We start from the raw sequence: 243793 nt of genomic DNA on the forward strand, positions 1-243793 counted from the left end.
CCCTTTCAGGCACACCTGTGAGGGATTCACTTGACTAGGGTGACTGAGGTGGGCAGACCCACACTGAAAGTGAGTGGCAACATTACCTGACCTGGGGGCTTGACCTCAATAAAAGGGAGAAAGCTAGGTGAGTACCAGCATCTCTCTCTCTCTCTCTCTCTCTCTCTCTCTCTCTCTCTCTCTCTCTCCTCTCTCTCTCTCTCCTCTCTCTCTCTCTCCTCTCTCTCTCTCTCTCTCCTTCCTCACTCTAGATATAATAATGACCAGCCAACCCAAGATCCTGCTGCCTTGACTTTCCCAACATGTAGACTGTACCCATGAACTGGAAAATATAGTTTTAAATGATGAAGAAACTTACCGTCAACCCCTCAGGGAGGGAAAAAGTCTCCTTGCAACAGACAGAAGCTATTACAGTAAACCACAGAGGAAAGAATGATTGAGGACAGCCATGGGCTATAGAAGACACAGTCTAGCTGGCAGCAGCGTGGCATTCTGGTCAACATCTAATTGATCAATAGATGAGCCAGGTCCTGAGTCTAGCCAGACCACTGTCATTAGACTTAGGTAAGGTGGGCCACCAAGGATCAGTCTCTCTCATCAAGGACCACTGCTCCACACGTAGGCAGGGACAGAGGAGTAAGATTAAGTCACGGAGAGGCCAGAGGTACAGGCTTTGCCATCACCAGGCCAGGGTTCAACTCTGAGACTTGTTTATTTCTGAGGATTTTTATATGCAGAACTCAAGCTCCGAGGAAGTGAAACCCAGTGTTTACAAATGAGATGCACAGATAACATGCCAGTTCCTAGCCACTGCGGTTCTCACAAACCTGCTGCACCTGCTCCATGGCACGCAGCTCCCTGTGTGAGGCCCTTCCGGTTTTAAAGAGGTGACAGAGAAGCCACTAGTCTAATCCCATCAAGTCGCAAGGGACATCAGACCTGGAAAGCAGGTCATCTGACTTCAAAGACCTTGTTCCTAGTCTCACCTCATCTGCATCAGCCAGGGAAGCCTGTACACTCCGGATCTCCGCCACGAGAGAGGTGTCGGTGCGGGGCATTTTCAATACTCCCATAGCCATCCTCTTGGGAGTCTGAGAAATTCCGCCCCAAACTGCAACAGTGCAAACCAGAAACCACAAGGCGGCAGAGGTGTAGGCCGGTCTGAAAAGGAGGCCCTTACCCGCTGAGAGTTATTCTCAACCCCTTGACCTCCCAAATGTCTCAGTGTTTACATAACTCCTTCTACCAGTCGTCACCTTGGAGAGTGATCCAGGCTCTCCACACCCCTTCTGGGGTCAAGTATGGTATTCTTGCAAAAGACCATTTCAGAGGCTCCCTCAGGCTCCGGGGAAGCGGAAGGAAAACGCAAACCAATGCCCCAGCGTAGGGACAAGTTAGTGTCTCCCATCAATCCTCCTATACAGCATGTCAGGCTCTGGCAGGATTTACCGAATGGGAGGGACACAGGACAATGGCTGCTTCTCCCGCGGCTCCCACACAGCCTGTTCCCACGGTGGGCTCCAGCAGAGCCTACAGCATGATGGGAAAGGTCAGCTCTCAGGAGTCCCAGGCTGTATCCCCCCCATGGTCACCTCAGGCCAGGGCTCAATCACATCCTCCCTTGCATTCTTCTCCATAGCCCCTGCAGGAATCAGAAAAGGAAGAGAAGAAAACAAGTAAGTAACTTTGCTATGTCTCGTTTGTCCTAAGGACAGCTCAAGCTGCTCCCACCAGCCTTTGGGGGGATTTCTTGTGTTGCTGGGGTCAGAACCTAGGCCCTGCCTGCCTGAACAAGCTAAGCTTTGGTAATCTTTCCTCACTATGCCAAAAATAACCGTGTTAAGTAGAAAAGAATTTATTTGATGAAAATGACCACATTGGGAAGAACAAAGGTGTATGTCTATGCGTCACCCCCACTCCTAAAGTTCCTTTTCAGGATGGGACAGGAGGCTCTGGCTGCCGTAGAGATCACCAGTATATCTAACAAGGCAGTGCCAACCAAGGTGAGGTGACACCTGCCAGTGTCTCAGCTGTCTTGCAAGGTTATTGCATGGTCATCTTCTGTCCCCACCCCCTAAGCCCCACCCCACGACTGGCACCAAGACCCTAGGCTTGTCCTCCCAGCATAAAATTTCTGGGAAAATTCCAGTTTCCTGGAGTCATGTCTCAATAGTCTAAGAGCCAAACAGAGGGGCACAGTGTCTCTTTGGAACATCTTCCTTCCTGCTGGGCTGGCTGCTGAACTTGAGTGGAGAATGACTAATAAAAACTCAGAGTCAGATACTGGGTTTCAACCTAAAGATCAGAAAAGCAAAGCAGCCAGCCACGGGATCTACCTCAGTCCGAAATGGCGATCCTGCCTCCAGGAATCTCAGAATGAGACTGTGTCTGAGAACTGTCTCCTCCCGTTTTATCATCCTCTCTAGGGCTGGGATTAAGGGTGTGCCCCACTGGGATTAAAGGCATGCACACTCCCAATTTATTCAGGAGATCTTATCTTTTTCACCTTCCTATGTAGATCCAAGTATGTATCTCTTAGGGTCCTCTTTGTTGTCTAGTTTCTCTGGGGTTGTGGCCTGTAGGCTGGTTTTTCTTTGCTTTTTGTCTAAAAGCCACTTATGAGCGAATACATATTATATTTGTCTTCTGGGTCTGGGTTACCTCACTCAATATGACTTTTTTCTAGATCCATCTATTTGCCTGCAAATTTCAAGATGACATTATTTTTTACCTCTGTGTATTACTCCATTGTGTAAATGTACCACATTTTCCTTATCCATTCTTCGATCAAGGGGCATCTAGGTTGTTTCCAGGTTCTGGCTACTACATATAATGCTGCTATAAACATAGTTGGGCACAAGGACATGTAATTGTTATTGTCTTTGTCAGCAGCCAAGATTTGACACTGCCCTACTGCTGCCAGGAGTCCTGCACTCTGTTCTGTGTCCATGCACACACATGTGCTATATCCCCTTATGAAAAACAACAAGTGCCTTCTCTGCCTGCTTTCTTTTCCTTCTGCTCTTGCTCAGAGGCTGCCACTGCACCACACACACACACACACACATACACACACACTCCAATAAACCTCTACATGGGATCTGTTGCATGGTGTGGCTTGGGGGAGCCCCTTGACTCCCACACCCACCGCACCTTCTGCCATTAAATCATTACATAATCCCAGTGAGTAGCGTGAAAAGGTAGGCAAACAGGAGAATCTTCAGAATCTAGTGTCCCAGGAAGCTTGGTGGATGCAATGGTTAGCCAGAAACCCTAAGAAATGGCCAGCAAGATAGCTTAGTGGGTAAAAGTGCTTGCTGAGCAAACCTGACAACCTGAATTGGATCCCAGAAATCCAAGTAAAGGCTGAAAGAGAGAACCAATTTCCCAAACATTGTCCTCTGACCTCCACATACGCTCTTTGGTGCGTGCACACACGCGCACGTGGAGACAGACGGGGGGTGGCTGCAGCAAACAATATGAAATACAAGAACCAGCATCAAGACCATCTTCTGTCCACACTCACAGACACACATCATACACACAAAGATTAAAAATAATAATAATAGCCATCATTATCATCATCTGACTTCACATTCATGCAAAACCTAGTGGTGAGGCTCTGGTTTGTGGTTTTCCTGGTCTTGGCCCATGTGTCATTCATTTCGTGGTGCCACCACCTTCAAGGGTGTAAGAAGTCAATCAGTGCTGGAAACTCCAAGAAGAAACTCAGTGGGACCTCAAAACCACCGGACAAACTTTTATGATTCAGAGGGGTTGGAGCTCCCCCCCTCCACAAACCAAACGCTGCAGCTCTCTGTCTGAGTGCACAGGAGAACAAGGTACACATTTGAAATTCGTTTGTTTGTTTTTGGGTGGCTCAGATTTTGCCAGGTTGACAAAACTACCTTTCAGGTAAACTGTTTCTCTAAGCCGCTGGTGGGAGAGAAGTTGGAATACTTGTTTGGGAGCCCTCCGGACCGGACGCCGAGGCCTACGATGGGGTTGGCTGCTTCATGGAATTGCATCGGTGGTAGGTTTCTTGAAACCTGCACTGATTCTGTTTTTGTGGGTGCTGGGGGCACGCGGGGGTGCAGGGAGGCGGGGTACTCCTTTAAAGGGTTCTTGGGGATTTTCTGGAATGTGAATGCCAGCCAATTCTACAGTCAAAAAGGATATTTATCTTTGGCTGAAGATGTACCCCTAATTCTGTGCATATCCAGTTAGTTGAAGCCCAACCACATGGCCCCTTTTTCCTGCAATGGAGGCTGGGAAATGTAGTCCAAGAGTACCTGGGAAGGGTAGCAGCATTTCTTGCTCCTTCCCCACACAGCCATCCTTCCACCCCACTCCACATCCTCTTGTCTCTGATTCCGGTCCAGGAACTACACGGAGAATGTTCCAATCGAACCTCTCCCTCTACAGATATGGATGCTTGACCAATTACATACCAGAGAACTCTAAGAAGCAGAAGACATTTCCGTGTGCCTGCAAAGAAATTGCACAGAGGGAGAGATGGCAACCGCATTCAGATTATGGGAAAAACAATTGGCCAAGTTCCCGGAACCTGAGCGTGTTCTCGCAAAGAGATCCTTGGCGGAATTCACTGCCTCGCTGCGAAGCGGTGCATCAGCTTCCGGAAGGCCTGACTTAATTACAATATAGTTAAATGTTAAAGTCTTCGCCACTCGAGAACTACAACAGTTGCTTAATTACGGGGCCTCTGGAGGGGCCAGACAATTGGTGTTTAAAAGAATATTTCCTACACATAGCGCCTTTTCACAAGGAGTCCCTGGTTCTTCACAAACATTAATTACGTTCCCTTCAGGAGGTCCCAGGCATGGGGTCTTTGACGACTGACAAAATTAGGACTCTTGGAGCTAGAAAAATGGATCAGCAGTTAACGTTAGAGAGAAAAACTGGTCAAGAGAATGCAATCTCTGGCCTGGGTGGAGACCTGCCATTCCAGCTGGGGTGGTTCAATCCTGTTGCCCAGAGACCCCCTCCAGGAAGACTGGATCACCTTATGCTATTCTGCTAAACAGAAAGGTGGAATGATTTGTCCTTTAATGAGAAACTGTACGTTGCCTCCCCCAAACCCCCACTCTTAGCATGGTATCTATCAGGCTATAGCGTAGCTTCAGAAGTCTGCCTGATTTCTGAATTATTCGGAAAGTGTAACTTCCCCCTTTTCTCCTTCCTGAGCACGCTTTCCTTAATTCTTTGGGTTTCCCCAACATTTGGAGCTTTCCCTTTTTCTGAAGCCTCCCTCCCTGCTGTGTGGCTGCTTGTCCACCATATGCCTGGACTCCAGGTCAGCTTAAATGACACTTTCAAATATATAGATTGCCTTCATTCACTTCCTCCAGGCAACTGCTGAAGTGTACAGTTTGCCTGCCTTAGGGCTTGGGAGGTTTTTAAAAACTAATAAAACTGTCTTTTAGCTTCCATTTGGATCCATTCCTAAATTGTTTTATTAACGACACTAAAAACTCCGAGAGGGAAATCTGGTTTCCTCTGTACCATCTGGACCCAGGAACAGATCCCAAAGTTCCTGTAACACTAAGAGTGATTACTGCTTTTGTAGTTGGGTTCCCGGCACCCATATAGGGGCTGAGAACCATCTGTAACTCCAGTTCCAAGGATCTGATGCCCTCTTCTGGCCCCCACCTGTACCAGACATCCACCTGGAGCACTGACATACATGCAGGCAAAATACTTATATACATAAAAATAAGTTCTTGTTTTATTATTATTAGAAATCTTTGTCAGAATAAAGTATGGCTCAGCCTCGCGGGAGGGATGGAGAGGAGTTATAGATTTAAGTTCAGGCTGCACAGAAGAGAAACAAAGCAAAAGTATTAAGGCAGAGGAATCACGGTGAGGGCCAGAAGGCTTAGGCAGCTGGCTCAACTCTAAGTGCCTTCAGAAGTGTCTCAGTGTGGGCGGGCGGTGGTGGCACACACCTGTAATCCCAGCACTCGGGAGGAAGAAGCCGGAGGATCTCTGTGAATTCAAGGCTAACCTGGTCTACGCAGAGAGTTTCAGGACAGGCAGGGCTGTTACACAGAGAAACACTGTCTCAAAAACAGCAAAACCCACAACAGTAACAAAAGAAACGTCTCCGAATGAATATACAGAAAACTCCCAGACAGGACCAGGGAATCTCCACGGCTCTAAGCAGGAAGTGGGCTAACTATTGTAGTTTGAGTGTAAGATGTCCTTCCATAGTCTCACTTTCTGAGGAAGGGTTCCCAGCTGCTGGCGCAGTTTGGGGAAGGTGGTGGAACCTCTAGGAGGAGGAACTTCACTAAAGGCAGTGGGTGTGAGCATCCACACGTCCTGCTTCCTCTCTGCCTCCTGAGGTCAAGAGCAATGTGATTTTTATGATTTTTTTTAAAATGCCGGGCGGTGGTGGTGCACGCCTTTAATCCCAGCACTCGGGAGGCAGAGGCAGGTGGATCTCTGTGAGTTCGAGACCAGCCTGGTCTACAAGAGCTAGTTCCAGGACAGGCTCCAAAACCACAGAGAAACCCTGTCTCGAAAAACCAAAAAAAAAAAAAAAAAAAAAAAAAAACTGCAGCAGACAGGGAAGAAAAGGTACCAGGAGCAGAAAGGAGGCATCCATAAAGTTCATTCCTGTTTATAAACAAATGTTTCTCAAGGATTAGACTATGCCCCACATGTAACCTGAATTACAAATGGTTCTGTCCTGCCTGTTCCAGGAAATAACAGCCATGCCTTTGTTTCAAAAAGTTGTAATGATTACCTTGCAACCCTACTTTTGTTTCAAAAGGTTGTTACGACCATCTTGTTATGACCACCTTGCAGCCATATCTTTATTTCAGGAGGTCATTATGACTAACTTGTGCTTATGTTCTTCTCCCATAACCATGCCTATTTTACCTGCCAGATCCCACATTTGAAAACCTCCTACTCCTAAACTATCAAAACCTTCTCTTCCTCATGTCCAAGGCTGACCTCTTGAATCCCACCTGAAGAGGAAGCAGTTCGTGTACACAATTTTAAAAGCTTGATTTAATTAATTTGGCCACGATGATTTAGGTCAGTGGTCTTTCTCCTCACATATCTGGGATTAACAGTCCTAAACTTGAGGTATATTGTTGACAAACCTGTAATCCCAACACTGGGGAAGCAGAGATGGGTAGGTCCCTGAACTTGAGGGCCAGTCGACCAAACCAGTGGGCTCCAGGTTCAAGGAGAGACCCTAATCGTAAAAAACTAAAATGGAGAGTAATTGAGAAAGAACCAACATCAACCTCTGGAGGAGCCCAAGTGGACTTGCACACACTCAAACATGTATATATACATACACACATGAACACACACACATGTGCCACCCCATTTAAAAAAAAAATTCACAAAACCGTTATCATGTTAGAGCACATTTGGAGTAATCTGATTTTGTATTCCCTGGCCACAGTCACTCAAATATGGCTCCACAATAAACTCTTATTCTCTTTGAGGTGAGAGCTGCATTTTTACACACACACACAAATGCACATACACATACAAACACACATTTTATTTTTGCTAATACACAGGCATAACCACAATGTAAGTTTAGGAAGATAGTAAAATAGAGCCTTCTCATTTTTCCTTTCTTCTATCTTTTTTCTTCTTCTTTTACCTTTAGCATTTTATATAATGTCCCACATAAACCTCCTTTAAAATATTTCTATGATATTCTGTTCCCAAAATTAAGTAGTGCCAGTTAGGGTTGGGATGGAGCAGGTTGTCTAGGGGGACACTGGGATGGATTCCTGGGAATTATTGAGTTTAGCAGATGAGCTATTAACACCATGGACAGAGGGACGATGGCATGGCAGGGGTCCCACAGAAAGTTCAGGTTCCAGCATTAGAGGACAAACAGCATGGCAGGGGTTCTGAAGAGAATCGGAGCCCACGTAGCCAGAGTGAAGCCTCTGCTTCTACCTCTGAAGGTGAGGGTCACACAAAGAGCTGCAGTCAGGTTATGATTCCCAGGCAATCAGTAGGCTGAGGGGGAGGGGATGCAGCCTGTTTGTGCACACCAGTGGTGACAATTCTCTAACATCAATTTAATGTGAGCTCATTTCCCCAGGGAGAAACCCTGTCTTCATTGTCCCAGTGGGTACCTGTCAGTGTCTGTGAGGGGGCAGCTGTGGAGCAGAGGCTGGATTCTAACAGTAAGTTCTCACACCAGTTTTGTGGACATGTGAGCTCTCCCTTCACCCCTGATCGGCTGGAGAGGGGAGGTGGATGGATGCCCAGCCTCAGACAGAGGTTGAAGGGATGGACTCGAACCCCCCGGCAGGGTGGGGTAGATTTCGTGTGACATTTTTGGCAGAGCTGGCTAAGCTAGGTTTGGAGCCTGAAGCGTGCAACTTCGCCAAGTTCCAACTTGCACCCAGAGCTGGGCCAGGAAAGCGTGAAAACATGCTTGGAATTCCAAAAATGTGCCCTGTCTGGGGCCTCTGCCTGCCTTTCCCCAGACCCTCAGGGAGTCACAGACAGGGTCTGGGACCTCCCACTATCTGTGGACAAAGAAAGAAAAACTCTGTTCCTCTCCCACAAGCAGGATTGCTGCTACAGACGTGCTAGAGACCAAGCACTTACCCCCCACCCCCTCAGTTCAGTCAGGAGACGTCCTCTGCGGCCCCAAACCTGTGCCACACAGTCTGTCTCAGGGGACCTGTTCTAAGGCAGAAGTCTGGATTCTTCACCCTAATAATGCATCCCAGGAATAGAACTCTGAGATCTTTATAGGCAGGCCCAAAGCACTCAGGACAAAGAAGGACAACAGTGGACAAGACACTGCAGGCAGGCAGGGGACAGCCATCAGTGAGCATCACACCTGGTTGTGCGTTAGGTGGAAGGAGTAAGTCAAGGAAGAAAAATGAAAGAATATACTCAGACCTCAAAATGGCCAGAAAAAACCTTTCTGGCTCTAAGAGGTTGGTGTCCCCAAACACTGCAGTCCAGTACCCAAAAGTACAGGAAAACACACGCTGTGAGGTCCGACAACAGTTTTGGAGAAAGTAGACAGGGAGGGCATGGCTTCATCAGACTCAGAAACTGCTTTCTGTATAAACTGTTTTTTGAAACTGTGGGGTGGGAGGTAAATTGACTGCCTGTTTTTGCAGCCTCTGTCTGGGCTGTGGGTGGGAGATGAGGCAGACTGCCTAAGACCAGGCTCCAGAGCTCCGGGGTTTAAGGAGCTACTTTCTGGAGTTCCATGTATGGCTGTTTTCTCAAAGCCTTGGACCTGTTTTCTGACCCTGTTTGGAAGGTGAGAGGAATTCTTTTATTAGGCACGGTTCTGAGTCCAGGTGGCACCTGCTGAGATGCCCAGGTTCTTGTGTCCCAAGGCAGAGGATTAGACAAGGGGTGCACGTAGAGTAGAAACAGAGACAGCTTATTAACACGAGAAAAGCACAACCAAGAATGGAGCAGGCTAGAGAGCTGGGACAGGTCTGAGATTCAAAAGTCCCAAACCTCCACATCCTGCCCTCTGGGTGTTATTCACGAGATGTAGGCCTTCTCCAGTGCTGAAAGATTTGGGCCTCTTCTGGGCGTGTTGCTTGGTCACAGGCAGCCTGTGGTTGGGAGGTGGTTCTGCTCTTCCTCTGCCACTGGTTTTGTCTTGTTCTGTGAACCTGGATACCTCTTTCTTCTAACTCTGCTCCCCTGCCACAATCATGGTGGTTCCCACAGAGCTGGACCTGGAACCTTGCAAGGAGAAGCATGTCTGCGAACAAGCTACCTATCTGAACTCAGAAACTCCAGGACAAGAACATTTTGACTTTTCCTCCAATCCTCGCCTCCAACCATGCGTTTCCAATCACTCTTGGATGTACCCAGGTGTAAAAATTTCAGGAGAAGAATCCTAGATCAACATCATAGACCAGATCTCAACAAGATCATAAAAGAAAGTATGCCCAAACTAAGACATAGCTATACAGATATAAACACACAGAACTCCAAACAGACAAGATCAGGAAAGAAACTCTTCACAGTTGTAACATATAACTCCTCCTAGTTAAAACACTAAATACAGAAGAAAGAAAAAGTATTGAAAGTTACAAGGAAAAAGAACCGTTCACATATAAAAGAAAGCCCATTTTTAGAATAACAGCTGACTTCTCAATGGAAATTTTGAGAACCAGAAGACCTTGGAGCAATGGACTCCAAGTTCTAAAGTCCATAGATGCTAACTTAGACTACTGTAGCCAGCAAAACTGTCTACCATAGTTAAAGGAGAAAGAAAGGATGTCTGGGTTACAAACAGGATGAAAGAATTCATGTTCACCAAATCAGCCCCATAGAGAATACTGAAAGCAATATTTGGGACTAAAGAGAGAAATTAGCATAGCCAAGAAACTAAAGAAAGAAAACAAATGAAACTATGATTCCTGAAACACAAGTTTGAATGAGAACATAAACAGCAAGACAACAATAAAAAGACTCCAATCAACACACACCTTCCAATAAAATGTTTAAATGTTAATGGCTTCAACTCTTCAATCAAAAGACTCAGGACATCTGAACTGATTAAGAAACAAAATCCATAGCCGGGCGGTGGTGGCGCACGCCTTTAATCCCAGCACTCGGGAGGCAGAGGCAGGCGGATCTCTGGGAGTTCGAGACCAGCCTGGTCTACAAGAGCTAGTTCCAGGACAGGCTCCAAAACCACAGAGAAACCCTGTCTCGAAAAACCAAAAAAAAAAAAAAAAAAAAAAAAAAAAAAAAAAAAAAAAAAAAAAAAGAAACAAAATCCAATGAGATTATCGTGTGTTTATTTATATGGTAGTTTACATTGGTAGATTTTCACCTGTTGAGCCATCCTTGCATCTCTGGGATGAAACCTTCCCCTCTGTGTGCTTTAATAAAGGACTGTTTTGAGCCTATAGCAGAGCAGGGCAGAAAGAGCTAGGTTGGGAAAACGAAGCTGAATGCTGGGAGAAAAGAGGCGGAGTCAGAGAGAAGTCACGTAGCCTGCCCGAGACAGACGCTTGGAAACTTTACCCAGTAAGCCACAGCCACATGGTGATACACAAATTAATGGAGATGGGTTAAATTAATATATGTAAGAGTTAGCCAATAAGAAGCTAGAGCTAATGGACCAAGCAGTGATTTAATTAATATAGTTTCTGTGTGATTATTTCAGTTCTTGGCAACCAGGACAAACAAGTGGCCTGCTACTACACATGGTGTATGATTTTTTTAAGTGTTCTTGGATTCAGAATGGGGGATGGGATTGGGGAAAAGTGGGGGGTGGAAAAAGGGGTGGGAGGGGGAAGTGGAATTGGTATGTAAAATGAAAACAAAATTTAAAAAAAAATAAAATCCACTGTTCTATTGTCTACAGAAACTCAGCTTTAAAAATAGGCAATGCCCTAAAGTAAAATGTTGAGGGGAAAGGTAGTCCAAACAAACAGAAACAGAATGCAAGCAGGCGTCACTCTAATATCTGACAAAAACAGACTTAAATTAAACGTAATTGGAAGAGATGAGGAGAGCATTTCTAAATATGTGTGCACCAAATTCTGCCATACTCAGCTTCACAAAAAAGCATACCACTGGCATTAAAGATATCTATTAACCCCAACCCAGCAATGATAGTTGATTTCAGTATTCTACTTTTTTCAATAGGTAGGTCATCTGGACAAAAAATAAACAGAAAAATCAAGATTAAATGATATCATGCAGCTAATGGATATAACATACCTACATACATTCTATCCAAATACTAAATAATATACATTGAACTCAGTAAGCTATGGAAGCATCTATAAATAGACCATATACTAGGAGACAGATTTAGACAGATTGAAGTAACTCCATTTATCCTCTCAACACAATCCAATCAAATTAAAATGAACAGCAAACTAATCACTGGTAAATATATAAATATGTGAAAATTAAGCAAAGCAATACTGAATAGTGAATGGGTCAACAAAAGAGAGCTATCTTTAAAGAAATTTAAAACTTTCTGGAACTAAACAAAAACACAATGAAATTAAACCTCCAGGACACATTAAAAACATTTCTTTGAGAATAATTTATAATTCTAAATTCCTACATTAAAAAATCAGCAAGAAAACAAATACATGAGTTAATAACCAAACAAAACCTAATAAACAACAAGGAATACTAAAAAATAAGAGCAGAAATGAAACAAGGAAAACAATACAAAGAATCAACAAACTTTATTGGTTCTTTGAGAAAAAAACAACAAGATCTATAGATTCTTGGCTCAAGTAACCAAAAGAAAAAAAGAAATGATCCAAATTAACAGAATCAGAAATGAACAAGGAAACATTACAGCAGACACCAAAAAAAAAAAAATCACAATATTAAATGGAAATACTTCAAGTTAGAAAAATCTAAGAGAAATTAACATGTTTCTAGATTCATTCAAATTATCAAACTTAAGCTAAGAGGAGACCAACAACATAAACAGACCCATAATAAATTAGGAGTTTGACCTAATAATTAAAAAGAAAACATCCAGCCCCAGATGGATTCACAGCAGAAATCTACCAGACTTTTACAAAAGATCTACAACCGTTATGTTTTTGGTTGTGAGCCTAGCTTTTAATTACTGAGCTATCTCTTCAGCACAACCAATGCATTTTAAAATATTCAAAACAAAAAATAGAAACAGCACTTCAAATTTCTACTACCAAGCCAGTATTACTCTAATCTCAAAACCAGGTAAATACACATACACACACACACTCACACACGCACACACTCACGCACGCATGCTTGCATGCACACACACACAGCTTTCTATATCCCAAATAAGCATAAATGCAAATGTACTCAATAAAATACCTCTAAACCTAGTAAAGGCATATATCAAAAACATCATCCACAATGATCAAGTTGGTTTTATTCTGGAGATGGTTCGATATATGTAAGTTAATAAATATAATAAATCATATATATGATCTTAAGGACAAAATCACATAATCACCTCAATATATGCAGAAAAAGCCTTTAACAAAATTCAACATGTCTTGTTCCTAGAGAAAATAGAGCTAGAGGGCACATACCTCAACATAATAAAATCCTAAATGGAGAAAAATTTGAATCAATTTCATTAAAATCAGGAACAAGATAGGGATGCTCACTATCTCCATTCCTTTTCAATATAGTGCTTGAAACGTTAGGTGAAGGGATAAGGCAAGAGAAGGAAAATAAAGAGATATAAATAGGAAAAGAAGAAGTTAAATCATCCCTATGTGTAGACAATATGCTCCATAAGAGGTCCTTAAAATTCCCATAAAGCTTCTAAAAAAATGATCAAGAATTCCAGAAAAGTGCCAGAATACAAAAATCAAAAAATTTTAGACACCATGAACAAACATGCCAAGAAAGAGATCATGGACATACTTCCATTTATAAAAACCTCAAAGAAAAGGAAATATCTAGAAATGAATCTCACCAAAGAGGTGAAAGACTTCTACAATTAAACCTCTCAATCTTTGAAGGAAGAGATTAAGGAAGACAAACATGAAAAGATCTCCCCTGCCCATGCACTGGCAGAATTAATCTGTGAAAATGACCGTCCTGTCAAAAGCCATTTATAGATTCAATATGATCCCTATGAAAATTCCCACATTTTTTCACAGAAATAGAAAAACAGAAACAGAAAAAAATTCATATAGAGCCGCAAAAGATTCCAGAAAGCCGATGAAATTCTGAGCAAAAATAATAAAGCAGGAAGGATTACTCTTCCCAGATTTCAAGACACTTTACAAATCTACAGTAACAGAAACCAGTATGGTACTGTCACAAAAGCAGACATATAGACCAACAGGACAAGACAGAAACACAGACATGAGTACATGTAACTACAAACATCTGACATTTGTCAAAGATGCCAAAGACATATACTGGAGAAAAGACAGCATCCTCAACAAATGCCGCTGGAAACACAGGTGTCGGCATGTAGGAGAATGAAAGCAGACCTGTGTCTGCTACTCTGCCCTCGGCCCCCAGTCAACTCCGATGGATCAAAGACCTGAACGTGAAACCTGAAACACTGAAACCGCAAGAAGAAAGAAAGCGTCGGCAACACTCCGCGTGCTGGAGGTGCAGAAAAGGACAGTCTGAATAGGACTGGATCTGTCTGGGAATTAAGGCCAGCAGCTGACAAGTGGCACCTCAGAACCCCGAGAGGTTCTGGACAGCTTAAGGAAAGAATCAAGTGAAGAAGAAACCCACAGAATGGAAGAGAATCTTCGCCAGCTGTGCATCTGACAGAAAATTAATACTCAGGATACATAACAAACTCAAAAAAAAAAAAAAAGAGTTGGGGAAACAAATGACCTGATTAAAAAAATGGGCTATGGATTTGAACTGAAGTTTCTCAAAAGAAGAAATTAAAGTGGCTAAAAATTATCTGAAAAAGTGTTTAACATCCTTAGCAACTAGGAAAATGCAAATTAAAACTTCTTGAAATTTCATCTTATGCCATTAGAAATGACTGACAACAAATGCTGGCAAAGATGCTAAGGGAGGGAGATGCAAACCGGTCCAGCCGCGCTGTAAATCACTATGGAAACGTCTCATAATGCTAAAAAGAAATCTAGCATATGACCCAATGTGCTGGTTAGTTTGGTTTTGTTTGTTTTGTTTGTTTGCTTATTTGGTTTGTTTGTTTTTAATTTTCATCAACTTGACACAAACTATGGTTATCTGAGAAAGGGAACTTCAGCTGAGAAAATGTCCCTATAAGACTGGCCTGTAGGCAAGTCTCTGGGGCTCTTTCTTGATGGATGTGAGAGGGCCCAACTCACTATGGACTGTACTACCCTTGGGCAGGTGGTCCTGAGATATAAGAAAGCAGTCCGGCCGGGCGGTGGTGGCGCACGCCTTTAATCCCAGCACTCGGGAGGCAGAGGCAGGCGGATCTCTGTGAGTTCGAGACCAGCCTGGTCTACAAGAGCTAGTTCCAGGACAGGCTCCAAAACCACAGAGAAACCCTGTCTCGAAAAACCAAAAAAAAAGCAGTCTGTATGAGCCAGAAGGAGCATTCCTCCATGGTCTTTACTTCAGGTTTTACCTCCAGGTTCCTGCCTTGAGTTCCCTACCCTGTACCCTGGCTTCTCTTTATGATAGACTGCAATTGGGATGTGTAAGCCAAATAAATCCTTCCCCATTCAAATTGCTTTGGGTCTTTTTTTTTTTTTTAAATCATAGTAATAGAAAGCAAATCATGACCCTTAGCTACACCACTCCTTGGTATATGCCCAAAGGACTTGACCTCCTACTCCACAGATTCTTGTTCAACCGTATCCATTTGACTCTCTACCCACACTAGCTAGGGAATGGAAACAGCCTAATGGCCTTCAACTGATGAGTTAATGAATATGCGGTACATACACACACAGAATCGAATACTATTTAGCTCTGAAGAAAACTGACATCGCGACATTTGCAGACAGACGGAAGTAACTAGAAGATATTATGTTAATGAGACAACCTAGACCCAGAAAGACAAACATCGCATGTTCTCTCTCGTTTATGCTTCCAAATCTTCAGATGTAAATATCTATAAAATGCTAAGAGTAACCAGTAGAGTAATAAGGGGCCCTAGAGAAGGGAATACCATGATACAGGAAATATGAAGGGGAAAGGGAGGAGCTTTAGTTGAGGAGGAGTGGAGGGAGAACGATACCGAAGAGGGAGGGCCCTCAAAAATAGAATGGTGACCGTATAACTGCGTCTGCGTGCAGAAGACCAACAAAGAGTAACAAAGTACTTTCTGGTTGGTCGGGACAATCTGGAGATTGAACAAGAGTGCATGAGAAACTGTGCTGGCATCAGTGTAGAGTCCTGATCCATCATCACTCCGCAGGCACCCTTCGAGAGTTCCGTCTGTGCTTCTAACGTAGGACACCACCCACCCCAACAGGGAATCCGGCAGAGACAGCTGAGTACTAAAGACCCGCATTACTGCATTTGAGATTCTGAAATCTCTACAAAATGTGAGGACTTTGATGGGTTAACTCTCAAAGTAAAAAGCTCCAAGGAAACAGATTCGCCCTCCCTCACAGGAGGTAGCCAACTCTTCCGCCTGCTTAGGGGCTCCCCTACTCAATATCCACAGACCTGTCTGACCTCAGCCCACGCATAAAACTCAGGTGGGATAAAATGGCTCCTAGGTCACTTCCTCCTAACAGCCGCACCTAGGTACACTGGCGCTCCTCCCCTTCCCTTCCAGCCCCTTCATGGATTCCTTTCCCAGCAACAGCTTGTACCCAGGACCTGAGGGAAGGTCAAGATGGCATCCAGATGACGCCCCATGGCTTTTACAGTTACAGTCTGTGGCAAAGCATATGGACTCTTCTTTCTTGCGGGGAGGCCATAGAATTCCTTCTTCGGTTTCGTTCTCTTTTTTCCCCCTCCAGGCCTACATGCCTAAGCCACACCCATGTTCACCTAAACTTGACTCCTTTTTTTAAGAAAAGGGTTAGCTGTCACATTTAATCTGTCATGTGTTGATCCCACTGAGACTTGTGCGTACACACACCTATGCATATACATCCACAGAGCCCAAAAATAAGTGAGAAAACAAACAAAACAAAAGGTTAGGGAGATGGCTCAGTGCTTGCCACATAAGCTGGACAACTTGAGCTCAGAACCTCAGATGCTCAGGGGCTGCAGAGTGGCTCAGTGGTTAAGAGTGCCTTCTGCTCTTACTGGGGACCCAAGGTGGGTTCCCAACACCCATGTTCACAACAGCCTGTAACTCCAGCTGTAATTCCAACACCTCTGGACTCTTTAGACACCTGTGTTCACATATACTTAAAGACCCTCACACAGATACACACACCTACAGGGAAGTAAAATAATAATGACAATGATGATATAATAATAATAATAAAACTTTCAAAAGTCAGGTTCAGAAGCATGGGTGTCTGTACTCCTAGCATACACCCCTGTGGGGAGATGGTAAGTGAAGAAGTCATAGCAGCTTGAGGGACAGTTACTCATGCAGTGACAAACAAGAGGTCCTGTCTCAGAACGTGGTAGAATAAAAGGAGTGACACACGATGTTGTCTTTGGACCTCCACACATATATATGTGCACACACACACTCACACACTCACACAGGAGTGACACACGATGTTGTCTTTGGACCTCCACACATATATATGTACACACACACACTCACATACTCACACAGGAGTGACACACAATGTTGTCTTTGGACCTCCACATATATATATGTACACACACTCACACACTCACACAGGAGTGACACACAATGTTGTCTTTGGACCTCCACACATATATATGTACACACACACACTCACACACACAGCACAAGCAAAAAAATGATTTGAATGTAAATGTAACTCACATTGTTGATCAAGGGTCTACGCATAAATCAGTAAAAGACAACCTGTTTTTAAAACTGGCAAGAGATTGGCGCCCCTCAGACAGAGGGTTGTGAGTGGGCAGGACATGCAAGGCTGCATGCAGTTCTTTGCATTGCTGGTGGGAATATGCAGTGGTCCCACACTGCAGGAAGTAGTCTGATGGTTCTTGGGTCTGGGGAGAAGGCTCAGCGGGTAAGAGTGCTTGCTGACAAGCAGGGGGACTTGAATTTAAATCCTTAGCCCATTTGTAAAAGGCAAGAATGCCAGTGAATGTCTGTAACCCTAACATCTTGGAGACAGACAGGTGACTCCTAGGAGCTAGCAGACCAGACAGCAGAGCCAAAATAGTGGGGTTCCGGTTCAGTTTGAAACTCTGTCTCAAGCCGGGTGGTGGTGGTGCTTGCCTTTAATCCCAGCACTTGGGAGGCAAACATAGTCAGATCTCTGTGAGTTCGAGGACAGCCTGGTCTACAGAGTGAGTTCCAGGACAGCCAGGGCTATTACACAGAGATATCCAGTCTCAAACAAAAGAAAAAGAACTCTGTCTCAAGCAACAAAGGAAGGTATCTGACATCCTCCCTGCCTTCTACATGTATACACTTGGATGCGTGCATCTGTGTGGGAGTATGTGCACATACAACCACACACACATATAAAGACACACATAGGACACAATGAAATAAAATAAATAATAAAATAGACATTCTCATTTGGTCAAGCTGCTTCACTCCTTAGTACACATCCAATAAAAAAATGAAAATATGACCACTCAATAGATGCTCATGGGAGCATTAGCTATAATAATCAAGAAGTCGTAACAACCCACATGTCCATCAACTAATGAATAAGGGGTTTTTTTAATGTGGTATATACATATAATGGGCTATCATTCAGCATAAAAAAGGAAGAAGTATTGATACATATTGCAATGTGGTAGCTTGATACCCTGTAAACCTAAGTGAATGGCCACAGACCACAAGGCTTCCAGTGTGTATGAAGCACACAGAATAGGGAAATCCAAAGCATCCCTCGGTTGTGTGCATTAATGATACATTTTATCTACGTGAACATCCTTGTCTATGTGAGTTGAGTACTGGTTGTGATGACTAGATCCCCGCCCATTACCCCCTCCAGGACCAAGTGCATCTGGGAGAGCCTCTAAAGGAAGCGCACAGTCTAGAAGTCTTGCCCAGACTTTTTGAGTATTCTTAGGGGTGGGCCATGCTCCTCTGGCTTAGGGCCAGATCCCATCAGATCCCAGCATCCTCTGTTGCTAGGTCACTGAGTGGCCCACAGCCAGGCCTCCTGCTTCAGGTACCCACGTTGCATGAATAGTGGCTTCCTTTGAGCCAAAGCAAGTCAGGATGCACCCAAGAGTATCCTGAGGGAAAGAGACTGGAGCCACTTCCACGCGGTCCACAGTCTCACTCAGAAGGGGGCTGTTACACTGTTTGAAATGTAAAAACTGAGAAGGTAGCCCGGTTGATAGAGTGCTTGCATAGCACATACAAAGCCCCCAGTTCCGTCCTTCATGTTGCATAAATCAGGCATGATGCTATCCAACTGTAATGCCCGCACTCAGGGGGTGAAGGATTCATAGTTCAAGGCCATTGTTTAGACCAAGGATTCCAAGTCAGCCTAGGAGAAATGAAGAAAAAGAAGTACATGGGAGAGGATCATGCATATTGAAATAATTCTTTTTTTTATTATGACATTTATTTGTTTGTTCATTTGGAGTGTGTGTGTGTGTGTGTGTGTGTGTGTGTAGGGTGTAATTAACATGAGGGCTGGGCTTGTTGGGGTTTCTGTCCTGCCCAGTTCCCATAGCCAGTAAGCCCCAAAGAAAATCACACAGAGGTCTATATTAAGTATAAACTGATTGGCCCATTAGCTCAGGCTTCGTATTAGCTCTTATAACTTACATAGCCCATTATTCTTATCTATGCTAGCCACATGGCTCAGTACCTTTTTCAACAGGGCAGGTCACATCTTTCTTCTTAGGTGGTTGAAACAGGACTGCGGAAAGGGAGCTTCCTCCTTCCCAGAATTCTCCTGTTCTCATCGCCCCACCTCTACTTCCTGTCTGGTTGACCTGGCTATACTTCCTGCCTAGCCAATCAGCATTTATTTAAAACATGATTGACAGAATACAGACAATTCTCCCACACCAGTAGGGTAGATACAGGACACATTGCAGGTGTCCTCCATTCCAGGGCCCCACAGCCACAGCTCATACTAATGGGCTCTCAAACCTCATCCACTGTGGGGAGCGCAGTCATGACAGTGTCTGATCCCATCAGCAGAAGCAGCCCACATAGTACTTGCCCAGGTCAGAGGCAGTTATGTGTTCAGAAGAGGACATGCGGAGACTTCAAACCTCCCTAGCATGGTACCAACTCCACCATTCCCTGCCCATCTCTCCAGGAGCCACTCTCAAACCTTCACCAAGGAACATAGCCTCCACTTCTCTGTCCCCAGATTCAACCAAATGAATACGTTTTGTAGAAGATTACCTAGAGAACACACCCTCTATGATCTCCCAGAGGTCATGTCTGTGTAGCTCAGCACTAAGGAAACAGAGTATCTGGATGGGCCATGGGACTCATACCAAAGGCTTTACCACAGGCCCGAGAGATGTGTCTGCCGTGTTATATCCTGTTGCTTTGTGGTTTCTTTAATGAATCTTTTTCGTAAGTACACAACCACACAGGAAAAGGCACCAAACATAATTGGGTAGGTAATGCACTGAACAGCTGTGCAACCACAGCCCAGGTGAGGACATAAAATGTTGCTAACAAGCAAAGCTCCAGGGCCCCTCTGCTTCATCAACGGCTTTTTCCCTGAAACGCAATTGGGCCGCCTTTCTGTGCTAGCTTTACAGGTCTCGTTTTCCTCCTGTTTACCTTTAAGACAGGATCTGGCTTAAGCTGTCCTTGGACTCCTCCCCCCCCCCCACCTCCAGGTGGTAGTCTGACTGTAATTGGATCCCATCTTCTCATAGGAAGTGGAAATATTAGGAGGTGTGGCTTTTTTGGAGTGAATATGCCCTTGTGGGAGGAAGTGTGTCACTGTGGAGGCAGGCTTTGAAGTTTGCTCTGCTCAGGATATTGCCTAGTGTCTCAGTTGACTTCCTGCTGCCTATAACATGTAGGGCTCTCAGCTACTCCTCCAGCATGTCTGCCTGCACACCGCCATGTTCCCTGTCGTGGTGATAAAGGACTGAACCTCTGAAACTGTAAGCAAGCCACCCTAATTAAATGCTTTCCTTATCAGACTTGCCATGGTCATGGTGTCCCCTCACCGCAATCGGAACCCTAACTGAGACACTCCTATTTCCCAATTGCTGGGGTTACAAGCATGCACCACAAGGCCCAGCTTCTTAGCCTGTTTCCTGTCACCATAATGAAGTGCCTAAGGCTGGGAAATTTGTATGTTAAAAACAAACAAACAAAAAAAAAGGTTCCTTTGGGCTTGAGGAGTCTAAGACCATGTCCTAGGTTAGTTGAATGTGTGTGCAATAGAGGTAACACAAGAGACATGACGCGTTGGTTGGTTTTAACTGTCAACTTGACACAGCCTAGAATCACCTGGTAAGGAAGTCTCAATGGATTGTCTAGGCCACGTTGCCCTGTGAGTCTGTCTGTAGGGAATTGTCTCAACTGTTCATCAATGTGGGAAGACCCACTCCCTGGTTTGGGGCCCCGAACTGTATAAGAGCAAAGAAAGCTAGCTGAACAGAAGCAGAAAGCAAGGGTGTGTCTAGTCTCTCTGCTCATATTTGGACACCTTGTGAATGAATAGCTGCTTGAGTTCCTCTCTTGCCTTTTCCATACCAGCGGACTAATACCTGGAATCATAAACCAAATAAACACCTTCTTCCCTGAGTTGCTTTTTGCCAGGATATTTTATTATGACAACAGATTGAAACCAGGGCAGATGGACACCCTGCTCTAATCCAGCCCCGCCAGAGCCAGAGTGCTCTGCTACAGGGAGACATCACCCTTGATGAAGAAGTGGACTCCCCCCTTCACCCCCAGATGCCCGCAGCCCCAACTGACATCATGACTGAAGCCTCCTAAGACTAGAGTCATCGAGACCAGCCAACCTCAACTTCCTGCCTCATAAATCTTGACATAAATGTGCTTTCCATCTAGTCACCAAATCTCAAGGTAATTTGTTATGCAGCAAAAGTTAATTCAATTCAATGCCTTTACTACTAGAATGCTTAACAACATCTACCCACATTCTGTGTGTGTGTGTGTGTACATACGTACTGTATTGTATGCTCATGTGGGGGGTCCATGTGAGTGCATTTGTATGCGGAAGTCAGAGGACAAACTCAGCTTCATTCTTCAAGTAATTGCTCTTCTTGCTTTTGATTTTTTTTTTTTTTTGAAACTGAGTCTCTCAGTTACTTGGAGCTTATGTAGGCTAGGCTGACGAACCAGCAAGCAACAGAGATTCGCCTGTCTCTGCCTCCCTGGCTCTGAGATTACAACCATGTAGCAATACAGCTCTCCATGGGGCTATGTGATGATTCTTTCTGAGAGCACAGATTTCCCCAAGTCAGTGGTCCGAGAGACACAAAGAGACAGAAGGGGTCATATTATCTCTTGTGACTTAGTGTTGGAAGTGTCCCTCTCATTAGTTTTGGCACATTGGCCATTAAATATGTACTTCCTGGCTAGAGGGAGGGCTCGGTGGGTAAAGTACTTGCCACATAAACATGCGAACCTATGGAATGTCGCTAGGCGTAGTGGGATGAATCCATAATCCCAGTGCTTCTATCTCAGGATGGGAAAGAGAGACAGGAGACTCCCCGGATGCTGTGGGACAGTTAGTTGGTCTGTATCACACCGTTTCAAACAACAGAGTCCTTGACTATAACCCCTGAGGCGGTCCTCTGGCCTCCATATGCTCACTGTGACATCTGGGCACCACAGTCGCATGCACACACATGGATATGTAAACATGTGCACACACTCATATGCACAAACATGCGCACACAGAAACATGCACAAACACAAGCACACACATGGATGTATGAACACACCTACACACATCCACTCACACATGCACACAAATAAGTTACTTCAGCTCAAACTCAATGATGGGGCATCAAGATCTGGGCCCTGGAGAGGGAAGCATAAGCAAATTCCATGTGTGTGGTTTTAAAACTACCTCAGACACCACGGTGTGGCTCTAACTAGCATCACTCTGACTGCAGGAGGCAGAAACACTGACTCTGCACTAAGGGCAATTAAAATGAACATGTTGGCATAGTCCCTGTTCAAGTCCCTTTCATGACTTCCTACTGTACTGTTTGAGTTTTTCTTATTGATTTGCAAGAGTTCTTTATATATTCAGGCAGACATCTCATGGGTTCTGTGCTTCCAGCTCCCTCTCTGAGCTCACTTTGGCTCTCGTTGCAGTCTCTTGGTAAGCAAATATTGTAACACGAGCTAATTGATCTGCCCTCCTCAGGTTTAGATTTCTATACCCTGTTTTAAAAGCTCCTCCCTACCATAAGGTCACTAATTCTTGTGTTATCTTGATGTGTTGTTGTTGTTACTGTTTGTTTGTTTTCAGGGTCTCATAGAACCCAGGGTGGCCTAGAGCTCATGCCATAGCTGGTTGCCAAAGATAACCTTAAACTTCTGATCCTCCCATCCTATCTAAACTGCTTGTCAGCTCATCATAGACGGTTGTAATCTGAATACTCGCAGTAGGGGCCAGGTTTATTTATTCTTTTATCTATTTGACTGAATAGGTAGGATGGATATGTGTGCGCGTGTGTGTCCAGGTGTGTGCATGCACACGTGTGAACACTAATGTGAGTGCAAGTATATATGCATTAAAGTGCACCTGACTGTAAAAACCACAGGTTGGCAACAGGTGTCTCTCCCAACTGTTCTCCACCTTAATTGTTTGAAACAGGGTCTTTTGCTAAACCAGAGTTAACCTAGCCAGCCACCAAGCCTCAGGGACCTTCCTGTCCCCCACCTCCCCAGCTCTGGGATTTCAGGCACATTGGGCTGCGCTTACTGGGTGCTGGGGATCTGAACTCGGGTACTAATGTTTACGTGGCAGGCACTTCACTCGCTGAGACCTCTCCACCGACCCCTTTTCCTCATTTAGACGCTCAACAATCCCATCACCAGTTACTATAAGGCCTTCCCTTCTGCTCAGCCAGGTGTCGTACAGGAAATCTGTGTTCATTCACAGGTCTGAATGCTCTAAGCTGATAGACTTTGCCCAACAAGAAATTAACTTTCAAATTTACTGTCCACTTGTACTTGCAATGATTGTATCAGATTTCACGGCATGATTTATGAATACCAAGTTGCCACTGTCTACATCCATAACTGCTCAGAGTCTTCTTTCACTCCAATACATGGGAAATGTTCATTAAGTCTGCTTTATTATTTTTTTTCTTGCCTCTGCTTTTAAAATAAAGAGTGTTAGAGTTCCGCTGCCTGCTGCCTAGTTCTGTCTGAAGGTGGTAGGCAGTGTGAAATGGTCCCCACCAGGCCTAGTGACTTGGTTCGAGTCTAGGCGATGGAGCAGGGTGGGAGAGTGTGGGGAACAGGCTCTTATAACATGGCCCATGCAGGCAGCCAGGAGGTTAACCTGAGTTCTGCCTACTCCATATCTTGGCTGGAGGGTGGAGAAAAATCAGGCCTATTTCATAGCAGTCAGAGGGTCAAGGGGGTCAGAAGGGTGCGGGGGAAATGGTTTGGTCAATGAAGTGTTTGTCGTACAAGCATGAGGGCCTATTCAACAGCCCCCCCCCCCCAGAATGTATGTGTTACAATCCAGGTGCAGTAGTGTGTCCCTATAATCTCAGCACCGGGGGAGTGCAGCTGCCAAGATCTCTGGGGCTTACTGGCCATGCAGTCTAGCTAAACTGCCTCGGGGGCATTGAGGTTTGGTGAGAGACTCTGTCTCCAAGACACAAGGGGGAGAGCAATAGAGGAAAACATTTGATGTTGCCCTTCGATACATACAAACATCCAACACACGGACAGACATGCACACAGGTGCAAACGCCGGTCAGGAGGGCCTTACACATCTGCCTCATATTTAAACAGGTAATTTATTAATGTTTTAAAGAAAAAAGAAACTTTTAGCCTAACTGGCGATGATTGCTCCTTGGAGAATAGATAAGAAATAATTTCTCAGTTGGTCATGCTAACACTCAGGTGGCTGAGGTAGGAGGCTCATGAGTTCTAAGCCAGCCAGGGCTATACAATGAGATCTAGTCTTAGGAAAATAACAAAAAGAAACAGCACATCATTGGCTCCTATTTTGTTGGTGGCAAATGCGGCTCCCCCCACCCCATGACCATGAGCTCTGCATGACGTCAAGCATTGTCTAGATAACACAGGCAGCGAGGCTCAAACTTTCTGTGAATGAACCCAGGCAGATCCCTGAGCACGCGATAAACACGGACCCAAGGAGCTCTGAACACCTGGAGGCCAACTGTTTGAATAAAACAGGGTTTTCCCACATCAGGAGCTATGGCAGGGTTCCCTGAACCAACAAGGAATCTGTGTGTGTGTGTGTGTGTGTATGTGTGGTGTGTGTGGTATGTGGTATGTATATGTGTGGTGTGGTGTTTGCGTGTGTGTCTATTGTGTGTATGTGGTGTGGTATTTGTGTATGTGTGTGTGGTGTGTGTGTATGAGTGTGGTGTTTGTGTATGTGTGTGGTGTGGTATGTGTGTATGGTGTTTGTGTGTGTGTGAGATGTGTGCTGTGTGGTATGTGTGTGTGGTATGGTGTGGTGTGTGTGTATGTGTGGTGTTTGTGTGGGTATGTGTGTGGTGTGTGTGTATGTGTGTGTGATGTATGTGGTGTGATATGTGTATTATGGTGTGTGTGTGATGTGTGGTATGTGTGTGTGGTGTGTGATTGTGCTGTGTGCTGTGTGTGTGGTATGGTGTGGTGTGTGGTATGTGTGCTGTGTGGTTTGTGTGTGTGGTATGTGTGTGTACTGTGTGGTTTGGTGTTAGTGTGTGTCTGTCACTATCCATTGTGGAGGAAAAGAGCTTACACTAGGATCAACCTGAAGCACAAGTTTCCTTCCCTGCAAGATCAGGGGGAGAAGAATGAGCATGCAGAAAATGATCTCTGAAGGCTATGCAGCCATAGGGGCACTGGCCGCCATGAGTGAAGGTTGGGTGGTGTGCATGGCAGCAGGGCCCTTCACCAGGAGCCTTTTGCTGCTCTTGGCCTCAGGGTTAAGTGAGTAATCCTGCCAGCCCGCAACGCCAAAACAATTATTTTAAGATAGAGGGGGAAAGGCACAACCAGCCTGAAGGAGCTCATCGCCCTGATTGGGCCAGAGCCCAGAGCCCAGGATGGAAAGAGTATGGGCTGTGGTCATTCTAGGCAAGAGGCCAGCAGAGACACTGCTGCCAGTACCACGGACCCTGGAGCCAGGATCTGCCCAGAACACTAATGGGAGCCTGCAGGCCATCCGGAGCTGGCTTCCCAGGAATGTGTCTGCCTCCTCGGCAGCTGGCAGAGGCGTTGCTTTTCCTCTGCAAGGCACCGGCTGTGAAAAATGTGGTAAAGCTACATCTGCAGGCACCAGCTTGGGCATGGCTCAGATTAGGAAAAAACGCTCTCTACCTCTGAGCTGCAAATCCTGGCTCACTGCTACAGCCAAGTGAGCACCGTGGGGGAGAGGAAGAAGCAGATTCCAGGAACAACACCAGGACACGTGGCAAATGCCTGTGGCTGTGAATTAGGACACCTAAGGAAAGCAGGGACTGCCTGATGCATGGAAACACAGGCTGGTGGGGGAAGGGGCACACATGAGAAGGCAGGGCAAAGTGAGGCCATGTGTATTCTGAGGAATGTGCTGTGTGGCTCAGAAGCCCGGCCCTGCAGCAGACATGTATCTGGTGTCCATCTCTCATAGGCTGGATACAGAGCCGGGAAGTTTTGGAAGCAGGCAGAGAAGCCATCTGTGAATTCCCGCCCCTGCTTTTCCACTGGCTAGCTGGGTTGGTAGAAAGTTCTGAAAGGTCTTTAATCTATAACAGGAAATGGTGGTGAGGAAGAAAGAAAGATGCCTCCATAGAGGCAGTGACTCAGTGGCAGGGGCATGATACTAACTACTAGGGTGAAGGCCTTGGGCACTGTTAGGAGGTGTGGCCTTATTAGAGTAGGAGTGGTCTTGTTGGAGGAAGTGTGTCACTGTGGAGGCGAGGCGGGCTTTGAGGTCTCACGCGTGCTCAAGTCACTTCCAGTTTCTCATTCCACTTCCTGATCCTGCAGGCAACACAGGGTGAAAGTAATGGAGGCCCACCTCAGGGTGACTCTTGCAGTGACTGCAACCATCCTACAAATCTTAGATACAAGCAAGATAGTGGCTCTATCAGACACACACACACAGGCACACACATACACACATTGGGATAGACCCTTTTAGGAAGTCCCTTCCTTATTTTAACATAGATGAAATAAAAATCAGATTTTATGATGGTCAAATTTGATGACTATGGAAGTCATTTGCACTGTCTCCTTTCCAGCCATGGGATGGGGAGGGGAATCTATTTCTCTGACCTTATGGTCAGATAACATCACCAGGTGGCTTACTGGACAAAAGCAGAAGGAACCTGTGCCTATTCTGGAAAAAAAAAAAAAAAAAACACATGCAAGAGCCAGGTCACAGCAGGACCATGCATGGCCTCTTGTCTTGCTGAGTGTGATAGTTAATGGTGATTGTCAACTTGACAGATCTTTTGGTTAGGAGATTGACCCCTGGGCACATCTTTGTGAGTCTCCAGGTCAGGTTAATTGATTTGGGAAGACCCACCTACCCCATAGGCTGTGGTCCTAAACTGAATAGAAAGAAAAGAGTGAGCTGAGAGCTAGCATTCCTGTCTCTCTGTGACCAGCTGCCTAGGGCTCCTGACTTTACATCTCCCACCATGACTGGCTGAACAACTCAACTGTGAGTCAAATGAATCCTTTAGTCCTTAAGTTGCTTTTCTCAGGCATTTTATTACTGCAACAAGGGATGTAACTAGTCCATTGGGTAATCATGAAGGAAGGGTGTTGGCATCTGGAAGAAAAGCCCCAGCTGATCCATAAGGACCACATAAAAGGGAGAAATGTGCCAGTTTTAGCTGCAGAGACTTGATGGGAGTTGTTGTAATGGATTAAGTAAAATGCTGCAGGTTCCCAAGTGGCTGCAGCAGGCAGCGAGCCATGAGACCACACGGCAGGTCCGTGCAAGTCCTCAAGCTGGGAAGTGGGGGACAGGTAGCAGGCGGTGGGTCCTGAAAGCAGCCAGTCCCAGGCAAGGATGACGCAATTCCCCAAGTGGTTGCAGTGGGCCACGAGGGGCAGCAAGTCCCACAAGGAGAGACGGACGGATGGACATGCCATAAGACCATGCCACAGGTCTCTGAAGGGGCTGGTCCTGGGCAGGGAGCCATGCTGTGGATGACAGACAAATAGGCACCCCATGCAGAGTGAGATTGGATATTTATTTAGTAGGTTATGGAAGGGAAGGGGAAAGGGGGAGAAGAACAGAGAGAGGGACAGAGGGAGAGAGAGAAAAACAGAAGGGAAGGGGAGAAGTGGGGAGAGACAGAAGCTGCCTCTTCAAGAGGGAGATGGAAAAGGAAGGGACTCAGGCTGGAAGCTGAAGATCAGCTTGCCTCAGTGGACAAGGAGGGAGTGGGTGTGGCTTGTCTCTTAAAGGGGCAGAGCCAGGCCATTACAGTTGTTATAGCAACAAACTGTGGTCTTTCCTATAGACAGAAGTTTCTGTCCCTCTTGGTCCCACAGCCAAAGAAATACACAGAGACTTATATTAATTCTAAACTGTTTGGCCTATTAGCTCAGGCTTATCACTAACTAGCTCTTACAACTTAAATTAACCTGTAATTTTTATCTATGTTTAGCCACAAGGCTTAGTACTTTTTCTCAGTAATGCATTCTCATCTTGCTTCCTCTGCATCTGGTTTGTGCCTTACTCTATGCCTTTCCTCTTCCCAGAATTCTCTTAGTCTGGTTGCCCTGCTTATACTACCTGCCTGGCTACCAACCAATCAGTGTTTTATTAAACTAATATGAGCGACAATCTTTACAGTGTCTAAGAGCATTATCCCACAGCACTTTCCTAAATAATACAACATTTGAAAACATCGTATGTCTTATTCTAATATGTTTGCCTGACATTGTCATCTATGAATCTGAGACATCATGTGAAGACAGTCTCTCACTTGGCAAAAACAGTGGACCTCAGGACAGTGCAGAATACAGCTGTGGACTATGCAGCCTGCATGCTGTCTTCTCTCTCATAATATTGATGATTCTCCTGATGGTTTCTAGTTTCTCTTTGCCAGTCAGGCATTGGACAGATGTGATCATTCCTGGAAACCCCGTTTTTTTTTTTTTTTATCAATTATTTTTCCCCTAAAATTCTTTGGGAAATGATGCTTCTCAGGTTTCTTATCTGGAAATACCAGCTGTTAATCCAGACCCTGGGAACTTTTCTGATTCAGCGCTGACAGAATCTGAGATGATAAAAGTTAATGGACACATATAATGAAGCAACACAGGGATATCAACTATGTCTCCCAATCCCAGGGGAGAAAACCCATTAAGACTGGTGTGGCAGGATGGAAAATGAGCACCATATCAGATTCTGTCCTTCATATAGAGGCTTAGATGTGCAGGACCCTTTTGTCGGACAAGGGAACAGTTAGAGAAATACAAGCCAACTGTATGAAAGCAGCCTATAGCAAATCATCCCTAAGTCTGCAAATATGTTTTGTTATGTTCTGAATAATATCGTTGCCTATGTCTACCACCTTTTAGCTTTGTAAGGACAGGTGAGCCTGGCTCGATATTTAACCAAGTCAGCAAAATGCTGAGCGTTGTTTTCGGTTTAAAAGTTGTTTTGATTTCAAAGTTGGGGGAAAAAACGTGTGTATTTCTTAAGTATAAATAAAGACAGCTCGAGCTATTTGTGCCACCACTTGAGTGAAACTCATCTGGTGGCCAGACTTTTTTTTTTGTGCACTCCCCTTCCCCGGCTCAGGACCTGAACCAGGATGTTACAGAACCCTGGTATATATGGTTATCATATAGTATTTCCTATGGTTTGAAGTAGTGCACTCCGAAAGATCCACATAGTAAGATTTGGTGATCAGAGTGGTACTGCAAGAAGTCACTTTATAGCCGGGCGGTGGTGGCGCACACCTTTAATCACAGCACTTGGGAGGCAGAGGCAGGCAGATCTCTGTGAGTTCGAGACCAGCCTGGTCTACAAGAGCTAGTTCCAGGACAGGCTCCAAAACCACAGAGAAACCCTGTCTCGAAAAACCAAAAATAAATAAATAAATAAATAAATAAATAAATAAATAAATAAATAAAAAAGAAGTCACTTTATGTCTCTGTTAAACATTTTTGAAAGGACAAAAGTGCAATTCATTGTTCATGTGTTTGCCAAGCAAGAGAAAGGCCCTGCCTCACGCCCCAGGAACGCAATAACCTAGACAGCAAAAGTACAGGCAGGGGGGAGTTACCAGTACCCCATCTAAATGAAACAAAAGTATGTCAAAAGCATTTTATCACTCCATGCTTTTTTTCTTTTTTTTTTTTTATCAGATTTCTTCTATTTTTTAATTATGGATAGTGGGGTGGACAAGTGCGTGTGAGCGCTGTGCCCGCTGAGGTAGAAGGCCCTAAATCTTCCGGAGCTGGAGTTACAAGTGCAGCAAATGTTCTTGACTGCTGAGCCATCTCTCTAGTCCCAACATAATTTTCTTTCTACAGGAGAAGTGTAATGCAATTTAGTAAGGTACCTGTAGATGTTAAATGATAAAAATGCCAACTTCTGGTTGAAAATTCAAGTTCAAAGACCCTTATAGAAGGCAGCACCTCCGGAATGCCTGTTCTTGGTGAAGGAGCTGACAGCACTGAAGCAAACTTTGCTGCAGGGCTGAGTTCTGGAGGAAGCAATAAAATTTGCACATCACTGAAGGTTTGAGGCCTTCCTGGGTATTGCTCCTGATTACCCAGGAAAGGTGTCTCGTGAACCAGGAAATCATCTTTGGTCTCCGTAACACTTGGTGACTATCTGACAGTGAATGTCTTCCCAGTCAGGGTCACAACGAACTCCCACGGGTATACTCTGGGCATGTATGGACTCTCTTATCAAAGTTACAGAACACAGAGAGAGTCTGCCATCAGGAGCAAGAGATGTAAGAAACTACAAAATAAGACTTTGGCCTCCAGACACTTGGTATGATGAGATGCCTTAGAAAAGCTAGACAGCCCACTGGGAAGATGCTCAGTCAGTAAGATGGTTGTCTAACAAATATGAGAACCAATCCCAGGAACCCATACATTTTTTCAAGAACACTTGTGATCCCAGCACTAGGGAGGTGGAGACAAAATGATTCTTAGGATTCATTGGCCGGTCAGTTCAGTGAAAAGACCCTGTCTCAGAAAACCAAGGTGGAACTCCAAATTAGACCCAAAGGCAGGGAAAGTTCCATAGCCCCAGTACCTTCACTGGCAGTGGATTTAGGGGACAGATCATTCCTAAGTTAGAGTGAAGTCTATTGGTAAACAGAAGTTCCTCATCTCCTGGTAGCTTCAGTGGAAGCTACAGACTAAAGGTGAGGGCCTTATCTGGCTCTGGGTAACGCTCACAGGCATGTGGCGAGTTCCATAATTCACAGGGAAGCCTGCAGACACCATAACAAAGTTCTTGCTAACATAGGTTATATCTGACCCTCAGAGGAAGACTCAAGGTAAGAGTTCCTGCCCTAAAATAACAGCCCTACGGGGGGAAGGACATGTCAACCCTGTTAGGAATTTTTCCTAATGCGAGCTCTCTGCCAATGCAAAAATCCCAATCAAGCCAAATCACAACAAGCCAAATTAAAGTATATCCAAGTTTAATGGGATTCCTGTGCTCTCAGGTGGATTCAAGTGGACTCAAGGAGGAACCAAGAGGCCACGAACGTGACCACCAGGGACAGAGGAAAGAGACCACGTGTTCCTCTTTTGGGAGCTCACTTAAATACCCTGTGGAATTAGTCCTAAACACCCCCTCCCAGGGAGAGGGGTCAGGACCTGGCATGCTGGGATTTGGAGTCCAGACTAATACAATTCTCAGGCCTGGGGGCTGGGATAGATGTGAGGGGCTGGGGTCTACACTACCAACTTAACAAACGCTACTTAGGACTTAGTTCTCAACTGAACACTGCAGAAGCCAATACCAAAAGGACAAAATATTTTAAAGGTGACTAGTAAAAACAAAACAAAACAAAACAAAAGGAAGTAAAAAATGAAAAACCCATGAACTAACTCCAGACATGCAAGTCCCATTGAAGAAACAGAAACAATAAGAACAGAGACAAGTCATCTGCTTCATGAACCAATGGAAATGACTTGAGAAAAAAAAAACTACCGAAGAATTCAAAAGAATGATTATAAGGATGTTCAAACAATCAGCGTATTCAAGAAGACACAAATATAGCTCAAAAGAGTAAAAACAAAGGGATGAATATAATGATGAAGTCAATCTATGAAAGCTGAGATAAAATTGATGAACAAAACCCAAACTGAAATGATGGCAAAATGAAAACTCAATAAAAAGCGAAATAAAAACCTCAGTGGTAAACCACACCAATAGAATGGAATGTGTAGGAAATAGAGTCAGAGAACAAGGAGAAGGAAATGGGTGACACAGTACTGGTCAGTGAGACATTTGGAAGGAAATAGGAACAGAAAGCCGTGAGGGCTCTGGGATGCCATGAGAAGACCTAATCTTTGGATTATGGGCACAGAAGAAGGAGAACACCATAGTGAGGATACAGAGAATGCTTTAAATAAGATCATAGAAGAAAAAATCCAAATCTAGAGAAAGATATGCCTGAACAGGTACAAAGGCACAGAACTACAAATAGAAAGGACCAGAAAAGAAACTGATTATATTATTATAATTAAAATGTTAAAAACACAGAATAAAGGATATTAAAAACTGCAAGAGAAAAAGGTCAAATCACTTATAAAGACAAACCCACCAGAATATCACCTGCTTATTCAACAGAAACTTTTTTTTTTTTTTTTGGTTTTTCGAGACAGGGTTTCTCTATGGTTTTGGAGCCTGTCCTGGAACTAGCTCTTGTAGACCAGGCTGATCTCGAACTCACAGAGATTCACCTGCCTCTGCCTCCCAAGTGCTGGGATTAAAGGCGTGCGCCACCACCACCTGGCTAACAGAAACTTTTTAAAGCCAGACAGGCCTGGAAAAAAATGTATTCCAACTTCTGAAAAGCAACAATTTTAACCCAGAATATTATACCCAGCAAAGCTACCTATTAAAAATGAAAGAGAAATTAGAATCCCTCCAGGTATCTCATGCTGGGGGACGAAATTGCCAAAAGCCTGAGTTAGTCAGTCAGGTAAGTTTTCACTCAAAGATTTCCCTTTTATTACACCATCTTTGTTAATAATTTACTTATTTTACATACATTGGTGTTTTGCCTGCAAAAATGTCTATCTGTATGAGGAATTACAGACAGCTGTGAGCTGCCATGTGGGTCCTGGGAATTGAGCCCAGGTCCTCTGGAAGAACAACCAGTGCTCTTAACCGCCGAGCCATCTCTCCAGCCCCTTAGCAGACCACCTTACAGAAAAGACAACAGTGTGGCAATGATGGGTAAGACCACAATTTGCCCAGGGATGCTTAGATATGCATAATTGTAACCCACTACATAAAGTTTAAGCTCCCCTCAGGATCCCTAAGATACCAGGACCCCACTTGAGGATCAGCGGATCTCTTTCCCTCTTCCCAATGTCACTGCCCTTCCACTCAATCCTCGGAGGGACGTGTCTCCTTCCCTCAAGGTCACTTGTTTCCACGGGATTCTAGGAAGACAGCGGGACTTCAATGGGAGTGTTTTTGGTTAAAGGTTCAATAGAGGAACTGGCTAAAGAAAGAAAAGGTATCATTAAAAGAAAACAGGAGATGGCCTCAACCAGCCCAAGAAACACACTGTTCAGTGGAGCTCACAATCACCATGACATGCCCTCCACAGATGACAGCTGTCTGATGCATTCAGAACGGAGAGCTGAAGACAAACCTGTGGTCAGAAGTCCACTGTCAGCTCTCAGCTTGCACGCTTGTCTTTATTTAAAAGGAGTAAGTCTCCACCTTTTTAAAAACACTGATTAAGACTTCAGGTTTGCTCTAAGTTCTACCTGAATAAGGTAAAAGTCCTGGAGTTTGACGATGCCAGGGATGATGAGAAAGTTATGGAAGCTGGACCCCAGTGACCCTGATGGTAGGAACACAAGCCATACCCTGTGTCCATATAGGCCATATAGCCTTTGGTGAAATTTGATAAGATCCAAAGTTGTGTCCAGGTGTATGGGAGCAAGGTGTGTGGAAGTGACTTAGAATTGAGTGTCGAGCCCCTGGCTCACTAAACGGTTTAATATTTTACAATGCACAGAACAGTCTGTTAAAGGGAAAGATGGAACAAATGACATTCAAGGAGAAAATTTCACTTGCTGGATCGCAAAAGAAAAAAAAGTCTGTTCGGAAAGATATTACCACTTCCAGATTTGCATGCTTAAATCCACTAATGTTCTAAACGCCCACTATTTCCATTTCTCTCTTGTGCTAGTCCTACTGGTAATGAGTTGAATTTACTTTCAACAACTGAGAGCAATTATGTTGGCTTTCTGTCACTGTGAGTTAAATCCACTTTAAAAAAAAAAAAAAAAAAAAAACAGGAGCAGTGGGGTGAGGAGGTGGCTACATTGGTAAAGTATTTGCCATGCAAGCATGAAGACTTGAGATCCGGTCCCCAGCACTCAGGTGAGAAGCTTAGCACAGCACTGCACAGCTGTAATCCCTATACTAGGGGGTAGAGACAGAAGGATTCCTGGGGCTCCTAGCCAACCAGTCTAGCCAAATGGATGAGCTCCAGGCTCAGTGAGAGACCCTGTCTCAAACGATTAAGGCAGAGAAACAACTGAGGAGAACAGCTGTACACACAGAAATGAACAACCGGGAAAGGCTGGTTGTGGTGCTATGGTGGTTGGATGTTTGGGTTTGGACTCTGTCAAAGCAACATGCCATGTGGAGAGCGCCTGGAAAAGGTCCATTTACCTCACTGTAGGCAGGAAACAAAGACAGGAAGGGACTGTGCCTGTGTAGCCCTTTCAAAAGGGGCTTCCCCAGTGGCCTAAGCTCTTCCCATTAGGTCCCACCTCTTGAAGATTTCACCAGTTCCCATCAGGGTCACAGACCTTGGACACATGGACTTTGGGGAGACAGGGTAGAAGTTACGATCCAAAGCACGGGGCCAGGGGTACAGTGTTTTCAGACAGGCATGAGAAGATGGTGTCAGACCCCCGGGTCTGTGATGTCATCACTTACAGCTGAGTATAATAGCCCAAGCATCTGTAACCCCAGAGTGCGTAGGGCAAGATAGAAGATGGAAGCAGGGAAACCCCTAGAACAGTGGGTCTCAGCCTGTAAGTGGTGACTCCTACATGGGTAGCATATCAGATATTGGCATTACGACTCATAACAGTAGCAAAACTACAATTATGACGTAGCAATGAAAATAATCTTATGGTTGGTGGTCACCACGACATGAGGAACTGCATGAAAAGGTCGCAGCACTAGGAAGGTTGAGAATCACTGCCCCGGAAGCTTTCGACTCCACCTTGGACACGGTAGAAGGTGAGGCCCAACATTCAAGTCCTCTGACCTCCACACACATGTACGGTGGCACATGCCCACCTACATATAAACAAAAGAATGAACACACACATCATACACATGCACATAGATACACACATGCATGCACACACCTTTTAAAAAGAGAGAGAGATCTACCACAGCAGCAACTAAAGTCACTGTGACCACTCCAGGCACCGAGACTGATGGATGAAAAGAAGCATTCCCACAGAGGGGCCAAGCAGAGAAGGAGCAGGGTGGGCTTGGGTCTTTTCTGTTTTACTCCATAAATTTTGACCACAGCAAACAAGCAAACCAAGATCTGGAATATTCCCATCCCCCCTCAGGAAGTTTCCAGATATTCCTCTCCTCTTGTTACCCACACAGACTCACCCACCACCTTGGTTTGCTTTCTGTCGCTGTGACGAAACACCATGACCGAAAGCAATTTGGCGGGGAGAGGGTTTATTTCACCTCACAGCTTATAATCCATGATGAAGGGGTGTCAGCACAGGAACTCAAGGCAGGAACTGAAGCAGAGGCCATGGGTCCAGTTAAGCTTAAACTCTCAACCCTATGCCTCTGTCTCCAAGTGTGTGCCGCCACATTCATTCATGCCATTAGTATTTTTAAAGCTATTATAAATTTAGTCATACAGACTTCAAGAGACAGATGAACCAAGGAAACGAAAGAGACATTTGTAAAAGGAGGGAAAAAAACCCAAGCAGATGCCATAGAGAGACAGAAGGAAGAGCTTATAAGTTCCTGCTCCAGAATCCCTTTCTTTTGGTTCAAAGCACGTCCTGATTTTAACTGTCCTGACCACAGTTCTGAGGAAACTGTAGCTCTGGTTTTTTACAACTTCCACATCTCGGTTAAAATACCTGAGATGCGTTCATGCGTGTTATCTTTATTTGCTGTTGAATCCTTTAACATATGTTTCATAACTGGGTTCAAATCTGTCTGTTAATTCCAACATCTGGGCCTTCTTCTGCTTTGTGGATGGCTTCCTCTCTTGGCTGAGGTCATCATCTATTATTTCTCTGTCTCCTCACCACTAGCTGTGGATACCAGATTCTGTCTGTAAAATAGTTGAGACTGAAGCGAACGGTAAACAGCTCCAGAGAAATAGCCCTCTTTCTGACGTAGCGCAGCCCTGCAGAGATCAGCGACACCTGGCTTTAGTCATCTGTAGTTGGCGGATCACATGAATTCACCTTGTGGTGTCTGCTCTGGGTACTGTCTAGCCACGTGGGGCTACACGCTGCATTAAAATGGCTGTCAACAGTTGTGGTGGCACACACCTTTAGTCCCAGGACTTGGGAGGCAGAAGCAGGCAGATCTCTGTAGGTTCGAGGTCAGCCTGGTCTACAAAGTATTTCCAACCAGCCAGGGCTATACAGTAAGACCCTGTCTAACATAAAACAAACAAAAGTGTTGGCCACCTCCTCCTTCCCTGCAGTGTTCATTTTTCCCTCACTGATCTTCCAAGAGGGAAACCATCCTGACCCTCACCCACTTTCTGGAGTTTAGTTCATATCATTTCTTTATAACCCCAACTGTCTGAAGGGCTTCTTAAAGCTATGGACTGTGACTGGGGAAATACTTGCCGTGCAGACCAGCGCTTGAATCCCCAGAGCCTGTGTAAGCTGGATGCACTGTAAAATCAGCGCGCCTATAGCCAGGACATAGAGACAGGATACTTCCCAGAAGCCTCTAGGCCAAATAGCCTGGTGCATGGCAGAGGTGAGCAAGAGACTGTTACAAACAAGGTAAAGGGCAAAGACAAACGCCTGAGTCTGTCCTCTGACCTCTATACATGCACACTATAACACACACATGCCCATGCACACACATACACAGACAATACATACACACATTATGCACACATCATAATACGTACAATACACATACATACACCTCATATATGCACACACTATACAAAACATACATCACACATGCACACAATACACATATACACATCATACATATACATACACCATACAATATGCACATCATACATGCACACAATACACACACATACACACATCATACATGTACACACAATGCACAAATACATATTATGCATACATGCATACACATACACTCACACCATACGCACACATAACCTTCTCTCACAGATAGGGTAAAATTAATAAACGATATTGAGAAACAGATTCATAATTTTAATTGATTCACAATTCTTGCCATGTGGCAAAACAAATTCTAACTAAATTTGAATTTTAAATATTAAAAAGGTAGAATAGGAATGAGGCTAGCATGCGTTTAGCCCTGAACTAGATTACTAACACATACATTTATTTAAAATAATTATATTAAAGGAATGTATAGTTATGAGATGCGATTGTCAAATTATGACAATAAGGTAATAAATACATGTCATAAAATCATGAGGTGTTATGTGATAGTCAAATTATAACGGTAAGGTAATAAAGCACGAAGGAAATGTATGAATTTGATTGAATAGAAAACAAGAACTTATATATGGTCCCCCAAAATTTAAAAAAAAAAAACTATGAAAATTATTTGTGAAATCTGAGGGCGGGGCTCTGTGGGAGAGATGCCCGGCAACCGGATGCAGTCGAGTAGTGGTGGCCTGAGCTGCACATGGAGGGCGTCCAGCGTGAATGTTGAGAACAGAGAGTTTGATGACACAGCATTGAAGTTCCTTGTTTGGAGTACATGTTATGAACCCTTTGTGGAGCATGTCTGCAAACTCTGTGCGCAGACAAGCTGAAGGTGAAGAGAAGACATTAGCAGCGGATGTGAAAACTAGTCCTCCACGAACTGCACCAAAAAAAGCAGCTGCCATCTGTTCCCCAAAAAAACGCTCTGCCCATAACGAAGCCTACATCTCCAGCCCCAGCAGCGCAGTCAAGAAATGGCACCTATGCTTCTTACGGACCCTTCCACCTGGAATATTCGCTTCTTGCAGAATTTACATTGGCGGTGAAGCAGAAGCTAGGTACAGCCATCGTATCGCTCTGCATTAGTGTGGTTTGGAGTAACATTCATACGACACGGACTGTATCAGGATGGCGGATTCAAGTTTATGGTGTGTATTCCTGACAACTATCCAGTTGGCGACTGTCCACGCCTGCTGTTTGATATTCCCGTCTTTCACCTGCTAGCTGATTCCGCCTCAGGTGAACTGGATGTGAAGAGAGCGTGCGCAAAGTGGAGGCAGACCCATAACCACATATGGCGGGTCGTAACGTACACAAGGAGAGTCTTCTACAAGATCGACACAAGTCTCCTAAACCCTAAGGCTGTGGTACTGTATGAGAAAGACATCCAGCTTTTTAAAGGTAAAGTGGTTGACAGTATTAAGGTAGGTACTCCTTGTTTGTTTAACCAACGGAAAATAGAAGACCCCTACGCAATTAGCATTTTCCATGGAACCCTCCTGTACATGATGAGGTCAGGGAGAAGAGGCTGACTCAGAACAGCCTGACGAAGAGCACAATAAAGGGTTCATGTTGCTGGCCTGTCATGGCTAAAGCCTGGCTCAGTACAACCTTTCAGCAAAGAGGAGAAAACAGTAGCAATCTAAGAGACGGTGGACCTGGCGCACCGTGCACTTTCCTGCTGAACTCCGGCCGTGTTAGAGCTGACTAAAGGCGAAGGACGGCCTGAAGAGCAAACCACGTGAACAGTGACTGGCTATCAGCGCGGGGGACGCGTAGGTTCTAACAGCAGGGTGTGGAGACCTCTCATTAAGTAACGTGTTACTTCTGTCAGAAGTGTCAGGGTGACTCGAGTTCAGTACTCCAAATTATTGGCTTAAGTATCTTTCTGAATATGTCAGAGGTAAGTTGCGTTTACTTCAACAGTGGAGAGAATGAACACTAGGTGGTAAGTGGAAGTTGGTGGTTTCCGCTGTACATACTTTAGGCCACAAAGAAGAAAGGTGTAGAGAGAGATCTAGAGGGCAGCACTTTCAAGCAGAAGGACTGACTGGCTTTCCGGCTTCAGCCTGTTGACCTGCTATAAACATCTGTCTCCGAAGCATTAGGGGAGTCTGAAATGCCGACAATTTGTGAATACAAGCGTTCATTTGGAGCCTGGAGAGATAGCTCCGTGGTTAAAGAGCACTTGATGCTCTTCTGGAGGACCTGAGTAACTCCAGATTTGATGCCTTCTTCTGATGTCTGTGGGCACCAGGCACGCACATGGGGCGCTGACAGACATGCAGGCAAAACTTCTACATACACAAAATTAAAAAAAAAAAAAATGGTCATGTAGGGGCTGGAGAGATGGCTCAGTGGTTAAGAGCACCGGCTGCTCTTCCAGAGGTCTTTTTTTTTTTAATATTTATTTATTTATTATGTATACAATATTCTGTCTTTGTTATGCCTGAAGGCCAGAAGAGGGCAGCAGACCCCATTACAGATGGTTGTCTCTCCAGCCCCCCTCTTCCAGAGGTCTTGAGTTCAATTCCCAGCAACCATGTGGTGGCTCACAACCATCTGTAATGAGATCTGGCGCCCTCTTTCAGGCATGTGGTCATACATGCAGGCAGAATGTTGTATACATAATAAATAAATAAATAAATCTTTTTAAAAATGGTCATGTGATATCAACCAAGGGAAGTGAAGAAAAAAATGAAGAAAATAAAAAGCATGGAGATGGCTGAGCAGGTGAAGCTGCTTGCCACGCCTGATTGCTGGCCTGAGTTTAATCCCTGGGACTCACTCGGTTTCCTGGTGGGTGTACATGCGCTTGTGTACACACATACAAGCACACACACACACCACAATTCAAAATTTTTATTTTTAAAAAGCTGAAAGTTCAACAATAAGAAAGCTATGAAGCAAACTGCGACGTATCCAGAACTGGAGGCAAACACATTCTCAGTCCTTGGTAATTTGTAAAATTTCTTGAGATAAAATATGAAATGAAATCTTCATGGTTCCACACCACACGAACAGCATGCTTTCAACCTCTGACTTTGGATTCTGATCCTCCTGCCCCTACCTCCCAAGTGCTTTGATTGAGGGAAAGCGCCACCCTGTCTAGGTTCTAAGTGCTGGGGATGGACCCAGGGCTTTGCCCTTGCTAGACCAGCAATTTACCAGCCCTCCTGCTTGCAGAGCGAGAGCCTTAGCCCCTCCATAATCTTCCCAACCCTTGCAGCTTCTATTTCTTGCCTAAGATTTTCTATTTTTAAAATGTGTTTCGAGAGAATTTCTAATTGCTTGTTGAGGCATTTTTTTTTTAAAGATGGCTACTTGAAAATCCTTCCAGATAATTCCAACACCTGACTTAACTGTGTGTTGGCATCAGCTGATTTTCTTTTCATGCCCAAGCTGCCGTTTGCCCAGTTTGAGGGAAGGATGAGTGCTTTTTGGCTGTTGTTTTATCCCTGACATGTTTTCTATTACATTAAGAAACAATGAGTGCTTAGCGAGTGTTGTCTTTCAGCATCCAGGCCCCATCAGGCAGAGCAGGCAAGTCCCAGCCTGTATGGTGGGCTGTGACTCCAGGAGAATCTCATTTCTGAAGTGCCCCCCTCCACACACCACCACCGCTTCTGTCCACGTGTGGTTTATCTGGTTCTTCTGGTCCTTTCATGGGCTGCAGCTGGTGACTGAGGGCCAAGTGAATCAGCTAGGTCCTCCAGGAGGTGGAGAAATGTTCCAGTCAGTGGAGCTTCAGGGGCTTCCCCGTGTAAGAAACAAAACCGCATTCTCCAGCAAGGAAGTCGAGAGACTAGCAAAAGGGAAACAGTTTCTAGTTCAACTCCGCAAAAAATCGAAAGGGTCACCAGCCTAGGGAAACGGTGAAAATGACTTTGGAAGCCCCTGATTGAGAGAAACCCTTGTGCTCACCCCCCCCACACACACACACACACACAGGCTGGTGGTTACAGTTACAATCAACTCTTCCAGCAGCCTACTCCCTTCCCCAACTCCCCATCCCATTGGTTCAGGATGCCAAGCTTTATCTAACGAATGTTCTGGGCCTTGAGACTTCCCCCTTTTCTTATAGTGGGTTTCCTCTCACCAACCGCCTGCAACTTTCCATCTTTCAGAGTTCTGAGACAAGCAGCCACCAGATAGGGAAGTGTGGGGCAGAGGCCCTCCTGCTTATCTGTGGTTCTTTAATGAGCTCTCAGAACACTTCATGCTGAAAATGGACCATAACCATTCACTCCTGTACAGGCTAGGCCACTCTGAGTGCGAGTGGGTGTGGGAGGGAGGGTAAATGGGTGGGGTGTGCTCTTTGCTGGTGCCACCCAGTAACACGTGGGGACAGGACTGGGGACAGGACTGGAAGATGGGGGAAAGGAAATTCCCCCAGGCTAGTCTGTTATCCCAACTCTTCCAGGAAGGAGCCTCAGGGCTCAGCTGGAATTCCCAACAACGTCGCTGACCTATCTATAAAGGAACACACCAGACAATGCATCCTTGGCTGTTCACCTTGAGAGGCTCACCAGGGAAGTTCCACCCAGGGAGACACACCCTGAGAGGAGACACACCTGACTCACCTTCCTCTTTTTTCCCCCGGTCCCGAGTTCAGAACAGTTTCCCCATCTCCCCCGCCTTCCACTGGCCTGCTTTGCCTGCCTCTGGTGCTGGTTTCATTGTCCAAACACTCGGCAAAGAACAACAGACAAACAGACCAGAGTTGAACCACAGCCGTGTCTGTCTCTACCTGCCCCCACCTGCCTGAGAGCCAATCCATTGTGAAGGAGGAAAAAGACCTGACATAATCCCATCCGGGGAGCTGACTGATCCTGTAATTGCTGAGGCTTTCTTTTTGTGTCTTAGTTTTTGTTTATGATAAGTTCAACTGAACGCGGACATCGAGCAGGTGGCTTCATAATGGTACTCGCTCTCTCCCAGTCCTCCCTTAGTTAGAAGCTCACCGGGTTCCCCACAGTCCCAGGCCTTGGGGACAATTTAAGCAAACCCCAGATGTCACATTCCTCTCACAGAGAGCTTGTGCCTTATCTCGGACAGTGCCCAGTCACCCACCTCTTTGAACAGTCTGGTATCTATTTGCACAGTTCAAGGGCATTTATGGTCTTTGCAATTTCTAAATTTAGGGGATCTTACAGGACCCCCAACAAGACAGAGAGAGGTGTGTGACTTAAGGGGAAGCATACCTCTGGGGTGTAAGGCCACAATTCAGTATGGTGAGGCTCTGGGCCTGCAAAGGTGTGCAGAGGGTACAGGCAACAGGTCAGAGACTCCAGGGGCATCCCCAGATTTGACTGTCAAGGGGATAACCTGGCCTGGCCATGTTATCCTGTCTTAACCTGGGTCTTTGAGTTCTGCATCCCCCCCCCCCCCATTTGGGACATAATAGCCTCTGGGCCCTAACTCTTCACCAAAGATTCAGAATGGCTTAAAGTGCCTGCTGGACCCTCCTCTCCCAACCAAAGAACCACGTGTTTAACCTTCTCTCCTGTCCTCGGTGATGGACTATGATGTGAAACTGTAAGCTAAAATAAAGCCTTTTTTCCCTGAGTTGCTCTGGGACACGGTGCTCCATTATAACAATGGAAACCTAACTAAAGCGCCTGGATTCATGCATGCCAGGCAATCATTGAATCAGCTCAGCTACACACACGTACCTCAGACTTGGCTTTCCATAAGCTGAGCCCAAGACTATTCTTAGACCCCCTAGTCTATCTGAGGAGGTGGAAGACATACACAAAGCCTCAGGCACTGAAAAGCCACTGGGGCCAGAGCACCTACCAGGAGGCCTTTGTGTCTATAGGCCCTTGAGCTGTCAATTTAGCTTGAAGCTCATGGCCTGGCCAATGAACGACTCCCTAGCTCTCATAGCCATTAGAAAGGAAGCGCTAATGAAGGCACTGTGCAGCTCTGGCGTTGCAACCTGTGAGGTAGCAGTTCTCAACCTGTGGGTCTCTACTTCAGATATCCTGCAATCAAATATTTACACTATGATTCATAACAGTAGCAAAATTACAGCTATGAAGTAGCAAGGAAATAATTTTATGGTTGGGGTCACCACGACACGACATGACACTGTGTATTAAAGGGTCACAGCATTCGGAACCACTGCCAGTGTGGAGGCTGAACACAGCCGGCCCAGTCTGACCAGAGAGCCAGTATTGTGACAGGATACACAGGGCTCTGAGCTGAATAACTACCCCCAGACCTGACAGGTCTATGTCCATCCCCAGCTGCTGAAAGGGAGCCCATGCCCTGCCACTCCTTCAGGAGCTGATCTCTTGGTGGCTCCCGCTGGGGCTACCAGTGCTACAAGAATCTGTTAAAAGCACAGTTCTTGGCCAGGTGGGTAGTGTCCTGTTTCCTGGGTGCTGTGGGATTATGTTGGGGCCTCCTATATGCCTGTATTCTTCTCTTAGACCCAGAGTGGGTTGCCAGCCTTCCCCTCTACCCCAAACTGCTATGTGCCCCTGGACCAGGCCTACTTCACCCAGAATCCCCTTCTTGGGGGAGGATAGTTTTTGAGGGAAAGGGACAGAAATGGGCAGCATTTGGAGTTCCAGAGAGATAGCTCAGTTGGTAAAAACACTTGCCACCCAAGAATGAGGGCCTAGCTCCTATCTCTAGCACCTCCATGAAAAGCCAGGCATGGCGGCACATGTTCACAAACCCATACTGGAGTGGAGCTAAGGGAACTTCTCTGGCCACTCAGCCTAGCTGACAGCAAGCCCCAGGACCCGGTAAAAGACCCTGTCTCCAAAAACATGGTATATGTCTTTTGAGGAACAATACTGGAGCCTGAGTTCTGGCTTTCTTGTGCATGCACACACATGTGCGCATGTACCTAGGCCCAGACATGTGCACCTAAGTGTAAATGCACCCCTTCCCACAGCCAGAACCTTGTTGGCAAAGACCCTCTCTGAAACATTGTCCCTCTCCTTAATTCAAACACCCCAGAGTGCTGTTCTAAGAAAGCAAACCCCACTGAGCTCAGTCCCAGCTGACATTAACCTATCAGGAAAGTATTAATGTCAGTGGAGATGGGCAGCTAAAAAGACCCGGCCACATAAGGGAGAGGCTCTGCTACCTTCTGGCAAGAGCTGCTCCCACCACAGGAGAGGCGCAGGGTGTCACAGGCGAAAGAGGAGTCACCTCCACGAAGGAAACAAAGGACATGAACTGCAAGAAGCCACATGTGAAGGGAGGCTGATTCAGGATACTGAATGCTACCCTCCTCATGGGGTTCTGTTTGGCATAGGACCAGGACAGAGGAATTCTCTGCCTACCCAGGGTGGCTCAAGGAGGGCGAGGCACCAACAGAACAACAAAACTCTCTGGACCAGGTGGCTTGTCTCAGCCTGTAGGATTCAACCATCCACAGAGCCGTGGACTCTGCCCAGGGGCATAGATAGCCCTATGCATCTTCCCAAACCATCTGCTGGCCTCTCCTGTGGCTCTCCCTACCCAGCTAGGTCAGGGCCCCTTTTGGAAAAAGGAAAGCTACGGCAGGAATCTGGAAGGAGACCCTCACACACACTCCCAGCAGGTGGGCCTATGACTCCATTGTGCTCTGAAATTTCTCAAGGCAGGTCCTGGCAGATGTTCAAAGCAGAAAGGACCAGAGAGAGGTCTGGGGAGATGGCTCAGCAGATAAAGCACTTGCTGGGAGGCAGAGACTGGGGATCTCCGGAGCAAGGGGTTAGCAAAATTAGCAAAACTCCAGGAACAGCAAGGGACCCTGACTCAGTAAATTAGACAGAAAGACATCAAGGAAGACACGAGTTGTGAACCCCTGATCTTCACACACACTCAAACCCATGTGCTTGCCTACTTACACACATGTGAAACACACACCTGCACAACACTCACACATATGTGCAAGCACATGCACACAGGCACAAAGAGGCAAAATCCTTTGGACAGTAAGTCTACTGGCATCTCATCAAGCTGTGGGGATCTGCCTTGCCCAGCCTGCCACTATGGGGTCACCAGCTAGTCTCAGGAATGTGCCCTGGGAAGTGGGGTGGGGGGCAGAAAAGTCAAGAGAAAGAGGGACTTGAAATTAAGTTTAGGCTACTGGATGCACAACCAGTGAATGATGCCAAGGAGCAAAGTTTTCCCTTACACAGGCAGGCTCCAGGCAGGGTAGTTCAGTGGGTGGCCCTCTTCAGAGTGTCACGAGCATGAGGCAGACTCTTCAGACTCTCAGGTGAAGTAGGCAGAAATGGGGGGGGGGGCAGGGGAGAGGGTGCGAGGCATCGGCATCCCAAAGGTTCTGGTGGCCGCTTCAAGTCTGAGTCCTTCAATCCACCGGAGGTGGAGTATTTTCTAGGGGACAACTAGGTTACGTATGTTCACCCTAGGCAGGCCTTTGCAGGAGGGTTTGGAAGGGTACTGCAAAGTTCTTGAGCAGAGGCCCACCTAGCCAGCCATAGGACAATTCTGCCATGGGAGAAAAGGGAACAGAAGAGAATGCTGGTGGAGGAGGCAGGGCACTCCAAGAAAGAACCATTCGGGAGACCAGGCGACAATAGGGGGTAAATGGGGCCGACAGGGTCTACAGACTGATGGGCTCAGGTCCACGAGAGTGGTCCAGCTCCGCTCCCCTGAACCCTTCAGTACCAGCTCTGGACTCAGTCCATTGGCTACTGGAGGGTCTGAGATTCCATCGCTACACCGAGTCACCTTTAAAAGTTTGTCCTCAAGCAAAACCTCTCCCGGCTCCCGCCTGCAGCCCCCGGGGAGGCTCTAAAGACAACGCGACTGCCTCCTCCTCTCCTTCGGAAACAATGGGCAGACAGCCGACGGAGAACCAGGGAAGCAAGTGTGGAAAATCCCCCAATTTTACAATGTCAACTGCCGAACGAGGTAGCAGCCAGAGGCTGTGCCCCCGCGTGTCCGCCCGCGGGACTGCACACCCGGGGATGGAGGGGAGGGGGGAGATTGATCTTCTGGTTCTCAGACTATGAGGGAGCATGGTGGGTAAGGAATTATGTTAACTTGCTAAAGACGAAATCTTAATCTTTTCTCCAACAGAAGTTGTTTTATTGGGTCATCATTTCCTACCACTAACAGCGTCTTTTCTTTTTCCTCCATATTAGTCCAGAGCTAAGAGCTCTGAAGTAAGCTTTCAGAGGACAAACTACTATTTTAATCACTAAGGCTGACACTGCCTCCAGCAAACACTCAGCTGGGCTTCTTCTTCTGTTCATGCTCTCCTAGGGCTATAGGGAACCCTGGCTACCAAGGAGAGAAAGGAAACAGCAAATAGAACCCGTACTGAGTGCCATATGACAGCTGGGCCTCATCGATCTCGCTGGCAATCCACAGCAAACTCTCAGGGTCACATTTCAGCCAATTTTTCAGGGGCAAAAGCCCGGGGAAGCCTGGCTAGTCAGGTTGCAAAAGCTTTACTCCTTGACGTCAGACTTTGGGCACTTGATTTCGGGGCAGTTCACGTGATTGCCTCGGGAGTATCAAGAAGCACCTGCTGGGCTTAAAGAGGGTGGTTTAGGAAAGCCTTCCTTGTAAGAGAGGCCTTCCTGGCTAATGAGAGAGCTCTTCAGCCATTGTGGCAAGAACGAAGTCTGAAGAAACAGCCTCTCTAGATGAGATGCTGTCGACCCTTGAGCCAGAGCGCTGTGGCTACCACCGCAGTTTGTCACAGGGACAGCCATCCACTGCACACCCATGCCAGACTCATCTGCCTCCATGGGCTTTCAGTTTTCCCATCGGCACAGCCGAGCATCCGAGGTTTTCTCTTGACTGCTCTGGGGCCACTTGGCAATAGATACCACTGTGGTGGCCCTCTAGATCCTGGGGGCTTCAGACTCTGGCCTGGAGAGCAGAGATGAACACAGGCTGGCCAAGGACAGAGCTCCGGAAGGAGTTTCACCTGGCCAGGAACGGAGTGAGAAGTTTGTCTGGCTCTGGAGTGCTTCTCCACACCCCAAACCTCGGTATTTTCTTTTATAGAATGGTTATTACAGCTTGTGCTTGCCATGCTTGCTGGTGAGGTTGGAAATAACGTATCTGCTGTGCTGGGCAGTGCCGGGCGCCAGAGCAGCCCTATTTGGGATTTGCCTCTTGGCAGAACCTTAGCATCTGGGCAAAAACCATCCGATGGGCTCGTTTGCAGCAGTGCCCTGTAAGTCTGGACTGCTGGGCCAACCAAGTCCCACGCAGGAATAGCACCCTGGTCCGCTACTAAAAGGGAGCTCCCTTGGCACACTGCTGTGTCTTCACACCTAACCAGAAGAAATCGTTACTGGAACAAGCTGTCCTCAGGTTTTCTCTGGGCCCAGGACAGTTCCAGCTTATAAAATGGGCAGGGGCAAAGGGCCCTGGATCTCACCAAGGGTACCCCTTCCCCACAATCTAGTCACACACCTATCTGACCACAGTGGTTACTTCTTTGATCTGTCTGCAAAACTTCATGTGTGTGTGTGTGTGTGTGTGTGTGCGTGCATGTAGGATAGAGGACAACCCTGGACATTGTCCTTTGAGAGGTGCCCACCTTGCTTTTTGAGACAGTGTCTCACATTGGCCTGCTACTCACCGAATAGGTTAAACTGGCTTGGCTTGCAAACCTCAGGGATCTGCCCATTGTGTCTTCCTCCTCAGTCCTGGCATTGCAAACAAATGCAAACATGTCTGGCGTTTTAAATGTGGGTTCTGAGTACTGAACGCTGGACCCTATTCTTGCATGACAATCACTTTACCAACACAGCTACCAGCCCAGTTTCTGTGTGTTCCTGAGGAGTTACATTTAAGCGTGTCTGCATTCTCTCCTTTTCTGTTTGTTTGGGTGGGGGACTTCCTGGTTTGACCTTATTTTCAACAGTCTTTTTGGACGTGCAATAAATGCCCTGGACCCTGAGTGTCATCCCCTCCCCCACTCCTTTGATTCCATTAGCAGGCCAGAACCAGGGCCTCACCTGGCAGTACATGATGTGGGCACCTGAGCCCGACAGCAGGCGTCTCTCCCAGAGGCCAAGCTGGCCTGTATCCAAACGCTAGAGCCCATCCCAGCTGCCCTAGGGTGTGGAATTCTGGACCGATTATCTCACGTCCCACCGCCAGCTGCTCCGGTGGCCTAAGTATAGCTAGGGGCTCAGTACAGAGTACAAAACTGCACAGGCTGCGCGGAGGGGCTCGCTGGAGCCTCCACTTTGCAGGCTAGGGCCCGGGATTGGGTCGAGGACCCATGATACACGCCACTGCGGGTAGAACACCAGTCAAGGCTGCAGGTCCTGCCACCAACCCTTTAAAAAAAAAAATCAAGGAAGGTGGAATTTTAAACGTCTTTTAATGTTGGTTCAATTTTTTTAAAACTACTTTTTTTTTTTTTTTTTTTTTTGAGAATGACCAGGATCAAAACAGTGCATGCTGGAGGAGAGGGTTTTTGCAGACATTTAGCTCATCTTCACTAAGGGCTTCGGGTCATCGTCCAACGCCACTGGGGAATGGGGAAATCCTAAGACCTGGATCCATGCCGCCATCGACCTCTCTTTTCCTTCCCCAGCCTTGCTGCTAGCCCCAAACTGAATGGTGGTCCCAACTCCCAGAGCTCTCAAACTTGAAACTTCAGATCCTTCGGAGTGAAGGTCAAGGCCCCCATATTCCCGTGGGAGTGCAGGTAAGACAAACTGTCTTGAGGTGAAGAGACTCAGGCTCCCAAAGCCATGGCCGAGGCCCAAAGGAACCACCCATTCCTGGACTCGGGACAGCCTTGTCGCCACCTACAGGCCTGCGAGCAGGAACCAATTCCCTTTCCGTAGCCATCAGCGGAGACACAGTGTGAGAGACACGCGACCCCGCGCCCAGCACCAGCCTGTGCCCCGGCCTCCTCCAGCCCCTCCCCCCAGGGCGCTCCGGAGGCGGAGCGGAGGATCGGAGCGGGCGGCGACAGCAAGAGGCGCCGCGAGGGCGGGCCGGGGGCGGGCCGGGGCGGGGCCGCGACGGACTGCGGAGACGCGGCGGCGCACGGGGCGGTGCAGAGCGTTCTCGCCGCTGAGCTTTGCGGGCGGGTGCGGGCTCGCGCGGCTGTGGGGCGCTGTGGCGGGGGCCGGGTTGTACGCTAGCCAAGCCGAGGACCGGGGCGGGAAGCAACCACGGCGCCGCGGAGGGCCGGGGCCCGCGACGCTGCGCACAGCCTGGGCGCCGAGTAGCCGGGCCGGGCCGGAGTGCGGGCGGCGGCGGCGGCGGTGGCGGAGCAGCTGCGCCCCCCGCCCTCCCAGGCCCGGCGCCCGGGCCGCCGGCGATGGTGACACATGCGGCGGCGGCGCGCCGGCGGCAGGACCATGGTTGAGCGCGCCAGCAAGTTCGTGCTGGTGGTGGCGGGCTCGGCGTGCTTCATGCTCATCCTGTACCAGTACGCGGGCCCGGGGCTGAGCCTGGGCGCGCCCGGTGGCCGTGCGCCACCCGACGACCTGGATCTCTTCCCCACACCGGACCCACATTACGAGAAAAAGTACTACTTCCCGGTGCGCGAACTGGAGCGCTCGCTGCGCTTCGACATGAAGGGCGACGATGTGATCGTTTTCCTGCACATCCAGAAGACCGGCGGCACCACCTTCGGCCGCCACCTTGTGCAGAACGTGCGCCTCGAGGTGCCCTGCGACTGTCGGCCCGGCCAGAAGAAGTGCACCTGCTATCGGCCCAACCGCCGCGAGACGTGGCTCTTCTCTCGCTTCTCCACGGGCTGGAGCTGCGGGCTGCACGCTGACTGGACCGAACTCACCAACTGTGTGCCCGGTGTGCTAGACCGCCGCGACCCAGCAGGTCTGCGTTCGCCCAGGTGAGCGCCCGCTGCGGGCGAGTGTGTCGGCGGGAGGCGGGGGTGGGGTGGGGGGTTAGTACCTTAAACCCCGGGCCAGATCAGCCCTCCTTGCTCTCTTGGGGCCCCTTCTGATCTGCCGGCTCATCTGTCCCCGCAGCTGCCACTCCTGACCTCTGATCCCTCGTTTCACCCTCTTCTCTGTGCCTTTCCTCACCATTGGCCTGACTGCGCAGTGCCCAGACTTCCTCCTGGGTCACCGCCCGCTGCCCTCTGTCCACCCCACCTGCGGCGTACTGCTGGCTAGCCTAAAAGATAAACCTCCGGGACTAAAGGTCCAGCGTTGGGTCTAGAGGCAGAAAAATAGGTGTGTGTGTAGCCCATGCCTGTCTAGTACCAAAAGTGGAGCAAGAGAAATGAGGTCCCTCTTCCCTTGCACCTGTGGTGTCTTCAGGCCCTCCAGTGCCTGCCAGCCTGGGGAGGAGCTGCCAGGAAAGGGGTGGGCTCTGCCTGCCGGTGTGTGCAGGTAGAACAAAGGCCTGTGTGACCCGGGCTGGAGGGGGGGGAGAAGACAGCACTACCTGGCCACCCCAGCCACAAAAGTGGAACAAAAGCCTCGGGTTGGGGACTGCCTTACCTAGAAATCTCTCCATCATCCAGATTAGGGATAGCTGAGGCAGTTAGGGCTACTTGCGCAGCTAAGGACCTTCCAGCAGCTAAGGGCCCTTCGATCTTCTCCTTGTTTGAGGGGTGCAGGTGGGGGCCAGTGGGGATTGGGGCAGCACCTCAGGAAGCACTTTGTAAAGTTGAGATTGTAGTCCTGTTCCTGTTTGGTGCCCGCTGAACCTTCCGGGATCATCTCCCCCACCCCACCCCTGGAAGGGCCAGGAATTAGGGCTTCTTGCCTGCCTTTGTTTCTCTTCCATAGTCACTGTGGGACTGAATTTACAGATGAGCTAGGAAGTGGGCGTGGGCATGTCTTGACTGATGTCGGTGTTTTCTTTGGTACACTTGGGGCTGGAAGGTGCTGGCTTTCTGGTGGGGTCGGGAGCCTCCAGTGTCCAGCCAGCCTGGAAGCTGTTTAGGGTCCACAGTACTGCCTGCCTTAGAGCACCAAGTCTATTTCTCAGACTGCAAGGACACTAAGATATCAGAGTTGGGATCTACTTATTTTGCCATACACCCTGCACCGCACCCATGGCAGTTCCCAGTCTCAAAGGAGCTGTTCCAGGACCCTAACCGAGACCCAGAGTCTCCTTTCCAGGCCCTTGAAACTGCTTCCTGTCCAGCACTAGCTCTGCTAACTCACACGTGTATGTTCCAGGTGCAGCACCCATTCCATGGTTCCGCCATGCTCTTATGATGGGGCTGGGGCTGGCCATAGCAGCTGTCCACTTGTCAACCAGCCAAGGCTGTGGGTGCCCAGTGCTGGGCCCTGACAGACCCCAGCAGGCCCAGGGAGGCCCTCTCTTTCTGCGGGATGTGGGGGCTGGGACAGGGAGGGCATCCTATTTATAGGTGGTCCAGGCAAACTGTGCATGGCACTCTTGGAGCAGTAGAGAAGCCAGAGCCTACCCTTGGATGCGGTGAGTGGTACTCACCAGTCACCCTTTGAGGGCTGTTCCCTCCCAGGTGTCTTGTGAACTGGGTGGGCTGGGTCTTCCTCTCAGCCCTCAGGGTTTTGGTAGTGCTTGGACAAATGACTCTGCCCAGCGGCTCCCAACCTCCCTATGGGACTTCTGCCTGAGGCTGCACTGAACCAGGCACGTTTGGGTGACTAATGGGGTTGGGCGCTTCTTCCGCTCCTTCCTAGGTTTGTGACTTACGGAGTCTCTGGTACTTCCTGCCTTGGTAGGGAACAGGTGTGTGAGCAAAGCGTTGGAGGTTTCTGTGGCCTCGGCCTACTACAGATGCTTCATATCTGCCAGCATCAGCCGGAGAGACAGGGGTTGCTGGCTGACCTTGAACAGATGGAACTGCCAGGGGCTGATCATTACCAAGGACCACTGGCACCTGGGCCAGCTCTAGTGCGAGGACGTGTCTACTTGGGCCAGAGATCCCTTTCTGATGAGCACAGCGTACCTCTGGGAGCCAGTGAAGGCCACCGTTGGTGGTTCTGGACTCAGTTTATGACTTCCTTAGTGGCTGGGGTGAGGGTGGGAGGTTTGGATGCCGTTCTGGGGTGGTACCTAATGGGGCTGGAGTCCCCCAGGGTCAAGTAGTGGGAAGAAGAGGAGTCTGGCATTATAGTAAGAGGCCTTGAGCCTTCCTCTCACATGGCCCCCTTCTGTTGTGGTGATGATTTCTGTGACTGGGCAGGAAAAGGGGGCAGGGTTGAAAAGCCAAGCCCTCCATGGTTTTTGTGTTGAAAGCTCCAGTGTTGTGAGAAGCTCAGAGTGTGGCAGCTGTAGCCAGGCCCTTAGCGCCACGTGTGTAGAGTTGAAGGTTTCCTTTACTTCACTTGGGTAAAGAATGAGCGCCTAGTGGACACCGCCGTGTGCAAATATTTCACATAGCTTTGGTTTCCTTTGCCAGTTCGTCTGGCTAGGAAATCTGAGCACTGCAGCTCTGGAGGCCCTCCGTGTTAGTTTGCCCTTAGGGTATTAGTTTATCCATGCTTTCTGCATTCCAGCCTGTGCCATCAGAGTTCCCAGCTGCTACCTCACTAGGATCACAATTGTGGTTTTAAAAACTTTCCTGGGGCTAGGAATGTGGCTCAGTTGGCAGAGTGCTAGCCTAGCATGCAGGAGGCCCTGGGTTCTAGCCCCAGTACCGCATCAAACGAGACATGGGGATGTACCCCTCTACCTCCAGCATCCCAGGGCATGGGAGCAGAGGGACTGGAAGGTCACTGTCATCCTTGGCTGCAGAGTGAGTTCCAGCTTACACTACATAAACCCAGGTCTCAAAAACAACAGTAACAACAAAGTTTTTCTTTCTTTTCTTTTCCATTTAAAACTCTGCTCCAACTTGGAAGCCACTCTCACTTTTTAAAAAAGCTATTACTACATTTTGCTTTAGTGTGTGTTTGTGTCCCCATCTGTCTATCTGTCTGTGTTTGTATGTCCCTGCCGTGGACATGTATCAGAGGTTAGAAACCAACTTGGAGAAGTCAGTTCTCTCCTTCCCACCATGTGGGTCCAGGGGATCAGGTTTTATGGCCGACGTCTTTCATCTATTAAATCATCCATCTTACTGGTTCCACAAAGTGTGTGTTTGTTTGCGTTTTTTGTTTAAGCAAGCAGTATGTATGTTTTTAAATGTAAAGCCCTGCCACCTTGTAGGGAATGGGCTATGGTTTTGTCCTGTAATCCCCCCCACCCCCCACCCCCGTTGCTTCCCTACCTGCTTAGGGTGTCTACAGCAGTGATCTCAGTGGGCCCTGTGGCTTGCTGGGAGTTCAGTCCTCAGTGTAATGATTTTGAGGCTCTAAGCCTAAGGAGAGTCTAGGTGATTCGGTTATCTGAGGACACCTTCCGGGGGAGGAGGGGGAATCCATCTCACCTAGGTCCTGAAAGACTGAATCTGGACCGTGGTTGCCCTGTGGCTTCCAGTCCTGCCATGTGATCTCTCTTGCACACTGTCCCACCATGATGTCATGTGTGCTCCACAAGGCCCTCACAAAATCTGAGCTGCTGCTGGCATCATGTCCTTGAACCTCTAAGAACTGAATTAGTCATCTCTGCTTTGGAAAGCACCGAGCCTTTGGGATTTCATTACAATGGAAGAGAGAATGAGATAAGACTTCAACACCCCCATAAAGTAGGTGTGTGAAGATTGGCCCGTTTAAACTCATCGGAGTGGCTAAGCCTGGAAGGCATGGGGCAGTATTTGGATATCTGTCCATCCTGAGCCCTGTACCTCAACTGGCCCTTTACTTTCTCCTGCCCCAGTGGGAATTATTGTCCCCAGGTAAGAAAGGCAGCCGTAGATTCAGGCCGTACAGGCTGTCCATCCCTAGGTAGAAATGTACAATATTACATGAAACCTGAGTCATCAGGCCTACTAGAAGCCATCCGACAGCCTTCACCCGTAGCTGCAGGGCAGGAATCAAGCCATGTTCTCTTGGCTCTGAAAGGGAACACTGGCAAGGTCTGCTGACTGCCCATCCGCAGTGGCACAGGGCAGCTTCGAGTAGCCTACGCTGTATGGCTGGATGTTCTTCAGGAGTTTCTCAGTCCTAGGCTGCCCACTTTGCCACCTCTCCTGGGAAGGATGGGCAGGGTCAGAGACAGCACTATGGGGACATGGCCAGCTCGTCTCTATCTGCTTGGCATTCTACACAGGGTAAGGAAGCCAGAAGCCAGGTGCCTTTCCACCCAGCCTCTCTTGTCCCCAGTGCAGAGGACTTGAGAGATGTTTCCAGAGCAGACATGAAGCCACAGAGAGTAGGAAGGGGCTGTCGCTAGGGCTTTCCACTCACCTAGTAGGTTTGAAAAGAGTCAATAAAGCACAGATGCCATGCTTAGGAGAACAGGTACAGAGTGAAGGGCAGGTCGGTTCATCAGGCCAGGCTCCAGGCTGAAGCATTGAACAGTCTCACCCGGGCTCTCCCGACCCACTGAATAAATATATACACTGGGAGCAGGTACCTCGCCCCTGTTTCAGGACCCATCAGCAAGGTGAGGAAATGCATGTTACTAAGTGTCTGTCATCTTGTAAGACTTTTTTTTTTCTTTTTGGCTTCTGGGGAACTCTGTCTTTTTCTTCCAAGTAAGACCTCATTATTTTGCTTTTGTTTTGAAGAGAGAGAGGGTTAGACTGACGGGGACGGGGAGAGGAATAAGCTCGAGACTCAGGGACAGGCAGAGGTGTGTGTAGTGCCCGTGGGAAGAGATGTGGGCAGCGTCTGAGTGGGTGGAAAACCCTCTCCCATGTGTAGGGTTTTTCAGGTCGGAGAGAGGTATAACTGATTCCAGAGGGCGGTTTTCTCTGGTGCAGGCATGTTGCCCAGAGCCGGTCACAGGGATGAATGGGAACAAGAGAGGTACTTGGAGATAGCCCAAGTGGAGAGAGATAGCTCAGGTGTTATTATCTCATCTGCCTTAGAATTCCGGCCTGATATTTGCTGCCTGTTGGCTTCTGGTCTTGTTTGTCCCTGAATGAAGTACCCCTTCCTGCTGTGGCATTGTCCCCAGTCCCCAGGGTTTGTCACTTTGCAGAAATAGCACGTGTACATTTCCACACACAGAAGAGGGCTAAAAGACCCAGGGAAAAGTCTCTCCTGCTTCCAGATAGTTTCCACTGGAGACGGTACACCCTACTTCAGCCTTAGTGGGACGCCAGGGCCTGGCAAACCCAGTTTGGATGAGCTCTCTTCCCTCTATTGCAGGCTCTCCTGAGGCAGGCCCATTGTGTGGGCACTGGGAGCTTGGCTGATCCACACCCTTTTCCTATACTCCTATTCAGCCCTGAAAACTTGTCATGTAGCGGAGGCTTCTCGACCCTCTGTGGCTGGCTGGTGTTCTGCCTGAGTGAGATGCCGTCCAGGGACCGTTTGGAGGCTTCCCCCGTATTCCCAGCTACCCCAGTTATTCATTCATGGATTCCCTGAGACTTTGGCCTTGGCAGCCTGTCGCAGGAAACAGCCGTCAAGTTCTAGGAATGTTTCGATCCTCTCTACGAACAGGACTTGGGCACCAGGGGAGGGAGCACACAGTGGCCTGCCTGCGTGCCTGCCTGCTCATGTCCTGGGAGCATGTGCCAAGGAGGGTTCCAGAATGGATCCTCAGGGCTAGAGGGAGCCTCTGAGCCAGTCTCTTCTGCCTTGTGGCCAGAGCCAGTGTGACCCTGGGACTCAGTAGACTCATCCCCATCTTTATGATGGAGGTAACCGGCCACCACTGGGGTCTAGAGAAGGACAGATGACCTCATGGTGTATCCAGCTCCAGACTGTGCCCAAGTCTTGTGGGGGCCATAGCTATTCATGACCACTTGAATTCCGCCGTGTGCCAGCAGGGAGGGCCCAGCTCCCCATCTGGTGAGCAGGCTGTCTGTGGTACCCTGGTGGGCACTGCTGAGCAGGACCTTGTACATATGCATGGGGCTGCAGAGAGAATCCACTCCCCACAGCCCGGCATCTGGCTTGGGAAGGCCATGAGCCATGCAGCTGCCTCTGTTTGTTTACATGGAGATTGCTAAAAGGTTCAGCAGCAGGGACCTCAGAACGGATCAGTAGCTGGAGATAATCATTGGACTGCTTAGACGGGGGATTAATGGTTTACAGAACTGTAAAGAACAGGGGTCAGTGGCCAAAGTCATCTACCCCTCTGGTCATGGGCAGGAGCAGGTTCCTTCCATCTCGTGGCGGGCTCAAGCCTCTGCCTCCATGGGCCAGGCTACTCCTGCAAATGCCAGGGCACTCCTCAGAAACTGTGCTTACCCTGGGGACCCTGCTGGGCCTGCATCTGGAGTCAGAACAGTATGGAGTTTAGTTTGGGCTGCTCCCTGTCTGGACCACTCAGAGCCTCATTTTCTGTCTTCACTCTTGTGGAATGGTGAGAGTCTAGGGCGCAACAGGGTGGTAAGCTCCACTCAGTGCAGTGGGCTAGGTAAGGACAAGAGATACTGTGCCTGCCCAACAGCAAGGAAGCCGGCTAGGGAGATAGAGGGGAGCAGGAGCTGGGTGTGGCAGGCAGCTCCAGGGCCATACTGAAGTGGCCCAGAGTAAGTGAGGGCCCAGCCTTGAAGCTGGTCCAACCAAGTACAATCCCAGCTTCGCCTTTGCAACATTTGTGCCCAGTTTCCCTTCTGTAAATGGTCACCTTGCCTGTGCCTGCCGCAGGGGTAGAGACTAGGACCGACCTGTACCTACAATTCCCCCACAGGCCTGTCCGTTCCTTTGAGAGGTTACAGTGAGTTTTGCCACTTCTGGGGACAGAAAAAAAGAACCTCCAGAGCCAGCTCTCGACCTTACTCTGTGACCTGGTGTGACCTGAGGCCAGCAGCTAAAGCCTCGGCAGGGTCAAAGTTGTCCTTGAACTCCCGTATGTAGCAGAGGGTGATCTTGAACTGACGTCCTACCTCTGCTCTCTGGATGTTGAGATTGGAGCCATACTCCACCATGTATAATTAATTCAGCGTTGCCGACTGAACTCAGGCCCCTGTGGGTGCTAGGCAGGTATTCCGTCAACTGAGCTCCATCCCCAGCCCAAATGTGGACATAAGGCATGTTGAGCCTGGTAGTGGTATCCACGGACTGACACCCGTCTGTTCCTCTGAGACACTTTATGGACCCACAGGAACTAAAGGGCAAGGGCAGGAAGAGTGAGCATGCCATGGGGCCTGCTCATTGAGATGTGGCATTGGGTCAAGCCCAGGCTCCAATCACACACACATACACACACACACACACACACACACACGAGTGTGCGAGGGTGCAGTGGAGAGTCTGGGGGTATGTTCGCTTCTGCCCCATTGTAGTCCCATGGTGGAGTCTCTCCATATCTGCCCCACCCTGCTGTCTGCTATTTCATGATTCTCCTATTTTCCTTTTTTGTTGTTGTTTTGTTTTGTTTTTCGAGACAGGGTTTCTCTATGTAGTTTTGGAGCCTGTCCTGGAACTCTTTTTGTAGACCAAGCTGTCCTCGAGCCCATAGAGGCCTGCCTCTGCTTCCCGGGCCACCACTGCCCTGCTCCTATCTTCCCTTTACTAATCAGCAGCTAGGCTACATCTCCCCTAAACCAAACACGGAGCTGTTTCAATGTTGCAAACTTGCTAGGCCCTGTATCCAAGTGCTTGGCCTCCCCCAGCCTGCAGTCTGTACTCAGCCTGTCTCTGAGGTATATCCTTGCTGGTCCATGACATGCATGTATAATCCTCCCACCTCCCAGTTCAGCCCCATGGCTGTCTAGACACAGCTCCTGTTTTCTTGGCTTTGTTCTGCAAGCAGCCTGGAGGGAGCTTCATTTCATGTTGCCTGCCATGGTCCGGGTTATTAAAACTGCACATGTCCGTGGTCCTGAACACCTTGTCTAGTAAGACAGGGTGGTCCATCTCAGCACAGCAGGCCCTGCAGACTTAGGCATGTTGTTTAGCTGCTATGAAATAAACCCCAGTGACCTGGGTGCCCATCTGCCTGCCTCCGCTGGGTAACTGGGTAATCTCTCCTGTGTGTTGTTTGCTGAGGTTTTCTCTACTGTTACCTGTTTGTGTATTTGGCCTTGGTTTTCCTCTATGGGGTTGTTTATTCTCTCCCTGGTGGCTGGTAGGGGCCTCTGTGTGTCTTAGGGCCGAGTTCCATGGGTGATGTGCCCAGCAGATGTCACCTGCAGCATGCCCATCCACCTTTAATGTGGCTCTAGGCTCTGGCTTACTTGGGCACTGCAGTGGCTAGAACCAAGATGGCTCGAGCACCCTCTGTCCTGTCACTGGGACCGTGTGTACACGTGGAGGGGATGTGCCTGCTGACCTCTGACCCCTCTGGGACCTTGCTGCTAGAGGCAGTTTCCACCATAGGCTTTGATAGCCAAGGGAGTGGACAGATGACTGTCTTATTACTGTCTTCCCGCCAATGTGGACACTCCAGCCTACCTTCAGAGGTGCCCACTAGGGCCAGGGTACACAAGCTGAGCCCAGGAAGGCAAGTGCTGCAGGCCGCATTAGCAGGGTCTCAGACAGTTGGAAGAAAGAGCCTTCTTGCTAACACCAGAGCCTGGAGGCTGCTGCTTGGAAAACACCCAGGCTCCATCTCTGTGTGCGGGAAAGTGAGCCCCAAAGACCCATCCCTGATACTCACAGCCTGACCAGGACCTTGGACACCACTTGTCTGCATCTGGTACCTGGCCCCACGCCCCTCCCCATCCATAGTCAGCACCATCTGCTGCAGCCACACCCAGGGCTGTCCTCTGCATGATGCTGTTCTGTGGACGAGCTCCTAGCTCTGCCCTCCCAGGGGAGGAGCTTATCACGGATGCCCCTATACACTCATCCCCAGCCCCTGATGCCTCCTCACCCCACCAGCACGGCCCCCCTGAGTCTCTTTCTAACTGAGAATTAGAACACTCCGGGGCTTGCACAGCCCAGGGGACAAATGTAGACAGTTGCTTCTAACCCACGGGCAGCAAAGGAGAGCAGCTCCCTCCAAGTCGGCACTAAAATTCCCGTGTAAATATTTACCTCTCTGGAGCTTTGGTGTCCTTGGGAAATAAAGACTGGAGACGACTGAGTTTTGGTGTTTATGTCACCATGGTGAGAAATGAGGTGAGCGTCCTTTGAAGCAGGGAAATTGGGGGTGTAGGGGATAATATGAGCCTTCGTGAGTCCGAGACCTTAGGGGACGCTTTGTCACAGCTCTACTGGAAATGGAGGACTAGGGGAAGGCACCAAAGAATGAACTGTGGGGGAGCCAAGGCGGGCTTTGCCAGGGCAGATGGTAACCCACTACAACCCTCACTCAGCGCCAGGCTTTCTTCATTCAGTCCTCACCATTAGGGACCCCGTTGTGCAGACAGGAATCTGAGAACAGAGAGCATGAATAAATTGCCACATAAGGTCACCTGTGGCAGAGCCAAATGCCTATGGTTCCAAAGACCCCTATATCCCTCTCCTGCCTCTCTAGTGACAGGCAGGAGGGGGCCTCCCCACCAGGGGATCTAGGAGTCTGGCTCACGCCAGGGTCTTGGGCCTCCCGTGCTGCCTGTCTGCAGTGGGGGGTAAATGTAGCTGGTCACGGTAGGCCTGTCAGAGGCCGGCCATAATGTGAAGGACCTGGGTAGAGGTTCCCACATAGCCTGATTGAATGAATGGTTGTGTGGGTTCATTAACTGTGGCATGGGGGCTCCCCAGAGATCAAAAGCAGGGGGATAGGATAAGCAGATGGGGGCTCCCTAGTACCTAGAGGCTTTTTTAAGTATAATTGTTAAAGATTTGTTTTTATGTTGTTTTTGTTTATGTAGATGACGTCTGTTTTTGTGGGAGTGTATGCCGGGTATGTGTGAGCCACTTTGGAGGCCAGAGGGAGGCCTTGAATCCCCTGGATCTGGAGTTACAGAGGTGGCTGTGAACTGGCCAGTGTGGGTGCTAGGAACCAAACCCCAGGTCCTCTGCAAGAGCAGCAAAGGCTCTGAGCTGCTGAGCTATTTCTAACCTCCCATTTAATTTTTCATCTGATTATGTGCCGAATGTTAAGGGGGACAACTTGAAGAAGGGGGTCCCTCCGTCCACCTTGAGGGTTCCAGGAATCGAGCTCCAGCGGTCAGGCCTGGTGGACGAGTGTTTACCTGCTGAGTCGCCTTGGGAGACTGAGCCTAGAGGTTTGTGAGGGAAAGACAGGCCCTGCCCAAGCAGGGGTGGGGAGAGAATGGGCTACAGGAAGACTTTGGTGGCCATACCCTTCTCTGCCTGGAAGAGCTTGGGGCTTCCTCTGCCACCTCTGTCCCTGTGCCAGGTGCCAGGTGTGGATTTACTCATGGAAGGTCAGGCGAGGCTGCTTTCCAGCTCACCTCCTGAACTCCGAGAAGCTTCACTGCCTCCCCCATCAGGCTGTTTACAGCCGTCGGGAAGGTGAGTCCTGTAAGGACAGGCTTGTGCCTTTCCTGGAAGCTGGGCTGGCACTGTGCCCAGCAGGAAATGCAGCTTCTGTAGGGGACCAGCCGGTTTTAGTCCCATGGGTAGAAGGTAGAAGTGGGAGCAGTGGGCCATCTGAAGCACATCTCCTCACATCCTCAGCTCTCAGGGAGCTGGCTTGGAAAGGGACCGGGTAGACTCAGGCCTGACAGTCCTCCATGGATTGCACCGCAGGCCCTCAGCCTTGTAGGATCCGGAGCGCATCCCAGCAGCCTGGGATCGTTGTGTTCAGTAGGGTTTTTAGAGGAGCAGAACTGATGTATGTGTGTGTGTGTGTGTGTGTGTGTGTGTGTGTGTACTAAAGAGGATTCATTAGAATGTCTGGGCAGTCGACATCAGACACTGCATGCTGGAGAGGCTAAGAACCCAGTAGCACACTTGGTCTGGGTGTGCAGATGCCTCTGAAGGCCTAGAAGATTCTAGAGCTCCCAGGTCTTCAGTCTGTGCTGGGTGCTGATGCAGTGAAGAATGGCAACCCCAGCAGGAGTACATGTGCCCTTGACCAAGGGGGCAGACCAGCCAGCCAGCAGTCATGCTTTCCCCTCCGACCTCGCTGCGTCTGAGCCATCACTGGAAGGTGATGGGATGGTCTTCTTCCCCAGTTCCTGGAAATACCTTCACAGACCCACCCAGAGATGTGTCTCAGTTGATTCCAGACGCAATCACAGTGACAATCGAGATAGCCATCACGGAAGAAAGGTCTCCTGGCTTAGTCTGCAGTGTGGGTGTGCGCGTTAGGTCAACCTCGGCTGCTGTTCCTTGGGATCTGTCTTCCTTAGCTGCCTTCTAATTGATAAGTCTCTCACTCACCTATAGCTCCATAAGTAGGCTAGGCCAGCCAGAGAGCCTGAGGGATCTGCTTGTCTCCGCCTCGCCTCCCCAGTGCTGGGATTACTAGTGTGTAATTACAAGCCACCAAACCTGGCTTTAAAAAGAATTGCGTGTGCGGTGGGTAAGTGCAAGTGTGTGTCAAGTTGTCCGTCTCTGTGCACACTGCTGAGGCCAGAGGAAGACATCCATCGGTCTCCACTCACTCCTCTAAGGCAGGGGCTCTCGTTGAGCCTGGCAGCCAGCAAGCCCTGGTGATCCGTCTCCACCTTCTACAGTGCTGTGGTTAGGAGTGTGTGTGTGTGTGTGTGTGTGTGTGTGTGTGGTGTTTTTCAACCTTTCAAATGGGTGCTGGCAGTTTGAGCTCAGAAGCCAGTACTCAGAGGTGTGTCCCTTAGTTGATTCCAGATGTGATCTTGTTGACAATCAAGATAGCCATCACAGGTGTCTTTCTTCTGGCTCAATCTGCATCAAGGCCAGGCCCCCTTTTACCTGTGGGTTCCTCACATTGCTCACAGATGTCCAGAAGACTTGAGGGGTAGAGGGTGTGACCCTCTACATGCAGCTGGGGCTGTGGGTCTCCTTCCACACTGCAGCATCCTCCCTGCACTCGACACTACCCACAGTGAGTACCGTACCATCTCCACCTGGCACACGCTCCCAAACAAGAAACTGGGATGGGGGATTTGAACCTGCGCTGACTCCAGGCACTGTCAGCCACCCTCATTCTCTGTATCCTCCCTTAACCTCAGCCCTGCTATGTCAGTCACTGTGTCCCCTGGCCCCTTCCCCCACGTGTTTTTCTGGTCAGGATGGGACTACTGTGTGTGGTCTTGGCTTTCGTTCTCTTTCATAGTGTGCAGCCGACAGGTGGGAGGAGTGAACTGTGAGTGACCCTCCCCTGGTGATACATCACAGCAACTTTGCCAGGTCAATAGGAGGGCTTACTACAGAGCCGTGGGGCCATGCCCTGCAGGGAGGGCATGGTGGTGCTTGACCATAAGAAAGGAAGCAGGCGGCCATCCCTTGAGGAGACAGATGCTGAGCTGTTCCAGTGTGGGATGCTCTAACTGAGCTGGGCACCAGGGTGCAGCTGCTGTGCTGCTGTGCTTCAAGGGCCCAGCCGGTACAGCCTTCCTCATCGCAGCCCCGTGAGGCAGAGGCACTTCATATCTCAGCTGCAGACAGTTGAGGTCTCCAGACGATGTGCTAGCCCAGGGGTCTTTCCAAAGGCCTCTGTTTCCAGGGCCACCCCTGAGGGACACTACACCTTTGCAATCTGTGGTAGGTGCTTATTTTTCCTACTTAGCCCACATATGACAAATCACCTGGGCTTGGAACAGCAGTGGGCTCTGCTCTGAAGGTCCCATGGCCCTCTTCTCTTCAGTCATGTACAAGAGGAGATTAGCTCTTAGAAGGTTGGGTAAGCTTTGGGAAGCCGGGCATGGCCAGCAGTTCCCCAAAGGGTGGCTGCACTAACACTCCAGAGAAACAGAACCCATAGGCTATAGGGAGGGAAGCTGATGCAAGTGGCGTTCCAGGACTTAGTTAGCATGAGATCGCGGAGGCTGCATTATTTCAGGACGTGTACTCTGCAAGCTGAAGACCCAGGGAAACCATACCTCAGGGCCTCTGACCCTGGCAGACACTGATAACCTGAGAGCAGGAGGAGGGTATCTCCTGGGTGCCATAGAACACGTACCCACCCCTGCTGTGCCATTTCCTTGTGTGCAGACCCCTTGGTTGTTCTTGTGGTGCCTGCCCACACTTGGGGAGCGAGTGTTACTTAGTTCCCTAATTCCAATGCCAGGCATTCTTTTCCAGTCCTCTGGGAGTCCTTAGTGCAAACAGGTGACACCTAAAGTTAACCATCACTTAGGACCCTTTGACACGTGCCCCAGACCAGAAACAATGGCAAGTGCCCAATCAAAATGGCCATTATTTCCAGGTACCTACTTGATGTCCCCAAAGGACAAGCTGGGCATTGCAGAACAATCGGAAGTTGATCTGAAGGTTAACAAGTAGCAAATATGCACCCAGCAGGGCTGACCAAATTACCTCTGCTGTGGATGCTCGAGAGGTGGGCAGCCATAGGAAGCAGAACATCTCATAGGGCCGAGCCCAACAAGGCCTACCCTTCCTTGAGCAGTATAGTATGTTAGGAGAGAGAGGCTGGGACCCTGGTGTCCCCTGCAAACCGCACCTCCCCTTCCAGTCTGCTTGCCGCTACTTAAACATATCGCCCTCGATTTTTGGCTGCTTTTGTTTGTCATGGATGCTGCCGCTCACAGAATGGGGTTGCACACCCCGAGCTGTAGCGAGGATGATAATAAGGCCAGGTGTCAGCACAACACAGATGTTCTCCAGACTTCCCCAGGCTGTCTGTGGCTTCCCTGTGCTCTGCTGATGGAATTGAGTGCTGTCACATGTCGGGAGGTTGGTTCTGTTTGTCCTCCGAGGCTAAAGAAATACACAGAGAGCAATGACTCCCTATGAGGTGGTCCGTGGACAGAGGAGGCAGGATGAATTGTTTGGGTGAAGAGGCTGGGGTGGAAATAATGCATATTGTATAGAGCTTCTGCTTGGTCACCAGAGGCCTCTGCAGGGCCCTTTTTGAACCAGAGAGGGACTTGGACCCCTAGGGAGCATGCATTCCTCAGGAGCTCTTAACTGAAGGCTCAGTGAGGAAGTAGGCATGTTTGCATATTTTCCTAGCCTTCAGGGAAGCAGACCTAACCCTGCCTGGGCCCAGCCGCACCCTCAGCTCCTGGTCAACATTTGTGACCTTGGGTCCTGCAACCCAGCAGGTAGCTAGTGAGTGGCAGGTCCCAGGAGCAAGTGTTCTCCTTTGCCATGCTTGAGAGGCCCTTAAGGGAAGAGCAGTAACATAGACCCCCCAGAGCCCAGGGTCTGTACCCACCCCTATTATGCACAGTGGTTCCCATGTCTTTCTGCAGTGTGGCCTGACTTTAAGGCACTAACTGGGGTGTGTGTATGTGTGTGGGGGCCCCTCCTCGGGATCCTACTGTCAGGGTGATTAGACTTGGGGCATGGGTACGTGCCCTTATCCTTTCAGACCCAGCCAAGACCCATGCCGTTTGGACCTCTGAGGTGCCAGAAGGGTGCCCTGGCTGCCTCACTCAGCTGCTCCTGTGAGCCAGTGTAGAAATAGACTCGCCAAGCCTTGAGGACACAGCTGTGATCCCCTGGGATCCTGTTGGAGTCTGGACTGTGGCAGCTGAGCCACAGGTCTCACCTGTCCATATGTACCCCAGTGCAAGTCTGCGAGGCTCCTGGACTAAAACAGGCTAAGAGGGCAGGAAGCCTGCTCTTGACATACATGGCCACCCTCATGCCTGTGTGTGTGTGTGTGTGTGTGTCTCCTCACACATGCACCCACGTCAGCTTATGCTTGGAAGCCCGTAGTGGCTCAGACATTCCAGATCAAGACTCCCATTTTCCTTACAAGCGCCTGGCACTCACACATTTTCTCCTGCTTGGAATTCCTTCCCACTAGTGCCCGCTAAGAGCTGAGCTATTTTCCACTTGGTGGCCGGGCCCTTTCTGCATCCTGGCACTAGGATGTGGGAGGATATGTCTCAAGGGTGACCTCTCGCTGCCGAGGTGGACTGAAGCCTCAGCCCAGGGCCGGGTCCCGTGGCCATGCAGAGTCTGTTGCTAGTAGTCTGCGCATCTGAAAGCTGGGACTAAGGTGGTTCCCTTTCTTCCCTTGTGCCCTCCTAGGAGAGAGGCGCCCATCTAGGAGGATGGCAAACCTTATGTCTTAGGTGACACGGGTGTGCTGTGCTTCCACGCCTGTCCTCCTCACAGCCAGTGCTTGCTGTGACCCTCCTTTGGAAAGGACAAGGACCGGCACCTGGAAGAGACTGAAGAATGCACTGAGCCTCTGTCTGGCAGCTTAGAGGACAGGCGTGTGTCCCACCTCCGCCTCCTCCTATTGGGATGGTTGGAAGGCAGCTCTCAGCACAGAGACCTGGGGCATGGACATGAGGAAGAGGCAGGTCCCATGTGTTTCTGTCACTAAGGTTCCCTGGAATGCAGTTCCTGGAGAAGGGTACTTCCTTTCCTGTGCTGCCCAGAGGGCTCCAGGAGACAAATCTTGCCCAGAGCTGGCTGTAACCACCTCTCTCTGGCAATACCTGGTTATGTTTACACAGCATAAAATTGCGTCAACCACTTTGGCATTTCTGTGCCTCTGCGTGCCACCTTTTCTCACTGCGCACCTCTAGAGCATCTTCTTCCTGAACTGAGGTCCCATCTTCTTCCAACCCCAACTCTCTGGGCCTTCTCTCTGGCCTCTAGCAACCACAATTTGACTCTGAAGGAACCAGTCTAGTCTAGTGCCTTATATAAGTGGGACTATCTGACATTGGTACTTTGTAATCTTTTTCTTTTCTCTCTCTCTCTCTCTCTCTCTCTCTCTCTCTCTCTCTCTCTCTCTCTCTCTCTCTCTCTCTCTCTCTTTCCTTTTTAATTTTTCCGAGACAGGGTTTCTCTGTGTAACAATCCTAGCTGTCTGTCCTGGAATAGCTCTTATAGATGAAGCTGGCCTTGAGCTCACAGAGATCCACCTGCCTCTGCCTCCTGAGTGCTGGGATTAAAGGCAGGTACCACTGCCACCCAGTTTTTTAAAATCTTTTTGCATATGTATGTGTTTGTACATGTTCTCAGATGTTTGAATGTGCAGGTATGAATGCATACTCATGTGTAAGCCAGAGACTGACAATGGGATTTCTCACTGCATAAAACCTAAGTGTCTCATTCAGTTACTCTCAGCTTCATTTTCCGAGGCACGGCTTCTCACTGAACCCAGAGCCACTTGTCCAGGGATCCCATCTCCCAGGTACCACGATTACAGACTCACTGCCGCCTGCCCAGCTTTTTATGTGGTTGCTGAGGATCTGAATTCATCTTCATACCTGTGAGGCAAGCACTTAATCCACCGAGCCATCTCCCTGACTGACCCAAAATTCCCTTTTCAAGGCTGAATAATATTCCTCTGTGTGAATATACTTCATGCTGCTGGCTTGTTCATCTGTCAGTGGTCATGTGGTTGCTTTCCTCTCTTGGGGATGACGCCATCATCCACATGGGTGTGCAAATGTCTCATCAGTTCTTTGGTATAGATCCAAAAGGCGAATGCTGGATCGTGTGGTCTATCTATTTGTGTGCAGGGCTTCGTCATGTTCCTAACAGGAATGTACAGGATTCTCCTCTCACTTGCCAGCTCTTATTTTCTGGGTTGCTTTGTTTTGGGATAATGTCTCCCCTCTCCCAGGCTGGAGTACAATAGCTATTCGTAGCCTAATCCCACTATTGTTACTCACTGTAGGCAAGCATAGCATGCTATAGCCTCAGACTCTGGGCTCAAGCAGTCCTCTGCCTTGGCTGCCAAAGCGGCTGGGACTGCTATGTACCACCAGGCCTGGTTGTTTTCTAATAGCCATGCTGGCGCATATGAAGTGGTACCTAATTCACTAATGGCGTTGAGCACGGTCTGTGCTTCCATGGGTGTGTGCAGGTGTGAAGGCCCTGAGTCTGCATCGGGGGTCTCCTCCCATCCCTGTCACCTTTCTGATTATGTGTTCAGTTTTGTCGTTGTTTTTGCTTTTTTGAGGCTCTCACGGTACGTGGCTAGCTTAGAACCTGCTATAGAGACCAGGCTACCGCCAACTCACAGAGCTTCCTGTCTCCACTCCTGAGTAGTAGGATTAAAGTGGCGTCTGCCAGGCCCAGCCTCCACCTTATTTTCAGAGACAGAGTTTCTCACTGCATCTGGGGCTCGCCTATTTGAATGGACTGTCTCACCAGCAAGCCCCAGAAATCCTCCTGTCGCTCCACCCTGCCACTCCCAGTGCTGGGGTTACAGGCATGCGCCACCATGCCCTAATTCTCAGTCCTCTTGTTTGTATGTCATATGCTTTGCCATTGGGCCGTCTCCCGAGCTTCCTCGTTGTGGTTAGGTCATATGCTTTGCCATCCAGCCGTCTCCCCAGCTTCCTGGTTCTGGTTTAGATTTGCAGTCCTCTTGTGCTCAGTCATGGTGAGCATCTTCGCCACTTGCATATCTTTGGGAAACTGGCTCTTCAACTTCCTTACCTATCAATGGACCGTTTGGTGTTTTATTAAGTTGAAAGCGTTCCTTATATATTATGGATATCTGGATATTACCAAATACAACATCTGCAAATATTTTCTCCTATTCTGTGAGTTGTCTTTTCACTCGGTTGATGACTTTGACACACAAGAGTTTTAAATTGCAATGAAGCCCAGTGTGTCTCCTTTGTCTTTCCAAGAAATCATCATCCAGTCCACCCTCAAAGCTTCTCCCAATGTTCATTTGCTTTTTAACTCTAACGTTTAGTTGACTGATCACTCAGCGTGTTCTGTTACCTGAAGGAAGACAGGGGCCCAAGGGCTCAAGGTACAGACTGAACACTTGTCTAGCTCTGGATCCGATCGCAGTGCCACCAGGTGGGGTGATGAGGTTCCAGGCTCATTCTGTAGACTATGGCTTTCTAGTTCTCCACCCCTTCCCCTGTAGACTGATCTTTGTTAAACTGGGAGGGGGTAGGGGGTGAATATGCAACTCTGTAAGTGCTTACTTACTTCAAGGACTCCTTGTTCTGTTCTGGCTCTGTCCTTCTTTGTGCTGGTACCAAACTAGATTTGTTTGGTTTTTAGTGGTGGTGGTTTTTGTTTGGTTTTTTGAGACAAGGTTTCTCTGTGAAACGGCTCTGGCTGTGCTGGAACTCACTTTGTTGTAGACCAGGCTGGCCTTGAACTCACAGAGATCCGCTCACCTCTTACCTCTGCCTCCAGTGCCCACCACCACTGCCCGCTACCACACTGTTTTGATTGCTTCTGTTTTCTAGTAAGTTTTGAAATGTGTGACCTTTAACTTTGCTCTTTATGACACACTTTGGTGATTTGAGATCCTTCCATAAGACTCTTAAGATGAGCTCTATCTGTGGTTATGACAGGCATAACGATCTGTGTTAATCCCACCGGTCGAAAATAAGACCATTACCACGCTTTAAAGCCAAATTTATAGCAAGCTTTAAATAAAAATTGGCCAGGTGAATGGGCTCTGGCCAGGGCCTTACCTTGATTCTGAGAAATGGCCCCTATCGAGTTTTGCAGCAGCTTAAGTATTTCCCAGCGGGTCCACCTGGCCAGCACACATCCTGATGTGTTTCCTGCCTGTGAGCCTCCTCTTGCCCACATATGATCCAGCACATCCGGTGCATGTGGGTCAAACTTGTTTAGGAGAATGAGAACGTGTGGCTTGTTATCTCCAGTAACCTCCAGCATCTTGGGAACTATCTGTCCTTGGGCACGAGGCTCACAGGTCCAGCATCTCGGGAACTATCTGTTCTTGGGCACGAGGCTCACAGGCCGGAGGCATTTTTGTTTCGTGGATCTCTAAGGCATGGTATGAACTGTGGCTCTCGCATCTACAGGCTGTAGTTCTGTAGTTCCTGGTTAGGTCTTCTCACCCCTCGACATGAGTGTCTTTGCATCTGTCCATGTCAGTTTTCATCTCTTCCATTCGAAGCCTATAGTTTTCAGATTACAAATCTTACCTCCTTGCTTTGAGCTTACCCTTAATGCCACTGAAAATATAGTTGTTTTGCTAATTTCCTTTTCAGATTGTTTATTGCTAGTATATTCAACCGATTGTGGATTTATATCCTACAGCACTGCCGAGTTAATTAGTTGTAGTGTTCTCTTCCCTCCCCTGTCGTTTGGGGTCATATACATATAAACTGGTTGCTCTACAAACATAATTTTATTGTCTTTTCCTGTTTGGATGTCTTTTATTTCTTCTTCTTGTCTATTTCTAGGATCTCTGTTTCTAGGATTATGTTGACTAGACCTGGCAAGTGGGTGTTGTGTTTATTTCTGATGTCCCTGAGCCCTTTTCCGGCAGCTTCCCCGCCCGCAGTGCCCCCTCACTGGTCGCTAAGAGTCGCAGAAGCCGGTACTCAGGAACACAGACAATACTGGCGGCCAGAACCCACCTTCATGCCTTCGCCTAGCTATTGCTCTCCAAAGGTTAGAATTGCACACAGGCAGGCCACCTCTGTTCTCAGCCTCACAGGGTGGGCAGGGCTGTAGAGGCTTCTGAGTCCTGGGCTGCTGGCCTGGACACCGCACAGGGTCTCTAACCCAGCCAACAGCACTGCTCACAGCCAAGTTCCAGGGCGGTCAGGAGCCAGTGCAGAGCCCCCTTTGCACACTCACAGCAGACACTCCGCTTTTGGGAACCTCCATCAGCCAGGAGGATCCTAGCACCCCTGGAGGGGTGGTAGCCACAGTACTATACCCAAGCCTTTGCAGGGATCATTGTTGGCTTCCTCATCTTTCTGAAAAAACTGTGTGTGCACACGCGAGCGTGTGTGTGTGTGTGTGTGTGTGAGCGCTTGCACGTATGTTTGCGCGTACGTGCATGTCTGTCTGCCTGCCTGCCTGTGTCTTTGTGTTGGCTAGTCAGTTCTTGCTTCCTTTAGAGCCTCAGGCCAGGGATGGTCACAGTACAGAAAGAGTATCTCAGGGAAGGGAATTTGACACCTAGCTGCAGCCCTGCCTTCTACTCCTGAACTCCCTCTGTACCCAGGCCCTCCCTGTTTCACAGGCCCAGGATGCACGCACCCAGAGACTGTGACCTTAGGAGGCGTGGATTGCCCCACCCGCGTGGTCTCTCTGTCTCTCTCTCTCCACCTGGAGACCCTTCTGCAGGCAGGTTCTAGTCTCCAGACCTTTCTCTGACCACCCAGGGCTTCCCTACCCCCACCCAGTGCTTGCTGAATACATTGCGGTCTCTGCCAGTTTTTGCTCTCAGTTTTAGGGAGTGGCTTTGGGATTGTTAGCCAGTGGGCTTCCTGCCAAGCCTCACCTCAGAGGCTTAGCTGAGGCCTCATTCTGCCCAGGCCCCATGGGGCCAGACTAGTGGAGAAACAAAGCAAGAGAGAAAAACAGCAGCTCTGCCTGGTGTGCATGGGGGCCCTCAAGTAGGCCATGGCCAGAGCAGCACTCCCTTACGGAGACAGGTGTAGGGTGGGTCACTGGCATGTGTGGCTTCTGCTGGCTTCAAAATAGTTTGATGAGGTATGTCGCTGTGATATGGTGTGTGCAATGCTGGGGTGGGCCCTCGAGGGAAACCATGGAGACTGTGCATAGCCAAGGGGCTGCAACTACAGATCCAGGGGTCCCCTGGGTGATCTGCAGGGCTCTCTTAGAGAGAGAGAACTTCCACACATGCACGCTCACCATACAGGCGGAAAAGAGAGCACTGACTTCACACAGTTTTCCTTTGCCCTCTGTACACATGCCATGGCTTGCACACACATCCATACACAAGTGCACATCATCATAGTAGCATAGACTTAATTAAAAAGAAAAAATGACATGAGGTTCAATGGTGTCCCAGTGACAGAGCTGGGACCGTCCTTCCAGAGCCCCTCAGAAGTGCTGGTAAGGCCAAGTTGAGGTGGTGTTTCCACAAAGGGTTATGTGACCTCAGTGCAACCTGCACCCAGTCTGGGGTGCGGAAGGGTCTGCATGTTCCGTGGGCACCCTATGCACATGAGACAGATCTGAGGACCACAGGAACCTTATGAAGCATAAGGAGACAAGGCCAGTGACAGACGCAGTGGGATCATGTGACCAGAGCATGGCATGGCTCTGGTCATCTTGCATGGGGTAGACACTTGGATGCCTCACACTCTGCCATACAAGCCTCATGGTGCCCCGCTCCGTGGCCTCACACATCTCTGAATGGCCTGGGGACTCAGCTCTTACTCTGCTGTCACCTCCTCTTTAGGAAGCACGGTAGCACCCTGTAGATGCTGATGGGCGTGTCCCTATCACAGGAGGAGCAGTGTGACCAGCACGGGTGACAGCTAGGCCACAGCTCCCTGCAGGTTGCCCTCCCTCTCCTGTTTCAGCAATCTTTTGGCTTCTGGGTCAAGCCTTCATTTCCACTGGGAACCTGTCAGTTGACACCACCCCAGTTGCCCCCCTCAGAGCCCCCCATGTTAGAGGCCCTGTGCATCACGTGTCTGGAGTCTAGCCCCTGTTGCTTGTCCTTCCCTATACCCACCAGGATGGCTAAGCCGTCTTTGCTGCCATTGCATATTGACACAGCCCTGTGCCACAAACTCCCCACTAAACTTTAGATTCCCCAAGGCATTGAGGGTCCAGCAGCCTACCCAGATGCCTGGTTAAAGTGCACCGTGACGGCTACTCCCAGAAAGTGTAGTCCCGCAGCTGCTGGAAGGGAAGGCCCTTTTTCCTAAGTGAGCTTCAAACCTTGGGTGTCTCTACCCTGCTGGGTGCGTGCAGTTGTGCCGCCCCTGACAGAAATGTCTAGAGCACTCCTGCCACTGCAGGAACCTAGCCGCTCCCAGCCAGAGCAGGCCAAAGCCATCCAAGCTTGTGCCTGTCCAGACCAGCCAGGATGATCCCCTAGATCCTCTTGGCCTGTCTTAGTGCAGTAGGAGGGCTTGGGGCACTCCTTGGGCTAAATCCTTATTGTGTTTGCTCAGCCCCCCTCCCACTTCCCAATCCTAGCTGCTCCCCATTAACTTTTTTCCATCTGTGGACTGCCCCAGCCTCGTTAGTGCAAGCCGGACTTCTCCAGATACCTAAGATACTTGAGCCTTACAGGCTGCACTGTCTCCTACAACTACCCTGGGATAAAGGAGCTTAGGTGTGGCCTAAGGCCAGGGTTGGGCAGGGCAGGAGGACTGAGGACGCCGTGGAGGACAATTAAGTCTGTTCTCAGAAGAACCTGTGGGCATGCAGCCAAGCTGCTGGTCAGCCCCCCCCCCCCCCATGTTTATCCGAAGCCTTCCACAGAAACGTAAGGAAGGCACCCAAGGACTGGAGAGGCCCAGTCTTGCCCATTGCGTGTCCTCAGACACCTGCCATGGGCTAGTGAGACGGTTCATTGGGTGAAGGTGCTGGCCGGCAGACCTGAAGCTGATCCCTGGGCCCCACATGGTGGAAGGAGAGAACTGACCTCCACACCTGCCCTCTAACACACACATGCACGCACGCACACATACATACATGCGCCCGCACACATATACACATACATGAATAAACACTCTATAGGCAGAGCGCATACAGCATGGCTTCTTGGAGAGGCCCACCCTCCTCCAGGCAGGGTACTGGCCCCTGGAGGCCCCAAGGCCTCGTGCTGCAGCCAGAATCTCCCTGAAGGTGCTGAACTGTGCCCTGGCTGACGCACTACTGAGCTCACTGGTACCCTGGAGGCCAGGCCGGTACAAGGAGGAGACGGCTAAGAAGGCCACTGCCTCCCCCACCCCCTTCCACCTCCAACCTCCAGGACACACAGCCTCTGAACACAGACGCGACCTTTACCGCTAGGACCCCAGGCAAGGACTGTGGGGCGTGAAGTTCTCCACCCTGTGCGAGGACTTCCTGCTGACCGGCAGTGTCTGCACCTGGACAGTGGTGCCCCTGAGTCCTGTGTCTGAGGAATTCCTGCTTTACTGGGGGCTTAAACTGAAGAGGTATTCCATTTCAGCAAACACTCCTGAGTGCCTATGGAGATCCCACCACAGGGGAGTTTTCTCATTGCAGATCATCGGGCACACCTGGTGAGATACTTAATCTTGATTGTCAGGCTGTTGATCTAGAATCGCTATGGAAATAAATGGCTGTGTGTGTCCGTGAGGGAGTTTCTAGGTTAGGATCGCTGAGGTGCGAAAGAGCCATCCTCAGTGTGGGTGGCCCCGTCCCATAGGCCCATGTCCTAGAATGAGGGAAAGGAGAAAGGGAGCTGGGTGGCAGCATTCATCGCTGCTCCCTGACTGCGGATGTGACTTGACCTGCTGCCTCCCACTCCCGCCGCCTCCCACTGCCGTGCCCGCCCCACCTTGATGGACTACGCCTACAGACCATGCGCCAAAGTCAACCCTTGAGTTGCTTTTGCCTGTCAGACCTGACCCAGTCACACAGTACAATGTCAGCATGTTCTCTTGGAGCTGATGAGTGGGCCAGAGTTTTGTTCGGGATGCTTGGCATCAGTGTTTGATGAAATTGACTGTGCCATCCTCTTTGGTTTGTCTGAGCTTTAATGTTGCAGATCCATTGGCTCCACCTTTCCTGTCTAAGAGAGAGAGGGAGAAAGCTCTATTTGTTTGCTTGCTTGCTTGTTTTTTGAGACGGTTTCTCTGTAACTTTAGAGCCTGTCCTGGAACTTGTTCCTTTCTTGTCTAAGAGAGAGCATTTGTTTGTTTATTGTTTTTCAAGATCGGGCTTCTCTATAGCTTTAGAACTTATCCTGGAACTCACTCTGTACACCAGGCTGACCTCAAAACTCTCAGAGATCCGCCTGCCTCTGCCTCCTTGGATTAAAGACATGCACCACCACCACCCCGCTATTGGATAATCTATTGCTTTAAGTTTTGGTAGAAATAAATTGGCATTTTTGTAAGAATTTACCCACCCACCCACTCACCCACCGTTTATTTTGAAAATACCAAATCAGAGCTGAGAAGATGGCTTAATGGGTAAAGTTCTTACCACCCAACATGAGTGAGTTCCCGCCCTCAGCATCCATAGAGCAGCGTAGGGAACACAGAGGCAGAAGGATCCCTGGGGCATACTCCCAGTTACTCTAGCCACATTGGTAAGCTCCAGACTCAGTAAAAGACTCTGTCTCAAAAGGATAAGGTAGAGAGTGATTGAGGAGGGTACCTGTACACACACACACATGCACGCACAAAATTAGATCTTCAAGCAGTTGAAATAATGAGCTGAGATGGTCTTTCACTTAACTGTCAGTATTTTATTTGTGCTCATATATGAAAACTCAATTTCTAAATACACACATGGACTTGTAGATACATGTACACTTACGTGTGTGCGCTCGTGTGTAGTTGCTTTAGGTAAGAGTAAGTTGCAGCTCTTCTTTAAGAGGTGTATGTTGTTAGACATTTAGAAAATTTTGTTCTGAAGTAGATTCTTCCCTCTATATTAGTCTAGGTTGGCCTCAAACTAGTGATTCTTCTGCTAAGCATCACCACACCCAGCATTTGTAGGGTTATCCTCAGTTACTTTGTGTGTCGGGATGGGGATATGCATGTATATATGCGATTGCACCTTTGTGTGTGGAGACCAGCAGACAACCTCCCGTGTTATTCCTCGGGCACTGTCCACCTTGATTTTGATAGTCTTGAACTCATCAAATAGGCTAGTCTAGCTGGCCAGAACTCCCTAGGGATCCACTTGTCTTTATATCCCCAGGGCTGAGATTATGAATGTGTGCCACCGTGCTGTGCATGTGTGGGTGTGTGCGTGCATGTGTGTTTGTGTTCTTGTCATCATGCAGAATGTGTGCATGTGCACACACAAGTATGCATATGTGGAGGCCAGAGCAGGGCATTAGTAGCTTCACTTTATTGACAGGGTCCCTCCAGGAACAGATGTTCACAGTTTAGTCCTAAGTTGGCTAGCCAGCAAACCCTCAGGACCTGCCTGTCCCCGCCGCTCAGTACTGTTACATGGTGCTAGAGAGTCAGACTCTGGTTGTAGGGCTTACAGAGCAAGTATTCTTGCCCACTGAGCCCCATACCTGGCCTTTTTATGTGAGTTCTGGGGATGGGACTCACAATCTCATGCAAGACAAGCCCTTTACTGACTGAGCCACCTGCGCAGTTCTGACTTCACTTTTGAGATTATAGGGCAGTCTGTGATCTTACATCTAGACACTTTCTACAACATATTTGACAAATGGTTTCTCTCTTTCTCTTGCATGTCCTGGCACCTCTGCCTCAATGGGTGATGGGTGAGAACAGGCAAGTGCGTTTCAGCTGCTTCTCTTTCCTCTCATGCTGGGCTGAGCTTGCCCAGGTCACTCCTCCTGCTAGGTGCCATGTTGTGAACCTCAGGAGATGCAGTGTCTACGTTTCACAAGGAAGAAACAAGTCAGGAGTGTTCCATGGGGACCCCGTTCCAGCCACACAGCTACTCGATGTCAGAGCCCTTGGCAAGTGGGAGACCTGAATCCCAGTGTTGGCTATGGCACACCTGGTTCCGGCCGGGTGCCTTGAGTAGACTCAGTGGTAGAGCACATGTGACCTGTGACGTCACATGCCTCTGGGAGCCTCGGTTTACCGATCCCCAGGGGGCTCTAATAGTGACCAGGAGCAGAGCCAACAAGCACCTGTGGAGAAGCTGAAGTAGCCAGGCGGGTGAGGGAGGGTTCCTGATGCTAGAACAACCTGTAGTCTGGGACCCAGGTCATTACAGGTGACAGCTTTCCCATTGTATCCAGCAAAGGTGTCAGCTCCCTGCCCTTGTGAACGAAGCTGGGTCAACAAGGCCACAGGCTGACCAACACTGGGACATTGCAGCTAGTTTGGTCACACAGTGGTTCTCTCTGGACCGGCTGTCAAGGTTCTGATCTCTGGGGTGGGTGGAGGTATGGGGTGGAGGCGGTGGCCTCCTTTTGAGAAGACTATTTGTGGGGACTCTAAGAAAACTACTGGTAGGGTGTTGCTTAGCATTGTGGGAAAGAGCCAGCCACCATCTTTGAGTTCAGCAAGGTGAGCCTGGAGGGTGGACCCCTCTCCAAAAGTAAAGACACAAAGTAGCCTCCCAGCTTTGAACATAGTATCTATGGTGCACTTGTGAATCAGAGGACACCTTTCTGTTAGATGTTACACATTGCTGTGTTTCTTTGGTTATAAAAAAGATTGGAAAACTATGAGCAAAGTCTACCCAGAACACTAGACAAAGTCCCCAGCATAAGCTATGCCCTCACGGCTGCCTTGTAGTCTCTAGGTACAGCGTGTCATTGACTCTGGCTTGTAGGCCCTGTGCACTTCCAGTCCTGGCAGGGATGGTTTCCATCAAGGTGGGGCATACTGCATGGTGGTTTTTTGTGCTTATGACTGTGTGTAGCATACATGCCTGGCACAGATAACCAGAGGTGGGTGCTGCCTGGTTAGTGGCAGAAGCAGGTAGAGACTGGCTATGGGAGGGTGGGTGCCTCAGCCCATCCAAGCATACATACTGCACACATTGGCAGAGCCCAGCACTACCCTCCTTCCAGGCCTCTATTTCTCCTCTCTGGCCTGGTACTCATGGTGGGGGAAGAGGGTAGAAGCCTGTTACAGACGGTGGGGATGTGAAGAGGTCTGAAGAGGTCTGGAGTTCTGACCACCTGCGCCCACAGGAGCGAGGAGGCCAGAAGAGTTGAGTTGCCCTTCCTCCCCTGGTTCCCAGATCTGGAGCAGGTCTTAGTCTGAGTGAGTAGGTCCATACCACCTCCTCCCTGCACACACCCAGCAGAGGAGCAGTGTTCTGTCCCCTTCTCTTGACTCCAGAGTGGGAGTACATTCATGGGTTCAGGCAGAAGTGACATCTTGCCTGCCCAGCATTAAAAGCCAGAAAGTACCAGGCAGGTGGGCGTGAAATATGAATGAGTTACAACAGGCAACCCCTTCTCCCCTCTTCCCTGGCATGCGGCCCCCAGGCAGCCTCTCCTCTCACTAGAGAGGCCCACTCACTGGAGCCCTGCCTAGATGACTCAGATGGATGCCAAGACAAGGCCCTCCCTGTATGCAGAAGGCTCCAAGTGGATCACTGCTTAGGATGTCTGCAGAAAAATCCTGCAGCCAGACTGGCAGGGTACAGTGAGAACCCCAAATCCAGCCACTTGTCCCCTCTTCTCTAGAGAGCTGATAGCTTACAGGCCTGGTTCAGTGGGCTGTGCTGCTTGAAGGCATTGATAGGGCCTCCTCCTATAGCCCCTCCTGGGTGGGGCTTAGCCAGAGTCCCTACTAATCATACTGACCCAACCTCCAGCCTCCTTAAAACCATCACGGACCTCGTATCCTAGCCACGCCTAGTTCCCTAGGTTGCCCTATAGTTGCCGTGGGTGTCATCACGCAGGGTTGGCAATGGAACAGGTAACTAGGAAATATATCATGGAGAAGGGGCCTCACCTGTGCCTTGGCTTGTCCAGTTGGCCACCCTGAGCTCGCTGGATCTTGTCTGGGCCTCATGGGATCTGCATGGCTCTAGGTACTTTGAAATAGCTTGAACTTCTCCCAGGGTAGGCCACTACTTCTGGTAAGTTACCTGCCTTATCCTACAGAGAAGAGGGACCCTCATGCTGCCACCCAGATACCCACACAATAGCTCAGTTTCTCTGTGGGTGCAGCTCTTTGGCAGGAAGGCCTCTTGGTGAAGCAGCCAACCTCATTTATAAAATGAGCAAAGTTTTTTACACTCCCACTGAGCCACTGGGTGTTGCCAGCAGGAGGGCGACCATCAAGATCCCACAGCTAACCGAGGAACACTGCACTTTCTCAGTGTTTTTTTTTAAATAGTTTGATATTTTGAAATAAGAATGAGAGATTCCATTTTGCTCACGACAGGGCCCTCTCCCTTCATCCAGGAGATGCTCCGTGAATCCCATGAAGTAGGAGAGGGATCAACAAAGCAGAGCTGAGAGGGTAAAGCTCCCTGAGGCTGGGTGAAGCCTCATACGTACGGACTCAGCCACAACTGTGCTTCACAGGGTAGCCTTAGCTAGCTGGCCAGTGAGCTTCGATAGCTCGGATGTCTCCACCTCCCAGCTTTTTCCATGGGTTCTGGGGATTGAACTCATCCCCCACTCCCACCCCCATCCCCAGTATAGTGTTCTTTAATAGATAGCATTCCATCAAGTCTTCGTGGGCCTAGAAGTGTGTATCTTCTGTCAGCCTGTCTAACAAATGTAAGTGCTGAGACCTGGGGACTAAGTGTCCCATTTCGTCCTCACCCCACAACCCGAGCCATGTAGGACGACAGCTAGCCAAGTGAGGTCCTTCCTGTCAGTTTAGCCCTGGGACCTCTTGTTCTGCTGCCCACTCACCAGACCAGAAGTACTGGGATTGGGGCAGGGTGAAGGTAAACAGTCTTGAGTGCTAGAGCAGGAATGAGTGCATGTACCCCCATACCCCCATACTCCCCAATTCACCCTGCAGAGAGAGGCCAGCCAGTGCCCGTCAGGCCAGGACGACTGCCGTGGACAGGATTTGTTAGTTCCTTTCCTCGTTGCTGCAACAAAATACTTGACAAACTATCTGTGGCCTCCAACAAGGCCACACCTCGTACTAGTGCCACTGCCTTTGGGATTATGGGAACTAAGTACGTTCAGACTACCACACACTGACAGAGAAATGGACTGGCGGGCCGGCTAGCTTCAGATCAGAGAATGATAAGATTAAAGCAACTTCAGGAAGGAGGTTGCTTTGGTTCCGTTGAATCCAGCATGGCAAGGAGGACAAGTGGCAGGAACACAGGCAGGCAGCTGGTCACATTGCAGCTGCAGAGAGATAGTGCTCCTTTCATTCAGTCTGCTGCAGCCCCCAGGATGCCTCTGCCTCCATTTAGAGCAAGTCTTCTCACCTCAGCCCAGTCTAGGTGAGCCTCACAGACACGGCTGGTGGCCTGTCTCTTTGGTGACTCTGCAACCCACCAAGCTGACTTTCTTAAGCATCATACCTGAGGCGGATAGAGGTGAGGCAGGTTGATGTGGAGGGGCTCTGCTGGTGTACAGGTCTGCAATGTCTGGTTACACAGTCCCTCAGCCTGGTAGCCACTCTCCACAGGCTGACTGACCCTCCCCTACATCCTACACACACACACACACACAAACCAAGAAAAAAAAACACCCATGCTTCACCTGGACATCCTTTTCTTCTGACAACTTCCACCAGCCAGGATCTGACCTGGTCCGAAGAGAACATAGGATAGACAGCACACTGGGTGCTAAGGCAGCATTGTCCTCTACCCAGCCTACCACCTCTAGACCTCCCTGGTAAGCAGCTTGGTTATGATTCCAGCTGAGGGGAGGACTCAGCACAGAGGTGCTTGGCACAGGAGAAGGCAGACCTTATGTGCTGTGGTCTGTACCAGCCAAGGTCTTGTTGGGCCCCACTGGTTCTGCAGACCAAGGGCAGACTGGAGAAGTCACCTCAGGTCTGCCTTGGTCTTCCTGCCCTCTACACCGTGGTCAAGGGCAATGGGATGGACACTCATCAAATAAACAGGCCAAGGGCTACAGTAAAGAGGGATGGAGCCCCAGATAACTTTGGGTCACACATTACCCTGGCTCCAGGAAACAGGGTTAGTCTCACCCTGGAACCTGTCACAAGTTCACGGCAAAACTTCCAAGATCACAGCTTCTGCAAGTAAAGGAGGAGACCCTGTGCTAATATTAAAGGACAGAGAGTTGGAGATGGCTCGGTGCGTAAAATCTTACCACGTAAGCATGAGGTTCCTGAGTCTTAGTCCCCACAAAAGCCAGACGTGTAGCGTGAACATCTGTGATCCTGGTGTTCTGTCTTAGACTTCCTGTCGCTGTGAAGAGACACATGACCGTGGCAGGAAGCATGGTGGCATGCTGGAGGAGTAGCCGAGAGTCCTCCATCCTGCAGGCAGCAGAAAGTCAACTGAGACAACTGGGTGGTATCCTGAGCATAGGAAACCTCAAAGCCTACCCCACAATGACACACTTCCTCCAACAAGACCACACCCACTCCAGCAAAGCCACACCTCCTAATAGTGCCTCTTTTGGGATTATGGAGGCCCCTTACATTCAAACTGCCCACATCACATACTCTGGCAGAGAAATAGAGACGGCAGAGCAGCTAGCTTGACGTACATATCAGAGAATGATAAGAAAGACAAAATTAATGGCAAGAACCTATACCTGAGGTTGTCCTCTGACCCCCACGTATGTGCTGTGGCATGCATACATGGGCACACTCCTGTATACACACAAGAGAGAGAAGCATAGAAAACTAGTTATCTCTAAAGGCGTTGCACTGACCCCAGCCTCGGCATACTGCCTGCCTAGGTAGGACCTTTGACGGACTATCCCGCCCCCCAAGCTGCAGGGTAGCCACGCAGTGCCTACTGCACACATCTGTGTGTGAAGACAGTGTGCGCCCAGTTCAGATGAGCATCCTTGGCCGTCTGGAGCCTGTGTCCTCAGGAGAGGGGCCCAGTTGCTGAGGCTGCCGAGTGGATTGACCGGAGCAAGCAGTGGGTACTCTGTCGGTGCATGTCTTGGGGGATGCTGTGTCTCCTGGAGACCAGAGATGGGTTTGCTGATGCAATGATCTAAGGCCCAGGGCAGGGCAGGAGCCCACTTAGCCAGAGCAGCAATGGCCAGAAGGGCCGTACTTAAATTTGCTGGACTGAGAAAAGGGTCTATCTAGCCTTGCTGTCCATTCACATCCTGGCTATAACCCAGGAAAGTCACAGACTCTCGGGACTCTGAGTTAAAGAAGAAGGTATAGGCACTGACATGTATCCAGGCCTTAAAAAGAAGAGGAGAGCACAGTGCACAGGCTGGGTGAGCACCTGTGGTATGCAAGGCAGATGGCAGAGACCTAGTGCCAAGTGTGACTGGGACAGATGGGTAGCCCTGGAGATGGAGGTTGAGTATCAGTGTTGGTGGCCCTGGGCACAGGGCCCAAAGCATGCCAGAGCCGTGGACCCCTGAATCCTCCCAACACCCAGCTGCAGGCTTAGCCATAGAAATCTGGAAGAAGGCCCAAGACAAGCAGCCTGCCTCTTGGCAGTGAGGCCAAGGTTGAGCAGGAAGGGTGGCTGTGGACCTGGCTGAGAGAGACGAGTGGACTAAGAATGAGGTTGCAAGGCTGTCTCGGGGATGGGGATGGGGCAGATCCCTGCCCATGTCCAGCTTGATTCAGGCCAAGTTTTCTGTAAGTACGGAGCCTCCCTGGCCTGCCTATTATCAGCCTAGAAAGCGAAGTTCTTGCCCACAGGATCTGTTTTTCCCCTTTCCGTATATAAGTTTCCTGCAACCCTAGGAGGAACATCTGCAGTAGACCTTGCCTCTGAGTGAGCCCAGGGAACAGCCTAGGGATCCCAAGACTTTATCAAGAAGGACGAAGGCCTCATTGGCACAGACATTATCCCCTGCACCCCAGCATAGACCCAGCTTGCTGGCTGATCACAAGAGTAAAGCCTAGGAGGCCCCACTGGCAGCCCTTATACAGTACTGGGTGTGAATATGGCCCCTAAAAGCCACTACTTCACTCTAGAGGCCTGGGCCAGGGGAGGGGAGACTTGTGCTTCTGAGCTTAGAGCAGAGCTTCCAGCAGTGTCATTGCACAGTAGCCCTTGGACCACCAGGGCCCGTGTCTGGGAATGTCTGTGACTGCTCTGTCACTGCAGGAACTGCCCGGTGGAGATGCAGAGGCATAGTGCTGCTGAGCCTAAGGGTCAGAGAAACTCCAGGGCCTTTCCCCTCTAGGCCCGAGCTGTTAGGGTGGCAATGGCAGGCCTGCAGTTGCCCATGCTGCCAACAGATGCCAGTGTATCTGACAGCCCTGATCGTGGTCACCAAGAGGCACCAGGACATTGTTAGCTTTGCCCCCATCACTGTGTAAGAGGCAGCTGGGAGGACTGTGTCCCCATTTTACAGGCAGAAAATGTGGGCCCAGAAGTTGCCCTGCTCAGGATCTGAAAGCTGAAGGCTTGGAGTCATGCCCTGGGTTTAAAATAATAGCTAGGTTTTCATATATATATCACACACACATATATACAAATATATAAAATCAGGAGTTCCCCTCTCATGTTTGAAATGCCCCTGGACACCAAGACTGTTGGGCTGGGGATCTTTGTGTTCAGACACCTGCCTGCCTTGCTGAGCAGTGGCTGCTACATTCTGGGATGACTTAGGCCTCTTCCCTGGACTTGTGGTCCCTGCCTGGCAGCTAGACAGGAAGGGGCAGGACAGTGTCAGTGAGTGGGGTTCATAGCAGCCCTTTCCCCTATCCTCCCCACTCTATCTGCCTTTCCAGGGACATAAGGGCACTGGGAGGGTCAACACCGCCCCCTGACCCCCCCCCACCCCCGGTGTCCATGTCTCCCAAACATCTAGCCTCTTCTCTTCCTAGCAGAGAAGCCATTAGGACTCCTGTCCTCAGCTTGGACTCTACAGTGAGAAGGATGTGTGATGGGGGTTGGGGGGACCTGTCCAAGAATCCACACATGGCCAGAAGTGACTAGGGTGTATGCCTTGGCTCCTAGGACAATGCCAATTTCTGTTTAATGTCTCTCACCTCCCTGCAAAGCTGACGGACCTTAGCAAAACTGACCTGTGATGGATTTGTTTGTTGCTTGGAGTTGAGTTAGCACTGCTGCCTGGGCTGTGCTGTGGACAACTGTCAGCGAGTTGTCCAGGCGCTCATTCCAAGCGGATATATTTACCTGGCCTTCTGGGTCACTAACTTAATTATGTGATTATTGCTGCAACCCTGATATCCCGGGCCCTGTAGCCCAGCATCCAGCTTACCCTCACATTGTGTAAGGTCCTCAGTGTGTCGGCCCTGAGGAAATACACCAGGTTCCGAGACCCAAACGGGGTAAAAGTGTATGTCCCTCCCTTTAAAAGGATACAGACCCAGGCTGGCACAGTAAGAGTACAGCTGTGGGAACACCAGAGACCCAGGCTCTTCCTCTACCTGTCCAGAGTGGAGCTTCTGCTTAAGGTCCAGGGTGCCTGCAGACACTTGGAGTCACAGCTGCACTCCATCCAGCAGGAAGAAAAGAAGACAAGGAAGAGTGTCTCTGGGGACATCCTGATGGCCAGGCTTAGTCACATAACCATACTGAGTCACAAATACCTCCCGAGCTGCTTCGTCCGCAGTTGCTGTCATCTTGAGCATCCACACAAGTGAAGCTCCCCAGATCTGCGTTGCCTTTTTTGCTATCTATAAGAATTCAGCTTAGGCTGGGGCTGTTGAAGAGTCCGTGTGACTTATGTTGGACTGGCCACTCACATCCCTGGGTATTCCTTTCCCATTCCTCCAGCCGGCTGCATCAGCAGATTGCATAGGTCACCAAAGAGGCCCATCTAGGGCTCAGCTGCCCTCATCCTCGCCCAAGATAGGATTCCATTCTGTGTTCCCCACGAGCTGGTAGCTGTGGGCACTACCTGCTCTGGGGGTCCCAAGGGCCAAGTGGGTTCAAGAGAGGGATCAGTAGAACCGCCTTCCTAGGAAGACTGTGAGCAGGGTCTGTCTGCACCTGACCCCTGACGTCATGAGCCCTGGGCCTGAACCAAGGTATTTTTGGAAGCAGACTCGGTGACTCAACAGAAATCACCCCTGCTTTTCTTTAGGTATTAGCAGAGGGGTCGCCTTAGACCAGCATTTTCTGTGCTGCATTTGGAGAGAAAAACAAAAATACCCCTCCCCAGCTGCTAACAGCAGCTCAGACGATGGGCTGGCGGGGTGTCCCACAGGTACCAAGTAGGGCTAGTTGGCCCTGCATACAGGGTCAGGGGCAAGGCGATGAGGGGCAAGCCCCTGGGAACCTGTTTGCTTGCTAGGCACCCTCTTGTGCCTCCATGAATCGTTGTCTCCTCTGGGCCATCCACTTGATCCTTTACCCCTCAGCCTGCAGCTGTGCCCTCTGGGAGGGGAGGCGACACAGTCTTACAGTCTCAAAAAGCCTTGCCCATAGCCATTCTGCTCCTGGTGAAAGCAGCCACCCCACATGGCCTCAGCCCCACAGTAGAACTTGAAGCCAAAATCACACTTCATTTTTCTAAAGTCCTAACAGGAACCCAGGAACAGGGGCACACAAAGCCACTGTGGGGTAGGAAGCAGCTGGCACCTGGGGAGCCAGTGGCAGGATGCTAGCCAAGGTACTTTGTGTCAGGGACTCCCAGCTTCGGCAACCTCCACAGTGTTCTCTTCTTTATCAGGGACCTAGGGCAAGGTCTGCTTGTCTCTCACAAAGAGGCACTGTCCAGCTCTCTGACTGATGCCCCATGAGCCTGGGGTGGTAACAGTAGTCAGAACAGTTCGGGGAAGGAGACCCCATGCTTGAGTGTCCTGAGTATGTGGGACCTTCTGAACTTGAGTCAGGTGTCTTAAAGGTTGTTAATTATTAATCTATTTATGTGTGTATGTGTGTGTGCCTCTGTGAGCTATGCATATGTGTGTGTGCCTCTGTGAGCTATGCATATGTGTGTGCGTGTGCCTCTGTGAGCTATGCATATGTGTGTACGTGCCTCTGTGAGCTATGCATATGTGTGTGTGTGCCTCTGTGAGCTGTGCATATGTGTGTGTGTGCGTGCCTCTGTGAGCTGTGCATATGTGTGTGTGCCTCTGTGAGCTATGCATACATGTGTGTGTGCCTCTGTGAGCTGTGCATGCATGTGTGTGTGCCTCTGTGAGCTGTGCATGCATGTGTGTTTGCCTCTGTGAGCTATGCATATATTGTGTGCCCCTGTGAGCTGTGCATGCATGTGTGTGTGCCTCTGTGAGCTTTGCATACATGTGTGTGTGCCTCTGTGAGCTATGTACACCACATGCAGGCAGGAGCCTCTAGAGGCCAGAAGAGGAAGTCAGATCCCCTGGAACTGAAGTTGCGGGTGGTTCTGAGCTGCCCTGTGGGTGCTGCGAACCAAACCCAGGTTCTCTGCAAGACTGGACACTCAACTGCTGAGAGAGAGATGGAGAGAGAGAGATTGTTTTCTCATGTTCATATGTGTATGGGTACACATGTATACTGCATGTAGAAGCTAGAAGTCACGCTCAGGAATGATTCTTAAGGTGTTGTCCACCTTGGGTTTTTTTAGACAGGGGAACTCACCAAGCAGACTAGACTGGCTGTCCCCATCACACCTCAGAGGTTCACCTGTTTCTGTATCCCAGGCTCTGGGCCCCAGCCTTTTTAACATAACATACATGCTGGGAAATGTGTGCAGGCACGCCACAGTGCACCGTGGATGTCAGTGGACCGTTTGCGAGAGTCGGTTCTCTCCTTCCACCATGTGGGTTCTGGGGATCAAGCCCAGGAGGTCAGGTTTGGCAGCAGTGTGTGTACTCACTGAGCCCTCATGGCAGCCCGCATGCCAGGCTTTCTATGATTTCTAGCGATCACACTCAAGGCCTCTGCTTGCATGCCAAGCAGTTTTCTGACTGACCCTAGCTGTGTTCTCACAAAGGACAAAGGAAGGCAGACCTTATAATGCCGTTTCTCTCTGAGGCCTTTTGTGCAGCAGGGATCCTGCAGTTGTGACATTGACTCAGCTATTTATTTACAGGTTGAGGGTCTTCTATCCAAATGCCTGGGATATTAAATTTTGTGGGAGATCTTTTTCTGATTTTATTAATAAATAAATAATAACATTAATAAAGTATGTTGGCCATGGGTCCTAAGGGCAAACATTACCCTCTGTGTACATGTAATACAGAGGTAATTGAATGCTGTATTTTTAACATTGACTCAGATGTGTGGTGTCATGTTTCAGATTTTGAAGCATGCCGGGTCTTCAGATTTGGGATGTTCAGTCTCTGATGCATGACAAACAACTCAGAAATATAAAGAAACCGGGAACAGGGAGGGGCTGAAGACATCTAGGAGCTAGAGGATGGAGAGGAGCAATGTGAAACACTGTCTTCTGAACGTGGCCTGGCCCCTGCACCATGAACTCAGCTCAAGCCTGTGCTCCCCAACATCCCGGCCTGGGTGGGAGGGCCATGAGGCCCCACCCTGCTCTGATGAACCTGTTTTGGAAGGGGGTCATATTCCTCACAGTGTAGCCCTGGTTGGTGGGCCACACCCGTGCTCATGCAGGCTACCCCGCCTGATTAAACTAATTGTGCTTGTGCCTAGTAGGCCACAGAAAAATGCGTGGAAACAGTGGGAGGAAGTGGGAAGAAGAAATTCAGGGATTAGAGAGGAGGCAAAATGTGTTATATACATGATGAAATTGTCAAAAGATAATTGTTTTTTAAAGAAGCCAGTGAGGTGCCATTCTAGCACTGCAGAGAATTTGGGGCTTAAGGCCAACCAGGACTGTGTAGTAGACCCCCATCTATCTGGGCATGGTTGCTTGTCTGTGATCTAAGCATTTAGGAGGCTAGGATGGGAGGACCACCATGAATCTGAAGCCACCCAGAAGCTACAGTGTGAGACCCTGTTTCAAAAAAATAAAATAAATCGGAAGGGAGAAAGGAAAAAGAATTGTGTAATTATCAGGCTTATCAGTTTGTACTAACCTGTAAAGTTACCTAAGTTTGAAAATTTTTGTAATAAAATATTAGGGAAAAATCCCTTACCTCACTAAGACCCCCTTGACTAGGCTTTGTGGAGCTGTTCAAGGCCATCCTTAGCTCCTTAGGGAGTTGAGTTCAGTCTGGGCGTATCTATAAATGAGAGAAGCCTGATTATACTAACTAGAGGAGTTACAGGATAGGAGGGAGGAGCTTATGACTACTGGACTGGTTAGGTTAGTAGTTCTGGGATTTATATGTAAATAAGGCATGAAGGCCAGTGCCTGCCATCTCCACATTGAAATCTGAGTCAAGATTTCAGTATTCATTCAGAAATGTAAGAATAGTTGGTTTTCCCAAAGCTGTTACCCAATTTACTCCCCCTTTCTCCCGTTTCTCGCAGCCTCGTCTACCTTTTGTAAGTAGATTTAGGACACGTTGGGGCTGTTGTTCCTCGTGGTTGTCAGCAGAGGACTTTGCTCTGGCAAGGTCGGCCCCCTGCCTCTGAGACCAGTCCCCAATCATTTATAAGTATTGTGAGAGTCACCTGAACTAATTTGGGATCGGATCCTGGTTTGCTCTGTCCTCTCAGGGCTAACAGGGAAAGTGTCATGTAACTGAGTCTGGCTTTGAATGATCCCCTTTGGATTACTTTTCTTTTAAGATTAAGGCAAAGAGAACCTTGTTTGTTTTGTGTGAGTGTGAAACTTGCTTGTGTATATATGCTTGTGCGCGTGTGCAAGCCTCAAGTAGGCATCAGGTATCCTCATTGATCTCCTGTTTTCCTTTTAAATAAAGATTGTGTTTATGTGCGGGTGTCCACTGATGCCAGAGTTACAGATAGTTGTGAGTCAGGACATGGGTGTTGGGAACTGACCAGGTCCTCTGCAAGCACAGCAAGAACTTTTTAACCACTGAGCCATCTCTGTTGCCCCTGTTTCCTTTTCTTTTTCTGAAGTGTCTGAGACCCATAAGAGCTTGTATCCTGTCTATGAGAAATAATTCACAATAATGAGACTTGTACCCTTGCTGCCCTTAGGGCATCCCATAAGGATGGTGTCTTAGGACCACTGTAAACACCTGGGCCTCCAGCCCAGAACACAGCAGCTCTAGCCTCTGCCTTGAATTTCCAAGTATACCATATCACTACAGGGAAATCACTTACAGTGATTCCAACATAAGCACCCATCGCTAAGACAGTTGCTGCGGTTTCTCTTAAGACTTATTTTGATATTTATGTGTATCCATGTGTCTCGCTGTATATGTGTGCCTGTGTGGGGGTAACTGAGAACTCCAGGAAAGGCTCTCCGAACTCTTAGAGTTGGGGTTACTGGCAGTTGTGAGCCACCTAACAGTCCTGAGAACTGAACTTGGGTCCTCTAGAAGAACAGCAAATGCTTTTAACTGCCGAGCCATCATCTCTCTGACCGCAGGATTTTATTTCTGAAAACAGTCTTTGGGAAAACTCTGCCTCTGAGGCCAATCGTACAGTAAGCCAGTGACCATGCAGATTGGAGGTGTCAACCTTTACAGGACCCTAGAGGGGATGGTGGGACTTTTCAGGGTGCCTGGCTTGCATCTGAAGTCAGAGTAGCATGAGCCATGGGATGGGCCATGGCAGATTCTTGGGGTGGGGTGGAGGTGGCACAGGGCTCATTCAGGAAGAAGGCACTCCTGTCGACATGCCATGGCCTGACCCTGGAGCTACCATCTGTTCAGTACTGATGGGCATCTGACACCAAGAACACACAAGGCCTGCAAGGGGCAGAGGCCACCACACGAGAGCAACAAGGTATACAGGTCCCAGGCACAGGTTGTGTGGGCCTCATTCAGTTCCAGCCTTCGAGGGGTGCAGCCACCGTCTGACCCACTGAGAGAAACAGCCATCCCCTCCCCCCTATGGCTTGTGCAGCCCAAGCATCCAGGATGCTCTCCATCCTGGGAGCCTTCCAGGACATGACCTGGCACAGGACAGTGGAGGACCAGGAGCTACTGCGGGGGCTTCCTCTGCACTCTACAGATAGTAAAGGGCCAGCCCTCTTTTGTCAGAATTATCACTCCTGTAACCTTGGTGTACGTTGGCACCCGCTGGAGACTGGGGCAAGAGGGATCTGAAGCCAGGCACTACAGGGCATCATTCTGCAGTCCCGCTTAGAAGACACACTCTTGGCAAGTTCATTCCCCCATACCTAGGGTTTTCTACTCAGAAATAAATGGTAGGGCTGAGAGCTTGTTCTGCGACTAGAATCGGCGGGTGTCACTTGCCCAAGGGTCCATGCTGAAGAGCCACAGTGGCTGCAACAGGCACAGCTCTATCCCCTCTTCCTCCCAGGGTACTGATCTCTTCCCCCCGTTCTCATTGTAGGAAGTTCTATTACATCACCCTGCTGCGAGACCCAGTATCCCGCTACCTGAGTGAGTGGCGACATGTACAGCGCGGAGCCACGTGGAAGACCTCACTGCACATGTGTGACGGACGCACACCAACCCCAGAGGAGCTGCCGTCCTGCTACGAGGGCACAGACTGGTCAGGCTGCACGCTGCAGGAGTTCATGGATTGCCCCTACAACCTGGCCAACAACCGGCAGGTGCGCATGCTGGCCGACCTCAGCCTGGTGGGCTGCTACAACCTGTCCTTCATCCCCGAGAGCAAGCGAGCCCAGCTGCTGCTGGAGAGTGCCAAGAAGAACCTGCGTGGCATGGCCTTCTTCGGCCTCACAGAGTTCCAGCGCAAGACGCAGTACCTTTTTGAGCGGACGTTCAACCTCAAGTTCATCCGGCCCTTCATGCAGTACAACAGCACGCGGGCGGGTGGTGTGGAGGTGGATGAGGACACTATCCGGCACATCGAGGAGCTCAACGACCTGGACATGCAGCTGTATGACTATGCCAAGGACCTCTTCCAGCAGCGCTACCAGTACAAAAGACAGCTGGAGCGCAGGGAGCAGCGCCTGCGCAATCGCGAGGAGCGCCTCCTGCATCGCTCCAAGGAGGCGCTGCCGCGGGAGGACACAGAAGAGCCAGGCCGCGTGCCCACTGAGGACTACATGAGCCATATCATCGAGAAGTGGTAGTGGAGGCAGGGGCAGAGAGTGATGGGCAAGATTTAACGGGGAAAGAAATGGGGCCGACAGTTCTTGCCGTTTGGTGGAGAGGGAAGCGTGCTAGTAGGTATACCCTAGACCTTGACGGGCAGGGTAGGACCTCTGAGGCAGGTGGCCTCCCTGCTCTCCTGGCCCCCGTGTCACACTTAAAACTGATTTTGAGGAAAGACTGTCGAGGGGACATGTCTATTCAGCCGAGAGTCCCACACCTACTTTGCACGCACTGGCCCCACTGACCCAGCCCCTCTAGGAACATGTGACTGGTTCCTAATAGTTCATCTGAAGCTCCTTGGCCTCTGGGGACCCTAATAACCCAGAATGGTGGGGAGCCTCTTCCTTGAGAACCCAAGCGTACCTCTGAGGCGTCAGTCCTCAGACCTGGAATCTCCCCTTCTTTCCCATCAAGGCTGCTCTCATGGTCGAGGTCGGCCCCAGCTGTTGCAGAGAAGACTCAAGTCTGGCCCCTGGCCCCCGCACTGTCTGGGCCGTGATCAAAAGTCACAGTCCATGCTGGCTTTGAGGGAGCCAGGCTCAGGCAGAAAAGGGACATCAAGAGTCCCCCCCACACACAACTCCCTATGTTTTCTGATCCACTGCCCCCAGCCCTATCACTGGGACACTTATACAACCGCTCCTGTGTCACTGTTCCCACTGTGCCAGCAATTCTTCAGTCCCATGCATTAAAGCATCCATTGGCTGGGTGGGATACAGGGCCACGCCAGCCTGAGTTGATACTGGATGGCCAGAATGGGGACTTTCCCTTTCTCCACTAAGGGTGAAGGAACAGCTCTGAATGGTCCTTCCTGGGGCCTGTATGCATAACCCTCCCCACCTGGCTCTCCCTGCATCTTTCCAGCAGCCCCGCGGGCCAGCCAGTGGCCCTACTAGAAGCCATGTTGCATATCTGTTTTTCAGAACTTGCCTAGTGCCGTGTCCCTTGTGTGCTCTAGGAGACCCACCATTAAGTGGAGGGGCCATGGCTTTTATAGTCCGTATGCATGCAGATGGGGGTTGCGAGCTGACCCTGAGGCAGGCCAGGGGGCCTACTCCCTGTGTCTGCCTCACTCAGCACTCAGGCTAAGAAGGGGTGGTTCAGCACAGATGAAAGAGTATGGGCCATATGTAATCTAGCAATATTTCAGATGTCGGTAGGTATAGCTGCCGCCCAGAGCGATGGCTTAATCTTCACACGCGTGTGGAATAGGGTCTACACTTAAACACCAGGCTTGGAGTCCATAGGCAGGATAAGTTCTGTTGGGCACTGTCCAGCCTAGTCCAGGGCCTGCTCATGGTGAATGGTCACACCGAAGAGGTAGGTAGCAAGATGAGTTTGGAGGTCAAGGTCACTAGAGCAAATACACTTCTGAGAGGAACGTGGGGCATATTTGGGGAACCCTGAGGTCTTTCACAGGTCATATTGGTTACTGTCAGGAAGTACCCCAGCTACGCATGGCCCCTCTTCACAACTTCCTGTGTACATGGATCAAATATAGGATCTGTTCTATACGTATTGGAATATGTTTTAACTTAATGCCCTGCCATCCCGACTCACACGGAAGCACGGGTCAATTCTCTCTGCTGCATTTGAAAACTAGTCCCTCCCATCTCAGGCCAGCGCCAGGCTGAGGAAGCCTCAGTCCCTCGACTGTCCAACCTGCCTAAGGCTCAGGCCACCAGCTTTGGGGCTCAGCTTCCTGGTACTCATAGCATCTCAGAACAGGGTGCTTCCCTGTCCCTCCAGCTCCAAGGACTCTGCCTATCCAGGGGCGTCCCCTGGGGCTGAGAGGCTGTGCACATGCAACAAGCTGAGGCGCCCAGCAGCCCAACCACCGCCCCTCCTGGAGTGGGAAGCGGGGACCACGGAACTGTCCAGGTGTCATGTCTGAACTGGAACTGTTTCACTTGAACCCGGGAGCTTTAAAGCTTTATTTATTTATAGCTTCTTATTAAAAAATCAAAAGCGTTGGGAAGGAGTCTCTCGGTTATCCATACAGAGCAATGGATTGATGATGGAAAAGCAACTGGTTGTCTTCTAATTGTCTGTGTCTAGGTGGAGAATGAACACTAGCTGATGAAATAAACCCTGAAAAGGTCACCGTGTGCTGTGCTCCGTGCTGACACACACACACCCCGGCGAGGCAGCTGCCTGCGTCATAGGAGTTTAGCATGCTGCCGCATGGGCACAGGTAACCCGGCACAAAGTGAGGTGCTGGGTGAGTAGGCACACACACTCAAACCACAAAGGGTAGAAACAGTCACCATTTGTTGCAGCGTGTGGACAGGTGACGCCAGGTGAAAGGGGGGCTGTCACCAAACAGCGGTGTCAATGCCATCTGCCACAGCTTCCTCTGCTCAGCTTTAAGTTGGAAATTTTTCAAATGGCAAAGGAAAAGATGGCTCTAAGGATGTGGCTCGTTGGCGGAGTGTTTGGCATGCACGAAGCCTAGGTTTGATTCCCAGCGCTCAGGAGGTGGAGGCAGGAGAATCAGTTCAAGGTCATCCTTAGTGACAATAAGTCCTAATAAGTCCTGTCTCAGTGAAACTAAGCTTCCTCTTCATTATAAGAAACTATAAATGAATGGAAAAGATTTCGGGGGCTGGAGAGAGAACGCGGTGGTAGAGAGTACTGGCTGTTCTTTCAAAGGACCCGGGTTCAATTCCCAGCACCCACATGGAAACTCACAACTGTCTGTAATTCTGGTTCCAGGGGATCTGACACCCTCACACATACATACAGGCAAACCATCAATGTACATTTAAAAAAAAATGTTAAAGATTTCATGTTGAAAGAGCAAGAACTGTCCTTAGAGACCATCAGCTCCACGTGAGTTTCTTACCTGTTGCCAGTAACTTACAAAGGACAAAGGTTTGCCAGGCATGGTGACACGTGTCAGTAATCCCAGCAGAAGGAAAAAGGGATCACTTTCACTTCTGGCTCGCAGATTTGATCCACAGTAGAGGGGCTGCTTGTGGTGGCCTTATTGGCAGAGCCTTTTCTGCCTGAGACAGGTGAGCCAAGCGTGAGGCAGTCCCATAGTCTACCTGGTATCCCAGCCCTCAGGAGATACAGGCAGGAAGGTCACTGGTTCTAAGCCAGCCTGAGCTGCATGCATGGTGAAACCCTGGCTGAAAACAACATGAAAGTCTGGGAAGGTAGTTCAGTTGCTAAAGCACTGGCCTTGCAATTGGAAGGACTTGAGTTTAATGTGCAGAGCCTACATTCAGACCAACAAAAGCCAGACGTGGTAGCGTACTTAACACCCCAGTGCTAAGGAGACAGATACAGCCAGCCAGCCAGCCTAGCCTGCATGCTGAGTTCCAGTCCACTGAGAGACCCTGACTTAAAACAACAAGGTGGATGGCACCCGAGGAATGGCAGCTGGGAGTATCTTCTGGGCTCCCCAACCGCACGGGCGCATGCACACAGACCACACACATGCACACGCTCGCGCACAGGTGCAGACGAAATGAAAGAAGCACATGTATGTGTGTCCTCTAATAAAGCCATAGGACTTCATGGGATCACTCTCGTGATCTCTAATCCTAATCGCGTCCCAAGTGGGCCCACCTCTGAACACCAAAGTCAGAGGGAGTTCCCACCCTTTTTCTCCTTCCCACTGTGGATTAATGCATACATGGAGTCTTAGGGGACACCCCAATTATATCGAAGTCACGGCAAACCCAAAGAGTTCAGTGAGGTGATATTTTATCACACTGTTGGCTCAGTGCTCCCTCTTCCATATTCTACACACTTCCTGAACTATCTGAAAGTAGGTTGTGGTCATCAAACCCTTCTACCCCAAACTCTTGCCCGTATGTCTACTGAAGTCATTCTGCTGTAATGGTCGACCCAGCTGCCATGTCCCCCAAGCATAACCCATATACAGGGTTGTTATCTACTATGTCCTTGTCCCATAAATGTCTTCAGACCCAAACATTACTTCTGCACCTCTCGTGTATGGGTTAACTAGAGTCCACACACTCCCTGGTTCTCATCATACTATTGATATTGTGTGTGTGAGTGAGAGTACAGGAATACCACCGTGCACATGTGAAGATCAGAAAAACCGCGGGTGTTAGTCCCCACTTTTCAACTTGTTTGACACAGGTACTTTCTGTTGGTTTTCTCTCTGCCTAAACCAGCAAGCTTTGGGGGTTCTCCTGTCTCAGTTTCCTATGTCCTCACACTCACATGGCAAACACTTAGGCACTGAGCCATCTCCCCGCCCCACCACAGATGCTTTTGGTAATATGAATCACTAACCCCTTCAAAGTTGCACAACCCATCCCCCACCCCCAACCAGTTATTTAACCTTCTTGAGCCTAATAGCATCAGTTCTGGCCTGGGACCTGGGGAAACTGAGGCCTCTCCACTGGTTTCCCATAAGGGAAGGCAAAGAGTCACAAGGAACCGCAGCCATCCTGCAAAACCCCCAGGAACTGGTAACCTGGCAGGAGGAACCCTTGTCACTGACAGGGGCCTGTCATCAAGCTTGCTTGTTTATTGTTTGTTTGTTTGTTTTTGAGACAGGGTTTCTCTGTGTAACAGTACTAGCTGTCCTGAACTCGCTTTGTAGACCAGACTAGCCTTGAACTCAGAGTTCTGCCCCTGCCTCCGACTTGCTTGGATTAGATGCTTGGATTAAAGGCGACACTCTTGGATTAAAGGCATGCCGCGCCCAGCCTCAGGATTATTTGTGATGTGAGGACTCCAGCAGCACTTCAGCACAAGATCTCTGTCCTTGACCTCTGAGTCCCGACAGGGAAGGAGCAACAAAAATCTTAAGAGAGCTGGGCTAGGGAGATAGCATAGGTGCCTGCCACCCGAGTGTGAGGACCTGAGTTCTGTTCCCAGAACCCACATAGAATCCAATCCTGGGAAAAAGGAGACAAGAAAGCTTCTTGGGCTCACTGCGCAGCTAACCTTGCCCAGTCAAAACCTCCCAGTTAAATTGAGAGATTAAAATAGACGTCCGGACAGCTTGAGTTCAAACCCCAAAACTCTTCGTGGTAGAAGGAAAGAAAGGGCTCGCAAAAGCTGTCCACACGCACACAGCACACATACACACGGTCGGATGATGGACACTCTTGCACACAGACATAAATTAAAAAAAAAAAAAACAGTTGTGACAAAAATAATGTGGAGAGCTATCAAGTAATACATCCGTGGTGGTTTGAATGAGACGCCCCTCAAAGGCTTAGGCATTTAAACACTTGGTTCCCCAGTGGGTGTCGCTGTTTGCCGAGGCTTTGGAGGCGTGGCTTAGCTGGAGGAAGTATGTCACTGGGGGCGGGCTTTGAGAGTAGAGAGCCTTGCCTCCTTCCAGTTCACTCTCTCTGCTTCCTGCTTACTGTAGTGGAGGATGTGAACTCTGTTTCTCACTCCGACTGCAATGCCTGCCTGCAGCCATGCCCCGCTGCCAGGAATGATCCCTCGGGAATCATTAGCCCAAATAAACTTCCGTCTATAGGTGCTTCTGCCGTGGTTGTCACAAGAGGAAAGTGACCAATCAATATCAAAAAGTGACCAATCTAATATTAGGTATCTAATATCTAGTAATCAATATCGATACACACACCAAACCAAACAGTAGGGTTTGCTGTTGCTGTTCTTTGTAAGACAGGATCTCACTATCACTCTCTGGTTGTCTTGGAACTCACTATGCAGATCCTGCTGGCCTCGAATTCACAGAGATCCACCTGCCTCTACCTCCCAAGTGCTGGGATTAAAAGCGTGTGCCACTGTGCCTGAAGGAGACCCCATACAGCAGGGACTCCCTCTTAGACCCTGGATTAGACACAAACCACACCCAACCGCCTGTTTTCACAGAGAGATCCTTTATTAAGCAGGGAAGAAAAGTTAAAGTGGCTGCTTTTCTGACTCAGATAAACAGCAGCAAATGACCTCAGTTGTCATTCTGAAGAGAAAAAGGGGAGGTCCAAGTCAGAATGGGCTAGGATGCGCTGGGATGTTTTGATTGGGCCTGCTAATTAGATGAACCAAAGGGGCCTCCCAATTGCTGGACCTTGGTAGTCAGCCTCAGGAGGAGAAAGTGGCCAAATAAGGGAAGGGGCTTTGGGGGCTAGCTTCAGGAATGCAATCTAATGGTTTTGAGCAAGGCAGAGGGAATTTGGGGAGAAGGGCAGGGCCTGCCAGAGCCGCAAGTTCTAGTGAGCTAATGCCCCTTCAATTCCCAGCTCAGAAAATAGTTTAAAAAAAATCTAAGAGAAATTGCAGTGGAATGCTCCCAAGGCTCCCAGAGCTTCGCCCCACCCAAATGTTTCACTGGGAGATTTCTTAAGTAAACAGTGGGCCTCTCAGCCTGGTTCCCCTTCAGAGAATCCAGAGTGAAAATGTCCTCCATTTTATTTTATTATTTTATTATTTTATTTATTTATTTATTTATTTATTTATTTATTTATTTATTTTGGGTGACTCCAGTCGTCTTTCTACAACTCCTCTCCTGGTCAAAGGTGAAGTCAGGCCTGAGCTCTGCCCCTGAAGACGGTGCTCACCCAACCCTTCCTGTTTCCTATAAAGTCGAAGATTATGAAGTCTACCTGAGTCAAACACTATCCACCCAAGCCCAGCTTGCTACCTAGCCCTGGAAGCCTGGTAGGAGCCCCACCATGACCCGGGCCTCCTGAGCTGCTGGGTAAGCCATCTTACCACAACGACTACGAGTTCCAATTAATACACTCCTCCGCCAACCCACAAACCAGTCCTGTCTGCTGCCCCGAGCCCTCGACTGGATCAGCTGGGCTGCTTCTGCTTGCCCTCCCTCGGCCTTAGCCCATCCTCATGCCCTGCTCTATTGGAGCCCCTCGGCACACTGACCTTTCTAAAAGTGAAACAGACTCCCTGGCCCAAGGTCTCTGGTCACCTTAACCACTGAAATGAGCCAACGAGCCCGTCCTCTGACCAGCCTTATGAGGAGGGGGACCACACACACACAAGTCCCACACACTAGGCCCCAGCGACCTGCAGGACTTCTGGGTGGACACTGGTAGGGTTTATTAGTGACAGGTGGGCCTCACATCCAGGGATCCTCCTGCTGGGAGAAGCCAGTTCTCACCCCAATGACTACATAGCCCTTCAGAAGTGGTCTGTCAGGTGGGGTCTTCCATTCCACTGTGCTGGCATTCGGGTCCCAGTCACTACCTTCACTTTGATGACCAACCTGCTCATCTGACCAGCACAAGGCTCATGGTGGTGTCAACATAATAATTAACGGAATCAGCACTGTGGATCACAAACATGGATGTAGCCTTTGGTCCTTGGAGCTTTTCAGACACCGTGACCTGGTGACAAGGCAAGACAAGGCCATCTTGTATTCTTGCTGAGTCCATTTCGTGTTTAGCTAGACTATGATCTCATTGATGGGAAATCCTTTAAGAAATTCTCCAACTCTGTTCTAGGATCCAAAGCCAAGATATGTCCCAACTAATTTAGCTTCTGTTAAACTTCTTGATTGTGCAAAGTTCTCTCAGCAGCTGCTGAGCAAGATATCAGGAGGTGGGTTTTACCTTAAAAAACCCCTTGGTTAACAATGAGGACACTAAGAGAGACCTACATAGATCTAATCTACATGGGAAGTAGAAAGTATAAAAAGACAAGATCTCCTGAGTAAATTGGGAGCATGGGGACCTTGGGGGAGGATTGAGTGATCATCTCTGGTAGACTCCCTGTACCCCCACAGTCCTTGTACCCTGCTACCCATAATAAACCACAGCACACCAGAGCAAGCCTTGCACGCAGCAAAGGTAATTGTAACCTAAAGGTTCTTCCTAGGCAACTGTGCACAGACCTCTGGAGGTCACCTTTTCTCCATGAAGCTCTATTCAAGGGAGTCTTCTGGGCTAGGGTTCTGGAGAAGTCCCACAAAAGACTATCATCTGTTATCATTCTGCTGACCTTCCCTGTCACCTGAGTACCCTGTCCCTTTAAGAGATAAGCTCTGCCCACCCCCAATGCCCCCTTTCTGATATCTCACCTTCTCTACATCTCTTCTCTCTCTCTCCTTCTTCTGAAGAGGCAACCATTGCCTCTCCCTTCCCTTCCCCCCTCCTTCTCTTTTCTCTCTCTCTCTCTCTCTCTCTCTCTCTCCTCCACAATCCCTTATCCTTATACACTTTCCAACAACCACTAAATAAACTCTATACCTGAGCTCTCTCTGCATGGCATATCTGTCTGTCTCTCACCCACAGCGGTCTCCCACCTGCCAGGGGACCTGCTAGGGTCACGCAACTGCAGCCATAAATCTTTCGCCATCTACATATGAAATCAACAAGAGTGTTTATTATCTTTAGAACGTACCAGCATGCTGGGAGCACACATCCAGCACAAAGGCAAAAGTGGTGAATGGTGACCCTCTTTCTGAGGACCCATGCTTTCGGTTATTTCCAGGGAATACAACTGGAAACAAGTTCAAGAAAGTGACCGCCACTCCAATTGAAGCGTCTCAACGAGATAGCTTTACTCGTGGTCAAGAGGGTGAAGGGCTCACAGAGGTGAAGAGCAGGCACACAGAACAGGAAGTCTGCTCAATTTCTATCCTAATGCGGGTGGTAACTGTATCTTCTCCACAGAGGCTGGGCTGCAACCTCACAGTCAGCTTAACAGATGCTGAAGACCTGAGGACGCAGCAGGGACTTTGTGAAAAACCAAGGTTTTTAACTGGTGGAAGGGATGGAAACATTTGCATGAAAGTTTTACAAGGCAAGAACATTAAAAAGATTTGGATTCCTGCCCTAAACACAAGTTTTACAGTGCTTGATAGGAAAGACAAATACTTAATGTTTCTTACAATACCACATTGGAACTTGAGGGACATCTCATTGTGCATTTGAACTTCATAACAAGTTTCCAGTTTCCCACAGTAGGATAATTAAAAGCTGAGCATGGCAGAGCATGCAAAAGACCCCCAGAAGTTTTGATGAAAATAGGAAGTAGAACTGGTCAAGTACAGCAGTGACCTTATCTTAGGGTTTTTATTGCTCTGAAGAGACGCCATAACCACGGCAACTCTTATAAAGGAAACATTTAGTTGGGACTTGCTTACACGTTCAAAGGTTTAGTCTAACATCATCATGGCAGGAAGCATGGCCGCATGCAGGCAGACCTGGTGTTGGAGAAGGAGCAGAGAGTTCTACATCTGGATAAGCAGCAGAAAGATAGAGTGACCCTGGGCCTGGCTTGAGCATCTGAAACCTCAAAGCCCACCCCTGTGACACACTGCCCCCAATAAGACCACACCTACTCCAACAAGGCCACCTTAATCTTTTCAAATAGTCACTCCCTATGAGCCTACGGGGGCATTTTCATTCAAATTACCACAGATCCCATACTAGTTAGTATTTTTTTGCACATTTTTTTTCCTTTTGGGGGGGGTTATAATGTAATTACATCATTCCTTCCCTTCCCTTTCCTTCCTCCAACCATTCCCACGTATTCCTTGCTCTCACTCAAATTTGTGCCCTCTTTTTATTTAATTGTTCTTAGGTGTGTGTGTGTGTTTGTGTGTGTATTCTTAAATACCTAAGTGCAACCTGCTCCATCTGTATAATGCTACTTGTGTGTATATGTTTTCAGGACTGACTTCTTGGCATCAGATAATCAGTTGGTGTGCTCTTCCCTGGGTAGACAATTTCTCCTGCTCTCCACGTTTACCAGTTGCCTGTAGTTAGCCCTTTGTAGGGTTGAGACTGCATGAGCTTTTCCCCTTGTGTTTGTGCTACTTTGGGTTTTTTTTCCCCCTTTGGTGTTTCAAGACAGAATTTTTCCGTGTAGCTTTGGCTGTCCTGGAACTTGCTCTGTAGACTGTAGACTGTAGTTTGTGGGTTGGCCTCAAACTCAGCGATCTGCCTGCCTCTGCCTCCTGAGTTCTGGGAATAAAGGCAAGTGCCACCACCACCTGGTCTTTTTGGTTTTTTTTTTTTTTTTTTTTTCGGTTTGGTTTTTCAAGACATGGTTTTTCTGTGTAGCCTTAGCTGTCCTAGAACTAGCTACATAGAAAAGGCTTGCCTCGAGCTCACAGAGTTCTGGGATTAAAGGCTCAGATGCCACCGCCATCTGACTCTCCTCTGGCCTTTATAATCTTTCTGCCCCCTCTTCTGAAGTGATTCCTGAGCCTCGGGTGCAGGAACTGTGTTGCAGACATATGAGTCGGGACTGGACTCCACAACTTTATGCTCTGATCAGTTGTGGTTTTTTGTAATGGTCTCCATCTGTTGCAAAGAGAAGTTTCCTTGATAAAAGGTGAGAACTACACCTACCTGTGGGTATAAAGATAAATATTTAGAATGTAGTTAAGGATTATGTTGGTTAAATAAACTAGCAGGAATAGGTTCTCTACGATTCATGGCTTCACTAGTCACAGGGAGTTGGCTGTGTTTCCAGTACCAGGCATGAGTTCCCTCTCACTGAGCATGTCTTAAGTTCAGTTAGAGAGTTGTTGGTTACTGCCTCTCGACTTGACACAACCAGGGAGCCTCAGTGAGGAATTATGTCTAGATTGTCAGCATGTAGGCTTGTCTGTGTCAAAGGTAGGGAGAAGAGGGAGTCTTGGTTGCTCACTGACCTGGCCTACCATAGGCAGCACCCTCACGAACTGTATTAGATGCAAAGGGTAGGCCAGGTGCCAACCAGCAGATAAGCAAGCAAGCATGTCCTTCTCTCTGGATGTGAGGTGACTTGATACTTTGAGTTCCTGCCTCAACTTCCCCTCTGTGATGGGTTGTAACCTGCAATAGGGAGCTGAATAAGCCCCTTTTTCCCTAAGTTGCCCTTTGGCTAGAGCATTTTAAGAATGAGTGAAACAGAACAGCTCTCACGGCAGTCTCGTGTCCTTACAAGAGGCAGGAATGCCTGCAGGGAGACCTTCCTGGGTTCTTGTTTATCCTCTCTCCTAAACAAAAGCCCCTCCCTGGAAGCCATGTAAGGATGTGACTGAAATCGAAAGGAGACACCTGAACACACCATGGATAGGCCAACGGGACCGCCCCACCCCATATCTCACCCCAGTTTCTATCATCAGCCCTACAAAAGGCCCCAGATTAGCAGCTTGGCAGCATCCTATTATCTGGGAACTGCCCTCCCATATAAGATACAAGTTCCCACCTATGACTCCAAAATGACGTCTTCCTAAAATTCCCTTCTGTAGTTCGTGAATTTCCTTCTTCGAATCTGAGGAACAAGCACTCAAAGACCGCCGACTCAGCAGGAGTTTTGTACAACCTTGAGCATCAGGCACCCGAACTCCCTCCATCAAACTCAAAGACCCACCCCAGTCTGCACAGTGAGAGACCTTGTCTCAAAACTCAGGGTGAACCAGTTGCCCCTGCATAGAGGTCTGTGTGTTGGGTGCTGGAGTAAGGGGGAGACAGTCCATGCTCCCATCCTGGCTAACCTGCTTGATTATGCACCCACTTCACCGCTCGCGGGAGCAGGAAGCTCACCCGAGTTTAGTTTCTGTTGCTGTCTGGGTCAAGCAGCCCAGGCTGGCCTCTAGCTTGCAATGTAGCAGGGAATGACTTGACCCTCCTCTTCCCTCCTCAGTCTCTGCAGAGGCTTTCTAGCCGCTCAACACAATTCCCTGTCTACCCAGTGCTGTCAATGGAACCCGGGGCTCCCAGAAGTCTAGCTGAAGACTCCATCCATTGAGTAATAGCCACAGCCTAGGCTTTAGTTTCAAGTCCTTAGGTAAATGAAGATGTTGATTGAGATCCTTTTCCTACTCTCAGGGGCCACGAGATACATTCTTATGATACTGTCTTTTTTGTTGTTGTTGCTTGAATTAGCATTTGATTTATTATTGACGTATACTGAAAAGCCTATTGCTCCTGTTTTTTAAGTGTGTGATTTCCTGTGTCCATTGACAGTACTTGGGGGTTTGGTTCAAAGATATTAGTTATGCTTCCTTCTGGCCATGTATATAATGCATCTTAGTTGGTTTTCACCCATCCCCCTCCCAACCCTCTCTCATCTCCCTCGGGAGGCTTTCTTCCTAACAAATCCCCTACAATCTCCACTTCTTTTTGTGTGTGACCCACGGAACTTAGGGTTTCTTCCCAGAACATAGGCAGGAGGTTCTTTACTAGAGCAGGGCAACTTCACAGTAGTTACATCATTAAAGAAAATGTCACCCCCTCTGCCAGCAACCTTTAACTGCTAATAACAGTCCCTCAGAGAGGCGCGGAGCCTGGCGGTCTCCACATCCATGATGAAGTGCCTACTGATGGATGCCGTTTCTGTACAGGTCTGTGTCTATGGCCACAGCTGCAGCGGGTTAATTCTGCTCATTGAAACAAATAAAGACACAATGCTTTGGGGCAGCTCTAAATTCACAATAAAGTGAAGAGAAGGTAGTGTGTCTTCCTACACCCGCTGACACCTGCCTGCTTCCCTCCCCCCCAATCCCACCTGCCTCCTGATCCTTCCCAAGCAGTCCACCAGCTGGGGACGGAGCCTTCAAACAGATGCGCCTCCAGGGTCATTTACACCACACAGTGTTCATCTGCAGGTACAGCTGTGTGCCACAGGTACCCCAGGAGGCCAGAGAAGGATGTCAAAATGTTGCTGGAGTTAGGGTTTCAGAGGGGTGAGCTGTGTGCACAGGTGTCCAGGTTCTTTCTAAAGACAGACAAAAACTGAATACCCAGGGACAAAAAAAAAAAAAAAAAAAAGAAAAGAAAAAGAAAAGAAAGAAAAGAAAGAAAGAGAATCAGAAAAGGTGGAAATGGGGAGAAAGCAAAGTGCAGAAATAGCCCTGTTGGAAAGTATGGAATTTCAGAGCTAGATGACTTCCAAGTGGTGTCTGAGCTGGTTCTTTTACGAAGCCTCCAGACCCTTTTCCCCTTTGGTCTCCTTTCCTATTTATTGTTTCCTCCACGCAAACTGAAAATAACCTCCAAAACAGACAGTATTGTTGAACCAAAATAGTCAGAAAAACACGAGTCATTGTCCAAAGAATGGTCTTGATTTGATGGATGGCCCTGGTTGATGCCTGCCCTTGTTTGTCAAGGCCACTCCTTGTGTGGGAAGGTTACCTCCTTCCCTTCCCACTGGGAATATTTCTTTCTTCTATATGAATGTTATCTTTTTTTTTCACAGACCTTTTGCTGACTCCCCATGCGATCCCTGGGACTGAGAGAAGGGTGAGATGCCGTGTAGGCGCTGGGAAAGAAGTTTGAGTCCCCTAGAAAAACACCTCCTACCTACTGAGCCTTCTCTCCAGGCCCTCGGCTTGCCTTTTGAGGGAGAAGAAAACAAAATGCTTCTCACTTGGGGGATTCTCCTGCTCTACCCCACCTTCTTGTCTGAGCACTGTGACTGCTCACACATGCCCCCAGGTCCGATTCTGGGGATTCAAACTCGTGCCCTCACCCTCGCTGGCATGTGCTTTCCCCACTGAGCCGTCTCCCCAGCCCTTTTCTGTGGTCTTTCATGGAGTCCCCTTTCCCCGACTTTTGTTTGGCCTTTCACTCTCTTGAAGAAAAGTCCCCAGTTTCCATAAAGTCTAAATTCTCAGCCTTTGTTTACTTTCTGGTTACTGTGTCAGTAAATTTCTACCCAAGGATGTGGAAACCCAAGTACAGCATGACATGAGCAGGGAGGCTTCTTAAAGAGCACAAGGCATCCTCTTCAGCCCCTTTCCTCTGTCCTGTTGCCGGAAGTACCCGTGATGCTCGGGGCCCTAGCATCCATTTAAACAACGAGGTAGTGTAAGGGCACAAACCCCACAACAACTGGAGGAACCTGAGACATCAAGATGTGAAACTGGCCCTGAGCTGTGCTCCCAGACTTACTGTATGTAAGGCAGGGGACCTCTATTATTCGGGCCTTTGTTCCTCACAACATCCAGCAATCTGGAGGCAGAGGCAGGCAAATCTTGATGAGTTGGAGGCCAGCCTGGTCTACAAAGCAAGTTTCAGGACAGCCAAGGCTACACAGAGAAACCCTGTCTTGTAAAACAACAGAAAACTGAAAGATCCAGTCAAAAGGGAAGGATGAATCCAAGACACATCCTTCAGGCCTCTCTTCCAGTGAGTACTGCCTCTCGCAGGGTTCCACTGCCTAACAACCCATCAATGGGTTAATCTGCTCATGAAGCTCACGCTTTCATTACCCAGTCAGCCCCAAGTGGCTGCACCACTTCTGGGTACAAGTCTCTCATACACCAACCTTCATTTCAGTACAAGTTTTGAGCCAGGGTCTCAGGAAGCCCTGATTGGCCTTGAACTTGCAAGGTAGCTGAGGATGACCTTGAATGGTTTGACTCCCCTGCCTGTTCCCCAAGTGCAGGGATTACAGGCATACGCCTAGAGCCCAGTTTATATGGGGCTGGAGACTGAACCCAGGACTCTGTACGCGCCAGTGGTTAGGATATAAGGGCCGCACCTCGTTCTTGTATGGGAATTATCGCTCGTCTCCCAGAGTGAATTGATCTCATGAGAGCTGATGGTTCTAAAGTGAGGTCACCATGAGTGAGGTCACCATGAGTGTGTCCCTTTTGCACACAACCGTTGCTCCACCTTGCTGTCGTGCCGCCATGGCCTCCCTCATCAGAGGTCAACTAGGTGGGTCCGCTGATTCTGGGTTTTCTGTCTCTGAAGTGTGACCTCGATAAACCTTGGTGTATGTGTGTCACCGCAACATGGAACAAATGACTAGCAAGAGCCAGTGAAGGTTAACAAGTCAGAAGGGTGGGGCCCAAACTCAGTAGGACCACTGTCCTCATTGGAGGAGGTAGGAAGGGACTGGGCAGACGGTTTAGTCAGTAGAACGCTTGCCTCACAAGCTTGATTACCTGAGCGGAACCCCTGTATCCATGTAAAAACCGGGTGGGTGGGGTGTGTTTGTAACCCCAGTACTGGGCAGGGCAGACAGATCCCCTGGGTTCAGAAGCCAACCAGCCAGCCTAATTAGCAAACTGGGGAGAGACCCTGTCTCCAAAAAGACAGAAGAGAGCCAGCGAGATGACTCAGCAGGGATAGGTTCCTGTCACCCAATCTGATGGCCTGAGTTCCATCGCCTGGGTCCACACACGCACCTGGCAGAAGGACATGACCAGCTCCACCAGCAAGTCAACCTCTGACCTTCAAACTAGAGCCACAACACACACACTCACTCACGCACTCACACACATATCACACACACGCACACACATGCTCATACACACATGTACACACGCAAATGGTGGAAGGACATGACCAGCTCCACCAACGAGTCAACCTCTGACCTTCAAACTAGAGCCACGACACATGACACACGCACAGTCACGCACTCACATACACATACACACACATGCACATCCATACACATGCATGCATGCACATGCACACATGCATGTATGCACGCGCACACTCTTCATAGGAGCTCTGACCTGCTCAGCTGCAGCCTGAGTCATTGCAGCCACTGATGAGTCACACTGGTGGCCATGAGGCAGCTGAGGCTTGACTGAAACTAGGAAGAGGAATTTAGCTGCAGAAGGGCTGTGTGTGTGTGGGGGGGGAGGTGTCCTTCAGGACTGTGTTCGTTATTTTCCCATTGCTGTGATCAGATACCCAGACAAAAAGTAACTTGCTAGAGAGAGGGTTTATCTTGGCTCAGAGTTCCAGAGGGGACGCAATCTATCATGGCGGGAAGGCACAGGGACAAGACAGAAGTCAGCCAGGCAGTCTGGAAGTAGGGAGTGAAAATTGGAATGAGCTAGGTGTAAACCCTTACAGCCCAGCCCCAGTGATGTACTTCCTTCTGCCAGACTCAGCCTTGGAACGGTTCCATAACCTTCCCAAACAGTGCCACCTACCGGAGAACCAAGGATACAAACACATGTGTCACATTCAAACCACAGCGGGGAGTTTGGGTTTTATTTTGCTGTGGGTGGGTTGGTTTGTTTTTAGTTGACTGGCTGTCACTGTTTGCCAGTGTTTCTAGCCCAAGCTGGACCAGAATCCCCTATGTATGTGAGAATCATCTTGTACTTCTGATCCTCCTGTCCCTACCTCCTAAGTGCTGGGATTATAGACATGGGCTACCATGCCTGGTTTATATGGTGCAGGAGACGGAGCCAAGGGCTTCCTGAATCAAGTACTCTACCAACTGAGCCATATTCTCAGTGCAGTGGGCCCTTCCAGTGGCCCCTTCCTGCTTTCCACGTGTTCCAGCTGCCACGGTTCTGTAGCCAAGTGCATGGGGAACGAGTGACCCCACACTGAACTCTCTGAGCGGGTGAGTCACGGGAGGCCCTTCCTCCTGTCAAGCTGGTCACAACGATGAGAATCTAATGAACAGTTTAAAGAGCAGATTTATGTAGTAAGCGCCACTGCTGAGGAAATTCGAATCACATTGTGGAAATAAAGTCAACTCAACGATAAAAATCAAAGACAGTAGGTAAGGAGCCCGTAGCCACCTCTGGTGTTTGAACAGCTACTGAAACGTGGGCAGGTGGATGGCAGGAAAGGGCAGCTCTGGTCCACACTGACTAACCCAGGGACTCTGGACACGGCTACTTCTAAGCAGGGCCTCCTGTGTGATTAGTTAAGTGAGCATAGTTGACCTCAGGTGGGTGCTAAGTTGGAAGGGAGAGCAAAACTGTGGAAGCTGACACTTACTGCCAGTTCCTGGCTGCCTGGACTCCTTTATCCGTCAGCTTTCTTGGGACAAGGGCTGGAGATGGTTGCTTGGCTTCCTTTGAGTCTGATTTATGAAGAACTGGTGGGCAAGGCAAAATCCCAGCTAAGTAGCAGGATAACACTGGACCCAAGGTTCAGTGCTTCCAGGAAATGAATCACCAGCTTGAGCCGCAAACTCCTTAGCGTCCTTTTTATTTATGCATTTATATGTTTCTCTTAATGAGCTGTGCCCTGGGGTCAGGAACTGGCCAGCTGTGGCTTGTCTAATCGGGACACTTCCAACACTGTGCTCCCGGGAACCACAGACCGCCGTGCTCCCTGACCCCTCCGTATAATCACAGCCTTGGTACCTCTGCCTGGAGATACTCCCTTCCCTTTCGGCTACAGCTGTCCTAACATCCCAGCTCCAGACACAGCCACCCTGTCGTACAGGAGTGTGATCGGCTCAGCGCTTACTCCCGGAGCCATGACCCCATGCTAGTTACCGCTCTCACTGCCTTAACAAAATGGGTTTATTTTGGCTCACAGAGGATACAGTCCCTAGTGATGTTTCCCATCATCAGGATAGCATGGCACCGGGGAGCTAGGCAGCTGGTCACATTGTATCCGCAGTCAGAAAGCAGAGAGAGATAAATGCCGGGGCTCGGCACCTTTTCCTTTACATTCAGCACAGGACCCCAGCCTGAGAATGATGTCACCCACCCCTGGAGGGACTCTTCCTATCTCCTGGATTTCTAGCATCCTTCTAGATCCTTCCAACGGTCCTGAGTGTAGCAGCCAAGGAGGGGTCCTGCTACAACAGAGCTGTGCCTGGTTACTTTTTCAGTCATGACCCTCCAGCGCTGTCTGTACTGCTCAGCCTGTGACTGTCAGCCAAAGTCCCAACTATGGCCTGTGAGGGGTTATAGCCGCAGCTCACGCATACAGCTCATTGGAACGCTTCCTCCCGCGTTCACCATGACTCACAGCTACCTGCTTGCTACAGTGATACATCCGGGACCGCTTCAGCCCTTGCCACAGAGACACAAGCGGTTGCAGAGGTAAGACAAAGCAGTTATAGGCTGCTAGTCATGAACGTACATCCTGGAGCAGAACCTGCTGCCTAGATCGGCCTTCCGGTGATGGTAGCCGCAGCTGCCATCTAAGGCCAACAGCAGCCTGCCCGACTGAGCCTGTCCCAACAGTCTGACACAGTGTGGCCACAGCACATAGCTGTTTCATGCCACCATTCATGTGAATATGCATGTGTGTGCTTGTATGTGTGCGTGTGTGTACATATGTGTCTGCATATGATTGCATGGCTAACTGCATCTACTCATGCATCCATGCGTGCACGAGTGTGTCTATACAAGCATGTGTGTACATGTGTGTTTGCTAGAATGTGTATTTACACGCGTGTGTGTGCCTTTGTGTGTGAGGGGGTATATACGTTCTTACGCTGCAAAATCCATACTTTTCCCCTGAGCTTAACCCCAGCCATTGTCCTTCCGGCTTTAATCCACACTACCTCTCCTATTGACCTGTTGGCTCTCCATGACTCTATAGCTCAGGGTGACTCCATAGCTTTGAACTGTCCATCCTCCTGCCTCAGCTTCTCTCTAGTCAGATTACAGGTCTGCACACTATGTGCATCTTTACCGCTTTGCTTTCACGTATCCAATAATATTAAGTTAATTCGTGGACTACGTACCGTTGTCTATGATTTCCTCTACACTTGCCTAACAGAGCACACATGTGCAGATTGGTACATGTATGTATGCACCTGTCCAGGGTTTTAGTGAGTCTTACAAAGCAAGACCCCTATACCACAGTCTTCTACCCCTTGATTTCCCCATTCAGCAATGTAGAAAGCTCTATGGAACCCTCAGATCCCCTTAGATCACACCCCCTGGTCTTTTCACGGCTGCATAATATTCCACGGCACCGGCAAAGGTAATTTACTCATTCGGTTCTTGACAATGAACAAACCTTGGTTGTCAGCTTGGGGCAGGGGTGAGTTAGGGTCAGAGCTTGGACCCTGGTAGCCTCCCTAATAAGTCAGGTATGTACCCCATCCTGAGGAAAAACATTGCTTTATGTATGGAGCAGGGCAGGCCCACTAGCAATGGCAGCTGAGGTGCCACATTTTCACTTAGTTTTAATATCTAGTGTCTCAGAAAATGTCAGGTTTTAGGACCCAGGAAGTGGCCAGACTCATGTGCTAGGTATGGGCCACTGCACTTAGTGAACACTGATAAGCTAATAACTTTGTCAGAATCGGCGGAAAGAAAGCCCTGGGCGTAGCTGAAAGAGAACTAAGATGCCTGAGGCTTGAAGGATTTCTGATCGAGAACAGAACACCTCCAGGCACAGCGGAGCCAAGTGGACCCAGAACCGCAGCAGCCAGCAAGGGGAGAGCGCAGAGGACCTGCTATGGGAAAGGAAAGAGGTGCCCTCCGGGCCCCATGGGCTGCCAGAATGATCTGGAATCAGCATTAAAACCCAGAGGGCAGAACCTACTGTGCAGTGAGGTACGGAAGCCAAGGTGACGAGGCAGAATGCTGGGTGCGACCACACCTGAGCCCTTGCCCCGTGGTCTGTAGGATGCTTACTGAGGCAGGGGGCTGGGGACATGTAAAAGGTGGCAATATCTCCACGCATCCGTATGAAAAGCTAACCACAGGAGAGGCCTAGGGAGACACTTTAAGACTCAGCAAATGGAGCACAGGAGGGGTAAGGAGCTATTAGGAAAAGATGTCGTAATACAAAGCTCGAGACAAAGGGAGTTTGTTTGTCCATGTGGGTTTGTGACATGGCTCAGCCAGGAAAGGTACTTGCCACCAAGCCTGACAACCCTGGGTTCAATTTCTGGGATCCACATGAAGGAGTGAGAGAACCAACTTTGGCAAGCTGATCTCTGATCTCTGACCTCTACATACGTGCCGTGATGCGTGGCGCGCGCACACTATCCCTCACAGAAATGTAAGTTTTAAAATGTTTAATTTATATTTTATGTGTGTGAATATTCTCACATACATGCCTGTGTACTACTTGTGGGATGCCAGAAGAAGGCTACTGATTCCCCAGAACTGAAGTTACAGACAGCAGTGAGCCTCCAAGCGGGTGCCGGGATTTGAACCCCAGTCCTCTGGAAAAGCAGTCAGCATTTTCAAAACACTGAACTCTCTCCAGCTCTAATTATTTTTTAATTGACTGCCTTAAAAGAAATTAAGTTCTAGCGGGGCGCAATGACGGATGCCGGAAAGGAGAGCCAGCTGGATGCTCCGTAGTGCAAGAGCTTCCTGAGCAAGCCTGCAAAGTTGATTTTGATCCCTGGTCTCACGGTGGAAGGGAAGGACCACAACTAATGTTATCGTCTGTCCTCCACTCACTTACCTCGGATGGCACTGTGTGCCTGTGTTCACACACACGCACACACACACCCTATGTACACACAATAATCCTCAAAGAAGGGTTATAAGCCTGGATAGAGATCCCTTATCAAGTACATGATTTATAACTATTTTTTCTGATTCAGTTACTCTCAGGCTGGTCCCCTTCTGATGTATATTTTCTTTCCCATTTTTATGTTACTGGGTTCATTTACTTTTGTGTGTGGGCTCCCTGTCTGGGGTGAGTGGATGCACGTATATTGTGTCTCCCCAGGAAAAGCCTGTCACGCAACAGCCTGATGACTGGAGTTTGGTGGAAGGACAGAAATCACTCTACAAGTTGTCCTGGCCACACACGGGCCGTGGCGCACACGCACCGCCACACATGAGCACACCCACACACAATGTCTCAACTAAGTAGAGATGTGAGAGTTTATTTCGGGGTTCTCTGTTCCTCACAGAAAGGGGAGGAGGGCCGGAGGGGCTGTGGACAGCTAGAGCCAAGGATACACCTCTAGCAACCTTCCTTCACCTGGCCCTGCCATCTGCTGTACAATTATGCTGGCATTTTAGGAGTCCATGGAGGGGTTAATCTGCTCACAATGTCAAAAACCTGTGCTCCCAAATCTCTCAGGTGTCCCGGTTATTTCTTCCCGTGGCTGAGATAAAACACCCTGACAAAAGCAATGTAAGGGACAGAAGGCTTGCTTAGCTCGAGCCCATCACGGCTGCAGGCACTTAAGCTAACCAGTCCCATCACAGCCACGGTGCGGAGGGGAAAACAAGGGATTCGCGCGTTCATGCTTGTCCTTCACTCTTTCTCATTCAGTTGAGGACCTCAGCCTCACCCCTGAGATGGTGTCACCCACATTCAGAGAGGACTTCCCACCTCAAATCACTCCGAAAATCCCACACAAGCAGGCCTGTAACATGAGGGCCAGCTTGTTGGGGTTTCTGTCCTGCCCAGTTCTCACAGCCAGTAACCCCCAAAGAAATTACACAGAGGTCTACATAACTTATAAACTGATTGGTTCATTAGCTCAGGCTTCTTATTAGTTCTTGTAGCTTATATTAACCCATTATTCTTATCTATGTTAGCCACATGGCTCAGTACCTTTTTTCAGTGGGGCAGATCACATCCTGCTTCTTGGGTGATGTGGGCAGGACTGGGAGGAATGGGCTTTCTCCTTCCTAGAATTCTCCTGTTCTCATCGCCCCGCCTCTACTTCCTGTCTGGCCAATCAGCGTTTATTTAAAACATGATTGACAGAATACAGACAATTCTCCTGCACCACAGGCCCACAGGCAAGTGTAAACTACATAATCCCTGATTCTAGTGTCAAGTAGACATTATTATAACTAGCCACATGCTCCTAGGTGTTTCTTTCTTCTAAAGTGTGTGTGCGTGTGTGTGTGTGTGTGTGCGCGCACATACTTGGAGACTCAGGTGTGAGTGGGGGGAGCTGGTCAGAGAACAACTTTGTGGAGCAGCTCCTCTACTTCTACCTTTCCATGGGTTCGGGGGATCAAATTCAAGAGTCAGGATTGCACAAGTGTGCTTTCACTAACTGAGCCAACTCAGTGGTCCTCCTGCGTGCTTCTTCATCCCACCAAAATTAACCATCATGGAAACATTTTGCTGAGGATTTTTGCATTATTGTAAGATATACTGGTTCAGTCTCCTTCTTTGTTATGGGTCCTGCCTAGTTTTTCTCTCTCTCGTTCTCTCTCTCTCTTTTTCATTTTTGTCAGTTTTGATGGTTTTCATGTTTATAGGAATTTGTCCCTGCAATTGTTGCTGTATATACTTCTCTAAAAGTAGGTGGTAGGAACTGGAGAGCTGGCTCAGTGGTGAATTTGCTGCTCTTCCAGGGCACCAGTGGTGGATGGTTCACAACGTCCTGTTACTCCAGTTTCAGAGGACCTACTGCCCTCTTCTGGCCTTCATGGGCACTGCACTCATACATGCAGTCCCACATACATACACAGACACAGAAATAAAAAATACATCTTCTTAAAAATAGGTGGTACTGTTTCCTTTTCTAATTTTGATTATTCGAATATTCTCTCTCTCTTTTTCTCTCTCTCCCCCTCCCCCCAGCACACACCCCGCTCTGCTAAGGACTTTTGCAATTTTTTTTTGATATTTTCTAAGAAGTAATTTTGGCTTCATTGATGTTTATTCCTCCCTTGGCATTTTATAATCATTCCATTATGACTGTCAGCTGGGTAACAAACTGACTCCAGAGACTTATATCCGCCAGGCAAGTGCCCTTCATTTTTAACATAGGCTGTATTTATAGCTACCTGTTTTGTTAATCCCAAAGATGGGAAGAGAAAGACCAAGTCATCGTGGCCAACTCAATTAAAGCAGGAGATTAATTAAAGCAAGCTTTTTATTCCTGTACAAGGGTTGCCTCCCCCTAAGGCAGGGCTTGAGAGGTCAGCATTGGATGTGAGAACGACAAGATTTGTATTGCTCAGGGGTGAGGAGGTTCCAAATGGGGGATTCGGGGGGCAAAATAGGCCAGGGTACAGGGGCAGAATATAAGCACCCTGAAACAAAGACGTTGTTGGAAGGTGACAAAACAAGGTGGTCCTAACAACCCTTTGAGACAAAGGCAGGGCTGCAATATGGTTATAGACAACTTTTTGAAACCAAGACATGATTACCATTCCCAGAACAGGCTGAACAGAATCATTTGTAGTTAAGGTTACAGGAAGGGCATAGCCCAATCCTTGAGAAACAGAGGCTTAATCATAAACAAGAATGAACCTCGTTTGCCTTTACTGTAAGATGGCTTTTGAGCCTAAGATGGAGGCAGGCTGCTTCTTCACTTTCCATCTTAGAGTTGCATTCCGAGAGTCTTACATGCTCTATCTTTAAATATATCAGTGCATTTCCAAATTTCCCTTTGGATTTTTTTCTTTGACTTGAAAAAGAATATGTAGTTGTCAGGTGCCCAGGATGAATCCTGAAGTCCTAGCTGCGAGGGAAACTGAGGCAGGAGGACCACGCCAAAGACAACACAGAGACGAATTAAGACACCCGGAGCTTTGCTTGGATTGAGTTGTACCCAAGCCCCCTCCTCTAACAATGCACTTGGCAGCCTCGCTCCTTCTGCATTGACTGTGTGCACACAGATCCTCCTCCAAACACTGAACCTGGCTTCCTGGCTTCATCAGAGCCTCCCTGAGCCCACGCTTTCAAAGGACTATGTGCACTCTCTGAAAAATGGTGCAGATTTCTCACCCCTAATGACAATCAAATTGAGACAGTTTCTAGTTAGCTTTGTTCCCAGTGTTCACATAGCACCATGTGTGATAGGCACACTGTCCTTCAGATGAACTTTGAGGTAGATTCCCCTATTCAGCATCTTAGGCCTCTGTGTAGTTGCCACGAATATGATTAAGATAATATGCATTATGAGAAGGAACACTGTAGTATGAATATGTGACCTAATCTATCAGTCAAACCAAGGAGTCACCCAAACCACACCTTTAGTAACTATCCCTCCTAGACCCCATACAAAGAGGCCCTAGAGCGTCCTCACCCACACGGCCCTTCAGTCTGTTGTTTTGCTTCTTCTACAAATCTTCATGAGCCCTTGTTTCCAATTCTTTTGGATAAGAGGCCAAGAACTTAGACACTTCTGCTCTGACCTCTGGCATCAGCTTCAGTCCAGGATGTTAAGGTCAGTCAGAGTCAGATAGAAAAGAAACTATTTCAAACAGACCAAGATAATTTTCACTTTGGGTTGAAATTTCCAGTTTTCCCCTTCTACTGCTGATTTCTAATTTCATTCCATTTTTACTGAACTATATGTCACACAGTTTCAATTCTTGTTTTGTTTTATTGAGACAAGACATGGTGTATTCCAGGATAGCCATACACTTGCTCAGTAGCCAAAGATACCCTTGAAAATGCCAGATCCTCTTGCCTCTACCTCCCCAAGCACTGAGATTATAGGTGTGCACAACCACACTTGGCTGATGTAGTAATGGGGACAGAGCCCAGAACTCCAGGCATGTTAGCAAGCACAATGCCAACCGTGCCACAGACCAGTCAATTCAACTTTTTGCAATGCACAGAACCTTTAGCGTTTGAAGAGATGGCGCAGGGGTGGAGAGCACAGGCTGCTCTCGCTGAGAACCCAGGTTCCGTTCGTTCGCTGCATCCTCCTGGCAGCTCACAACTGTCTGTAACTCCAGTTTTTATGTTTGTATATTTCAGGCCATCACTGCTCCACATATTTTTTTTCAGTTGTATGTGTGTGAGTGTTTTGCCTGCATGTATGTCTGTCAGCCACATGTGTACCTGGTTCCAGCAGAGGCCAGGAGAAGACATCGGATTCTCTGGGACTGGTGTAACAGAGCATTGTGAGACATGATGTGGGTGCTGGGAATCCAACCGAGGTCCTCCGGAGGAGCAGCCAGTGCTGCTAACCACTAGGTCGTCTCTTCAGCTTCCTCCTCCACATATTTTTAAGTCACGTCACAAGCGCCATGTAACGACCCAGTGACATCATACTATCTGTGCTCTTGGGCTGCTAAAGTACACTCTGATTTTTGCACAATTAGAAAACCACCTAAAAACTGTTTTTTGGGGGACAGCATCTGACCTTGAACTCACTATATAGCCGAGGTTGACCCTAACCTTCTCCACAGCCAGAGTGCAGGATTGCAGAAGGGCATCACCTCACCAAGTCCAGGACTTCGTGTATACAAAGTAAGCACCCTACCAACTGAGCTATGAGCCCAGGCATCTAAGGGGTAAGTTTTCAGAACGTATCCTAATTCTTAAGCAGCATCCACTTCCAAATGATTTCTTGATAAATTAACTTTTATCATTATAAACTGGACCTGTTCTGGTATTATCAGTCTTAAAACAGAGTTTATTTTATTAACAGAGCCACGCGTCAGCTTTCTTATTATTATTAGTGGGATGGCATCTTCCCTGGTAACTCAGGCTGGCCTCAAACACATGACCCACACATCCCATTTGCTTCAGACACCTAAGTAATAGGATTCTGGGTGTGTGCCCGTGTGCCACCATGTCTGGCTATTGTTTGGTGTATTTCTCTTATTTCAACCTATTTTTCATTAATATTCTTTTTAAAATTAAATTTATATATATATACATATATGAGTGCATGTGTGTATGTGTCTGTGTATCTGTATGTGCATGAATGTCTGTGTGCATGTATTTGTGTGTGTCTGTATTTGTGTGCGTGCATGTGTGCATGTGTCTGTGTGTGTGCATGTGTGTGTGCATGTGGGCTCCTGTGGAAGTCAGAAGACAACCTCTGGACTTGCTGGCTGTTAGGCCTGTCTACAATGTGGGATCCCAGAACCAAATCAGGTTTGATGGCAATCATCTTTATTCACTGGCTTAATATGCATCCTCAAATTGATTCTAAGAATCCAGTCTGAAAATATTGTTTAAGGCTGGTAAAATGTTATGGAATTTTAATTTTTCATTTTAATGGCTATTATTTAGTTATTTGTTTTCTACTCTTTCCCTTTTGTTCTTTTGCTCTTTTCTCCTGCCTATTATTTTTTTTTTCCTTTTTTTTTTTTTGGTTTTTCGAGACAGGGTTTCTCTGTAGCTTTGGTGCCTGTCCTGGAACTAGCTCTTGTAGACCAGGCTGGTCTCGAACTCACAGAGATCCGCCTGCCTCTGCCTCCCGAGTGCTGGGATTAAAGGCGTGCGCCACCACCGCCCGGCCTGCCTATTATTTTTGTCTGGAATTTATTTTTATTTCAAATGATGTGCATGTGTGTGCAAGTCCCCTTGGGTTCAGACGAGGGCACTGATTTCTTGAAGCCAGGGTTATATATGTGTTTATGTGCTGTCTGCAATCAAATTCAGGTCCTCTGCAAGAGCATTGCTCTCTCTAACTGCTGAGCTATCTTTCCAGCCCCTGGGGAAATTTACTTAACAGTGTGTGTGTGTGTGTGTGTGTGTGTGATATGAACAGGAGTTATTAGAATGTCTGGGAAATTCTTAAGTTGCTTTTTGTCGTTTTGTTGCAACAATGAGAACAGTTTAATGACTATGTGTGACCCTCTTTATATGTTTCTAAGAAGACGGTGCTGGGGGTGGAGTATAATATAGTGGTTATGGGTTTGATCCCTAGCAACGTGGGGAAAAATACACAAAAAGCAAAACCAGGAGTGTTGATGGATGGGCGGTTAAGGAGAAACACACATCAGGAGGGATGTGGCTTCTGGGGATACCTCAGTTGGTAGAGAGCTGGGCTAGCATGTGTGAAGCCCTGGGGGCCAACATTTAAGTGGTAAAGTAAGAGTTCAAGACCATCCTGGCTACACAGAGAATCCGAGGCTAGTCTGGGGTGGGGTGGAGGGTCACAGAGAGGGTCCCTGTTTTTGTTCTAGCTCCAGGAGGAACAGCTGACGGGGCAGCAGTGGGCAGAGGGAGCAGAAAGCTCGGTGCTCCTCCACTGAGGCTCACAGGAGGGAGGTGAGGCAGGGGATCATTTGAATGATTCTAGAAAATACGGGACATCAGTTGCCCCTGCGTGCCCAGACAAGGCTTCAGGCCAGCGGTTCTCACCCTCCCTGATGCTGCAACCCTTTGATGCAGTTCCTCATGTTGTGATGACGCCCGCCAGATGTTTTCATTGCTATTTCATCGCTGTAATTTTGCTGTTATCAATCTGAGTTGCAGGTGGTCAGGTGGTGGTGGTGCACGCCTTTCCTACCAGCACTCGGGAGGCAGAGGCAGCAGGTGGATCTTTGTGAGTTCGAGACCAGCGTGGTCTACAGAGCTAGTGCCAGGACAGGCTCCAAAGCTACACAGGGAAACCCTGTCTCAAAAAAAACAAAACATAGGGCTGGAGAGATGGCTCAGAGGTTAAGAGTATTGACTGCTCTTCCAAAGGTCCTGAGTTCAATTCCCAGCAACCACATGGTGGCTTACAACCATCTGTAATGGGGTTTGGTGCCCTCTTCTGGCCTGCAGGCATACACATAGACAGAATATTGTATACATAATAAATAAATAAATATTAAATAAAGAAAAAAGAAAAACAAAAGACAAAAAACGAAAAAACGTTTTTTTAAAAAAAACATAGCAAAACGAATATGCTTTGTGACCCTGTGAAAGGGGTCATTCCACCTCCAAAGGGGTTGCAGCCCACAGGGTAAGAACTGCTGTTCTAGGGTGACATGGTCGATGGCCCAGAGTGTGAACCCAAAGAGGGAGGTGGCTGAGAGGTGACCGTCACCCTAACAGGTCACACCAGAGGACAGACCTCTAGTCAGAGCGTCACATCTGCATCAAGGAGGCATTGAAAAGAAAAACAATCACTAGGCCTACTGACCTGAGTTCAAGTCCCGAGAGGAAAACCAACTCCTCTAAGGTATTCCCAAATCTCCACACGTGTGATGAACCCAGTGTCCCTGAGGGCATCACCTCTGCTCGCTGCAGTCTTCTACACAATGAAGATGCACCACACATGGGCCACACTGAACAGAGACAATGAACACTGCCTAGGACCCTAACAGCCTGACCACAGAAAATACACACTTTAAATATTTTTCTACCCCTATTTCCCAGCACGGATCCAATCAATCCATCTTTGTATTGTATTAAATGTTTGATTTTTTTAATTAAAAAATGTTCTAGCTTGGGCTGGAGAAATGGCTCAGTGATTAAAAACACTGCCACAGCCTCCTTTTCCAGAGGACCCAGCACCAATATCAGGTGGTTTGTAGCTACTTTTAACTCCAGTACCAGGGGATCTGGGGGTCCTGCACACACATAGCACACATAAACTCCCATGGGCACACAACACACACATACGCGTAAACTTAAAAATATTTTTTGTTTTGTTTTGTTTTTTTGAGACAGGGTTTCTCTGTAGCTTTTGGTGCCTGTCCTGGAACTAGTTCTTGTAGACCAGGCTGACCTCGAACTCCCAGATATCTGCCTGCCTCTGCTTCCCGAGTGCTGGAATTAAAGGCATGCGCCACCACCGCCCGGCCTTAAAAATATTTTTAAAACTGCTGCTCAAGTTGCATTTTAAAAAATCACCAGATACTAGGTGATGGTGGCGCATGCCTTTAATCCCAGCATTTGGGAGGCAGAGGCAGAGGCAGGCGGATCTCACAAGTTCAAGGCCAGCTTGGTCTACAAGAGCTGGTTCCAGGACAGCCAGGGCTACACAGAGAAAACCCGTCTGTGGGGGGGGGGGGGGGGGAATAAAAAAAATCATTAGACAACAGGGTTTGGGAGATGGCTTGGTAACTAGAGTGCTTGCTGCAGAAGACAACCTAAGTCCAGATCTCTAAAAGCCACATTATAAAAAAGCGAGACGTCAAAGGGCAGCCGTCTGTTAACCCCAGAACTCACAGGGAAATGGGAGATGGAGGCAAGCTAGCTTAGCATATGCATTGGGGTGTGGGGGTCCAATCACAGACTTCCATGTGTGCACCGAGGCATCTCTTTCTCTCTCACACACATCACAATCATTAAAACAGAACTGTCAGCAGTTTCTGAAATGGCTCTGACATTTGAACTATGTATTTATGCAAACTGAACGTTGAAGATTACCTGCATCCCACAGCAGCAAACATGTAGCTAAGATCTAACCAGATAAACTAGCACATCCACTTCACTAGTACTAGTGTCTTGTCTTAAAGAAATGGTGTGGTGGTCTGGACAAGACAGTGGGAGATGCCAGGGCTGTGAAACAGCTGCCAAAATGGGCGGCACGCAGGGAGTGGAGCCAGTCCACAAGATGGAGGTATGCTGCAGGCAGCAACGCCAGAGGGGAGCAGACGCCAAAGCCTTTGACCTAGGATATGGAAGTAGAGAACTGAGTTTCCCTTATGGATTCCAGCATCGCTGTTTTGGTTCAGTATTTTCTCACTGTGCAGATTCCTCCCTTTTAGAACAGTATATTCTGTACCACTGTATGTTGGAAGTTTGTAACTTGCCTTTCGATTGCAAACAGTGTTGGGACTGCTGAAAGTCTATGGGGGCTGTTGAACTGCAGCATGTGACGGCTGAAATGAGGTATCCCCCATAATCACCTGGTCTCTAGTTGCTGATGCCGTCTGGGGCGTCTCACAAGTGTGGGCTAGTGAGAGGAAGGGTCACTGAAGGCACCTGACCATTTATAGTTCTTGCTCTTTGTTTCTTGTTTGCAGTCAAAGACGTGGGCCGAGCTTCCGCTCCAGCCTGCTGCTTGCCATGAAGGACTCCCATCCCTCCTGAAACTTAAGCCCAAACAGGCCCTTCCTTTTGTAAGTGGTCTCTGTCATGGTGTTCTAGTGCAGCAATAGAAGAAAAGAAACTAATAAAATGATAAAACTGTATGTATACCAAACAATGCTTTAAAATAATTATACAATTTATTATCAATAAATGTCTGGTATATGTACCTATTTTGAATATTCAGGGCCACATGAATACTGCTCAGGCAAAAGGTGTCTAGAATGAAAATCGTTTGGAAATCTCTGAGCTCGAGGTGAGTTAGGTTAATGGACCTGCGGCTAGAAGAACCGACAGCTATCACATACTGTGCTGACAATCATCAATATAGTTGTATTTCAAATCTTCACACTGTGAACTTTGAGTACCCATATTTAGAAATTAAAACTTTAGGATAAAAATATAAATATAGGACACATTAGGAGTACTAAGGAATCAACAAGGAAAGTCTGAGAGGCTGATTCCTAACCTAGGGATTGAAAACTAGCTCACCTGGTGAGTTCTAGAAACAGAAAAGCAGATGACTCCTGAGGAACAGATGAGGGTGTCCTTACACCCCCCCAACCAAAAAAAAAAAACAAAAAAAAAAAACCCATGTCAAGTCAGAGTCCAGTTTCAACGTCTGGAACTGTCCTGGTCCCAGATCAGTCCCAGCCCTGAACAGCTCAGTGAGATGCACACGGACTCCCTCGAGGTCCTTCACCAACACAGGAAAGCTCCTGCTTCTGTGCCGGCCTTCTATTTAAGCACTGTTTCCCTGGCCACCAAATCCCTCCTCCTCTTGACCGCCACCTCAGTAAGGACACTTCACACACCAGTCTGGAGTGTGCACCGATTTCAGAGGGGCAGTACGTGTTCAGCTTCTCCCCTGCCTCAGAGCGGCTCAGAGAACGGGCAGGGGGCAGAACCCACATGCCTCCTGAGGAACTCAATGAGGAGGTCTGCCAGAGGCCTCACCCCACTGCCTCTCATGGCTGGCACTGCCAGGGCTGTTTGCCATCCGGGCTCTGTTGGGAGCATGACCCAAAGCTGGGGGCCTGGCTGCTGGCCCCAAATCTGAAGGACTAGCTACAGCTACACCTTCAAGGTTTGTGACAGGTGAAGGGTTAGACTGTCCTCTACCAATCTACTCTTCACACCCACGCACGCGCGCACACACCCACGCACCTTAATGACCAACCAGACAGCTGTAAAGAAGAGAGGAGGAGTTTATTGTGTTGAGCAGAGCTTACTCTCATGATAAACCAGCATCCTTTGGACTAAGACATTCACAGACATTAACCTCATACCAAGTGAGGTGTTGGTTTGAGTGGAAAGTTGGACATGGTTTCTTTAAACACCCTAAGTTTTGTCTCCATTTTTCCTTTTTTGATTGGAAAACAGAGTGCTTGGGAGTCTTTTGTTCCAAACTGCCAACCTTAGGTTAGTGTGGTTTGCATCTGGTTAAAGGAATGGTGCCCATTTCTCTACCGAGCTCAATGGGGACGTAAGGCAGTGCAGAAAGCACAGGCGGGAAGAGACCATGGCTCCAAGCCCTACTCATGAGTCACAGACCCTCCACACGTTGCGAGGGACCCAGGACACTCAGGAGAGGTCTCCTGCTTTCCTTCCCCGGAGCATGTTGGTGCTTGGCGCTGACTCTGTCACCTGCTGCTATGAACTGTCAGCACTCACGGGCACCATGGGAAGGAGAGTCTCTGCCCAATTCACTGGCTCACCATTGCTATGTAACACAGAAGGGCTCTTTCTGTTACTACACGAACAGACAGACACCAGCGACGGAGGAGAAATGGGGAATTTCAGTAACTTCCTGAGTGACAGTGTTTAATGTGCTTGGACTTGATCCGGCGTGTGAAAGTCCTCATTAAGACTTTCCTTGTTACCTTAAGGCAGAGAAAACAGGAGCTCATGACTTCCAACAACAAAAAGTGCTAGCTTCCTAAACAAGAAACACGACGAGCCATCTGATCGACTCTGGTCGTCACACAACATCCCCAGAAAGTCAAGTACCCGGTAACTCACGAAGAAGACGGAGCCTGAAGTCACATTTAGGAATCGTGCATAGACCACACTCCACATCACCAAGCCACTTCCCACTCGACAGCCTTCCGTGAAATCTACCCAGCAAAGTGGACCAGAGCGCCCTCCCAACTCCTCAGGCAAATGATTTCTTTTAATCATGCAGGTCTAAGAACAATTTTAGAAAAAGATTTAGTCACGGAGGAGCTAGGGACAAGAGGAGAGACTTCATCCCCTGGCCATGTGACAGCTGACAGTTCTAAATCACACCAGTCAAGTTGACTTCCTGTTTTTCTCTTCCTTCTTTATCTCTGGGCTCTTGGGGTATCATCCGCGGACTCAGTCTGAAACCAGATGACACACATCAGGCAGAGCCTCAACAAGATTCAGAACACAGTTTCAAGTAGCGTCAGGAAACATGGAGCCTGCTTCTGGCCAGACAGGCCCAGCAAAATGCATGTGCACCTGGAGACAAGCATGCTCATCAGAAAGGCAGCTTCCGCCAGACTAACAATGTCAACATCTTATGAAACCACCACTCTCAACTAAACCCAGGATGCTGGAGGGCTGTGCCCTCACAGTCCGGGATGCCAACCAAGTGCCACTTTCTGCAGAACACAGAGACTGACTCGCACTGGTGCATGTAATTCTGACGAGTCATAGTTCACCCTACCCTACTGACTCAGAAAGCAAACTTTCTACCTCTATATGACAAGAGGTCAAAAAAACTATATATGTGCATGCCAAGAACAACAGTGAACTTTCCAGAAGCTTAGACAATCCATGTGGTCCGTTATCTCCTGCTTCTTGGAAACTATTTCACCTCTCTTTCCGGTCACAGTCTGCTTTCCCATGGAGCCATCAGATGAAACCAACATGGACACCTTCTCTGGGGCACTTAATGGCAGCATCATTTCTGGGGCATTTGCTAAATTTGTTGAGATGAAGCTGGTAGTGAGGAAGAAGCTGGCAGAGGAGGGGCCTGGACAACCTTAGAAGCAAGCTGGGTCTGACCTATCCAGCATCAACTATTACTATGACTTACGTCAGGGTGGTGACATATCAGGAACCATAGAGGACGCATGAACGACTTGGTAAAAAGAAGGAAACTGGCCCCTGGGCCAATAGTAAAAAGCACACCCCTGTGACCTGATTATTTCCTGCTTATCATGGGCTCCCAGGACACGGGGAGCACTGTGTCCCTGCCTCCAGTTGAGGACAGCAGCAGTGGCATCCCTGAAAACTTAATACAATGTGGACACGAAGCCTGAACAAAGGCTGGCTCTAAGTTAACTTTTGGATTTGAAAATAGGGGAAAATTAATTACTTGATATGTGTGGTGAAATCTTTATTTTAAAGTTCATGTTGCAATATACAGTGCGCTGATGTCACGTGCTAAGAAGCTGGCTACGGAACATGTGAGGCCCCCTCTAACTTCATGACAAAACAGTTCAATAGTCCAAGAGTCAAACATGACATCCTTGAACACAGCTGGGAAGTAATTCATTCCCAGACACCTTTCCAAGGTCAAGAGGACTCAGCCATTGCTTAGCCCGCTGTCTACGCGCCTGCAGTGGGAAGGGAGGCTGCAAGCTCAGCTGGTTTCTGCAGGATGTTGTGAGCACCGAATCTGATGATGGTGTTTTTAGTTTTGCTGTTTGTTCTTTCACTTGTGTCCTTACCTGAGGGTACACTCTGCTCTGCCTAGGACACTCATTGGGGAACTCCAGGGGCTGAGTTAAGTAAGGAGTTTCTGCTGGTTGTGTGAGCTCCCGATAGATGACGCTTTGCCATCTCTCTCTATGTATAACTTAATAATGGCCCATTCAAATCCCAACTATGGCTACTGTAGATCACTCCTCCTTGAAAACACACGTATTACCTAGTTCAAGTGGGCAAGGACTTCTCCTGCGTACTCACTCTTCATAGTCACTCTTTCTGAGGGGTGGGGGCGCAATGCTGGGATGGAACCCAGGGCCTTGAGCTTGCTAGACAAGCACTTTGTCTGCCACTGAGCCACACCCCTGCTCCCTTCTTGTTTTTAAAAGGCAGGTTAAAGAGGAAGAACAGCCCCTGTGAGCTGGAAGGCAGGTCAGTACCCAGAAACCCTCTGCTACAGATCCCTGACTCCTGGGCAGAGATGACACCAGACACCTGTACAGCCAGGGTAACAGCGTGTCCCCGGCTCCACAGCCCAGGCTGCTCCCGCCCAGGTGAAGTGGGCTGTGGCTGTGGACACACACAAAGCAATGACGGGGGCTGCTTCATACAGCAGCAGTTACCTTAGAACTGTACCGGGCCTTGGACGAGTCTCCAAAGCTAAAGGCAATCACAGAGCCAAAATGAAAGGCAAACAGACAGAGTTCCAGAGACAGTCATTCCTCGTCAGAGGTCTGAGAGCAGAGTGAAAGGAAAGCCCAAGGCCAGTCTCCTGGGTCTGAGAGAAAACTACCGTGGCCGTCCAGATGGAGGCTGAGCACACTGAGATGGGTCACTGAGGGACTCAGTGTGCCTGTGCCCAGCTAGGAAACTGATAACCGACAGTTTTTTACAAAGTAGGAAGGAAAAGCAAACATTTTCATAAATATAAAAATCGTTTACAAAACAATTATGTAGAAAGTTCACTGGGAATAGAATGAAACTTCCTTTAAAGTCAGCCACAGCAGACTGAAAGAGAATGGCCAATTTTTTGTCTTCTTCCTTTGAACACCACAAAACTCCCCCCGGCCTGTCGTCTCCACAACCCTCATCCAAACAAGCCCCAGTTCTCCTCAAGACTTGTTTCTTAGCAACTGAGCCAACCCTGAAGACACATGATTATCGGCTGGGCTCAATAACAATGAGCCTAATGCTTGGGAAGAGAATATGGGGCACAAGATGGGAGAAGCATGTTGGCATAGACCTTGAGGCAGGGACCTTGGATGAAGCATCTGCCGGCCTGACCTGGTGCAGGGTGGGCATCTGCAGTGCAGCAAGGGCTGCAGGTAAACTGAGGTAAGGAAGAACATGGTGGCTTTTCTGGCTAGCTTCTGAGCCAGTGCAGCAATGTGTGCTCTTGGACGTGGGCACCAAAGGACTCAGCTTCCTTCAGTTGCTGCCACCATTTCTCCCTCTGGTGTGAAGAGAGTCCCAGAAGATCAGCCATTTGTCTTCCTCTGAGGTACAAATCCAACAGAGCCTTAGCCCCAAAGATCCAGCACCCACTGGGGTGCAGTAGTCTAAATCAATAGGTGTGGACACCTGCCCAGTCAGTTCTTCAGCAGTTGTATCGACAGATCAGAAAAAACCATTTAGTATAAAAACTGTCAGATGGTGGGATTTCCCATCCTCCGCCAGAGATCATAATTCTTCATGTTTCTCAGGTTCTATGGAAAAGAACAACAGAACATGAGACTCACGTCATAAACACAGCATGAGCACTGTCCACAGCACACCCCACAAGCTCTCAGATGAAGTTGGAGGAGCTTGGGGTTTGGTATTTTTGTATTAAAGTTTGAAAGCAAACATAAGAGAAAGGACACATTTTCAGTTTTAAGAGTTGCTGACTCGCACTGTGGCTACATTGCTTTCACAAGGGCAGTCCTGGCTCTCAGCCAACATTTGTTCTGCGTGCCAGGATAGCTGTTTTCTTTGATCCTTAAACTGTTGTAATGTTACTAATTGATATGGAACAGTAAAGTAAGCATCTTCATATGTATTGTTTTTGCCTTGCACTGAGTTATTTAAGAGCACTCTCACCAGAGGAGCTGCTGAAGGTGGAAGCATTTTCTTTCATATGTTCCTATTTATAACCATTACTGTGTGCACACGTGTGGGTAGAGGAGAACTGTGTGGAGTTGGTTCTCTCCTCCACTTTTACATGGGTTCTGGGATCAGACTCAGGTCATCACTAGGTTGGGTAGCAGGCACCTTGCCCACTGAGCCCAGCGGTGCAGGATCTCAGAGGCTCCCGTTAACAGACATACTGCTGCTTTTGAGCAAGGGCTTTCCAGACCCACAGCTTCTGCAAGGCTCATTCCCCAGTCTCACCACTGTCTCCTCTATGTGCGCATTATCAATACATCAATATTTTTTGATATAGCAGTTACTAATGGTGACTCTAACTTGATTTCTGCCTTATTCCTATGTGGCTTTTCTTTTGAGTAGTTTGCTCATATTCTTTGCCCATTTATCTACATATATAGTTGTATAACATATGCATGCTGAGCCCACAAAGGCCAGAAGAGGGCATTAGACACCCCCAGAACTGAAATTACTGTCAGTGCTTTTAACCATCTCCCACCCCAAATCTGAGTTGTTTTTATGGTGACTGTGTGACTGTGTAGCCTTCTAGCTAGGATTCTTACTACCCTGACAGTCTCCAGAATGGGCTGCCGAGTCACTCAAGACCCAAGCTCTGCATTTGCTCTTGGGATAACTTTAAAGGGGGAGAAATATTAAAATCCAGAGCCCAATTTATTCATTGTTTTTGTATGTTGGTCTCAAACTTACTGTGTAGCTGAAAAGTGAGTTTTACTCTTGATCCTCTCACTTCTTAGCTTTGGATTAATTATTAAGACTTGTATGGATGGGCAAAGGTATTAAGCATTTATTGTAAATTTTTGTGGCTTCAAAAACAAAACACCGCCAGGCGATGGTGGCGCACGCCTTTAATCCCAGCACTCAGGAGGCAGAGGCAGGCAGATCTCTGGGAGTTCGAGGCCAGCCTGGTCTACAAGAGCTAGTTCCGGGACAGGCACCAAAGCTACAGAGAGACCCTGTCCCGAAAAACCAAAAAAAAGAAAGAAAGAAAAAAAAAAACCCACCTAATTTGATTGATAAAAATACGAAAGTATTTTGCACAGAGATCCATGTCTGTCCTTGGAAGTGCTAGGGATGGAACCCAGGGTCCTGCACACACTAGGAAAGTGTTCTAACACTGAGCCACACATCCAGCCTTCAGAAAGACACGTCTTACCACCGATTATGCTCTTTCAGCTTGCTGCTATAAAATACACTGTATGTGTGTTTGGTTTTCTAACTTTGTTTCGTTGTTTTGAGACAGGATCTCACTATATTTCCTTGACTGGCCTGGACTCACTATATAATCAAGCTGACCTCAAACTCAGAGATCCACCTGTCTGTTTCCAGAGTGCTGAGAATAAAGGTGTGTGCTGCCATGCCCGGTGATATGTGTCCCCCTCTAAATAAGTAAACATATTATGAAGCTGTAATAAAATGATATGGAATAAAGTTGAAAATTGATGTAAAGAAGACATCTTTTTTTTTTTAATTTTCAGCTTAAATACAAACACTCTGTTCTCACTCCAATATGCTTGTTTTACACTATTTTCTTTCAAACGAATATATATTTTGTCCTGATCTAAATTTATTCACTCTCTAGTACCTTGGCAAATTTAATGAAAACAACACACACACACACATATATTTTTTTTAAAAAAAGTTTTAGAAAGCATCTCTTCTTTCTTCACCAAAACAAGAAAGTGTATGTGTGTAATTGTGTGTGTGTGTGTGTGTGTGTGTGCGCGCGTGTGTGTGCTGGGTAGAGGACTGCAAAACTTCACTGAAAGCGCTATTTAGAGGGCTGGCCGAAGAAACAAAATGAAAAGCAGAACTTAGCTGAGGTCGAGACTAAGGGAAAGGTAGCTCTCTCCCCTTATGTCATTATTTTGTTGTCTTCCCAGCAAATCAGAAACAAAGAAGCACTTACCCAACACCAGGCTTACACTCACCTTCCTGTGTCTTTTCTACACGCAGGGTCCCCATCTTCTTCTCCTTTTGGAAGAGGCTCTGCAGCTGCTTGATCTCCTGATCATAGTCCTGCCACTCGGGGACGATTCGCACAGCAGCCTCCAGTTTGGGTTCTTTAGTCATGGGATTATTGCACTGAAAACACAAGGAGCGCACCTCAGAGGAGCTCAAGGAGCTGTACAGAACGCAAAGGAGACTGAGGAAAGAAGACCGGGACTGCAGGGTCAGTAAGAAACTCCCAAAGCCAAAGTGGAGCAAAGGTCACAGGCACAGAGGAGTAATGAAGGGCAAGCAGTGACTCAGCAGAAAATGGTTGGCCCTCTGCGTGGGGATCTGGCTTCCTGAGGAAAGCAAAGAAGAGGCCGGCTGAAACAACCAAGACCTGCTTTGCAGCTCCAAGCACAACTCAGAGAGCCAGCTGGAAGCAGCATCAGCAGTCCAGGCACAGTCCTGGTCCATGCAGGGAAGGCAGCTCACCAGGTCGATGGTCTTAGCCCTCTTCTTAGATGCGTCATCACACCATGTCTCACACCAAAGCCATTCTTGAGGGAGGGATTTGATTGGCACCTGATGGATCATGTTATTGGGCAAATCCTGTTTGGTAAAGAAAGTAAAACACAAGGATCTAAAACTCAGAAATTTAAATAAACAACCAAAAAAAGTGTTAGCTTAAAATTCAACTAGAGGGCTGGAGAGATGGCTCAGCATTTAAGAGTATACTGTTCTTTCAGAGGATCGGAGTTCAGTTCCCAGCACCCAATCACCTGTAACTCCAGCTCCAAGGGATCTGATGCCCTTTTCTAGCTTCTGCAGCCACCTACACACATGTGCACACACCCACACAGAGACACGCACACACATAATTAAAAGTAAAAAACAAAAACCTGACAAAAGCAAACAATATCACCTCACCTAGGGGCCCATGGATGGGACTACAAATAAAGCATTAGCAGCTCTGACAGAGGACCCAGGTTGTTTCCCACCGACGGTCTGGCAGCCCACAACCATCTGCACCTCCAGATCTGATGCCCTCTATGGACTCCTTCAGTACTAGGCACACATGTGGTGCATATATACACAGGCAAGCCAACACTTATACAAACAAAACACAGACAAAATTCAACTACATTTTCCTGTCTAAAGAAAATCACATTCTTTAGTTTTTGTTGAGACAGTGTCTTACTCTTGCCTAGGCTGGCTTGGGACTTGTGAAGTCCTCCTGCCTGGCCTCTCATACTGGAATCACAGCTGTGAACCAATATGCCTGGCCTCTGTTCACTTCTGCAGTTCAACTAGTTTATAATTTTCCAGAAGAGAAATCTAATATATCAATGAAATAAAAAGCATAAACTGACTGTGAGGCTTGTAAAGAAAGATGTAGCGCAGTCAGCTGAGCGCGGCGGCACAACTGCAGCCTACCACTCTGGAGGCAAAGGCACGAGATCAGAGCCACTGAGTTCCATGCACCCTGGCTATGTTGTATGTTCCAGGAAACAATCACCTGCACTCTAGCGTTTAATGAGATAAATGGTTCCTATGGTGGTCGGAACAAGAACAGGCTAGTAGGTTTGAACACTTCATCCCCAGGTGGTGGAACTGTTCCCACCAACCACACGGCAGCTCACAACCATCTATATTGAGAAGGGTTAGGAAGTGTGGCCTTGCTGGAGAGTTGTTCCTAGGGCAGGCTTTGAGGATTCACAAGACACCATTCCCAGTTTCTCTCTTTCTCCACTTGCAGTCAAGATGCGAGCTCTCAGCTGTTCCTGCTACCATGGTTCTTGCCTTGCCATCAAGGACTCTAACCCTCTGGAAATGTAGGACTAATTAAACACCTATCAATTGCCTTGGTCATAGTTCTTTGTCACAGAAAAAGAAAAGTAACTGAGACAATTCCCCATTATCAAATCTGTCAACAACAAAACCCAATAAACTTAAATTATCAAATATCAATCTTGATGTATCTGAGTTTAGTTTTAAACACTGTTGACCCAGCACTACTGCAACATAAAGAACAGAGTGTCCATTTAACTTCATATTCTGTGGGAGAACAGATTCTGCCTCTAGTACGGGCAGACAAGGTAAATGAGACTAACTTGAATCCTGAAGACAACTGAGAAGCTGAATGATGTCATGAGAGACACACACTTGAGGCTGGAGTGTGGTTCAGTGAAGTGTGCGTTCTGCATAAATGAGGCCGAGCTCAATCACTATTACCACCACCAAAAACAAAAGAAAAGTGCATACATTTTAACCCTTTGCATATGTTATGGCTTCTAATTTAGTGTTTTTATGAGATTCCTGAATGTGTAAATGAGTCTCTAATTCTTGTACCTTTTCTTGGGCTCTTTTCCTTCTGTTTCTTTGCTTTGTCCAATTTTGATGTGTCTTTTTAATCTTTTATATTTTAATTTTATGCCAGGCGGTGGTGGCCCAAGCCTTTAATCCCAGCACTCGGGAGGCAGAGGCAGGCGGATCTCTGTGAGTTCGAGACCAGCCTGGTCTACAAGAGCTAGTTCCAGGACAGGCTCCAAAACCACAGAGAAACCCTGTCTCGAAGCCTGTTTATTTTCTAATGAGAGACAGGAAGTCAGTGGATCCGGATGTGAGGGGAAGTGAGGAGGAACTGGAAGGAGTAGAGGGATTTGAAACTGTAATCAGGATTTATTACATAAGGAAAAAATAATCTATTTTCAATAAAGAAAAAAAAAACAGCTGAGCAAAAACATGAGCAAAAAATGACAAAAGCACCAGACCCAGAGCAGCTGTATAGATAGATGAGAGCTGGCAGGTGGCAGAGATATTAAAGTCAAGATAGTCAACTCTACACAAGACTACACTAAAAAATAAAGGATAAGGAATTTCAACAAAGAACTGAAAACAAAAAATATTAAAACGGGGGAAAAAAACAAAACTTTTTTTTTTTTTTTTTTTTTGGTTTTTCGAGACAGGGTTTCTCTGTGTATCTCTGGCTGTCCAGGAACTAGCTCTTGTAGACCAGGCTGGCCTCAAACTCACAGAGATCCGCCTGCCTCTGCCTCCCTGAGTGCTGGGATTAAAGTCGTGTGCCACCACTGACCAGCTAAACCAAAACATCTTTATTAAAAGCAAGAACAAACAGAAGGCTAAACAAATCAGACAGGAAATCCTAAGAACAAAGTACAAAAACCTAAAATGAAGGATTAAACGAAAGAAAACACTGAGGAAAGGCGTGTGGCTGCCGGAAGAACTCTGCAGTACTGCTTAAAGACAGTCAGAGACAAATCCCAATAGAATAAAGTCACCCACAAACCCCGCTAAAACCAAGCTAGACCAAAATGAAGCCATAAGTACCCAGTAGAGGATCTGTCAAAGCTCGCTATGAACTGGCTACAGCGGCACATATCTGTAACCTGAGCACACGGAAAGCAGAAGCAGGAGGTTCATCATCGTGATATGCAGGCAGCCTCGGTTACAATGTGTGAGAGAGAAAGACCCTGTCTCAAAAACAAAAACAAACAAACAAACAAAAACAACCTACAACCAGACACCTGGTCACCTCATTGCAATACAAATCTTAAACATAGCAACTAATTTTAAAATAAAATCATCAGGGCAGCAGGTAACAGCTCAATCGGAAATCAGAAACCAAAAGACCATGAAATAGAAACTGCACGAAAACTTCTAAAAGAAATAACTGTCAAGTTGCAAGGTCAAATTCAGTGAATATCTACTCAAGTGTAGGAAACTGGGGTACAGTTCAGTGGTGAAGGCTGCCTAGCAATATGAAGAAATGAGCATAAATACAAAAGAATGAAGATGGACCCTTATCTTACACTATTTGCAAATAAACCAAACTGTAGCAAAGACCTTAAACTGTAAAACTCTTAGAAGAAAGCACTAGGGAAATTCCTATGATATGGATTTGAGTATGAACTTCAGGATATAACAGCAAAAAGCATAGGTAACAAAAGAAAGGGAGAATGGAAGAAAATGTTAACCTCTTATCTAGTAATGGATTAATATTCATAACATACAAAGAACTCCTGAAACTCAATAACAAATAACTCTAAAATGGGCAACAGGCTTTAACAGATATTTCTCCACATATAACACATGAATGACCACACAAAAAGACAGCAACAACACTTGTCAGTTCAGAAAAATCAAAACCAAAACCACTGTGAGAATCAAGCACGGGAGTGCAAGCCTGTAATCAAAAGACAAGGAAGACTGGACAGGAAGAGCAGAGTTAGAGGCTAGCCCAGATCACAGATCCCCCACACAGTAAGACTCTTCTTCAAATCCTTAAATTTAGCATGTGTGCGTGTGTATGTGCACACACCATAGGTGGAGGTCAGAGGACAAATCTCTTCATCACATGCATTCCAGGGCTCAAACTCGGGTTATTAGATGCGCGGACAAGCACCTTTACCCGCTTTGCCATTTTGTCAACCCTGTTTTCTTTTTTTGAGAGAGAGCTATGCATCTAGTTCTGGCTGCAGTGACCCTCTTGTCTCTGCTTCTGGAGTTCTGGAATCAGAGTGCGCCACCACACCTAGCAAGGGCAACTTTTAAAAAATAAATTAGAAATGTAGATAGGGCTTGAGAGATGGCTCAGCAAGTGAAGGCACCTGCTGCCAAGCCTGACAGCCTGAACATGATCTCTGAAACCTACATACTGGAAGAGAAAACAAGTTCCTACAAGTTGTCATCTGACTTCCACATTGTGTTATGACACGAGTGTGCACCCAAGAATCTGGAGCAAAGGGAGTCCTGTGCATAACTAACTGAAACGTAAAATAGTGTCACCATTGTGGAAAACAGTTTGGTGGTTCCTCAGAAAGTAAATACCGAGTTCTGCTATGATTCACTAATTCTATTTCTTGGTATGTATCTCAAAGAACTGAAAACAAGAACTCACATACTATATACCAATGTAAATAGCAATTGCATACATCCCTCAGTGTGAAGTAAGTCAAATATCCCTAGTAACGACCTAGTAAACAAATGTTGTATGTGTGCATTACAGTATTATGCAGTCTTAACAAAAGGGGAATTCTGACCTAAGTAAATAAGCTTTTATACAACAGTCAAAACATCAAGATGCTATAAGTGAAATAAAACAAGCAAAGGGACAAATACTAGGATTTCTTTATGAGTTACAGGAAACAAATTCAGGACAGAAAGTAGAGAGTAGGCAGCCAGTGAGATGGCTCACCACAAACCACACAAAGGTGGAAGGGGAAAGCCACCACAGATTTGTCCACTGACTTCCACATGCATGCTCCCCACCTCGGATCTTAAATAAGAAGATCTTATTATATACTCATTATTATAATAAGTATGTTAGCTCCTTCTGTTGCTACGACTCGAGTGCTGGAGGAAGAGTCTGTCTCAGTTTCAAAGCATTCCACTGATCGTAGGGAGAGCGACAGCCAGAGCAGCTCACGAGCTGTGGACCAGTTAGCACAGGTAGTGGACACCAGTGTTTGATTCTGTCCAGCTCCCATGTGAAGGAACAGTGCCACTGACATTCAGGCTGGTCTCGCCCCGCTCAGTTCATCCTCTCTGGAAATTCCCTAACAGGCTCAGAAAAGCATGCCTTACTAGCGTCCTCAGAGATTCCAAGTGCAGTCAAGAAGACAATGACTGGCCAACCCAAGGGGAGGCGATAGTTCACTTAAGTGCTGTTCTTCCAGGGGACCTGAGTTTGTTTCCTAGCACCCAAGTCATGCAGTTCACAATCACATGTACCCCAGCTTATCTGATGGCCTCCCTCTCAGAACATATGCACACATATGGCACACACTCGAACCCACATGAGAATAATGAAAATAAAATCTTTAAAATGTAACAATAAGACCCATACCAATCAAGAACAAAGAACCCCAAAATATACAAAGCTATAGTAATTTAGATATTGTGGAATGGGCATGAAACAGACCAATGGTATAAATTAAAAAGCAGAGACAGGTCTATGCACATATGAATCCTTCATTTCTATTTTCCTTTTTAGTACTGGGAACTGAACTAAGGATCTTGCCTATATTAGGTAAGCATTCTACCACTAAACTATATTTTTTGCCCTTGACTAAGATGGTATAGTAGATCAATATATTCTGTTTATTTATTTATTGACTTATTCATCTTTAGATATCTCTTTATGTAGTCTTGGCTGTCCTGTAGTTTGCTATGTAAACCAGATTGGCCTCAAAGAGATCCTGCCTCTTCCTCCCAAGCCCTGAGATTAAAAGTGTGTGTCACCATACCTAGAATTTGTCCTGTTTAAAGAAAATGAAACTGGGTCAGGCATGGCAGCACACCCCACATATGTATAAACAGAAAGATACCAATACCTAACATATTTATTTAAAACTATCAAAACATATTCAAACTGTTTTGAAATTAGCAGTTGAGATACATGTCATAATCAAAAGATCATCACTGAAGTTTAAATGATAATTTATCATCAGAACCCTGGAGGACAAAGACTGTGGGAAAAGATATTCAAGTGCTGAAAAGAAAAGAAACTGTCCAGCAGGGCTCTTATGTATAACGTAACTATTCACCAAGACTGAAAGAAAACTTTAAAGAGAACCCTCCTGGCTAAAATGAAGCTAGATGGTAAAGCTAGATGGTAACTGGAATCCACATTTGTTAACAGAGTTTATATGCATTTTCATAAAGAAAATACCAATGTTTCTGATTTAAAATTAGACAATGCAAAAAGCATTTATAAATCTGTATGATTGGCATATAGTGAATAAAAATACAAACTGCTAACAGTACAAACAAAAAAACAAAGCAGGGAAATGGAGTTCGTTTTTGTATATACACTACAGAAATTAGCTAGCATTCATTCAAACTGGACCATTATAAATTAAGATGTTAGTGGTAATCATCAGTATGAACACACACACACAACTAAAAACATGCAGTACTAGCCAAGTGTGGTAATGCACACTTTTAATCCCAGCACTCAGGAGGCAAAGGCAGGCCAGATCTCTATGAGTTCTAGGCCAGTCTAGTCTACACAGTGAGTCTAACCCAGCCATGTGCATGTAGATAAATAGACAGATAACCTTAAACATATACACATATACTATTAAAATGATAAATTAGAAAAATATCCATTACAATGAGGAAGACAGTAAAAAATGCAGGATTGAAGAAAGATATAATACAATGGTACAAGAGAATGAACAGGAAACATCAGGTGCTTATTCTGTCTCACTAGCAATTACAGCAAACACAAATGGATTAAATTCTCCAATCAGAAGCTATAAGGGGAACTCAGCTCCATCTAGAGTAAAAAGACTGACCATTAAGTTTTGATCAAAATATAACCAATAGTATCTCTCACATTGCTGATGGGAGTGCAAACTAGAATCACACTGGATTCTAGCACCTGGAGAAGTGGCTCTGTGGTTAACAGTAATGGCTGCTCTTCCAAAGAACCTGAGTTTGGTTCCCATCACCCACGCTGGGTGGCTCACAACTGCCTGTAACTTTAGCTCCAGAGATTCAACAGCTTCTTCCAGCCCCTGAGGACTATACTCGTGTGCAAATATCCACCTCCCCCATGTATTTTAAAAGCTTTTTGAAATTATCTAGTAATGGTAGTAAAGGCACAAAGAACTGATAGCTAATACTCCCACCTATAGTAATAAATAATGCATGCACAAGTGTTCACAGTGGCATTACTGATGTAGTGAAAAACTGAAAATATGCAGGCTAGGGAAACGCAAGCCTGCAGTGCATAACAAAACTGCAAACAAACAAAACCCCCCCAAAAAACCAACCAACCAGCTGGGCAGTGGTGATGCATGTCTTTAATCCCAGCACTCAGGAGGCAGAGGCAGGTGGATCTCTGTGAGTTCGAGGCCAGCCCGGTCTACAAGAGCTAGTTCCAGGACAGGAACCAAAAAAGCTACAGAGAAACCCTGTCTCAAAAATCCAAAAAAAAAAAACAAAAAAAAAAAACAAAAAAAAACCCCAACCAACCAAAACCATGAGTAGTAGGGACGCATCTCCAAAACAGAGTAGAGGACAAGAGGCAAAACAAGCACACAGTCTAGGAGGCAGGACCAAGGGCTCAGAACTGAGTCTCTAGAGAAGCAAGTGGGCTGACTTCTGTCAAGGTCAGGGTGAAGGGAGCAGTGTGGTGGCATAATGATGCACTCCTGAGTGAGGTCTGGTTATGGGCTTTGCTCTGTAGTGACTCCCTGATATACTTTATGATGTATATTTATGATATGCTACATATCACAATAAACGACTAGAAATTTTTAAGAAAGGCAGGTGGAAATCATGACCAGTCTAACTACAACAACAACAAAAGGAAGGAAGGAGAGAGAGAGAGGTAAAAAGACTGACAATAGATATCTAAAAATACCTAAAAGTACAATTTTGGGGCTGAAGAGAAGCCTCAGGGGGTAAGAACACTGGCTGCTCTTCCACAGGACCTAGCATGGCATCTATTACCCCAGTTCCCTGGGAAAAGACTCCCTCTTCTGGACTCTGGGCGCATTGCACACATAGTGCACAAACACATACATGCAGGTAAAACACCCAAAAGCATAAACAAAACAAAACAAAACAAAAAACAACAAGAAAAAAAAAACCCAAACAAAACAAGCCTATAATTTTACTTCTGAAAATGCTATTCAGCAAACCTTCCTGAGAGTTTCTGACATGCAGGGTGTCAGGGCTAGGGAAAGTTTAATGCTATATTATATAAATTCTGAAATATTTGACAGTCTCAGTCCTTTGGAAAACAGATATAAGTCTGATCGATCTCTCCCCCCACACACACACACACACTCACACACACACACACACACACACTCACACACACTTTCCATGAAGAAACTGTTCAGTTCCGAGAGAGTACTGAGACACAAACACTACTTCATTTTCTGACACACAGAGGCATGACTGTATGAATGTACTGGCATGACTGTCAATAGTCACTTACTTGATCAAGATTTGAAAGACTGTTGGGATCTTGACTCAGACCTTGGTACTGTCCCCTGAGTCTGTCACCAGCAGCTATTTTCCTAAACTTCTTCAGATCCACGACATACAGTGCACTGAGCAGAGAAGGGACACTTGTTACAGGCAAACCACGGATTTATGTCAACAACAAAGCAAACTGAATAATGGAAGAGGTCATGAGGCAGGCGCTGCCAAGTGTCACTGAGAGGTGAAGGGATGATGGCTGCCGAGGGACTGCGTACTTCAGAGAGGATCGCCTCCTGCAGGCCACGCTCCGCTCTAACAGCTCACCGCGCTCAGCTTCTTATTTGTTGTCTTACATGAAAATTAATTCCTGAGGCAAGATTTCTAGCTAACTCAGAAGATTTAGCAATGAAAATCATTGAAGCTGATAAATAACAACCCTTGCCAAAGCTATCCTGATGATCTCTTAAATGGGTGTGGGGGAGGAAGGCAGTGCTACAGTTCTTTCAGGCCAGGAACTAAGTATAAAACTGAAATCACTGTACTTCATCATCCAGCTCTTTATGCGTTCTTTTTTAAAAGGGCTTATTTAGGGAGTTGTAGACTTGACTCAGAGCAAAAAGCATTTGCTGCTCTTCCAGAAAACTAGGTTTTGGTTCCCAGCACTCACACAGGGGCTCACAGCCACTTCTAACTCCAGTTCCAGGGGACCTGGTATCTTCTGGCCTTCATGCAGGCAAAACATTCATACACATAAAATAAGCATATCTTTTCTTTTTCAAATTCATTTTATGCATGTAGAGGTGTTTCCCTGTATCTATGTCTGTGTATCACATGAATGCAATGCCTACACAGGTCAAAAGGCATCGGATGCCTTGAAACTAGTTACAGAAGCAGTGTGCCGATGCGGGTGCTGAGCACTGACCCTTATCCCAGTGGAGGCGCAGTCAGTGCTCTTAATCTCTGTGCTATCTCTCCAGCCCTGTGTTTTTCTTGTGTATCCTTGCCTCCAAATCTTCCAAATTATACTTCTTCCAGAAGACATGAAGTGTCCATTAGAAACGAATAAATGCATATACTGGTTGTTGTTGGTGGTGGGTTTTTGTTTTATTTTGTTTTGAGACAAGGTCTCACTTTGTAGCTCTGGCTGTCCTGGAACTCACTATGTAGACCAGGCTGGCCTCAAACCCAGAGAGAGAGTGAGATCTACCTGCCTTTGCCTCCCAAGTGCTGGGATTAAAAGCATGTGCTACCATGCTTAGCCCAAACACTGACCCAAGAGGTTACTAATATGCTTGAAATAGGCAAAAAAAAAAAAGTATTTCATAGATTATGCATCAGGACACATCGTAAGAGGAAAACTATGAACATTGCACTGCAGAATATGCAGCTAAGCAAAGGAATAAAGTATACATAGGTATAAGAACTATAACATGACATCCTTTTAAAAAGCTCAAATTACAACACAGTAATTTAGACAGTGTAAAAAGGAGAGTATATTTTGTAATAAAAAGGATACATATTCATCATAGTTGTTTATGTAAGAATTAAACTCTGGAAAGACAGGATATAAATAAGAGGGATTATCTGTTGAGGGGGGGCTGGATAAAAAAGACAGATTAAAAAATTTTTCTCTTTAAGCCATATTAATATAATATCTATTCACTGATTCAATTCACAAAGTTAAGAAAAGAAAAACCAGACAACAGTGTAGGGAGTGCTCTTTCAGTACCTGATATGATACTTCCGCCCAGCCAAGTGACTGGCCCAGTACCCTGACTTCCAGAACCGGTAGCCATCCATCTCTCTCCTGCTATCACAGAAAGGAGTGTAACCGTAAGGGGCACCATCCAAATTGAAATCCCTTAACTCTTTCAGATCTGTCCGTACAATCTGTAGTAAAGAAAGTCAAAATACTTGTTAACTGACATACAGAAAACTTAAGGCATTCCTTAAAGTAGACTACATTACACAAGGCAGCAGACAGGGCAACTCAATGGGTAACACACAGGCTCTAGAATACAAGCCTGGATTCCTCCATTGTCACCCTTTAACCTGAAATGATCCTCACAGACTCCTGTTTTGAGCAGTTGGTCCCGAGCTGGTGGGTGGTGCTATTTTGAAGACTGTGGAGCCTTTTGGAGGCTGGCTGGTAGAAGTCTCTAGGGGCAGGCCTTGTTCAAGCTTCTATTTTCTACCCTTGGTCTGCCGTCATGGGGACAAGCAGTCTCATCAGACATTCCGGTCCCCCTGGTCCATTACCCATTTCCCTTTCTCTATTATGACAAATACACCCTCTGAGACTAGGAGCCAAGACAAATCTTTCCTCCCTTGAGCTGCTTCTGTTAGGTGTTTGGTCAGACAATGAGACAAGTTCTAATACAGAAAACTGATACTGAGGCACACGCTGAAGTGACAGAACCTGCCCAGTGGCTTGCAGGCCTTTTCAAGGTGGCTTGTGGAAGTATGTGGGAGAGCTTGCAGATGCAGGCTAGAGAAGCCTTACAGTGCTGTAAGCAGAGCGTGCAGGACCTCTCTGGTGGGCGTGCCTAGGACCAGAGGGTCAGGGACAGCTGACAGTAAAGACTGTGCTGATGAGGGCTCAGATGAGAGCGAGGATCTTATCTTCTGAAAAACTGAGTTAGGGTGAATTCAAAAGTAATGAACCTATTGATTTAACATGGAAGATTTGAAGACTGTCTTATTTTCAGGCTGTGGCATGGTTAGTAAGCACCTTGCTTTGGGTCAGATAAGCAGGATCAACATAAGGATAACAAAAGGATAGTTTAGCAGTGAGGAGAAAGCAGCTGCAGTGGTTAAAAGGATCAGCATCACTGTGGAGAAGGTGTGCCAGAGAAGTATTCGCAGCATTCCTTGTCATAAGATCTAAGCATTTCCCCTGAACTTCATTTATCACCCATGCCAGTAACACCTATAGCTAGATGTGGTAGTACAGGCCTGGAGTTCTAGTATTCCAGAGGCAGGGACAGAAGAACAATCTGGACAACAGAGAAAGGCTCTGTTTTAAAGTCAATGAATGTTCAAATAAAGTACTTAACATTTGGGAAGATAACTGGACATAGTAGCAAAGTAATATTAAACATTTATTTTTTCAATTCTTGGTATTTATGTTAAATGAATTAAGTAATATATAGGACTGAACACACAACAGAGCAGCCGTATTTAAGACAATATGAAAATGAGATGTGCTGGGAAGCTAAAGACAGGGCCAACCCTGAACTTAGGTGAGGCCTACTGGTGTGTAGGAGCATCACATCTCCAAACAGCTTCACAAGAAGCTGCAGGCCCAGGGTGGGAAATGAACTGACTCCAAATTAGAACAGAAGTATCTTGCAGTGGCTTCAACAGAAGCTGTGAACTCACAACAGGAACCAGATTTTACTCTGGGAAGTTTCACAACTCTCGAGAGAAAGGTGCAGACCCAAGCAGAATCCCCACATTTAAATAGAACAATACCTGACCCTCAGAGGAAGACTTAAGATAGGGACCTTGTCCCTAGACACTAGTCCCACAGAAGAAAACAGCACCTCAACCCTACAACGATTTCACTCCTGAACATTGCAAACACTACCACTGAAAGAAAATAAAAGGTGATTTGAATTTTAAAAATTAAAAATAGAAAAAGACTCAGCAGATAAACTAACTCCAGATGTCCAAGTCCCAGAGCAGAAACAAAAACAAAACCAAGACATCAAATCCCCTTCAAAGATTACAATTAATCCCATTGCTAGGGCTCCTAATGAAAAAAGCTTGAAGAACTTTAGCGGAAGCATTTAAAAGAATAAATATAACTATGTCCAAGCAACGTAAAGACATGAATATATTCTGAGAACAAAACAAAAGAGCTGAATGCAATGAGGACATCAACCCAAGACATAAAAATTGAATCGGGAGAGGGAGACAGAAATGCTGAAGAAAAACCAAACTGAGACGATGCTAGAAATGAAAAATTCAGTTAGCCAAATTAAAGGCTCAGTGGAAAGCCTCACGAACAGAAAGGATTGTGTGGAAAATGAAGTATCAGGGCCAAAAGAAAAGACAGAAGAATCAAATCGTATAATTAAGGTCAATGATAAATGATTCGGGGAAGGGTGGGGGTATAGATCTAGGACACTGCAGAAAGACCAAAAGAGCGAATCTAATTATAGGCACAGAAGAAGCAGGATACTACACCGAAAGCACAGACAATATTTTTAATAAAATCATAGGTGTTTTTCCCCAGATCTAGAGAAAAAGATGCCCAACAAGGTATGAGAAGCTACAGAATTCCAAATTAGACAGGACCAACATATTATAACTAAAATACTAAAAACACAAAATAAAGCTTCAAGAAAGAAAGGTCATGTCATTTATAAAGGCAGGACTATCAGAATAGGACCTGGTTATTCAAGAGAAACACTTAAAGCCAAAAGGAAAGATGTAGTCCAAGCTCTAGAAGAACACAACTGCCAATCAAGACTACTATACCCAGCAAAACTATCTGCAAAAAAAATCAAAGGATAGTGGGATAGAAAGAGGGCTTAGTGGTTAAGCGCAGTGGCTATTCAACCAGAGGATCCAGGTTTGAGTCCCAGCTCCCACAGGGCAGCTCACAACTGTCTGTAACTCAACTTCCAATGGATTCTCTGTAGAGTTGTACCAGAACTTACAACTTGTAGTTGTAAAGCACTAATACCAATACTATTCACATTGTTCCTTAAGATAGAAAAGAAGCCTTCTGAGCTCTTTCTATGAAGCCAGTATTACCCTGGCACCAAAATCAAATAAAGACAACACACATCAATAAAAGAAAACTACAGGCCAATCTCCTTGATAAACATAAATATAAAACTTGGTAATAAAATCCTGACAGAATTTAACATTACATTAAAAACATCATTCATTATGGCTTTATTTCAGTGAATGCAGTGGTGATACGTGTAAATCAATAAATATAATTCTGCACATGAATGAACTAGAGGACCGAAATTATGTTTCTCTCTATCAACACAGAAAAGGTCATGATAACAATCAAGGCAAGTTTAGGGATAATCGGCTCATGCCTTAATAAAAACTATATATAGAACCAACCTGAAGTCAACATCATACCAAATGGGGAAAAGCTCAAAACACTCTTCCTAAGGAACAAGACAAGAAACAGCTTCTACTTAATACAGTACTTGAAGTCTTAGCTAAAACAATATGACAAGAGAAGGAAACAAAAGGAATACAAATAGCAAAATAAGTCGCAGTATTGTTTTTTGACAGATGTTAAAGACTCCAAGGAAGTCTTAGAGTTGATAAATACTTTCATCAAAGTGACAGAATACAAAATCAACATAAAAAAAAATCAGTAGCCTTTCTATATTACAATAGCAAACTGAAAAAGAAACCAGAGAGATCACAGCCATAAGCAAACAAACATAATAACAAAAACCATCTGGAAGATGAGATGGAAAGGATTTGGAGCCTGCGGATGAGGCAGAGTGCTGTAAAATGCTGTCCTCTGGCATGACATGGTTATCAGACTCATAAACTCACAGTAGCTGTGGCTGCATGCACAAGACCTATACATGATCAAGCCAGCCAAAATGTAGACAGATGGGATAGATGACATGTAGGCTCCACCCCTTACTGGCACTGGGTAGCTACTGGAAAGGGAGAATCATTCTTTTCTTAGGATAATGGCTACTGACAGGATTCCCAGGCTCTAGTAGATGGCTCTATACCCATGCACCTATGCACTAATAGGACATAGTTACAGAGGGTATGTATGATAGATTACATGAAGACATTTTATTGTATACATGCATAAAATGTTCAAGGAAAAAATTTAAAGGGAGATGAGCTGATGGAACTTAAATTTAAAAAGTGATACTACCTGAATGATATCTTTTCATATTTCTGAAATACTAATGCAAAAAGAACAGGTACTTTTCCGTATCTGAAAATCATCCTTAAAAAGGAAAAGGAGCCGGGCAGTGGGTGGTGCACGCCTTTAATCTCAGCACTCGGGAGGCAGAGGTAGGCAGATCTTTGTGAGTTCGAGGACAGCCTGGTCTACAAGAACTAGTTCCAGGATAGGCTCCAAAGCTACAGAGAAACCGTGCCTCGAATAAAAAGGGAAAAGGAAACCTGACCTATTTAGCACTGACTACCAACAGCTTGTGTTCAAAGCTTACCTGATCAGCATCTACAAACAGGAACTTGTCAACAACCAGTGGGAAAAGTACATCCAGGAAGAGGATCTTGTAGCCCCAGATGATCCGCTGCTTCTCTGTCTGCTGATGAAGCCACCGCGGCCATTTGTACTGAACAAGTTCATACTGAAAGTTGTATTTGCTGGCCATGTAAGGTATAAACTCCTATTTTTAGACAGGGAACAATAATCATTCATTCTGAATTGATTCCTTAATGCAAGTTAACCACCATTATTACAGTACAACTAAGTATTATAGTACACACTAAGACAAGGTCTACTGAGAAACTTGGTCTTAATTCACTTGACTCATAAGAGCACATATAAACTCTGGTCCAATTCCCATTCTTGATGACATGTAGTCACCATATGATCTGACAGAAACATGCAGGTGAAGGCTTTGAGATTTAAAGTTCCGTGTGTGGGTGTTTACGGCACATAAGCTCCAGGTTCACTTATCTAAATTTGATTTTAGTAAAACACTTTGAGTTTGTAGTAAAATCTTCTCAAGGCTATGTCTAAACCACAGCAGACCCACAAGTCTTCAATCTCCTCACTTAACAGTAAGTCCTCTGTACCCAAGACACGGATGCCTTTAGGAGAGCAGAAGTAACTGCTCATTTGAGATGAGTCATCACTGAGTATAAAACTGCTTTAAATACTACAGAAAAAAAAAGTAAGATGCAAGAAAATCAGTCCAGGCCAACACAAGTTAAGCAGCAGACTGCTGAAGTTTGGTTTCCTTTGGCACAGAGGAAGCAATCCTTCCATACCTTATTCATAAGAAAATTAATCATTCTCAAAACACACTATCACTGTGCTTCTTAAACCAAGGCAAACACATGCAAGCATCCAGGGAAAAGGTTATTATTTTGTTAAAACATTGTCTCTTAGAAAAGACAAGAGACTCTCCTCCTATATTATTCAGCTTCAAACAGGCCACAGTTTTGGGTTTGTTTCTTAATAACTATTACTCCAAATAGAGCAGCCTGGAAGAAAAAAATACCAATATAGAAAAGACAATGAAATTAGGATATCCTAATAAAAGGAATAAAAAATAAGTGTACAGATAAAACAAAAGTAGAAAAGAATATGTTACAGTGTAAATATTCCCTTAACAAGGTTTTCCCTTTCCCCATGAACAAACCTTAAATGTGGGGGACAAATAATTCTTCAAGAACCAGAATTTCACAGGAGTTTTGGTATTCTTCAGCACTGATAGCATCATTATGCTGCCAAACAAAACAAATAATGATTTTCCAATGCTTTTTAACCTCAACAACATTAAGCAGAGAAAAATCACAAGACTGACAGCAGAGCTAACCTGTGGTTCAGTTAGGCAGGGACCATCAGTAGTGGGAAAGTCTACATACTGTACTAAAAGGTGTCACTGAATGAGAGAAGGATTTCCCTGAAAGCATATTCCAAACAGATAGGGGCAAATGCTAAGTATGCTGCATGCTTAAATGAGCCACCTCACAAACTGGAGGTCATAGCCATCATTCTCCAGACCCAGCAACATCTGGTACATGCACGGCCCCTGTCAGTCTGGAAAGAGAGCCTTGAGAGAAAGGAGAGCAGGGAAGGGGAAGGGAAACCAGAGGGAACAGGCCCAGGCCAAAAATGCAATAAAGTTTTTAATCACTATTGTTATTTTATTTAGTTATTTAGTGGAAAAAGAACTAAAAATTACCCAAATGACTTTTTTTAATTGTCTCCTATACCAGAATTAAAATGAAAACTAAAAGGAAAAACAGCTCTGAAATTGGGACAATGACCTTCAAGCAATGTGTTCCTTCAACACTGAGCTCCCAGAAAGAGTGACAAACTGACCCTGAGACCCTTCCCCTCTGGTAACCACAGCAACAGTTTCAAGCAATGGCCCGTTCTGCTTTCAGCTGTATGACCTAGGCAAACCCCTTCCATTTTAGTCTCGGTTGTTCAAGCAAGGGTGTTCTCACTTAGAACTAAGATCTGGCTCTAAAGCTGTGTGGGTCTGCAGAAGGTGGCCAAGAGTTACATGGTTATGGCCTATTGTTTGTCAATTCCTTAGTTTCTGCTTTAAGCAATATTTATGGTCAAGGAACAACAATTTCTATAAGGTATACACATAGGATAGTAATGGTCTATGGCCTTGTAATAGCCACACTGAGGCACCATGTAGCTCTACTTCATGGAGTGAACCAGATCAAAACAAATAGAACTGTATGTGGCAAGCTATCCACAGCTCTAAGAGTACTTCATATAAATACACATAGTACAGTGAGCAAAGCTTTTCTCACAAAATAAGCATACTGTAACAAATTCATTTACATACAAATAATGAAGACTAACCGAAGAAATCTTTCATAGAGATGACCAGATGCAACAGAGAAAATATTGATTATGTCATCTTTTTCAGGTTTCACTTCCTCAGTCTTCTGTCCTGAAAAGCCCCTGTAACAACAGAATTCAAAACAGAACCACTTACGATTGGGTAGACACAACCTTTCAGGAGAGGAGAGAGAGACAGCACCCGTGTCTTCCTGCTCGAGAGGTAAGACTTGTGGAAGCCACATACAGATGCGGGAAGGGGCACAGGAACAAGGCCATCTTGCAAGGCAATAAGAATGCTCATCAAAAGGCACCACATCATTTAGGAATAAATGGAACATAAGCTGCTCCAGAGAATACAATCTGTCCAGGGGGAGGTCAACAGAACAATGACTATCACCTCCTCTAGGAGTGGACCCCACCCATCAAGCTACATGGAAGACCATTTCCCCTCTCTTAATCAATGGGAAACATTTCCCAACTCCAATGGAAAGGAAACAATCTAGGTGCATGAAGCAGGTCAGAAGTAAAAAAAATTATTGTACTCAAAAGGATGCATAGCATGCACCTCTCAGATTTCCCTCCAAAATGTTAACCATTTTTATGATGCCAATTTACCATTTAAATGAATCCCAAAATCCAGATTCATTCTCACTCGTTCCATCACTCAGCAAGTCTTCATTAACCATGTCTGCTTTCTTCTGAACCTGTAATCATATATGACAGATCTTATTTCTCCCAGTAGGTCTGACAGGCACTGGATACACATGGAGTGCTGTCAACAGGAAACAATCAACCAAGTCTCCTATAGGAAAACCCCATCCAGACTGAATACCCAGGAAAAAAAGTATGTTTATCAGAATGCCCACATCAAAGCCTTCAGGGAGGATCTAGCTATCTCTTTGAATTGAATGATAACCAAGCTTAGTTTGTACAATGAGCCAAAGACCAAACTTAGCTGCATAGAAACATAGAACAAGTAAACACATACACATTGTTTATATACACAATTCATAACATTATTTCTTCTAGCTGACAACTTCTGGGGAAGAATTCAGCCTTCAGGAGCTGTTGGGAGAGGCATGTTGGGCCACGCCTATTTTCAAGACTTATTACTGCAAAGGATTCTCTGCAGCAGTCTCCTTTCTGTTCAGCCACAGGATGGCTGACTCTAGGTTTTACCATGTATAATAGGTACTTTTCCTCCAGTCACTTTACTTGAAGTCAAAAAACTTTAGAACGCTGAGGAGGGAGAGCAACAAAGGGCAGTAAATAAAATCACTTACTGTTTGTATTTTGTGTTTGTTTTTGGAGGCAGGGTCTCATGTCACCCAAACTGGCCTCAAATTCACTATGCAGTGCAGGCTGACACTGAACTCCTGATCCTCCTGCCTCTAACTCCTTAAGTACTAGGATTATAGGTGTACATCAACCATGCCTATAAACACTATAATCTTACTGTTGGGTTGTAAATGGGATTTCCCAGTCTTCTCAGAATAAAATAACTAATAACACTATGAATTGTGTGTATAAAAATGTCAATGCCAGGGCTGGAGAGATGGCTCAGTGGTTCAGAGGACACACTGCTCTTCCAGAGGACCCGAGTTCAGTTTTCACCACCCATACTGGGTAGCTCACAACTACCTGTACCTCCAGCTCCAAAGGATATCAATGCTCTCTCTTCTGATCACAGGTACCTACACATGTGTGGCATACAGTCACACAAACACATGTACATATACACAAACAAATAAAAGTTTTTAAAAATGGCAAAGTTGGTCCAGGCAAGGTGGTAGATGTCTTTAACCCTAGCATTTGGGAGCCAGTCTGTTCAGACTTATCTCTCAGTTCAAGGCTAGCCTGGAATACATAGCAAGTCCCAGGTCAATCAGGACTACACAGTGAGATCCTGTCTTAAAAAGAATAGGGGGGAGGGACAAAGCCTCTGAGGACATTTTGTATGAAATGGGACTAACATTGTTCTCTGACATGACAGTCTCTTGGCTGAAGAAAACTAGAAGCTTGTCTTCACAAAGACATTTTCCTTAAGCAGCATCCCTAGTAACAACAACAACCCCCCCCATGGAATAGCAGACTGACTTCAAAATGCAGGTGCCCCCCTTTATCTGCTGGGAAACATTCCAAGCCCCTGGTGGATACATAAAATCTGAGATAGTAGAGAACCCAGAACATATTCCATAGTTTTGCTCGCACTATTTATGAGAAAGCTTAACCTGTAAATTAGGCCACATAAGATCCACAACAATAACAGTAAAATGGAGCATTAATTATTTTAATAAACTAATGCGAATGTGCTCTTCTTGAAGGAGTCACACAGGAGTCAGTATTTTCAGACAGTGGCTGACCAAGATCACTAACGCCTGGCCACAGCAAGGTCTGCTATGACAGTGACTGAATGGGACTATTTACCAACTATAAACAAGTCACTGCCAAAGCAAAGCAAACTTACCTTCACTTTGATGATCTTGCTTTTGAAGTTATTGAGGAGGACAACAACATCATTTGCATCAGGAGGAGAATCTGTACCATCATGGCTGGAGACAAAAGTAAGACAGAGAATACAAATCACAACCCCCCAAATTCAGTAAGTGCATAGACAATGACTGCTATTTTGCCCATCATCTTTATCATAGAAAAGCTTTCCAAAACCAACAGTTCCTAAAAGAAGCACCTTTATAGGACAAAGAAGTATTCGTAGAAATCTCCATCTCTAGACTAAAGTGAACTGACTTCCTTCTTGAACCTTCCTTCAGATTAGCAGGCAAACAGCAACAGGTTCTCAGGCAGGGTACGCACATAGCAGATCACGAAAAAGCGTTTATTTTCATAGCTCTGAGCACTCAGGCCCATCACTGGAAACACTTCTACCTTTTAACTGGATCAGTTATGTAAAGAAATCTACTGAATGTGGTGACTCACACCTGGAACCACAAAGGAAGTAGCAGGGAGATCAATCTGAGCTCAAAGCCAACCTAGGCCACAGTGAGAGTATGAAGAAACATGGAAAGTCTATCTATTCTTGCTCTGTCGGGAGGCAACAGAACCAGGCAAGTTTAGAGCAGACTCAACTCTGTGTCTCTGGCAGAAAGTCCACAGGACCACCAGCTCTGTTTATAGGCACAGGAGCAGAGGAAGAAGAGTTTAAGCACTCTTCTCCTACAATCATATTCTCCAGTCACCAAGTATCAGGAAGTCGCTGCATCTGCTGTTATTCAGCAGACAGCAGGGTTCTCAGGCAAAAGGAAAGGAGAAAGCTGAAGTACAGAAGATTCCAGAGACAGGGACTGTCCACTTAGGCACAGGAACCCCAGACAGCAGGAAGAGAAGATGGCACCACAGCCCTCAACAAGGAGGAAAATAAACAAGGGCACACAGAAGAAAGAGAATTCAGAAATATTACAATTTTGTGTAACCAGCAAGGCAGTGGTGGCGCACGCCTTTAATCTCAGCACTTGGAAGGCAGAGGCAGGCAGATCTCTGTGAGTTCGAGGCTAGCCTGATCTACAAAAGCTAGGGCTGTTACAGAGAGAACCCCTGTCTCGAAAAACAAAAACAAAACAAAATTGTGTAACCTTGCCTAGAAAATCACTTAATCAGACTAAAGCCCACTATTTCAATAAGGACACAACGACATTACAAAACTCTCTGGGTACTGAGTAAGGAACCTGCACTAAGCTGGGATGGCAGCACGCTTAGTCTGCAGTCTCAGCTGTGCAGGAAACTAAGGCAGAGGAAGGGTCACTTGAACCCAGTTCAAGCCTGGGCAAGAGAGCAAATACCTGCACCAAAACCAAAGACACCAATCTATACCGTTTCTTCATGTTCAAATAAACTGATGCAAACCATTCCCTACTAAACGGACACAGAACTTAGGACTAACTTAAACTGTGTGACACAGAACAGGGACCACAACTTTTTAAATGTGTCTGGGGTTTGTTGTGTAACTAGAGGATGCAGTGAAGTTTAAGCCAATTCCTGTCACTGACAGTATGCTCTAGGAATACATCTACTCAACTCCAGTCCAAGGGCCAAGATGAGAGTCAAACTTCATGGTCAAGGATTATGTGTTCTGTGCACGTGTAAACCACTCAAGGTCAAGATATATACCTTCCCATCAATGGACCAAACATGTCCAACCCCACTGCATTTCCAAAACTCAGGTATCATCAGGTCCACAAAGCTGCTGCCTGCTGTCTGCATCCCAGGGAAAGAGTAATTTCATTCTGATATAGTTTTGAGAAAGGGAAACCAGAGGGAACAAACCTCACTCTAACCATTATTTATACCTCCTGTCACTCAGCTCACTTGTAAAAATCCACCTCCATTTACTGCACTGGAAAGAAAGCTTGGTTGTTACATGACTATAATAATGCGTGATGCCTAGAAGGCCCAGACAACACCCAATTAAAACAGAGTCTCTTTAAAATGCAGCTGCACCACTCAGTCCTACCTGTAGATTCTATAAATATCATCAGAGCGCCCCTTCCTTAGTCTGAGAATCCAGGCTCCTGGGTTGGCTTTGAGCTGAAAATATCCCTAGGACACAAAGAAAGTCAAATTTCAGTTCTCTTTAAAACCTCAAAATGTTTCTGATAGAAATTTACTTTTTTTTCCTGACAGATAGTTCTTTTTTTTTTTTTTTGGAAGTATCAGATCATGAGTGTGTGCATGCCTATCTACCTACCTATCTTTCTTTCTTTTTTTTTGTGTGTGTGGGGGGTGTCTGTGGGATTGTACTAGGAATTGAGCCCAGAGTCTTGTTATGATAATTTAAAAAAAAAAAATTAAAAGGTAGTTAGCAAATCAGGGAAAAGTAAGCCAAAACAAATCAAAAAACTATCAAACAAGCTAAAAACCGAAGCACACTAGCAGAACAGGGCCAGTGAAGCCGAGGAGCCGTGCTCCACTGAGGAGAAGGTGTGACGGGTACGCGCTGGAACTTTCAATGAAAAGAGAGCGAGCAGAGCTCTACAGTGTGTTTTGTTGTTTCACTGGCATATAGATGGAATCTCCAAGCTTAACCAAACCAGTGACTTTTCAATGACTACATTTAGTCCATTGTTAATTCTTATTTCACTCCATAGTTCAGAATGTTAGCTCTTCTGTCATAAATTATAGCATCTAAATACCATGACGGATCAACTGATTACTCACCAGATTGGCCATCACAATCGTGTCCACAGTTGTTGGGCTGGCTGAAGTCCCTAACGTAAACTGCAGTCCTCGAGGGGGCTGGCCCGTGGTGACATCGTAGCAATGGCCCTCTAATAACAGGTACTCCAGCTCATACTCAGCAGCCACTATACTGTCCACCTGAAAGGCCGAATTAAACCACGTGGACATTATACATGCATACTCAAAACGCAATCCGCAGGGGCCAGGGGAGAGTGGAGTGCCACTGAGGCTGATGACTTGAGCACGATCCCCAGATTCCACATGGTATAAAGAATGCCCACGTTGGCCCTGACCTCCATGTGCACAGCATGGCGTGCCCCAGTTCCATCAAAAATTAATTAAATTAAATAAATGCTAAAAAATACACCTTTTGTGACTTTAAGAAATTCAAGAAAAGGAAACACAATTTCAGAACATAGATCATCCGCTAATTTTGGTGGGGGTAGGAGGTAATCTACAAAGGGATAGCAAAGGGATTCTTGGGATAAAATGTTCCGGATCTTGATTGAGATAGTAGCTAATGATTATAATTATAAAAACTTGATTGGAGGAGAAAGAAGATAATGAAGTTGTTCCAAAAATATAAATGAGGATAAGATTCTCCATGTTGTTGTGAAAAGCCCTAAATAAAGAGAATTTACATCTTATGGTAATGGATGGGTACAGCATGAACACAACGCTCACAGCAGCATCCCCATAAGAGCCAACAATAGAAACAATCCAGTGTTCATCTGTGCACAAACACACAAAGTACGCTATATCCAAATAATGGAATTCTATCTGGCAATCAAAATAAAGTACTGACAGGTGCCATCACAGGCAAGAACCTTGGAAAACAATTTCAAGTGAAAAAATTCAGTCACTAAAGACCGATTTGGAAAGCTCACAAAACAGAATGTCCATGACTGCTGGGGGAGTAGGGGTGAGTGTTAATGAGCACTGTGGTGGTAAGTCTTCATCTTGACTAGATGCGGAAGCATACTTCTAGGCATGTGTGAGGGCCTTTCCAGAGAGGCTCAGTTCAGGAGGAAAGACCCACACTGAATGCGCAGCAGCGTTCCATGGGCTAGGATCCCGAAATTATAAGAAAGAAAAAGGGAGAAAGCCATCCGAAGAAATTCTCCTTTCTTTTCTACTGCCACATCTCCCTACCACAAGGGACTCCGTTCTTATGAGCCAAAATAAATCACTCCTCTCTTACATGGCTTTCTGTCACATGTCTGGATGCAACAACAAGAGAAGTAAGTAACACAGACATGGAGCTGATTCTGAGGGCAACAAATGCCAGCTACACTGAGAGAGCAAGGACGGCAACATCTGCACACGCCAAAACTCCTAATGAGACACTTCAAAAGGACAAATTTACCGAACATGACGGGTATCTGAAAAAAGTTGCTGCTGTACAGAGCAGGTTAGATGTGAGCAGTGAGCCCACTACTCAGTTCAGGGTCACCACTGATTGAATTATAAACAGATTGTACACATGACTCAGTATTCAGAAACAGTGATGCTCTTACCTCTTCTAGATAAATGTTATCAAGATCATATGGCGTCCTGACAGATTCCACCATCCAACTCTCAGGTGTGTTCAAATTCAAAGTGAACAGTGGAGACTGTGGCATATCCAGAAACTTCGCTATCGGTCCCTTAGCAAAGCTGTTGTCTGCGGTGAAAGAAATCTCTGGTTCTAAGACATAACGGTAAAAGCTGAAATGGAGATAGGGTGTTAGGCTTTCTTAACATTATCACATTCACGAGGTCCATACATGTTAACAAAAAACTAGATTCTTCCAGATCAGGGCATGAATAGGCAAACCATCTTTTATTCTAGCGATGCCTCCCAGGGCTGCTACATATATAAGAATGCAGGAGACCACTCCTTCAATGCAGGTCTCCTCTTTGGGAAGAACCCATTTTCTCCTAAAATCTGAGCCCTACATGGTGCTTGTGCTCTCATGCCAGCACTGAAAACATTATATGTAATAACTAAACATTTCTTAATATAAAGCTAATAGTGGAAGCTAGGGCTCTTCATCCTTTGTAAAATTGTTGGGCTCCATTTAGGGTCTAACTATTGAACTCTGTCCTTCATCGAGGAAGACTTTCCCGCAGCCAGAGCATTTGCTAAGCTACCACTATCATTGGGACACATCTTCCACAAATGGCCATCCCACAATCAAGCCTCTCCATTTTCCTAGGATGTAAGAGAATGAGTATAGTAAATTTCCTACATATGGCAACCAATGGCTACAGTCCTTTAAGTGAGATGCAATGTGCAAGTAGCTAGGATTAGCGCCATCTGAATGCTTACACACTATGTTCTCAGGATGTCTATCTAGAGCAAACATGTGACAGAAGTCAACAGTCAGCAGACATCCTTTCAAATGCCCACCTATCAGCCCACCTGATTCGTCAGCATTTAGTGCTAACTTTTAGATTTGGTACCACTTACAGAAAAGTTCCTTAAGTGGCATTTTACCTTTTCAAAGGCATGTCGGAAAGTTTAGATTGGCAATTCATAAATACTCTTAGATTCATGTTTACCAGCTGAGTCAAAACCTAAAAAAAAAAAAAAAAATCAAACCAGATGACAAAATATTTAGGTTTTCTCTTCAGAAACATTATTTCACAATTAGTTAGGAAATAAACATTTTTAATTTATCAAGAAGAGCTATGAAAGTGACACTTGTCATCACATTTTCACTGGAGAGGTTTTGAAAAGCAGAGCTGCACTGTGGATTCTACCACACATCGGTAACACACAGTTCCACAAAGGGGCCAGGAAGGGTAAGGAAATGGATCAACAAGTAAAGGTGCTGGCTGCTAAGCCTCACAGCCCAGGTTTGACCCCTGAGACCCATATGGTAGAAGGCAAAAACTAACTGTTTGTTTGTTTGTTTGTTTGTTTGTTTGTTTGTTTTTTGAGACAGGGTTTCTCTGTGTAACAGCCTTGGCTCTCCTGGAACTCTTTGTAGACCAGGCTGGCCTCAAACTCAGAGATCTACCTGCCTCCACCTCCTGAGTGCCAGGATTAAAGGAATACATTAGCATGCCTGGCAAGAACTGATGCTTGCAAGATGCCCTCTGATCTCTACCCATGTACCCTGACATGCATGCACACAGACACACAGAATGAATGAATGAATGAATGAATGAATGAATGAATGAATGAATGAATGAGTTTTTAAAAGGCTATTGCAGCCAGGGGGTAGTGGCGCACGCCTTTAATCCCAGCACTCAGGAGGCAGAGGCAGGCGGATCTCTGTGAGTTCGAGACCAGCCTGGACTACAGAGCTAGTTCCAGGACAGGCTCCAAAGCCGCAGAGAAACCATGTCTCGAAAAACCAAAAAATAAATAAATAAATAAACAAACAAACAAACAAACAAATAAATAAAAGGCTATTGCGGGTCACTGTTCCTCTCTCAAAGTTTAGAACTCAGTTGTGAGGAAACAGCAATTGATGAATATTTAGCTACAAAGGAAAACACAACAGCTCTTTGCTTCAGTTCACAATAAAAAGCATGAAAAAGACATAAGTATTAACAACCACAGAGAAGAGTAGGTGATCACATTATCCTAAAACAATCCCTGCTAGGGTTAGAGATATACTTCATTTGGCAGAATGGCCACATAGCAAATGTAAGGCTCCATCCATGTTCAGGGTCTAGAATACGCATGTGCACACACGCACACACACACTTAAACGAAATGGTAGGATGTTGTGTTGGTTAGTATTTTTAATCATACATCAAAGTATAGCATCTTATACATATCTAACAGACATTATATAATCCATAAGGAAAATGAGCCTTTATTAGTCCTTATGAAAATGATATTATCCAACTCCTTTAGAAGATGTCTCAGGGACAAAGGAAATACCCAGAAAAACCATACAGTCTATGACTACTTCATTAAACATAAGAACCACCTCCATAGCAGCCCTACCAAGAGCAAGGGGGCGAGCCTCTGTGCTTCTCTTGTGACAGGGTCAACGACAGCTACCACATCATAGTATGTGTCCCCTTCATTGGGCTTCAGTTTAATTGCACTAAAAAAAAAAAAAAAAATCAAAAGAGCAAAACATTAGCATGGAGGAAACATATGCAGATCAGAATCAACAAGTTAAAATGGTAATCACCTGTGAATAAAGCTATAGAAGGAGCTATACCTAAGTGAGGTGAAACTAGACACTATGGAGCAAAAACATGCCAAATCCCCGTTCTGGAGACAGAAGTGTACTCTGCCACCTTTTGGTCTGAAGAGCTCTCTCCTGCTCACTATCACTGGTGTTGTAGCAGGTATGCACCAGTAAAAGCTCTTACAAATGAAGAGCAAAGAGAAGGGAAGCAGTGACTCTCAAAGGATTAAAACTTCACCTAGTTGTCCAAAACCACTTATTGCCTTGTTTGATCTGATACAAGTTTGACAGTGCAAGAACATTTGCCCCTGTGCTAACAGTACAACACAAAGCAGAATACAAACCACAAACCACGTAGCAATGGTTTAGCTGCTGTTGGTGGTTATTTCAAATGTTAGATGCTCTGGAAACAGCCACTACTACAACACACGATAGTTCTGTTGCTATTTTCAAAAAAATCACCCCATGGGTGCTCACAGCCATTTCTAACTCTAGCTCTAGGGGATGCAATGCCCTTTTCTACTCTCCGTGAACACTGCAGGCACATGGGTGCACACATATACACATGGGTAAAATGCCCATATACAAAAAATAATTTTTTTAAAAAATTCTATAACAAGAAAACTCAAGGGAGGCTGGGTGGTGGTGGTGCACGCCATTAATCCCAGCATTTGGGAGACAGGGGTAGGTGGATCTCAGTGAGTTCGAGGCCAACCTGCTCTATAGAATAGGCTCCAGGACCGCGAGGACTGTTACATAGAGAAACCCTGTCTCAAACCATGCCCCCCAAAATACACCTCAGTAAAGTAACAGTTACATGATTGTAATATATAATATAATACAATATAATATAAACCAATACCACCATGCACATGATGTACGAGTGAGAGAAAACTCTAGAATAAAAATGACAGAAGACCATACATGCCCATCAGGGAATAGAGCAAATATTCAAGAAAATTGTGTCTCCCAAATTATGTTCACAGGAATCACTGGGGAATCTTGCAAAGAGGCAGGTACTGGCACACTCTAGGTCTGCTGTACGGCCAAAGATCATTCATTCAGCAGGCTCCCAGACATCACCCTGTTGCTGATGGTCTGAGGCTCACAGTAAGGGCACACAGAATTGATGACACAGGCACTTTTTTCCTTCTTTCCTTCCTTCCTTTTTCTGTTTCTTTCTCACTGTTTAGCCCTGGCTATTCTGGAACTTATTCTGTAGAGCAGACTGGCCTCAAAGTCGGAGATATACCTGCCTCTGCCTCCTGAGTACTGGGATTAAAGGCGTACATCTCCACCATCCAGCTGCATACTTATTTTTATTTGCAGGAGAAATAGTAACTATTTTTTATGTAATAATTAAATGGCATTTATTTGAATACAGGTTTCAGCATATTGAAAAATTAGAAACAAAGACATCCATGAGCTGAATGGATAAAGCCTCTTGATAAAATAGGAATGACTAATTTTGATTTACATGTATCAAATATTGGCTAACACAACAACAGTAAGAATTTCTGTTGTATCATAAAAGAATTTGTAAATAGGGCAGTTTTAATTATGTAAAACTCACAGAGCTCATAGAGAAAGAATGGTGTAGAGAGGGCTCAGGCTTCACTAAGGAAGCTACTCTTTTGGCTATGGAAGGCAGATGGGACAGCAGAGCAGTCGCTCTTGCCTGTGCTGCTACCTAGCTGTTTCTTACAGATGCAATGTTGAGAAGAGAGGGGCAGCAGGTGCACAGCAGACTGCCAGTGGCAACTACCAGAGAGTTATCCTGGGCCACAGAGCCGTAGCCTATTAGAGACGTAAGAAATTAGAAAAAGGCTGAAGACGTAGTTTAGTGACAGAGAGTGAATGTTTAGCTCGCACAGGCCCTAGATCAGACAGCAGGGTAGGAGTAGGAGGGGGAAAAATAAGAGATAGCAAGTAATCAATAAATGAGGGGACACGGGCTTGGAGAGGGAGCTCAGCAGTTAAGAGTGCATACTGCTCTTGAAAAAAAGGACCTGAGTCTGGGTCCCAGCCCCTACATCGTGCATTTTACAACCACCTATAATTCGAGCTCCAGGGGGAATCCAACAGCCTGAGACCACCATAGGCACCTGCACATATATGCACATATTCATATGTATACAAGAGATATGAATAACTTCAATGGAGCATCAGAGAAATCTCAACAGAGACTCTGTACTAGCATTGCAGGATGAAGATCACATTTCTCAGGTATGTTCACAGATCAAGTCTCCACATACCAAATACATGTTATATAATGTGGGCAATGAATTTTCAAATGCTAGAAAAAAAGATGTGAGTATAGGCAAATAAATGTAATACACATATGCACACTACACAATGATAAATACTAAATATGGCCAATAACTAGTAAATCTGAGTTACATAGAAAACTGCACACTAAACCTCTCATTTCTCAATAACATACAAGGTTTCCAAAACCTTATATGGAAAAACAAAGGATGTGAGACAAAGGAAAGCCTAAGAGTTTAATATTCAGGAATGTGCATAAATTCAACATTACTTCTATACCTGTGTTTGTCTTCAAAGAACTGGTAGTCGATCCTTGCCTCGCCTTTGGGTTGCGCTGACAGGAGAGCATCCACCTTCATTACCAGGTCACTTGCCCTAAAAGATGGAGTTATGAAATCTTAGCATCACTTTATCTGCAGATTTTCTAATTATTGCCGAACACCATCAGTCCAAATACAGAATCAATGCCAACAAGGTGGTTTAAAAGAGGCATGGACTTAGCACCAAAAGGCATGATTCTGTGAACAGCTTGATCATCTCTGGAATGTAACTTTTCTCCACGTATGAAGGACAGGTACTACCTGCTTTGCAAGGTTGTTGTAAATACTGTGCTGGCTACACATCTTAGGACCTAGCTGAGGGCCTGGTTTAAATAATGCTATTACTTCTAAGGATTATTGCACCAAAATCTATTAACTTAACCAGTTATTCAACATCTATGCTGGTTTTCTGACTTCACTATTAGAATCAGCATTACAATATGCAATTAAAAAAAGATCTATGTGTTGCCAAATATTTCTGGGCTTGTTCCTAGTTAGTGTGGGGAAAAAAAACAAAACTGTAGTACTAAGTTTTTATGAAAACATCTCAGGACCCCCAAGACAGAACTTTTGGCAAATCTCACAGCAAAGTTAGTAATACCCCTTGAAATCCTCTAAAGTGTTTAACCTGCTGTCTTACTGCGCACTCAGCCCTTAAGTTTAACCTGCCCTTTAGAGAACAATGTAACCTTGTCATGGATTTCCCATGCAATCAGCTTTTACAATGTAAGCTAATATATAGATTTATTCTTCCATGCTCCTAACCCATAGGTGTGTGTGTATTATGGTAATCATTTGCTGGAATAGCTAACAGGTTGAAAGTAATCTTATAAATAAATATCTGACATAAATGTTGGAAGTAACATGTAAATATAGGTTGAAAACATAGTTTTCTATTCTAGCTTGGTCAAATTACCTCTTCCCGTATAAAAATCTTGTTAAATTTCTATAAAGAATTTCTCATTCTTTCCCATGACATACTTTATTAGAGAAAGGTAAAGAAACGGACAGATAAAGACCACACACACACACACACACACACACACACACACACACACTACAGATGGGTCAGTAACCACAAACTACAGAGAGATGAAAGAGACAGGAAAAGAAGTGGACAATTCAAGTTGGGCTCACCCTTGGTCAAATTAATCCAAGAAGTGTTTTGTTTTCATCCCTTAGTGCGACATCAATCCATTTTGGTGCCTCTGATGTTCTTTAATGTGTAAACAGACATAAAACAAAACAAAATACTCCCCGTTTTACCTTCCCCCTCTATTTAAAAATGTTTTAATTACATTTATGTATTTGTGCACATATGTGTGTGCTCTCACACACTATGGATGTCAGAGAATAACTCAAGGAGTCGATAAGTGGTTACCTCTTCCCACCATATGGGTGCCAGAAATCAAGCTGAGGTTGTCAGCACTGAGCCATCTCACTGGTCTGCTAACCCCTTCAAAGCTGATTTATAACCAAAGAAGATTTGAGCTTCAGATGTCATGAGCATAAAGAAGCTAGACTCGAACACAACACCCCAGTCAAGCCATCAAAAGAACAGCCGGGATAAACTTCAATTATGACCAATTTTGTGAATTTTCTCTGTGAACCAAACAATCACATCATAAGCCATTTGTTTAACTTCCCAGTATCAATTGTGAACACTTCTAGCACACAGAACAAGCAACTTCCTACATATCACAAGCACTAAGATCAAAGAGTACACAGCCAAGCTTCAGAAAGCTATGGCTGTAACAGGAGACTACCCACAACACAGTGGCCCTCAGATGAAAAGGACTTTTTCTCAGTCTGGGGAAGTAGCCCAGTGGTATAAAACGTTTCTAGTATATATGAGGGTCTAGGTTCCACCATCCACAGTACCACACATACACACCAATAATCTATATTACATGACAAAGGGGCTACTTTGGTAGCTATTAAAGACAACGTATCACTAAAAGAAGCAGTGTAACTGTACGTGAAAGAAATGAAGGAAAAAAGAGACCTTCAATTTCTTCATATCCTCCTAATAGAAATCAAATGGCATTATTCAAAGGGTAAAAGGGTGGCCAAGGGAATGGGGAAAATATTTTCAAATCACAGATCTGATAGGGAACTGACATCCAGAATTTAAGGAATGTCCACAATTAAACAAGAAAACCAAAGAACCCTATTTAAAGTGATGAAAAGACTAGAACAGATAGTTCCCTGAAGATTTGCACTGGCTGGTGTGCATGAGACACGGTCAAACTGTAAGGGGACACCACTCCAGACCCAGAGGATGGCTACTGCCTAAAAACAAACAAATGAAAGGCAAAAGAAAGTGTTGGTGAGAATACAGAGAAACCGAGACCAGGAGCACTGTAGATAGGAATGTAAAATGATCAGCTACTGCAGAAAACAGTTAACAAGTGCTTATAACACGAAACAAATAATCCCCAACTGCACATCCCTGTGACATCTAATGCAGAAAGGACTACAATAACCATGGGCTTTTGTTACATGGCAAATATATGGTCCCTTCAAACAATTTAATTCTTGGAAGTTAACATACTTTCAAGACATTAGTTAATAAAAATAATAAAATAATTAAATCACAAGCCAGCAACATCTAATTTATCATTCCTCTGCAAGAAAAACAGCTTTGGATCCCACACAGGTATGCAGAGGAAAAGAAGCATTCGGCATGCATTTCCTCGCCAACACAATGAAGCTGAAAGAGACCATAGAGCCAGTGGACAGTCTCTACACACACACACCCCCCCCCATAGAAAGCAGACTCGGCCCTCATGTGTTTGAACTTTTCCAGATTCAAAATGGAGAGAAATAATTCAGAAACATAAGTCAGAACTTGAGCATTATTACAGTAAAATTGGAAATAAATCCACTGTCTTGGTAATATATTTGACAATATATAGTCCTCACTTTGACCAATGAGGAGAAATTAATAAAACTCTATGACATGTTCTATCTTCTAATTAGAAAACCAGTTTTATCATTATTATCTAACTAGTTACTAATTATAAAAACTTACACGTCGCCGGGCAGTGGTGGCGCACGCCTTTAATCCCAGCACTTGGGAGGCAGAGGCAGGAGGATCTCTGTGAGTTCGAGACCAGCCTGGTCTACAGAGCTAGCTAGTTCCAGGACAGGCTCCAAAACCACAGAGAAACCCTGTCTCGAAAAACCAAAAAAAAAAAAAAAAAAAAAAAAACTTACACGTCTTCTTCTACGCGAAGCTGTTGGATGTGAGATTTTATTTTCTGTCCTGATGTTTTTAAGATGATATTTTCTAGGAGGTGGAAATCATCTTGGTTAAAGAGCTCACTCTCCTCCAGCGGCCCGATGATCTGTGAGGCAGAGAACAGGGTCAAGCTGCAGAGTGATGGTCACAAGCTGCTGTGAAGCCTTTGCTAGCCCTGGGATAGATGACATTCCCAAGCATCTTACAATCCCAAGCCTGAAGCATGTCTTTGAATGAATGAAAAATAAAAACTAGAGGCCGGGCGGTGGTGGCGCACGCCTTTAATCCCAGCACTCGGGAGGCAGAGACAGGCGGATCTTTGTGAGTTCGAGGCCAGCCTGGTCTACAAGAGCTAGTTCCAGGACAGGCTCCGTAGCTACAGAGAAACCCTGTCTCGAAAAACCACAAAAAAAAAAAAAAAAAAAAAAACCTAGAGCCTGAAAAAACTCTGTTAATGTTTACTATTCATCTGCAGGCAGTAGGGATGCGTGGTTCACGTTAATTTTCTGAGCAAACTGACAGGAAACAGCAGTGTCATCTGCACTGGTTCTCAGCAAGCAGCAGTGAGGCTTACTTTACAGATAGCTGCACTAACTTCTGTTCTGAGAGCCTCCCACTCTCTGCTTCCCTCACTGTCAAGACACAAAAACCATGGGCCCGGGGAGGGGAGGGGGGGCCTGCATCAGACGCACACTTTCTTGGAAAGACAGGACAGACCTCTCTGCACCAGTACTCGAAGCCTGTCAGTTAACAGGAGGGCGGCTCTAGTGCAGACCATAGACATTTCAAAGGACAGAGACAGCTAAAGACCTATCAAAAGCAAGCTTCACAGCCCAGACAGTCCTCACCCTTCCGTTGCTGATCACCACTCTCTGCCCCTTCTTCAGCTTCAGAACATCTCTGCAGTACAGGGCATGAGACAAAATGAAATCCATTTTGGAAGACTCAAAGGCCTCTTTAAAAAGACTGACATCCATGCCCTAGAAAGTAATCATTAAGCAAGCCATATAAATGAATAATAACAATGAGTAATCATTAAGCAAGCCATATAAATGAATAATAACAATGAGTAAACTATAAAGTGTCTTTATGAAAATAACCAAATTTCTTAGTTAAAATTATAATATCTTAATTCTCCATTTTCTCTTCTTTCTTCCCTCCTCATAAACAGCTCATTCCGTTTTCTTGTTTTCTACTGATTTGTTTACCTGGCAGTCTATTCTCAGTAACTTTACTTTGCATCTTTAAATACTGATTACTTCAGGTGACAGTCGGTTCCTCTAACCAAAACTCAATATATTCATAATTCTATAAGAAATTTTAAAAATATAAAAACACTGCCAAAAATAAGTAACACTAGACAAAAGAATAAACACGGGCTTTTGCCAAGCGGTGGTTGTGCACACCTTTAATCCCAACACTTGGGAGACAGAGGCAGGAGGATCTCTGTGAGTTCGAGGCCAACCTGGTCTACAAGAGCTAGTTCCAGGACAGGTTCCAAAGCTACAGAAAAACCCTGTCTCAAAAAAAAAAAAAAAAAAAAAAAAAAAGCTTTCATCAGAAATATAAAAAGCTGAATCTCTAACTCATAAACATCTTAAATCTGTTTTTTACTTACAAAAAAATCAAATATTGTCTTTTAAAGATAATATAAACAAAGTGGCACAAACTTGTATCCTGTGCATCTTGAAACTAAAGCAAGTGTAAAAGTAAAATGTAACATGACAGAATTATTTCTTGTTAAGATTCTAACTTAACAACAACAAAAAATATTCTGAGACTCAGAAGCAAACATCACAAACTCAATTATGAATAGTATACATCAGCCCGGGGAGAAACATGAATGTCCAGGCTAGCCCCAGCACCTGCGAGCCTTACCCCAACAGAGAATTCCCCAATGTCCACTCCTGCAGCCAGGGCCTCTGCTGTCTCCTCTTTGGCCATTTTGGTGATGAAGTTCTTAGCAGAGTTGGAGGTCTGTGTTTGGAGAGCTGCCCAGATTGCTCTGAAGACTGGAGTGCTCGAGTAACTTATCTCTTGGCTGGGATTATTGATCATACTTATCCTAACATTGTTACTGGTTTTCTATTTACAAAAAGGGAGATAAAAAGTATTCAGTACATGTTATTAACTTTAAAAAAGTAACACTGACCAAGCATGGTAGTCCATGGGTGCCTTTAATCTTAGCACTCGAAGGCAGAGGCAAGCAGACATCTCAAAGCCAGCATGGTGAGACCCTGTCTCCAGGGGTGGTGTGCAGGGCACACAACACTAACAGTAGTCATGCTCCAATAGCAATATCTCTTCCACACATCTTCTGTAGTTATCTACAGTCAAAATTCTGACAATATTTACGGTCAGGTCTGCCAAATCCTGTATGAACTGGCCACAGACTTTCTTTCCAACTTCATTTCTTCCTTTTTATTGTTGTGTTTTCGAAACAGGGTTTTTCTGTGTAAAAGTCATAGTTATCCTGGAACTAGTGCTTGTAGACCAGACTAGCCTCGAACTCACAGAGATCCTCCTGCCTCTGCATCCCAAGAGCTATGATTAAAGGCGTGCGCCACCACTGCCTGGCCCAACTTCATTTCCATAGGCACAGCAGACATCAAGAGCGCTGCTTCTCCAGAACATTGTGAACTCTAACTGTACTCCATCTTTTCTAAACTCAAACCTTTCCTCAGGTTCCTGCTTAGCCATCTTCATCCATATGGCCTTTTCAGATGCCAGCAGCAAGGAGTAAAAGACAAACCATCTAATCAAATCAAAACATCAATCTACACAGAAAAAGATGGAGGACCATAAAACCAAAGAGGGCTTTTATCAAGAATGTAAGCTGGCCAGTGAGATGGCTTAGCCAGTAAAGGTGCTTGCCACCAATAAATCCCTATGACTCAGGGTAGAAAGAAAGTACTTTCCCATAAGTTGTCTTCTGACCTCCACTTATGCACCATGCCATGTATGTGCCTCTTTCCATAAATAAACAAATTAAAATGTAGCAAAAAAAACAACCCACAAACAAACAAACAAAAAAGGGACCAGGCACTGGAGAGAGGACCCAGCTGCTAAGAGCACTTGCAGCTATTTTAGAGAGCCCCCATTTGATTCCCAGCAACCCCATGACAGCTCACAACTATCCATAACTCCAGTTCTGGGAGCTCTGATGCCTTCTTTGGCCTTCTTGGGCATCAGACATGCATGTAGTGTGTGTGTGTGTGTGTGTGTGTGTGTGTGTGTGTGTACACATATAGGCATATATACTTAATACATAAAAAATAATTTTAAAAAAATCACTTAAATTTAAAAAGTCAGGTCACAAAATGTTGAGTAAGGAACTAAATACAAATGTACATCCTAAGATCTTATGATTCAAGAAGAGAAGGGAACAGAGGCTGGGGATAGTGATATCATTATTTATTGATCTGGGTGGTGGACGCAGGGGCATACTTGTTTATGACACTAAGTATATGAATATGTACTTCACCTCAATGAAAATCAATATTTAAGAGCTAGACTCTCCTTCCTGGTGTTCCCAGTCGGCAACCAGGTGAGGAATTTCTCCACTTACAGTAGAGAGCCCTGTGTATACATCTGTCAGCCATCATTAGAAACTGCCCAGGCTCGACCTTCAACTGACCACAGTATCCCACCCAGTGTCTCGAACAATGAAAGCCCTTGGCACCATAGCAAAATTAAAATCCCTGGATATTTTCTTATTTCAGTCAGACTTCTTGAGGCTCAGGTTAGAAAGGGACACAAAGAGAAATGCAACTTCTAGATGAAGCTGCAAAGTGAAACAGGAAGAAGGACCCTGACGTCTGATCCTGACAATAATACTGTCCAAAAGAAGCCACTTCTTCTCAATCACTCCACACTGCAATGCGTCAACTCCTAATGTATATATACAAGCTGATTTAGAGAAACTATGTGAAGACTCCTCTGGGAGCCTGCATCTACTTATGTGGAACACACGCCAACCTGCTGGCAGGGGACCTCTCTTGATGTTGCAGTACATGGCAAGATCACTGCAGCAAGGACATGTACAGTCAATGCGAGAAAATCCTACACTTGAGAATTTCATTATGTTTTCTCTTAAAGAATCTATTTCCTTGAGTGAAGCTAGTCCCTGTAGCAAGGAGCTGACAACCTTGGAAGACACTATGCTCATTTCCCTCAGCACACCCAGAAGCATCAGAATCACTAGAACACCCACATTAGCAGAGAGGTGATCACAAGGCCAACTGGAGCCTCAGAAACAAACAAACAAACAAACTACTCCATAATCCCCCTCCCAGAACGAAATCTGAGAAACTTGCCTGATGTTTAATGGCATCATATAATAACTGCCGTCCAGAAGGGCTATCAAAATCCCCAACAATCCAAAAAGTCACTGGCCTAATAAAGGAATCGTCTGCAGAAAAACAAAAACAACAAACTGACTAGAAGGGGGGAAAAAGATAATCTTTGTTTCAACATTAAAATTAGGTCAAATAATTTCTGAAAAACATGCAAAAAGAAAAATAAGAAAATGGCTGGTTTGATAGAGATATAGAGCAAGAAGATAGTGGAACTTCTCTACTAATGTGAAGGAGAGCCAGCTTCCAAGCAGCTCAATTAGAAAGTAGGACCATGCATTGATTAATTGTCCTGTGGTCCGGGGATCTGTTAGCATACACAATGAAACATGCAGGCAATGCAATGTAGTATTTAATCATGGTAATTGACAACTTTCTGAGAGCTCTGCAAGCATTTATGCAGTTTATCTACACTCTACTGTTACCCACAGGTTTCGAAACATCACAATGAAATGTCAATAAATTCTGAATAACAATAGTTCTGAAACTATATAAGTTAGTTATGAAAATGAAGGGATCATTCTGGAGTTTTGAGTTACCATAGATTTCCTTGGAAGACATTCCTGGACAAAGGCAAAGAAAAAAGAGTAGAGAAAAGAGAATGTCATTTGTATAATTGAATGCACATCAGAAAAATCACAGACAGCTCCTGAGGCTGTGCTGCTTTCTGCTCTAGTTCCCACCGTGCTCAGGCTCTGTTCTAGGAATCCTCACTACAAAGTCTCAGAGAAACCTAGTGGACTAATTGTGTGAATGGATACAGACATGGGAATCAGAGAGGATCGCAGCAGGGTAAACGGAGCTGTCCTAATGACAACCAGTGCTTTTCAGAGTAGCACCTATTACTAGAGCCACTCTGGAAGGGTAACCATGTCAGCTCCATCAGAGGGAAGGGACCTGTCTGCACTGAAAACAGTCACTTTAGACAAGTGTAGCTGCAGTAACTGCAGAAAATCACTTCAGAGAATTACACAAGGCTTTCCAGAATCCAGTTTATCTGTAAGTGCCAACAATGAAATTAACTCTATGAAGTTATTGAAGAATCAGGCAAAATCTTTTCATATGTTTTCCATTTTGAACTATAAAAAGGCTTTTCCTATTAATTTTAATGATAAACATAAAACAAAAAATATTTGCATTTTTAAACACATACACAAAATTACATTTTGAATATATATTTTCTACACTTGTATTATAACAGAAAATTAATAAAAGGAACTATGGAATCTTTTTTCTCAGGACAGTAGGATGGAGTTATATTTTCAAGAACTAAGTAAAAAATAAATATGTTGGATCCAAAACAAGCCCAGATGTCTTACCTTTCTTTGTCAGATAGTTCATACTGTTGGCTATAGCAGCAGTCTTGCCCCTCGAGTCCAGGGCAGAAAATCTGGCAAAATCATCCACAAAAAAGTTATCTGGGGAAAAAGGAAAAAATTTAAACAGATGCATAATTAATAAACCTCAATGCAATTTACCATTAATATTCAACTGATAATCGGCTTTGAGCATAATAGAAGATGCAGAAAATGTACGAGTAGAGGACATTAGGTGCTGCTCACTAGGAGGAAGTTGCTCTTGGAAGGGGTATGGGTACCTGCCTTTTTGCTTCCCAGCCACCATAGGAAAGCAGAGCTGTCACACTGCATGTTCCTGCCTCTAAAACAACAGAGCCAAGTGGTCATGGAAGCATATCTCTGAATGCCAAGGACAAAGAAAAGATTCCTCTCTTAAAGTCAGTTTGTCACAGCAATATAAATGGGACAGTGGCTTCTTAAAAAGATCCCAGGCCATCAAGGGCCAGAGAAGGATAGTCAGGATAATAGTGCTCTTCACTACCCCTGTCCAGGCTGAGTGACAGACAGGAGACCTGCCACTGTAGCACAGAACAAAATATGCCTGACCCATGGCACTGCTGCCGTGTTCCTTAAGCACTGCTACTCCAAAGACAACCTTTCACATTTTACGTCGATTTATTTTGCATTTTCTTTTCCTTTTCTTGACTCTCAATCTTCTTGTCTCTGTTACCTAAGTGCTGGAATTACAGAATGTACTGCCATACCCAACCAGTCTACCATTCCAGCTTAACTGAAAGTAATGAAGTCTTTTTTTTTTTTTTGGTTTTTCGAGACAGGGTTTCTCTGTGGTTTTGGAACCTGTCCTGGAACTAGCTCTTGTAGACCAGGCTGGTCTCGAACTCACAGAGATCCGCCTGCCTCTGCCTCCCGAGTGCTGGGATTAAAGGCGTGCGCCACCACCGCCCGGCAGTAATGAAGTCTTAAGTGGTAGTGCACGCCTTTCATACTAGCCCTTGGAAGGCAGAGGCAGGGACAACTCTGTGAGTTCAAGGCCAACTTGGTCTATAGGACTCATTTCCTGCACATGCAATTTATCCTGCACAAATGTGATACAGTTGAGTTGGGTGGCTTCAGGGCTGGAGAGTGTACCATCAAAGTTTCCCTTAGGGCTATTAGCCCACATTACACAAGAGATAGGAACTTCACTGAGGGACTGTTTTTGGGAATTCTGACAAGCTAAAAAGACAGAAACAACCTTGGAGTGCTTGAAAGTGAACTGAAGGTCAAATAGGAATTCAATTCCTGTGGCCCTGCCAAGTCTCCAGTGCCCAGATCACTGTTTTGTAAGCTTGTCAAGCTGCACTGTCCTGCCCCGCCACCTCAGCCCATAAAGTACTGCTCTTCCCGAAGGCCCACATCACACCTTAAACTTCTGGGGGTGTCACCCAGGCTCCAGTTCCTACAGTCACCTCCACAACTGCAACCTTTCTGCTGCAGATGTGATGTCATATACCGCTCCTGGCTAGACCCCTCTCTTTCATTCTCTCTAGCTCTTTTTAAAGATTTATTTATTTTTATTTTATGTGTAAGAGTGTTTTGGCTGCATGTACATATGTGTCTGTGCCTTTGGAGGTCAGCAGAGGGAGCTGGATCTCACACCCCAGTCTTCTGCAAAAGCAGCAAGGATTTTGAATCACTGAACCTTCTTTCCAGCCCCAGAATTTATCTTCTTTTATAAGGAATTTCCTGTGAGTTCAGAAGCATATATCATAATTGTGGTCTACCATCTTAGCATTATAATCTAACAAACAGAAGCAGGTGAAGCACAAATCGAAAGCTAAGAGTCATTACTGAAATGCTCCTTACTGCTGGCTGTTAGATCCAGATACTCTCGTTTAGTTGTCAAAATCCGAGAATTGATTCGTGGAACAACATTTGGTTGATTCATGATATATTCTACCACATCTTGATCATGTGGCAGTTCACCCTGTAAGAAAAAAGAAACAGAAGGGGCAGGAATGTCATAGGAGTATCAGCAATAATAATTCACTAGAAATAAAGCATTCATAGCTTTGAAACAGTTTGCTATAGTATGGTTGCGTACACACAGCATCTCGAACTTCATCACCACACAGGGGTGATGGGGACATTCATAGAAAGACAGGGCTCATTTTAATTTAAAAAAAATAAAATAAAATAAATGTAAAAGAAAGACAGACCGACAGACAGACAGACAGACAGACAGACAGGGCTCAGGAACAAGAAAGCTAAGTCAGCTTTCCCATGGTAGGAGGCCCACAACCACTCTGTGGAGTCACTTCTCTCTACCTTTCCAAAGGTCCTAGGGAATCAAACCCAGATTGCTAGACTGGCCCAGCAAGCTCCTGATTCACTGAGCCATTTTGTCAGCCCTTGAATTCATTTTTTTTTTTAAGGTTTATTTATTTATTATGTATACAGTGTTCTGCCTGCATGCCAGAAGAGGGCACCAGACCCCATTACAGATGGTTGTGAGCCACCATGTGGTTGCTGGGAATTGAACTCAGGCCCTCTGGAAGAGCAACCAGTGCTCTTAACCTCTGAGCCATCTCTCCAGCCCCCCTTGAATTCATTTTTATAAGAAGTATAAAGTAAGGGTCAACTTTTGCTCTGCAGTTAAGTGGATACAGAGTTTTTCCAGTATCATTTGTTTAAAAGGTCAGAAAATATTTATTTTTGGCTTTTCAAAACACAATTTCTCTGTGTAGGCCTGGCTATCCTGAAACTTGCTCTATAGTCCAGGCTGGCCTAGAACTTACAGAGATCCGCCTGCTTCTGGCCTCATAAGTACTTGGACTAAAGGTGTGCACCACCACTGCTCAGCCAGAAATAAAATTTTAAAATAAATAGATTTGTTCTAAATATCAATATAGTCATACAAAAGTCTTCAGAGACTGGGTATACACGGTTAACCCCAACACTCAGGGGAAGATGGATCTCTGTGAGTTCAAGGTCGAGCTGGGCTATCTAGCAAGTTCTAGGCCAGCCAGTGAGACTCTGTCTCGAAAACAATTATCAGGGCTGGTGAGATGGCTCAGTGAACCAGGAGCTTGTTGGGCCAACCTGGTAGCCTGAGTTTGATATCCCATGTGAAGGTGGAAAGATCTAAACTCCACAGTTGTCCTTTGACTTCCACACACGTGTTGTGGCATGTACTTATCCAAACAATAATAATAATTGGAACAATTGTAAATTAACTCAAAATAGGTCAAAGATTTACCCTAAAGGTTTGCAATCATAAGTCTTAGAAGAAAACACTAAAGAAAAATTTAGTAATAGCTGAACGATGACTTAGCAGTGCTTTCTTGGATAAAACAATGAAGAGCACAAAAATAAAATGAAAGAATAAAGTCCATCAGAATGGGAACTTTTATGCATCAAAGGACATTATCAAGAGCGTAGAGGACTGGAGGCGTAGGCCGATGGCAGAGTGCTTGCCTGGCATGCACAAAGCTCTGGCTTCAGTCCCCAGCACTGCAGGATTCACTGCAGGATTAGGCAAGAGAGCAAGGGATAGACAGAAACCCTCTAAACAGCTGCTGAGAGGTGAGTGGATAAAAGTGAACACACACATACACACTTACACACACACACACATGAATGCACACACAAAATGATAATAAGTAAGAAATGTAAAAGTCGGTTGGAAAAGATCTACAGGATAGTGGCAAGGGTTGCATAAAACTGTGACTGAAGAAAATGCCAGTTCACTGAACACTGAAAGTGGCGAGATTTCATGCTCTGTATCTTTTACTTTAAGTCAGGTGTTTAGCTACGTTTTTATTTCTATGACAAAACACCAGGACCAAGACAAACTTATAGAAGAAAATGTTTAATTTAGGGTTCACGGTTCCAGAGGATTAGAGTTCATGACTTTCAGGGCTGGAGCATGGCAACAGGCCAAAGGCCCGGCACTGGAGCGGTTGGAGGCAAGGAGAAGTAACTGGGAAAATGGAGTCGGCTTCTGAACGCTCAAAGCCCAGCCTCCCAGTGACACTCCTCTTCCAATACCTGTTCCACACATCCTAATCCTTTCCCAATAGTTTCACCAACTAACGACCAAGTTCTCAATGTACACACCTATTAGGGTTATTCTCATTCAAACCACCACAGAGGTAATGGATTCACGTTATAAAAGAGGATATAAAGCTAATAGCTTCTCTAGATCCAATTTTATCTTGGATTTTTTTTTTTTTTTTTTTTGGCCTAGAACTCACAGAGATCCACCTGCCTCCTCCTGAGAACTAAGACTAAAGCCATGTGTCACCACACAAGGCATAACACAGAATTTTACTACTGACTAAAGAAGCTACAAAGTGGGCCTCGGGAAATGGCTCATAAGAGCATTGGCTGCTCTTCCAGGGTCCTGAATTCAATTCCCAGAAACCACATGGTGCTCACAACCATCTATAATGAGATCTGATGCCCTCTTCTGCTGCTGTGCAGGCACACATGCAGGCATAACACTGTATACATAACAAACAAATAAATCTTTAAAATAGAAGAAGAAGCTACAAAATATAAACCAATTGCTTTCAAAGTTGTCCTGAAAATACCACTTACCAAATATACCACCCTTTGGAAGAAGGACGTGGTCTCCAAGATCTTGTGCATTGTAATGGTTTCCAACTCGTCAGGATCCAAATGTTCCTTTTCAAAGGGCATGCCATTGAACAAGACAACAGGCAGGGGACCAACACCAGTCTGCTCATAGTAGCCTCTTGCTTCCTAGAAAACAAAGGACAAAAAGAAAGCACATGTTCCCCCTCATGATACACACAGAACAGTTTCTTACATGCCTGCTTAAATTAAAAAAATAAAATAAAAAAGTTAACAGGGCAGGCAAGATGACTTAGTAGGTAAAGACACTTGCTTTGGAGTTTGATCTCCAGAACCCATGTAACAGACTCTACAAAGTTGTCGTCCTTCCATATGTGTATACACAATAATAATAAATAAAAATAATTTTTTTGAAGAACAAAAGAAGGGCTAAAGAGATGACTCGGTCATTAAGAGCACCTGCTCCCCTTGCAGTGCACCTGGGCTCTGTTCGCAGAACCCACAAGGTGACTCACTGCCTATAAATGCAGTTCCTATGAGTCAGACGCCCTCCACTGGCCTCAGTGGTCTCTGGCACACAAATGGAGCACATATATTTACAAATACACACACACAAATAAATCTTTTTTTTTTTTTTTTTGGATTTTTCGAGACAGGATTTCTCACAAATAAATCTTTTAAAAAAAATAACAGACTAGAGCAAAAGAAATGACTAAAGATACTTTTTTCTTTTTTAAGCAGTATGGAAAACAGATACTACCTAAGTTAATTATAAAGAACGTGGTATCATAGTTAAAATCTTAGTAAATGCGAAATTAAATTATTGAACTTTAAGAAACAAAAACTTTACAGACTAGGGAATGTGTATATGTCTGTTTATGTGTGTGAACAGTCCTCCAGGCTTCTAAAACTGCATCATGTATACAGTGCTCATTGTACAACAAACTTTCTGCAATTGTTGGGAGTAGATTCTTCACCACCCCAATACAGTGCTTACTGGCAGCCAGCAGGCTCAAGTCCAGAGGATAAAAGAGCCCCTGGAAACTGGTAACGCAGTGGTAGCTGCAAAAGAAACAAGAGCTGAGCAAAACGGGCTGCCTGAATAAAGCAGAGAACAGCAAGTTGCTGCAAAGGTCACTGTAGCAACTGGGAGTACACAGAAACTTGCTTCAAGTTTCTTCACCTCTACAGAGACAAGAGACTTGCAGGGCCTGACTGAGAACTCTGAGCAACTTCTCAGACTCAGGGCTCTGTCCCCCACTCACCCACATTTACAGCTCTTCCCTGATTAGTCCTACTTTTTCCACCTAATGCACACTGATATTCAGTCACACATTTCTTTAAATTTGGGCAACAATTGAGGAAGAAAAGGCAGATTTCAGAGCCCAGCTCCAGCTGATTCTGCCTTCTTCAGAGGAAGAAACTAAAGAGCTCAGTAACCAGCTCCTAGCCAGGCTGCTCACTAGAGAAGCAAAACCGCTTTCAAGAATTGCCAGAGACAGATCTGTTGGTTCCCTGTGACTGCGGCTTCTGTCCCAGGCTGGGAGCCCACTCCAACCTGCCTCAAGGACTCAACGCCAATCAGCAGACAGAGGGATTCTTTCCACACCTTTCCACACGAGGTTGGGCTGTAAAAGGGAACTAGTTCTCGCATTCTTACCTTGCCTTACTAGGTTTTGGCTATTAACTTTTATAGCACTTTCTAAAAACCAAAGTACAGCAAGTGTTTTCTAATATTCTCACAGTGTAAGAATCAACATTGTTTTGGTTGTAGGTATGTAAATATGTACAAACAAAGTACTTGGTTTTATGTCACCCCCCAAAAAGCTAAAGTTTTCTCTTCTTTCACCTTCACATGAGTTTGGAGGCTTAAACTCTGGTTGCCAGCCTTACATAGTAAGCATCTGTACCAGTAAGCAATCTCACTGGCTCTGGTTATTATATTTCTTTCCTTTTTTATTTTATTGTTTTCTGAGATAGGGTTTCTCTGTGTAACAACTCTGGCTCTCCTGAAATTTGCTCTGTAGACCAGGCAGGTTTCAAACTCAGAGATCTACCTGCCTCTGCCCCCAGAGCTCTGGGATTAAAGGTGTGCACCTCCATAGTTGGCTAGTTAACAGACACGTCTGGAGCCTGAGCAATGATGTACAGTCAAACAGTACATATTGTGCCATACACCACCTTCTGGTTCTATACTTCCAATAGGTTTTATCCAGAACATACTTCATAGAAGTACACCTACCATATTGGAAAAGTAATTGTTTTCCAATTTAAAAGTTAACATACAAGTTAAAAAATAAGTACTACTGGGCTGGAGAGATGGCTCAGAGGTTAAGAGCATTGCCTGCTCTACCAAAGGTCCTGAGTTCAATTCCCAGCAACCATATGGTGGCTTACAACCATCTGTAATGGGGTCTGGTGCCCTCTTCTGGCCTGCAGGCATAGACACAGACAGAATATATTGTATACATAATAAATAAATAAATATTTTTTAAAAAATAAGTACTATTTTCTGACCTAGAATCACTTTTCAAAGACTGACAAGTGAGGTCAGATGTGGTTGCAATATGCCTTAATCCCAGCACTCAGAGGGTAGAGACAGCTGATCTCTGTGAGCTCAAGGCCAGGCAAGGGCCTCACATTCAGATCCTGTCTCCTGGAGGGGAGAGGAAGGGGGGAGGAAGGTGGGGACTAGAAAGCAGTCTGTCTACATTTTGAAATGCTAGGTACTGAGCACTTTTATCAACACCCCACTACAGACACCATCCAACCCAGTCTAATGCAGCAGTCATGTCAAAATACCAAGGAACTAAGTTACCTTCCGGTTCTGATCATAAGCAGAGTCAATCCCCAGAATGCTATTCACTTCGACATACGGGTATTTCTTCTCCAAGACACTGACCACATGTTCAACTTTCACTTTTTCTCCAGTCCTCACCTTGTTATAGATCTAAAAAAAGAAAAATAAGTAACCAACTACACTTTTAAATCCAAATTTCAAATGTGAGGAAGTCTCTAAACACATTAGAAAAATAAGACTACTTTTATTAAGAAGCAAACTGGAACTTCTTAGCAACACTATCATTTCAATATTCCTTATAAGATACCTTTGATTAAGAACCGAAGATTTTTCTTTCTTTCTTTCTTTCTTTTGTTAAGACACAGTATCATCACAGTATCATCATGAAGGCCTGGCTAGCTTGGAACTTGCTATGTAGATCAGATCGGCCTTGAATTCAGAGAAGCCCTAGCAGCTGAGTGACGGAACTAAAGATTTCTTGAAATGATCTTCTCAGTACATAAATACATTATAACCCAAATGTGGGGAGGAGGGGTGCAGGAAAAATGCTTTAGGAAGTATCAGAAGCCAGGTGTGGTGGATCATACCTGAGATAGCCAAGCCCTGGGAAGATGAGGGAAGCAGACCCAGAGTTTTTGGTTAGCCTGGGCTATACAGAAAGACCTTATCTCAGAATACAAAAAAAAAAAAAAAAAAGAACCAGGCATGGCGCTGCACAGCTAACAGCGCAGCACTGTGGGAGAATCAAGAACTCAAGGTCATATTCAACTACACAGTTTTCCCAAGGCTAGCCCTAGTTATATGAGACTGACTTAACAAAAAGGAGAAAAAGAAAAAAGGAAGGAAAGAGGGAGACAAGAAGAAAGAAAAGGAAAAGATGAAAAGATACCATAAGAAAGTCTCAAAAGAAAAAAAAAAACTGATTTAAAAAAAAAGTAGAGAACACCACGTTGCCCAAAGGCATTAACTGATGATTTCATAGAATCTAAGTGCGGAGGACTCTAACATGTATGCTCTTCTCTCTCTTCAGGAATCGCATCTGATGACCAGCACTATGGCTTAACATGCCTGACAACCATGTCTGATCCCCAGATCCCATGGGAGAAGGAGAGAACTCAGAAAGTCATCCTCTGGACCTGCATACATGTACAGTAGTACACACGTGCCCCTCCCCCCAGTAACAGATTCTAAACATTAAAATAAACACAGCAATCTATTATTTTCACATCAGTGAATTAATAACGTATAAGGAACCCTGAAACATAAAACACTAGTTTATATAAGAATATACTTTACCTTTTCTCTTTACATAAGTACAAAATACCCCTAACACAAACTGTTTTAGAGTGAGTTAAATTTCTTAAAAAGTATTTGCCATTTTGAACAAAAACATACATGTGTGAGGATCTGGAAGGCGTGGTAACCATCCACTTCTTGGACAACATAATTATACGCTCTCAGAACAGCAACTCCAGCATCTTGCATCCCATCAACATCTTCCGAGTCATTGACCACAAAGATAAAACCAATCCTGCAGAGAAGAAGAAAAGGGGCATTTTAAAGAAGGCAATCAGCTAGAGGCGGTGGGGTCCCACTGCTCACTTCTAACTGAGAAGCACAGTCAACATCCCACTCTAAACAAGGCTAGCAAAGCTACATACACATCATTTTAAAAACAAAAGAGTAGGGTCACAAAACAGGTTAGGCTTTTCCACAGTTAAGGCTCTTAAAGAGTCTTGACTAGATTTCTTTACTGTCATGAAGAGCTTGCTACAGTAATAGGTAAAAATTCTGTTCTGCTTTTAAGTTGGGAGGACTGGAGAAACAGCTCAACTAGTAAGAGTACTGGGCGCTCTTGCAGAGAGAGTACCTGGGTTCTGTTCCCAGCATCCAAATCAGATGGCTCACAAGGGCCTCTAGCTCCAATTTCAGAGCATCTGATGCCCAATTCTAGTCTCTGTGGGAACTGCGCATATGTGGTGCACATACAGGCAAGCAGGAACATACACATAAAGAATAAATACATTAATTTCAAAAATCCGGAAATTGGAGTTGAAGAAAATGTAAATGTAATTAAAACAATATAAAAGGAAGCCAGGATCACAGCTTTAATCCCAGCACTCAGAAGGCAGAAACAGAAGGATCTCTATGAGTTCAAGGCTAGCCTGGTCTACAAAACAAGTTCCAGGGCAGCCAGAATTGTTACACAGAGAAACCCTATCACAAAAACAAAACAAAAATAAAAAAATAAAGGAAGGAAGGAAGGAAGGAAGGAAGGAAGGAAGGAAGGAAGGAAGGAAGGAAGGAAGGAAGGAAGGAAGGAAGGAAGGAAGGGGAGAATCAACTGTCGTATATCATACAGAGACGGATAAGTATGAAGACTCACTGGGCAGTCTGGGCATCTGGACTAAGAGCATTGCAGTTATGCCAACAAATGGTACTGAAACAACTGCACAAGCAAAGTAATGAATTTACCCTTCACAAAAATTAACACAAAACATACAACAGATGTAAGTGGAAAACCAAACCTACAAAGTCCTGGAAAATAGCCCTGGAAAAAATTGGTTGGTGGTCTCAGGTTTGGCTAATGATGACAGGTTAGATCAAAAAGCATGATCCAGTTAGGGAGATGGCTTCACAGGCAAAGTGCTTGCTACACAAGCATGAGAACCCAACTCAGATCCCTAACACCATGTACAATCAACTGGGCACGGGGGTATATATGTCTGTAACCTCAGTATGGGGGTGAAAACAGAAGAATCTTGGCAGGGGGCGGGACCTCTCTGGCTAGCAGCCTACCCAGTCTGTGAGATCCAGGTTCAGTTACTGTAGTGGTGATAACTTAGGGAAACACCAACATCAACTCTGGTGCACACACGCGCACACTCACACTCACACAGAGTCATAAAATGACTGAGAAGGCAGACGTCATTAAAGTTTAAAACTTCTGTTCTGTAAACCTCAAATAGTAGCACTTGCCTTTAACCTTAGTGCATGGGGAGGCAGAGGCAGGTGGATCTCTGTAAGTTCAAGGCCAACCTGGTCTACAAGCAGAGCTACACAGTGAGACGCTGTCTTAAAATAAATAAATAAATAAATAAATAAATAAATAAATAAATAAATAAATCCCCCCAAAACAAAAAGTTCCTGCTTTGAGAAGGGGGGGGGGGGGTAAACCCTACCAAGAAAAGTAAAGGAAAAACCACAGACTAGCAGAAAATCCTTGAAAAACAGCCATCTGAAAAGAACTGATGTCCCAAATGTAAAATGACTCGACACTCAGCATCAAACAACGATTTTACACAGGCTAAAGAATCTGGGCATGGCAGCACAGTTGTAACTCTAGCACGTGGCATGCTGGGGCAGAAGGACGGTGTGTTTGAGGCCAACCCAGACTACAAATCAAGTTTCGGGTCAGCCTAGGCTACACAGCAAAGTCCCGTCTCAAAAAGTCCACAGAAAGCCGGGCGGTGGTGGCACATGCCTTTAATCCCAGCACTTGGGAGGCAGAGGCAGGCGGATCTCTGTGAATTCGAGACCAGCCTGGTCTACAAGAGCTAGTTCCAGGACAGGCTCCAAAAAAACCACAGAGAAACCCTGTCTCGATAAAACAAAACAAAAAAACAAAAAAAACAACAAAAAAAGTCCACAGAAATAAACAAATTAAGTTTTCTGACTAGATACTCACAAAATAAAACAATAAGATCCTAAGCCATTACAGAGTAATAATTGAACAGCAACCTATCGCTATATAGCCTCTGAAATGGCCAAAAACTACATGGTAGTGAGAAGCAACAGGATTCTCAATTCATTGCCAGTGAAAAAGTAAAATGGTGTAGACGCTTTGGAAGCCACTTTGGCTGGTTCTTAAAAAACTAAGCATATACTCATCACATAGTCCAGCAATCTTGCCAACAGAACTTTGTCCACATAAAAATCTCTACATGGCTATTTAGAAGCTTAAGTAGTACCTGCTCAAATTTGGAAGAAAGCAATATGCAGGCCCTGGTTAGTTTTCGTCACTTGATACAAATCTAACCATATCTTGGAAAAGAGAATCACCACTGAGGAACTGCTTCCATCATACTCCCCCATGGGTCTTTTCTTCATGAGTCATTTACGTGGGAGGACCTGGCCTACTGTGGGTAGTGACCCCTATGCAAGTAGTCCTGGGCCATGAAGATCAAGACCATAAGCAGCTGTTGCTCCATGTTCTCTGCTCCAGTTCCTGCCTAGAACTTCTACCTTGACTGCTCTTCATGCTGGGCTGTAAATTGTAAGATGAAATAAGCCCTTTCCTCCCTGAATTGCTTTTGGCATGGTGATTATCACAGCAGCAGAAAGCAAACTAAAACAGAAACTGGTACCAGGATCATTGGGCATTGCTGTGACAGACCTGGTCATGTGGGTTTGGAAAGCATGTAGAAGTGTGTGGACCTCTGGCTGGAAAACCCATTGAGTGCCCAGTTTAGTCGGCTATTCTGTGAAAGCTTGGAAGAAATGCTTGACTAGTGAAGTTTGAGAGAAGCATGCTGTCAGGGATAGCATGCAAATATTCTGAATTAGGAATACGTAGTTTCTGGTCAACTAGAGAATCGGTTGTGATTAGCAGAGACCAGCATCATCGAAGTGAAGCCTTGGCTTTCCAAGGACAATTAATATTGGTTACCTGAGGCTGAAAGATCAGTTGTGATTAATAAGAGACCAGTATCACCAGGGTAGGACCACATTCCTACACCAAGAGCAAAAAGTCAACCTATCTGCCAGCTCCCCTCTGATGCTCACCAGACACCCTTCCTGTGCCCAGGGCTCAAGTGTCTTCGTTCCCTACATCTGTAATCTTCCTGTGCCTCAGTACAACTGTACAAATGTTTGGTTAGGGCCCACTGTGTACCATGAACCAATTTACATGTGCTCAGATCTGCCTTTAAACAAACATGGCTGTAATTTAGCAATTTATTTTCTCCATCTGCCATGTGGTATTCAAATTTAAATAAAAATTTTCATTGCACTCAATGATCTCTGCTTTTCTGGTCCTAATAGTCCTCCTTTTCTTCAAAGCCCCTGGTAAACCCGGGTCATCCCCGCAGAGCTCCATATATCCTAAGCACTTGATCAAATACATTCTTATAGAGCGCCAAAGTACAGATATCATTCAGATAAGCCAATCAAATACATTGTTATAGAGAGCCAAGGTATGTAAAAGGCAAATAGGACAGATATCATTCATACAAGCCTACCACAACTCAGTATGGGGTAATAAACATGTCATAATGTTTATTTACTAGAAGTTCTTTTGTCCTTTAGTTTCTTCATTTTTAAGAACTCAGATTTCAGGAGACATAGAGGTGCATGCCTTTAAGGTCAGCACTTGGGAGGCAGAAGCAGGTGGATCTCTGTGAGTTCAACACCAGCCTAGTCTACAGAGAGAGTTCCAGGACAATCAGAGATGCACAGTGAGACCCTTTCTTGGAGAGAAAAAAAAAGTAGCTCAAATTTTATCAGCATGTAAAATTACCAGAATTATTACAGACTGTAAGGGAAAATATCGCAACACATGTATATGTAACACATATATGTAAACATATATAAACAATATATGTATTTTTTATATAATTGTCTATGAAAAGAAGAGGGGAAACCCAGCTACCTGGTGTTCAGTTGGTAGACCTGGCAACACAACTAACATAGATGTATCTGTCTGTATCTACCGAAGGCTACTCAACATTTTAACATTATAAAGCATTTAGTCCTTAAAAGTCAAACAAAGCCACTAGCAAAGCTCTCTGCTGAAATTAGAAATGGGCTTTTCTATGTGGACATGCATCCAGGAAACTCCTTTCCAGTAGGAAGCAAGTGAAGACTGCAAACTACTTTCACACAGCTACTTGTTAATAATTCAATGGTGGTAAGCGCCTGTGTGCTGAGAATTAAACTCTTAGTCCCTAAAGACACAGATGTCTTACCAAGCAGAAGATAAAACTGTCATTAGTGAATCCGGCTATTAATTATACTACAATTCAATGAAACCAGACATGTAATTCAAATAACGAACCAAGCCTCAGCTGAATGACCCCAGTGTTACCTTAATGGTATGTGATTGCTGAGGAACATCTCAGCTATGCTAATCAACTCGGTTGTGGTCTCATGCACAGGATCAACAATAAACACCTGTCACAGGAAAAAGAAAAGAACCCATGAAATGGCAATCACACATTCCTGGGCTAAGGGAAATGACACAAATTGTCATACATGAAGTCAATCCTTCCCAAAATATTACTGAACCACATACAAAGGGAGTTATGAATAAAAACAGTAGCTGCCACCCTCAACATTCAAAGAATGTGGTAGTGGGAAGAGAGATTTTTTCCATGGATTTCACTGGTGACATCTACCAGTGATCCAGACTGCTGATGCTTGCCTATTCTACCATATCAGATAAACCTCAGTTTTATCAGTTCTCACACCTTGGAAAACAGAGCTGCCTTTTTGTTATATTTGTTTCTAAGGCTCCCTGAATTAACAATTAATTTTGAACTCAACTTTTAAACCATAACAATAGCACTGATGTAATCAAGTCCTCATGTGCTAACCAGCTTGTATACATTCTCTACAAGATGAGGTTACTGGGATTGAGGCTGTGATTCATTTGGTAGAGTGTTCACCAAACATGCAAAAGGCTCTGGATTCAAACTCCAGCCGGAAACCAGGCCTGGTGATGCATACCTGCAATCCTAGCACATGGGAGGTGGAGGTAGGGGATCTGAAGTCCAGCGTCATCCTCAACTATATAATGAGGTTAAAGGTCAGCCTGAGGTACATAAAAATGATCTAAAATAAAACTTTTTAAAAGTAAAAAATTAAAGTTCACTCATGGTAAGAAAGGGAAAGACCTGAATTGTGAAAGGAAAAGGGTAGTTTGAACGACTGAGAAAAATACAGGATTGGCAAGATGAACTTAGTGAAGTGGTTCTCAACCTGCAGGTAGCGCCCCCTTTGTGTATGGGGGGGGGGGGTTCGAACACAAGGGTCACCTAAGACCATCAGAAAACAGAGATACTTACATTACAATAACAGCAGCAAAATTACAGTTTATGAAGTAACAATAAAATAATTTTACAGTTGGGGGTCACCACAACAAGAGGAACCGTGTTAAAGGGTCACAGCATTAGGAAGGTTGAGAACCACTGGCTTGGTGGGTCATGTGTTGCCAATTCTGAAAACAAGTTCGATTTCTGGTTCCCACATATTAGGAGAGAACCAACTCCTAAAGGTTGTGCTGACTTAGATGCACACACTGGCATGTGCGGGCCTACACACATGCACACGCTGAGAATTAAATACATGAAATAAAAGGCTAAGATTAAAAGAGAGAGAGAAGTTCAGAGCGTTGTTTCCTATAAAAATCTCAGTGCTCTCCTGCTTCTGTTCTGTGAAACAGCTGTGAAGAGGAAGAGACAGAGAAATGAGGGGAGAGATCTGGTAAGAACCTTCCTTCTCTGTCTCTCTAAAGCAGGGAAATGAGGGATGGGGTGAGAAGGGCAATGGAAAGCTAAGAAGTTAGCTGAATTACTAAATTTGAGAGATTAAGATATTAGAGCTCAGGAGGCCCTCCCTCCTCCAGAGGGCTAGTTACAGTTAGAGGCTGGTAGGGAAGGGAGAGACATTTTTTAAAATAGCCTCTAAGGAACCCTAGTTTTGTCAACTTGACATAAGCTACAGTCGCTGGGAAGAAAGACCCTTAACTGGGAAAGGCCTCCATCAGACTTGTCTGTGGGCAAGCCTCTGGTGGGTTTTCTTAATTAATGACTGATATAGGTGGGCCCAGCATGCTGTGGCTGGTGCCCCCTGGGAAAGCAGTGCTGGGTTGTGAAACAAAGCGGACTGGGCAAGCCATGGGGAACAAGCTGGTAGGCAGCTGCTCAGAGCCCCTGCTTCAGTTTCTGTTTCTCCAGGAGCCTGCCCTGTGTCCCTTCCAGGATGGACTGCAAGCTGTAAGATGAAATAAACCCTTCCCCCTACGCTGGTTTTGGTTATAGTCTTCATTAAAGTAACAAAGCTAACTGGGACAGAAACTGGGCTACTGCTGTGACAGACCTGACCGTGTTGTTTTAGGAAAAACTGTGGAAGCGTTTGGAACTTTGGGCTGGGAAAGTCACTAGTGCTCAAACTTAAATGGGCCATGACGGGAGTGTGGAAATTCACCTCAGGCCAGCACACAAAAAAGTATATAGTCCAGAGGGGGTAAGGCTGAATTTCATGCTGGCAGCCAAACTTGTGAGTGTTTAAGGTACTGGTTTTGAAGGGATACAGAGGTCATGAAGAGCAGCACAGACTGGCACCATATGAGAGGCCAAGAGAAGCCACTGGTGAAGCTACAGCCTCAGCTGCAGTGGTAACCCCTGTACTCAAGGGGTTCACAGAGAGAAGGCAAGGCTTGTCACCAAGTGCCAAAGTCAGAGTCCCTGGAGAGAGCCCAGGTGAGGTTATTGGTAAAGGTGCAGCCCAGGTGCTTTGGAGAGAGACACCAGCACCCTGGACACAGCCACCAAGAAGGAGTCGCTGTGGAGAGGACTGGCCCACACCTACTAAAGAAGGTGCTTGTGCTACAGATGCACAGCTGGAGAAGAGGAGCTGCCCCGGCCTCTCAGAGCTCAGAGGATCATGAATAGCCCTGACACCAGGAACTATAAGTTTTACACTGCTGAACTTTGGGTTTGCTTTAATGTGACTGTTACAGGAGCTTACTGTTGGAGAGACTTCGGATATTTAAAGAAATGGTGGATATTTTAAAGAGAACTTGAACTTTAAAGTATTTGCACTTTTTTAAAGACTGCGGTATATTTAATATTATAGTGTCAATATTGTGATATTAGTGTTAACATAACATCTTGAGAAGAGACAAGAAAGAAAAGGCTACAGTTTAATAGTGATCTGTTTGTGTGTCAAGGTAATGACAGGCCAACTGTGTTTACTATTTTGTCAACACGACAAAAGTAGAGTACTTTGGGAAGAGGACCCTCAATGGAAATAAATGCCTCTATCAGACTGACCTGTAGGAAAATCTATTAAGGATATTTTCTTAATTTATGATTGATATGGGAGGGCCTAGCCCACCGTGGGTGGTGTCGTCCCTGCGCAGGTGGCCCCAGGTTGTATAAGAAGGCAGGCAGAGCAAGTCATGGAGAGCAAGGAAGTAAGCAGCTTTCCTCTGTGACCACTGCTCCAGCTCCTGCCTTGAGTTCCATTCTCAGTGAACTATAAGATGTGAAATAAACTCCTTCCCATTTGCTTTTGGTCATTTATCACAGTAATAGGAAGCAAACTAGGACTTTCTAATAAACTCAGTGGCTCACAAGAAAGAGCAGGTGAGGGGGCAGTAATGTATCACACCAAGAGTACAAACATCAGGATCAAATATCTCATGACCCTGAGACTGAGAATTGATGGAGGAAGGTCACTGGTTAAAAATAAAGAAACTGCTTGGCCCTCATAGGTTAGAACATAGGTGGGTGGAGTAAGCAGAACAGAATGCTGGGAGGAAGAGGAAGTGAGCTCAGATGCAGGGCAGCTCCTCTGAGAGACAGACACCATGTTCTCCTCTCCAGAGCAGGCGCGATGAAGCTCCAACCCAGGATGGACGTAGGCTAGAATCTTCCCGGTAAGCGCACCTTGGGGTGCTACACACATGAATAGAAATGAGCCAGGCAGTGTTTAAATCAATAGAGTTTCTGTGTTGTTATTTTGGGGCATAAGCTAGCCAGGACCAGGAGCTGGGGCGGCAGAAACGCAGCCAGCAGCTCCCACTACAGAGAATCACAACTACTTCCACTGGACAGATATTGATGCGTTCATTTCCCAAGTGCAATGTCAAGGATCCCACTAGTTTTTTTATGTTGCCCTCCTTTCTTTTACTTAGAAAGATAAAAAAAAAAATCAAGTGAGCCAATGACTAAGTTGTAACTTGCAATAAAAAGAAGCCTACTGACATATACACAAAAGACATGACAGAAGAGCAGTAGTCATGTATCTTTTGAGCTACACACACACATCAAGCACTCTCTTAAAACTTATACATTTCTATAAACTTAAAATTGCTCTAGGGATATAAAGTCTTAAAATATAAACTTAAAATATAGTGTGGTCCATTGTAAACCTTCAGTATGGATGAGGTACATGTGTCACACAGCAACACAGGCTGTCACACTGCTGTAACATGAACATAGTCCTTTCCACTTGAACACTGTGCACACATACAGGGAAAACTGAACATTCTACAAATGATGGAAAAGAAGAGACACAGCAAGGAGAAATAGATATGAGGAGGCGCAAGTTTTACTTACCATGTTATGCAAGTTTTTCCTGATCTGCCGTATAACACCAGGAAAGGTAGGTCGAAGTAACTCTTGCAAACTAGAAGGCCATGAATTATATCGGCTATCAATCTCTAGGTTGTTGACCCACTGAATAAAACAAAAAACACAACATGGTGCATACACATTAGTCACTGATGGGGAACAAAATGATAGTTAATGAGACTTTAAGAATCACATAGTAAGCCGGGCGGTGGAGGCGCACGCCTTTAATCCCAGCACTCAGGAAGCAGAGGTAGGTGAATCTCTGGGAGTTCGAGGCCAGCCTGGTCTACAAGAGCTAGTTCCAGGACAGGCACCAAAGCTACAGAGAAACCCTGTCTCGAAAAACCAAAAAAAAAAAAAAGAATCACATAGTAGAGATAGGCATGGTGGCACATGCCTATAATTCCAGCACTCAGGAGGTAGAGACAGGAGAATCAGGTATTAAAATTGTCCACAGCTACATAGAGTTTGGCGCCAGCCTGGAATATACTAGACCTTGTCTCCAGCAAACACATAGGCATAAGAGATAGACTATTCTCAAATATACAAAGATTGAATAGAAAAACGAATAACTACAACAAAGCAATAAAACAGGTGAAATTATTTACAATCAACACAACCAACTAAAGACGAGCAGCAACAAATACTATTTAAAAAAAAAAAAATCAAGCAACCCACAGGAAATGAGACAAGAATAAAATAAAACTAAGCTAGATGTGGTGGCACACAACTTTAATCCCAGGGACAGGCAGATCTCCATGAGTTTGAGGCCAGCCTGGTCTACAAAGTGAGTTCCAGAACAGCCAGGGCTATTAAACAGAGAAACCCTGTCTCGAAAAAACAAAACAAAAAATATATATAAATTAAAAAAAATACATAGGGATCATAAGTGATCAGTAAACACAACTTTAATCACAATCTGTGAAACATAAATGAATTCACAAGAAAACTTCGCATTCATTAAGTTAGAAAACATTAACAGTTTGTCAGGACCATTCAAATAAATACTCACTGAAATAGCAGGACTCCTAATGTCTAGTGCATAGTCAGTCTCAGAAGGCTGGATGTTGAGCTTCAAAATATTATGTAGAGAAAGGCCTTCTATTCCTAGTCTGTGCAGACCCTCCATCACCCGGGCTTCATTCCTCAGCGTATCAAACAAACTGCAGAAAAAAACCAAGTTGTCTAGTTAAGGGTTCGCTATTATGCCAGAGCAGAATACTAGCCTAGCATATCAGACCCTGGATTCAATTCACAACATACAACACATGCACACAGCCTGATGGTATTTGGTAGGGAAAAAAACTTATGAAAGCCTTGAAAATTTTCTATCAGTTCAAAATTCAGTGCTAAAAGAAACTGACTGAAGATTCAAAAATGGAGGTTTTTGTTTTGTTTCATCTGGTCAGAGCACACAGGACAGAGGCAGGATATGCTTTCGTCATCCTGTTTATTTAAATTCTCGGTGGATATGTAGATTATCTCTGTATACATAATTAAATAGTCCTCAATTACACTTTATAGTACATGTAAGTGGGAGAGTATGTATTCATGTGTTCATATGTCTACACGTATGTGAGCATGGAGGCCAGTGCTCAATGTCAGGATCATCTTCCACTCTCTCCACCTTACTTTTTTGAGGCACTGATCCTGGAGCTTCCTGACCTATCAAGGCTACTGACCAGAATGTTCCATGAATACTCATCTCCATTTCCCCAGCAGTAGGATTACAGGTGTGTGCCACAAAACCTAGCACTTTATGTAAGACCTAGACTCAGGTCCAAGCATTTCAAGACTAAGTCATCTCCCAGCCATATACCACATGTTTTATTTATTTATTTTTTAAATAAATTTACTTATCTACTATTATTGGGCATACAGTGTGTAAGGTATGTGTGCGTGCTTCTGCATGTGTGTGGAGATCAGAAGAAAACTTGGTGGTGTCAGTTCTCTCCTTCCATCTTTATGTAGGTTCCAGGGATCGAACTCGGTCTGTCAGGCTTGCATTGCCAGATGGCAAGTGACTTTGCCTTCTAAGGTATCTCACAGGCCTTAATTTATTCATTTGTATTTTTCATTGTGAGCACTATATATAGCTTACATCCTTGCAAATGTTCCCATGTGTGGATAGAAGCCAGAGGTCCACGTTGGGTGACTGGTTTCTTTGTGATAGAGCCTCTTTACTCAACTTACAGCTTCAGAGAGCAGCTGCCTCCACCAAACCAGTGCTAGAGTTACAGACGTGTGCACCATGTCTGGCTTGTAGGTGCTGGGGATATGAACTCAGGTTCTCCTATTTGGACACAACCACTTACCATACCAACTAAGTCACCTTGCTTTAAAAGAAGAATTAATCAGTATTATATTTTTTTGTATCATCAAATGAATCCTTAGTTATCTTAAAAGCACATATTAAAAAGTACATTAAATCTTTAATGTGTTTTAATATCAGGGTCAGTTAAAACAAGTTCTCATACACTCACACATACGCACGCGTTGATGGCAATGGAAAAGTCTTCTGGGAACTAAGAGCTAAAGAAACTAACAAGAGGGCAGGAACTTTAGTTTCTATACTCTATATTATTTAAAATTGCAATGATCAGTCTCTTTATTTGCAATAATCTGAAGGATAGACTATTTTTAATAAATCATTCAATGAAGTCACATGAACAATATTCTAAAATATTCATATTCACTTTACTAACTTATCACAAGGTCTGCAATACAACAAACAGGTATAAAGATTAATTCAATTAATTCACAAAATAATATTGTGAAACAACTCCTAAAGCATTAGCAACTGCTTTTATTTTTACTATTATAAAGTCATAATGATGGGAAGAGATGGCTCAGGAGTTAAGAGCACTCGCTTCTCTTCCAGAGGACCCAGGTTCAATTCCCAGTATCCACATAGCAGCTCAAGGCTGCCTGTAACTCCAGTTCCAGTAGTTCCAACACCCTCATGAAGACATACACACAGGCAAAACACTAGTGCACACAAAATATTAAAAAAAATTTTTAAAGTCACAGTAACAACTGTACTGCTATTAATTCCATAGATAAATCTGAATTCTACTTGTTCACTGCCCCCAAAATGTATGATAACAATTTAGACTCTATTAGCCTTCAATTACATTTTAAGAAGAGTACAAAACAGTATGCAAAGTGACTTGTTATGGTACACATCTATAATTCCAGCAGCTGGCAGGTAGAAGCAGAAGGTTCACTTAAGGCCATCCTCACAAATCTGGGAGGCCAGCCTGAGCTAATAAAACCCTGTCTCAAAAACAAAACAAAAATTTTTAAACAGTGAATATTCAAAATAATTTTAAAAGTAATGCCTTGCGAGACAGGAGAGACAGCACTATGCTTACACCTACTTCACAATTCTCAGAAGCAAGAGAACTGCGCTCTTTTCTATGCTTCTGCAATGAACAGGAAAACTACAACCTCAAATATACATCTTTTAAACACTCAAGACTTGCCCACACACCGTTCTGCCTACCCCAGTCACAGCATGGGCCCACCTCCAGTAAGTCTCATAAGCTTGAGCCTTACCTCATGCCATACCAAGAAGAAACACAAAACTGAACGTGTCAGTTATAAAACCTTACAGAAAGAGGGGGGGGAGTGTATATTAGCCATACCTGAATATATCCTGGGTATCTAAATCAATATGAAGTCCATTGATGAAGAGAGCTGAATCTCCAGGCTGCAGTCCTATCGTTCCCTTGAAATACTGAAAACACACACAAAGAGCAGTGAGAGTACATTCAGTGAAGCTTGTTGCTCCCGAGCTACATTACCCACACAGATCCTGACATTCTGGGGCTAGGTCAGAATTCCCTTCCATACTCTTCCTTGGACTCTTCTGTGCATCCCCTATAGAGACTGAAGATGCTGCCTTACTGGGCCTCCACCTTTTTCCCTTCCTCCTTCCTTCATTCTGATGATGACACAATCATTTCTATAATGTTGGGCATGTAAGAATGCCAAGTGCTAAGAGTCACTTATCAAAAATGAAAACAGAATAGCCAAGAAGGTGGCTCAGGGGATAAAGAAAGTGCCTGCCATGCAAGAGAGAGGACTAGAGAACAGACGCCCAGAACCCACCCACAAAAAGGCCAAGCAGGCAAGCATGGTGATCTACCTGCAACCACAGCACTTTGGAAGAGGTGGGATTCCCAAGAACGGGCTAACTAGCTAGACTAGCTGAATGTGTGAGTCCCAGGTTCAGTCAACACCCTGCCTCAGTAAATAAAGTGAAGAGCAATTCAGGAAGGCACCCAGCAACGCCCTCAGGCTTCCATAAACACATATACTCAAATGCATGTGTACACACAAAAATGTCTTCCACACACATGCAAACATATACGAACATACACACACCACACACAACAGACTATAAGCAGCACTAATTGAACTAATATTATATCTACATAATTTTTAAAATGTTTCTTCCTGGCCCACAATACAGTAAGATATTTAATTTTGGGGTTCATTTTCTAATAATTCTCTGAACTGACTACAAAGAACTAAAGCTTACTGTACTGCCTCCTTATGTAGGACATCAAAGGAATATACACATTTGTTCACTGCTTTAGTAACAAAGAAAGCCCTTTATAACTAAACTGAATTACCTCCTTAATATTGAAGGCAGAAAAAAAGTAAGCCATCTAAAATTGGGGTCACAGGAGGATTCTCCCTTCTAGGTTCTGGAATTTTCCTTACCTCTGTTTGCAAGCGCCAGATTAAAGTGCAAAGCTTTGCTTTTTTTTTTATGCTTCTGTTGCCTTCCCTGATTGTGATGCCAATCAAGTCTGGGCTGGCAAGCAACACAAGGCCCCCTTGATGAAACACAGGACTGAAAGAAGGGTTTCTAAACACCATCCCCATAGTGACCAAGTGGCCAAGAGACCATAGTGACGAAGAAGACACCGTAGTGAGTGTCTTGGCAGCTTCAGAAGCTGCATGGGGGGCTGATGGGAATGAAGGACAAGAACCCAGCTACCCTGTGGAGTGCATCACAGGCAGGAATGAAACAGGTTTAAGGAAAGACTACTTAAAACAGGACCAGACTCACCCCCACCCTGGTTAGGAGACTGCTCTCCTTTAAGAAAATGCCACCAACTTTGACTAAAATAAATAAGTAAATACACTAATTACTGTATTTATAAGTAAATTACTTAAAGTAATACTGTTAAATGCCACTAATTTAATTCAAGTTTCTTTATTGTTTTTAAAGATACAAGACAGGATAGAACGTTTTCAATCAGTTACTAATACCTTCTGGTTCTCTTCCACTTCTGTTCTAAGTTGTGAGCTCACAGCTGTTTTTGTTATTGCTCTAAGAAACAAAAACATGATCAGTGTTTAGCTCAGCATTCCATATAAAGGCTTTTAATTTCCCTGTTCTTAAATATGAAACATGTGGTTCAATAAGCTAAAAGGTAAGAACTAAATAAACGTGACAGCTCTACAGCTTAGCAAGTGAATTTCACAGACGTACAGATTTCCATTGCTGTAAGACAGAACAACAAAGGAAAGCTGCACAGTGGCAGTACGTGGCAGCAAGTCCAGTTGCTTCCAAGGTCTCCCTTGACTGTGTGGCCCTACTCCTTATGTGACATTGACTGTGCACAGATAAATAGACAGCATTAAACGCACTGCACTGAAGCAGACTGTCGGTCCTATTAAATCCTTCTGGTGGAGGTTGGACACTGCACATGAATCTTTCAGAAGCATGATAGATTAAGAAATCTTTTTTTTTTAAATATTTATTTATTTATTATGTATACAGTATTCTGTGTGCGTGTATGCCTGCAGGCCAGAAGAGGGCACTAGACCTCATTACAGATGGTTGTGAACCATCATATGGATGCTGGGAATTGAACTCAGGACCTTTGGAAGAGCAGGCAATGCTCTTAACTGTTGAGCCATCTTTCCAGCCCTAGATTAAGAAATCTTTTTTTTTTAATATTTATTTATTTATTATGTATACAATATTCTTTCTGCATGTATGCCTGAAGGCCAGAAGAGGGCACCAGGCCTCATTACAGATGGTTGTGAGCCACCGTGTGGTTGCTGGGAATTGAACTCAGGACCTTTGGAAGATCTTAACCGCTAAGCCATCTCTCCAGCCCCCTAGATTAAGAAATCTTATACAGGCACACTACACAGTGAAAAGGGAACTTACTTATAAAACTCTCAGCCCAGAACTAAGCCAGTGTTTTTAGTAATTGGAGACAAAGATTAGCAATGGCTTTTGTTAAAAGTTCCTAAGAATTTGTCTCTTAAATAATTTTGCCTTGCATTTATAGAACAGAGCATAACCTTACAGAATAAACAGTATGTAAGAAAATTCAGAATATTGTTACTATGAAGGGTCAGTCTCTCGGAGCCTCAGTTTCCACAGAAGGAACCTGATCATCCACATCCCCCTCTTCTTCCTCTTCTTTTTGGCAGTACTGAGAATAAAACCTGGGGCCTTATACATGTGAGACAAGAGTTCTAGCATGGAACCCCAGGCAAAGCCCTTCTTCATCAGGATTCAAAACTGGCAGTCTGGGCCAGACTCTGGATTAGCTGATCTGGCATAAGTGGGGCAGTGTCAACAACATCCAGATCTCTCTCTCTTCAAGCACACAACCAATGGTCTCGTTACCTCCTTGGAAAGAGGACACTAGTCACAACAGGAGTTATAAATAGGTAAAAAACTAAAATGTTTCAAAGCATTTGCACCTTTTAGTTACATCATATTCTATGTAAACATCAAAGTCACTGGGAATAATGTTAAGGCGAGGGATGTTCCAAAACCTTAGTGGATATTACCTGGCTTTTGTAGGAAAATTCTGACTAATATCCTTCATCACCACCAAAGCTAACTCCACAGGAGCAGCCAGGATGCGGGCAGCAGTCTGGAAACTGAGATCTGCAACAATGTCAGGCAGATATCAGGTTAGAACATATGACTCTAAAGTAATGACAGTAGAACAAAACCCCAATACTACCCACAATTCCCTGACAGTGAAGAATGCCTTAGAATGCAACCATTCCAGAGAGTGCCCATGGTTTAGTTCAGATCTCACTCACTTCATGGACCCCTGGAGTTTTTACTAAGCTATTCATAATCTACATCCATAAAATCCTTGGGCACATGCTAATGCATTTAGCAGAAGCAAACTTTAGCCCAAATCCTGGTGCCTTCTAGATTTACAATACGTCACAAAATACAGGATTAAGATATTTAGCAAATTATCTTGGGAAAAATATCTTAAGAATAGTTTGGAACATTCTTTAGAACAGAAAAGTGCACATATATTCCACTCTTATGTGCCTTTAACATTCTAGAGATACAGTTTTAAAAATGCGTACAAATAAATATAGGAGACCAACTAGATGGCTCAGTGAGTAAAGGTGCTTGCTGCCTACAATGCAAGCAGGATTAGTTGAATTCTATTTCTCAGAACCTGAATAAAGGTGGGGAAACCAAATTCCACAGAGTTGTCCTCTAACCACCACATGGGCACTACGGCACACTAGTCTACATATACACAATGTTAATAAATGAATTTTAAAAAAAAAATTGAAAAACTAAGGTTATAGCTCAGTGGTGGAGTGCATGTCCAATATGTAAGGCCCGAGATCAAACCATCAGCATTACTTAAAAAAAAAAAAAATACAAACCTAAAATTAAAAACTGACACTTAAGTTTTTAAAATGTATGCATAAAGAAAATGGCTGGGCGGTGGTAGCACATGCCTTTAATCCCAGCACTCAGGATGCAGAAAAAGGCAGATCTATGTGAGTTCGAGGCCAGACTGGTCTACAAGAGCTAGTTCCAAAGCAGTCAGGGCTGTTACACAGAGAAACCCTGTCTCAAAAAACCAAACCCCCCCCCCAAAAGAAAGAAACAAACAAACAATGCAGTTATATATTTGTTGTGTGTGTGTATGTATGTATGTATATATAAAAAATTACAATTTGGGGGCTGAAGAGATGACTCAGAGGTTAAGAGCACAGGCTGCTCTTCCAGAGGACCCAGGTTCACTTCCCAGCAACCACATGGCAGCTCACAACTGTTTATATCTCTGGGTTCAGGGGATCTGATACCCTCACACAAACATATATGTAGGCAAAACACCAATGCACATAAAATAAAAATAAATTAATTATTTAAAAAAATACAATCTGCCGGGCGGTGGTGGCGCACGCCTTTAATCCCAGCACTTGGGAGGCAGAGGCAGGTGGATCTCTGTGAGTTCGAGACCAGCCTGGTCTACAAGAGCTAGTTCCAGGACAGGCTCCAAAACCACAGAGAAACCCTGTCTCGAAAAACTTAAAAAAAAAAAATAAATAAAATAAAAAAATACAATCTGTGGTACTCTCAGAATCTTGTAAATTTCATTAAACTCCGCAAGTCTCCCCTCCCAGACAAGGTTTCATTCTATAGCACAAGTTGGCCTGGAACTCATGACAATCATCTTGCCTCAGACAAAGGAAATGGGATTACAGGTACAGTACAAATTCTGGTTAGCATGGTGCCAGGCATCAACACAGGGCTCTGTGCGCATGCTAGACAAACACTTGACCATCAGAGCTATATCCCTAGAACAAGTTCTGCAATTTTTAATAACACAAAATATACTGACAGTGAGCTCTGAGTTTCCATTACCTTGCAGCTGCCAAACTTTCAAGGGTGCCATCTCATTGGTGCTCTCCACAAGATACTTTCGGAATTCTTTCAGTTGTTCTTCCAAAGAGGGGTGCAGTTCTCTGGCAGAAGCACAATCAGTTATTTTCATTGTTTTCTCTCAGAGTACACTGAACAAAGGACTCATATTTTAATCTTCATGATTTTCCCCTCCCAAACCTAAGAAAATTTCTTCAATTTGGACAAAAGTTTTTAAGGCACAATAGCTGCCCTCTAAGGGTAAGTTAACACTGTGTATTCTACATGAACCTTTTTGTGCTGTGAATACATAAAATCATAGCATCACGCAAAGATCGACAAAGAAGGAGCAGTGAGATGGCTCAGCCAGCAAAGGCTTGCCATCAAGCCTGGCAATGTGAGTCTGATCCCCAGGACTCAGAGGGTGGAATCAGAGAACCAGGTCTATAGCACACATGGGACCCATGCACTGTCCCCATAATACACAAAATAAATCAATGCAATTAAAATGTCTAAAAGTGCATGGAAAGATTCTGGAAATCTTGATCAATAAAAGTGGTACCTGACTATGACCATAATCCAAAGTGACAACAGACAAGTGTACACAGGCAACGAACCAACCCAGCCCAGCAATTAACTGGAAATGAAGCCACTACTGCCTAAACTGGAACCTGGTTAGACTCTTTCATTCAACCGAATGTCACAGCTGAAGCATATGTTACATAGTGTCATCTGTTTTCATCTTGCTTTTAAAGGCAGCCCACCACAGATGTTCTAGCGGAAATCCCCACACAGAACAGAATTCAAGGTTCTGAAAAATTTATCAAGTCACCACAGTTAAGAATAATTTTCTGCTATAAATTATAATGTTTTCACAAAACTGTGAAACTATGAAACAAATTTCAATATTAAAGTCATCTTCTGCAAGGCATGACTGCACATGCCTTTGATCTGCCCCCAGTAGGCAGAGGCAGGCGGATCTCTGTGTGATTGAGAGTAGCATGGTCTACATAGAGAACTCCAGGCCAACCAGGGCTACACAGTGAGACCTTCCTCAAAAAAATCAGTAACAGCAAAACATTTCCTGTTCGCTGACAGAATCTATTTCTGCTGTGTGTTTTTAAAGTCTAAGGTTTCTCTTAGCATTAGAGAATAACCCTGGTCACTCTAATTCAAATAACCAACTTTACTACAAATGAAATGGGTTTTCTCCACTGTAAACCACATATATAAAGAGCAACAATTCAGAGAGTAATGAGAAAGACACCAGGAATGCAAGGAGGCATCTGCCAACAAGAACTAACATACCTTAATTTTCCAAAAAGAAACCCCTGAACTTCATCAATAGGATCGTTCTCACCAATGACTGTGGTATTCACCTCAGTTCCTATAAGGACACAGTAAAGACATGTCTAGTGGCTCGGCATAGAAATAAAATGTTAGCTTCACAAAGTCTGAATGTTAAAAAGAAATGTCAAATGCTTCAATTAACAATTCGCTGTAGGCTTTTAAGCCAACAGTGTTTTAATATTTCTTCTGTTCCTGTACAAAATAAGGATGTATTTTCTCGCTTTAGAAAATTTTACAATAAAAATTTCAAAATAGATTTAAATATTACAAAAGATTTTCCACAGCTAAATTATGAAGAATTTAAAGTTAGAAAATCCTAAATATAGTTATTTTCCATTTGTTCTACTATTCAAATCAATCATTTTTAATGTTTAAAATGAGCTTAGCAAATATAATTGGCACACACCATAATTCGGAAGGCTGAAGCTGGAGGACCAAGTTCAAGACTTGCCTGAATAATTAATTTATTGTGCTTGGATAACTTAATGAAAACCTGCCTCAATAAGAAGCGAACAAAACATTAAAAAGAACTGTGGCTGGAGCTCAGTGGTAGAGTCCCTGTGTAATATACACAGACTCTAGTTCATACCACATGCTGCAAAGGATATAATCAAGGTGAAGTTCAAAGAAAAAAATCAGCAGGTAAAACATGGTTGAAAAACTTAATTCAGGGTTGGGTGTGATGGTGCACACCTTTAGTCACAGCGCTTGGGAAGCATAGGCAGGATCTCTGTGAGATCGAGGCCAGCCTGTTTTACAAAGCAAGTTCCAGGATGGGCTCCAAAGCTACAGAGAAACCTTGTCTGGGGGGGTGGGGTAAATAAGAAAAGAAAAACTTAATTCAAAACTGCATAATATTATACAGGAAGAACTCAGAGTAAACTGTTCCAAGAAAAAAGTATAATAAAAACATAAAATTATCCATTAAGCCCCCAATATTCAAATTTCCATATTGGAATCACACATTAACGTCTATCTGTGATGCATATAACATCAACAACATTGATACCGTTTACTAAATCATTTTATACAAAAGAAAAACTCCACTAAACTTTTGAGCTTTTTATTTTTTGTTTATCCTTGTTTTTATTGTTTGGGGTCAGGGACTTGCTACACAGGCAAGGCAGGGCTTGAACTATAATCCTCCTGCTTCGGCGCTAAGATTGTAAGCAGGCACAATTCCAGCCCAAATTCATGAATTATATTTCTTACTTCTCCCAAATACTTGAAAAACAAGCTATCATTACCTACATATTACAGAGCACAAAAATTAGGACCTAGAAAATCTGCTGAAGGTCATCCACTCAGATGTAACAGAATCAAGATGCAAACACGGGCTCGTCACACTCCTAAACCTATTCTTTTTCGATAGGGAAGGCAATTCCCCATTAATTCATATTTAAAGACAAGAGAACACATTGGTCTTATTTTACAAATTCACCTTTCACCTGAGTATCATCCTTGGCCTTGTACTCCGTGCTCTTAATTGCCAATTCCACACCATAGCCAGAAAGGTAAACAGGCTCCTTCTTGGGATTCTGCAAACAGAGCAAGAATTCCACCATCACCACCTGGCTCATTATGAGGCACAGCAGTCCCCTTCCTTGCTAGCATGCCTATTGGTGGCATGACCTGCTTAGGTCATGTTTAAGTAGCCACACTGGTGAGACTTCATGGAAGAGCCCACCAATTGGTTATCTAATACCAAAGAGCCAGCCCTGAAATATACATGTACAAATGACATTACGTGAACTGAGCAGGTTGTAGATGTGCATATGAGTGCTTATATACATTTGTAGATTTGAATGAAACCAAGGTGGGGTACATATGAGGGGATTGGGAGAAAAAAGAGAGGGAATGATGTAACTATATTATAATAAAAAAACTAAAAAAAATTAGAAATCAATATATAAAGTTATTAACTATGTATTCAGAGAGTTCAGTGAAAAATCAACAGTAATAGAAGTACTTGCCTATCATAAAAACACTCATTCTATTTATGAATAAAATCAATCTAGAATTTGTTTTCCTCTTTAGAAAATCCTAGACTCCTTTATATTTTGAATCTTGTTACAACTATGGGAATGAGAGGTAGAAACAAAACTAAGAATATATGAAAAGCCTTACAGAAACTCACTACTCTAAAGTTAGTTAAAAATTATGTACTGTGGGGCTGCAGAGCTGGCTCAGTAGTTAAGAGCACTAGTTGTTCTTGCAGAGGGCCTGGTTCAGTTCTCAGCACCCACATGTAACAGACTTAACTCCAGTTACAGGGGACTTGACATTCTCTTCCACATTCTGCAAGTACCAGGCACATGTATAGTATACATACTGCACACATGTGTGTATGTATATATATGTATGTATGTATAGATGTATTATTATTCACATATTCACATAAAATAAAAATACACAATAAGTATTAAGAACATTTATGTATCTCTTAAATGGAGGTACCCTGCATGGGTGGACAATGATGCTCCAGGAAGATACTGGTTATTAAATAAAAATCCTTGTGCCAGCCATGAGATACCTCTCTATGTGTTATTCCTCAGGGTGGCCTCAGAGGCCCCCTAAACAATACAAGCTACTGCCACTGCTTTTGGTTGCCTACTAGGTGTAAAACCCTATTGTTAAAGACACCAGACAGAGTTGCAGGACATAGAAACAATTAATTCTGGAACTGACCAGTAAGCTTCCTTGCTGCTGGCTAGATCTCACAGTGCTGGAAGGTGCTATGGAGGCCACTAGGGAAGAAAAGACATCAATGGTCTTAGCTGGCGCTGGAGCCTACATGCTACAATACTGACTGCCAGGCAAGACACACCCACTGGTACAATAACAGCAAGACTGTTATGGGGGCAATCTATTGCTTTCTCATTAGACTCAAAATGCTTACACTACAGGAGAGAATGACTCCCTGCAAACCTGGTCAAAATTCAATGGCTGTGCATGTCATAGCCCTAAGGAGGAACCTATTATTGTTGTTTTGCTTAATGGTCATATCAAACTGACTTCTACATATTTACATTTAAACATTTATGTTTCTACCCAAAGATTATGCTGCTCTCAACTGTGGTCAAAAAGCTTCATTTTCCAATAGACATTGGGTAATAACAGAGAGTCATCACTGCTTAAGAGTGCTGAGAATAAGTGACCGTGAGTGCCGGGCCTTAGGACATCTGCATCAACTCCCTCCCCAAGGCTCAGGAAGGGAAGGAGCGCTAGGGAATGCTGTCTGGCCATGACACAGCTGCTGCACTCTTGACCGCACAGCAGCTGCGGCTAACTACAGAAGATCTGCCCAAGATCAAGACAGTCACGACTCTAGCATGGGTGGGAGAAGGGCTCAAGTCTTAGCGTCCTGCTAAGGAGCTACTGTTGTTGATGGCTGCTGGCAGAGGTACTTTTCTTTGGAAGTACAGCCACTGGTAGGTTTCCCACGCTCCAGTGCATGGCCCCAGAACCATATATGAAGAGCACTTGGGAGCCATGCAGCCTAGTTTTGGCCTAGTGTATGAGTGCTTGTCCAATGGGTCTCCAGATGACTTTGGGACAGCTCAAATACTGATAGGACCACGCAGCCTGCATGTTCTCTTCTCTCTTATAATATTGATGATTCTCTTGGCAGTACTGTCATTTTGTCATGCAAGGGACAGATGTGATCACTCCTGGAAACCCCACTTTTTCTCGAATATTTTCCCCTAAAATTGGAGCTGATGCCTCTCAGGTTTCTTGTCTGGGGATGGCAACTGTCACTCCAGCCCCCAGGAGCTGTTGTGACTCAGTGCTGACAGGATTGGAGGCAGGTCACCCCTATTTCTGTAAATGTATTTTAAATGAGATTGTTGTTCTTGAAAATGTTTGCCTATGTCAATCGCCTATTAGTTTTGTAAAGACAGGATGTACCTGGTTTGATATTTGGCTAAACTAAGAAAATGATAAGTGTTGTTTTTGGTGTAAAAATATTTTAACATAAAAGTTAGGGGAAAAAACATATTTGACATATTTGTTTTTGCCAGAGGTTAACACTGGAGGATAGGGAAAACTTGTTTGCTTGTATGGAAAAAACATGCTTGTTTTCGATGTATAAATATTCAGAGCCGGTCACTTGTGTTAAACTCATCTGATGGTCGGGCTCCTTCAGGCCAACAACCCTTCCCCATCTCAGGTCCTGAACCCAGGCTGTGGCGAACACTAACTGGACTTAGTGGGTTATTTAAACAAAAACAAAACAAAAAGGAGGAGGAAGACAAGAGGATAGAAGGGAGGAGGAAGACAAGAGGATAGAAGGGAGGAGGAAGACAAGAGGATAGAAGGGAGGAGGAAGACAAGAGGATAGAAGGGAGGTGTTTGGTGGGAGCTGGAGAAGTAGAGGGAGGTTATGATCAAAATATATTGTTTACATAAATGAAGTTCTCAGAGTTAAAAAAAATCCATTCCAAAAGCTATACAACAAAGAGAACCATGTTGAGACATTGTGTGTGTGTGTTTCTTTACTGTATCTGAATGTTCCTGGTGGGGACTGGAGAGATGGCTCAGCAGTTAAAAAGCACTGGCTATTGTGGAATAATCCTTTTGTACACTGTGAAGGTGTGTCTTTGCCAAGGCACCTTCTGATTTGTTTAGTAAAGAACTGAATACCAATAGCTAGGCAGGAAAAGATTAGGCAGGACTTCTGGGCAGAGAGGGGAGATGAATCTAGGTGCAAGGAAGATGCCAGAAAACACAGAGAAGAAATAGGAGGTACAAGATGGAAGAGAGATAAAAAGCACGAGGCACAACATAGATTAATTTAAATGGGTTAATTGAAATTATAAGAGCTAGTGGGACAAGCCTAAGTTATAGGCCAGGCTTTCATAATTAATAACAAGTCTCTGTGTCATGATCTGGGGGCTGATGGTCTTCCAGGGGACCTGTGTTCAATTCTCAGCACCCACATAGCATCTACAATTATGTATAATTCCAGGGGCTCTGATACCATGTTCTGGCCTCCACAGGCAGCAGATATGAAAGTGGTGCACAGACATACAGCTAGGCAAAACACTCATACACATAAAACAAAAAGTAAATAAAATATGCTTTAGGTGAGGTTGAGCTTACCAAATGCCACATCCTCACTGTGGGAAAATAACAGTATCAGTATCACATAAAGATACACAGGAATAAAGCAAAAGTCTTTTTATTTTTTACTTTTTTTTTTTTTTGTAAAAAAAGGGTGTGCCAGAACCCAAACCATGGCTAAAGACCATGAAGGGCCAAGATGGCCTTGTCTATGATCCCTAACACGGCTGAGTCTCTTCTCCTTGTAGGAGCCACTTCTTCACAACATAAAGTAAAAGGGGAAGGAGGACACTTGGGGAATGTGGGGTCTTGGCAGGCTTACTATCTTCAATAGAGAAAAAACATTTCTTCCACTCATTACCAGGCTGACTGACCCTGGCCCTTTAGCTATTTTAATCCTTAATACCCACAACAGGGCCAGGAAACAGGAATGGGGAGTAGTCAAAACTGAACTTTGACTGGGTGCGGTAGCACACACCTTTAATTCTAACAGAGGAATCAGGAATTGTTCTACATCAGCCTAGACTATATTACACTGATCTCAAAAACATCAAAGGATAAAAAACACTGGGTTGATAAATACATCTGACTCTACTCGGTCAAATTTTCATTTACATGAGCTTTAAAGACTTTCATATTTAAAATGTTTAATGATATAAATTTAACTTTATATTAATTCTGCTTTATTCCACCTCTTTAGAAACCCTCTCCACCAAATAAATAGATATCAAAAAGACTAAGGTCAAACTTCAAAAACTATGTTAAAAAGAATGCCTTACCAACATTTACTTAGACATGTCTGGTTTTGAAACACTATCCAATAGTTAAAAGCGTGCAACTATTCTTCTGGGTATTGAATACCTAGAGGCTACGCTAATGTGGCCAACAGACTAAAATGGAGAATATATCCCCCTTGTCCTCCAAGGTCACCAGCTCCCAGGGGACAATGGGACACCTCTTAAAATGGTCTGTATCTATGAGAACTTCCTATTCCCGTGTTCAGGGAAACCATGGAGACCCATCTAGAACACCACCCAGTGTCCCATCTACAAAAAGGAGGGTCAATCCAAAGGAAAGATTTCCTCACTGCTTTCAGGCAATGCCATAGTGCAACAGACCTCTGACCTATGCTCACATCCATTAACTGGTAAAGAATGAGCCAGAAGTTTCTCTCAAGTCCAAGTGCCCCAAGAACTAAATCCTCAACTTGACAGTATAAAAAAATAATAATTTCAGCCAAATTAAGCCTGCATGTCTTAAATATCCGGCAAGAAAATATAACCCCAAACTAAAGTGACAGGTGTGACTGTTTGTTGGACTTTGTTACTGTCCAAAGAATCGCACACTCCAGACAGTATACTTAAAACTATATGGGTTGGGGTGGTGGTGGCGCACGCCTTTAATCCCAGCACTCGGGAGGCAGAGGCAGGCGGATCTCTGTGAGTTCGAGACCAGCCTGGTCTACAAGAGCTAGTTCCAGGACAGGCTCCAAAACCACAGAGAAACCCTGTCTCGAAAAAACAAAACAAAACAAAAAAAAACTATATGGGTTGTTATCTAGACTATGTCTCATTAATGATTTTCTTCTTGATTGAGGAAAAAAAAATGCTGCCCAGATATAAGACCTCAGACCTTTCCTCAATTAAACACTGCAGGGCCTATCTGCAGCCAAGAGAGGCAGGCCCAGTATTGTTTTAGCCTAAAATCATACAATGGTTAAATGTCGTTTCTATCTGGAAGATATCTGAGAGGGACCTCACACTGTTTCTAGTCAACCTAACAACTTTCAAAGTGCCTGAAAATCGACCCCGGTTTCATCACTGTCCAGTCAACCTTGGAGGCCAAAGGAAAAATGAGGAGCCCCGCAGACTGATGCTCTTGTGCACCATCACAGGAGTCTAATGGGCTTTGATTTGGACATGTCTCTGCTTCTCCCTACCTAGGCTAAAACATTTCCCTCACATCTTTCAAGATACCATTCAACGACTTCCTTTTCTCCCTACATCTTATAGTTGAGGTTTTTAGATAGGCCCTCTGGGGGGGTACCACAAAACTACCACACCTGACATTCTAAATTCAGCTGTAAGACACCAGATTGGTCATTGCCCCAATCCCATGGCAGTTAGTGTTACCTCATTAGAAGTGTGGGCATGATAAGAACAGCAGACAGAAACTGGTTGGGCAGTATACAGTAAAAGTTCTCAAAGAAAAGCAACCATTTTCTCTCTTGGCTAAAAGTCAGAAACATCCTTGGGGCTCTTAGCAGCCTCATCCTTGCCAGAGACTAGAAAGAACAAAAGAGTTTGAGAGGCTCTGACCTCTGATGTGGTTCCTAAATGATTCTTGGGTTACCTCTTGAGTATTGGGTATTAATGTTAACGTAATGAAGGCCTGTTAAGAAAAATATTCCTCCTGGTCAAGACTATAGACTCTGGAATACAGCTGGAGAGATAGCTCAGTGATTAAGAGCACTGGCTGCTCTGCCAGAGGTTCTGAGTTCAATTCCCAGCAACCAGAGGGTGGCTCATAACCATCTATAATAGGATCTGTTGTCTTTTTATGTCTGATGCTCTCTTATGTCATGCAGGCATAAATGCAAATGTACATAAAAAATAAATCTATAAAAAATACACACGTACACAGAGAGAGAGACAGACAGACAGACAGACAGACAAGAGATTCTCTAGCTTGGGTGAAGACTTAACACTCCAATGGGCCAGATCAATTCCCTGGTCAAAGGGCCACTGCTGCAGGATATATGTACACTGTATGAAGATGTATTGCTGTAATTGGTTTAATAAAACGTTGAACAGCCAATCAGGAGAGGTTAGGCAGGACTTCCAGGGAGACAGAGGAACTCAGGGGGATGAGTCTAGACATGCAAGAGATGCCAGCAAGACACAGAGCAAGCTGAACATATAGAATGGAGGAGAGTAAAAGCCACATGGCAGAATGTAGATTAATAGGAACAGGTTGATTTAAGTCATAAGAACTAGTTGAGAACAAGTCTAAGCTAAAGGTCAAGCTCTCAGAATTAATAAGTCTCTTTATCATTATTTGGGAGCTGGCAGTCCAAAGAAAGTCTGATAAGAAAGACCAACAAGAAACCACTTTGTACTTAGGGCCTAACTCAGACTTACTAGGTCAGCTATCACTAAAGGACCCCTTCCCTATAGAAGTCTCTTACTTTTAAGATATGATGGAAAAAGAATCAACACCTTCCTAATGAGTTTGAAAAACAGAATGTTTAAAATAAGAGGAGGAACTTGTAAGAAACAGTAAATACTAGTCTTTTTATCACACATTATAAAACTAGTAACTATAACAAAGAATTCAAGTATCTATCTTTCCCACCTCGTAAGACTTTTAGAGAAATGTTTTCATCCACCCCACTACCACCTCCAACCAGGTTTATACAAAAGCCCTACTTTCCTGGAACTTAAGTGACTGAAGTGGCTGACCTCTTAAAACTAGCCAACTGTGAAAGACTGTTGGACAGAACCCCAGCCATTGGCAAAAAGACAGTCACAACATGCATTAGCATAAAAGGTCGATTTCCTGCCCCAATATGCTCACTCTTCTACTTTTGTGAGGAGCACACTCTTTATCAAGAAGTCAAGATTTTCTTGACAACACACTTTAATATATATTAATTCATATATATATATATATATATGAAAATGTAGAGGTGAAGACAGATACCTACAAGAGAATCCAATTGTACATGCACACCCCCACAAACGCACATACTCAAATACACACAGATTTTAATAATCAAGTCTAGCTAGGCCTGATGGTACAGACCTGTGATCACAGCTAGTAGAGAGGTTGAGGCAGGAGGACTGCAAGTTCCAAGTCTTCCTGGTGGAGTTCCAAAGCAGCCTAGAAAACTTAGCAAGACCCTGCTTCAAAACAGGTGTTGAGGGGGAGACCCTAGGGAATGTAGCACAGTAGCAGAGTGGTTACCTAGATATATGAAGCCATAGGTTCAATACTCACTAGCCTGTTTCATATATTTGATGGCTATATCAAATTTTTGTACACAATCCTGGTTTGTTTGTTTTTTAAGATAGGATCTTGTTATGTAGCTCAGGATGGCCTTGAATTCAAGGCAATACTGCTTTAGCCTTCCAGGTGCCGAGAATACAGACATGAGCCTTCATACCTAGTTCTATGCAGTCCATTTTAAAATAAAATGCAAACAAGTACACCACTTTTTAACTGACTTTTTTTTCAGAAAGACAAGCAACACACTGTCTATATGCAAATACAAGCTCTAATGAGGGAAATGACTTAGCAGGTAAAACCCTTGCCACCCAAGCATGAGACCAAAGTTCAGATCCCTAGCACCCAGACTGGTGTGACAGCCTGTCTGCAATTCTAATCTACAGAAAGCAAAACCAGGGAAACCCCGGGAGCAAAGCTGACTGGCTATGCTAACCCAATCAGTTCAAATGATAGACTCAATGAATGGAGGAAACTGAGTTCAACAAAGCAAGCAGTTATTCAGCATCAACTTCAGACCTCCACATGCACACGATGCTCTCAAACACACTTGTGAACACACATACACACACACAAGTATACACACTGTATAAACATATTCTAAAAAAGAGAAAGTAAAAAAATTAATTAAAAAGTGTCATGCGGTAAAAAAGAGAAAGTAAAAAAATTAATTAAAAAGTGTCATGTGGTAGCACACACCTTTATCTCAGCACTTGGGAGGCAGAGACAGGTGGATCTCTGTGAGTTTGAGGCCAGCCTGGTCTAAACAGTGAGTTTCTAGACTAGTCAGAGTCACAGAGTGAGACCCTACCTCAAACAAACAAACAAACAAACAATTAGAGAGGAAGGAAAGGAGAGGAGAAGAACTGAGGCAGAGAAGGGGAGAGAGAAAGATGGGTGAGAGTGCAGGGAGAGAGCTAATGAAAAAGTAGTTAAAACTGAATTATTTTTTTAAGGGGGGAAAATATCAACTCATGTTCTATGGTCATTTTAAAGAAATTAATATTCAAAAAATTGTAAAAATAAGTCAATACTTACGGATATATAATGTCTGAATACATAATTAATTTTGCCTTCTTGGCTTTTTGATATAAGTTGGTGGTGAATATTATAAAATTCTTCATGGCCAATCTCAGAGTAGAAAATCACCACAGGACTTTCAGAATTCGATGAGGGGAATCTGTGATCTCCTTTGAACAACAAAGGCTTAGGTCTGGAAATAAACATTGAAAGCTTCAAATTTTCAATTAAAAATTTTTTAAACAAAAACCAGGACACCTTTGACAACAACTTTAAAAACTTAGCAAAGATTTGAAATATCTTAATATAAAGGGTATCACAGTCTTGATCAATCTGCACTTTAAATACTGTCAAGTATGAATTTTATTCATTCATGACCATGAAAAATAAAAGTATATCAAAAGAATACTAACTATGAAATACTGACTTGGGTTGAATATTATTATCGATCCCTAAAAAAGAAGGGAAGGTGAGCCAGGATACATATCAAATCTCACAGCACTAAAGCTACAGAACATTTTCCTCCCATGGAGTACTGACTGTAATTTTACCTGAAATCAGAAGGGCAAATAAGATGAGCAGCAGAAATGACTTTGAGTGTAACTTGTAAGCTACAGCAAGTCTCCCTTCTCTGCCATCTTTGCTAGTGTGAACTTCCTACTAATGAGTTCAACTTTTCAGTGTTCCTCTTAATTTTTTAAGCTTTGCAAAATACAAACAAAAAAGCCAAAACCACCACATTTCTTAATACTGGCACATCAGGACATTAAAAGTTCTGCTCTACTGTGGCAGTTTGAGTGGAAAATGTTTCTTACAGGCTCGTGTATTTGAATACTTGTCCCAGCTGGTACTGTTTGAAGGGAAGTTATGAGAGTTTGGAACACAAAGGACACCAACACTGTGGATAGGCTTTAGAGTTACAGTCTTGACGCACTCCAGTTCTTATCTCTGCTCCCCGTGTGTGAATGAGATGTGACCCCTCGACTCCTGCTCCTGCCACCATGCTTGTCACCCTATCATGATGGACATCTTAGCCTCCTGAGATTATGCTGCTTAGTTGTTGTTGTTGTCAACTTGACATAAGCTAGAGTTATTTGAAAAGGGGGAACCTCAACTGAGAAAATGTCCCATCAGACTGGTCTGTAGGCAAGTCTTTAGAGCATTTTTTCCATTAATGATTGATGGAGGAGGGCCCAGCCTTCTATGAGCAGTGCTACCCTTGGGTAGACGGTTTGAGTTATAAAAGAAAGCAAGCTGAGCAATCTAGTATACAACGTTCTTGCATGGTTTATGTCCCAGTTCCTGATCCCCCTGCCCTGCTTACCCCTGATGATAAAATTTTAAGCTAAATAAACCTTTCCTTCCCAAAAATGCTTTTGGTCACAGTGTTTTATCACAGCAATAAAAAGTAAAGCAAGATAGAAATCTTATGCTAAAATAAATGCTTCATTAAGTTGCCTTTCATCGTGGTATGTATTACAGCAACAAAAAGTAACCAACACACCTACCAATCCCTAGTATAATTATTCAACAGAAGGCAAACACATATGAAAAGATATGTTCTTTATAGTAGAAAAGTTCCAAAAATTGGAAACAACTTTTAAAACCAGCAGTAGGATATTTTTACATAGGACAACATGAAGATGCTAAAAATACTGACGTGTACCCACATGCACTAGATGTGCATTTAGAAAGATGCTGCAACAGAAATAAACCTACGTACTTGTACAAATTTAAAACCATAAAAAAAAGTCTACCAAAACACTACTAAAAGCAGTTCCAACCTCTCAGAAGAAGAGGCACCACTCTTTACACAGGTCTGCATTATTGCTCAAACAAACCAAAGTTTTGAAGGAACTACAAAGTCACCAATTATGTTTCACCCAAGAAACAGGAGTGTCAAATACTTCTAATTTTGAAACAAGAGAATACAAAGTAATGTGCCTCATTTTACAGAACTCTTTTAAGTAATGGAGCTGATGTTCATGCTCAGTCTCTAGCTGGTAGCCATATCCTAATATGTATATAGATTAGGTAAGAAAATCAGAGGAACCAGGTATATATCATGTTTATAACCCTAACACTTGGGAGGCCAAGGTAGGAAGTTTTTGAGTTCAAGATCAGACTGGGCTATAAATCAATACCTTTTCTCAACAAACAAACAGACAGACAGACAAAAATAAGCCAGGAATGGGGACATAGGCCTTTAATCCTAGCACCCCAGAGGAAAGGCAGGCAGCAAATCTTTGTGAGTTTTGAGGCCAGCCTGGTCTATATTTCAAGTTCTAGGCCAGACAGTACTATATACTGAGGCTCTATCTAAAACAAACAAGGAAGAAAACTAGCAAAACTCAACTCAACTCAGAGGGTACACATAAAAAAGAAAAGGCTTGGAACATGAACATGAACCACATTGAAATGAAGAAATAAAACCTACCTGTCGGGTGCAGTTAGTAGAAGGGTATCCAGAGTATCAAAATCACAGGTCTGCTTCCCATGCACTGAAAAGAATGACTTACATCCTTCCGGGGGAGGCTCATCACCTGCTATCTGTCAGGGAAGACAAAATATGTATTTCTACTCAAAAGATCAGGTAGAAATCTATGTTTTAATGAACATGTCACTAAATGATAATCCACCATCAATAAAAACAAAAACTACCATCTGCTAACATCCACCGTGGGCCAAGAACAACCCAAACCAGAACTCTGGCTAGTTATGATATTCAATTCCTCCTATCAGTCCAGGTCAGTATAAGTATTATAAATCCACAAAATAAATTACATCAGATGATTATCAAAAGATATCTAGGAATTTAGGGTGTACCTTCAAAAAACCCTTAGCTCAAAATGGCAGGTGGCTTTGTGAGTGCATACACATACATGTACACACGCATGTTGAGGTCAGGTGTTAACATGGCGAGTCTTTTCTAGATTACTCTTCAAGGTTATTTTTTGAGTTCTTTAATTGAACCTGAAGCTCACCAATGCAGCTAGGATGAACAGATGGTGAACTTCAGGGAACTCCCTATTTGTTCCTCCACTGCAAACCTTGGGGTTACAAGTGTATACTGCCATACCCAGATGTAAAGGCATTTTGCTAACTAAGTCATCTCTTCAGCTCAAGGATCTCCATGGTGGACAAGTACACAGTGGAAGAAGACAATTACTGCTGTCCTCTGACGCCACAGTATACCATGGCATATGTATATACACACTAAATAAATAAAAATGTAATAAAAATTTTAGATGTCAATTGTTAAAAGAGAGTTGTACTTGACACTGAGTGCTGAGAAATGCCAGGAAGATAGAAAGGGGCCAAGAGAAGGGAGGTGAGACAGTATAATAAATAAACCAGAGATGAAGAAGAGGTGTTGAAATACTGGGAATAGAAAGGTCTATGCTGGTGAGTGGGTAGAAAAATAGGGAAAAGAGGGTGAAAGGGATAATCAAAACTAAGGAAATATATAATAAGCCATATTGAAACCTACGAACATACAAGCTTATTTATAAACTATAATTTTTTTAAAGAGTCAGAATGGAGTAGCCCTTCATGGATGGATAGTGCTTCTACTGGAAGTCTTGAGGTATTAAACAAAAATGCCAGTGCTGGGTGTGGGCTACCTCCCTATGAGTTACTGACCAGAGAAGAGCCCTTCCCTCCAAACAATATGGACTATTACCATTGTTTTTGGCCCCACCCAATCTTTTTTAAATATTTATTTATTTATTATGTATACAATATTCTGTCTGTGTATATGTCTGCAGGCCAGAAGAGGGCACCAGACCTCATTACAGATGGTTGTGAGCCACCATGTGGTTGCGGGAATTGAACTCAGGACCTTCGGAAGAGCAGGCAATGCTCTTAACCACTGAGCCATCTCTCCAGCCCCAGCCCCATCCAATCTTGATAGCAACATTCTATTATTGCTGGGGTTGGAGAGATGGCTCAGTAGCTAAGAATTCATACTGTTTTTTGCAGAGGAACCAAATTTAATTTCTAGCACCTACACCAAACAGCTCACAATCACCTGTAACTCCAGCTCCAGGGCAATTTGACAACTCTGGCCACCATGGAAACCTACATTCATGTGTACCAGGTACATAATTTAAAATTATCTTTAAAAAAAAATCCTATTTCTAGAGGTACCACATAGTTTGATCACCGGACATACACAATCAAACCGGAGCTAAGCTAGAAGCTTTCTCCCTACAGGTCAGCCTTCACACTGCTGGAATATACTATTCAGACTGTCAACAAGAAAAAGTTATCAACAGTCTTACCTAGATGTAAATTTTGGGGGCTACAATAATGACCTGCAAAGCAAGATGTGCCTGCTGACGGCATGGATATCATGAGCAGCCAACCACTTTCTGATTGCCTGGCTCTGAGACCCGCTCCATAGGCTAAGGTAAACCTGATCAAGAGCATATGGGATGGGGGGTAGGAGGAAATCCTAGGAAACAACCCACTACTACTACCTTTGACTGTGTCATCAGATGGCTTTCTGAATACTTGTTCATGTTTATACCCACAGAATAGTGGTGTGGCCAAGCCTTCTCTGGAGATGCTTCTAACTCCAGTGAAACAGCAGTTTCCACAGTTATGAAATCATATCTGGCCAAAGTGCCAAGAACAAGTGATGTCAGAGGATCAGCCCTAAATGGAACAGCAACTATCATTTCCTCCAAAGACCAAAGAATACTATATAGCATGGGGAGATATGCAGGGAAAAGACATCTTCTGAACATAAAGCAGCTGTGGTTACCTGCATAGTCTATACAAGATCAGGTCCTTCACACTGCATCATGGACAAAGGAAGAGCCTCCCCCATCCCCCTACTCCCAGGACTATTGGCAGTTAAAGGTTGCTGGCAGAGGGGGTGAAATTTTCTTTAATGATGTAGCTACTGTGAAGTTGCTCTGCTCCAGTAAAGAACCTCCTGCCTATGCTCTGGGAAGAAACTCTAATTAAACTCAGCGGATCACACGCAAAAAGAAGATGGAATTAGCAGGGAAATTTGTTGAGGAGTGTTACACATAGAGAAGGAAGATAAAAAAGGGGGAATAGAGGTTTAAAAAAATAAATAAATAGATTCTGTGGTGATGTTTTGTTTGTGATCTAACAAATACAGCTTGTCTGAGGATCAGAGTGTAGGGGTAACCCACTAGTTAGTCGTAGTGGCCAGGCAGTTGTGGCACACCAGAGGCAGATGGATCTCTGTGAGTTCAAGGCTAGCCTGGGCTACGTAAGATTGATCCAGTCTAAAAGATAGACAGAGCCAGGCAGTGGTGACTCACACCTTTAATCCCAGAACTTGAAAGTGACCTGCCTTTAATCCTAACACATGGGGAGGTAGAGGCAGAAAGGGACATGGCTGGGTGGAGAGGAATGTAAGGCGGAAAGAGATAGGAGCTCAAAGTATTCAGTCTGAGGACTCACAGAGTCAGGATACCGCATTCAGGCTGAGAATTCGTAGAGGTGAGAACTGGTGGCTGGCTGCTGTGGTCTCTGATCTTTCAGCTTTTGCCCCAACATCTGACTCCAGGTTTTTATTATTAAGACCAATTAGAATTCACGCTACAAAATTCACTATAAATGTATGAAACTGGGGTTGGAGAGATATCTCAGAGGTTAAGAGTACTTTCTCTTACAGAGGACCCAGGTTCGATTCCCAGCACCCACATGGCAGCTCACAACTAACTGTTTGTAACTCCAAGATCTGACCTTACACAGACATACATGCAGACAAAGCACCAACACGAATAAAATAAAAATAAATTATATTCTTTTTAAAAAGTGCAGGAGGAGGGAGCTAGAGAGATGGCTCTGGGCTAAAAGCACTCTTGCAGAGGATCTGAGGATGGCTCCCAGCACAGACAGGCACATACACATTATTTAAAAATAAAAGTAATTTTCTTTTAGATACAAAAGAACAAGAAGAAAATCTCAGTAACATACTAGTGTACTTCCTCCGAGACGAGGGAGCTAATTCATCACACATCAAAAAGGATATAAATCTCTACAGGGCTGAGTGCTGGCTCAGTGAGTGAAGCATGAGGGCTAGGGCTCAGATGCCCAGAACCCACCTAAACAGCATGTGAACACAATAAGCCCCCCCCGGGGGGGGGGGGGCCAGAACAAGTAGCCAGTCCGATGAACCAAAATGGCCAGCTCCAAGTTCAGGAGGTGTGATTTAAGGAAGACTCCCAACATCTACCTCAGACATATACCCATTCACACATACAGGAGCAAAAAGTCTCTATTTCAAAGCCCATACTAAGCTAAGTAATTATTAAAAGAAATACAAAGAACCAGAAACAGCATCTGTATATGCCAGCTCCATATAAAGGAGACATTATTTTAGGCACAGATAACATTCACATCAGCCCAAATTTGCAGTCTGAACTTACTGCTCTTGCAGAAGACCCAGGTTTGAATCCCAGCATCCATACCAAATGGCTCATAACTGCCTCTAACTCCAATTCAAGGGCATATGATACCTCTTGCTAGATTCCACAGCCACTTGCACACATGCACATTACAACATGCATCTTTAAATTTTTTCTTCTTTCTTAATGCAACCTATTAGCCAGACCTATAATCCCAGTTTGGTTTTTTTTTTTTTTTTTTTTTTTTGTGGTTGTGGGCAGAGGATAACAAGTTCAAGGCTAGCTTGGGCAATATAGTGAGTATAAGACTAGCCTAAGCAACTCCGTAAAACCCTATCTCGAAATAAAAATTAAAAAGGCTGGGGATACATCTCAGTGCTATAGCATCTTCCTAGAATGAACCACAGCTTCAGTCCCATTTCCCTTACCAAAAAAAGAAAAAGAGAAAGAAAATGGGTTAGAATTAGTATTTAAAGGAAAAAATGTAAATCCATCATATTTTGCAATGATTTCTTGTGTTTGACAACAGAAAACACAGGCAACCACAACAACAAAGACTAAAAACCAGAAATGGTGGTGGATGCCTGTTATACCATAACTCGGGTGGCTGAGGCAGGACATCTAGAATTCCAAGATGGTTTGGCTACATAACTGAACCTATGTTTCAAAAGAAAAAAGAAAACAAAGAAAAAAGGGAAAGAAATAGAAGAATCAAAATGTGATAACACAAATCACCCATCAGTGTGCAATATAAAAATAAGGAACTGTTGAGGAAGATATAGAGAAATTAGAACTCTTGTACATTATGAGTGAGAAGTAAAAATAGGGTAGTCACTGTATAAAACAGCTCAATGCGTCACTAAAATATTAAATACAGGGGCCTAGAAATGTAGTTCAACCAGAGAATCTGCTTAGCATGTGCAAAGTTCTCGGTTCAATCCCCAACAATAAAAGGTTAAACACAGAATTATCATATGATTCATGAATCACACTTACATACAAAGGCAAAAGAACTGAAACAGACACACAGATGCCAGTTCTCTACAGCTGGGCTACTGATACAAGCCAAAAGGCAGAAGCAACCCAAATGTCAGCTAAGGAAAGAATGAATACCAGAACGTGATATACACATACAATGGAATATTAGTAAGCAAAAAATAAAAGTGAGAATCTAGTACATGCTACACCTGGATGAATATTAATAATTGTCCTTCATAAAACAAACAGGAAAGGGCAAACATTGTAAGACTGCACTCAAATGAGAGGTACCTACAATGAATGGGTTTAGTCACAGAGGTAAAAAGCAGAATTCTGGTAAGGGAAAGGGAAATAAAGAGAATTAACATTCTGTAGAGTTCTGTATGGAGTTCCAGCTTCGCAATACAAAAAAGCTCTGAAGTGCAAGCATGATGGAGCACACAGGTAAATCCGCTAGAGAAGAGGAGGCAGGCAGAGAGAGGTCAAGCTCAGTTGCAGCTACACAGCCAACCAAGTTCAAGGCCAGTGTATTAATTAGTTTTGCATTTCTATAACAAAACACCGCAACCAAGGTAATTTATTTTTAAAAGTGTTTAATTAGGCTTATGGTTTCAGAGGGTTGGAACCCATATGGCAGAGCAAAGGCATGGTGGTCAAAGACCTGGATAAATCCAGACACACACTCCCCCCCAGCAGGAAAAAATAGAGCCAAAAATCTAAGCAGGGAGGAAATCTAGGATTAGCCTGTTCAGTTTCAGGAACTAGCTGAAGATAAAGTTAGATTGTAATCTTGAAAATAATCTTGAGAAACAGGGAGTTGCCCCCTTGTGATTATCATTGGTATTTTTGGAATTTTCTATGATGCCCTCCCTACCCTTTGGATTACTGGGGTTTCTTCCCTTAAAAACCCCTTATCCCCGGGGCTGGAGAGATGGCTCAGTGGTTAAGAGCATTGCCTTAAGGTCCTGAGTTCAATTCCCGGCAACCACATAATGAGGTCTCGTGCCCTCTTCTGGCCTGCAGACATACAGACAGAATATTGTATGCATAAAAAAAAAAAAAAAACAACTCGGGGTCGAACTCCTCCCCTGCGTGGGTTATGAGTCTCGGCCCTAGTACCTGTCAATAAACCTCGTGCTGCTTGCAGCAAGGACTGTCCCCGAGTGAGTTACTGGGGGGGGGGGGTCGTGTTATCCTGAGACTTGAGTGAGAGTCTCTCTACACTGGGGGTCTTTCATTGGCAGGAATAGCTGAGAGCTCACGTCTTGGTCCACAAGCAATAGACAGAGAAAACTAATGGGAAATGGTAGGAGTCTTTTGACACATCGAAGTTCACCCCCAACGACACACTTCCTCCAACTCCAAACACTTCTACCAACTGGAGATCAAATATTCAGACATATGAGCCTATGAGGGCCATTCTCATTCTCATTTAAACTATTGCAGCCAGGATGGGCTACAAAATCCTGAAAATCCTGAAGAAAAATAAATACACTTAAGATCATTGAACTACATACTTAAAAACAGTTCAGATGATGTTGTTGTCCAGGACTACCCTCCAAGTTAAAATGCCATCTTACAGCATTCAGCTGTGCTGCCTGCAAAAGGTCATCCCAACTGTGCTTGTTGACTGTTTATAACCCATCATAAAGGTATGGGGAGGTACCCAAGACTCTTACCTGAGTATTCAGCCACTCCCTACCACTTTTGTACACAACTCAGCCCTAACTGCACATGACCTTGGGAGAGGCTAGAGGGAAGATTGGGGGTAGGGGAATCTCATCTATGTAGCTTGGGGAAGCCATCATCCCTGCTGTTTAAAGACTTTCCTATGTAGCCTTCTGAGGTAAGAGCACTCACAATTCTGTAGGCAATCTCTCACATGCTAGCCCAGACTACTATACCAAGCAAAACTACCAATCACAATCTATGAACAAAGAAAAACATTCCGAGCCGGGCGGTGGTGGCGCACGCCTTTAATCCCAGCACTTGGGAGGCAGAGGCCGGCGGATCTCTGTGAGTTCGAGACCAGCCTGGTCTACAAGAGCTAGTTCCAGGACAGGCTCCAAAACCACAGAGAAACCCTGTCTCAAAGAAAAAGAAAAAAAAAAAAGAAAAACATTCCACAATAAAACCAATTTTTAAGTAATTTTTATATACCAACTCAGTTCTACAAAAGACACTAAAAGGAAAGGATCAGTCTGAAGAGGTTAACCACACCCAAGAAGACACAAGAAATAAATACGCCAGAACAATAAATCAAGGGGTGGGGACATGGAATCAATAAACATTCCTCAATTATAACTCTCAATATCATTGTATTGATACAAATTGATTGTACAAGGTCCTTGTGCTCACAGATAAGCACTAAGGAAACCAGGAATGTTAAACACCAAGGTTGCCTCTTCAAGGGAAAGATACATAACCTGTTTCCCACACAGCTGGCTATGAATGAATATAATTAACAGCCTTGATTCCCCTAGAATCTTAAGTTTTTCTCAGTTATTCTCCCTAGATCTTTATCCTAAGCATTGTTTTGAAAGACCTGGATAAATCCAGGTCCCCCAGATGAAATCCCTGGATAAATCCAGCCCCCCTCCCAAGCAGGAAAAAATAGAGCCAAAAATCTAAGCAGGGAGAGAAGAATCAGAAATCTAGGATTAGCCTGTTCAGTGACTGTGTTTCAGGAACTAGCTGAAGATAAAGTTAGATTGTAATCTTGAGAATAATCTTGAGAAACAGTGAGTTTCCCCCTTGTGGTCATCATTGGTATTTTTGGAATACTGTGTTTCAGGAACTAGCTGATTATGATCTTGAGAGTGATCTTGAGAGGCAGGGAATTGCCCCCTTGTGATCATCACTGGTATTTTCTGAATTTTCTGTGACACCCTCCCTACCCCTTCCTATAAAAACCCCTTCTTCAGGTCACTCGGGGTCGAACTCCCCTGCGTGGGTTATGAGTCTTGGCCCCAGTGCACTGGTACCTGTCAATAAACCTCGTGTGATTGCAGCAAGGACGGTCTCTCATGAGTTACTGGGGGGTTTGAGTTATCCCGAGACTTGAGTGAGAGTCTCCCCTCACTGGGGGTCTTTCAGTTTCTCAGTCAATAGAGCCCACCCTTATGGGAGATGTCACACGTACTTTAGTTTGGTACTCTGCATGGTCTGTATAACCAAGACCACCCTCCTCTAAACCTGCAGGCTATAGAACCCATCTTTATGGTAGAGGTCACACGTATTTTGCAAAGAGTTTCAATATACTCATGCCTTAAGTTTTTTTTTTTAATTTAAAAATTTATTTATTTATTTATTATGTATACAATATACTGTTTGTGTGTATGCCTGCAGGCCAGAAGAAGGCACCAGACCTCATTACAGATGGTTGTAAGCCACCATGTGGTTGCTGGGAATTGACCTCAGGATCTTTGGAAGAGCAGGCAATGCTCTTAACCGCTGAGCCATCTCTCCATCCCCTCATGCCTTCAGTTTTATTTTGCACATGGGATTGAGCTAACTGTCGTTAGGAAAATTTTTTTTTCAAAAATTGTACTGTGATAAATTATGCCTAAAAATAAACTCCCTAATGTCAGATTCTAGAAGTTTGGCCCAAAACCAGATATTGGAGTCATACTGAATCAGATTTCCATGGATCATTACTCTAGTGGCCCTGGTTTTTACAGATAATAACTCCACAATCAATGGTCTCAAGTCTCCAATAAAAATACACAAAGTACAGACAGGATCAGAAAACGGGATCTATCTTTCTGCTACATCCAAGAAACATGCCTCACTATCAAGAATAGACATCCAGCCGGGCAGAGGTGGTACATGCCTTTAATCCCAGCACTTGGATGGCAAAGGTAGGCAGATCTCTGAGTTCAAGGCCAGTTTGATCTATAGAGTGAGTTCCAGGAAAGCAAGGACTACACAGAGAAACCTTCTATCGGGAAGGAAAGAAAAAAGGTTGGAAGGAAGGAAGGAAGGAAGGAAGGAAGGAAGGAAGGAAGGAAGGAAGGAAGGAAGGAAGGAAGGAAGGAGAAAGAAGGAAAGGAAAGGAAAGGAAAGGAAAGGAAAGGAAAGGAAAGGAAAGGAAAGGAAAGGAAAGGAAAGGAAAGGAAAGGAAAAGAAAAGAAAAGAAAAGAAAAAGAAAAAGCCACATCATCTTGGAGCAACTCCAATGAAGCAGTAAAAGACTTGTATAATAAAAACTTTAAGACACTGACAAGGGACACCATCAAATGAGAGCAAAGTGGCTATCTACAGAATGGGGAAAAAAAAATCTTTATCAAGTTTATCTGATAAAGGGTAGTATCTAGAATATATAAAGATCTTTAAAAAAACTGAACCTCAAAAAAAAAACAATAACCCAATTTTAAAATGGAATATAAAATTAAAATTAAAGGAGGTGCACACCTTTAATCCCAGCACTCAGGAGGCAGAGGTAGGTGGGTTTCTGTGAGTTCAAGGCCAGGGTGGTCAACACAGTAAGTTCCAGGACAGTCAGAGCTACAGAATGAGACCCTATCTTGAAAAAAACATTTTAAAAAAAGGGAGGGAATATGGAACTAAACAGCTGTCAAAAGATGAAACACAAACGTCTGAGAAACTCTTTTAAAATGTTCAACATCCTTAGACATCAGGGAAAGACAAAATCTACTCTGAGATTACTGCCAGAATGGCCAAGATCAATAAAACAAATGACAGCACATGCTGGTGAGGACGCAGATAAGGGGGGACTTATTCTTTACTGGTAGAATGCAACTTGGTATAGCCACTAAGGAAATCAGTGCCCACGTGGATAACTGCATCCACAGAAAGCCTGAGAAAGCTTGGAAAAGAATAAAGCATGTTTCCTTCGTAGCAATTCTGGAGTCTGTTCTGCTTGCTAGAGGCAAGCAAGCGCTCTCATCTGAGAGGCCTCTTGACTCAGCTTTAGCTGCAAAACCCTGCAGCTCTTTAGGAGGTCCTGCCACGAAACACTTAAATAGTGTTGCTAATAAGGTGACCTCATGCTTTTTGGTTTTCAGGCATAGCAGGAAAAAAAGCTGTGCTGTTTTAAAATGCCAGCTTTCTGGGCCATCCTGCCAGGGCAAACTCTGACTCTTTCAGACCGGCAGTCCAACTGAGTGTGGTCTGTGAGCAGAATGCTGCAGCTTGCTTGCTGGCAGGGACCTTGAAACGCCATAGAGTTGTGGCAATAAAAATGACTACAGCCGGTACCTCCGCTATGAGGCTGGAAAGCTAAGGAATGGGCTGGATCCAGTCGTCAAAGCCATGGCTTTCATCCTCTCCTTCAAGACTCATGTAGTCAGAAAAAGAGAGATATATATTAAAGAGAGATTCAAAAAAAATCTCTAAATGATTTACTGTGTGTTAAAAATATATGCTGTCTTGGGAGAGAAAAGAAAAAGGTTGAAGTTCTTAAAAAAAAAAAAAAGAGAGAATAGTTGGGTGTGGTGGTACACACCTTTAATCCCAACACTTGGGAGGCAGAAGTAGATTGACCTCTGTGACTTCAAGGTGTGGTAGCACACGCCTTTAATCCCAATGCCTGGAAGGCAGAGACAGACAGATCTCTGTGAGTTCAAGGTGTGGTAGCATACACCTATAATCCCAGCACTGAGGGGGCAGAGACAGACAGACCTCTATGAGTTCAAGGACAGCCTGGTCACAGAGTTATTCCAGGACAAAGATATACAGAGAACCTGTCTCAAAAAATAAAAGTAAAAATAAACGAAATAGAGGTTAAAATAAAGCTGCAAAAGATGGAAAATATACAGAGAATCTTGATACTGTATGCTATTATGCTCTCTTTGAATTGTTTGAATGCTGAGGAAGGAGCAACAGCTGCTAAAAGATAACTGTTTATAAATGCTGCTCAACTAATCCAAGATAGGTATTTTGGAAATATTTTGACTTCAAAAGTTGGATCTAAGGTTATGATGCTCTGGGAAAGTTCTTCTTTTGTTTTCACAGAGGATGAGACCCTGTGGATTGCTTCTATCCCAATATGGTATGATAGACCACGGCCTCCTGAAAGTTTGCTGTGAACACCTCAAAAAATTACTTCACTCAACTGCGGACTGAGATGAACCTGGCACACAGGTAACACCATAAAAGACTTGATTAACAGTGCCCCTGTACAGCAGGAAGAAGTTTGGAGAGAAATAACTATGCCCATATTCCCAAATATTGTTCATAAATGTTCTATTACATTTAAAGGGGGATATGATATAGATATGAATAATTTACATTGGTATAAATTTTGCTTTATTGGTATGAAGTTAAGGTCAATTTTGTTATATGTATTTCTGATATTAAGGTATTGTGATTGTGTAGTTCATTTAAAAATGAACTGTATAATTAGAAAATGTAGGTTGTTAATGGACAATCATTAATAATAGTCAAGCTTGTAGTCATGTTAATTAGATTTTCTAGATATGTAGAGATATATTTCAGTTAAATAGGCATTCTTCATATCTTTCAAAGACTACAGAATATGGCATTTAAATGTTTTAATAACTTAGGGCTTTTCAGGACAACAAGACACATCTGCTCCTGGCAGCACCAATCTACTTCAAGAGGAAGATGGGCATTGAAGAGGCTCCTTATGAAGTTGGTTAGCAATTTGGGCAAGAAACTGCTCTTGCCTGGACTGATGCATGAACTGGACACAAAGAACCTGCAGAGAGAGGACTGCTGAACTTGCCTAAAGGTGAGATGGTCCTTCGGGGTTCCTGACTCATGAAAAAGTCTGCAAGACATTCTGCAGGACACAGCAGAAAGTGACTGAACTGTCTTTGAAATTTCCTGCTGCATGGAAATGTCTGCTGGATACTATGGGCCTGTAGGCCGAAGATGGATGCCCCAACGGTACAGAGGAACTTTGGGTGACTGTCCAGGCAGCAAGTTGTCTCTATCATTTCTAGAGTTTTGGAAGTTGCTTACTTCTTGTTTACTTAGGTAATATTATATCCTTCTGTAGTCTTTGATGGAGTTGAAGAATGGTTAGTTATAGTTTTTCTTAGTTATGATAAAAGATAAAATAGATATAAATATTGTAACTGTAATTCTTGTTTGATAACTGTTTTGTTATATGTAATTTTACTATGTTAAAGTGAAAGTCTTTCTTTTTTGTTTAAACAGAAAAAGGGGAAATGATGTAGGAAGGTCATCTGTCTGTGTTACTTTCATTGGTTAATAAAGAAACTTCCCTGGACTTTTGATAGGCTAGCCCTTAAGTGGGTGGAGTAGACTGAACAGAATGCTGGGAGAAAGAAGCAGAGTCAGGGAGATGCCATGAAGCTCTGGCCCAAGATGGACGTAGGTTAGAATCTTCCCAGTAAGCCACCACCTCGTGGTGCTACAAACATTAATAGAAATGGGTTAATCATGATGTGAGAGTTAGCCAGTAAGAGGCTAGAGCTAATGGGCCAGGCAGTGTATAATGAATACAATTTGTGTGTTGTTATTTCGGGTGTAAAGCTACCCGTGCAGAAGCCGAGCGGGACAAAAAGCAGGCCTGCTTGCCTCATCACGACATGGTAGTTCTTCAGGAAGCTGGAAAACTACCTTGAGATCAAGCTCTACCACTCTTGGGAATATCCCCAAAGGACTCTACATTCTACTAAGACATACTTGCTCATACATGTGCATTGCTGCTCTATTCATAATAGTTAGAAATTAAAAACAACTTAGATGTCCATCAATTGACCACTGGATAATGAAAATATAGTACATTTACACAATGCAGTATCATTCAGCTGTTAAGAAAAATGAAATTATGAAATTTGCAGATAAATGCATGGAGCTAGAAGCGATTGTCCTTAGTGAGGTAACCCAGACTCAAAAAAAAAACAAAAACAAAAAACAAATAATGCAGGTTTTCCAAGCTTTAGGTATGTGTGTTTCAACCCTAATAACCACAGAAGTTAGGTAACCACTAAGGGACCAGCAGGAGATGCAGATCTTCTAAGGAAGAAGAAATAGAATATAGTGTTATAAAGAGATAAAGGGAAACTAGAATAGGGTTAAATGAGGAGAGGTCAAAGTAAAAGAGGAAATACAGGGAGGGATAACTAACACTAAAGGTCTTTTGTAAAGCTCTATGGAAACCTACTATTATAAAAGCTCCTAAAATATATACATATATGAAAGAATTTAAGCGAAGTCACCATATAATGAGAGAGACATGTGCCAACTAGACATGCCACCAAGTAAAACCTCCAGTGCCAGGAATGGGTTACATCTTGGTGAATTGTTGGCCATAGGAGTCCCATAGACACCCCCTACCAACATCACACCAAGGTTATTGGTTACTCTCCATAACCTGAAGGTAAGGTTCTATTGCTGAAGACATGACTTAAGTAATCAAACAAGAAGAACTTGAACTAGGGAGCCTCACTCTTAATGACTGGTGTTCATGGTACTGAAGGTACTTTGCACGCTACTGGAGAAGAAAATAAATCATCAGTTTCACCCACCCACAAACCCCGCAACCTCCAAAAAAGATATGCCTGCAAGATATACTGGTGTAATAATTTAAAGTGTTATGAGAATAACCAACCACTTTTTTATTAGATGTAAGGCCCACTTGATGAGATGGAACCCATACAAGACAATGCTGAAGTGGCCAGAACCTGAGACTAGATAGGTCATGGGCCTCGGAGAAAACATATTACTATTATTCCACTAAAGGAACACAGCAATAAAATTACTTCTCATGACATATGCTATAACCCTAGAGCAGAGCATCGCCTACTCAATCCTCACCAGAAGCTGCTTCTTGCAGTAGATAACTAACAACAAGATCCACAAGTGGATAACGTGCAGAATGAGAGGCTTCTGAGCACTCAGCTCTAAACGGGGTGTCTTTATCAAACCCCTCCCCTCAAGGCTCAAGGATCCATGCAGAAGAGGCAGAGGTGTTGGATAACACCAAGGAAACAGGGTCTTCCAGACTGATAAGCATCTGAACTCAGAGACTGAACAGCACACACAAGACCTGCACAGGTTCCAACTACACAAAATCCCAGTACTGAGAAGGGGAAGTGAACACAAAGTTCCACCCTAACCAAGAATCTATTTGCAACTGATACCTGCTAGGAAAGGAAAACCATCTTTCTCCACTGCAGTATAACTGGGTATACTTCCATACTCAGAGTAGCCCCCATGCCCAGGAGTAGTTGACCAACACAAAAAAAAATCCATGGGTTTTTGGTTGGCTTTTTGCTTTGTTTTGATACTTTGTCATAACTGATTTCTTTTTTATAGTTTGTTTTGATTTTCTAGCTTTTGTGCAGTGGGCACATTGAAGTTTTTCATTTGTTGTTTGCTTTTGAGAGAGAGAACATGAAGCTGGGTGGGCAGGGAACTTGGGGGATCTGGGAGGAGCAGGGAAAGTGGAAAGAATATGATGAATTATATGAAAAAAAGTACATAAAATTTTAAGAATTGGAAAGAAACAGGGGGAAGGAAGAAGAAAGAGAAGAAGGGAAGGAGGGTCTGAGGAAAGGAGGAAAAGAGGAAAAGGAAAGCAAACAGACACTTGAGTCCCCTAATGAGTGACTACAGCATTGCTATAGACTTGACTAAGGAAGGAAACGGGATTTTGATTGAGCCTCTCTAGACGCAGTTCCTGATTATAGAGAACAGCAGATAGAGGTGTAAGCTAAACTGCACCATAAAGATGTGGTCAACAAAACTGAGTGCAGGAAAAGTATGATGCAGCCCACGGGATACAACAGAAAAAGGGAAAAGAGGAGCTAGGGACAGAATACACACCTACAATCCCGACACTTGAGAAGATGGAGAATTCAAAGGTAGCCCATGCTACAAAGAATAACAGTTTCAAAAAAACAAACCAAACAACAACAAAAACAATCAAGAGAACCTCTTCCAAAGTTTTAAAATTTTCTAACACAGGACAAAGTTAAACTCTATTGGGTACAGATGCATTCTTGGGGAATAAAACAATTGAAAAACAAAACTTCGGGAGACGATTCTGACAGAAGTGGCAGCATGGCTTCTTTTGGGGGACAAAAGGTGGCTATGACTGAGACAGCACATGGAAGACTTCAAGGTAGCAAGTGAAAATCACTTCTTAGTGTGGGTGAAAGTCACTAAGGTGCTCACTTCCCAGTAACCCGTTGTATGATTTGTCTGTTGTGAGTGCTTTTCTGTATCTGTTTTGTTTTATAATACAGGATGGTTTTACAATTAACATTTCTTTCATACAAATATCTAGTTGCTATAAACACATCTGATTTTCTCTTATGTTCCCCGTTCAAAATCCAAATACGATTCCTGCAGTGACATTCTGAAGCCTTCTTGATGTTGCTATGTTCCTCTTTCTCTTTTAGTTTCATTTATCCACAGAAGATCCCAGATCACTTTACTAAAATATTTCTCTAATCCTAGATGTTTTAGACTATAATCCCTCAATGTTCCCTGCCTCTTGTCTCCTGTTTTTAGATCCAAAGGTTGTGATCAGATTCAGGTTCACTGGTTTAGCAAACTTACCTCTTCCAGACTGCGTAGGATAAGAGCATCTGGCTGTCACTTTCCTGTGACAGTATTTTTTTCATTTCTCACATGAAAACCAGTGTAAATCATTTCTTAAAATTTTCATACCCAAGTCCAACCCCAATGCAAGAAAAATAAAAATGAATATACTGTGATTGGTAAAGAGATGTGGCTCAGTAGTAGAATTTATTTATTTGCCTAGCATGCCCAAGGCCCTGCGTTCTATCCCCAAACCAGGGACAGAGGCAAACATCTGTGATTTAAAGACTTTAATGATTTAAAAACATCAGCTTTGTTCATTATTTAAAAGTAAAGCAGAAATCCCAGAAAATATCAGGCAAAGAAAGTGGTAACTATATATCAATTCCAAGAGAACTACAATCAACTGAATCACCATGTCACGCCCCCTATAAAATGCTGTCTTCTAGATACAAAAATGTCTTGTTACCTGCTGGAAGGCTTGAATTGAGGCTGAGTAGGAACGAAGAGAGAGACAAAATTTCAACAAATTCTGCTGTAAAGGTGACAGAAATTGAAACGCGGCTTCCAATATCGCATTGTAATAGGAATGATCAGTGTCTGTCAAAAAAGCACATTAACCAGAACAATTGCACGACTGTAGATAATCAAACAAGACAGTTCACAAAGCACAAGACAAACACAGATGATGAGCTGTTCCCACCTGAACTCTGTCAGGTGACTAAAATCACCAGAGGTCTACAATACAAATGGACACTCCTCTCCTTCCTCTAAACCACTCTGCTTGCCTGGACGGCTACTTTCCTACTCTGTGGATGGCTTGCTCCTGGAGGAATTCAGCTATGAAATCATTCACTCAGTAAAGTAGACTTCATCTTTACACTACTCTTCTAGAGACCAGTTACATCACTGCTGAGGTCCAAGAATATCTGTCTACCACATCATTTACTAAAGTACTTATTCACTGACTCTGGGCACCCATAGACAGAGGCAATGGCTTCTATCTTTGTACTTTCAGATCCTAGACGTGCTCTCTACTAAAATAACTAAGTAAAGCACTAAGGAATGCAACAAAATATTAAAGGACATTGATAGTATCATAAAATTTGATGATAAGTATTTAAACAAAAAAGCTAGCTAGGCAAAATTATTTAGAAGGAAAAGACATCTGTGTGCTACCATCAAACCCTTCCAGTAAAGGAAAAGCAAATGTACAAAACTTGTTACATAGCCAGCAGTCATTTTTGCCAGACTGGTATGTGTGTGTGCTGTCAAAAAACAAAAAAAACAAACAACAAAAAAAAAACACTACAGAATAAATGTTAAATGGCTTTTAAAAGCAAGCAGAAAATACAAGAAACAGAGACAAGAATGAGTATCCAACTTTTTATTTAGCTTTGACTACAGTATGAGTTACAGGAGTTATTCAAAAAATAAAATCTTCAATAGAAAAAATATTAACTTTGGCATGTGTGAGTGTGGTATATACAGATATATGTGTATGAACACACTTGTGTCAAATGAACATGAACATGCCTATATATGTATGCAGCCCCAAAATTTATACCAAACGTCTTCCTTGATCTTTCTCACTGAGCCCAGAGCTTGCCGACTGCAGCTAACCTACCAGCCAGCTTGGTCCAGGTACACCCTTTCTCTGCCTCCTGAGTGCTAAGAGGGCAGGTGACTAGCACATCTGCTTAGCTTGTGTATGGTTCTGGGATCTGATGCTGATCCTCCTGCTTGCACATTAAGTGCTTTATCCACTGAGTTATTTCCCTAGTCTCAATATTTACATTTTTAAAAGCAGAATATAAAAGGTTCCATATCACATTAGCATTATCTTACATGGAAAAAAACAGAAAGAAATACCTCAAATGGTCCCAGAAATTAATAATGTCAATCTTTAGATGGCAGACCTATGAATACTATTTAGCATGTTTTTATAATCACTTCTAAGAATTCACATTCCTGTAACATTAACCAAGAATATGTATTGTTTTTATTGAAATTTCATTTTAAATGTTAAGACTTGAAGTTTCAGCTAAAACCCTTATTAATAAATTCATTACATGAAATCATAAAATTCTTTAAGACTTATCTTATTATTTTTAATTGTTTGTCTGCCTGTGTGTTGGTACATACACATGACTGCCCTCAGAGCCAGAGGCATCAGGTCCCCTTGGAGCTGGAGCTACAGGCAGTTGTGAACTGCTGGATATGGGAGCTGGGAATCGAACTCGGGTCATCTGAAAATCATCCACACTCTTAACCACTGAGCCATGTCTCCAACTCTGTGAGATAATTTGTCATAAACAATTCTACTTCACTCTAACTCACATGACTAAAACTTATAGATGCTTGCTCAAAATCTGCATGCATTTCCAACACAAGATTCAGATGACTATTAAAATGCTATTTTAACAAAAGTTTAAAAGTAACTGAATAGGTTTAACTTAATAATAGTCAATTTCCAACCATTTCTATGCCAGTAATAACTGACACTTGTCTAAGCTTAATGTTCAACATTTTAATAACTGTCATATGTCACTGAGGGAGAATATGTTCAGAGCAATACACTATTGGGTGACTTTGTCCCTATGTAAATCAATAAAATATACTTACACAAATAAGACAACTAAGGTCACTGGGTGACATCCTATGACACCACTCTCATGTATGTGGTTCATCTCTCACCAGAACATCACTATACTTCCCTATTAGTATCTTTGACTAGCAACGCCTGCAACCTAAATTACATCTTTTATGTTAGAAAATGTTCAAGAAAGCACACCATCCATAAACTAAAACTGAGCGATACAAGATACATCTTTTAAAAAAGATAGATAGATATATCTTAATTTATATATATATTATCTTTATATATATATATATCTTAATTTGACATCTTGACAGTCAAGTAGTCAGTGGTTAGCAGGCACAGTCAGCAGGCACAATGGAAAACATACTAGGTAGCACTAGGTTAATGATGACACACGTAACACAAAGTGTAATTAGTTCACAACAAAAGAGAATGAATCAGACAGATAAAGTTAATACTAAATGATCTAAGATAAAATGCACTTTTGCTAAGTAGTGCCAAAGCACATTAACAAAAGAGCACAACAAAGCAAAAGCAATGGGAAGAAAGGCATTATCTGCAGTCAAAGTTACAAACTGCATATACACAAAAATAATGATTTGTGGTTACACACAGTGATGTCTGCCAACAGCCCCAATTATTCAAGAGGCTGAACCAGTAGGACTGTTTTAAATCAGCCTTTGTAAGACGTCATTTCTTGCAAAGGGAAATAAAAATGTATTGGTATAAGTCAGTAGGGGTTTGGGACTAGCTCAGTGGCATAGTGTAAGTTTCCCATGCACTGGGTTCAATCTTCCTACCATGACAACTCTAGTCAGTAAAGAAAATAATATTTTCCATTAACTGCCATGTTACATATACTATACAAAGGAGACCATTTTTTTCTAACATTTTCCCAGACCACAAAGTCAAACAAATATTTGCTTCAATTTTACCGTGATGATCAGATGATCCAATATTTTGACTGGCTTCTACAAAACTCCAAAATTTTTCTTGACTGTCTTCTGCTAAGAACTCACTGGGAGAAAAGTGGGAGATATCAGCAATGAGACAATAAAATCTTCCATTACAAGCTATATTACTAGGGAGAATAAAAGGGGATTTACATTCCCAAATGCCTATAGTTTGGTTTTTATTTTATTTATATATATACATATATTTATTTTATTTATATATACATATATACATAAACATATGTATATATTATATATCTTTATGTATAATGTATATTTTCTTAATGAAAATTAAGCTTTATTATTTCATAGTAGCTATTAATAACAGCTTAATAACTTGTTCACTTGGTTATTTCTTTAAAAACCTAGAACAATAAAAATGTTATAATAATAGGGAAGCCCTAATATATAAATGACTTATGAAACCCATTAGCAGAACTCATCAGCAGTGAAAGCAGAATTAGGAAATGGCCACTCTAGTGATAGTTCTGCCCACATCCTTTCTGAAAGATCCTACAAAGAGCAAACACGTTTAGCTTAAGGTTCTCCCACAGTAAACATGAATCCTAAAAATTTTCTTGAATAAAGGCATATCTTTTAACATCTAAAGAAACAAATTTTCAAGATCACCAATTTTCTTAGCTTAAAATTAGTACACATCTAACAAGTCAAATCTAAGAACTAACATCCCTTTTAGCTTTACACTATTATCCTAAAACAATGGTCTTTCTGAATTTCCTTCACTCAAGTCTAAAGCTCCTGAAACAAAATGCATTTAATGACCGAATAAATGATTCATGTAAACTGGTGATCATCACTTGAAGCTAAGTGCTAATGTGGTAGTTATCTCTCACTGTCTTAAAGCAAACTACAGAGCTAGATCTCAGCTTACCTAGCCAAAGGAAGACTTGCCCATTACTTGCCAACACTGGGGTGTACAACTCTCACTCTACTCCACAGCTAAACACAGAGATATGGGAAAATAAGAAACAATTTCGGGTAACGCAGCTTCTCTAAAAATAGGTTTCAAAAATTATCCACTATTATTAATGTAGTAGATTTAGTGCCTTCATGAGTCTTATTTTTCTAGGCTGTCTAGCAACTAATATAAACACTGACCAGACTCACTTTAGAGTAGCTTACACTCTATAGAAACAGGGGCTAGGATGGCATGCTATGCAAATGAACAAATCCACGAATTCAAGGGAAGATGATATACTCACCAGTGGGAGAAAAAAACAAGGACTCACTAGGGCTAAATATACTTTTCACATAAGCATAAACAATTTTCATGACACGTATTTTTATCCTAATCAGAGATCTAAGATTGTAGTAGTCATAAGAAAACAACTAAATCCACTGAAATAACCCAGCAGAAGAGAGAATAATAGAAGACTATTATTCAAGGAACGTTGCCATCTTTTGTGAGGTATAACTAACTTGGCTTTGTAGATGTTCTGCTAGGCTTTTTAGCTTTGTGTTCCTATGCCAGTGAGTAAAGCATCTGTGGATTTCAGTTAGGGAAGAGGATGACACCAGTTACTGCACTCACACTGGTTTCCTGCTCTTTGGCGCTGGGTCTCCAACAACCTGGAGAAGCACCTACTTACAGCCCCAATCATTGTTAAAATGAGTCATGTGTACAGAAGCATACCATTTTTTCATTGATAAATACTTTTTAAAAGTCATAATACAAAGTTCATCTCCAGAAAACAAAGAAAAAAACAAAACTTAAGATCAGCTAAATGTATAACAGATAGTACAAATGTGGTAGCCATATTCTACGATTCTATTATTACTGTGGCGATGAGCTAAGTCTTACACAGGACTAGACGAATAAGAAAGGAATACTTAGTCCGTTGTCTGACAATGCACTTGGCATACTCACTCAAGTGTAAGTCCCCACAGCCACACTCAATTACAACCACTTTCCAAATTAGGAAGCTGCTATGAAGTTGCTAAAGTTTTTCATCTATGAAAAAAATAAAAAGGGAGCTAGCTGGGCTTGGTGGCTCATGCCTATAATCCCAATAATTATTATTGGGAGGCAGAGGCAGGAGGATCACAAGTTAGAGGTTAGCCTAATCTCTACATAGCAAGACTCTCTCTCTCTCTCTCTCTCTGTATGTGTGTATATCTCTTTTTTTAAAAAAAAAGTTTATTTATTTATTATGTATACAACATTCCTTCCATGTATGCTTGCATGCCAGAAGAGGGCACCAGATCTCATTATAGATGGCTATGAGCCACCATGTGGTTGCTGGAAATTGAACTCAGGACCTCTGGAAGAACAGTCAGTGCTCTTAACCTCTGAGTCATCTGTCCAGCCCTGTGTGTATACAAGGCTTATACACATAGTGAGAGAAAGAGTGTGTGTGCGTGTGTGTCTCCCTACAAGCAACCCGATTTTCCTCCAGAATCTGCAAATCTAGTGGTAATCTTATTTCCTTAGTCTATAAGTTAATATTTAAAGTCAAGTAGATTTGATTTATAACTATCATTCCATATCCCTTGGTCATTTTAATATCTACTTCTATTAGTAACTATATCTGCTCAAAACATTCAAGACTTTTACTTGAGTTAAATATATATCTATAATTATAGATATAGATTTACATATATTACTTCACGGGCAATCACAAAGCTAAAAATCCCTTCATAATCATCAGGCACAATCTAAAAATAGACACAGGAATGTTTTCAGTCCCTTAGGGCTAGATGCAGGGAAAACAAGGTCTGTAACAGCTACGTGCCTGGTACACAGAGCTCTTTACCCACATCCACAGAGACAGTGTCCATCATCACAGACAGGAGGGAAGAATGGTGGCCTCAGCTAGCTCCAGAACAGTGGTTCTCAACCTTCCTGATGCTGTGACCCTTTAATACAGTTCCTCATGTTGTAGTGACCTCCAACCATACAACTATTTTCACTACCAGTTGTGTTACTGTTATGAATTGTAACATAAATAGCTGTTTTCCAATGGTCTCCCCTGAAGAGAATGAGGTCGAGAACCACTGCCCTAGAGGTAATTGCAGAGTGATACAAATACAAATAAACAGGCTTCTTTTGGAGTTGCCTACAAGGCCTATTGCCTTGACTGCCTGTTTGCAAATACCTACCGGAGAAGAGACTAAAAGTTAACGACTCAAAGTGGCAAATTGTCAGAGACACATGAAGCAGGGAGATGTTTGTGATGAGGAAGTTAATGATACAAACATCATAGTCTATACACTCAACTGTGATCAAAGAAAGGGAACAAAGATTGAGGAATTAGAGCTGACAGTATTAGACACACTTTCTCAATTCCGTGGATATGTACCACAAAAATCTTCTAGGGATTGGAGATGCAACTCCAGTGTTAAGAGTGCTTGCCTAGCATGCATGAAATCCTGGGTTCATTATCCCCAATATCATACAAACTAGGCACAATAGCACATGGCTATAATCCAACACTGAGTACGGGGAAGCAAGACCAGAAGTTCAAGGTCACACTTGGCTACATAGTAAGTGGAGGCAAGTCCAGGATACATAAGACCCTGTCTTTAAAACAAAACAACAAAAACGATTATTTAAAAAAATAATTTATTGTGTATTTTATCACTTTAAGACTTAATTATTTTATATAATTCAAGTATGGCCTGATTGTTTATGATACAGAATCATTATGTAGCCCAGTATGACCTCAAATACACAGTTCTCCTACCTTAACCCCTCCATGTGCTGGATTTACATGTAAATACCATCATGCTAGGCTATGATGATTTATGGAGGAGGAGGCAGGGGCGGCACTGAGGACTAAACCTAGCTTCACGCCTGGGGAGCAATCGTTCTAACACTGAGTTATACTCCCCATCTTTTATTGTTCTTGTTGCTGGATGATGGTGATGTTTTCAGATAGTGTCCGGATAACTTTCCATCTTTCTGTCCGGGCAGCTGGTGCTACAGATACCTCACCGTTCCCAGCTCTAAGATAACTCTTTTATATCACTGTCTCATGTATCCCAGACTGATTTTGAGTTCTCTATATACCAAAGCATGACCCTGAACTCCTGATCCTCCTGCCTCTCAAATGCTGAGATTACAGACATGTGCTCTCTCCCTAACGGTTTATGTAGTGCCGAGGACCAATACAGTGACACAAGGGGATACTAGGTGGTACAAAAAAAAAGTTAATGTGTATAGATGTTAGTAGAGATTAGTAAGATCTAACTTACTACAAAAATAAGTAAAAATAAGAAGAAGAACTTCCAAATTTAAGAAAGTACCCAGATTTGGGAGACTCCAATGTAGAACAGGACCATCTTAAAACAAGTAAACCCAAGCTGGGTGGTAGTGGTGCACACCTTTAATCCCAGCACTTGGGAGGCAGAGGCAGGAGGATCTCTGTAGTTCGAACCAGCCTAGTCTACAAGAGCTAGTTCCGGGTAGGCTCCAAAACTACAGAGAAACCCTGTCTCAAAGAAAAGAAAAAAAAAACAAAACAAGTAAACGCGTGGCTTCTGCAGCTCCTTTCTCCTCCTCCACCCCCCATTCTCTTACCCTAGAGTCTTGTTCTTATGAGCAGTGTTCCTAAACCTGCCTATGGCTCAGTCCTGTGCAGCTGCAGACAGAGTCTGTGTCCTCAGAGCCCTTACATGGTACAGAGCTTAACATGTGCAAATGAAAAGTACAAGCTCACTACTGAGTATCCATTTACTACCAGACCCCAAGTTTATAATATTCCAGAATACAGAAGAGAACATCTCCTTACCTGGCTTCCAATAGCAGTGGAGGAGAAAACCACTTTGTGGTCAGAGAGGTTGTAATGGCTTTGGAACTGGTCTCTGCTAAGGAAAACAGGCACAGGGAAGCCAGTGTAATTATAAGTCCCATGTTGTAACAAAGCTCTACAAAGGGAAAAAGAAGAGAAAGTAATGTTAAAATTTCACAAGGAAGCACAAAACAACACTAATACTTAGGGACACAAAGTAAGAATGAAGGTACATGAAGCACGATTAATAAAAGCTCAAGAGTCAGAAATTGGGGTTCAACCTGAAGATCCAAAAAGCGAAACAGTCAGTCACTGGCTCTTACCTTGACCTCAGTCTGAAATGGCGATTCTGCCTCCCAGAATCTCAGAATGAACTATGTCTGAGAGCTGTCTTCCCCCATCTTATATTCCTCACTAGGGCTGGGATTAAAGGCGGACACCACCTGATTTCTATGGCAACTAGTGTGGCTACTGGGATTAAGGGTGCGTGTCATTTTGGCTACTGAGATTAAAGGTTCATGTTACCATAACCTGGTCTGTAAAGCTGGCCAGTGGGACTGTTTTACTCTCAGATCTTCAGGCAGTCTTTATTTATTAAAATACAATTGAAATGCCACTACAGGTATAGAAATCAAATGCTTCTGAAATAGACAGCACTTAACACCTTGATGGTCCAAAAGGCAATGCTGAGTACCTGGAACAAGGAGAGCTAGGGAGTGAAAGCTGGCGACAATCTTTCCTACAGGGATGCCAATTCCATTCATAAAGTATGAGGATAAACAAAGCTAAGACAGAAGAAATATGAATGACTAGTGGTGCTATAGACTGAATCCTAATCTACAAAAAAAGGGGTGGGGTATGTTGCAATAATAATCCCTCTGCCTCAGAATAGGAACTGACTTGGAGACAAGGTGATAAAATTCTGGTCATTGGTACAGTAATCCAGTGAGACCAGAGTTAAGGAAGGGAGAGGGATAAACAGACCCAGAGAAAGGACCTGTGAAGAGAGAAGTAAACACTGCAACTATATCAAGCAGTATCTGCGGGTCTGATGCTACTAGAGACTGATTAGGCAAGCAAAAGTCCCTCCTCCTTGTAGATTTGGAGGAAATATGTTGCAGCCACACTTCAACTGAGGACTGTAGCTTAAAAACTAGAAGACAATGAAATCTATGGTTGGAAGCCACCCAGTTTACGGCTCTTCATCTTGTTAGCTCTAGGATATATGTAATGGTTTCAAAAGTAATGAACTCAAAGACTGGATCTACAATGGGCAAAGACATCAGTAACGTTTCACGCCAACTGCTCCCATCTATAAAGTAGGGAATCCAAGTTCCCAGAAAGCAGTACAGAGCTGCCTTACTCCCATCAGCAGCCTCTCCAAGCAAACTGACATTCTCAGAGACAGCATCCCAACCCCTGCAGAAATCCCCTTCAGGTCTTGATTGACCTCAGTTCTCATGCTAGAAATTTACCAACAGAACTTCCTTAATCAGACACACACCTTCTCCACCGAGCTATAGACAGGTCAGCACCTTCAGTCTAGAACACTTGCCTAGCACAGCATGATGCCCATTCCACCACAGGGCCACAGAAGAAAAGGAAAAGCCAGGCCAAGTGACTCAAGTCTATATATACCCTTAGCTACACAGGAAGAGGAGGTGAAATTAGGATTAGAATTAAGGTTAGCCTGAGCAACATGAAATCTCTTCTAAATTGAAGAAAACAAAAATCAGCATCTAACTTTGGATGGGACACATGAGAATGAGAAGATGGGAAGCACCATACATTGTGCTTCTAAACGTCAGGCTCTGGCAGGCTCATCCTGGTCACACCCATTCCTTGATACTGGTTATAAAATCTATTAATGAGATGGACATAAAAGATATTGAGTGAGCCGATCAGGATCTACATTTTTACTGATACCATTTATGCTAAGAGCCTACTTTACACAATGCATAAAGACTGAAAAATAATTGAAACAAAATAAATTATAGAAATAGAAAAGTATCTTTTAGAAGCACTGCCAACTTCTCTACAAATACACAAACCAAACAACAAAAACTTGAACATTCCATGTGTAAATAAAGGACTAAGCCCTAAATGGGATGTCTTCATCAGATTGTCTCCTCAGGGCTCAGAATGAAGGATTCTGTGCCTCCCCCATCCACAGGGGAAAGCAGAGGAAGTAGGCTCCATCAAGCAAGTCTCCAGGGATGAAAAACTGAAGCAGGGGCTTTACTAGCTCTAGCCTCATCTTATCCCCTTCCTCTGTCTTGAGAACTTGCCCTCCCACTCACAGGGTGGGGAGCATCCTTGTTTGCCCTTGACTTTAGTTTGCCCAGGCAACTTGTGTTGGCCAGTACAATGAGGCAGGTGGATATGTGTTGTTCCAGAATCCATGTCTTAAGAAAACTCAGGGAGTTAGGCAGAAAGATTCTAAGAGTGAGAGGTAGTGACTGACTTCAGGAAAACAGTATCCTCCAGACACAACTGGACTGCTGTACATATGAACTCAGAGACAACGGCAGCACACACATGGCCTGCATGGGACTGTGTTCCAGCACTGAAAGGAGGAAGTAGACATGGGCTCCCATGTCCAAGCAAGAAGCTACCTGCAACAGACACCCACTTGCAAAGTAAAAATGGAGCCTTAAGTCTGCCTGAGTACATTAACAACCTCAGGATAGGCCCCATGCCCAGCAGTAAAGTCAACACACACACACACACACACACACACACAAAACCCTCAATATTTTTGTCTCAAGTTGCTTTATTTGAGCATTTTTTTTGTCTTATGGGTCTTTTGCTTGTTCATTTTGGTTTCTATTTTCAGGATGTTTTGCATGTTGGGGTAAAAGTTTCTTGTTTGGGGGGAGGGGATTCGCTTGTTTGTTTTTTAAAGAGAAACAGAGCCAAGTGGTGTTGCCACAGTCAGGAGGCAGCGGCCAGCCTGGTCTACATAGAGTTTTCTAGGACAGCCAGGGTTATTAAAGAGAAACCCTGTCTTAGAAAAAAAAGAAAACAAATATATTTTTCAAAAAAAGGAAAGAATGCACAATCTCAAAGTATACTATGGAGCAACACTGAGAAAGAGAGGCTGGTGCTGGCATACACGTAACAGGTTGAGTTCGAGGCCAGCCTGATCTACAGAGTGAGTTCCAGGACTGGCTCCAAAGTTATAGAGAAACCCTACCATGGGAGGAAAAAGAAAAAGGAACGAGAAAACAACAGAGAATGGGGTGTGACACCAAGATTCAATATGATTTACAGAGGTCAGGGCCAAATGGCTAGTTCACAGCGGCACTTGAAGAGGAGTTACAGTAATATACATATGCAGGGAAAGCGAAGGAAAGCTCCTAAAATGGTGGCTTCTTGTTTCTGGAAGGCGTTTCAAGGGGAAACAGTTGTAAAGCATGGAAGCAGGTATCTAAGGAGGACCAAGAGGAGAAAGAAGAGGACCGAGGGGCCCTACAAAATACCCAATCCAGCATCAACAGAGCAGACTTCCAGTCTTCAGGCCTCTCCCATCCCAAAAGAATAAAGTGGCTACTTTTCCTTTGAAATCAGCTGTCACCCTGGTTACACACTCAGGAGGCGGAGACAGACAGATCTCTGTAAGTATAAAGATAGCCTGATCTACATGGTGAGTTCCAGGCCAGCAAGATACATAGTAAGACCCTATCTCAAAAACATTTTTTTACCATTTTCTTTTTTTAAATTTTTTATTAATTTTACATACCAACCAAGTTCCCCCTCCCTCTCCTCATCCTACTTCCCCCCACCTCTCCCTCACCCCATCCTCCATTCACTCTTCAGAAAGGGTAAGGCCTCTCATGGGGAGTCAAAAATGTCTGGTATATCACATTGAGGCAGGACCAAGCCTCCATTCCTGCATCAAGGCTGAGCAGGGCATCCCACTACAGGGAATGGGCTCCAAAAAGGCAGTTCATGCACCAGGGATAGATCCTGGTCCCACTGCCAGGGGCCCCACAAGCAGAACAAACCAAACAATTGTCATCCGCATGCAGAGGGCCTAGGTCCGTCCCTTGCAGGCTCCCTAGCTCTCACAGTCCAGAGTCCAGGAGCTCCCACAGGTCAGCAGTCTCTGTGGGTTTCCCCGGCATGATCTTGACCCATCCTTGCTTATATAATCCCTCTTCCTTCTCTTCAACTGGAGTCCCACAGTTCTGTCCAGGGCTTGCCTAAGGATCTCTGCACCTGCTTCCCTCAGTTACTAGATGGAGGTTTTATGATGACAATTAGGCTAGTCACCAATCTGATTACAAGGCCAGTTCAGGCACCCTCTCCACTACTGCTAGGAATCTTTGCTGGGGCCATCCTTGTGGGTTCCTGGGAATTTCCCTAGCACCAGGTTTCTCCCTAATGATGGCTCCCTCAATCAAAGTATCTCTTTCATTGTTCCTCCTCTCCGTCCCTCCCCCAACTCAATCATCCCCCATTCCCTCCCTTCTACCCCTTCCCTGCCCCCAGTTACCCAGGAGAACTTATCTATTTCCCCTTCCTAGGGTGATCCATGCGTCCCTCTTAGGATCCTCCTTAAAAACATTTTTTTTAAAGTAATTAAAGTCAGGTGATGCTCGTACACGTCTTTAATCCCAGTACTCAGAAGCAGAGGCAGGAGGATCTCTGAGTTCAAGGCCACACTGGTCAACAGAATGAGTTTCAGGACAGCCAGGGTTACATAGTGTAACCCTGTTTCGAAAAACATACAAACAAGGTAATTCAATAAAGTAGAGCAGAACTAAGGAAGATTCTTTTATATATCTGTTCATTTTTATTTCCAAGAATTTTTTTTTTATTTTAAAGATTTAATTTTTTATGTGTATTGGTACTTTGCCTGCCTGCCTGCCTGCCTGTATGTGTACCATTTGTGCCTGGTGCCTGAGGAGGCCAAAAGAGGGTGTCAGAGCCCCCAGAACTGAAGTTATAGATGATTGTGAGCCACCATGTGGGTGCTGGAAATCAGAGACGGGTCTTCTGGAAGAGCAGTCAGTGTTCTTAACCACTGAGACATCTCTCCAGTCCCCTGAGGAAGAATCTCAAAAGTGACCTCAGAGCTCCACACCCTGGTGAATGTACCTCCCAAACACACAAGAAAAGCAAAATGGGAAACCAACAAGATTGTAAGGAGGATAAGAGGAGGAAAGCTGGAGGGAATGGGAAGAGGGGAGGGAGTGGGAACTGGGATTGGTATGTAAAATGAAAAAAGATAGTTTTCTTTGTTTAAAAAAATAAAATAAAATAAAGGATAAAAGTGAGAGGCTACATATACAGAGGTACTCTTGCACTATTTTTAATATTTTAAAGATGTATTTCTTATTTTTACTTACACGTATATATATGAGACTGAGCTCATTTATATACACCATGTGTGCACAGGTGCCCAAGTACCAGAGAGCATCGGATCTCCCGGAACTACATTACAGGGGGTTGTAAGCTGTCTGTTGTGGGTGCAGAGGGCAGGACTCAGGTCCCCTGCCAGAACAGTAAATGATCTTAATTGCTACCATCACCGCTCCTGCCCTCCCTTCTTTTACAGAGAAATGATATATCCTTATGAAGTATGGCACCACTGGAAATGGGAACAAGATAAAAGTTATACATTAAAGCCAGGCGGTGGTGGCGCACGCCTTTAATCCCAGCACTCGGGAGGCAGAGGCAGGCGGATCTCTGTGAGTTCGAGACCAGCCTGGTCTACAAGAGCTAGTTCCAGGACAGGCTCCAAAACCACAGAGAAACCCTGTCTCGAAAAAACCAAAAAAAAAAAAAAAAAAAAAAAAAAGTTATACATTAAAGAGTAGCTTTGTCAACCTGACCCCACACTTGACCTCATAAGTGATACCAGAGGGAAGATGTGTCTGGAGAAGCAAACAGCTAAGAACTTCACTGAAGTACTCATTTGTTTGAAGATACTTTCATTTTATAAGCTCCACTAGCATTCTGACCTTAATGGTCCTTATATGTTGCTTACAGTGCTGAGTATTACGAAGACAGCAACAGAAGAAGCAACGCTGGAAGCATGATGGACAAACAGCCAACAGTCTAAAAAGTTATAGGCCCTAGTCTACTATAACCATCTGGAAGCTCCCGGAGCACTTAAACAAACGTTTGCTTGATGATCCACAGTACAATATAAAGACTGTATAACAGGTGTACAGAGCAGGACGGTGAGTCATTCTTAAGATCTACATGGCTGAGGATGACCTGAATTCCAGATCCTACTGCCCCTCTCAAGTGCTGGGATTACAGGAAAGCACCACCACAGGCCTAGCTACTTGCTTCAGTAGTTTTAAACTGAAGAAGAGTTAGCAAACTCTTTACAAAAGAAAAAAAAGGCAAAAAAAAATCTGCAAACTGCAAGTCTACCAACTGAATTTCAACATGTTCAATAGCAGCAAAGAAAAATAAGGAAGCATCCAATCCAACTGCAAAGAAATTAACTTGACAAATTTACACCTAATAACCATCTGCTGTGGCTGACATAAACTTGGTTTCAACTCCAAACAGTTACTATTCATCTGAATGAGAATGAGGAGATCCTTACAAAGACGCTCTAACTGAAAAATCTCCACAGCTCCATTCATTCCCACCTAGTTAAAGGTGCACTAAGACTCCTGCTACTATACAGAGTGCTGTTTACTTCCCTTAATAAAGTTTTAGGCCAGGGAGATGGCTCAATGGGTAAAGGCACTTGCTATACAAGCCTGATGACCTGAGTTCAATTCCCAGACTCAGTGTCCACACGCTCACCATGACAACCTGTCTTACTCTGTCTCTATCTCTGTCTCTCTCTAAAAGGATGTTCTACCAAGATGGCTCAGTGGGTAAAGGCTCTTGTCATGCCAGCCTGGTGACCTGAGTTCAATCCCCAGACTCAGTGTCCACATGCTCACCATGACAAACTCTCTTACTCTGTCTCTCTCTGTCTCTCTCTCTCTAAAAGGAAGTTCTACCAAGATGGCTCAGTGGGTAAAGGCTCTTGTCATGCAAGCCTGGTGACCTGAGTTTGATCCCTGAAACCCACAACAGAGGTGAGTGGTGAGAACGAACTCCACAAAGTTGTCCTGCACACACAGGGACAAAAACTACATAAATAAAAAAAAATTAATTTAAAAAAGAAAAGTTTCAGCTCAGTTTACCAAAAGCGAAGCAAGCCAAGTGAAAAGGCTCCAATCTGCTCCAATCTGGTACAATAGTTTTAACTAGCTCTTTAAAATGTCTTCAAGCAAGCCCGGTGATGGCCGCCTAACCTCAAGTCCCAAAGCTACTCTGGGTTACCTGAGATTCTATCTCCAAAGGGAGAGGGGGGAGCAACAAATAAAAATATGTCTTCGTGCATTTGCCTGTGTACAAGATATTTCTAGGAAAGAAAGCACTTTATACTAAAATAGGCTTGCACGTGCACAGATGTTTTCAAGGCACGGTTAAGGGTCAGATCCCAGGTCTCAGAACAAGCAAAACATTCCCCTTCTCGAACCTGGCAACAAATGCACAACGAGAGAGTTCTGACAAGCAATGAAAAGAGCTTATGTCCTTAACGTACTGGAGATGCAAGCGTATCTTCTGCAGGTCACAGGTTTATTAGTGAAGCGGATCGTCCAATTTTATTCCAAGAGATCTTACACACGATAACCAAGAGGTTAACCCGTTTTCATTTAGGGAAAACAGAAACCTATAAAAACACCAACTCGTTCTCCAGAGACATGCCGAAGTGCTGGTTCTCAACCTACTTAGTGTCAGGTTTGGTCTAAATTCCTGGGGGGCACTTCCTCCTCCTAACACCTCAAACGGAGTCAGGACGGCTGGAGAGAGCCCGCCGACTCACGCATTGAACCTAAGACCGCTGGGGACAACTTGAGGCGCTCGCAGAGAGAACACTGGAGGAGAAACCGAGTCGGGGTAGACCAAGGTGACTCGAACTTACGGTCGCCTCCCGTTCTGGCCCCTCTCCTGTTTCCGAGGCCTCCCCACGCCACCCGAGGTACCTGTCACCCGGCGAGCAGCCGAGGCAGCCGAGGCGTTCGCATCCCCCCCGCTGCCCATGCCCGGACCGCACTTCGTCCACTCCGGTGTCAGCAACGATGCCCGGGTAGGGCGGGACAGCGGCGAGCTCTGTGGAGGCTGCGCCAGTGAGAAGCCGACACGCGCCTTTCCCGCCGCTGCTCACAAGCCGGTTTCTCAAAGCAGCAACCCAGTTGCCAGCCACCCCTGCACTTCCGCTTCCTTGAGGCGAAAGCAGGACAACTTCCGCTATAGAGTGCGGGCTGGAGTTTGCCAGAGCGTCCCGCGGCCGCCATATTGCCAGCCGAAACCTCGCCCCTCTTTTCCAGCCCCGCCCCTCTCGGGGTCGATCGCGCGAGCAGTCCGGACGGCCTCTTCTTTCTAAAGTCCCGGGAAGAGGCTAGTCTATGTGACTGATCTCCAAGGTTTTGCCCAAAGGTGCAGGCAGATAGGTATTTCAACCTTTGTTTTTCATATTTTTATCATTTATTACTCTCAAGTTAAATCAATGTGCAGTTAAACTTTGGAGGCAAAGGCAAGTGCATCTTTGTGAGTTCAAGGCCAGCCAGGACTACGTAGAGAGACCCTGTCTCACAGGAAAAAACAAAGTTATAAATTTGTTTCGTAGTGTGTGATATTAGTTAATGCAAAGATTAATTGGTAAAAGTGCTGAGAATAAGTGATTGTTGACCTCTCAGCCCTGAATAAAGAATCTATATCACCACCTCCCAAGACCCAAAGACCACCCGGGGAAGAGAGCACAAAAAACAAGTCCGTACTCTTGCTGCCAAGCTGGAAGACCCGAGCTCAGTGCCCAAAATGCACAAAAAACCCAGGGATGGGCTGGGGAGATGGCTCGGTGGATAAAGTGGCTGCTGCCAAGTCTGAAGATGAGTTCAGGGAAGGTGGGGGGAGCAGGAGGATGGAGGGGGAAAGAAAAGAAAAGAAAAAAAAAGGACTGGAGTTCCAATTGCCCTGGCAAGGTGGCTATCTAAACTAGCCAGAATTATTCAGCTCCAAATTCTCAAGAATTCTGCCTCAATAAATAGGGAGTGGCTGGGGAGAATAATCAGTTACTAAGTGTCGATTGAGCATGTGCATGAATGTGTGCATGTGCACACACACACTCACAAAATAAGCCAGATATGCTATGGAGTTAGAGACAAGCAGATCCCTGGGGCTTGCTGACCAGCCAGGCTGGCTGCTGAACGGGTGAGTTCCAGACTGTGAGACACACTCAGTAAACTAAAATGGATAGTGTCCTGAGAACTGATACCTGAGGTTGACCTCTGGCTTCCACACCCAGGTGCACACACGTGCACACCAACACAGAGAGCGAGAGAGAGCAAGCGCACAGCACTGAGCTTTCCACTCTGGTTTTGGGAGCAGTGCTCTGTCCTGAAATCAGTTCTCATAGGTTTTTATTTTCTTATTTATTTATTTATTTATTATGTATACAGTATTCTCAGTACTCTGCCTGCAAGCCAGAAGAGAGCACAGATCTCATTACAGATGGTTGTGAGCCACCATGTGGTTGACTGGGAATTGAACTCATGACCTTTGGAAGAGCAGGCGGTGCTCTTAACCACTGAGCCATCTCTCCAGCCCCTAGGTTTTTATTTTCAATTGTCTGTTTTTTGCTGTGAGGACAGGAGAGATATCTGAGCCTCTTGTAGGTAGAACAAAAACTGGAAGTCTAAGACTCACCACACTTAAGGTGAGTTGTGACAGAACTCGGGTCTCCAGATGACCAGTGCTGTTCAATAGAAGTTAAGTGTCAGCCCGGGCAATGAGAAGGTTCAGCAGGCAAAGGCACCAACAACTCTCGCACTGGAGTTGGGATACCTGTGGCAGAAAAAAAAACAAACTCCCGGAAGTTGTCCTGTCTTCTGAACTCCACGTGTTGTACACTGAGGCACACATACACACATGCACAAGCAAGTGTAAAGTGTGGGCTACATATGCAGTTTCATTTTTCCTTGTTAGTAATAGCAGTTTCTGATGAGGATTGAATCCATGGCTTCATGCATGCAATGCATGTGCTTTACCACTGATTATACCCTCGCCCCTTTGTCCTTTACGACACTCGAGGGGCTGACAGAGGTGGCTGAGCAGCAGTTGCTCTTGCAGAGGACCCACATTCAGTTCCCAGCACTCACATGGTGGTTTATAACCACCTTAATTCCAGTTCCAGGAGATCTGGCCGCCTCTTCTAATCTCTACAGGCACCAGGCATGTACATGGTCCACATACATGCGTACAGGCAAAACACACGTACATAAAAGAAATAAATCTTTCAAGTTAAAGTATGCTAGTAGCCACTTCATTTCCTTAGACAGGATCTCACTATGTAGCCCTGGCTGGCCTTGAACTCACAGAGAAGCCTCTGTGCTAGGTTTAAAGGTGGGAACCACCCTGCACAACCACATAGCCACATATTTTTTTTTAAATACAAGGAGGTTCTGGGGTGATAACCCAGTCTCTAAAATGTTTGTCAAACGACTATTAGGACTGGAGTTCAATCCTAAGCACCCATTAAAAGCTTCTTATAGAATGCCTCAAAAACCCCCTCAAACAAAGCAGGTACAGGTTTCACACCAGAACTTGATGCTAAGTACTTGATGGGGCTGGAGAGAGATGGCTCAGCAGTTAGGAGCACTGGCTGTTCTTCCAGAGGTCCTGAGTTCAATTCCCAGCAACCACATGGTGGCTCACAACCATCTGTAATGGGATCTGGTGCCCTCTTCTGACCTGTATACATAATAAATAAATAAATCTTGAAAGAAAGAAGAAAGAAAGAAAGAAAGAAAGAAAGGAAGGAAGGAAGGAAGGAAGGAAGGAAGGAAGGAAGGAAGAAAGAAAGAAAGAAAGAAAGAAAGAAAGAAAGAAAGAAAGAAAGAAAGAAAGAAAGGAAGGAAGAAAACCTGTTGCTAAAAACACCATACACTTTAGCCACAGGACATGAGAAACCAAATTGGTGCTGACCAAGAAGATTCTCCCTGGTGACTCGCTTTCATAGTACCAGATGGTATGCAGGCTGCTGGGAGGAAAAAGCCACCAACGCCTCATCCAGCTGTGAAGACTGAGCTCCAGTAATGACCAGAATGACAAGCTATGCTGTGGATGCGACAGTGGCGTGAGTTATAGGGATAGCCAAGTGCTTTCTGATTGGACGGAAGGCTCACTCCACAGTGGAAAATAGAATGTTGATATTGTGAATCTGACTGAGACCCATGACTGGGGAGCTCGTGGGCCCTAGAGGTTAACTTACTGCTATTAATTTTGATAAACAAACATAGTATCCAACTGCCCTCTGCGTTCATATCTCTCTATCCTCAGATTGCTATAGCTGTCAGACCTCGTCCGAGAAGTTTCCTTTTACAGCAGACGGTGGTTAATACTGAAACTCACAACTGGCCAGAGTACAGGGAACAAGTTCTGTAATGCTCAGTTACGAGTGCGACGTACATCATACCCTGACCCCTACAGACTGTAGGACCGTTGAGGAAGAGGGGACCAAGAGATTATAAAGTCAGGGGATGGGGAGGAGGGGAGCAAAACAGTGCCTCCTGGATGTGGGGGAATTCTGGACTCAGGAACTCATCAGCCGTTGTGGTTGCCAGTCAGCATCCCAGCATGGAGTAGGGAGGAGATCATGGGCCCCTACCTTAACTGAGGAACTGGTGAGGTTGCCAGTCAGCATCCCAGCATGGAGTAGGAAGGAGATCATGGGCCCCTACCTTAACTGAGGAACTGGTGACGGTTGGTGGCTTTGGAGGAGGGGGAGAGTCTATTTCTTTAAGGGTGTGGATCCTAGTGGGCCGACCATGCTCTAGTGACTGGTCCCACGGTATGGGTACAGCACAGAATGAAGTCAGTAGGTTGTGAGAAAACAAAGCAAAAGAGAAACACAAAAGTCAGCACATGGGGATGGGGAGTAGACGGTGGGTCTGGGAGGAGCAGGAATAAATACCAGAAGACGCTGTGCATGTATTTGAAATTCTCAAAGAATTAATAAGTGTTAGATATGTATATTAAGGTCTGGTGTAGAGGGCAGACACAGGAGGATCCCTGGAATTCACAGACCAGTCAGTCTAGCCTAACTAGTGAGCCTCAGGTCTCAATGAGGGATCCTGTCTCAAAAACTAAGATGGGTAGATCCTAAGGGATGATGAAGTTTGGCCTCTGGTCTCTACATGCATACACACATGTGTATATGCTCCTGCACAGTCATGAACGAACACACAAAGCAAAAGGAAAAAGATAGAATTCACTTTGACATTTTATTTCACCAGGTATACTTAAAAAGTTACCGGTTAAATGTATTTATGAGGGGGCTGGAGAAATGGCTTTGCAGGCAAGAGCATTTGCCGTTCTTGCAGAGGACCTGGCAGATTATAACCATTCATTACTCCAGTTCCAGAGAATCTGATGCTCTCTCCTGGCTTCTGTCAGCTCCTGGACACACACATATGCTATGCATAAATTCATATAAGCACACACACATAAAATATCAGAAAAAGGCTGGGCGGTGGTGGTGCATGCCTTTAATCCCAGCACTCGGGAGGCAGAGGCACGTGGATCTCTGTGAGTTCGAGGCCAGCCTGGTTTACAAAGTTAGTGCCAGGACAGGTTCCAAAGCCGCAGAGAAACTCTGTCTCAAAAAAACCAAATATATGTATATATACATATACATATATATATATATATAATCAGAAAAATAGATACAATTTTAAATGTAATTTTGAAATGTTACTGTGACATTTTATTTTTTAAAATCGTGTGTGTACCCAGTTAGCTGGCTATGAGTTTCTAGGGAGTCTCCTGTCCCCACCACCCATCTCTCCATAGGAGCACTGAGACTAAAGATGTGCACTACTGTGTCCCGCTTTTTCATGAGTTATAAGAATATAAACTCACCTGCTCTTGATTGAGCAGCTAGTGCTTTACCCACTGAACCATCTTTCCTGCCCTTACTCTCTCGTGTGTGTGTGTGTGTGTGTGTGTGTGTTTGAAATCAAGTGCTCACAGTATGCACACTTCAACTCTGTGATCTAGGGCTCAGTGCTCAGTAGTCAGACTCTGTGCTAACTGCTGCCTTGCTGTTTGTTGTTTATTGTCGTCAGTAACACCAATAATAAACAGAGCTCTCTGTGCCTCTGATTCCTTAAGCACTCAGGGCCACAGCCACTCCCTCTGTTTATCTCCCACCTTTGTTAACATTGTCTCTTCAAAGGACATTTCCTGACCCCAGCATTCAGAGTCCAGCCCCCCAGCCATTCCTCTCTCTCCTGCATCTGCTTGATTCCTCCCCACCCCGTACATTTATAGAGAATCTCCACCACTCACTAGACTCCAGCTTCAGGACAGTGCTCAGCAAGCATCCACTGCACAGCTCGCCACAACTCCCTGCTCTGACTGCGAGGACACATTCTGCTGCGGTATTCTGCTGCTACTCTCCTCTAGTTAGCCTGCAGACACAGGATATACCTTGATTTTTTTGTTTCTTTGTTTTCTTGAGACAGGGTTTCCCAGTAGCTATGGAGCCAATCCTGGAACTCGCTCTGTAGACCAGGTTGGCCTCGAACTCACAGAGATCCGCCTGCCTCTGCCTCCCAAGTGCTGGGATTAAAGGTGTGCGCCACCACCACCCAGCTAGGATATACCTTGATAATGTCTCTTGAGCTGCTGGGGAAAAGAACATCGACTCCCAGACCCAGAAAGCCTCTTGTTTTTCATGCAGAAAGCTAAGACTTCAGCTGACTGTGTGTATCTTTTCTCCTAAGATTGAGTTTAAGAGTTGTCAGATTCAAGCCGGGCGGTGGTGGGGCACGCCTTTAATCCCAGCACTCGGGAGGCAGAGGCAGGCAGATCTCTGTGAGTTCGAGACCAGCCTGGTCTACAAGAGCTAGTTCCAGGACAGGCTCCAAAAACCACAGAGAAACCCTGTCTCGAAAAACCAAAAAAAAAAAAAAAAAAAAGAGTTGTCAGATTCAGGACTGGAGATGTCGATCAGTTGGTGGGAGGCTTGCCTAGCACACAGGAAGTCATGTTTTTGATACCCAGTGCCACAAAACTGTTTGTGGTGGCACATACCTATAATCCTAATATACAGGAGGTAGGAGCTGGAGGATCAGAAGTGCAGGGTTATCTTCAGTTGTATAATAAGTTGGAGGCCAGTCTAAGCCAATAGTAGAGAAATAGGGAGGAGGTACACTCAGGTAGATCTTAAGACCAGAAATTTGGTTCATAAATGTTTTCATTCAGGGCAATGGTAGAACATGCCTTTAATTCCAGAACTTGGGAGGCAGAGGCAAGTAGATCTCAGTGAGTTCAAGACCAACCTGGTCTACAAAGTGGGGTATGGCGGGGGGTTGGAGAAATGGCTCAGAGCTTAAGAACAGAGTTCAATTCCCAACAACCACATAGTGGCTCACAACCATCAAGAAAGAGGTCTGGTGCCCTCTCCTGGCCTGCAAGCATACATGTAGACAGAACACAATATACATAATAAACAAATCTTTTAAAAATGTTTTTATTCATTCGTTCATTCATTGAGAAAGGGTCTCATTACATAGCCATGACTGACCTAGAACTCACTATGTAAACCTGACTGGTTTCAAGTTTATAGAGATCTGCTGCTTCTGCCTCCTGAGTGCGTGACTGTTACTCCCATGACTGTTGAGGTTATTTAATTAGTTAGTCAGTTAGTTATTATTCTTTGACAATTTTATTTATGTATATCCATTGTTTCACCCTGTTTCCCTCCCTCATTCCCTTCCCACTACCAGGCACCCCTTCTGTTTTCCTGTCTTGCCTTTGTTCTGTGGTTTTGTAACCACTCAGTTTAATCAGGTAGCTTGCGTACGCATAGGGCAGGGGTGGTTATTTCCTGGAGCATGAGCAACTTAGCGATGACTGTACCATTGGAGAGCATTAGCCCCCATCTACCAGCTCCTCAGAGACGGTGAA

General features: G+C 45.0%; 2 protein-coding genes and 1 pseudogene across 3 annotated transcripts; 2 read left to right on the forward strand and 1 right to left on the reverse strand.

Annotated features, from left to right (window-relative positions):
* Window positions 1-37846: 37846 nt before the first annotated feature.
* On the forward strand, window positions 37847-38712 carry LOC130862071 (AKT-interacting protein-like; annotated as a pseudogene).
* A 10372-nt stretch (window positions 38713-49084) lies between these two features.
* Hs6st1 (heparan sulfate 6-O-sulfotransferase 1) lies at window positions 49085-91538 on the forward strand. Its single transcript, XM_057751919.1, has 2 exons — window positions 49085-49883; window positions 88720-91538. Exons 1-2 carry the CDS (start codon window positions 49357-49359, stop codon window positions 89426-89428), a joined length of 1236 nt encoding a protein of 411 aa, XP_057607902.1. The 5' UTR covers window positions 49085-49356; the 3' UTR covers window positions 89429-91538.
* A 28374-nt stretch (window positions 91539-119912) lies between these two features.
* Window positions 119913-237022, reverse strand: Uggt1 (UDP-glucose glycoprotein glucosyltransferase 1). 2 transcript variants are annotated; one of them, XM_057794564.1, is made up of 41 exons: window positions 236806-237022; window positions 228797-228932; window positions 224028-224110; window positions 220960-221090; window positions 205055-205167; window positions 202636-202810; window positions 193970-194066; window positions 192487-192565; window positions 191182-191282; window positions 189339-189438; window positions 187794-187854; window positions 186155-186246; window positions 183520-183670; window positions 182493-182612; window positions 178235-178320; window positions 173545-173680; window positions 172168-172299; window positions 169353-169517; window positions 166617-166737; window positions 164772-164870; window positions 163992-164015; window positions 163414-163508; window positions 160976-161182; window positions 159946-160077; window positions 159073-159203; window positions 155813-155908; window positions 153073-153175; window positions 151606-151685; window positions 150644-150833; window positions 149106-149264; window positions 148402-148487; window positions 146401-146485; window positions 144549-144637; window positions 143952-144053; window positions 142765-142849; window positions 141601-141783; window positions 137151-137311; window positions 135435-135549; window positions 126953-127069; window positions 126457-126610; window positions 119913-124089 (listed from the first exon to the last, which is right to left on the reverse strand). In XM_057794564.1, the coding sequence occupies exons 1-41, from the start codon at window positions 236861-236863 to the stop codon at window positions 124064-124066; spliced, it is 4656 nt and encodes a 1551-aa protein (XP_057650547.1). In that variant the 5' UTR covers window positions 236864-237022; the 3' UTR covers window positions 119913-124063. The 2 variants fall into 2 exon arrangements, with proteins under 2 accessions (XP_057650547.1, XP_057650549.1); XM_057794566.1 differs by lacking the exon at window positions 163992-164015.
* Between the last annotated feature and the right edge of the window lie 6771 nt (window positions 237023-243793).

The sequence above is a fragment of the Chionomys nivalis genome, chromosome 19, assembly GCF_950005125.1.
Source record: "Chionomys nivalis chromosome 19, mChiNiv1.1, whole genome shotgun sequence".
In the NCBI taxonomy this organism is placed as follows: domain Eukaryota; kingdom Metazoa; phylum Chordata; class Mammalia; order Rodentia; family Cricetidae; genus Chionomys; species Chionomys nivalis.

Coding starts and splice junctions, on each gene's coding strand:
- Uggt1 (XM_057794564.1), bottom strand. CDS start 236,863: ATGGGCAGCGGGGGGGATGCGAACGCCTCGGCTGCCTCGGCTGCTCGC. Junction 194,067..202,635: donor TATTCAGACATTATATATCC/GTAAGTATTGAC, acceptor CTCTGTTTGCAG/AATCCCAAGAAGGAGCCTGT. Junction 135,550..137,150: donor GGGCGGAAGTATCATATCAG/GTACTGAAAGAG, acceptor TTCTCTGCTCAG/TGCACTGTATGTCGTGGATC.
- Hs6st1 (XM_057751919.1), top strand. CDS start 49,357: ATGCGGCGGCGGCGCGCCGGCGGCAGGACCATGGTTGAGCGCGCCAGC. Junction 49,884..88,719: donor GCAGGTCTGCGTTCGCCCAG/GTGAGCGCCCGC, acceptor TTCTCATTGTAG/GAAGTTCTATTACATCACCC.